This window comes from Aquarana catesbeiana, linkage group LG04 (assembly GCF_042186555.1).
Source record: "Aquarana catesbeiana isolate 2022-GZ linkage group LG04, ASM4218655v1, whole genome shotgun sequence".
In the NCBI taxonomy this organism is placed as follows: Eukaryota; Metazoa; Chordata; class Amphibia; order Anura; family Ranidae; genus Aquarana; species Aquarana catesbeiana.
Genome location: NC_133327.1, coordinates 565490700 through 565779057, shown reverse-complemented (window position 1 = coordinate 565779057; position 288358 = coordinate 565490700). Strand labels below are relative to the sequence as shown.

The 288358-nt window shown below is 43.3% G+C and overlaps 2 protein-coding genes across 5 annotated transcripts; one reads left to right on the top strand and one right to left on the bottom strand.

Annotated features, from left to right (window-relative positions):
• The first annotated feature begins 56580 nt into the window (after positions 1-56580).
• Positions 56581-233368, top strand: ATL2 (atlastin GTPase 2). Of its 4 annotated transcripts, XM_073628032.1 has the most exons (15): positions 56581-56733; positions 106432-106685; positions 113693-113827; positions 130607-130711; positions 160118-160168; positions 165185-165241; positions 166064-166156; positions 176573-176711; positions 181987-182114; positions 194338-194394; positions 194468-194539; positions 201371-201802; positions 228583-228597; positions 231656-231732; positions 232174-233368. In XM_073628032.1, the coding sequence occupies exons 1-15, from the start codon at positions 56652-56654 to the stop codon at positions 232178-232180; spliced, it is 1704 nt and encodes a 567-aa protein (XP_073484133.1). In that variant the 5' UTR covers positions 56581-56651; the 3' UTR covers positions 232181-233368. The 4 variants fall into 4 exon arrangements, with proteins under 4 accessions (XP_073484133.1, XP_073484130.1, XP_073484131.1 ...); XM_073628029.1 differs by lacking the exon at positions 232174-233368 and having other exon boundaries at positions 231656-232086; XM_073628030.1 differs by lacking the exons at positions 228583-228597; positions 231656-231732.
• Positions 233369-238737: 5369 nt separating this feature from the next.
• Positions 238738-264367, bottom strand: EIF4A3 (eukaryotic translation initiation factor 4A3). The gene is made up of 12 exons (XM_073628028.1): positions 264055-264367; positions 257066-257138; positions 254643-254709; positions 252529-252591; positions 248747-248879; positions 247584-247664; positions 246684-246825; positions 242501-242639; positions 241570-241685; positions 239681-239788; positions 239449-239576; positions 238738-238967 (listed from the first exon to the last, which is right to left on the bottom strand). Exons 1-12 carry the CDS (start codon positions 264227-264229, stop codon positions 238951-238953), a joined length of 1242 nt encoding a protein of 413 aa, XP_073484129.1. The 5' UTR covers positions 264230-264367; the 3' UTR covers positions 238738-238950.
• Positions 264368-288358: the final 23991 nt, after the last annotated feature.

Here is a 288358-nt window from a genome sequence, read left to right as displayed (position 1 = left end):
CATAAGAAGTTTGCTCTGTTCTAGATAATCATCTTTCTTGGTACACGTCCTTCTGAGGCGGCAAAATTGGCCAAAGGGGACATTCTGTATCCACCTGGGGTGGTGGTTACTTTTAGCGTGTTTAAAATGGGTTTTGGAAAAGATGTTACCGTCTTGGTCACTCTGTAATTCCAAATCTAGAAAGACTAGACATTTCTCATCTAGAACATGGGTGAATTCTATTCCAAATGGGTTGTTTTTGCAATGTTCCAAGAAGTTCTGGAGACTTTGATCTGACCCATCCCAGATGATCAAGATGTCATCAATGTATCTCGCATATAGGACCAGGTTTGCCCCAAAGGGATTATTCTTCCATATGAAGTGTTCTTCCCAAAATCCCATAAAAATATTTGCATAGCTAGGGGCAAACCTGGCTCCCATAGCTGTACCTTTTATTTGCAAATAATGATCACCTAAGAAGGAAAAGTAATTGTGTGTGAGGGAGAATTCCACACAATCCAGTAAGAATTTGGCCTGCCGAGGATTCATCCTGTCATCCTTAAGTAAAAAATGGTTAATGGCTCTTAAGCCAAATGTATGGTTTATTGATGTATATAATGAGGCTACATCCAAAGAAAGCCATCTATAGCCGGGTAGCCATTTGTAATTTGACAGTATCTCCAGCACATGGCCAGAATCTTTGACAAAGGATGGCAACTCGACCACTATGTCCTGCAAGAAGTGGTCAATATAGCACCCCAAGTTACTAGAGAGGCTGTCAATCCCAGATATTATAGGTCTACCTGGAGGATTTAACATATGTTTTATTTTCATATATATATATATTTTTTGTAATATCTCGTTCGCCGATGCCTATCAAATAACCTCTGGGCTACCTGTAATAATATACAAAACCACTATATTAATGTATATATGAGGTTACAACAAAACCCCCCCCGCCCTCTCTTTTTATATCATACTGGTAAAGTACACAGGTCTTTGTACTTTTATACGGATTTAATTTTAACAATATCGCTTTTTAAATAATTACTGTATGCACATATATATATATGCGATGGATGTGCATAAGGTTTTCTCTTTCTATATATGTATAGATATATTTATATAGAATGTATATTGTATGTATTTTATATTACTACTTTTTATTATCAATTTTAGTGTATCTCCTGCTGGCTTCTAAACACATATGCCTAGTCTCTTTCTAGACTATCCTGTTAAGCATTGGGCCATTTAGTCTATCCTCTTCTCCCCTGGTCCCCTTCAAAATTCCCCTATCATTATTACATATTATTTTCATGTATTGTATACATGTACTTATTTCAATTAGCCCATCTCCTTCTAGCCCAAAGTCAGACGTTTTCTGTCTGACTTTGGCCTCTATCTGCGCCCATGACAAAATGGAGGCTTCTGTTTACCATATTGAGTTAATCTCGTGCGCCGAAGGGCACACGGGATATGACATCATGACCGCACTTCCGCCCTGTGGACCGCAACCCGGAAGCAACGTAGCGGCGTGCGTTCCACCCGGTCCTACAGGGCATAGGAATGTGCTAATAGCCAGGACTTGTCAGCAATGCTAGCCCACACAGTCACAGCCCCTACAGAGACAACGCAGCAGAGGAGATGCCATCTGATCCACATACAATAAGGTACATCCCTAATTTTAAACTTTTAAACCCCTGAACATTGCCCATTGCTCTCTGTCATCTGTGTGATTTATTGATGAGAGGGGAGATGAGCAGATTCTCTGGGATGCCTTGGCTTGTCTATAGATAACCATTGGCATGACCCTTTCAGCCTATTTGTTATGGGTTGGATAGAATTCATCAACAATAATAATAATAATGAAAATGGAAGCCAATTAATTAAATAAATAAATAATTTAATCAATATACTATGGCCCTTTAATAATGTTAACCGAGCCAAGACCCACCCTCCCTAGAGGACCGCCCATCAATTAAGGGAGGAGCCCTAGAACCAACCCGATCAGTCTGGTTTAGTTTGGCATGTGTATAAAAAGTCAGCATGAGACCAACACTACTAAGGCTCTGATGAAGAAGGGTAACCTTCGAAACGCGTTAGCCAGCAGTAGTCCGTATGCCTCCTTCCTGGGACCTGGAAAACTGCTACCACTGGAATAATTGCCTCTGTGCGATCACTATGCGATTTTTTCTTCAACTTTTGTGAGTAGTTTTTATCTTGTTTTTAATCAAATAAATCTGTCAAGGATAATGCACTAGGCTGGTGCGCTCTCTTTTTTCTTCTTTTCTTTTAACACTAGGACAATCCCATCCTTTGAGAGCAGCAAAGCCGAAATCCATAGTCCTTCTTGAACCTTTGGGACTTTTTGGCCAACACACCTGTGCGCAAGAGTATTTTTTGCTTTGGCTTTTGGAGGGGACTGCAGCGTCACCTCTTGCCTACTGACTATGGGCCCTGGCATTTGAGGGAGCTACAAGTATTTAGGAAGATGTCATGTTATACAATACAAAATGACATTACAACATTTAACAGTAAGAAAGCCACGATGGTCTCTGCCAACTTGAAACTCAGTGAGAAGATGGATGTGAAAAGAAAACTGGTTAATTGGATTTGGACAGCCCTGGGTCTTCCTGAATACTGGTGCCAAACTGTCTGGGTCAACACTGACCTGAGGCACCTAGGCTTGTCTAAGTGACTAGTTGTTAATTTGTTTACTGTTAATTAGATCACTGTTAGCTGTTAGTTGCTAGCTGTTGATTAGCTTTCTGTTTATGTTTATGTTAGCTGTTCATTATATGTGCTGTTAGATGTACTGATGACATTACTATCTAAAGTTTGCATTGTTTAGGGTAATGTGATCAAGCTCTTATCTGATTTTTTGTGGTATATATTCTGGGTGAATTTTTTCAATAAAGAGTTCCAGTTTGCACTTAAGCTAGTGTCATCAAGTTCTTGGGTGCAATTCCCAGCTATAATACCTGGTTCCAGGTTCCAGAGTGGAGGAAGCTGTATCTTAGCGGAGGCACCCAGGCTGTGTTGCCAGTGGTTCATCACATCTATGGTAACAAAGTCCTAAAAGCCTGCTGGTTAATTTCCACATTTTGAGGAGAGTGATCAAGTGTAATGTTTTATCAGGAGTTCTGGGGGTAGTTTGATTATGGATTCCTGGTTGTTCCTATAAGAACAGCTTTCTTTAAGACTACCAAGACTCTTCCCACACGCAGGTGAATAAACTGCTTAATACAGTATCGTATAGTGAAGGGGTTACAGTCCCTGTCTGAAGCACAGTGAAAAGACAAATAAGATACTATATAGGATGATGCTAAATTCAACAATAAGGTCAATATGGTGCACAGCGTCATTGTTTTGTTGAAGTGCATTAACACTTCAGTGATTGTTTTTACTTTTAGCTCTTTAAGATATTAGGTTCTGTGTAATAACCTATTCTGTTGGGAGAAGATCTGTATAGGGTGCTGATTGCCTATTTGGGTATCATGTTTGGAGAGACTCAGGAGACATTGAACATCTCAATGCATACACATCAATGCTGTGGAAGTCCAAATGTTTACAGGAGATAATAGTTTCTTAACTTGCTAGATAAGAGCTGTGATGCACAATTTGTTTCTATATGATTGTGCAATACCACAATGTTATGTGTGTGTTGGGAAGTGGGGTAGAAGCACTGCTTCAGTTTCTCTTTTCCCATAGTAGTAAACTATGATACCATGCTTGTTGTAATTATTGTCATAGATTTTAATCTACAATACATAATGGCATGACCAAAAGTTGTTGCTGTAGCCAAACCCTAATGTGCATTGACAGCAGAGATAGAAGTTGGGCACAGCTCATTTAGTATCTGTGTATGTGACAAAATACAAATGAACTGCCTTAATCCCTAATGACCAATAATAACATACACCAGATGTCAAGTTTTGGTGTTGAGGAGTATGTATCTTAAGAGCACTGCTTCTTAACCTATTTTTCTTTCAAATTAACATGCAGTTCCCACACCTCTACCCCATTGTATTGAAATGGTATTACAATTCTAAAGGATTATATCTGTGGGTAAAATGAGACTAAGTAACACAAATGATTGAAAGTGCTTATACACACTGAGAGAAATAACATGGTAACATCAAGAGATTCTCTCTGTAAAAACATTCATGGTAGATGAGTGCATGTAAGTGAACAACAGCAGTTCTAGCCAAAGGCCTACCCACAGGGTGAAGAACTGGGGTTGCAGTACCCTGAGTACCATGAAGAGTCCAGGAAGAAGAAGGAGAACAGCGGTAAGCAGTGCAGAGGAGGGCTATTTGTACTCAGAGACAGAAGGCAATTTACTACTGCACCCTGTACTCTGTCACTACTAACCTCTGAACTCTGCATCACTTACTTTTGACCCCTGAATTCTGTAGTAAGTGATGCAGAGGTCAGTAATGATGCAGGGGTCAGTAGTAAGTAATGCAGAGTTCAGAGGTCAGTAGTAAGTAATGTGCAGTTTAGGGGTCAGGAGTATGTGATGCAGACTTAAGTGGTCTGCAAAAAGTGACACATAGGTCAGTAGTAAGTTCAGTTCAGGGGTCAGTAGTAAGTTATACAGAGTTCAGAGGTCAGTAGTAATTGGCATAGAGTTTATGGGTCATCAGTAAGTGACACAAAGTTCGGAGCTCATCAGTAAGTGGCACAGAGTTCAGGTGTAAACAAAAATTAACACGTAGGTTAATAGCAAGTAACCCAGAGTTCAGAGGTCAGGGGTATGTGATGCAGAGTTCAGGGTTAGCAGTAAGTGATGCAGAGTTTGGGGTCAGCAGTAAGAGCCCTTTCACACTGGGGCAGTGGGGGCGGTAGCGGTAAAGCGCCACTAGTTTTAGTAGCGCTCTACCGATGTTATAGCGGCGCTTCGTCTATTCGGGCGGGAGTGGGGCGCTTTTAACCCTCTAGATGGGGTTAAAAAGGGTTAAAAGTGCCCGTGTAGCGCCGCTGCCGAAGCGCTTTGCAGGCACTTCAGCAGCGCTGCCCATGCATTCCAATGGACAGGTGGAGCGGTGTATACACCTCTCACAAACCTCCCCAAAGATGCTGCGCAGGACTTTTTCTAATGTCCTGCAAGCGCACCGACCCAGTCTGAAAGCAGGCTTTCACACTGGGACTGCAGATGAGGCATTTTTTAGGCGCTTTACAGGTGCTATTTTTAGCGCTAAAGTGCCTGAAAAACAACACCCCAGTGTGAAAGGGGTCTTAGTGGCACAGAGTTCAGGGGTCAGCAAAAGTGACACAAATCAGTAGTAAGTGATGCAGAGTTTAGTGGTCAGTAGTAAATAACAGAGTTAAGGGGGCAAAAGTATTTGATGCAGAGTTCAGGAGGCAGGAGTAAATGGCACAGAGTTCAGGAGTCGGCAAAAAGTCACACAGAGGTCAGTGGTAAGTGATGCACAGTTCAGAGGTCCATAGTAAGTGATGCAGAGTTCAGGGGTCAGGAGTAAGTGACATAGAGTTCAGGGGTCAGCAAAAAGTGACACAGAGGTTAATAGCAGGTGACACAGAGTTCAGGGGTCAGTAACAAGTGACACAGAGTTCAGGGGTCAGGAGCAGGACCGCTGATAAGGCAGTACAACTGGTCCTGTTGTACTGGGCCCAGGCCTTATCAGATAAACAGGGGGGCCCAGGGCAGCTTAATTGTTCATTTCTGCCTAAAATAATACATTGATTTTACTAAATCACACCCCCCCTCCTATTTGCTTACCAGGACTTAAATTACATTTCCCTGGGCCCCATCACGTCAACAGAGGGGCCCAGGAGGTGGGAGCAGAGGAGGGACTTTTTTTTTTTAATTTGGGGCATAGGCGGATAAAGTCAGTGCTGCTGTTCTGCTGAACCTCATGGGGGGGTGTAGCCAGAGTTGGGGGGCTCCATCAGGAAAGCTGTATGTGGCTCCATGATTTCAAACAGCAGCGCTGGTCAAGCGTATGTGATACAGAGTTCAGGGGTCAGGAGTAAGTGACACAGAGGTTGGTAGTGGGTAACACAGAGTTCAGTGATGCAGACCTTATTTTAACAAAAAAAATTACCACAAGGTTACTCACACTCTACTAGTTAAATGATGGTTAATTACTCGCTGCCACTCCTCTAAATCAGAGGCTCTGGCCGTAGCCTATATATCGCATATAAGTAAGAAACTGTCCCGGAGAGATCAACAGATTGGATATCCCAGGGATAAAGATAGCTACTTATGGTCAGAGAGGGCAGTCAAGAGAACGGTATATAAAATTAAGTATCACATTTTATTAATAGTTTAGACAAAAACACGCAGATATATAAAATATATAGATTACTTTCCAATGGAGGTTGTAGAACATGGGTCCTCTGAGACCGACCATAAAATGGTACACCAAGTGTATGGGTTTACAGATGGTGTATCAGTGAAACAGATAAACAAACGGGGACTGACAATACACACACAATGACAAACAAATTACACATGCAGTGCAGGCGCCAATAGTGATCCACATTTGTATAGAAACCCCGATGGCTAATCGCCAGTGATAGTAATTAACAATAGTAGAGAAAAACATAGGGCTAATGCCGCGTACACACGAGCGGACTTTACGGCAGACTTTGCCCGGCGGACTTTTCGATGGACTTTACGACGGACTTTCTGAATGAACGGACTTGCTTACACACAATCAACCAAGTCCGTCGAATTCGTACGTGACTAAAACAAGGAAGTTCATAGTTAGTAGCCAATAGCTGCCCTAGCGTGGGTTTTTGTCAGTCGGACTAGCATACAGACGAACTGACTTTTTGACCGGACTCGAGTCCGTCGGATAGATTTGAAACTTGTTTCAAATCTAAGTCCGTCCAACTTTTGAGAAAACAAAGTCCGCTGGAGCCCACACATGATCGAATTGTACGACGAAATCCCGTCCGCCGGGCAAAGTCTGCCGTAAAGTCCGCTCGTGTGTACGTGGAATTAGGAATGCAGTGAGTAGCGATGGATGCTAGACCTAATAGGGCTTGCAAAAATTTCTAGAGTCACTAAATGCTTATTCGTCCGGAAGACTGATCCTATGTGTATTGAAATGCAAGATTGAACCATTTGGTGTACCATTGATTGGTGTACCATTTTATGGTCGGTCTCAGAGGACCCATGTTCTACAACTCCCATTGGAAAGTAATCTATATATTTTATATATCTGCGTGTTTTGTCTAAACTATTAATAAAATTTGATACTTAATTTTATATACCGTTCTCTTGACTGCCCTCTCTGACCATAAGTAGCTATCTTTATCCCTGGGATATCCAATCTGTTGATCTCCCCGGTACAATTTCTTACTTATATTCAGTGATGCAGAGTTCAGGTGTCAGTAGTAAGTGACACAGAGTTCAGGGGGGTCATCAGTACATGATGCAGAGTTCAGGGGTCAGTAGTACGTGATGCAGAATTTGGGGATCATAAGTAAGTGACACAAAGTCCAGGGGTCAATATTAAATGCTGCAGTGTTCAGAGGTCAGTAGAAAATTAGTTCAGAGGTCAGTAATTAGTCAGGCTCAGTAGTAAGGGACGCAGAGTTTAGGGGTCAGTAGTAAGTGACCAGTGTATAGGAAACAGTAGTAAGAGACACAGAGTTCAGGGGTCAGTAATAAGTGACCAGAGTTTAGTGATCGGTAGTAAGAGACAAAGAGTTCAGGGGTCAGTAGTAAGTGACCAGAGTTTAGGGATCAGTAGTAAGAGACAAAGCGTTCAGGGGTCAGTAGTAAGTGACCAGAGTTTAGGGATCAGTATTAGGTGACGCAAAAGTTCAGGGTCAGTAGAAGGTTACACAGAGTTCAGATGACAGTAATGAATCAGGGGTCATAGTAAATGACAGAGTTTAGAGGTCAGTAGTGAGTGATTCAGAGATCAGGGGTCAGTAGTAAGTAAATCACCTACTAATAACCCCCGAACAAGTGTCCGGATGTCTAATATTGGGCCCTGGCCCCTCCAATGTACCTCCACAGATACTGTGCTATACATTCCCTATTTAACACTGTCTTATTCTATGCCATATAAGTCAACTCCAACTCTGTTTAGATTTAGATATACTAACAAATTGAAGGCAGACTCCAGCTAACACTTCATGGGCATTTACAGCAACTGACCAAAAGCTGACCATTGTAAGCACCCCTGCAAGTGTTGAATGGTTTGTCTCATTCCTCTAACTGATACATTTGCAAGAGAGCTTGTTCTTTTGAAAAACAACAGACTTACTTGCCAGGTCACAGGTGAAAATAAAAGAAAGAAGGCCTTCAAACAGAACAAATGCAGCCATCACATCTAAGAATTGGTAAGCTGCAATATAATAAATGTCTGCTTTTAGATTTAATACCAGTTTAAAGCTAACATGTTGATACATGTTTTAGTATTTTGCTTTTTTTTGTGTTGTAGAATTCACAAAACAGTCCTTAGCTGTGCCATTCTTTCAGTACTTTTAAAATAATAATGTAGAATGTCCCTTTTCTGCCTAGAAGCAGTGAGAGCTGCTGTCAGAATACATTGTCCTGACGTGGGGGACACCTCCATTCACCTTGTTTGAATGTGTGAATGCAGGTGTCTGTTAGTCCTTTTTCATTCAGCCCACTGACAGTGTATAGCTAGCTTAAACCGCTGGAAAAAAACAAACCTGCAAGACATTGGCATAATGTGCTGGCATGCATGAAATACTTACCTTAGAATGAAGCCCCCACAGCTGCGCCCGGTCACCGCTGAGGTGGCTGACATGTACCCCGGTGTTTTTTCCGGGTTTGCGGGCTCCGGAGCTGTGAGTGGCTGACGTCCCTCCCGTGCATGCGCGTGGGAGCCCTCAGTTCCGGCAAGAAGCTCTGAAGTTCAATACAGAGAGTGTTTTTCATCTGGCCAACTGTTGTGAAGGATGTTTTCTTCACCATGGAACAAATTCTTCGGTCATCCACCACAGTTGTTTTCCGTGGTCTTCCGGGTCTTTTGGTGTTGCTGAGCTCACTGGTGCGTTCTTTCTTTTTAAGGATGTTCCAAACAGTTGATTTGGCCACACCTAATGTTTTTGCTATCTCTCTGATGGGTTTGTTTTGTTTTTTCAGCCTAATGATGGCTTGCTTCACTGATAGTGATAGCTCTTTAGATCTCATATTGAGAGTTGACAGCAACAGATTCCAAGTGCAAATAGCACACTTGAAATGAACTCTGGACCTTTTCTCTGCTCCTTGTAAATGGGATAATGAGGGAATAACAAACACCTGTCCATGGAACAACTGAGCAGCCAATTGTCCCATTACTTTTGGTCACTTAAAAAGTGGGAGGCACATACACAAACACCGTTCACCTGATTTGGATGTAAATACCCTCAAATTAAAGCTGAAAATCTGCAGTTATAGCACATCTTGTTCGTGTCATTTCAAATCCATTGCGGTGGTGTATAGAGCCAAAAAGATTAGAATTGTGTCGATGTCCCATTATTTATGGACCTGACTGTATATTTTTTTCACTTTATGAAGGACATTTTTTCACTTTATGAAGGACATATTTCAGTCATACTTTGCTTAATATTCTTTTATTAGTTTGTATGTCAAATACATATAATTGTATCTTGAATCACAGCGCTGCCAAACATTTCTTAGAACATATATGGGTACTATTTTCCACATAGGACACTAGGAAGAGATAAGTCCACACAGGACAAAAGACCCCCATAGATATTACTTCTGACTAGGATTTGTTTATAGGGGTCCATCCTAATGTAGAGCTACCCCTGCAGGAGCCACTGGTAACTGAGCCTATTTCTCCCACACAGCATGCACACCCAGGCACACAGCATTTTCAGCATTTTTCCACTGGCTCAAGAATTAGTATAAGGGTTTTTTTGAACAGGATACCCCAAACTATAGAACTTGAGGACTGCTAGGCTCCTGGCTGCTCTGTACAAAACGTTAGCTGTATTGCACAACCTTAAGCTGCACTGTACTGGCTCTTGGCTGAACTTGTACAACTTCTGGCTTTATTGCACAGCTCATGGCTGCACTAAGCACACTTAAGCAATATGAAATGCTCCTGGCTTTCATGCACAGCTCCTGACTGCACTGGACACACTTATGCAGTATAGCACATTCCTGGCTGCACAACTCTTGGCTGCACTGCATTTGAGTTGTAAGGTAAAACACCCCACAGTCACTTCTCCAGTGTGTAGCATGTACTCACCCAGTCCCAGAATAGTGGAGCGTCCTTCTGCTTTCCTGGCTTTGGCTCTCCAGACTCTGATACAGGCTCCCATCAGTAGGCCCCCCAGCTAAGTCTAGCTGGGACCTCGATGTCTCCAAGAGGAATCCTAAGGCTTCTCCTCTCTGTCTCTCTCTCTCTCTCTCTCTCTCTGCCCCTGGGTGCAGAGCACCCAGCACAGGGGTGTCCTCCAGAAAGCTGGACCCAGAAACTCTGCACACTGCTGCTAGGTCATAGAACATTTATAGACTTCCCAGCCACCTATGGGACACACCTCTCTAGGTATTGGCTGGAGTTCCATGAATATTCAGAAAGCCTGTTTTGCTCTCACTCCCACTGTACTTCTAGAAATCTCCAGAAGACAAGGGGAAGTAGCAGAACAGTAGCCTGTGAGACACTGAACAGCCCAAAGCAATCAAACCTTGTTCCATTGATTACAGAGGAGCTAACTAAATTTGCCTAGCAGCCTACTCTAAACTAGGGGGGTGCTACATCAAGCTAAGGTATCCTATAATTTTATCACTAACTTTTTTTTACCTCTTTCATCCATAATGAATATACACTTGACACACATTAACCCAAAATGTGCTGGATTCTTACAAGACTGCAGTACTTTTTACATTCTTTGAAATTAAAATGTGTTTCTTAGTAACACTTTTTCATCTACTAGATGTAAAACACTGTTTATCACTCAGTGTGTGAAAGAGACACTGTTTAATTTAGGGGTTTAAACATGCTCTTTTATAATTATCCCTAAGAATGTAATGGAATGTGTAGATTATCCTCTCCAGCATGTCTACTCGCATTTCCTAATAAGAACAAAGCTTTGTGCAACAGCTTTACTATGCCTAAAAATAATTGTGAAAACCAATGACTTAGTTGCGTAATAGAGTTTGGGAGCATAATATATCAGTAGTAGGTCACTCATGGAAAAGTACAGATCAAATAAGGGCAAATATGAACTTTTACAATTGTATGCACAATGGTTCTCAGTCTACAATACATTGGTACACCCCTCCATACCTAGAGCTATTTTGATGTATTTTGAATGCAAGGAACAATTTAAAACAGGAAGTCTTTTTAAAAATTGCACAACATTGGACTCACAACATTCAAAGGATACCTGTCATTAAGGAAATGCATATACCCCAGTTGAAGTCCCATAGGATGAAATGCGTCAGTATCTTGCCTGCTAAGCTCTGCACACTGCGCCTGTTTTATGATTTTTTTGTGGTCACATTTTAAATGCACACATCTTGAAGGATGTTTGTACTTTTTAAATAACATTAAATCCATACGTTGTTTGATCTACGTCATGTGGAAGCCTGCCTTTTTTCTTTTATGATCACCTTTTACCCACTGCTGGCGGAAATCCTTAAAGATATTATACAGATCAGGAGATTGTGGTCGCTTTCCTGCTTCCAGTTCACCTGTTTATTCCATTGCTGAGAGTACCTTTTCAACTATTGGAGATTGTGGCCTGAGATCTGGGTTTCCATACACGCCTGTTTGACCCACCGCCGCTGGTGTGTGTGCCCACGTTTTACTGTAAGAGTACCTACCCCTTCTTTGGGTGGTGGAAGCACAGTCCTGGGTGTTTTAGGAATATTGTAACTTTACCATCTATGTTTTTGAGATCCATTTGATTCTCATGTCATCATGGTCTATTCCTGAGGAGTACATCATGACACTCATCATTGATGGACTTTATATTGTGTTAAATTGTATTAAGGTTGATTTAATTATCTACTGACACTTCATTTTTGTATATTGTTTATTCATATATATTTCTTCACTTTATTTTTCATTTTCTTTTATATTGAGTCACTTGACCCTTAGGTGTTATTTGGATTAAGGTTACCATTAATAGCACTGAATTTAACGATCAATGAATGTTTTTTTCCCAAAAACATTACAGTATAACTGCTATTGTGCATGTTCATGTATTACTCAGTTTATACTTTGGGTACGCATTTGTAGCGCTACACTTTTTTATCACATTTCCTTTTACAATTAGTTTTATTGTTGGTGCTGGCAGCTTATATATTATTTCCACTAGTAGCGGAGCGATCACTTGTAAACAAATCGGCCTTATGTCTGGTTCCTCTCTCCCCTTTCTGTACTGATCGGTACAGTGTGAGCGGAGAGGAGAGAGACTGGTTGCAGCAGCGCTGTGGGCTGGATCTGTAGTGCCCACAGCGCTGCTCTGTGCCCATTGCAGCCTCATCTATCCATCCATGCTCAGCCATCCCTCTGTCATACTCAGCCATCCATCCATGCCCTGCCATCCACACTCGGCAATACTCATCCATCCATGCTCAGCCATCCACACTCAGCTAAATTCATCCATCCATCCATGCTCAGCCATCCATACTCAGCAATTCTTATCCACCCATGCTCAGCCATCCATACTCAGTCATACTCTTCCACCCATGCTCAGCCATCCATACTCAGCAATACTCATCCATCCATCTATGCTCAGCCATCCCATCCACCCCCAGCCATACTCAGCCATACTCAGCCATACCCAGCCATACTCCGCCATACTCAGCGATACCCAGCCATACTCAGCAATACGTAGCCGTACCCAGCCGTACTCAGCCATACTCAGTCATACCCAGCCATACCCAGCCATACACAGCGATACCCAGCCATACTCAGCAATACTCAGTCATACCCAGCCATACTCATCCATAATCAGCAATTCCCAGCGGTACTCAGCCGTACCCAGCCATACTCAGCAATACCCAGCCATACTCATCGATACCCAGCCATACTCATCGATACCCAGCCATACCCAGCTATACTCAGCCATACCCAGCTATACTCAGCCATACCCAGCCGTACTCAGCCGTACCCAGCTGTACTCAGCAATACTCATCCACCCATGCTCAGCCATCCATACTCAGCAATACTCATCCACCCATGCTCAGCCATCCATACTCAGCAATACTCATCCATCCATCTATGCTCAGCCATCCCATCCACCCCCGCCATACTCAGCCATACTCAGCCATACCCAGCCATACCCTGCCATACTAAGCAATACCCAGCCATACTCAGCAATACGTAGCCGTACCCAGCCATACCCAGCCATACCCAGCCATACTCAGCGATACCCAGCCATACTCTGCAATACCCAGTTGTACCCAGCCATACTCATCCATAATCAGCAATTCCCAGGCATACTCAGCAATAGCCAGCCGTACACAGCCGTACTCAGCCATACCCAGCCATACCCAGCCATACTCAGCAATACCCAGCTATACCCAGCCATACCCAGCTATACTCAGCCATACCCAGCTATACTTAGCCATACCCAGCCATACTCAGTTGTACCCAGCCATACTCAGTTGTACCCAGCTGTACTCACCAATACCCAGCCGTACCCAGCCATACCCGTACTCAGCTGTACCCAGCCATACTCAGCCGTACTCAGCCATACCTAGCCATACTCAGCCATACTCAGCCATACTCAGCCGTACTCAGTTGTACCCAGCTGTACTCACCAATACCCAGCCGTACCCAGCCATACCCGTACTCAGCCGTACCCAGCCATACTCAGCCGTACTCAGCCATACTCAGCCATACTCAGCTGTACCCAGCCATACTCAGCCATCCCATCCATACTCAGCCATACTCAGCCATCCACATTTATGGATCAACCATGCTCAGCCATCCCCATCCACGGCTCATACATCGCCATCCACGGCTCATCCATCCCTATTCATGCTCATCCATCTACTACAGTGCCTCACAAAAGTGTAATTGGTAGTCAAATGAGATTTGAGAAATGTATGCCCCTAGAAAACCTGATGCTGCTCCCTGCATGTTGGGTCTCTGTATGTGGACAGGCTGTAGAAAAGTCTCCCACATGTGGTATCACCATACTCAGGAGGAGTAGAAGAATCTATTTTGGGGTGTAATTTTTGGTATGTACATGCTATGTGTTTGAAATATTGCATAAATGGACAACTTTGTGTAAAAAAAAATGCGGTTTCATTTTTTTCCACATTTTCCAAAAACTTCTGGAAAAAAATAAACCATTCAAAAGACTCATTATGCCTCATAGATTATACGTTGGGGTGTTAGCTTTCCAAAATGGGGTCATTTTGTGGGTGTTTCCATTGTCCTGGTGCTCCAGGGCCTTCAAAAGTGCAATAGGTGGTTGAGAAATGTGATGTGTAATTTATGCTCCTAGAACACCTGAAGGTGCTCCCTGCATGTTGGACATCTCTATGTGGCCATGCTGTGTAAAAGTCTCACACATGTGGTATCACCATACTCAGGAGGAGTATCAGAATGTATTTTGGGGTGTAATTTGTGGTATGCATATGCTGAGAAATAACCTGCTAATATGACAGTTTTGTGGAGAAAAAAGAAAAAAAATCTTTATTTTGCAAAGAAATGTGGGAAGAAATTACAACTTCAAAGAACTCACCATGCCTCTTACTAAATACATTGGAATGTTAACTTTCCAAAAAGGGATCATTTGGGGGGTATCTGTACTTTCCTGGCTTATTAGGGTCTCAAGAAATGAGGCCGTCAGTACTTCAGGTGTGATCAATTTTCAGAGATTGGCACCATAGCTTGTGGGCTCTATAACTTTCACAAAGACCAAATAACATACACCCATTTTGGTTATTGTTTACCAACGATATGTAGGAGTATGAATTTTGGCCAAAATTGATGAAGAAAAATTACAAATTTGCTAAATTTTATAACAGAAACGAAGGAAAATGCTTTTTATTACAGAATTTTCATATTTTTTTTCTTTTATAGCGCACAAAATAATTAGTAATTAATTGATTAAATATCACCAAAAGAAAGCTCTATTTGAGTGAAAAAAAAGGACAAAAAATTCATATGGGTACAGTGTTGCATGACTGAGTAATTCGAAATGTGAGAGCACCGAAAGCTGAAAATTGGTCCGGTTAGGAAGGGGGTTTTAGTGCCCAGTGATCAAGTGGTTAAAATACTGCCACTATATACCTTTTTGGCTGATCTGTATACCACGGTCATGTGATAAACTGCAGGGTCTGCTTGAGTGCTGAGTGTTCGGGTAGGAGGAGATTTCCACTACAGCCTGTGTCCTGTTATTGCTGTTATGGGAGGCGGATCTTCCATGAATTAAGATGTGACATACCACCCACTGTGTTCTTTTTTAGTTACTGGGATGGGAATGGAGGAGGAGGGAGGGACTGCGCTGTCATTTACATAGTTGCCAACATTGAAAAAAAAATATGTGGGACACTTTTTTTTGCTGTAGGCGGAGCCAATCAATAATTAGGAGGCGGGGCATTCGTTTGTAGGCATGGCCTAGTAAAAAAATAATAGTTGCGGCGCGCGAAGCGCGCTGCGGCGAAAAGTGGGCGTGGCTTACGCGGAAAGTGGGCGTGGCTCAAGAGGGTATGGTTAGAGTCTGAGATGAATGGGGGAGGGAAAGGGGGAGAGGGAAAGGGGGAGAGGGAAAGGGGGAGAGGGAAAGGGGGAGAGGGAAAGGGGGAGAGGGAAAGGGGGAGAGAGGAATGACGGGACAGCAGCCCCAGATCCTACACAACAATAGAAATATGTGTATTCTAGAAAGTTTAACAATCAGCAGATAAAGATACTCCAAACACCTGGTGTTAACGCTTCAATCATCCCGGCACCATGGTTGTTATGGTGTCAGGATGATTGAAGCGCATTATTTCTATTATTACATTGTAATATAAAATTAAATCATTCAACTCACCATAATGCAGAATCAGTGGGATCCCTGAGCGTGTCACTAGCCACGTCGCCTGCCACCAGCAGAGTCTGTCCTTGCATCAGGTGCCCCCGCCAGAGTCTGTCCTTGCATCAGGTGCCCCCGCCAGTGCAGCCCCCCCTCAGTTAGTGCAGCCCCCCCTCAGTGCAGCCCCCCTCAGTGAAGCCCCCCCTCAGTTAATGCAGCCCCCCCCTCAGTTAATGCAGCCCCCCCTCAGTGCAGCCCCCCTTCAGTTAGTGCAGCCCACCCTCAGTGCAGCCCCACTCAGTTAGTGCAGCCTCCCCCCCTTAGTGCAGCCCCCCCAGTTAGTGCAGCCTCCCCTCAGTGCAGCCCCCCCCAGTTAGTACAGCCTCCCCCCTCAGTGCAGCCCCCCTCAGTGCAGCCCCCCCTCAGTGCAGCCCCCCTTCAGTTAGTGCAGCCCACCCTCAGTGCAGCCCCACTCAGTTAGTGCAGCCTCCCCCCCTTAGTGCAGCCCCCCCAGTTAGTGCAGCCTCCCCTCAGTGCAGCCCCCCCCAGTTAGTACAGCCTCCCCCCTCAGTGCAGCCTCCCCTCAGTGCAGCCCCCCCCTCAGTTAGTGCAGCCCCCCCTCAGTTATTGCAGCCCCCCCTCAGTTAGTGCAGCCCCACTCACTGCAGCCCTCCCTCAGTTAGTGCAGCCCCCCTCACTGCAGCCCCCCCCTCAGTTAGTGCAGCCCCCCCTCAGTTAGTGCAGCCCCCCCCTCAGTTAGTGCAGCCTCCCCCCCTCAATGCAGCCCGGCCCCCGCTCAGTGGAGGAGCGGCCGGTGTTCTGCCGAGAAAGTTCCCCTCGGCAATGGCGGACCCCCTGTACTGCGCAGGCGCAGCGCTTGCGCAGTACGGGGCTGGGGAACTTTCAGGAAGACACGGCGCCGGCGCCGTGTCTTCTGCTCGCTTCAGTGGAGAGGGGAGGGGCCGTGCAGCCAAAGAAGCCGCTTCATTGGCTGCACGGATCGAGCCCCCTTCCCCTCTCCACTAGAGGCAGCTAGAGCGGCAGCGCCGGCCGCCATTTTGCTGGAGCCCGCTGCTCCAAAAAAAAAAAAAAAAAAAAACCAACATTCCCGATTTTCCTTATGGAAAATCCCGATTCGGGACACTCTCCAATCGGGACGAGGGTCCCAAAATCGGGATTGTCCCGGGAAAATCGGGACTGTTGGCAACTATGCATTTAGGATCTGTATACACGCCCAAATGTGTGATGTCAATATAATGTGACCTGAAAAGCTCTGATCAACCAGGAAATGTTCTCTCCAGTAATAGAGACCAAACTGAGCATGTGTAGTTTTACTACCCTTATGCCCCGTACACACGGTCGGATTTTCCGACGGAAAACGTTTGATGGGAGCTTGTTGTCGAAAATTCCGACTGTGTGTAGGCTTCATCTGACATTTTCCATTGGAATTTCTGTCACACAAAATTTGAGATCTGGATCTCAAATTTTCCGACAACAAAATCCGTTGTCATAAATTCTGATCCTGTGTACACAATTCCGACGCACAAAGTTCCACGGATGCTTGGAATCAAGCAGAAGAGTCACACTGGATACTGAACTTCATTTTTCTCGGCTTGTCATACGTGTTGTACGTCACTGCGTTCTTGATGTTTGGAATTTCCGACAAGATTTGTATGAACGTGTGTATGCAAGAAAAGTTTGAGCCAACATCCATCGGAAAAAATCCATGGAATTTGTTGTCGGAATGTCCGATTGTGTGTACGGGGCATAACTGTGTCTTATCTGGCCTTGCCAAGAGAGACCCTGCAAGAGGAGGAGGATCTGTCCATACAGGATCAAAGAGCCTTTTTACACAATACAGAGGATTAACCCCTTAAGTGCCACAATGAGTATAACAAGCATGCTCTTCTGCACATATACATAGACTGATTTTACTGTTGTGGGTTTAGAAACACTTTAAGGATTGGTTAGCTGTAATATATAAAATTTTTGGTTTTGGCTTTAATAGATCTTTAAAGCAGTAGTAAAGTCTTAATGTTTTTTTAAATGCCCCCCCCCCCCCCCCCCTGCAGGCTTAGGTCATAATACACTGCATACTAGTACATTATGACAGACTTACCTGCAGGCAGTACCCTCCAGCATTACGCTGACAAGGCACCTTGGTCTCTGGCAGCTTCCATCTTCGTCCGGTCTTCCTTCTGGGTTCCCGCTCTTCAGGTGCTTGAATGGCCGTGCTGGCAAAGTGGGCCGTAAATGTGGTCTTAGCATGTGCGGCTCAGTTCACATTACCCGCTGCCAGGCGGGGGGGGGGCATTTGTGACAGAAGAGACCATTAGGGTCTAATTTTTTACTACAGTGACAAGAAAATTTAGAATGAGCAGGATGGAAATCTTTTCCTGAACAAACTTCTAACAGTGAATGTAGTTTTCATTCAGGTAATTTGCATTATGCAGCTGGATCGTCAGGGAGATGAGGCTACGAAGGCCAGTCTTGCAGTGTAGAGGAGACTGCAGAAGTGCAGTATTAGGTCAGTAAAAGTTATTTTCCTGGTTCCATAGACCTAAATGAGCAGTTAACCCTTGCAGTGCAGGGGCAGCCCCACTGCAAGGGAGGTATTTCTTTTTTCCTGTAGTTCTTTACAGTAAATATATAAACTTTATATGCATAGTTGCCAACATTGCAAAAAAATATGTGGGGCACTTTTTTGGCTGTAGGTGGAACCGTAGAATATCTAGGGGCGGAGCATTCGTTTGTAGGCGTGGCCTAGCAAAAATTCACACGTGCGGCGCGTGAAGCGCGCAGTGGCGAAAAACGGGCGTGGCTTGTGTGTAAAAGTGGGCGTGGCTTGAATGGGCGTGGCTCAAGAGGGTGTGGTTAGAGTCTGAGATAAATGAGGGATGGAGAGGGAAAGGGGGAGAAGGAAAGGGGGAGAGGGGAATGACGGGACAGCAGCCCCAGATCCTACACAATAGAAATATGTGTATTCTAGAAAGTTTAACAATCAGCAGATAAAGATACTCTAAACACCAGGTGTTAACGCTTCAATCATCCCGGCACCATGGTTGTTATGGTGTCAGGATGATTGAAGCGCATTATTTCTATTATTACATTGTAATATAAAATTAAATCATTCAACTCACCATAATGCCGAATCAGTGGGATCCCTGAGCGTGTCACTAGCCACGTCGCCTGCCACCAGCAGAGTCTGTCCTTGCATCAGGTGCCCCCGGCAGAGTCTGTCCTTGCATCAAGTGCCCCCCGGCAGAGTCTGTCCTTGCATCAGGTGCCCCCGGCAGAGTCTGTCCTTGCATCAGGTGCCCCCAGCAGAGTCTGTCCTTGCATCAGGTGCCCCCGGCAGGGTCTGCCCTTGCATCAGGTGCCCCCGGCAGAGTCTGTATAGACCCCCTCAGTGCAGACCCCCTTCATCAGTGCAGACCCCCTCCATCAGTGCAGATCCCCTCCATCAGTGCAGACCCCACCTCTATTAGTGCAGCCCCCCCCTCTATTAGTGCAGCCCCCCTCTATTAGTGCAGACCCCCCCTAGGTGCATCCCCCCTCAATTAGTGCAGCCCCCCCTCTATAAGTGCAGACCCCCCCTCAATGCAGCCCCCCTCTTATAGTGCAGACCCCCCTTAGGTGCAGCCCCCCCTCGATTAGTGCAGCCCCCTCAGTGCAGCCCCCCCTCAATTAGTACAGCCCCCTCAGTGCAGCCCCCCCTCTATTAGTGCAGACCTCCCCCCTCAATGCAGCCCCCCCTCACCCCCCCGCTCAGTGCAGGTGCGGCCAGCCGGTGTTCTGTTTGCCGAGAAAGTTCCCCTCGGCAAGTATGGACCCCCTGTACTGCGCAGGCGCAGCGCTTGCGCAGTACGGGGCAGGGGAACTTAGTTTTGGCAAGACATGGCGCCGTCGCCGTTGTCTTCTCCTTCAGTGGAGAGGGGAGGGGCCGTGCAACCGCTTCATTGGCTGCACGGATCGAGCCCCCTTCCTCTCTCCACTACACAACACACAGGCACTAGGGGGAAGATCAAGCGGTGGCGCCGGCCGCCATTTTGCTGGAGCCAGCTGCTCCAAAACAAAAAAAAAACATTCCCGATTTTCCTTATGGAAAATCACGATTCGGGACAGCCTCCATCCGGGACGAGGGTCCCAAAATCAGGATTGTCCCGGGAAAATCGGGACTGTTGGCAACTATGTATATGGATCACATTTAGTCTGTTAAGCACAGTGTATCAAACAATTACCTTTTTTTTTGTTTTCCCAAAATATTAGTCTAGACTTTTTTCATCCTTTGTTGCATGTCAGTGCTGCTGATTGCCTTCAGACTTTTTCAGACATTTCCCACATGCACATGCTCCAGTGCTGGCTGCGCATCATTACTGTGAATGATGCTGACAAAGTTGGAGCACACCTGCGCAATGCGTGTTGGTATAGACACGTATAGTCTCCACCATTGTGCATGTGACAAGGTGACAATGCAAGAGCACAATAGGGAGACAGTCACCTTATAGCAGGAAGTGCATGAACAAGAATCTTCAGGGCAGGATCACAAAATGTTCTTTAAATGAAAACTGCAGATTTAAAGACATTGAAAACAATGTTTGATATTACATTTACATGTTAAAGCTATAAGTGGTTTAATGATTTGGTTTAGATCTATTTTAAGTACGTTATTTATGGTTTTAATGGATTTGGAGCACTGAATGATGACGTATATATGTCACCCTTGTTTACAAATTTTCCATGGTCTTCTAATCAGGCAACATGAGCCTCTGACAATCAGTTAAACCATTGTTTTACTTCCTTTAAATCCATTCAGCCATTTCTATAATCAAACTCTTCCTGATTGTTATCACTTCCTCCTATTCTGCGCAGGAAAGTGTCCTGCTGAATTTCATTTTTAAAGGCCGACAAATCACACAAAGAAACCCAAGGTAAAATAATTCTTATAAAGATTTGTCATACATAGCCATACATTTTTTTTTACAAATGTAGAACTACCCCCGCAGGAACCACTTCGTAGATTGGCTTCTCTATTCTTCTGCCTTGACTCTAATGCCGTGTAAACACGGGCGGACTTTTCGATTGGACTGGTCCAACGGGACAAATCCGTCGGACAATCCGACTGTGTGTTGACTTCATCGGAATTGCAGCGGACTTTTTCGGTCGAAAATCAGATGGACTTTAGATTTGGAACATGTTTCAAATCTTTCCGACGGACTCGAGTCCGGTCGAAAAATCAGTTCGTCTGTATGCTAGTCCGACGGACGAAAACCGACGCTAGGGCAGCTATTGGCTATTGGCTATCAACTTCCTTATTTTAGTCCAGTCATACGTCATCACATACAAATCCGTTGGACTTTGGTGTGATCGTGTATGTGCAAGTCCGTTCATTCGAAAGTCCTTTGGAAGTGCGTCAAAAGTCAGTCGGACCTTTGATGCCGAAAAGTCCACCCGTGTGTACACGGCATAAGAACAACCTCAGACCCACTGACACTCCAGGTTAAGCAAATGGATACTGCACTGCTGTTGGGAGCACAAGTATAGATACCCCGCACGCAATTTGGTTACAGTATCGAAAAGCAAACATCAGAATGGTTAGTGGTAAATGAACCCAATATATTGTCACGGGTTGCAGTAAATAGCAGTATGCACTTAAATGAGTAGGTAAAGGATTAGTTCAATCACAGTTCACCAGACAATAATTTCACTAGGCTATAGCAGCATAGAATAAAGTTCTGCACAGCTAAATTAGAGTAAACCCTCTAATCCACAAAATCAGCACTAAGTAATGGCATTAGAAAACAGTAACAGCAATGATAATCAATACTGCAATAACTGCTCTGTAAACAGTAGACTATATCCACTTTAGAGTTCACTCTATATAAATGATGGCAATGAGATGTAAAATGCCCTCAAGAGGTACCTCTTACTATGGACAATAGGCAAAGTTCTTGTGAATCAGCTATCAGAGTGAGCAGTTTTTAGCCCTAGCTCCTCATTAGGCTATCATTGGGGCCCAGTCTTTATGGTGGTGCACATGAGTACAGTTCCAGTAAAATCTGCATGCAGTAACTACGCAGCTAGTTAGGTGGCCAGTCCCTCAGTCTCTGCTAGCAGCAAAAGGTTAACACAGTGTCCTCTCACCAGCCCCAGTGATACAGCAACAGGGTTCTCACTGTTCAGATATCACCTCTCTTTTGGATCTCACTGGAGCTATTCCGATCTTCAGCACATGGCTGCAGGCTCGTAACAGGTTGATGTGCACATGGGAGCAGTCATGTGCACACCTTGGGCTCCTCACAGCAATGAGAAAGTTGCTCAGTCTTCAGCCTGATAAAATATAACTCTCTCTCCCCATATACTCAGCTTGCATTGGGAATTGTAGTCAATAGACTGCAATGGTAAAGTTTGTTTCCCGAATTTCATCTCCCATGATTCAATGCTGCCGATCAATATGATTCTTGAGCTCCTTCTACTTGTCAGCTCCCCCAAGTGGATGGTAGTGTTAACCCATTCAGCTGAAGTCCATTGTTAACACAGAGAGCACTGTAGTATAGTGTCCTAAATTGCTCTCTGTCTCTAGCTAAGCACTTGGCTACAGAAACATAAGATTTTTTTTTACAGTAAGTCAACTACATTACTATGTATATCCAAGTAATGTATTATAGGACTAAGAATGGCAGTAAGGAAAAGAACACCCACCTTGCTCAAAGCTGCAGCCTCTGACGGAATCCCCACATCTGACACCTCTGGGAGTGCTCCCTATTCCATGCACTATAACTGCATCAAGTGCAAATAGCAAATGAATAGCAGCTGCGGAGAAGCAAAGAGGTTGCATTTTAAGACAGTCACCTGAAACGTAAGTATACATGCTATTATTTTACAGCCTAGGCTTTTTTACAAGTGACCCTTTGGTGACAAGGTCACTTTAAGGCAGTTTTGTGAGTGTTAATATTTTTTCTTTTGAGCCACAGGTATTTGGGAAGTATGTGGTCAAACATCATGCTTTCTTAAGCACACCAGAATAATAAACCTTTTTTGCACCAGCTCCACTAGAATGATTTATTGTAAGTAGCATATGGTCTACATTATGTATGCTGAATTACTTTTCAATTGCACGGTCCACCAAATAAGAGAAAGGAGAGAATAGGTCATCTTCTGCAACTGCAGTCTTCTGACTTCATTCTCCCTATCAACTTTCTCCCATTCACTTTCTACCCATTACTAACACAATTAGTCTACTCAGTCATTACTAACAGAATTGGATAGTTTTTTTTTTTGAAGGGTCAGTATACCTTCATTGGGGACTATTTGCCATTTTTCTGTTTTTTTCTGATGGTAGGGTCAGAATTTGGCATAAACAAGATGAAAGCATGGAGCCATCTTGCCTTGTATCAAGGATTCAGGCTGGTGGTGGTGGTGTAATGGAGTGGGGTTTTATTTTTTTTGCACACTTTGGGTCCTTTAGTACCAACTGAGCATAGTTTTAATCACCACGGCCTACCTGAGTATCATTGCTGACCGAACATGTCCATTCTTTTATGACTACAGTGTACCCATCTTCTGATAGCTACATCCAGCAGGATAATGTACCATATCACAAAGTTCAAATCATCTCAAATTGTTTTCTTGCACATGACAATTAATTCACTTCACTGTACTCCAATGCCAGGCCAGACTGGCCTACTGGGATACCGGGACATTTCCCAGTAGGCTGCCTGGCCTGGGGCCGCTTTGGATCTATGGCTATGCTGTGGCTGCAGCGCAGCGCTCCCCTCCCTCCTTCTCACGCACAGTGGGAGACTGCTGTGTCACGGAGCTGTGAAATGTTCGGCCGCGCTATGACAAAAGTCCCGCCCTCCTCCTAGACCAGCTTTTGTGATAGACTCAGTGTTCTGTCTATCACACGAGCTAGTCTAGGAGGAGGATGGGACTTTTGTCACAGTACGGCCAAACATGATTTCACACTCAGCTCTGTGACACAGCGGGAGATGCCCACTGTGCATAATCCACGCACTAGGGCTACAATAATGGTGAGGCTGCAATGAGGGCACAGTAAGACTGCAATGAGGGCACAGTAAGGCGGCAATGAGATGGGCACAGTAAGGCTGCAATGAGGGCATGGTAAGGCTGCAATAAGGGCATGGTGAGGCTGCAATGAGGGCACGGTGAGGTTGCAATGATGGGCACGGTGAGGTTGCAATGATGGGCATGTGAAGCTGCAATGATGGGCACAGTAAGGCTGCAATGAGGGCACGGTGAGGCTGCAATGAGGACACAGTGAGGCTGTAATGAGGGCACAGTAAGGCGGCAATGATGGGCACATTAAGGCTGCAATGAGGGCATGGTGAGGCTGCAATGAGGGCACAGTAAGGCGGCAATGATGGGCACAGTGAGGCTGCAATGATGGGCATGGTGATGCTGCAATTATGGGCATGGTGAGGCTGCAATGATGGGCACAGTAAGGCTGCAATAAGGGCACAGTAAGGTGGCAATGATGGACACAGTAAAGCTGCCATGAGGGCAAGGTGAGGCTGCAATGAGGGCTCAGTAAGGCGGCAATAATGGGCACAGTAAGGCGGCAATGAGATGGGCACAGTAAGGCTGCAATGAGGGCATGGTGAGGCGGCAATGATGGGCACAGTAAGGCTGCAATGAGGGCTCAGTGAGGCTGCAATGAGGGGACGGTAAGGCAGCAATGATGGGCACAGTAAGGTGATAATGATGGGCACAATAAGGCTGCAATGAGGGCATGGTGAGGCTGCAATGAGGGCACAGTAAAGCAGCAATGATAGGCACTGTAAGACAGCAATGATGGGCACGGTGAGGCTTCAATGATGGGCATGTGAAGCTGCAATGATGGGCACAATAAGGCTGCAACAATGGTGAGGCTGCAATGAGGGCACGGTAAGGCAGCAATGATGGGCAAGGTGAGGCTGTAATGATGGGCATGGTAAGGCGGCAATGATGGGCACAGTGAGGCTGCAATGATGGGCATGTGAGGCTGCAATGATGGGCACGCTGAGGCTGCAATGATGGGAACAGTGAGGCAGCAATGGTGGGCACAATAAGGCAGCAATGATGGGCACAGTGAGGCTGCATGGACTGGCACAGAGGCTGCATTGATGGGCACAGTGAGGCTGCATTGATCTCATGTATCATGTCCGCAGTCTCTGACCATCTCTTGTACCATGTCTGCAGTCTTTGACCATCTCCTGTATCATGTCTACATTCTCTTAACATCTTTAGTTTTATGTCCTCAGTCTCTAACCATCTCCTGTAATATGCCTGCAGCCTCTGACATCTACTGTACCATGCCCAGAGGCTCTGACATCTTGACATCTCCTGTACCATGCTGCCCACAGCCTCTGACCATCTCCTGTAATATGCCCACAGCCTCTGACCATCTCCTGTACCATGCTCACAGCCTCTGACCACCTCCTGTAATATGCCCACAGCCACTGACCATCTCCTTTACTATGCCTGCAGTCTATGACCATCTCCTGTAATATGCCCACAGCCTCTGACCATCTCCTGTAACATGCCCACAGCCTCTGACCACCTCCTGTACCATGCCCACAGCCTCTGACCATCCCCTGTAATATGTCTGCAGCCTCTGACATCTCCTGTAATATGCCCACAGCCTCTGACCATCTCCTGTAATATGCCCACAGCCTCTGACATCTCCTGTACTATGCCCGCAGCCTCTGACCATCTCCTGTACTATGCCACAGCCTCTGACCATCTCTTGTTTTATATCATGTCTGCAGTCTCTGAGGGAGTCTGGAGAGGAGTCAAGAGTGGGAGTACCTCTGGGATGAGGGTCATGGGAGAAGTCAGACATGTGTGGACTGTGGAGAAGAGACTATAGGAAAACCAGAGCCACGAAGCTGGAGCCGACTGACTGAGCCCTGCATGGTGCACCTGAGAGGAGGTCAGTGACAGCCCTGCCAAGCCAGTCTGAGGGGGGGGGGTCATTGATGTAAGGGGGGAGTGAATACAATAATGTAAGGGGGCACTGATATAAAGGTTTTCCCCTCATATCAGTAACCCCCCCTCTTACCTTAGTGTATTTTCTGCGGAAGGTCGTCTCTGGTCACCAGAGTCCCCCTCCCCCCTCACATTCCCAGAGTCCCAGGTGTCCCCCTTGATGATTGCTTCACTTTTACTACTTTTAACTGAAATTTGCTGATATATATATATATATATATATATATATATATATATATATAATATATATATATATATATATATATATATATATATTCCTAGCCCGATGTGCTTTTATATCTGTCTTTTCTATATATAATACGCTCTTCAAATGTGCTTTAAAATGCATGGTTTTCCGTTTCATGAACAAGAAAATAATGACGTTGGGCTGGTATAATAATGCTATGGGGCTGGTATGAAATTAATTCCAGGGCTGGTTTTTATTCCCAGTCTGGCCCTGCTTCAATGGCCTCCACAGTCCCCAGATCTCAATCTAACAGAGCACCTCTGGGATGTGGTGGAACTTCGCACCATGGATGTGCAGCCGACAAATCTGCAGTAACTGAGTGATGCTATCGTGTCAATATGGGCCAAAATCCCTGAGGAATGTTTCCAATACCTTGTTGAATCTATGCCACGAAGAATTAAAGCAGTTCTAAGCCAAAAGGGGTCCAACATGATACTAGCAAGGTGTACCTAAAAAAGTGGCCCGTGAGTGTATATTTGTATGATAATGTAAAACAGTTTATTAATATTTTTTTTTTTTTACTCTGTATTACAAAGGCTGCTTTTTTATTTTGAACATGTAACCAGCAGCAGAGGACTAGAAGCTCCTCTTGCTTATGTTTCCCTGCAGACAGGCTGGGAAAGAACTGGGCTGTGTGACAGCTGTATATTGATTAGGAAAAATGTACTTAAATGTGTGGTTTTTTTTAATCAAAATAATTCCAGTGCCATCATCCATATACAGAAATAGAAGGGACAATATAAATTAAAAAGTGTGTATTTAGCATCACTTTAATGTCCATGGGTATTCTTATGTATCATAAATACAATACATAAGGCCTGTGGATGAACTATAATTGATAAATCATTTTTCTGCTGAGAACACCAAGGATATGCAGGGTCAGCTAAGCTGTGGATATGCATGAAAAATTGTGAAGAAGAGCTCAGCTGCAGGAATACTAGATACTCCTCAGAAAATTGGATCAGAGTTGCCTTATCCACTCTTTAATGAGATTATACACTCCTTTGCACAAACAGTTTATTTAATGCAATTTAACCCACATTATTTCTGTGAGTCAAGCACAATGGTTTAAACTGATCCAATACACATTAGACAAAATATAAAATTACAGTTAACAAACAGTGCTATGGAAGAGCTAATGATGAGATCGAGATATATTACTTATAGGTGCTGGGGAGATGCAGAAAGGGAATTTCCTTCTGTAGGTGACTTACTTTAACAAAGTTACGAATTCCAAACAAAACAAACCAAAAAATGTATAGTCTAAAACATACAATCACTTTGTCTAAATTATACTGTATATACAATAGTATACTATATTTATAATGCTACCATTTTGCAAACCTGTTGCTTACAGATATGAAGTATCTTACAAAAGTGAGTACACCCCTCCCATTTTTGTAAATATTTTATTATATCTTTTCATGTGACAACACTGAAGAAATGACACTTTGCTACAATGTAAAGTAGTGAGTGTACAGACTGTATAACAGTGTAAATTTGCTGTCCCCTCAAAATAACTCAACACACAGCCATTAATGTCTAAACTGCTGGCAACAAAAGTGAGTACACCCCTAAGTGAAAATGTCCAAATTGCGCCCAAAGTGTCAATATTTTGTGTGGCCACCTTAACCCGCTTGGGCATGGAGTTCACCGGAGCTTCTCAGGTTGCCACTGGAGTCCTCTTCTTCTCCTCCATGACGACATCACGTAGCTGGTGGATGTTAGAGACCTTGCGCTCCTCCACCTTCCTTTTGAGCAGTGGTGGCCCATCCATAGAGGACACATAGGCGCTGCCTCCCCTATCCATGCGTTCTGCCCCCTGATCTACATATCAGTGGTGCCAAACCATGGATTTCAATGTGGGGTGTTTTTTTTAAGCACGTGATTAGAGCCAGAGGCTCTAATAGGCTTAAAAAAGGGTGGCCTTGGAGAACATTGCACTCCGAGGCCACCCAGTTGTGTGACCATGGCAAATAAATTTTTGCTATTTTCACACTAAAGTCCCTGTGAGACCTGTTTCGCGATTGGCCAAAACGCCAGGCGATCCTATAGGATGCCTAGCACTTTGATGAAAGACGAGACACACGGCGGAGGAAGCTGCTGGAGAAGCGGACACCGGAGCCACCACAGCCACTGTCTGCACTCCAGGAGAGAAGGAGAGGACACCACAGCCCCGCGGGTGAGTGCCGGACCATCCGGAGGGAGGGGATTCAGTGTCGTGCCAGACCCTGGGGGGGATGATCTTTGTTTGCCGCCCCCCAAAAGAAGAACCCACCAGCCGTCAGAGCGTTTAAGAAAGCCTCACAGATGCTCAATAGGGTTTGGGTCTGGAGATATGCTTGGCCAGTCCATCACCTTTTCCCTCAGCTTCTTTAGCAAGGCAGTGGTCATCTTGGAGGTGTGTTTGGGGTCCTTATCATATTTGAATACTGTCCTGCGGCTCATTCTCCGAAGGGAGGAGTTCATGCTCTGCTTCAGTATGTCACCGTACATGTTGGGATTCATGGTTTCCTCAATGAACTGTAGCTCCCCAGTGCCAGCAGCACTCATGCAGGCCCAGACCATGACACTCTCACCACCATGCTTGACTGTAGGCAAGACACACTTGTCTTTGTACTCCTCACCTAGTTGCCGCCACACACGCTTGACACCATCTGAACCAGATAAGTTTATCTTGATCTCATCAGACCACAGGACATGGTTGCAGTAATCCATGTCCTTAGTCTGCTTATCTTCAGCAAACTGTTTGTGGGCTTTCTTGTGCATAATCTTTAGAAGAGGCTTCCTTGTGGGATGACAACATGCAGACCAATTTGATGCAGTGTGCGTCGCATGGTCTGAGCACTGACAGGCTGACCCCCACCCCCCCCACCCCTTTAACCTCTGCAGCAATGCTGGCAGCACTCATATGTCTATTTCCCAAAGACAACTTCTGGATATGACGCTGAGCACATGCACTCGACCATTTAACAGGACAGGTTCTGAGTGGAACCTGTCCGGTAAACCGCTGTAATGTCTTGGCCACCGTGCTGCAGCTCAGTTTCAGGGTCTTGGCAATCTTCTTATAGCCTAGGCCATCTTTATGTAGAGCAACAATTGTTTTTTTCAGATCCTCAGAGAGTAATCTGCCATGAGGAGCCATGTTGAACTTCCAGTGTCCAGTATGAGAGAGTGAGAGCGATAACACCAAATTTAACACACCTGCTCCCTATTCCCACCTGAGACCTTGTAACACTAACGAGTCACATGACACCGGGCAGGGAAAATGGCTAATTGGACCCAAATTTCACTTAGGGGTGTACTCACTTTTGTTGCCAGTGGTTTAGACATTAATAGCTGTTGTTGAGTTATTTTGAGGGGACAGCAAATTTACACTGTTAAACAAGCTGTACACTCACTACTTTACATTGTAGCAAAGTGTAATTTCTTCAGTATTGTCACATGAAAAGATAGAAAAAAAATATTTACAAAAATGTGAGGGGTGTACTCACTTTTTTGCAATACTGTATGTCATTCAATTTCATTGGTTGCTTACTTTGTCATCACGGTAATATTTTTGTGCTGTGCCCTAAATACTGAAATGGTAACAGGGACTTTAAAATAAAGAGATGGATATTCAGACAAAAAGGAAGCAAAAAGGAAACAATGTTTTAATTAGGGATGGGCCCGATGTTTGAGTTTGCTGAATTTAGAACATTAGGGGGCATTCGTGGGAAATTTGATACATAAAAATCATTTAAAAAAACAGCGTGAGTTACTCCCCCAGTCCATTACCAGGTCCTTTGGGTCTGGTATGGATAAGTGGAACTCTGCTCCAATTTTTTTTTAAAAATGGCATGGGAGACCCCCCTAAAATCCATACCTGGCCCTTCAGGTCTGGTATAGATTTTAAGGGGAACCCCACGCCAAAATGTAAAAAAAAAGGGTGTGGGTGTCCCCCCAAAATCCATACCAGACCCTTATCCAAGCACGCAACCTGGCAGGCTGCAGGAAAAAGGGGGGGGGGGCAAGAGAGCCCCCCTCCTGAACTGTACCAGGCCACATGCTCTCAACATGGGGAGGGTGCTTTGGGGTCCCCCAAAACACCTTGTCCCCATGTCAATGGGGACAAGGGCCTCTTCCCCACAACCTTTGCCCAGTGGGCTTTTAGAATCTGAAAGTCCCCTTTAACAAGGGGACCCCCAGATCCTGGCCGCCCCTATGTGAATGGGTATCGGGCACATTGTACCCCTACACATTCACCAAAAAAAGTGTCAAAAAAATAAAAAAATGACAGGAGACAGTTTGGGACAAACTATGCCTGCCTGTATCTGATTTGAATTGATTGTTTACATTTGTCTTCATCTTGCATAGCTCCTTCTTTTTTTTTTTTTTTAATATTGCATAGTTTTAGTAAAGATAAAGGACATTATGCAGTACAGTCAGATTTCATAATGTATGACTTGCTTTAGGGGTTATGCTTTTGCAATTTCAAATACAGAAATTACAATACTTGAGTGTAGCTGAGAGGAATTAGCATTTAGGCTTCAAGGACACTGGTTTGTTGTAAAAGCTGTTTCCCCTGACAGGAGAAAATCAGCGTTAAAACTCATCTAAGCTGCATTTTAGGCAAGTTTAGCAGTGTTTAGCAGTATTTGGTGATTGGTCTTTTATTTACGTTGACTCGGTTAAATTGATGATAGGCAACTCCTATCCTCATATTGATTAGTGGTTCCAAATTAATAATAACTACTGCAGTAGGGAACAGACGCAAAAGATACGCTCAGCATCTTTCAAAATAACTGTTCTGCTTTATTATGACGCAATTGAAGGTTTTTATGCACATGATTACGTAGGTATCACATTAATATTACAATTGTACGTTTATGGTAACAAGGGGCGTTACATAGGCAGGCTAATTCTAATCAGGACTTGAAAGACTGTAAACATTTACTGAAAATATTATTAGTGATGTGTGCACAGTGAGGGCAGTGTGCAATACAAACAAAATACAATACAATTATATACAGAACGTACAAATTTCCATTACAGTCTCCCCTCTTTTGATCAATATTTTGATCACTAACCATACCTGCTATCACCTTTAACCTGGAACCTCCACACGCTTAGGTGGAGGTAGTCCTGGCCAAAGAGGCAAAAAAACTCCATTGTGGAGAAAATAATAGCTGAGCAACTTTTTTCATTACCAAATGACTTTTCATTGTGATTGACAAATGATTGATAAGACATATTTACAGAGTACTGGCTGTACACTCCTGTGGCCAGAATGGCCTTCTAGCTGAATTGTTGGCATGCTGACTTATCAGCATATGTAAACACAGACAATTCTACATAAAATGGAAGACGTACAAAATACAAAATATGACTTCAACATGGCTAAACTACTTTTCAAATATATATATCCCTTACAATTAAAGTAATTGAATCAAAAAGTACCCTAGACTGTGATCGAGGGAAACAAATCAAACACAGAGATTTCTTTAATTTAGTCATTTTTGCAGTGTCTGGTGTGGATCCAGGTGACTTTTCCTTCAAGTTTTGCAAAAACTGTACATGAAATAGATGCTGTATTGAGTCTCTAAACATTTCCTTATATATAAATGTCTCTTAACAATCCACAAGTCACCTGGCCTTAGTTTTAGATCCTTCCAAACTTTTAGGATCTGGAATTGGGGAGAAAACACATAAATTAGTTTGTCAAAAAACCTTAAAAGATCAGCAACGTTCTCTGTGAGATCCAAATGGAGGACTTCAGCTGCTGAGACAAAATATAAGCAAGTGAGTAACACACTCCCAAACAAATCCCATAGGGAGAGAGTCCAACATCCCCTTAGGAGCTTCATAAAATATAAGAAAACATTCAGGCAAAAGTTTTCTAGTTTCTTACTCTACTTTGTCCTCTACATTGTAGACAGTAGGGGGTGTAAAAATAAAACCTCATAACTTCTAGTAAGGACTCTCCTATAAAAATGATTTCCTCTGTTACTCTCTGTACTTTCTGCACTCTGTACTTAAAAACTACTTCTGATAACACTTTTTACTGTGGCCTTTGCAGTAGCATTTGCCACTGGACATCCAGAAAACATGTCCATACAGACAAAATGCATACTTGTAAGATCCTGACTTGGGCATCTGGATATATGTTTTTGTAATCTCTGGAAGGGATGTCCAGCTTTTGGTAACACCTTTGGTAACAGGTAAAACAAGAAGTGGTATGTTATAAAAACAACTGTGGAGAACCCTGGCTCTATCCCATGCTCATTTACTAAGGCAGCCATAACTGCTTGTGACTGATGACACGGTCCATGTGTAAAGCTGGAGGGAAAAGAGTGATTGGCAGACATAAATGATCACCTTTTTCCAAAGTCTTGTTTCATAAGAAGTTGCCCCCTGTGGACCACTTGTTCTTCTCGTTCTGGGGTCCTTAAAGTTGAATTATTAATCCCAGCTATACTGGGCCAGAACTAGGGTGGAATCTGTGAGTTGCACAGACCCATCAAGTGTCCGGGGCTGTAAATGCAGCATCCTTAGTCACCTGGTCTGCTTCCATGTGTGAAAGTTAATATGGCTACCTCAGCAAGAACCTGGAAGGCTGAAAACAGCCAATCAAATTAACTTGGCATGCTTTATTGGTTTACCTGCCGAAGTTAAAACAAAGTTCTGGCCCTTCAAATGGAACCAAAAGCTCTTGATATCTCGACTATCTATATAAATATACACTCTTTTATAGCTCACAGGCTTTGCTAAAACATGGAGCTCTGCTTCTTGAGCTGGGGAAAAGGGATCCAATGACTTTGAATACAGAGTATCCTTCTGGGTGATAAACTGCATCCTCAAATCTACAAAAAATGTAATATCTGGGTCTTCAGGGAGTGTGTCCTGCACGGGGCTCACAGCAGCTGATTCCTACACCATCAATTTAACACATGTGTCTTTCTTTGTCTCCAGCCTCCTCCAATAGAGGCAATAAGGTGGCTGGATTCAAATGTATGCATTTTTCATTGTTAGATTTGTACATAAACAAACTCATATTTTAAACCTTTCATTAGACAAACATTTAGTTAGCTGTATATTTGCTGCGCATAATGTCGGACTATTAAAAATTAAATGTTTGACCAAAATAATGTCTAACTTTGTCTAATAGCACCTTTGCATAAAGCTACAGCTCTGATATATCGGGATGAACCCTTCATTACTGGGTCCAGCTTCCATAAATATATTACAATGGCTTGTTTTCTATCATGCTGTTTGTGTAAGAACTCCAGTTTCATGTTTCAAAAGACAACTTTTTCCTGGCAATATTATAGTAAATGATAACAATACCCGGTGGTCATCGAGAGATGTCCATAAATCCAAAATATTCTTCTGTTATACCACTGTACTTACAAAGAAAAGGGGCACATCATTTCACAATCCACACATTCTGCTTTGGATTTCAAAAATAAAAATAAATAAAAACAAAAGGATCAACAATCTGTATGATGGACCAGAAAGCATCAAAAACTAAAAAACAACTGGCTGCAGGTGGCATCTATCCTAACAGGGTGTGTGGACTTGATGTGATGGGTCTGTTATATTTAAATTTTATGTATTATAACTCTCACATCATGGACCGCACATCAAGTTAGTATTAAAAACCTTAAAATTTAATTTTTGTAGAAAAACTTCTTATGTATACCATCCATCTTGGCTTTGTTAAATATTATGGCAGCTTTATTCCAAATAACAACCTCATCTTAATCTTTTTTTCTCTCAATAAGGTCTTATTGAATAAATGTAAAATTACAAAATTGTTATCTTAATCTAAACGAATCCCATTTTTACGAATTTCCCCAATAAGCTGGATTTCATTTCCAACCAATGGTTGTCTAAACCAGTTTCAATATATCTATATTATTAAAAAAATTGTTAAACTCATATTAGAAATGAATACTCATTATTACTTAATTTTACTTTAATTTCCTTTTTTTAAATGCACTGCTTCCACTATCAAAGGATATTCAATTTGTGTAATACACGGTTAAATGTAACCTTCATTTTACCATGTCTGGAAAACAGATTCAAAATAATTGTGATCACATTGTTTACCATTAGATTCGTTAACCCGACACATTTTGTTATAAATGTTTTGTCTAAAAAAACTGGAATTGGCAATGGTGTCCTTCCAGCTTATCACTGACCTCTCATCTTAGCCACATTCTTTCATGAGAGCACAAAGGAGGGGGTCACATCTGCGTACATGAAACACACAAGAGATAGAACTAAAGGTTCCAGCATTCGCATACACATACACCAATATATCTCTCTTAAATTGCTTACTTTTTCCCATTTGTACACAACACATGCATATCATTCTCTCACTTTCTTTTAACTCTTTAATATTTCCCTGCCTAAATTCTGCTTTCCTTATTTTGTTCAGATATCTTTTATATCTAGCTTCTATGATCAGATGGGCAGCCAGAGTGCTCATCCCATCTTCCCTCTCTGACAACATATAAAGTATTCTGTTTTAATTCTCATTTCTCTGTTTCTGATTTTACTAGTTATAGTGCCTGACCCCAAATTCATCCCTCAACTTAACATGAAAATGTCCCTTTCTGGCTAGTGTTATTTGTCACCCTTGATCCATCCTGCTCACATAGATGGCTGTTTCTCTAGCTGTTTACTCTGCATGATTCTTAGTCCCTGTGGACTTTGGTGGTAACCCAGTTACCCATCGTGGATCCCTGTCCACTTTAACCATTAATCTAGAGGCTCAGTATAGGCGGAACCGCACCTTCGGTTCATATATAGCGCTCCTCTTGCGCTGGGCATTTTTGAGGGTCTCTTACCCTTCATTCCCTTACTTAATTCAATGCCCATAATGACTGGCCAGTCTTCTCTACATGTGCCTATACCCTCTTGCCTCCAAACTACTTTATCTAGCAGATTTACTACATATACCTGTGAACAGCACTATTCTTTCTTATCTATAACACTCCGATGGACAATAGACAGTGACAACATAACATATAACCACCAATCAATACAGTTCGATTAAGGGGAGTAAAATAGGTACCCTTTGTCCCGAAAATGCCTTACCGATCAAGGAAGTCTGATAACTCAAATGTAAGCAAAAGGCTTACCTCAGCCGGCTGATTATCAGAAATTCCCGGATCGTCTCAAGCTCCTCGTTTCGGATACTCAGGGTCACCTGGAATCCCCCCCTAAGGCAAAGCTCGCCATGCTGACTCAGTTAAATTGATGATAGGCAACTCCTATCCTCATATTGATTAGTGGTTCCAAATTAATAATAACTACTGCAGTAGGGAACAGACACAAAAGATACGCTCAGCATCTTTCCAAATAACTGTTCTGCTTTATTATGACGCAATTGAAGGTTTTTATGCACATGATTACGTAGGTATCACATTAATATTACAATTGTACGTTTATGGTAACAAGGGGCGTTACATAGGCAGGCTAATTCTAATCAGGACTCGAAAGAATGTAAACATTTACTGAAAACATTATTAGTGCTGTGAGGGCAGTGAGGGCAGTGTGCAATACATACAAAATACAATACAATTATATACAGAACGTACAAATTTCCATTACAACGTCATAGACCAGAGTTGTAATTTATTCTGGCCATTGAAATGAATAAATGCTGAAGTGCTAAATGCGCCTAGCGCTTAGATGCGTTTGGCATGTTTGGCATTTTTATGCCCAAAAGCTCCTCTCCAGAACGCAATTCTTGTACGTTCAGGAGAGGAGCTTTGACTGCCTCTAAACTCTTCTGCTCCTAAACTCCTCTAGAAGTCTATGTTTGCATGGACACATAGGCTTTTACTCAGTGGCGGAAGTATAGGGGTCGCTGAGGTCACCATGGCGACCGGGCCCCATGCTGCAGGGGGCCCTTGAGGGCACCCTGTATACCTCGATAGGAGGAACCACAAGGAGACCGATCCTCAGCCAAACTCTAATCAGCACTGTGCAGGAAACTCTTCACTTTTTTACATCTAAAGTGAAAGCAGTATGTGCTGTGCTCTTTGTCTCCCCCTACAGTGCAGTACCCGGCAGGAAGAGGTAAGATAAAGCACTGCCGATTTTTAAAAGGTTATCTGTATGTATGTGTGTTTAATATGTGTGTGTGTGTATGTGCATGTATGTACTGTATTTATGTATGTGTGTGCATATGTGCATTTATATATATATATATATATATATATATATATATATATATACACAATATATATATATATACACAGTATATGTGTGTGTATTATGTGTGTGTGCTTATATATGTGTATGTGTGTGTTTATATATGTGTATGTATGTGTGTTTATAAGTATGTATGCACATTTTGTTGAAATTTCATTCAAATTTCATTTGAAAAGTGATTCATGTTTAGATCGCTTTTCAGAGGCATTTGACAGCCGGTATAGAGGCAATATGTTGCCTCCTGACCACCTGTTTTAACCCCTTAAATGTGTCATCACTATGCTGTACCTGCATGCAATGCACACAGTTGCAGGGTGGTTGCAGTGCAGCCCCATTCACCTAGGGGTATACTTCAAGGGTGCCCTGACTGGAAAAAGATTGTGAAACACTGACATAGAGGAACCAATCTCTCCATTTTCCTCCTGCAGCCACTAAATGCCTGCGGGAGGGAGAGGAGGAGAAGCCAACGGAAATGGAGAAATTGATTCCTTTATACGCAGCCACCCAGTTGCAACCAGGCCCTGTTGTTCCGCCCTTGGGCTCAGAGGAAAAGGCCCTGTCTCGGGGTCAGGGGGCCCTTCATGGTTTCTTGCATCGGGGCCCTGAAGGTTCTAGTTACGCCACTGCTTTTACTGAGGTGTGTCCAGTGGCTTAGGTATAAAATGCCAAAAGCCCCAAAAACATCAGTTTAAGAGCAGCGGTGTGCATGAGGCCTATTCTGTGTAACTGATATTGCCTTAAACATGACTGTGAGTGTCAGTGTCACTGTCAGTGCATGTCTGACAGGAAAAAACAGAGGTAAAATGCTCCCACACAGCAGCTGGTCCTGCCAGTCACTTTTGTACATGGTGTGTCATACTGAGCGGACATTAGAGAACCCGCAACAAATGTGCTTTGTCTGCCATGTCCTCTTTACATATTAACATATCAACGCTCAGGTCTCTTATTACTTAAGTGAAATAACATCTGAGAATAACATAATCCAAATGCAGCTAGTGAGATCTACACGCGGAAATATTTTGCTGTGTCACGGTTTTTAAAGTTTTTTTCTCATGTAAATAATTAAAAAATGTGTTACTCTTACCACACAATTTAAAAACAGAAACTCTAAACCCCAGCCCTTCTTAATAATTTATATTTCTGAAATTTGGTATTTCCTGGAAACACAAAGATGTTTTTCCATTAAAGCCTCATGTTAAAGTGGATCTATTAGTAACTACATGTATTCTCTAATAAATTCCTGATATGTCACAAACTAGTGAACTGTATCATTTTCTTTGCTGTATATTTTTTACTTTAAAAAGCCCCCTTTACATTGATTAAGTTATAACGTGTCTCCTTTTTTTCCATCAATGGTATGCTTGTTTAGGGGTTGAATCACACTTTTGCTTTGCTAATAAGCACATTGGTGCACTGTGGTGCTATTCATTCTGAATGCCACCTAAATGCATCTTTCCCAACGCATCTGAACATTGCAGTGCACCACAACACGTGGTAATGCATGATTGTTGCTGTGCTCTGTGTTGATAAAAATAGTGCATGCACCTTTTTTTTTTAGGGGAATTCGGTAGCCCAGGGGTGTTGCTAGGTGGGAAAAAGACCAGGGGCTTCAGCTCAATGGTACATTTTATAACCCCTCCCACATTTTAAAGTAAGTCCAGCCCAAGCTCCATCCAATGCTTCCCCCCCCCCCACCCCTGTCCAATGCCCCACCATAAAATGAACCCATTGTGATGCCAAATCTAGGAATTGTTCTTAATTAGCATATGTATAGAAATAGTTGAGAGATACATTTTTGCTTTATATTTGTTGTATATAACTATTTTACGTAGAGACATCTTTGTATGTATATTTCCTCTCTAAATGCCCATTGGATGTTTCCTGTAGTTTACCGCAAGCACCGAAAGTACAACTGCCGGCGCATTCATTCACATATAGTAATATTTTGCAGCCAACAGCCCTGCCGCCTGGTATGTTTTTAACTTTCATGGATTACAGATAACAAATTGCTGATTCTGGTAATATCTTGCCAATGCTATTGATTCATATTTGCCAGGCACCAGCTCAGCCTTACCTGTAGTGTGCGCCCATGCATGATCAGACAGCACTGCAGCCAGGATATGAGAGCCGCCCGCCCCCGGTTTACACAGAGCGAGAGCGGAGATCTCCCACCCGGCGTGGACACAGTGTCACTCCCACCTCCTGGACCCAACTCCTATGATGGACGTCACAAGTCCCAGCATTGGATCAGTGTGCTTTCCTTCAAAGGAGTCAGGTCCAGGAGGTGGGACTTTGTATGTCACTTGGCCGCTCCGGGTAAGTGGGAGATTAATCCCTCCGCTCTCTGTGTAAACCATCGGGGCTAATAATTCTCATTATGAATGCCGAGACCCAGGGCTTTTTGGGGGTCCACTCAGGGCTATAGCCCCGCTTAGCCCCCCTCCTGACGCCACTGTAGGTAGCCCATTTAAATGAATGGGCTGCCTTAATATACAGTAGGTTAATGCATGGGTGCGTTAAACACAACATTAATGTAGCGCTATCCCCAGAGGAGCTGCCGAGTTGTTTTGTGATTTCTCTGCATACCTGAAGATGACGCTACTTGCTCACCCAGCACTTACCGACACACCTTGAGATAGTTCAAAGAATTTGTTACAAACAATCAATAAGACAATAATGTTACAGTGACAGATATGCTTAAACACCTGCAGTATTCTGACTAACAGTAATTAACAGAACTGAACTGCATTTACCTACCAACAGTATATAAAACAGTCCTAGCTTGCTATAACAGTTCCAGTTTTATTCCACTGGCCAGCGATTGATGAAAAAAAAAAAGAAACCGTTGAACCAGCAAAGTTGGGGCCCTTGAAGAAAGCGCAACAGCTCCTAGCAGACAACAGATTAACTTGTGCAATGTTAGTCTCCTACCAGACCCAAGGTGCACCCCCCACCTCCCAACTGGTCTCTGGACACAAGCTTTGATTCAAATCAAGTCCTCAGACAAGGATAGGAATCGCTGTGATATCTCTCTTTCAATCCTGCTGAGACAGTGCCTCTTTTCCTTCCTCACAAGCAGTAGGAGCACTCTCCAGCACCGTCTGATCTCACCAGGCTTCTAAATCACACTTCACAACCTCCCAGGGAGAAGGTTCTTGGTCTCTTTGCTTCTCTAGGTTCTCACCTGATTGTAGTCAGCTAAGGCAGGGATCTTTTCAGCCAGCAGCAGCTCAGTCTTTTCTTGACTATAGCCAATGTTCTGGACTATAGTAGTGTGTATAAGAAAGCAGTTTGTTTTCCCTTCACTGAAATATTGATGTTATCCTGCACTGTTATCCTCCAGCCAGGAGGGGGAGATCCAGAGTTAAGTTAGCCAAAGACCTTAATGCAGAGAGCTAGGAAATTGGGGAGGTGTAGTCCATACTGATGGCCATGTAAAGGAGCAACTGACTTTCAGTACCACAGATACCAACTTGCTCTTGGGCACAGGAGGGCCAAGAGGGATTTAAATACAATTGCCTGGGAAAGCCCACTCTCTTGGCACCATGGGAGTCCAAGCAGACGCAGCAGTCAGATCCTTGTCTGAAGGAAGGCCAAGCTGGTCGGGATCAGATATCCAGCAGCCTAACTTGCATCATAGTTTCCTTCCACATTGCTGCCAGGAGACCTGAGCATCCACCGGGTTCTTTGCTACAGACCGCCGGACACCAGCTTCAACAGAGTAGAGCTGAAGGGGGCCCCTTCCACTGCAAGAGCCTATTGCCATGTTCTCGGAGTGGTTGAGAGGGCTACAAGCTCACATTTTTTGCATACACAGAGCTGCTGAGAGCAGGACATCTATGCATTAGAATTATACTGTGCTTGAATAAAATCAGTACCTTGTTGTTAATGCCATACTACATCTTCTCTAAGCTTGAACTGTGGGAATATTGAACTGCCACCATAAACACAATATTCAATTAGGCCAGCACCTAATACATTTCACTGCCTGCAGGTTCCTAAAGAGACTTTCATCAATAACACCATTCTTAAAGGGCACCAACGATAGCCGGCAGAGGAGCCCTATTAGATATTTCCCCCCTTGTTTATCATTCTGCATTTGCCCTTAGTTCTTTTAGTTTTATCATCCACAGTACATATGGTCTGTGCCTTTCCGATCATTTTAGGCCGAGCATAGCCACCATCAATGCACGTTAGCAGTATAGCCCATACTGTTGGTGGTTCAGATGCCATTTACTGCTGGTCCAGTTGTCCTTCAGGTAGTGTTGTTACTGTTTATGCTGATCAGGAGGTTAAATTCCAAACCTTGCTCGACATTTTGCCTGCAAATACCTTGTATGTTAGTTAATGCCAATATTATGTTCAATCTATCTCAGGGTGGATTTGATTTAAACCAACTCAATTTAAATCATAATTTTTAAAGAGCAACTGTCATCTCTGTCCCACAGCGGCTCCTCCTCTGACCCGCTGTTGTCTCACATTCCCATTCACTTTAACATGGCAGCAGCAGGTGAGTGGATGCCCGCTAACAGGCGCTGCCATGATGGGATAGGTGCTCTTTAAATATAAACACTTATTCTTGCTGGTAGTTAGAAAACCTTCATTTTGTTTGCAAATAATAAAGATTCTGTTTAGAAGAATAAGCTGCCAGGTTAGTAAAACAGCGATATCAGAACCGATTCAATTATCCTGTTTGTAGTGTACATAGATTTGCAAAACCATGGGATAAACAAATATTCCTGAACTTTGTTTTATCTCATGGTCATTGTGAAATTTTGTGAATGCATCAATGCATTGCATGCTATCTCAGCTTGCAGAGCTTTGATTCATTAAATGAGTTTACCAAAAATGTAAATATTGCAGAATATACAGCCCCATGCTACATAACTATGCTCCATTTCATGCTGAATAAACTAATGTAGCCTAAATAGAAAACTATCTTTAGATAGATTTTTACTCCAAAAGCATTTTATTAAAATAAATTTGATTAAAAAAAATTGATTTAAATAAAAAAAAAATCTGATTTAAATGAAAAAAATCAGATTTTTTTTTTTTTTTGTTATAAATCATTGATTTTTATTCATCCTGACATATCTTATGTTTGCCTGGTTACCAGTTCAATCAATTTTCAATATATCTAATTACTTGCACTATTTGGTTTGTGCCTATTTCTCTGGTATAACATTTTCACTTGGTATGCATTCTTTCAGTGAGATTTGTGGTGCTGTATATAATGTCTGCATTCAACCAGGTGAGTCAGAGAGGTTGAGAATCCTGAGAAGGTTGAGGAAAAGGCTGAGAGGGCTCATCCTATCCAACGGCTCCTGCAGATTTAGTGCTACAAAATGTATGAATGGTATTATGGTACTACCCTCCTATGTTATTGTTCTTGCTCTCTGCAGAGTTATGGAAGAAAATAGCGTTATACATTTAAACAACATTATAATAAAAGAATAGTCAGACTTTATTGAGTGCATTTGGATCTTTGCTGAAGCTGTTTACACAGCCACTGCCACTGCCACACACAGGTTGATAAATAATTTTAGCAAACACTTTTTATTACAAACTATGGACCTGTGTCATAACAATATTCCTTATATATCATTCATGTGACATAACCCACAATGTAAGCCAATATACTCCAAAAATGTATTTAGGCTTCATCCACACAGGTGTACCAAAGCTGCGAGGGCCGTGTTTGCCTGCTTGGGATGCTCCACGTAAGGCATGACGCAGTCCCATTCATGTCAATTGGAATGCAGCGGCTTCATGGACACAGCCACTGCTCCTAATTTGACATCTGTGCTGGTGCATGTTCCTAAACTCTCACTGTGTTCAGGGACACACAGCCACACTCACACAGATTTCAAATTTGGAGCAGCATCTGTATCTGTGCAGCCTGCGTGTTCCATTTGACTTGAATGGGACTGCCTGTACAGTGATGCATGAAACACCTGTGCATCCCATGTGGGCAAACACAGCCCTCACACAGATGTATGCTTTAGTACCCCTGTGTGGATGAAGCCTTAGAGTAGGTGTGGGCAGGGTATACTCGCACTGCACTCAGGGACGGGGACCAGGCGGCGATTGCGGTCATGTAAAGAATCTAACCTTAAGGCAGTTCCCTGACGTAGAGATGAGCTTTTGCTTTGTGCAGTAATAAAGTGCAGTGTTCTTCTGAAAAGTTTCTTGTCCTGTGTCACTACACACTGTAACTTGATGTATGTTTGCATTAGGAGGGATGTGCTGAGCCTGCGCCCAATCTACCAGTCTGGTGTACCTCTGTTACCTCACTCCCATGAGCAGAATGCCGCCATGCACCGAACCTGGACTTCATGCGTGCACTTGTTAACTCTTCACTTCCCATATCTTGTGACCAGGTCATGGGTCTCCGTAACGCAAGTTCAGATCTGGTTGCTGCTGAATACTAACCGCTAGAGAGTAAGCCAGAGAATGACCTCCTCACTACCAGAGAACCTGACGCTTTACCAGGTACCATGCCTAACGATTGGGTGCCTTGTGTCTTGAACTTGTACTTGGTTACACTTAGCAACTACACTCCTCTTCCTTGTAAATCCTTTATAGTGATGCTAATTCATACCCAGTAGTTCTTTACAGACCCTGGTCTTTTGATACGCCAGAACCAACATGCACCCCTTGAATATCTTCAGACCAGGCTCAGAGCGGTTAATGAAACTTTACTGAGCAAGATGCAGCAGAACAGTTCAATATGAACAACATATATATATATATATATATATATATATATATATATATATATATAGATAGATAGATAGATAGATAGATAGATAGATAGATAGATAGATAGATAGATAGATAGATAGATAGATATATATATATATATATATATATATATATATATATATATATATATATATATATACAGACTGTTCACTGTTGGAATAGGTATAGTGGGGACAGCGCTAAACTTGTTTTGTTGTGTGTTTTTGGAATATGAACAACATCCTTGTCCAGGTATACCTCCATGAGATGACAGTCCATTTTGGCATTCTATATGGCTTGGACGTCTTTAAAAGTTCCGGTGTCCTCAGTGGACTGCAAGAAGTCCCAGTACCTCCAACCACAAAAGGGCTCTGGACCACGGCCTTCCCCCATTTTATAGCACAGGTGGACTGGCTGGGACCAAAAGCTGGGGAACTGAGCTTACAAATATTAATCCTTCCCCACCTGGGCCAGCTGATAACTCACTAGAACCAACACATTTCACCCTGCCTAAACTGATATAGATGTCCGTAGGAGGAGGAAGCAGCTCCAAGTGAATAGAGGCCCATTAGCTACAGAGGTATTATACAGGTGCATCTCATAAAAAAGTCTATTTATTTCAGTAATTCAATTCAAAAAGTGAAACTCATATATTTTATATACAGTATATGCTTTACACAAAGAGTGATAGATTTCAAGCATTTCTTTCTTTTAATTTTGAGTATTATGGCTTACAGCTAGTGAAAACCCAAAATTCAGTATCTCAGAAAATTAGAATATTACATAAGACCAATAAAAAAAGGATTTTTAATACAGAAATGTTGGCTTACTGAAAAGTATGTACAGTATAGTATGCACTCAATACTTGGTCGGGGCCCTTTTTGCATTAATTACTGCATCAATGTGGCGTGGCATAGAGGTGATTAGCCTGTGGCGCTGCTGAGGTGTTTTGGAAGCACAGGTTGTTTTGATAGTGGCTTTCAGCTCATCTGCATTGTTGGGTCTGGTGCCTCTCATCTTCCTATGGACAATACCCCAGATTCTCTTTGGGGTTTAGGTCAGGCGAGTTTGCTGGCATATCAAGCACAATGATACCATGATCATTAAACCAGGTATTGGTACTTTTGGCAGTGTGGGCAGGTACCCAGTCCTGCTGGAAAATGAAATCAGCATCTCCATAAAGCTGGTCAGCAGGGGGAAGCATGAAGTGCTCTAGAATTTTCTGGTAGAGGGCTGCGCTGACTTTGGACTTGATAAAACCCAGTGGACCAACACCAGCAGATGACATTGCTCCCCAAATCATCACTGACTGTGGAAACCTCACATTGGACCTCATGCAACTTGGATTATATTCCTCTCCACTCTTCCTCCAGACTCTGGGACCTTGTTTTCTAAATTAAATGCAAAATTTTCCACAGTCTGTGGAACCAGGACTTTGGAGGAACCCACCCTTACCTGTAGTGGGCACAGAGGTGTGGGAGTGGTATACTCAGACAGTGATAGATACAAAGATAGACCTCTGTTACATTGTAGGTGTCACTGGGTCTGGTGAGTGTTTCATCCTGGTATTAAACATATATGATGACAGAGAAGTGCCTTTATTGAAAAGGTTGAAAAGCAACATAGCATATGGCAACACTGGAGTTTAAAGCGGAACTGTACCCATTACAACCTGAGAAAAAAAAAGTGCTTTAGCAATGAATAGACATACCACATGAATAATTATGCTATCAAAATTAGTTTGTGCTGTAAATTGCCTGAAGCATTCAACAAAAAGTTTGGTCCAGATTAATGGTGAAACACCCAGTGTGAATGGCACCACATCCCTAAAGAAAAAATGAGTAAAAGTAGGGAAAAGCAAGGGATTTTAATGGTGCAGGAGTAAAAGTAGGGAAAAGCAAGGGATTTTAATGGTGCAGGAGGATCCACAAAAAGAAGTAATATTAATTAAAAAATAATTTTTTAATAGGTTCAAAGTTAAAAAGACAAGCCTGTTTCTTCTTCTTAGAGGCTGCCATTTTTCTGTAGCCCAGAGCCCATGAGCAGCAGTAAATCTTTAAGCTGTCAGCAGATCGGCCTCTACATTTTCAGCATAGTGACGAAAAATAGGGAGCAACTGAGCAAAATAGGGAACAACTTAACCGCTTCAGATCCACACTATAGCCGAATTACGGCTGCAGCACGGATCTGCTTTGCCGGGAGTACGTCTATTGAAGTCCTACCCTTTGCAGGCTCGCCACGCCTCCCTGAAGGGCGCATGGAGCGCGCGCTGTGATCACCCAAGTCAATGAGACTTGGGTGATCACAGATCCGAGTAAGGGGCCAATCCCGGCCCCTTACCACGTGATCAGCTGTCAGCCAATGACAGCTGATCACATGCTGTAAACAGGAGATCGGTAATCTTTTTTTTTCCCTTCTCACGCTGACAGTGTGAGGAGAAAAAAAGCCGATCACCGGTTTCTGTTTGAAGGGACATCAGACCTGAAGAGGAAGAGGAAGGAAGAGTCTCATATGTGCCCACCAGTACCGCCTGCCAGTGCCACGAATCAGTGCCCACAGTGCCACGAATCAGTGCCCACAGTATGTAATTGCCAGCAATCAGTGCCACCTATCAGTGCCCACAAGTGCCACCTATCAATGCCCACCAGTGGTGCCAATCAGTGCCTCATCAGTACCACCTAGCATTTGGGTACAGTGTTGTATGACCGCGCAATTGCCATTCAAAGAGTGACAGCGCTAAAAGCTGAAAATTGGTCTGGGCAGGAGGGGGGTTTAGGTGCCCAGTAAGCAAGTGGTTAAACAGTATAGGCACCTTTTATTTAATGTTTTACATAGCTATACCTGCAAAAGGGGCCAGCCTGAAGTGATCTAACAGGACTTAATTTTCTGACTAAAGTTCCTTATTGAAACACTTTAATATATACAAAGTACAGTGCTGAATATTTATTTCATATAGGTGTAGATGCATACTTGCTAAAGACCAAACCTCATGTATTGCTGGCTGTTTTATTTTTGTTGTCACAGAGATAAAGAAATGAAAGTGAACATCTCAAAAATTCACCAGCACACTGGTAAATAGTTGTTGGACTAAAAGTTCCCTGATAGCAAAAGCATTTACTGACATAGATTGGAAGTCTGGCTCCCTCCTCCACTTTACTTCAAGCCCAAATAGCAGTTATCCCCAAACCAGGTAAGGACCCCTCCCTATGCCCCAATTACAGAAAAATCTCCCTTTTGAATACAGATTTAAAACTGTATGCAAAGATATTAGCGAATCGCCTTTCTCTCTTGCTGCCCAAGATAATCCATAAAGGTCAGGTGGGCTTTGTCCCTGGACGTGAAGCCAGGGACAACACAACCAAAATCATACACCTCATAGCATACGCCCAACGCAATCATATACCGACCTGCCTTCTCCCATGTGATACAGAAAATGCCTTTGATCGGGTCAGTTGGCCCTTTCTCCATGCCACCCTCTCTCAGCTAGGATTAGGTCCAAAAATGCTATCACGAATCATGTTCCTGTATTCCAAACCCTTGGCTAACATCTTGGTAAACGGTACCCAATCGGAAAAACTCACAATCACCAATGGCACCAGACAGGGCTGCCCACTCTCCCCACTCCTGTTCGCCCTGGTAATTGAACATTTGGCCCAAGCTATTAGAGCTAACCCTAACATACACGGTATACAAACTCCCACCTCACACTGTAAACTCTCCCTATACGCGGACGACCTACTCCTTTATGTAACTCAACCGCACATCAGCATACCATCTATATTAGCCGAGATAGACCGGTTTGGATATTTTAGCAATTACAAGCTAAACATCACTAAAACAGAGGCATTAAATCTCTCTTTGCCGCAAGCCACTCTCTCCTCCTTTAAATCCAACTTTTCCTTTCAGTGGCAGACCAACTCCATATTGTACCTAGGAACAGCCATTCCAAAGCAAACATCAGTTATATACAACCTGAACTTCAGCCCACTACTCACGAAACTTAGACGCCTTACTGAAGACCGTATGGACCTACCAATGTCCTGGTTTGGTCGTATGAATGCATTAAAAATGGACATTCTCTCCAAACTACTTTATTTTTATCAGGCCCTCCCGATTGCTCTCCCCGCAGCATTCTTTCGCACCCTTCGATCTATGGCTATTCGATTTGTATGGCGGGGGAACCACCCAAGGTTGAAACATAAACTTTTATGCTCCCCCACCATCAAAGGCGGGACAGGCCTACCAGATTTTTAACTTTATCACACTTCAGCAGTGCTCTCCCGTGTCCTTGAGTGGTTCCCTCGCCCTCTGATCAAGGCCTCCACCCTAGTAGAGCAAGACTTGTCCTCGATTGATCTTCGAGCACTCCTCTGGTCAGACTTACAAATCACTAGCAAGGCTGTCTCCTCTCACAACAGATGCTTTGGCAATCTGGTATTGTAGAAAGCAGAGCTACTCACTTTCATCTGAACCGAGTCCTCTCACCCCTCTATTCGATAACCCAGCATTCCCTGAAGGCAACTCCACCCATACTATGGACGACTATAATAGAACCTCCTGGCCCACAGCCCGACAATTCGTTAATAGCACCCTAGGTACCTTCGTTACCAATCAAACTAATACATCTTCCAAGGTAACATGGCTTACACGTTTACACCTAACTTCCTACTGTAAAAGACTCCACGACTCCAAACAGATCCACAGGCCCTTGACTGGTTTTGAACAATTATGCACACTTTCAGAAACTCCCCACCACACTTTATCACTGATATACAAACTGATTCTGGACCACACTCAAGGGTCCCTACCCAAATATACTAAAACCGGAGGAACCCGGGAGAGACATAACAGAGGCAGAGTGGGGTAAAGCTTTACTCTTTACCCACAAATCAGCTATCTCGAGCTACACTCAGGAAAAAAACTACAAACTAATGTCTAGGTGGTATCGAGTGCCAACTACCCTCAGGATGTTTCCATCAACCACCGACATCTGTTGGAGATGTAATTCAGCGAAGGGTACATACACTTACATCTGGTAGGAATGCGAGGTGCTCCTCCCATTTTGGACACAAATTTTTCAGATCTATGCAGAAATATACGATAAGCTGCTCACACCCTCTCCCTCCATTGCCCTTCTCTCTATATTACCTGGCACAATCAAATCGCAAAAGAACAAGCTCTTAAAATTTTTCCTTAGTGCAGGACGACAATTAATCCCCAGACACTGGAAAACCACCACCCCCCCATCCCTTATAGAATGGGTGGGCGAAATAAACAATATAATGCTTATGGAGGAAATGCAAGCCAAAGCATTAGCTAAACAAGCTAAGTTCTCCTTTACCTGGAGCATCTGGAGGCATTACTCTGCTTCAGACAAACTAAAACATAGACTCTCAGCAATGAATACTACCTAAGAATCCAAATCCCCCCATACTCATACCCATATACCCAGGAAAGTGACACCATCAGTAGGTTGAGGCTCGCTGTCTCTCTACCCCCCCCCCCCATCCTATACCCCCACAACCTTTCTTTTCTAAGTTCTCTTCTCTTACTATCGCCTTAAGCCTTCCCTGGCTTGTTCCTGTAGGCCACTCTTGGTCACGCCAAGAAATCATTTGTATTCTGATTTTTTAATATGTGTTTCCCTCTCTCCCTGGAGATTTGGGAACGCCTCACCATTATAACCTTGACAATCATATACGCTCTAATATTAATTCAATGATTTCCTCGATCTCTGGACGCAGCAGGCTCCCAAAAGGGCGTCCAGACCAAGAGAAATAGCACTAAAACAAATGTCAGCCATATTTTTGAAAGTTGACCTCAAAGACACAACTTCAAGTTACCTAAGCACATGCAATGGAATGCACTATATTTTCTCTTTATAAATATATGTTTTGATTTGGTGGACCGGAACGCCTGCTGTCAGGCACCTGGCCTTGTCTTAAGGCCCCTTTCACACTGGGGCGGTAAGGGGCGTCGGCGGCAAAACAACGCTATTTTTAGTGCTGTTTTACCGCAGTATTCGGCCGCTAGCGGTGCGGTTTTAACCCCCCGCTGGCAGACGAAAAAGGGTTAAAACCCCTCGTATAGCGCGGCTATAGCCGCGGTATTACCGCGGTATAGCCACGCTGTCCCATTGATTTCAATGGGCAGGAGCGGTTTAGGAGAGGTGAATACACCGCTCCTTCACCGCTCCAAAGATGCAGCTGACAGGAGATTTTTTCTTCTCCTGCCAGCGCACCGCTTTAGTGTGAAAGCCCTCGGGCTTTCACACTGAACAAACAGCGGAGGCTGTTTTGGGGCGGTTTGCAGGCGCTATTTTTAGCGCAATAATGCCTGCAAACCGCCCCAGTGTGAAAGGGGTCTTACCTTTTTTCTGTAACAACATATTGAACCTAAAAGTCCCCTGATCTAGACACACAGGAACACAAACAGGTCATGCCAGACTTACAAAAGACCCGCACTCCTGATACTTCTATTTATAGAACTCAGCTCTCCAGGAGATAATAAGCTATTACATACTTTTTTCCAACACAGAGACATTGCTTTTTCAGATAACAAACACAAAGTTAGCTAAACCAGTTATTTCTACCTAAAAGGTTAAAGCAAACATACAGTATACCGTGCAATAACCGGCTCACTTGTCTCTCTGAATTTGTACAGCGTTTAAATCAAAAAACACTTTTATCATTTTATCAAAAAGGTGTGCAGTGCATCTATACAAAATGAAAGTGGTTATAAAGGATGAAGGTTTTTCTTACCTTCGTGCACAAAATGCATGAGAGGGGGCTCAGGTGAGTATTAGGGTCCCCCTAATACCTGAGCCCCCTCTCGCTCTAATGATGTACACGGGAGCCTCGGCTGTCCCTTGTCTCTCTCTCTCCTCATTGGCTGAGACACAGCAGCGGGAGACAATTTTCAATCACAGCCAGTGAGCCAATGAGGAGAGAGTGGGGGTGGGGGGCAACGCGGATGGGACACGCTCACACCTATGCGCTTTTTTGTGCATTTTCCAGAAATGCACTACAGTCCATTTGACATGGTTTCCTATGGTACACATTCACATCTTTTTCAGCCGCTGCGTTTTTGGAAAGGGTTGGGGACTCTTTTTCCCGCAGCAGATTTCGTTTTGCGTGTAATAGACTTCAATGGAGTCACACCATAAACACAAGTGTTGCACTTTTGAGGCTTTTTGTGACAGACTCACCCGGGACACAAGCTATTGGAGGGGACTGAACGCAAGCCTCTTGCCCACCGATTATGGGCCCTGGCATTTGGGGGAATGGTGCTCTCTCTGAGCTGTATGCCTGGGGACCCTGGGGTTGGTGTTACTTTGGATTCAGCTCCATGTCCCCCCAAGACATTAGACTCTGGGAACCCTTTATATGCCATATTAGAAAAGTGACTGATTCATACCGTTGGGACTCCTATTGTTAAATGCTAATGTCATCATTTCCAGCTACCTGTCTGTTGTCTGCTATAATGTGTCTATTGTAAATAAGTCTAGTGTGGCTCTAAGAGTCTTTTCACCCATTGTTGTTTGTGTTAATTAACTCTGTTACTGTGTGAAGCTCGGTGACCACAAGTCTAAGCAAAAGGTCATGTCTCAGTCACCTAGCCTGTATAAAGGATTAGATAATTAGCTTATGTTAATTAGGTTAGCTTTTAGTCATCCTGATGTATAAATTTGTGTGAGATCTCAGATAAAAAAAATAGTCCATGTTAGCATCTAAGCAAGCGTTGCCTTGTTTTGTGCTTGGGAGCATTTGGAATATCTGATATCTGTATCCAGACTACAAGGAAGTGGTATACTGACGGACGCATTCAAGCGGAGTGTGGGACGTTCCGTGACATTGGTGGCAAGCAGCGGGAAGCTTCTTTCAGTCTGGGAAATCTAAACCTCCACCTGGATCCAAGATCAGGATAGCAGACTTCAGTCACCCCAGCGGAGATATGGACCTGGCATCAGAGTTCCCGGGGCTGCTGCGGATCATCCTTTCGACATACACCAGGACTGTGTCTGAGGATGAATACCTGGAGCTTAGGCAGCAAATTCAGGTGGAGCTCTGGATTGGAGCCCTCCAGCTTGCTGGTATAAAACAGGGCAAGTGCTTTCCGACCCAAGAGCAACGGGCCAGTGACCAACGGGCATTGCGGATGGCATTCCTGGGAGAGTGGCCCTAGAAGCAATGGGTGACTGAGTTGGACATGCTGGTCCATCAGGAGATAGAGCTGGACAATCATTATCGGGCTCTGCAATGGCGCGCAGAGCAGGGATATTTAGGGGAGACAACAGAATGCTCTCTGGAGGGATATGACTTTGGAGGCCCTGGATTGCTGTGGGAGAGCCTTACAGATCATTTTGTGTTTGGCGATGAAGGAGAACCTGACCTTGAGGACCTGCGAGAATATAGAGAGGCTATGCTCGGTCTTGCAAGGGTCTCAGAGCTCAAACCTGATCTGGACCATTTGCTAAGAAAGGAACAGCATCTGGAAAGGGCATACAGGAAACTGCTAGAACACGTTCAGCAGCATGCCAGAGAATCAGCAGTGGAAAATCTGAAGATTGCCGTCCCCAAACCTGAAATGCTGACAACAGGCAGAGCTCTGCTAACCTCTGCCCAGCACTGATAGCACCTTCTGGGTTCCATGGACAGGAGATGGTGAACCTCTATCCCCAGACACCAGTTATAGAGGTAGGGGATTTAATAGACATTTCTGCTGAGGAAGAACAACCTGATGAGCCTCCAGCTGAAGATCTGGTAACTGAACAGAGGGTCCAAGACCTCTGCCCCACACTTTTTGTAATTCCAGAGACTGGGGATTTAATAGATGTTTCTGTAGAGGAGGAACCACCTAGCAAACCCCCAGCAGAAGTGCTGGCAACCGGACAGAGGGTCCAAGACCTCTGCCCCACACCTGTGGCAGTTTCGGAGGCTCAGGGTGAGAAGGTGGCAATCACTTCCCAGCAGCAGATACAGGGGGAGAAGGGAGAGGAGGTGTTTGTTGTCCCTCCCCAACAGTTGGCCAGGGTGGAGGAAGCGGCCTTTCCTCCCCAGCAAAGATCCGTGCACCTGGGAGACAGTACCACAGACATGTCATCCCAGCAGCCAGATGAGGGAATGGAACAGGAAGCAGCTGACTTACCTCCCCAATGGCAGCTACACAGTTTGGGAGTGGAGGAATCCAGCCTCCTGCCCCAACGGTTAACCGGAGCAGAGGGTGTGAAGTCCCCAGCAGAAGTGCTGGCAACAGGGCAGAGTGCTACCATCCTCTGCCCAGCACCGGCAACAACTGTGGAGATCCAGGGAGCCAGGGCAGTTGGCCCCTCTCTCTGACGACAAGCTGATGTAGTGGAGCTGCTACTCCCAGCTGAATCGCTGGAAACAGGGCAGAGCACCGCTGGCCTCTGCCTAGCACCCAGTGTCTCTCTACAGCTTCAGGAAACTGGGGTGATCGGCCCCTCTGCCCAGCAGCAGACTGAGGCCAGGAATGTTAAAAACCACCCAGCTGAAGCGCTGGCAGCCAGACAAAGAGTAAATGACCTCTGCCGCACACCTACTGACGTCAACCATTCCTTGCAGCCAAGAAAGGAGATCATGCGGGAAGATTATGTGAGTTCACTCTGCCTGACTAATGCATGTCCAGACCAGGTGGAGGTCTGGGATCTTGTCAGTCAACCTTTGATGGGGGAGAAATGTGACAGACTCACCCGGGACAGAGGCTATTGGAGGGAACTGAACACAAGCCTCTTGCCCACCGATTATGGGCCCTGGCATTTGGGGGAATGGTGCTCTCTGTGAGCTGTATGCCTGGGGACCCTGGAGTTGGTGTTACTTTTGGTCCCCCCAAGACACGAGACTCTGGGAACCCTTTATATGCCATATTAGAATAGTGACTGATTCATACCGTTGGGACTCCTACTGTTAAATGCTAATGTCATCAATTCCAGCTACCTGTCTGTTGTCTGCTATAATGTGTATATTGTAAATAAGTCTAGTGTGGCTCTAAGAGTCTTTTCACCCATTGTTGTTTGTGTTACTGTGTGAATCTCGGTGACCACAAGTCTGGGCAAAAGGTCATGTCTCAGTCACCTAGGCTGTATAAAGGATTAGATAATTAGCTCATGTTAATTAGGTTAGCTTTTAGTCATCTTGCTGTATAAATTTGTGTAAGATCGCAAATAAAAAAATAGTCCATGTTAGCATCTAAGCAAGTGTCGCCTTGTTTTGTGCTTGGGAGCATTTGGAATATCTGATATCTGTATCCAGACTACAAGGAAGTGGTATACTGACGGAAGCACTGAAGCGGAGTGTGGGACCTTCCGTGACACTTTTTTTTTTAATTTCTGCTTTAAAAACACTGTATATAGCTAGTTGCGAAGGAGCAGGCCAGGAATCCGGCCGCCGCATCCTTGACAACTGATGAGTCATCAACAGTAAAAAAAAAAAGAATTGTCGGCTAAAAAATGTGAGAAAAAATTGGCGTGCCCCCCCCCCCCAATGCATACCAGGCCCTTTGGGTCTGGTATGGATTTGCAGGGGACCCCCATGCCAAAATAAGAAAAAAAAAATGGCATGGGGTCCCCCCCCCAAAAAAAATCTATACCAGACCCTTATCAGAGCATGCAGCCCGGCAGGTCAGGAAAGGGACAAGCATCTTGCCCCCATGTTGATAGGGACAAGGGCCTCTTCCCCACAATCCAGGCCGGTGGTTGTGGGGGTCTGCGTGCAGGGGGCTTATCAGAATCTGGAAGACCCCTTTAAAAAAAGGGGGCCCCCAATCCCGCCCCCCCATGTGAATGAGTATGGGGTACATTGTAACCCAGGGTAGGCAACCTTAAAGAGGTGGAGATCTACCTGAACAAGGGAGAAGTCAAAGATCACTGGGCACAGTGTCACCTCCTCACACCTGATTTAGACCTCTAATTGCAATACTACCATTTTCGCAAACGCGTGCATTGCACAGCAATCATGGGTTTAAATGAGGTGGTGAAAGGGCAACATATTGCTTCCTCACCACCTATCAACATACACTTTAATCACTTTTCAGAGCAGCAGCACTTGTGCTGAACTTGTAAATGAGCCCTTAGTTGCATTCAGCAGCGGCACCCACACGTAAAGTTGGGGGTGGTAAAACAGCAGGATATAATAAAAATCTATGGCTAAGTGCAGAACCCGCAGGAAAGCTGCATGTACACTGCACTGCACCCACAGTGTGGGTAAACCGCAGCACATCAGGGTGAAAGCAGCCCTATACTAATATGCCCAGTGTATTGCTTCACACTGACCTAAAGATCTCTTCTTTCCTGCTGCTGGCATCTCTCTGGAGACCTCTAGCCGGGATAAGAGGTGGAGTGCAGTTGGTACCACTCCGCATGGGACAGGAGTCAGCACTACAGAGGAGGCATCGGCTTATGCGGCTATTTCTCCCTACTACAGCTACAACTTTACAAGTAGTCCCTCTGCATTGCACTGTAATGCCCAGGAATGGCAGGTCAGCAAGACCAGACCGAGATCCACCAGTCACCTGTCCGCAATCTACTGGTAGATCACGATCGACAAGCTGCTGACCCTGGTTGTACCCCTACCCACTCACCAAAAAAAAAGCAGTGTAGTGTTACAAAAAACAAGAGCCGGTTTTTGGCAAGTCCTTTATTGAAAATAAAGAAGGTCTCCCGTCGTAGCTCCACTGATTTCTTCTTTCTCCACTTCCTCCGCTGATTTGTTCTTTCTCCGCCGATGTCTTCTTTCTTAGCTTCCCCTGCCGAGGTCTTCTTTCTCTGCCCCCCCATGTTCCCCCTGCTGCATATAAAAAAAAAACGCTACTCCTCTGACGCTGGCTCCTGCCGTTCTGTCGGCTCCGGTGTCTGACAGTTCTTATATAACGCAACGGGTTTTAAAATGCAAAACGAACCGCAAAACGTGCCTGAAAAATGCATCACCTGCAACACAGGTGGATTTGATTTAAATCAGGTCGATTTAAATCACTAGTAAAAAGGCTTGATTTAAATCAACTCGATTTAAATCCTAATTTTTAAAGAGCAACTGCCATCTGTCCTGCAGCAACTCCTCCTCTGACCCGCTGTTGACTCACCAACAGTCTCATTCACTTTAATGGGACGCCTGGTGATGCGGCAGTGACACAACAAGGTGAGGGACGTGGCGGCAGCAGGTGAGTAGATGCCAGCTAACAGACGCTGCCATGATGGATCTGAAATGACAGGTGCTCTTTAAGCCCGGGTTCACACTATAACGGGCTGCGGATCGCACAGGAGCGCTGTGCGTCCCTGTTCCCCATTTCAGGGACGAATCAGGGCCGATTCTATGCCTGAATTTGGCCCTGAAACGGAGCCAAAGACGCACAGTGTTTTTGTGCAGTGCGCTCCGCAGCCGCCCCGGAGATATGTAAACCGGCTCCATAGGGAGCCAGTCACATTCTCCTGCTATGTGAATTAGATGCGGGGAATTCATCTAATTCGCATAGGTGTGAACCCGGGCTTAATGTAAGGACTCATTCTTGCTGGTAGTTAGAATCTTTAATATTTGCAAACAAAATGAAGGTTTCCTAATTAGAATAATAAGCCATCAGGTTAGTAAAACAGCAATATCAGAACCGATTCAATCATACAGTTTGTAGTGTACATAGATTTGCAAAACAATGGGATAAAGGAATATTCCTGAACTTTGGTTTATCTTGTGGTTACTGTGAATTGTGTGAATGCATCAATGCAGTGCATGTTATCTCAGCTTGCAGAACTTGGATTCATTGAATGAGTTTACAAAAAAAAAATCAAATATTGCAGAATATACAGCCTCATGCTACATAACTAAGCTCCATGTCATGCTGAATAAACACAATTATTAATGTATCTTAAATAGAAAACTATCTTTAGATAGATTTTTACTCCAAAAGCATGTTATTAAAATAAATTGGATTAAAAAAAAAAAAAATCAGATTTAAATTAAAAAAAAAAAAAAAAAAATGATTTATATCCACCCTGGTGCAACTGCATAGATGTGAACCTAGACTGATGCGTTACTGGAAAGGGTCAGGGACTTTTTTAGATGTAAAATTATTTGGTTCAACAAACTTCAATGGAAAAGCTGCAGAAAGGCATGTAGTTTTTTTTTTTTTTTTGCTGTGATTTTACAGCGATTTTCTGTTTTTTAATCTGCCCAATAACAAAAATTGGCCCAAAAAAACAAATAAAAGCATAAAAGATCCAAAACGCACTGCAGAAACGGATCAAAAACAAACTGCATAATGTGTGAACGAGGCCTGGCGTGGGTCTAGATTTCAGAATGAGTAGAGAGCATAGTGACCCAGTATAGATATGACATGACCCAGCTAAGAAGCTGCCAATACAGAGCAGAGGACACGATCAGGACAGCAACCAGAACAGCAGTGAGGGCCTCTGCGCATGCGCAAAACCAGCCGGGTCGGTTCCAGGACCCGGGAGCATATCTCTTGACTGCGGAGACTGGGTGAAACGTCACAGGAGGGGGCGGGCCTAATTTCAAAACCAAGAGCCAAGATGGCGGAGAGAGGATCGCTGAGGAATAGGACTCGGCTCGATTCGAAGAGAAGCCGGGAAATGAATCACGTTGACGAGCCAGGTAAGAGCGCTTTGTATAGCAGAGGGCCGAATGGAGGATTGTTCCCGCTGGTAGGCGGAGACATGGTAGGCAGCTGTCACGGACTGCTTGGCCGTATCTCCTCTCCTGTGCTGTGTGTATGTGGGGGGCACTGGGACGCTGAGAGCGGTGCGCGCCTGTGACGTCAGCTGGGCACTGCTGAGGTCCTAAAAGGGTTAAGAGCGCGCTAGTGAGGCGGCGGACCGATATGGGCCATTTGTTAGCCCGGGAGGTCACGTGACAGGCGCGCGCCTACCTATAGATAATGGCTGGGACGTATAGTGTGCATGACAGTCCGGCCACGTGACATGTCTTCACACCTGTCACCCCCTCTTCTCCCGCTCGCCTGTACTCCAATGAGGAGGGGCGGGCACCATAACAGATGTGAGCCTGGCACTGTGATTGGCCTGCACTGGTACCATGTACCCCGGGTATGTCTGCCCCTCTGCCATATGGTAAACTCCTAGAGGATCACCCTGTACCATAGCCTGCTGGTGATCTCCCCCACCTTCCATCTGACCCCTCCCTGCACTTGTCTGCATGGAGTTTGTATGTGCCTCTCATGTTTGTGACACCCCAGGTTCATCGCTCAAAGTGGGATTAAAGTCTGGGCAAAAATTTTCACTGACCTCTGGAAGACTAACCCCCCCCCCATGACCAGACCATTTTTTGCAATACGGCACTGTTACTTCAGCTGACAATTGCGCGGTTATGCAAAGCTTTACCCAAATAACATTTTTCTTTTTTTTCCACAAATAGAGCCTTCTTTTGGTTATTTGATCACCTCTGCATTCATATTTTTTTTTTTTTTTATAAACAAAAACAAATTTTTAAGAGGGTGGGGAGGGGGGTTACTTTCTGCTATATAACATCCAATAAAATTATTTTTATTTTTTTTTTCATTAAATTTTTTCATAAATTTAGGCCAGTATGTATTCTGCTACATGGTTTTTGGTACAAAAATCCCAATAAGCGTCTACAAACTATGTAAACCTATATTTATGGAATTTTTTAAAATTTATTTTCTTATACTAGTAATGGGTGGCGATCAGTGACTTTTTTTTTTATAGCGGGGCTGCGATATTGCGTCGAACAATCTGACACTTTGTAGGAAACAGTGACATTAATACAGTGATCAGTGCTAAAAATATGCACTGTCACTGTACTAATGACACTGGCTGAGTAGGGGTCAAACCTCTAGGACAATCAAAGGCTTAACTGTGTACCTAGCCAGTGTTTTTTTTTTTTTTTTTTTTTTTTTTTTTTTTAATGTGCTGCGTATACTAGGGGAAGAGATGGATTTTAGTCCCTGCTTTGAAGAAACATGGAATCCATCACTACTCCCTGGCAGAAAAAAAGATCATTTACATAGGCAGAGCTCCATTCTGAGTCTCTGCCTGGTGATCAGAGGGTGGCAGTGGACATCGAGTGCCCGGCGCCCGCAGATTGGTTTCTGCTGTGATTCCGGCACACGCTCCCTGCAGGCCAGAAGTGCAAGATCACGTGTATAAATATGTGATACGGCACAGAGCTGCTGCCCTGTAGCAGTAACACCGCTATAGAGTGGTCAGCAAGTGGTTTAATAGCAACCCGCTTTAAACCTTGGTTCATGGTAGTGCTGCCACAGCATGATGTGTTTATTGGTGTGTTTTTGTAGTGTCACGCATTTCTTCTGTGTTTTTGTTTTTTTGTTTTTTTGTTTTTTTTTTTTTTTTTTTTTTTTTGTAAGAAGACTGGATTTTATAAGCAAAACTCTGCCAAAAATGAATGGGTATACATTTTACACTTTTTATTTTTTCCATTAAAGTCTATGGGCCAACATCACGCTGTAACTGCACCAAATTACCAAATCTCCCACACTGCAGTGGTCATTATATCTTGGGTCATAGGTGTCATGCAGAAGTGGGCGTTCATGCTCCAGCCGTATCAGCTCCTCATTATCAATGTCGGCTTCCCTCCATCTTTTCAGCATGACAACAAATGTTGTTGTGAGGATGAGACTAGTTAGAGGGGAAAAAACGCACCAAAACTGAACATGCGTGCAGGTGCAATTCCTTTTTTTTTTTTTTTTTTTTTTTTTTTTGTCTGTGGGGAACAAAATTGTGTTCCATTGCACCTGTACCTTCCCCAAAGTTGCATTGATGTGAATGGGCACCATTGAAATCAATGTGATTTCCATTGCCATGCTATTCTGTGTGACCTAAGGGCTAATGGCCCTGAATAGTACTTGATTGACGTACTGTACTTGTGACTGCTGGCCAGAAGAGGCTTCAGGGAACCAGTTGCACAGATGCAGGAGATCTATGCAGGCCTGGGTAGAACATACAAACTCCATGCAGCTACAAACCCCAGCGTTTACAATAGGGGCTCATTCACACCACATTAGTTGAGGCTTTTTGTTTATTTTTGCCTAGTGATCCTGTTAGTAAGACTTTTCCTGATCTACATTGACAACTTTCACCGACTGTACATCAGTGGAGGAGCAGAGTTGTCATTCTAGGCTGCTTGCTGTTCACTTGGGCTAGAGACTGACACCCTAAGCCTGCAACTGTGCAGATCAGCACCAGCTCAACTAGTTTTCAATTTTCCCGGTTCTCCACTATAATGGTGCGTTGTGTTAAAAATGCAGACAGGCTGCATTTTTTTCACACCTCGTTGTGCCGCATGTCACTGCTCTGCTGTGGTGCAAAGAAATGAATGGAATGTTATTTTGTGACGTTTCAATGAAGTAAACAAAAAATAAAAGGAAATGAAAGGAAAACATTTCCTTGTGTTGTAACAGTACAAGGCACAGCCGCTACACATCTGACTTCAGTTCGCACCCGTTTTAGCTGGTGTGAAAAAGCTCTTGGGTTCACACTGCTGTGACTTCGAATCTGACATCCGTGTGTGTGACTTCATTGCAGCTTGCATATGACCTTTTTTAACAGAAGTCAATGCAAGTCGTATTGACGTCGCACCAAAAGTAGTGCAGGAACCTTTTTCTAAGTCTGAGTGACTTGAGTCGCACCAATTAGAATGGTTCCATTGTAGTTAATGGGGCATGACTTGTCATGTGACTTTGAACTCTCAAGTCACATGACAAGTCCCGGCAGTGTGAACCAGGGCTCTGAAGACTCATGCTCAACTTGGCATATCAGCCTGGGGAGACAGCTCTGATCCTACAAAGATGTACATGTAGTGAGCGTTGTCACTGTTGGACAGGAAGTTTCTTATGAACAAGATCACAAGGTAAAAATAAAGGAACAAGAACCCTTGGGCTCGATTCACACAGGGGCAACGCGACTTCGACACGACTTTGCAACGCGACTTCAACGCGACTTCGAGCGACTTATAACACGACTTCAAGTCGCCCCCAGGCCCCCAGAATTTGCCTGTGGCCAATCAGAGGTCATCAACTCGAGGGAGGGAGGGGGAAGCATGTGTAGTGGTGACATATTATTTTTTTTTTTTTTTTTACTACTTCCTGTGAAGTCGCTTTACTATAGATAGAGATCCGACTTGGAGGCGACTTCCATTGATTTCTATGAGTACAGGTTGCCTAGAAGTCGGATCGAAGTAGTACAGGGACCTTTTCTGAAGTTGGAGCGACTTCAGTAGTGTCAATTAAGACGCTCTCATTCACTGTAATGCAAATCTCTTCTTGGGGCGACTTGAGGGCTTACAAGTCGGATCCCAAGTCGTCCTAGTGTGAACCGACCCTAAAAAAAACAAAAACTGCAGCTACTAAGTGCTGGAGTGTATATGTATCAGAGCTGCATGATTGATCCTTAAAGAATCGATGCTGCAATTCTCTCTCCCCCCCCCCCCCTCTCAATCTTAACACAGCATTTCTTCGATTGAGTGCAGAGAGTTCTGTGCTGAAGCTGACAGCTGTCAAAAAAAATGGTAGCCTGCCAAGTTTATCACAACATAGCTCAGGGGAGATAAAGTGAAACATTGTAACACTTCTTTCTTTTAGATCAAAGGGATGAAAATCTATACTTTGGTCTGTAAAATGAGGTCCGTTTTAACCACTTAAAAACTAAACCTTTTTCTGACACTTGTTGCTTATAAGTTAAAATCAGTATTTTTTGCTAGAAAATTACTTAGAACCCCCAAACAATATCTGTGTGTGTGTGTGTGTGTGTATTTTTAAAGCCCAAGTCCAAAATGGGGGGGGACTACTGTTGCCGTGCCCCCCCTCCAGCACTGCAAGGGTTAAATGCTGGATATACTAGGGGATGCGGAATAAAATCATGTTCTCACGCCTTGTTCCAGTGTACTCCATTCTGGGTCGCGGTCCTCAAATACAGTTCAGGGATATTGATGTACTGTACTTGTGACTGCTGGCCAGAACGGCTTACAGAAGAGGCTTCAGGGAACCAGTCGACAGATAAAGGAAATCTATGCAGGCCTGGGTAGAACATACAAACTCCATGCAGCTACAACCCCCAGCGTTACACTAGGGGCTTTTTCACCCCATATTCATTAAGATGTATTGATCTGCATATATCAGCGCAAAACAATTGTTTTCTGTGGTTCCTGTTCACATCATAATGCAGTGTTGACCTGCATAAAAATGGCGCGTGTCTTGGCGCATTTTTATGTAGCGAATGCATGGTACAGCATGCCGCTACGTTGGCAGCGAAATGCTTAATTTTGAATGCAGCATGGTCTTTCGTTACATTTATATAAAGAAATGAGTAAATTGAGCAATGTGTTGTAACAATTCATCACACCGCATCTACACAATGCACACAGGCGTGCAAGCATCTTTGCCTTGTTCACATGGGGCCTACAATGACATAGTTGCTGTGTCCCAATATGACATCTGTGTGGGTACGGGCCGTGAACTTCCACTGTCTGCGTTCAGGGACCCGCACCCATGCAGATGTCTTTTTGGGACACGGCGGTTGTGTCTCAATAGACATGAATGGGACTGCCTGCACAGAGATGCATGTAACACCTGTGCATCCCTGTGCGAATAAACGCAGGCTTATGGTATTGTGCGTCCTGTGTGAATGAGGCCTTAGCATATGCAGGCTGGTGTGAAAGGGCCTAAGTGTTGTGTCTTTGGAATGACTTCCAGTTAGTTCCCCTGACTGACATACACAGCTTAGTAGCACTTGTCATCCTGAAAGACATGTGTGGGACAGCTGCAGCTACAATGACAGTGATCTGCAGTTGTCATGCTGCCTATCTGTTTTACCATATTTAAGATGTCATTTCTGTGTGTACAGTATGGGCAGATGTATAATCCTTAAATATTGAAGTTATGTAGTAAAAGAAATGCAACCTCTAAAATTGTTAACGAATATTGTCAAGTGCCACTGAGGATATACATTGGATTCAAAAATAGAGCTTTGCTGTAACCCAGGATGAGGCTTGTAGTTGTTCATCTACCCCCCCCCCCCCCCCCCCCCCCATCCAAACACATGGTTAGAACCACACACACTGTCACTTCCCATTGCCATGTGCTGCTTGTTAATGGCATGCAGACATAACTTTTATTGATTTGCGCATAGACACATGGCAAGACTTGTTACTGGAAAGGAATGTAGTAGAACACCTGTGTGGCAACCGGCATCTAAATATTTTTCTGTTAACAGATCTATTTTGAAATGAAAGGAATGTTAATGCTAAAGCCTAACTCAAGCCAAGTTTTTCAGTTTTGGATAGAAAAGCAAAAGGCGCTATTTGCCAGATTTTTTTTTTTTTTCTGTTTGTGACCCTGTTGAGATTTTTTCCTTTTATTCCCTTTCCGTCCCTATGATGCCTATTCAAGAAAAGATGGGTACAATTGTCACCAAAAATAGACACAAACAGTAAAACAAAGTATTGTTAGATTTTCTTAAGGTGGAGCTGTGCCCAAAAGGAGCTTTAACCCAATCCTCAGCTGACCTGCGTAGCTCCATGTACTATGCAGCTGTTGATCCTTAAAGCGGAGTTCTTGTGCCTATTAAAAGTCAGCAGCTACAAAAAAAAAAAAAAAAAAAAAAAACACACTTGCCTGTCCCACGATCCAGAAATGCGACCACCCAAACCCTTGGATATCTCCCTCGCCTCTCCCCAGCATCACAAGTGTGGGAACCCAGCAGTGACAGCTCGCAGCGACACAACCAGGGTGTGCATGCGCGAGTCGCCCTGTGCCACCTCAATGGACTGGCAATCTTATGGGACCTGTGACATGTCCCAGAAGATTGCAGGGAGGGGGAGAGGAGAACTTCTGCTTGAGTTGCCTAGGTGGCCCCTATGGAAGTGGGAGCTGTCAAAACTAGGTACCCAATGACAATGACCAAATGACAGGCCAAATGTGGCATATCCGGGCGTTAGGAGTCCTTAAAGCAGAACTTCCACTTTCAGGTGGAACGCCACTTTAACATGAACCTGTGATAATACATATACAGTGTTTCAAAAAGAGCGATCTGATTTCAGATAGTTCTATTTAGTAATGAAAATGTGTTAGTTACATAACAAATTACAAACTTTTAAAGAAGTCCAGCCTGAGCTCATTTGGCTGGGCTTCTCCTCTGGGTCAAAGGAGTCTAATTTTTGTTTTGCACTCCTGTAACCTGTTTTCAGCAGAGAGCAGACCGAAGTCCGCGCTCCACTGACATCACTGGAATCAGTCCAGGTACAGCGTCATCACAACAATGAAGTCTTGATCCTCCAGGTGCCTGGACTGATGCCTGTCTTAGCCTCTCAGGGAGCTGCTGAGAGCCTGAGACGGTCATTCCCCACCCCTCCACAGCTCAGCGCTCCAGTGAGCGGGGAGGAGCAGAGCAGGATTTATTGATATTCAGCAGCTCTCCTCTCGGATCCGTGAGAAGCAAGCCATCGGCGGTGTTAGATTTCTTGGTTCTCACCACAGATGCAGCATGGGTCCCATGCTGCATCCATCTAGGTAAGTATAAAAGGGGGGGAAAAAAAACCCAAAACATCTCTTTAAAGTAAGTCCTCAGGTTTCACTCACCATGTTATAAGTGCTCTATATGCCCTCCACCTGCTGCACAGATAACATCAAGACGATAGCTGAATTTGCCCCCAACGCGTCAGAGAGTCTTCTTCCATAGAAGTAACTGCAGCCATGAATTCATCCAAGTCAGCGGGTAACAGTGGAACATAAACACGTTTTACATATCCCCACAAGAAAATGTCACAGGGTGTAATGTCTGGAGATCTTGGCGGGGCCAAGAGTGTAGTGCCAAGTCTTTGGGTCCTGTGTGACCTATCCAACGTTGAGGCAATGTTTAATTTTGAAACCAACAAAGTTTGGTTGTGCCAAGGTGGCGGTGCTCCGCCTTACTGAAACCCCCCCCCCCCCCCCGTCGGGTAGCCCCGTATTTCCCTTGCCGGAGACGCGCTCTTCCCCTCTGCCTGTTGTCTCGGCTCTTGATTGGATAGATTGATGGCAGCGAAGCCATTGGCTCCCACTGCTGTCAAGCAAATCCAATGAGCACTTCTCCTATGGGGTTATACGATGTGGGGAGGAGCTATCAGCGCTGCCGGGGGACCCCAGAAGTCGAGTATCGGGGCCACTCTGTGCAAAACGAACTGCACAGTGGAGCCAAGTATGATGTTTGTTATTTAAAAAACTAAAAACAAAGCCTTACAATCACTTTAAGTTGTGGGAAAAGCCAGTGCTTCAGCATTTCAAGATAAGAATCTCCCATATCGGTGTTTCCCTCAAAGGGCCATAAATCCTTGTAAATGAAATTGCATATAACACCTTGCTTTTGTGTTATATGAGATTGGTGAATCTCGCTCATGCTGTACAATTTCGTGTGGCTTCTCAAGTACCCATATGCAAACATTGGAACTTTACTGCTTAGATGAAACATTGCTTTATGACTAGAAATCAACCGTGGTAAGAATCTGTCGTCCTCCATGCAAGAAATCGATATGTTTTCTTCTGTCACCTACACGTAGAGCTTGCACAAGTTCGATTGGTATAGCCTCCGGAGTAAACATTGTCTTAACACACACCAAACAGTTGTATGAGGGGTTGCAAATTCTCGGCTAGCATGACGAGCCGACTTGGACCTTGTGCACACGGGCACAAAAAAAGCCCCATTTAGATCCATACAGCAGCTCTATTAAATCCACTGTGTCCACACACGTGGGGGTGTTCTAGCTCCATTTACTAGAGCAGCGTTCAAAGCCGTCATCCTGAAACATCTGCGTGCTGGAAGGTGCATTGTGCAAATGTTTTACTCTGTGCATATATAAACATTTGAGCGTTGGATCCTGGCCATGATGTCAAGGGGTGTGGTTTTTTTTTTTTTTTTTTTTTTTTTTTTTTTTTTTTTTTTTTTTTTTTTTTAAGCCTATGAACATTGATAAATTGTATTAGGAGGCTTGAAATCTTCACTTGCATGGTGAACAAAATGGTCATATGTCTGCTGAGGCATTGAGATGACTGAGAGCTGTATTGGTGAGATCAGAGGAGGATTTAATGCACAGGCTTATAGTTCACTGCCTGACAATGAGCTTCATCCTTCTTACTCGCATGTGAATAAGGACGAAAAATGAAACCGTAAACTAGCTTCAAATATCCTGGACACAACTTTGGACCCTGCTGCGGGTGTGATGGCCGCTCCATACATTGTAGTACAGAACCCCTAGGCCAATGAGAAGCGAATCTGAGATTCCTTCTGTTATGGTGTACCCGGATAAAGAAGTTCTACTTATTGATCAGCATGGTTGTGCTGACCTATGAGTGCTTGCCATCATGACCATCAGGATAGATACTCACTCTAGAGCGGTGTATGGCTTGCTGCATCGGCGGCAGCATGGGGCCTTGCAGCTGCTATGTGCAATGTCTGGCCAAAGATATTTGGAGTTGGTTTACGTTTCAATTTTTGCATTTGTATTGACTAGACATGGTATCAACCTATTGGCTTTTTTGTTTTTAAACAGAAAACGACTTGTTGGCTCTTTAAGGTGTTTAAAAGTCCTGTGTTTTAAAGCAGGTATTGCAGGCATATTTATTTTATTGGCCATAAAACCCTCCTGTATAAATATCTAATTTATTGTTATGATTTATAGGGGCCTTTCTAATGTCCAGACAGTGTGGATATTGGTATGGGTGAAAGCAAGTGAGTAGGGCATATCCCAGGAATCTGAGGAAGCTAAACCACTAGTAAGAAAGGGTGTTGTGGGTTTTTCTTTTCTTACTTTTTAGCTAAATAGTGATCGCAAGCACTATGTTGTTGGCAGGACTTTACTTTTTAAAGCTGGATTTCAACTTTCTTTTCAATGGAACTGAATGATCATACCTCCTGTATCATGTTGCTCTGTTGTTTGCAGATTCCCTGATATTCTGGGTTTAGTTGTGGTTTTGTATCATGTGACACTGTGTACATCCTGCTGATAGACTCTGTCCCTTCCACAGCCCTTTCCTGCAGCAGATCGACTCTAGAACACTTTTGTAGTATTTCAGACTCTGCAGATGATGTAACTTTCTTCAGCTCTGATGGGGGTGGGATTAAATACATCCTAATTAGCATTCAATCATGCCCAGGCACACCTGCAGGAAGAGTCCAAACCTCCCAAGTCCCACCTTACAGATCACAGCATTATTCAAGAAAAAAAAAACACCTTCATACACCGTTCTGAAAGCTAGCTGTGCTGCTATTGGGCAGGATTGAATCGATCACACCTTTGAATTCAATCCTGCCTAGTTAGTGATTGTAAAGTCTTTTGTGTGTGTTGTTGTGTTTGTTTTTTTCTTTAAAAATAACATGTTATACTTACCTGCCCTGTGTAATGGTTTTGCATAGAGCAGCTCGGATCCTCCTCCTTCTCGGGTCCCTCTTCGGCTCTGCTGGCCCCTCCTGACTAGTGCCCCCACAGCAAGCAGCTTGCTATGGGGGCACCTGTGCCGAGCTGCAGCTCCCTATGTCCATTCAGACACAGAGCCCCGACTAGGCCCAGCCCTCTCTCTCCCCCCATTGGCTCACTGACTTTGATAGCAGCGGGAGCCAACGGCTCTCTACTGCTGTCTCAGCGAATGAGGAGGAAAGTCCCGGGCAGCCGAGTCTTTTGTGCAACATCGCTGGATAGAGATGGGGCTCAGGTAAGTATTAGGGGGCTGAGGGAGCTTCTGCACACAGGTTTTTTATCTTCATGCATAGAATGCATGAAGATAAACCTTCTGCCTTTTACAATCACTTTAAATGTGTCGACCAGTGTGAACAAGGAAAGTCCCACCTCCCCAGATCCCTGCTCTCTGTGACGTGATTAATTTACGTATGTAGGAAAACGCTTTATAATGCCCTTCATCTATAGTCTTGCAGTAAGCCGTTTTTGGCATGCTGCAAGACAGGAATGACACTGGAGGAGGTATGACTCAATTACAACTTTGACCACCCACACGCATGAAGGCCCAGAAATGCCCACAATAACCCTAGGACCCACCCACATCAGGTCCCACACCCGGTACAAGTGACTCCCATAGTCTTCCCTGAAGCTACAGAGGCCCAAAGGATCATGAGACATGTAGTATTAGGACTGGAAAAGGAAGGAATCAGGAAGTCGGAGAATGTTGAAATTCAGCCAGGAAGAGTAGTGACATCACAGACACAGTATACAGCTAAAGGAGGTAAGTTGCACACAATCTGACACTGGCATTGTGATTCATTTACATGCACAATGCATCTGTTTTGTGGAGGAAAAACTGGAGTTCTTCTTTAAGTATCCAGATGTTAACCTTTCACGTGATCTCAAGGAAGTTCAAAATGGTAAAAAATTAGTTACAGAAAACCTGTCAGGATAGGACGGAAGCCGAGTAGCTGGTTTTAAGGGATGTCATCCTCATCCTGACTTCACTATGTGCTGAGTCACAGAAATGGAATAAACATGCAGCCACTAAGGTCTGAACTCATTCTGCGTGCTAGTTTTTCAGGTCAGTATCTCCTTAGTGATACCTAAATAAGACTGACGCCTTTTTAAATCCTTAAAAAAAAAAATGACATATTGTGCTTCTCATTTTTATCCTCAAGTCCACATTAAGCCCTGGTTCACAGAGCTGTTTGTTGGTTCATTGAAAAAGCTGATTGGCCGCAGTAGAAAATTGGTTTCCCACCTAATAGCCCGAATGTAGAAATCCCCCTTTTAAAGCGATTATTAAAGTCTTTGTTTTAAAAAAAAAAAAAAAAAAAAATATATATATATATATATATATATATATATATATATATATATATATATATATATATATATATATATATAAAATTTTTTTATTAATTAAACAACATGTTATACTTACCTGATCTGTGCAGTGGTTTTGAACGGAGCAGCCCAGGTCCCCCTCTTCTCGGGTCCCATGCCGGCGTTCCTGGCTCCTGCCTGGTACCCCCCAGCTTGCCAATGGCTCCCACCGCTGCCAAAAGCCAATCAGGAGTGTGAGTCCCCGAGAAGTAAAGCTCTCCTGGACATCGTTGGCTGGATCGAGAGGGGGATCGGGTAAGTATTGGGGGGGCTGCTGCACGCAGGTGTTTTACCTTTATGCATACAATGCATGAAGGTAAAAAACCTTTGTGCCTTTACAACCACTTTAAGTTTTGTTCTTGCTGACAGCCGGTGAGGTTGATCTGTTGATCAACAATGCATATAGGCTGAAGGCAGTCGCCATGTAAAGTTTTTAGTTTTATTTTCTTCTGTCTCTCTTGGTATATAGCACCAAATGCATTAGTGTGTAATGGTGTGTATCCCATTTATGCTTGAAAAGAGTGGTGGAGATATGTCATGCAGCTGCTTTTCTTTCATTTAACCTCCCTGGCGGTTTTCCCGAGTGTGGCTCGGGGTTAAAATTCAGGACCATTAGCGGTAACCCCGAGCCACACTCGGGATCGCATTGCAGGATCCTGGGGCGGCGTTACTTACCTTGTCCCTGGGATCCTGCGATGTCACCCGCAGTGTCCGAGGGCTCCGTCCTCCTCCGAAGCCTCTCCGTGCCAGGCTCCGTTCCCTGCGAGCGGCGCGACGCACGGGGGCGGAGCCTGGCGGCAAATTAAAAAAAAAAGTAAAAATCATAACACATACAGTACTGTAATCTTACAGATTACAGTACTGTATGAAATGATTTCACATCCCTTTGTCCCCAGTGCTTTGGCCCATGCCCTGCATGCAGTTTTACATGATATACACTGTTCTTTCTGCCTGGAAACTGGAGATTGTCCATAGCAACCAAAAAGTGTCCCTTTACATCAAAAGTGGCTTTAGACCAGCTAGAAAACAGCGATAGTAAATTAGAACACTTGCAGAATTGAGCGATAGTGAATTGTGGGGAAATTTATTTTATTACTATTATTTTTTTTTTTTTAATTATTTATTTGTATTTATTATATTATTTATGTTTTTGTGTTTCAAACTTTATCATACCCGGGATATCTACTAGACTCTGGTTTGGACAGATTTAAGTGTGTTATTGTTAAGATTTACAGACCTACAATATAAAACGCCAAATTTCCATGCAAAATAATTGTACCACTTTCAGCACCTAAAATCCGAAATAATCATACCGCCAGGGAGGTTAAAGAATGCAATGCATTATGTGACAGTAGTAATACATGCAATAAATGGTGGGGAGGGCAGAAGGGGTCATGCGAGTGGTGCAACTTTTCTCAGTAGCAGCGGCTGCTGTTAACTCTCACAGCACTGGAAGATGCCTGCTCAAGGAAGTATCTGGGGACTCTGAAGGAAGCGCCGCAGGGACAAATTTTACCAAAAGCAGCCACCTTCAGGTAATGGGATTACACATAATGTATGTTGTGCTGTATCTGACAGTAAAAGGAAAAAAAAAACCAAAATGTCAGCTTTAATTTTGGTCATCTTCCGTTGATGTTGAGTTAGTCTGTAAATGGCGTGATCCATATTTTTAAAGTTCAAGCTCAACCAAATTTTTTGGGTGAGCAAATGTTAGAGCTTCTGATTCTGATAAGCTTTTATTATTTTCTCTAACTCTGCTGGGTGAATTTTCCCTAGGGAGAGATTTACACATGGATCTAAATCCCCCTTTCCTCTGAAGTCCAATCTGTGTTTTGAATTGTGCTCCAGAGGCTACTGACAGGCAGTAAGGAAGAGCTGCAACACCTCCTCGCCGCCTGTTTTAACCCCATTTTTGCCTGAAAACGCATTGTTCACTGTTGTGGAGCGTTTGCTTTTCCATGTATTTGAATGTTATGGTGTTCGGTGAGCTTGCCAAACACTATATGTCGAGTACGCTTTGCCGTGGGTTCGAAGCCGTGTTGTCTCCCCTTTGGAGAGTGATCCCATTTTTCATTGTTCCGATAATGCCCTTTGCATTGCAAAGAAAAAGTCTCAGGAAACACAGATGGCAGTAAAAAAACAGAGGTTCTAACCTATTCCAAACAAAAGCAAATAGAACACCTTTATCTGCATTTGGGCTTAACATTTCTATCGTAGAAAAATATATACGTGTGTTTTTTTTTTTTTTTTTTTGTTTTTTTAAATCTGGTTCTTTCACATTTGGTGTTTTCGTGTGCTAAACCATATGGTTAGGGCAAAGTGTGGATTGTTGACATCTGTATCCTTTCGCACAGCAAGCAGTCTCAGTATTGCACATTTTGTATTAGGAAGAATCCATTCATTGAGCCTGTTGAAGTGTCGAAAAGATGTTTAAAATTTCTCCCAGAATAAAAAAACCCTAAAGTGGGTGGCTCTGAAAGTATACAAATGGGTACAGTGGATATAAAGTCTACACACCCCTGGTAAAATGTAAGATTTCTGTGATGTAAAAACAAATGAGACAAGGATAAATAATTTCAGAACTTTCCCACCTTTTAATGTGACCTATAAACTGTACAACTCAATTGAAAAACAAAATGAAATCTTTAAGGCCTCATGTAAACTGCTGCTGGTAAATGAATGTTTAGGAGCAGTTGGGCATTTTTTTCAGCTGCCCCTGAACTCTCCTCTGTTATCTTATCAGTACATGTACACAGAGTCGTTTATAGTCCTTTCTAGGCAGTTGAGTTTAGAAGCTTTTTTTGGAATGCAAAAAATGGGTTCAGACCAATGTTCAGAGGCATTTGAAACGCCAAATGCCTGTAACAGTTTGTAAATGCGGTAACTCACGTTTAGCAACGTTTCGTTTACTGGTGTTTTTTCATTTTAACAAATTTTTTTTTTTTTTTTAATTTTTTTTACAAACGCTTCTAGACGCAAACGCGGCTAAATGGCTGTTTTTAGACGCCGGTTTCTAGCTGTCAAGTTAAATAGTTCAGTAGAGGTTGAACAACATCCCGTGTACATGAAGCCTTAGGGGGAGAAGTAAAAAAGAAAAAACTAAAATAATGTGGTTGAATAACCTCTTATAACTGGAGATGTAGCTGTGTTCAGAATTAAGCAATCACATTCAAACTCATGTTAAATAGGAGTCAGTGCACACCTGCCATCATTTAAAGTGCCTCTGATTAAAGCCCCTTTTCACACGAGGCGGACTCCGCTTCCACGGACGTAGGGCCATCCGTCTGCTTTTAGCGGATCGGACCGGGTTGGGATGTCAGCGGACATATCTCCGCTGACATCCGTTGCTCCATAGGCTAACATGGCCCCCGTTCAGGTCCGCCGTCAAAACTGACAGGCGGACCTGAACGGTCCGATCGTGTGAAAGGGGCCTAACACCAAATAAAGTTCAGCTGTTCTAGTAGGTCTTTCCTGACGTTTTCTGAGCCGCATCCTATAACAAAATCCATGGTAAGCAGAGGGATCTCATTGTTAAAAGGTATCAGCCAGGAGAAGGGTACAAAAGAATTTCCAAGTCATTAGATATACCATGGAACACAGTGAAGACAGTCATCAAGTGACATTACCAAGTACTGGACGTCCCCCCAAAATTGATGAAAAGACGAGAAGAAAACTGGTCATGGAGGCTGCCAAGAGGCCTACAGAAACATTAATGGAGCTGCAGGAATATCTGGCAAGTACTGGCTGTGTGGTACATGTGACAAAAATCTCCCGTATTCATCATATGTCTGGGCTATGGGTTAGAGTGGCAAGACTGAAGCCCTTTCTTACGAAGAAAAACATCCAAACCCGGATAAATTTAGCAAAAACACCTGAAGTCTCCTAAAAGCATGTGGTAAATGTGTTATGGTCTGATGAAACAAAGTTTGAACTTTTTGGCCATAATTCCAAAAGATATGTTTGGCGCAAAAACAGCACCAAATCATCACCAAAAGAACACCATACCCACTGTGAAGCATGGTGGTGGCAGCATCATGCTTTGGGGCTGTTTTTCTTTAGCTGGAACAGGGGCCTTCGTCAAGGTAGAGGGAATTCTGAACAGTTCCAAATACCAGTCAATATTGGCACAAAACCTTTAGGATTCTGATAGAAAGCTGAACATGAAGAGGAACTTCATCTTTCAGCATGACAACGACCCAACCCATACATCTAAATCATCAAAGGAATGGCTTCACCAGAAGATGATTAAAGTTTTGGAATGGCCCAGTCAGAACCCAGACCTGAATCTGATTGAAAATCTGTGTAGTGATCTGAAGAAGGCTGTGCACAGGAAATGCCCTCACAATCTGACAGTTTTGGAGTGTTGCAAAGAAACTAATTTTAAGAGAAGCCGTAACCGTTTCGGGGGGTATCTGGGCATGCAGTCGGACCCACAGGGAACAACCTCCTATAGAGCAGTCAAACATTTCAAAGACAGTGCAGAGCAGCATGCAGTACAAAGAGCGCAATACATATGTAAGCGCGGCGGGTCTGTGCAATGTTTTTGCAAAGAAGAGTGGGCAAATCTTGCCAAGTCAAGATGTGCCATGCTGATAGATTCATACCCAAAAAGACTGAGCACTGTAATGAAATCAAAAGGTGCTTCAACAAAGTATGGGGGGGGGGGGGGGGGTGACCACTTATGCAACCATAACATTTAAGTTTTTTTTATTTTTACTTCTCTACACTTAAAAGATTTTAGTTTGTTGTTCAAATGAGTTGTACAGTTTATAGGTCACATTAAAGGTGGAAAAAAAAAATCTGAAATGTTTTATCTTTTTGCCTCCATTATTACTGGTATTTTTTGCATCACAGGAACCTGATAATTTTTTTAAATATCCACTGTATACTAAGACCATACTAAAAAGACTTCTTGATTTTCATTTTATTTTCTGTATATTTGTAATGTAGTTTTGGCCATATATTTTAGGGAAAATGTTTTGACACCTCTAACTTTATTTTACTGGTGTTTAACTACTGTAATATGTGAAACTTCTCATGACATGTTGGCAGGCTTTTGAAGGAAATTCTATTTTTTTGACTTAATGGATGGTATATGAGTATGCATCCTTTATGGTGTGTGGTTTTTTTTTTTTACACACACACACACACACACACACACACACACACACACACACACACACACACACACACACACACACACACACACACACACACACACACAGGGAAGAGATTGTTTTTGTTGTTATCCACTATTAACGTGTCTAGAACACTTAGGCCTCATTCATACGAGGCGGATCCACTACCACGAAGTCCGCCAGCTCAGCGGTAGATCTCTGTAGAGCGCCGCTGGTTGCTATGGAGAGAACAAACAGCATGTCCGGTTTCATCAGATCTCATCCGATCTGCCAGGGACGGATGCGAACGTAGGGCCATCTGTCTGATTTCACCGCTGACATCCATCGCTCCATAGGCTAACATGGGGCACCTGTTCAGGTCCACCGACAAAACTGACAGGCGGGGTCCGGCAGTGTGAAAGGGGCCTTACTAAGTTATGACTTAAGAGTTTTTCCATAAATTGTGGAAGCTAAAGCAGAACTTCCATGAAACTAGAAGGTCTGCTCTATTGAAGGCCCCTCAAATCTCAAAATCCAAACCCCTGCATAATTTGTTTAAAAAATACTCCTGGTTCTAGAAAACAAAGTTCCGTTGACAGCAATGCTAAAACTGGTGCAGCTATGCATAATAGCCAGTCCTTTAGCTTTACCTTCAGCTATGCAGTACAAGGGCCTGCCTGATTGCATATAAAATTGAATGTGTATAGGTTTGACCTTTTTTTTATATTGTATGGTTTTGGTAAATCTGAAGGAAAATAGTATAAGTTATGGCCAGCCTAACTTCAGCTTGTTCAATTAAGTTTTGACAATAAAACCTAGAAGCTGATTGGTTTCAATGCGGAGCTGCACCAGATTTTGCACTTTCCAGTTTTAGTAAATGACCCCCAAGAGTCTGGAGAATTCACTTTAGATAGACCAAATTATTTCCATACATTTGTATTGAAAACCAGTAGAGCCCTGAGATACCAGCATTTGTGCTGTTATTGGCTTCCTAGTGTATTTTCCATAGGAAATATATGGAGAAGGATATGTTCTGTGGGACCAATGAAGGTAGGGACTTGGGACTGTTCCTCACCCTGTTACATGGGATTGAAGTGATGATGAATCACATTGTGGTTAAAAAAGAAAATCAAGGAAAAAAAAAAAAAAAAAAACCCTCCGAAGAGTGAAATGCTGTACTCCTTTAGAGGGTGTTTTTGTAAATCTCCTTTCTGCATTTATATTCCATGTCATTGCTGAGGTATCTTTTTATAGGTCGTTTATTGCATCAGATGTTATTTGTAAGGTGTTATGCCGTCCCATGCCATGTGACATGGATCACCAAGTGATTTGAAAATAAATTGAAACGTTACGAATCTTGCATAAATAAACGTTGCCTGTAAACCAACTCATAAAGAAATCGTTTTTTTGTTTCTCTTTAACCAATTAAGGACCGAGCCTTTTTTTGATCTCTCTCTCTCTCTCTCTCTCTCTCTCTCTCGATAGAATTATTGCTCTAACGATCGCGGCGATGCCTCATGTGTTTTCTGAACACTGTTTGCATATGCGGCGTGACTTACGTATGCGTTTGCTTCTGCGCGCAAGCTCGGCGGGACAGGGCGTGTTTTTAAAAAAAAAAAAAACACTTGGGTCACTTTTGTTCCTATTACAAGGAATGTAAACATCATTTGTAATGGGAGAAAAAAAAGCATGACAGCACCTCTTAAATGTGAGATTTGGGGTCAAAAAGACCTCAGATCTCAAATTTGCAATAAAAAAAAAAAAAAAAATTGAAATGCCATTTTAAAAAAGAATACATTTTTTCCCCTTTTAAGACCAGACGTCGCTTCCGCCCTCCAATGCTATGGAGCCGAGTGCCGCTACGGAGGGCTCTGGTAAGCGGCAGAGACTATGGGAGCATGGTGGGAGGGGGCCCTCCCCCGATAAGTGATCTTGTGGAGAATCTTCCGTCGAGACCACTTGTATCTTAAAGAGAAACGCACGCCGTTCCTGAAAATACTGATGCTATGGCAGCTAGCTGCTGCCATAACGGTATTTAGTGTCAAAGTCCTGACGTTTGGGTACGGCGATTTGCGTGAAGTGGTTAATATGTAATGTTAGGACGTATGTACTGTCTGTCTTTTATGTGCTAAAAATCGATTGTATATTTGCATGAATTTGGTCTACAACTACAGTGCTCTCGGTCTATCCACAATGTTAAAGCGGGGTTCCCATTTAAAAAAAAAAAATGTAAAAATTTAAAAGTCAGCAGCTACAAATACTTAATTGGACACTTACCTGACCCAGCAAAGCGGGGGATCGAAGCCCTGCTCATTGGTGCCGGCATTTCAACTGTGGGCGCCTGGCTGTGGCTTCACAGCCGGGCACCCACTGTGCACTGGCCCCGCAATCATCTGGGACCGGTCACGTGTCCCAGATGATTGACAAGAGGGAGGGTGGAGGGGCGATCTCCCTTCCTGCACCGTGTGAAGTGACGTCAGGAGCCCAGGCACCGAATGAGGCAGACTACGAGGGACCCCCTAGCAACAGGCGAGTAAAAAAAAAAAAAAATTTCTCCAAATGTGTATATATATTATATTATATATTTTCTTTTTGGGGGGTGGAACTCCACTTTAATAAACCTCAAACCTGAATATTTAAGAAAGTACAAGTGAGATTTTGGATTTCTTAGGAGAATATCTGTGTGCACAATTATTGGACAACTATTATGCCCCGTACACACGGTTGGACTTTGTTCGGACATTCCGACAACAAAATCCTAGGATTTTTTCAGACGGATTTTGGCTCAAACTTGTCTTGCATACACACGGTCACACAAAGTTGTCGGAAAATCCGATCGTTCTAAACGCGGTGACGTAAAACACGTACGTCGGGACTATAAACGGGGCAGTGGCCAATAGCTTTCATCTCTTTATTTATTCTGAGCATGTGTGGCACTTTGTCCGTCTGATTTGTGTACACACGATCGGAAATTCCGACAACGGATTTTGTTGTCGGAAAATTTTATATCCTGCTCTCAAACTTTGTGTGTCGGAAAATCCGATGGAAAATGTCCGATGGAGCCTACACACGGTCAGAATTTCCGACAACACGCTCCGATCGGACATTTTCCATCGGAAAATCCGACCGTGTGTACGGGGCATAAGTGTTTATAATTAGAATTATTATGCAACTAAATGGAAAAACAAACATTTCCCATCTCACTTGTTTATTATTCTCACTTTAACAGATGGAAAACAAACAACTCAAAATTTACAAATAAACATTTCTGACGTTTAAACAAATCAGTGACCAAAAGAGCCACCCTTCTTTTCAATAAGTCATAAGCCTTCCATTCGTGAAGTCTGCCAGTTTCTTTATCTGTTCACGATCACACTGTTCAGAGAGGTGTACTGTTGTCCTTTCACAGTAAATCTCCAGTTTAAGAAGGGCCCACAAATTCTCAGTAGGGTTTAGGTCAGGTGAGGAAGTTGGCCATGTTATTATTCTTTCATCTTTATGGCCTAGCCATGCAGTGGAGTACTTCAATGCATGCGATGGAGCATTGTCCTGCATAAATATCATGGACGTCTTGAAAGATGCAGACTTTTTCCTATACCACTGCTTGAAGCATGTGTCTTCTAAAATTTGGCAATGGCAGTAGGTTTGGGAGTTTATTTTTGAGTCCATCTTCAACCCAAAAAGGACCAACTAGCTCCTCTTTATTCCAGCCCATACCATTGCCCCACCTGCACACTGCTGGCGTCTTAGTCAAAGTCGAGCTCTGTGCCCATTGCTGATCCAGCCACATGCTATCTTTGTGGAACATTCAAAGTCCCCATTTTATTTCCCCCACCCCCTGATTTTCTTGAGGTTGGTGGAAAAATGTCTTTGTAGATGTCCTAAAACCTGTCATGAGACAAATTTCCATAATGAATGTATTGCTAATGCTAATATTGTGGCTAATATTCACTCACATGTGCAAAATCCTATGGCTTAAAGCTTAGATAGCTTAGATAGCTGAAGCTGCCTTCAAAAGGTTTTTCACTTGTATGCCCTTCCAAGAAGAGGCACTTGATCAAATTATCAGAGGTCATTGGAGGAAAGGCTTTACTTTCACAAAGGAAGTTTCCAGAAAACACCCTCCTTAAGGTGATACTGAAGGCTTGTTGTGTGTTTTTATTTTTAAGCAAAAAAAAAAAAATCAAGCATGTTATACTTACCTGCTCTGTCTAATGGTTTTGCACAGAGCAGCCCTGATCATCCTTTTCCCTGGCCCCTCCTTCATTGCAGCTTGCTATGGGGGCACCTGAGCCAAGCCCCTGCTCAGTGTGTCCATTCAGACACTGAGCTGCGGCCCAGATCCACCCCCTCTCTCTCCTTTATTGGTTTACTTGCTTTGACAGCAGCAGGACCGAATGGAGTCCCGGACAACCGAGTCTCTTGTACAATATCGCTGGATAGAGATGGACTCAGGTAAGTATTAGGGGGGCTGCTGCACACGGAAGGTTTTTTATCTTGATGCATAGAATGCATCAAGATAAAAAAAACCTTCTGCCTTAACCACTTTGTTTTTTGCTTATATTAAAATGCTTGGGGCTTAGGCCATCTTGCCCCAAAGCCCTCATCAAAGGTGTGCCCTCACTCCTAAAATTGGAGTGACTTCACAAAACATGTTCAATGTTTTCTACTCAAATCTATTCCTGATATCAAAGCCCAATGGGGATATTGCCACATTTTGGACCTAAAATCTTCCAACAAAACCTGTCAAACTCCAGAATTCCATATGGATTCTACAAGGTCAGTAATTGCCTCTCTTTGGACAAGAGGAATACCCGGCATCAGTGGATTGTCAAAATCCCTATTTGCATGTTCCAATTTACCCACTTCATCAGCGCTTTCTGGGCTTTGTAATGGCAGAAAATCACTTCCAATTTGTTGCACTGCTCTTCTGCATATCCTCTGCTGCCAGACTGTTAATAGTCTTGGCACCTTAGCTGGCCCTGCTCAGTACCCAGGGCATTCAAGTTCTGGGCCATCTAGACGACTTTCTTCTGAAGGACCCATCTCCCCCTTTAAGTCATCAGAATAGGTCTATAGGACAATTCAGATTCTGTGGGCTTTCAAGAAGGTGATCCAATTATATAAAAAAAAGTTTCTTTCAAACCTGTAAGAGTCCATGCTCAAGAACGGAGACCCATGAGATATCCTGCAGTGAGATTTTCCATGAGAGTTCTAGACTTCTTGGTAGCCTCCTTCAAGGCAGTGCCTTTTTTCATCCAAATCTACTCAAGAACTAGCTCAACAAAACCTTTTGTTGGCATGGAGAAAGCAGGCTTTGTTTCATAACTTACCTATGCTCCTATCCAGCAAAGCAAGAACTTCCAACTTGGTAAGTCACCACCCCAGCACTAACGGTGTGGAAGTCCTTCCTCCACCACCACTGGAAAGTCCTTAAAACGGATGAGTCTTTCAGGCTTGGGAGGAGTGTTTCAATCTTTGATAGTTCAATGAACATGGTCAAGAGAAGAAATTACGTTCCTGTTGTCATCCTGGAGCTCAAGACAGTTAGGTTGTCCCTGCAAACTAAGGTCTCACATGGGGTAGGGTTTTTTGTTAGGATTACCCCCAGGGAGCATGTCCAAAAGTTTTGCCAATGTCCAATCCCTATCAAGCAGTAGCCTATTACCCAGGGTCTATGAATATCCAGTACCATACTCTTAACCTCTTCCCACTGATGGTACCCATATATGCTGCCTCTAGTGGGTGGGCTTTAATGCTGAGAGGCCACATAAATGCGGCCCTATGTAAACCTTTTTCTGTGCGGAGATCATGTGACCTGCGCGGTCCCAGCACAGTTACCGGTGGGGACTGGAAAGCTCCCAGTGAATACTTTCAGTCGGGAGCTTCTTGAACAGGTCACATGACCTGAATGCTCGCCTCCACCTCCCGGCATTTAGAAGCTTTCAAAGGGCCAGGAGGCAGCGGCGGGGAGGGGTTGAGTTACAGAATTTACAGCTAAGCCAAAACTCCTTATTGTTTCTGACTGTGCTTTTGGAGCGTTCCCCTTCCTGTCTGGTAAAACTTTAGCGGGAGAGGAAGTGGTGGTGGTAAATTTCTCTAGCGGAGCCCTAATAGTAGCAATAAAAGCCTTACAGTGGTTTTGACCCTTCCCATCTATTCAAAACCTGAGTGATTTTGCTGGATCGATACCTAAACATGAAAAGGTTTTTATTATTTGCACTAAAAGCTGGTAACTGACATTGCATGCTGCTAAATGCTGAATTCTGGAGACATGAAAAATCCTAATTTGCACTGGGGTTTCCCCCACACTGCAAGAGTTAAATACTCCTTTTCTGCCTGGAGTACCAGTAAAAAGTACTTTTACTCATCTTATCCCTCACTTCCCCAGCAGTCGACTTTCTCCACTTCCCTCAGACTCCTAAGGTTGTAGGCAGGCCTTTGCAGTCTTCACTTACAATGCAGCACTACTACTGGTATGTGATGACATCAGGACTGCAGTTGCCGAATGGAAAGAATAGGCTTCAGGGTCCAGTCACATGAGCATTCTGGAGTGAGGGATAAGGTATGTAAAACTGCTTTTTCCTGGTACCCTAGGTAGAAACAAGTATTTAAAGAGGTTCCTCAGTCTGGAAACAAAAATGTAGAAGTCAGTAGCTATATGGGCAATCTGACCGGAAATGGGGAGCGGGTACCTGTCAAAACAAGCTACCCCCCCAAAAAAGAAACATCCCAAATATTGGAGAGAAGAGGGGAAGGAAGAGAAAAAGCAAAACTTCTCCTTTTGGGTGAAAGTCCACTTTAACCTTTTGCAGTACATAGGGAAACCTCACTGCAAATGTAGTTTTTTCATTGCCCTGGAGTTTTACTTTATTGGATTGTATGAGGCATACTTGTTTTTAGCGTTTTCCACAGACAGACATTAGCTTTCCTTATGTTGTGGTTTGCATCAAATTTAGTGCTTACAAAAAAAATGTTTTTTTTTTTTTTTTTTCTGATGGTTTTTAGCATTGATTTTAGAAGGATAAAAACAATATAAGTGGTAACATTGCAGGATGATTTCTGACTTCTGTCAAGGAGTGGAGCACGTCTTTGCTACCTACTTTTGCAGGACTGTGTTTTCCAGGAGGTCTCACAATGATATACAGTAATTATCAACCCCTTTTTCACTAGTCTTGTAGGGAAAGTGATTGCATCTGTGTAAAATTTGACTTTCATACCTGTGCTTAGGAACATTGGTGGTGCTAGAAAAGTCTTTTCTAGTATACTAGAGATTTTTGCCTTTTGTCTATTAAAAAAAAAAAAAAATGTTCTTTAGGGCTTAAAGTAGAAGTTCACCCCAACACTAAAATCCCTGCATCTACAGCCACGATCTAAGACTAACCTATCTAGCCCTTTAAAGAAGAAATCAGTATACGTACCTTTTCTGAAGCCAAACCGACCAGGTCCCACGCTGAGCTGTCAGCTGCGGCTTCGCTGTGGAGGCGGTTGCAGAGGAGGCCGCCGCCAACGGAAGCCCCATAGTAACTCTATGGGTGATGTCACTCCCCATTCATTTCACAGCCGCTGTCTCCTCTGCAGAGCCCCAACCACTGGAGACCGGACCAGAGCGGCTTCAAAAAAAGTATGTATACTGAGTTCTTCTTTACAGGGCTAGATAGGTTAGTGTTAGATTGGGCTGTGGCCGGAAGTGAGGTTATGAAGTTGCTTCCGCCCAGCAATTGTATGGAGATGGGTGGGGGCCATTTTCCCCACGCTAATCTCTATACCCAGCTACTGAGAGGACGCGATCGTCTCCGCCGCTGCTGATGGCTCCGGATTGCGGCTGGAGGGGGGCCCTCTCCCGCCACCGTTAAAAGTGATCTTGCGGCGAATCCGCTGCAGAGACCACTTTTATCTTGTAGCAGACCGCCCGCTGAAGATACCGGGCTGCTGCCATAACGATATCCTCCTTTAAGAAGCCGCCATATAACGACAATTTAAGGTCAGACAGGAGTAGTGCCCAAAACTGGAAATCACGGCTGTTTCTTCGGCCAAAGAGGTATTGGTGTCCCCCAGGAAAAGCTTGCATCATGTTGTCCGCATACATTATCTTCTCATTTAGATCACCAAACCTGAACCCCGTAATCCCTGAGTTGGCCCTCACCAGTGCCGCCAATGGCTCTATGGCGATAACAAAGAGCAATGGGGACAGTGGGCAGCCCTGCCTTGTGCCCCTGCCCAGAGCAAACGCATGAGACATTCGGCCCGCATCCTAATTGTCGCTTGTGGGCACACATAACAGTCTAATCCATGCTATGAATCGATCTCCAATTCCAAATCTTGATAGCATCACCAACTATTACTGTCGAACGCTAAAGGGACAACAGAGCCTTGTGTCCCCCATTGTCCGCCTGTACTTGCATGTTCAAATAAAGGCGTCTGAGATTAGTGGCCGTGGACTTCTGTTGCATAAAACCAGCCTGATCAGGATATATAATGGAGGATATGATACAGTTGACCCAGAGTGCCCCAAGACCTTAGCCAGGATCTTAACATCACTCTGGAGGAGAGAGATGGGCCTATAGGAACACGGTGACCTCCTCCCCCCCCCCCCCCCCCCCCGATCCTTCCCAGGCTTAAGCAATAGTATCACATTTGCCCTGGCCATTGAGTGTGGAAGACAACCCTCCTTGATGGAGGCATTGAAGCAGCCTTGGCAGTACCTATTCACCGTACTGGTCAAAAACCTCTTCGGGGTGGTCTTCCATGCGGGAAAAGAGCACGCTGCCATCTGCAATTCCCCCAAAGTTAAAGGTGCTTCTAATAGTTGTTAAGCCCCCAGACAGGGAGGGCAAGTCAATACCAGAGAGGTAATGGTCAAGATAAGCATCCCTCGACCCATAAAGGTCTGTGTAGAAGGATGCCAACTCGGATATGATTTGTTCCAAATCATTAATTACCCGAGAGCGGATTGCCCCGATAGCTGGGGATTGTTGCTGTGATATAGCAGTTTTCGCCAGAAGGCGTCCCGTTTTTTTTTTTTTTTTTTCCCCTCCTCATAGAAAGCAAGCTTAGTAAAGAACCTCTTACGTTCTGCAGTGGAGCATCTCAGGCGATCCAAGGATTCCTGGGCCGACATCCATGCCTCCCTTCTCTGATGGATCTGTAACGTAGGATAGTTCTAGCTGTCGTACCCACCTGCTCCAGCAGAGTGGAAGAGTTCAGTTTTGACGTTTGATTTCTGTTATGAACACCCCTCTTAGGTATACTTTGAACGTTTCCCCCTTTTTTTTTTTTTTTTTTTTTTTTTTTTTTTTTTTTTTTTTTTTTTTTTTATAGTATCAGTATATTGGTTATGAGATTGGAAAAAGTCATCAATTTGGGTTTCTATCCATTCCTGTGAGGTGAACAACTTAAGCCAGAAGGCATTGAGTTCCCAAGGGGCTATGGGTAATGAGGTGGGGGGGCTGGGTGATCATCCATAAGGCTACGGGGGAATGATCAGACACTCCCCACAGAAATTGTACATTGTACCCTGGAAATGTATTTAACTATGCTATGGGTGTCTACACACAGATCAATACGTGACAGGGAGCCATGGGTTTTGGAAAAACATGGAAATTGTTTCGTATCTGGATTGCGCATGCACCATATAGCCGTCCAGCCTACCTCAGAGAGCAGGCGGCTGATGGTTGTACCCCTACCACCCCTAGGGGGGGAGATTGGGGGACCCCAAGACGAAGTCTAGTGAGACGAAACGTGTCGGGTGATGCTACTGCCTGCCACAATTTTACAACAAGCTTTTTTACTATGAAAATGTAAGTGTATTTTCGTTTACCTATTAAATTTGTTTTATATGCGGAATTATGCTATGTGGCCCCTTTTTTATTTTGTATGGGCTACTTTCTTGAGACGGGCATTCACCCACTGGAAGAGGTTCCCCTATAGTTGTGGATGCCTTTTGGAGCTTTGTCGCCATTCACGTGAAAGGTCCTCCTCCATTACCGGTTGGCAATACAAGCCCCTCTGACTCATTGAGCGTACGTTCTTATGAGTCCACCCCCTCTGGTAAGCTTACACCTCTTCTGTGTGGAGGGGCCGTCACATTAATTTTTCCATATCAGTACATCACGTGGTGAACGGGACTGTTTTTATCCGAACATTGGTTTATGAAGATCACCAGAGACTTTATTTTTTGCTTCATGTGAAAAGACTCTTTTCCTTTATATCTTATTTATGCGATAATGTACTTATTTGTCCATTCAACCTAATATCGCTACACTCTTGTATACACGGGAGATTGGGGGATGCCTATCTAATCTGGGCTCTAGATAGCAATTAAAGTCCCCCATAATTAACACTGGAACATCGGGCTTGTTTGCCAGGTACAACAGCAGCAACTGCAATACGCCCCGTGAGAACGGGGGTGGAATGTATACAAAAGCTAGAAACAAGGTCATGGTAAACAGATTGCAGTATAAGAATACCAATCTGCCTGAGAGCTCCTGATAGGCCAACGCTTTGTGTATCAGTACACTCACTCCATGGGAGTAGGCAGAATAGGTGGAGTGATACGCTTTGCCAACCCATGCATATTGCAGGAACCCCACATTGCCCCCCCAGGAGGTGAGTCTCCTGTAGACCAATAATGGCTGGGTGGAATTTGCGTAAGCAAGATGAGATCATAATCCATTTCAGGGGATCATTCACTCCTCGGACACTCCAAGACACAATGGGTGTGGATGACATTGCATACTCATAGATATATGACATGCAAAAGACATCCTGGAATACAGCCATGGTCAACTGGACACAGCTCAGGCTTCCCAGGTGATGTAAGGAATATTCAATCATATCTTTCATATTTATGTATCTCATGCCAACCGGGCACCGAAACATAGGCCATGTAACCCAAGACCACAGATAGTTCACAAGCAACCAACAAGCGTCTCCCGTGTGGGCCAGTGTAAGAAGCCGAACCAACAAAAAGTGGAAAGTGTGTAGTTATTCGCTGTAGATAAATTGCAGAAAAAGTTCCTCTGTAAAAGGCAAACTGTATAGGAAACTTGGCGCCCGACATTTCCCCATTCCTTGTGTTTCCTATCATCAGGCTGTCATCCCGCACCATCTTTGCGTCCGCGGCAGTGGAGATCTTGCTTGATTTGATCCAGCCAAACGGCCGCATCTTGTGCGTTTTTTCAAAAAACTGATTCTGACCTCTGGCCGTTACCCTCAGCTTGGTCGGGAATAACATAGCGTAGGATAGCTGTAGCCTTTGCAATCTCTTCTTGACATCCGCAAATTTCGATCGTCTGCGTTGCATCTCTGCGGAAAAATTGGGTAGAACAAGATTTTGGTGCCATTGCAGTGAATGACTCCCTTCTCTCTGACCAGATGCAGCACAACCTCCCGATCCTTGTAATTCAGAAGCCTGGCTAGTACCTATCTGGGAGGGTTGCCAGGTGGGAGAGGTCTCGGGGGCACCCTGTGTGCCCTTTTTTCTACAGTGTAGATCGGTGAGAAGACTTCTTTGCCAAAAACATCTTGCAGCCATGCTTCAACAAATGCTGTGGGGTCTCTGCCCTCCACCTTTTCTGGGAGCCCCACTATGCGGACATTATTGCGTCTCAGCCTCTCAGGTGGTTCTCATCTGATCTGTTTAGTTTAGGACTTGGAAGGCCTGCTGGGTAGCCATTCTAGCATCCCTAGTAAGCGGGGGCAGCTGATCTTCCACATCGCTCACTCTGCCCTCCACTGCAGTGGTTCTTACGCTTATCTTCTGGAGGTCTTGATGGAGGGACACAGTTTCCCTCAGCTCTCCTAACTTTCCTTTCAAGTCATCCAGAGGCAGTGCATTTGTGAGCTGCATGCAGGATCTCACTGAGCGTAGGTTGAGCACTGTCCTCTTAAGGTATATCAAATCGATCAGACATGGGGTCAGTGAGAGAGTCTAATGGCACTGTGTCATCTAGCAAGCATACGTCTTCCCTGTCTGCAGGCTCAGGGGAGAGTTTCGCTGGGAAGCATTCAGGGGTGATCCAGCAAGGCCAGACAGCTTCTCGGTATAGTAGAGCATATCCCTGGGTTGGTCTTTGGGCTTCAGGGGTTTGTTTAACTTGCCCCCCCGCTGTGTTTTCTTCTCCATGCCTCGTGGCATATTAGGAGGCTGCGAATGCCAGGCACCATCTTGGACAGCTTGGGACGCTGCGGCGTCTCCTCTGTTTCTCTGGGGTTGGCATCGGCTTGGTTCTGGCAACCCTCATCAGGCCAAGCCCCTCAAGCACAATATTACTTGTATGAGTTTTACATAATATCTGACAATTTCTGACACTGTATGCGGTTCTCATTTGGTAAAGTCCGTTCGTTTTCCATTCAAATTTTAGAAAAAACCATTTAAATACTTTTGAATGACATTTGTCAAGTTATTGAATAAAACTGAGTTTTTGTATTCAAGTTTGTTTGAAAATCCACTAGTGCATGGCCAGCTTAAAGCGGAACCAAATCTATTTAATGGTTTTCCAAAACTGTAATCATTCATGGCATGCCTGGAATTGAAAGAAGAAAATACATTTGATTGCACTCTCGAATCCAAAGGATGCTGTTGAGCAAGCACAGTCCTTTCGTGTGAAACGCGTCAACTAATCATCCTTTCAAGTTTGGCTTATGACAAAGAAATTTCAACAGCATCCTTTGGGTTCGAGTGTGCAATCAGTTATTTTCTTCTCGATATTCTGCAGTGATGAGCCGGGATTAGCACCTTGGACCGGGTGTGTCCACTTTTTGCCTGAAGCGGTGTGTGCTCCCTTGTTCTGTTTCTGATTACATGCCTGGAATTTAGCTGTCGCATTTGCTTGTGCCCTCAACCGAACTGTCAAGCCATCAAATGGCTGGTCTCATAACTGATCATATGCAGCACAATGGCATCTGCAGATCAAACAGAGACTGAGATGACCGCTTCCAAAGGATAGGAATGTTTAGTTGCGTGTTAATTTTTCATTGTGCCTAGGTGTCCAACTGCCTGTTTGTATCTACTCTATACCTGTCTTCGTATGTAAATACTTAGGACGGCTTCACACTGCCCTGCTGTGCTTTTGCTAAAGCTCCAGAATGCCACATTATTGATGTGTGAACATCTTAGAAGTCTATGGGAAAATGCAGCTAACCCCCACGAAATCTGCACGGGACCCCACCGGGGCGGTGTAAAGCTGCCCTTAGATGGATTTTTTAAAAGGAGATGGTAGAGACCCCCTTTTTTTCTTTTTTTTTTTTTTTTTTTTTTTTTTTTTTTTTTTTTTTTCCTCCCTTCCTCATAAAGGTCAGATTGTCATAGGTTCTGTTTCTTTCCATAGCAGTTGTATTTTACTGCTATCGCGCATATTTTTTTTTTTTTTTTTTAAGCAGCTGGAAAACTCCACATGTTCTCTCTCCTGTGTGAAGGTTATTAAGCAACTAATGCAGACTGCTGGACTTTGAAAGCTGTTGAACACACAGGGTACTCGTTACAGATTTGATGTTGATGATTCCTTATTGTTATCTGAAATTCCCATGGAAACTGTGCTGTATGCAATCACCGGAAAGGGGAATTTAAGTGTTGTATGGCAATTGTGAAAACACGTAAACGTTTTTTCTTTTGTAAATGTTCAGTTTTGTCTTTGCAGGCATCCTGTTTTTTGGACCTGCAGCGTTAACAGGTTTCTGCCTGTTTTTAACAGAATCTTTGGACTTAGAGAAACTATGGACAAAGTTTGTTTTGCTTATCTGCCTGCTATGTGCTCCATAGGTGACATTCACCAAACCCTTACTGCAGATAAATCAGTCACATGCACCAGGAAGATACACCTGCACATTACCTGCTTTATACATATACCCCCTGGTTAGGAGGTAATGTGAATCTTATTAAATAAAAAAGTTGCTAATCTAGGAGATTGTACAGAATAACATTTAACTGTGTGATGTGGTGCCCACTTTTTAGTAGCAAGGTAAGATGGTAATAAATTAAAGTGATTTCTTGTGTGTGTTATTCTTATAGAAAAAAAAATGTTATACTTGCCTCCTCTGTACAGTTGGTTTTGCACAGAGCAGCCTGGATCCTCCTCTTCTCAGGTCCCTCTTTGCTGCTCCTGGTTCCTCCCTCCTGTCGAGTCCCCCCACAGCAAGCAGCTTTTTCTACCTGGTTCTGACAGATATCCGGTATCCCCCCTCCCCTCGAAAGGTGCCAAATGTGGCACCGGAGGGGGTGAGGTATCCGATCTGCAAAAGTTACATTTCTGGGTGGATCTCTGCTTTAATGACCAGCCCGTTTTTTTTGTGATATGGCACTGTTACTTTAACTGACAATTGCGCAGTTGTGCGACACTGTACCCAAATTAAATTGCTGCCCCCCCCCCCCCCCCCCAAATACCACCAAAAGCTCTTTCTTTTGGTGGTATTTGATCACCTCCTGCGGTTTTTATTTTTTGAGCTATAAACAAAAAGAAAGCCGACAATTTTGGGGAAAAAAAAAAAAAACCTCCACTTGTAAGGGTTATCATGGTCCACCTGCCTTCCTTTTATTTGCCTTTTTCTTGCTATTCTATAAGAGCAATGTAATATTTTCCAAATACTTTTACAGAGGATGTGCCAACGCAGTTTGTTCTATGCAATACTTTAAATCCTATCATTTTGATAACCTATGAATAAACTCAGACCACTAACCCATGCTGCAATGCTTTTTGTTTTTCTTACCTGGTCAATCAAGATACAGTGGGGACGGAAAGTATTCAGACCCCTTAAATTTTTCACTCTTTGTTATATTGCAGCCATTTGCTAAAATCATTTAAGTTCATTTTTTTCCTCATTAATGTACACACAGCACCCCATATTGACAGAAAAACACAGAATTGTTGACATTTTTGCAGATTTATTAAAAAAGAAAAACTGAAATATCACATGGTCCTAAGTATTCAAACCCTTTGCTCAGTATTTAGTAGAAGCACCCTTTTGATCTAATACAGCCATGAGTCTTTTTGGGAAAGATGCAACATGTTTTTCACACCTGGATTTGGGGATCCTCTGCCATTCCTCCTTACAGATCCTCTCCAGTTCTGTCAGGTTGGATGGTAAACGTTGGTGGACAGCCATTTTTAGGTCTCTCCAGAGATGCTCAATTGGGTTTAAGTCAGGGCTCTGGCTGGGCCATTCAAAAACAGTCATGGAGTTGTTGTGAAGCCACTCCTTCGTTATTTTAGCTGTGTGCTTCGGGTCATTGTCTTGTTGGAAGGTAAACCTTCGGCCCAGTCTGAGGTCCTGAGCACTCTGGAGAAAGTTTTCATCCAGGATATCCCTGTACTTGACCGCATTCATCTTTACCAGTCGTGTTGTCCCTGCAGCTGAAAAACACCCCCACAGCATGATGCTGCCACCACCATGCTTCACTGTTGGGACTGTACACCAGATCGTACAATTTTCGTTTAGTCAGTACAGTTGTCCGAAAATAAAATACAAATACATTACAGCACATGACATCACTTCCAATTTTTTTTTTTTTTTTTTTTTCCTGTCGTACGAGAATTTTCGTGACATTAGTAACCTATTCAATTTCTATTTGCCTAATAAGCGGAAAAAGTCGGACGATCTGTTGTCCGATTTTGTACGGGCAAATACACTGAATATGGGGTTCTTGCTGCATCTATAATTCTATCTCGGATTGCAGTGAGAGCTGCCACTAAAACCAAAATCCCATCATCAAAAACAAACCATTAAAACAGCAAGTTTCACCATTGCTTCTCAAAGGGGATGGGAGGTACATGCCAGAGATTGTGAACAAAGAGAAAAAACCGTGCTAGGACTCCTAAACGGCTAGCACAAAAGCCTAAAACATGGTATACATACTGTAAATTGAAAGGTCAGTACAGCACATACACAATCACAAAATAACATACGAGTGAAAAAAAACTAATTATTCACACATTAGTGTGTACATATAAGTTGAAGTTCCATCTGAAGAGCCAAAGAATAATTGAAAAGTCCTGTTGTGTATAGTGATAAAAATGGAGGCTGTGTGGAATATCCTAAAAATTCATTTTTTTTTTCTCCTTTTGTGAGGGTCATTAGAATCTGGTAAGCCCCCACGCTTTACACACCGTGGTGGTCTTCGTGGTGGTTCCTATGCTGAAAAACTTGGAGGTTCCTTTTGGGATTCACAATCCATTTTTCTCAATATACACAAGAGGACTTTTCAATTTATTCTTTGGCTCTTCAGCGGGATTTTTTTTTTTTTTTTTTCAACTGAGATGTACACACTCGTATGTGTGATTATTTAGGGTTTTTTCACTTTTATGTTCTATTTATGTGATTTTTATTTTATTTATTTTGCACTGAACATGCCAGAGATTTCCCATAAAAAAAAAAGATACAGATATACTGGTAAGAATGACCTATTTTTTTTCTATGTACGGTAATTCTTGCAGGCACTGAATCACCATTTATCCCCTAATGCTGCCTCTCACATTTGTGCAGCTGATGATAAATGTATACATCATACATCCATATATCTTGTAGACATTATCCAAACAATGTGATGATGCAGAAGTTGCAAACTAACAAGAAAACAATACATGATAGCCGGTTTCCCTCATTTTGTGCTTGCTAGGCACCCTTTACATTTTTATTAATGGTTTTTGTAACATCTATCCTTTGTGCCTTCTGTTGAGAAATTTAAAGAAATTGTTTAGTTACAGTAGTTATTTCAGGCTTTTTTCTACATGATGCAAACATATTTTTACTGTTTTTATAGCCTGAAAATGTACTTCTAATTTAAAAAAAAAAAAAAATGTTAAAAGGCACTGTGGTCAGGCAAACAAGCCTTCTCTGAATAAATATCATACACATTGTGTTTTAAATATGGTTCTTGGTCAATGTAACACTTAACAACTCATAGTGTGATTGTAATATGTTGTGTTACATGTTGTGTTACATGTTGTGTTACATGTTGTGTTACATGTTACATATATGTAAAAAAAAAAAAAAAGAAAAATGCCTATTTTGGAAAATTTACCAGGAACCTGTACCTAAAGCCCAACTCCAGGAATGAGACAAAATCTACTCTTGCAGCGGGGCCTCCTCTGCACTGCCAGCGTTACCTGCACAGTCAGTTAAGAAGGGAGACCCGTACCTTAACACCTTCTCTCTAAGGCAGCCTTTCTCAACCTTTTCAACACAGAGGAACCCTTAAAACCACTTCCTGGTCTCAGTGAACCCCTGCTAAAAATGAATATATATATATATAACTCATGATACATCCTACTGACCCTCACATTAATGTATGTTCCGTACACTTGTGATCATTGGGAAGAATCTGCCCCTTACAGATAGCTAACAATCAGAACTGTCAGTGGGAACTTATCTGAAATTGGTCATTTGCTCATGGAACCCCTAGCAACCTCCTGGAGGAACCCTAGGGTTTTATGGAACCCTGGTGGAGAAACCCGGCCCTAAAGTGTTCCTGGCTGTGGTCACCCTCCTGCCTCCTCCATGTACAATGCAGGATAAATAGCTCTGTATTGTATGTGATTTCATCTCCCCTAGATGTAACGATCATTTAACTAGGGCTGGGGAAAAAAATCGATTTGAATCGAGTTGAGAGGTCTATAGATAGATAGATAGATAGATAGATAGATATATTATAAAATATGATATAATTTTCCGCACCGGTCCTGAGAAAATGCTGCGGGCAGGAGTTTTTAGGCGAAGCCGCGGCCTCGCTTAAAAACTCCTACCTGCAACTCCCCAGGACCGGCGCTGATACCGCGCCGGTCCTGAGGAGCTGCGGGCAGGAGTTTTTAGGTGAGGCTTTGGCCTAGTGCGTGAGGCCGGACGCCGCAGACTAGGCCGAAGCCGCGGCCTCGCCTACAAAACTCCTGCCCGCAGCTCCTCAGGACCAGCGCGGTGTCCATAAAAAAAATAAAATAAAATTCGAATCGTGAATCGAGTTGTGTGTTATTTTCTAAAAAAAAAAAAAAAAACACACAACTCGATTCACGATTTGAATTTTATTTTATTTTTTTATGGACACCACGCTGGTCCTGAGGAGCTGCGGGCAGGAGTTTTTAGGCGAGGCTTCGGCTTAGTCTGCAGCATCCGGCCTCATGTACTAGGCCAAAGCCTCACCTAAAAACTCCTGCCTGCAGCTCCTCAGGACCAGCGCGGTGTCCATAACAAAATAAAATTAAAATTGTGAATCGAGTTTTGTGTGTGTGTGTGGGGGGGGGGGGTTTCTTTGAGAAAATCTCCCATCTCTACATTTTAACCTAGTGGGATCCCCACTGTCGGGGTAGATTTTGTCGAGTTCCTGGAATTTACATTTATTATACTGCAGCTTACTAGTCCTTGGCTACACTTCATTTTTACATCCTTTTTTTTTTTTTTTTCCATTCTCACCTGGTAAACTGCAAGCAACACATTTCCTTTATAGTGACAATGTTTAGTTCTTGACATGTATATGGTAAAGCAGCATTGTCCTGCTAGTGCTACAATAATCTCCTTTTTCTTTGTAAACTGTGTAACATAGAGGGTAAGGTTTCTGTAGTTCTCATAGCTGAGAACGTAACTGGTAGCAGTGCAGGAAGGATAAATTGACTGCTAAAAATATAGACCTGCTATTATAATCACAAATTGTCACTAGGAGTGGTAATTATAATATCACACATGGAATGGTGTAACTTGTGCAAGTAGTATACAGTAGCTAATAATCACACGTGTTCAGCACTGTGCAAATAGGACTTTAATGAAAGCCACCTGGCTTTTTTTTCAGACCACTTTGGAGTATGTGACCTGTTTTCATAGAGCTAACCTATAGACTTAAAATTAATATTAATTTAGTACTTATTTTCTTATTGTCAAGCCTAAAAATTATAATTCTTATGTCAAGCCTAAAAAAAAAAAATAAAAAATAAAATATATATTTATTAATAATTATTGAGCAGGTGGATATTCGGGCTCCCCTCTGATATTTTCAGCCTAGATATTGGCCTGTTTTATAGATCAGTAGCTCAAGCTGAAATTTACACACACAAGTGAATGGCTTATACCTTAAAAATCAGATCAAAGTTTGTCAAATACTGTAAACCAAACCTCCTAAAGCAGATAAAATGTTCCATCTCTTTAGCTAATAATTAGTACTTTCTGAATACTTTGCCACTTAATCAACATTTAGTTATAAATCAAAGATTGTATAGCTATAATAAAAAAAATATGCAATAAAACTAAAATAGACTTGACCTAAAAGTCATTGGGTTTCTTTCACATAGGAGCCGTCTGGTCTGATCAGCAGGGGTTCCATGAACAGATCCCTGCTGAATTGGAGCAGAATGATGCAGATGTCACTTTTGTGATATCTGTGCCCATGATAGAGCTCTATCCCTATCATCTCTAATAAATAAATAAATAAATATATATAATTACCCTTTTTTTTTTTTTTTTTTTTTTTTTTTTGGGGGGGGGGGGGTCTGCTTTTACAAGGTTGGATTTATCAGTGGCCAGACCTGAGTCCTTTTTTTTAGGTCTGAAAAGGCCAAAAAAGATGCAGACCTTTCCCAGGTTCACACTGCTGTGATCAGATTTTGGTTTGACTTTCAGTGCGATTATATAGTGGATTCTACTTAGATGAGGTTTGCACAGGAGCCAAAATCACACTGGAATCGCACCAAAGGAGTACAGGAACCTTTTCCAAAATTTCCTGTGCTTAGTTACATTGATATGAGAACAGGGCACCATTGAAAATAATGTGATTTCCATTAAAAATGATATTGATATAGGGGTGGGTGACCTCCACAATGGATCACTCTTTCCAGGTGAATGTAAAATAGGTGAAAAGACACTGCTGTCATTAATAGACAAATATAAGTGCACTAACACATTCTATTAAAGAATTTTCTGGTGAAAAAACTACTACAATCTAATCTATTAGGAACGGCATACCCCGTTACGTGCTGACCTAAGGAGGAGGTGATTGCCCTGAGGACTGCTACTACATTCGCTGCATGAGATTTGCCCCTGCAGGGGTGCAGATATCTGGTGAGTGGGGAACTGAAGGGGAGCCCAGAAGTCACCTAAATTGCTACATTGGCACGAGTCACTTTTGGACAAGCACAAAGTCACTTGAAACCTTGCCATTTTTTTGCACTACTAAGACTGAACTTATCCAATTTTTTTTTATATATATTTTTTCACCGGAAAATTCTTTTTTCTAGAATGTGTTAATGCACTTATTTTTGTCTATTATTGATTTGGATACAATTAACTCATGCTGCACGCTCATGATATAGCTGTTGAGATGAATTGTTTAGGATGAAATTTGGTTATAATTGCTGATTGGGTGAGAACACCCATTATTACACCAAGCTCATTCACTTTCACATTGCAGGCTGATACACCAGTTTGCGATTAGCACCACTATTAGGGCTTTATTTGTACAAACTTGCCTTAATCTCAAAATAAAATAAAATGTCATGACGGGTGTTCTCATCCTGTGCTTAACCACACTATTTAGCACTCACTACTTATTCTTTAAAGAGTGATTCACTGTGGAGGATTACTCTTCAGGTGACAGGCAGTGTCTTTTCACCTGTTTTATATTCACCTGGAAAGAGTGACCCATTGTGGAGGAGCACTCTTCTTCAGTGACGGGCAGCACCACCCACCCCTATATCCATATCCTTTTTACTATCGGTACTCCGGTTGGAGCCCCTTGGGGGAGGCAGCAGCCCAGCCTAAACCTAAGCACGGAATCTAATAAATATTATATAACATGCTTTCCATTGTCATGCAACTGTGTGCAACTATAATTACATCTGAAATCGCACTAGTGTGAATGAAGCCATAGTGGCTGCAGAGCACTTGATTTTGTTCATGGACGGGAAGTCTCTTTACTGCTGGTGGAACACAGCGCTGTATGCTACCTACAGTCTGAAATTTGGTGACCTGTATGTTTTCTCTGTAGGTTCTATAGAAATGACTGTGTGTGTGTGGGTTTTTTTTTTTTTTTTTTTTTCCTGGAATATGCCTTTTTTTTTAAAGAAGGATGTGATGTGTTTGTATTTTTATTTTAATAGTGGATTGATCAGTTCAAGGTGACCACAAATGAGCAGACGACTCCCAAGAATGTTTGTCCTTGAAACGGCAGGAACTTGGCGGTTCACCCCCACTGATGTTCCTAAGCAGTCAGTGTATGTGTGGTTAAAGCTGCACTACACTCCATCTAAGCAGCACAAACAAACACCATTTGATTGAATTTTTTTTTTATATTCAAAACAAACTCCCCCCCAATCCATCCATGTCTCAATGTTTGTTTGTTTTTGTTTTTTTTGTTTTTTTTTGCTGAGAAATCACTTTGAAAACCTTCCCCCTAACATTTCTGGCTGTGGCTACCTTAACAAAGGGCAGATGATTCATCATGTAGCACTTCCTGGAATCCATCTGCCCTTAGCTTAGCTCAGCTATGCAGGCGGAGGGTGTGCTTAGCTGGGAAAGCCCCTCCTGAAGACTCCTGGGATGTATAACATTTGTCTAGGCCTGGAAACCAGGAAGTAACTGAAGAAATGTAAAAAAAAAAAGTTTAAAACCAGTAAATTATCATCTACTTTCCTATCTATTTACTAATATTAGCAGCATAAGGATTAAAATTAGTCAATGTTGATTGAGGGTTCCACTTTAACAAGTCCTTACGTCCAGGATTTGTTTGCAATGAAAAGCAATTTCAGGCTCAGTTTACACTCCTGCCATTTGGGATCCGACTTGTGAGACCCAAAGTCGCAGGACATGTGAAATGCTATGTGTCTCTGAGAGCCATGTCCATTAACACTACTGAAGTCGCTGCAAATTCAGAAAAGGTTCTTGAATTACTTTGATCCGACTTTGACGGGGCTTCAGTTCCAGAAATTATAAAGCTGGGTTCATACTAGTGCAAATTGGATGCTGGTATTTCCCCCGCTCCAATTTGCACAGCACGAGACTGTGACCAGTGTTCTATCGAGAAATGCACTCCGTCGAAAAATGCCTCCGATGGGTCTGCGCATGCGCAGTACCAAACATCACTACGTTCCCCCGCTGTTTGCATAGCATCGGACAATGGCTCCGATGATCTGCACATGTGCTGTGTTGATGTCACGGTAGCTGATCAGCATATCAGCTGGAGTGACGTTTGGTACTGCGCATGTGCAGACCCATCGGGGGCAGTTTTCTGATTGAGGCCGTTTCTCAATAGAATACCGGCTCTCTATGGAGCCGGTTCACATATCCCTGCAGTGGCAAAGTGCGATTAGCACAGGGGTCCTGTGTCTTTGGTCTGTTTTCAGGTTGGAATTCAGCCCAAAATTCAGGCCGAAACGATTAACGAGGACGCACCGCACTCATGCTGTGAGCCGCTGCGTGCTCATATGTGAGCCCAGAAAATTGCCTAGTGTGAGCCGAGCCTTAATAAAAATGATCCATAGTTCTTCCTAGGGAACCCAATTGTCACAGGCAATACACGCTAAAATTGAGCTGTGATCAGGCAGTGTGTGACCAACGGATGTATGGTGTAGATTGCTGTCAAAGTTCATCTCTTGATACTGCATCTTTTCTGTTTTGAATCCTTATTAAATGCTTCTTTTAGCGTTAATGTTTAATTATAAATCCACTTAAAATGTGCATAGTATCTCCCATATTACGTTGCGCGGTGAGATTTTTTTTTTTCTTTTTTTAATCCTTATATCCACATTAATCCTTCTAATTGTAATTCCTTGTGATCCCCTTGTTGTTGTGCTTTAGATCTATTTTACTTTTCATCTAAACCGTTCCAACAATTTTCTGTGTGGAGTTAAGTTTTAAAGTAGTGCGCTTCTAATAAAATGGCATTCAGTACTGAAAATCCTATTTGTCTGCCTTGAGCATGGTGCATAAAATCATATAGTCTTAGATTAACTAAACCAAGTAAGTATTCTGTGTTTCTAGAAGGCATTTAACCACTGCCTACCCCCCCCCAGTTCTAATCTGCTGCTAGAACCCTTTGAAAACCTAGCACATGCGGCAGTCCTTCCTTCCATAATGCAGCGCTTTAGTGCCTTGGCAGCCAGTTGCAAGGCCAAAGGGTTCTTGCACTGGGGTGGAGGGCAGCCTTGCTCAGCTTTATTTTTAATGGCTTCAGTGTGAATTAGAGTGGTAGGTAAGCCTTGATACAAATGCACTCTGAGGCCCGGTTCACACTAGATGCAGTGCGAATTTACTGCAAATTCATGCTGCATCTAATTTGCAAACCCGTTCATGCAAACTGTTTGCGGCGTGTAAGTGTGTGAAAACCCATGCGTTCCGATTGTGGTGCGGACAAGAAAAAAGGGTCCTGCATGAGTTTGGTTTGCATGCAATGTGAGTTCAGCCCTACAGTTTTTATGGCCGAATTTGCATCACATGGACAACGCATGTGATCTGCATAGCAATGCAGTGCAAATCGCATGCAATGTTTGGCATCACACTGGTGTGAACCGACCTTAAAGGATAACTTTGATTTCAGTTCAGGTTCTTTAGCAGTCTTTGTCATGGCTACCTGTATCAAGGAGTTTATACTTTATTTGAACATAAACCACCAAAGAGTGCTCTGAACAAAAGTGATACTGCAGTAGACTTAGGCCTCATGTACACTGCTGCTGGTAAACGGATGGAGCAGTTGGGCATTTTTTTTTTTTTAAACTGCTCCTGAACTCTCCTCTGTTATCTTATCAGTACATGTACACTGGGTAGTTTTATAGTTGTTTCTAGGCAGCTGAGTCTAGAGGCTTTTTTTGGAACCCAAAAAAAGCGTTCAGAAGCTGTGTTTAGAGGCATTTCAGACGCCAGACTCGGCTAAACGCAGCTACCCGCATTTAGGTGCGTTTTTAGAGTGAAATATGTTTTTATTGCGTTTAACAACATGGAACAATACTACATACACCATAACCAGATGTTCAGTACAGGAGGCAATACTTTGTAGGTCTTGTATCTGATCCACTCTAGTCTTTAAACCAGTGGAATATATGGGTATGATCATTATCCAAAAGGTATCGACTTAGGCCTCATTCACACGAGGCACTCTCTGCTTCCACGGAGTCCGCCTCAGTCCGCCGGCTCAGCAGGAGATCTCTCCGTTGATCTCCGCTGAGCCGGCGGATGACAGGTCCCTCTCTGCTCATTGAGCGGGGAGGGGTTTGTCAGGCGCCGCTGCTGCCTATGGAGGGATTGGATGAAAACGGATGTCCGTTTTTTCATCAGATCTCACCCGATCCGCCAGCGACGGATCCGGACGTAGGGCCATCCGTCTGCTTTTCAGTGGATCGGACCGGGTCGGATTCAGTGGACATGTCTCCGCTGACATCCGTCGCTCCATAGGCTAACATGGAGCGCCCGTTCAGGTCCGCCGTCAAAACGGACAGGCGGACCTGAACGGTCCAATCGTGTGAAAGGGGCCTTAGTCTGCGATGTATTGCGAGATGAAATATGAGGGATGGGGATGAAAACATCTGGGTTCTAGTCAGGAAAAAACAGAATTGGAGGGGAGGAGGTAGAAAGAAAAATAGGGAGAGGGGGAGGGGATTTGGAGGTTGGGAAGGGTATAGGCGTATCAGGAGGGAAAGGGAGAATAGAGGGGGATGAGCAGATCCTGGTGCAACAAATCGGGAAATTGGGGTCATAAGGTGCGTTCGGCTTAGCTATGGGGTGCCAACAAGGCTTTCAGGGAATCAGAAATAGAGTAAGTCAATCCAAGTGAGCCAAAGAATTTTAAACTTGTCGAAGGTATCATTGTCCAAAGCTATCATCTCTTCCATGCGCATAATGTCGTTGACCACCGAGACCCAGGAGGACAGAGGAGAGGGGTAGTAGCGGTCTTCCAGAATAGAGGTTTAAGTTGTCTGGCGGCTTATAGGAAAAAGTGTAAAAGAGTAAGTTTTTGAGAGGCTATGGAGCCAGGGAGCATAGATAATAGAGCTATCTCTGGGGTGGGTGTCGTTTGCCGATTTGTATAGGCTATTGTATATGGCGAAGACCAGAGTAGTAGCGTTTTTAAAGGGAAACATTTTATTTATTACTGTTGGAAAATGCTAAAAACACACCAAAAACTCAATTATCACTGTATGCAATTGATATACCATGTGATATTCCCCTCATTTATATTATGCTGTACAATACACATTCTCTGGGTAATTACGCAGCTGAACATAGATATTAGAAAAGTATCCTGTGGACATGCGTTGAGCCATCAGTGGATGTGTCCAGTAGGGACGAACTCTGGTCCTCTCACGCAATTTTCTAAGTCTTTGGAGCCTCAGCAAAAGCAACATCAGGATCATTTCCTCACACATGCTCATCAGGGGATCCATATTGACAAACCAGCCAAAAAATAATAGCTAGCTACAAGCACACTGCTTTCTCAGCTGCTACTTACACTGTTCTCTCACAGAATGGCTGAAATAGTTAATAAATACTTGTTTTTAGTGCTTTCTAATCATTTGGGAGGGTCTCCTGGGATTATCTTTAGTAAAATTTGTGGCTTGTAAACACATTTTTTAAATGTGGATTACTAGCTGTGATGTTCCAGCATGCAGGACAGGTTGAGAAATGTCCCATGTACATGAAGCCTAATGTCCTCTGCTTTTATTTTATTTTGCTGTAATTCAGATTTCATGCAATAGGCACCATGGGGGTTATTTACGAAAGGCAAATCCACTTTGCACTGAAAGTGCACTTGGAAGTGCAGTCGCTGTAAATCTGAGGGGTAGATCTGAAATGAGGGGGAAGCTCTGCTGATTTTATCATCCAATCATGTGCAAGATAAAATGCTGTTTTTTATTTTCCTTGCATGTCCACCTCGGATCTACAGCGACTGCACTGCCAAGTGCAATTTCAGTGCAGTTTCAACTGCACTTTGCACTTGTAGTGCAAAGTGGATTTGCCTTTCGTAAATGACCCCCAGTGTGCTTTACAGGTGTCTAGTTCCCTATGACTATTCATTCGTTCAGCCTTACACAATGTCCTCCTCACCTGGTAATTGATTTAATGGTGGCTATTAAAACCGTGCTTTTATCTTTCATTTCTTCAATATCTTAAAACAAATTCTACATTGCCCAATTTCTTTAAAGTTGTGATATGTGGAATTCATGAGTCAGTACTTTCAAGTTCTGTCAGGTCATCTTATCGTGTAGGCTGTAAGGTGTGAACTTCAACCTATATGTGCAGTGTTATCCTAGCTTAAAGAGGACTGAAAATTGGTTTTACAATTCAAAGTGTGTGGCTAGGCAGTATATTGGTGATGTCCTGTAGGAGTTTACTCTTTCAGAGGAGCTTTGCTGGATATGACTGCTTTACGATGGGAAACCAGTGCTTGGACTGCATCTACTTGGGTTGTAAATATGGAATCGTGAAATGCAGAGGTGAGCTCTGGTGGGTACTTTCTTCTGTAAGGACTATCCAAAGAGATCAATACTTTCATCTTATTGTACAGGTAATTATTACTTTACCAATCCAAAAACCAACAGGGTTATTTTTCCAAAGCTAGACTAGCTAAATTTGATTTATAGTTTCATTCTACCTAAATATAGGACTATTGATCCAATTTGCATTTCAGAGCTGTTTGCATTAATCAGTGGGATATAAAGAAGTTGTAGCTTTTAAGCTAAAAAAAAAAAAAACCAGTATAAAAAAAAAAAAATCATGATTATAGTAAGCTTGGCTGAATAAGAAAGAAATGATCACCATGATTATTATTATTATTATTATTATTATTATTAATATCAGGATTTATATAGCACCAACAGTTTACGCAGCGCTTAACAAAATGAAGGCAGACATTGCAGTCACTTTACAAGAGGTATCGGAGGGCCCTGCTCGTTGGAGCTTACAATCTAAGAATACTATGGTAATTGCTTAAACTGTTCACGGATGTAAATAGAAAAATGTTTAATCCAGACATGTACTTATGGAGAATAAAAATTGAATAGTAATGGAAATTGACTGTATATTAGGCTTTCCTAACCCAGACAGAACTTGAATCGGAAGAGGAGGAAGCATCTTTGTGAGCCAGTCAGGCTTGGTACATTGGACAGTGCTGTCAATCAAACACTGGGAAGTTTCTGACAGTAGGAGAGAAATCACATTTATGCTCCTCCCTTCAGCAAAAGATGAGTTCAGTAGTTTTCTTTTGATCGCTGATCACATTGAACAGTAGATCAATATTATAAGGACTCTTGTACACGGGAGTAATAAAAGTAAAAAGTTAATTTTATTTTTTTTCCACTGATCTGGATATAGATTTATTGTAGTCTATGCAACCATACACACTGCTTCGTAAAAATGAGTACAGAGCTGCAAAACAAAAATAGAACATTTTACGTTTGAGTTCAGTGACTTACTCGTGTATGGGCGTTTACGCACCTATATTGCAATACTGGCAATGAAGAATTTTTACTCTTCATACTTATGTGCCTTTATGGAAGATCTTTGAGATATTTTACTCAAGATCCTGTTTATAAGGTGTCTTGCACACAGGAGGTAAAAAACCTCACATTCTTTTAGTGATCTGGATAAAGATGCATTGTAGTCTATGGAACCATGCACACAGCTGCATTAAGATGAGTAATAGAGTGAGGAGTACAGAGCCCTAAAACAAAAATAGAAAATTTAACGTTTTGAGTGCAGTAATTTGTGCTTGTATATGTTGCAATAATGGCAGTGCAGCACAATTTTACGCTTTTATATACTTGCGCACATTGCGCATTCATGTTGGGTCTTTATGAAGCATTTCACTCAGTATCTTTTTGTCAAGATCTTGAGAATAAGGTCTATTGCACATGGGAGTAAAAAACGCCTTGTATTTTACTGATCTCTAACCATGCACACTGCTGAGTAAAGATTAGTAAAGCGCAGGGAGTACAGAGGCACAAAAAAATAGAATTTTTTTACGTTTATCTGCAGTAATTTATGTATGCCTGTATACTCAAGTACATATACAGGAGGATACAGGCACTGCCCCTATTGGGTTCCTTCCCACTGCTTGCGGAAAGGGGGGGAGGGGGTGTTGGAAAGTGAAGGGGGGTGGTCAGAGTGCCTTGATGGGTAGTAGGTGCACAATTATTGGAACTTTCCTCTGTAAGGCTTGTCCCTTAAGTGCATTGCCTTCTCTCCCTCCCTGCTGGCTTTCAGTTGCTGTAGGGACAGTCATACAGGGGAATTGGTTCCAATAATTTTGCCACCCACCCCCTTTCTGGCACTCCGATCCTTGAAGCTATGGTCCCCCTGTGTGCCCTTTTAGTAAAAATCCCCTGGAAGATGGGTCAGTCATAGCAACAAATAGATATTGTTGGCACACTCATCTGTGCTCATCAGTTTTTGTTTGCACAAATACTTCTCTGGAGGACCTTGTAATCTTTTGGATCACCCAAAGGAGTAATCCATGGAATTTCTGCTACTGTGATGGCTGTATTTCACATTAGCAAATCGCATCTACAGACTCTAGTATAACCATTGGCAAGTTTCCTATGATTGCAGCACATAATATAAGCATTTTCATGAACTTCAAAGATGTACTGATGTTTCCATCCGTTCAAGACAGGGTTCACAAAGGTTGGGTCCCATCTAACCTTGTTTGGATTCTCCTATACCCCTTGTTCCTTCTATAGTTCACTGTTCTACACCCATACACGTTACAATATGACTAGACAATCTTTGTAGAACCTTTAAATTTACCAAAGCTATGTCATATTGGCTCTTACCTAGTCTAACCAACCAGTTTGTATCCATTCAGGCAGGCCCTTGCACTACATAGTTATTGGTAGACCTAAAGGAGATTATTCCATTGAATTGTAATTTTATGTGGTGGGTGTTGGTCAAGCTGAAAATGAGTTTCCTAGATGGCAGTCTGTTTTGAAACAGTTTTATTTATCTGCCTTTTCGTGTTTTCAAGTTTCTAATGCAATCTATGTAAGATTAAATGTTTTTCTACACTGGAATTTTTTTTTACATATATGCTTTCAGCAGCGTTATGCTTTAGTGATAACAAAAGCTTTTTTGTTGCTTGTGAGCATGTGGTTTAAATACAAGTAATATCTCTTGTCGTAATTGGTGTAATATGTTCATTTCTGTTCATATCTGACCAAGCAGTGCAGTTCTCCCATGGTGTTAAATGATGGCATAATTGGGTTAACTCTACACTATACGAGCAGGGAAATTTGGTCTATTTTCTGCTCAGTTCTCCAGTCCTCTGTCCTAATCAAATTGACTGTTTGCATATTGTGGTAGCAGCACATCCCAGAGGAATGCAAAGTCTTAAGCAGAACTTGCTGCTATTTTTGTCTCCTCTCTGAAGGATAGAAATAGTACTATGAAAGCACTGCTGCTTATAAGGACTACTAGCTTGCTGTTTTGTGTATTCTGTGTGGTTGCACTGATCATCTTTAGTTGTGTACCAAATATCATCTGCAAAATTGTAATTCTCAGATGGTAACAGGCTTAAAGTGTCCTTGAACTTAGATCAAATACCTAGAAGCATATCCTGGATGAGAACTTGCCTAAACTCCATAGCAGTCTTTGATGCCTATGTTAGGTATAATATGCCCTGGGTCAAACTAGTTCTTGGTTAGGCCACAAGTGAAATTCTGCCCTATTGGTGCAGCTGTTGCCTCTGCTGATCACCAGGCCTGGAATTCTGCATAGATGATTTTAAGATCACAAGGCTCCCTGGAGTGGTACATAGTCACCATGTTAAATAACTGAGACTGTACACCTGGAACTAAACCGCTAACTGAATAAGATGACATTTGCTCACATTTTTTAGTTCCAGGTATACTGGTGCAGAATGGGCAGACTTTTTTTTTTTTTTTCTTTCCAGGACCACTGCACCGTCTTAGGCTCGGTTCACACCTATGCGAATTGGATGCGGATTTCCCGGCATCCAATTTGCATGGTAGGAGATTGTGACCGGCTCTCTATGAAGCCTATTAGCGCATCTCTGCTTCAGCTCTGGTGCGAATTTGCACAGGGGTCCAATGCGTCTTTTGGTCCATTTTACATCTGAATTCAGCCCAAAATTCGGACTGAAACTGGACCAGAAACGGTGGATGGGGACGCACTGGACCCCTGCTGTGAGCCACATGCGGCAGTAGTGTGAACCCAGCCTAAATGGGTCTTATGTGGCTTTGGCCCCTGATCCTGTTAATGTGGTATTAAGGCTATCCGATCACAATGGTAAGGAGAGTATTAAGGCTATCCAGTCAAAATGGTAAGAGGGACATAAAACAGTTGGCCTGGGAGGAAGGATCTATAAATGTGGCCCTGCAGATCACTTAGCCTCACCAATCCTTCCTTTTGTGGGCTTTAATAAGCCCCACACCAATCAAGTCCTTTAATATCCCAGGATAAATCCCTTTTTCAGTGCAGCTGCTTCCTCTGCTGATCATACAAATGTTTTCTTGATAGGAAAATATTGAACAATTTTCTAGTGCTGGAGCCTTATCCAGTGGGATCAGCCCGAGGTTCATTATAGTATAAAGGGCAAAAACTACATATCCTTTCCCAAGTACAATTCTTCTTTAAATCCAACATGTGCATTTTTTATTCTTCATAAAATGTTAGTAGCCTGGCTGATATACTGACCTGTATGCTCCAAAACTTTAGCAGGCCGTACATTAGTAGGTTTTTAGGTAGAGAGGGGACTGAGTAAAAAGGGTAATGCTGGATACACACCAGAAGGTGTGTGGTATTGTGTTTTTTTATTTTTTTTTTTTTTTCTTCAACCCAGCTGAATGAAAAAATTAGATTTCAGTACCAACACAAGCGATGTTCATGCGGCATTCTTCCCTGCTTTGTGTTCTGACGGGGACTGCCCCCCACCTGAATGCACTAATCGGTGCTAGCAGCCATTGACTGCCTGTGCTGGTTGGATGCCGGCTTTGCAGCATACCCGTTTGACAGAAGCCGGTCATAAGACCGGCCTCTGATGGACAGAGAGCTTTACACATGTGCTGAAAGTTGGTCGATTTTTGACCTGTGTGTACAAGGATTAAGAGAAGAGAGGGGGAAAGATCTGAAGAGTAAAGCCAAGTACACACTACTAGTTAGTGTGTGTGTTTTTCTTTTTTTTCTTTTGTTTAACTCACAGATCAGGCCTGAGCCCGTTGTACTAACAATCTGATGTTAGTACAGCGATCTCCCCTGCTGTGCTATTGTGTTTTGACAAGGGGATGGGCCCCCCCTCAGAACACTCCAGTCAGCGCTGTCAGCCATCGGCAGACCGTTTTTGGTCATGACCCTTCAACCGAAGCTTCTGTCGGATCGGCTGTTGCCATATACATGGGTGGAATGTCAGCTGATTTTCTATTGAACTGCCTGACGTTCTGCCCCCGTCTACTAGTCTTTAGAGAGGGTCAGAGGGTAGAGGAGGAGCATTGCAGAAGAATAGATGGCCCATCAACGTCAAGGAAATTGAATGGCCACTCACAGGTCTAGAAGGCGGCGATTGAAGGGCATTCATTTTGAGAATGTTGAAAGTACATTTAATGACAAGACAAATGTCGTTTGAAAAGTACTTCAGATTTTTATAGAGAATGATTTTGCATCCTGCCCCTTTCTTCTCACTGTGATTGGAAAGAACGATGATTTGACCCCACTAAAGGAGATTATGCAGGTGGCATGACCAGCGTTTAAATTGCTAAACAAGTACTACGAAACACGTGTGCAGACTTCCTGTGGAAGTGCTGCAGTTAAATGTGTAGTTTTGTGATGACTTTGTCACAAAAATGGCCACTATGTTTGTCTCCTAGAAAATGTCATTTTCAAGGTAACCGAGGATAGAAATGTATGGGAACCGACATTGGCTCAAATTAAAACATATGTCACTGGTGTCTCTTCTGTCCTACTACATTACTGAGAAGATTTGCTACCCAGCATGCCATTCTGGTGTTTCCTATATCTCTGTACTACCACAACCTCCAGTATGCTTCCTTGGTCTCTTGCTTTAGAATGGGGGAAAAAAAATCCTAGCATTTCTCCTGTTTCTCTACAGTTTTATGACTGCTGATGTCTGTCTTCACTTTTCTGGTGTGTGTGTGTGTGTGTGTGTGTGTGACAACTGTGCTGCTGATTTTAGAGGGTTTAAAGTTTGCTCTGCTGATTGGCTGTTCAGGACCTTTTTATATCCATACATGCATAAATTTGCAAATGTTTAAACTCGTAGTATTTCGCTCTGATGGTAAATAGTTTCAAGCCACACCATTTTTTTGTTGGATGTTTTGTTTAAATGTATATCCTTAGAGAGCCCTACCCAAAATGAGAAGTTCCGCTTTTAAGGCCTCCTACCCTGCTCCTCCTTCACTAATGGCACTTTTGGGGGCGGGTACCTGATTTTGACAGGTACCCATTCTAACTTCCGCTCCCATCGCATAGGCGATCGGAAGTGGAAGTTCTCCTCCCCCTCCCTCCTCGCAGTCTTCTCGGACACGTGACAGGTCCCAGAAGACTGCGGGACCATTCACAATGTGCAGCGCGGATCACGCATATGCAGTGGGCACCTGGCTGTGAAGCCGCAAGCTGTCACAGCCAGGTGCCCACAGTTAAGATGCCAGCGCCAAAAACAGAAGATGAGATGTGAAACTGGCTGGGGTGATCACAGCACTAGAATGTTGGACAGGTGAGTGGCTGTTAAGTTGGCAGCTACAGTTTTTTTTGTAGCTGCTAACTTTTAATTTTTACACAGGAAACTGGAGCTCCTCCTTTTAAATTTCTGTTAATAAATAGTTGTTCTTCACCCTTGCATTTCATTGCTTTTTTGGACTATTTTTTGTTTTACTTTTTTAGCTCTTGTTCGTTTTTTTTTTTTTTTCAGCGTCTGTAAGAAACATAATTTTTTCTTTTTATGGTCTGCAAAAGGCCAGCATAATGCCTAGTACACACAATCAGAAAATCAGATGAAAAATACTGATTTCAAATTAATCGTGGGATAATCGAATCATTAGTACACAGCTTTTACGTTCGTCTAAAATTATCCAAGGGGCAAAACTAAATATTTTCTTGTACGATTTTCTTTTAATCGGTACACTATTCGTTCGAAAAAAATCGATCGAGCGTGACGACACATGCTCGGAAACAAAAGAATACATTATAATACAACACATTAGATCACTTCTGTCGTATGAGAATTTTCCTAAACTTAGTAACCTCTTTATTTTCGATATGAGACTAGCATGCATCATTCGTTCGATTTTCTTATTGTGTGTATGAGGCTTTAGACGTAGCGTCGTCATTCCTGGTATTTGTGTACATAAATCATTGGTATCACTTTTTGTCACCTGATCGTGTTTTGCTAACAAAGCGGTTATCTTTTCTGTGGTAGCAATTACTTTTTTTCTCTTTGCAGATGAAAATAATGTGGAAGACCTCCAGCTTGGTTCAGACTCTGATGCTGAGGTGATGGACAAGCCATGCCCCATCCAGATAGTCCTGGCTCATGAGGATGACCATAACTTTGAGCTTGATGAAAAGGCCCTGGAGCGTGTTTTGATGCAGGAACACATACGTGATTTGAATGTGGTGGTTGTGTCTGTAGCTGGTGCTTTTCGGAAAGGGAAATCTTTTTTGCTCGATTTTATGCTCCGGTTTATGTATAGTCAGGTAAACCTATTTTGTCTTTCTTTGGTGGGGGTGGGGGCAATTCACACTTTTGCATGTGTTTTCAAGCATTTTTTGACATGCTGTGTTAAGCATTGCCATTTAGTGAACCAAAAAATATACCAGCTTGATGTGTTTTCCCAGTACACTACAGGCAATAAAGAACATATACCTTTCTGTGCACTAAGGCTGCATTCACACCTCAGCGCTTTGAATAGCAGGCAGATTTGCTATAATTCTGCCTGTGATTTTGAAACGCCAAGGTGTGAATGACAAATCGCAGAACGCACATTTTGAGATGCTATTTGAATGTCGCTGTGCAGTATTGTCACGCTGCAGTTGCGGCATTGCATGAAGCATGTCGCCTAAAAAAAATAAAAAAAATTCAGGAGCTACTTTTGGGTGACATGCTTCATGCGATGCGGGTTGCCGCGATTGCAACGCGATTTATTTTGGCAAAACCACACCACCGTTTTAAGATGCCATTTCTGAGTGAGGACAAGCAAGTTCTAGGTAACAAACTGAACCCTCCAATGCAAGAACAGTATGCATTTCTTCCTTTAGGAGGTGCTGTGCTGCTATTGTAACCAGAACTGGTCCGGTCAAACCTTAAGTTTTTAGAAGTTCCTAATTGTGATGACGGACAAAAAAGAGTAGCTGCAGAAGCAGAGACGGATGCTGACAATTTCAGCTCCGAAAATGATTCTGAATAAATGTCCATTGACACTTAGTCCCACTCTCTTCTTAACACTTCCCCCATCTTCAATTCTTTTTATGAGAATGGGGTTTTTATTTTTACTTAATACTGTAGAGAGGAAATATGAAAAATTGTTACTTTTGGTTTTGAAAATTGTTTTGTGGAGGCTTTTTGGCTGTTCCACATAAACTAGTAAGCAGTTCAGGAGATTGTTGCTCCCTTTGTTACAAATATGTGATAATTTTATGCCAAGTCAAATTGTCCATAGTCATAGTTTGTTCCTAAAGTAACAGAATGACTTTCAATCTTAAAAAGACAAAAAAGTGCTAATGTAGCATTTTTTTCAATTTTTCCGAAAATTTCCGTTTTTTTTTTTTTTCCCCCTCCAAAAAAAACCAGAGAAAAAAAACGTTTTTTTTTTTCTGAGCTTCAAAATTTCCTGAAATTTTACATCTCTACTGTCCATGATACTTTTTTAAAACTTGTACAAACACCCACATTTTCAGGACAAGCTTTTGGGGGGGTGCCCCTTCCAAGGTCCAAGCAGTACTGCTTGGATCTTGAAGAAGGAGGCACACTCTGAAAGCTTGTCCTGAAAATGTGGATGTTCATGCATATAAAAAAAGTTCTCCCTTGTGTTCATGCATATAACAAAATTCTCCGTTGTGTTCATGCATATAAAAAAGTTCTCCGTTGTGTTCATGCATATAAAAAAGTTCTCCGTTGTGTTCATGCATATAACAAAAAGTTCTCCGTTCTTGTTGCAAGTGTACCAACACCGCTACAATCGCCTACAACCCTTAGAATAACATCAGCCCCTCGTTAACAACTATATCCCACTCTCCTTTATCCTTGCTGCCATGCCCACGAGTGCTTTCACACTGGGGAGGTGTGCTTGCAGGATTAGAAAAAAAGTCCTACAAGCAGCATCTTTGGGGCGGTGCGGGAGCTCTGTATACCATGAAATCGATGGCAGCGCTGCCGAAGCGCCTGCAAATTGCTTTGGCAGCGGCGCTTTGCGGTCGCTTTTAGCCCCTTATTCCGCTAGTGGGGGTTAAAAGTGCCACTATAACAGTGGTAAAGCGCCGCTAAAACTAGTGCCGCTTTACCGCTAACATCCCCCCCCCCCCACTGCCCCAGTGTGAAAGTAGCCTTAAAGTGGATGTAAACCCGAAAAAAAAAAAAAAACATTTTTAATTAAGGCTTGTACCGTTTTTAGAGTATAGGATTTCATATCATCTGTGCCCAGTCTTGCCACAAAGAGTTAACCCAGCTCTGAGCAATCCTCTTACTGCAAAAAGATAAGATAAACACAGACACAGACACAGAGAAATGGGTGTCTGTTTCTTCCCTCTTGCTGTGACAGATGATTGTCCCTCTCACCTCCTGCATGAGATAAGGGATTCTGTGTACTTCACATCCCCCCCCTCCTTTCTTCTCCAGCTCTCCCAGGATTGGCTGCTCCACCCCTCAGCATGATTGGGCATGTTGAAGTCATGTGGTGCCTTTCCTGGGTTTTGACTGGATGTTAGTGATCATGGTGCATAATCCACGAGACCATAAAGTATCCCTTCAATAGAAGCCATACTGCCTAACTAAAAAATCTCAGCCACTTTATTAATATATATTTATAAAGCCCAGCCATATGCTTTGCATGAATTGCCGAGGTGAAGAAGAAACTTCTATATGAGACTGCAAACTCCTCCACAGTTTGTTTTTGGGTTTTTAGAAATGTAAAATACAGATATAGTGTGGAGTTATCAAAGCAGTGGTCTGAGAATTACTGATACCGCTCTCAATTTTAAATGGGCAAATAGGGTTTGTTTTATACTAAAATGTATCTAAATGCAAGAACAAAAATGTAATGTAACTTACAAGCCCTTTGATGTGTTGGCTGCATTCATTTTATGGTCAAAGTGGTAAACGCTTTGGAAAAAATAAAAATTAAAATTCCTCCCTGTTTGTCATAATGTACTACTGGGCATGGCATATAACATAGGACGACAGACTTGCCTGTCATAACGTGCCCTTCAGTGCTGTGGGTGTCGCCAATCCCATGGGTCCCGGGCACTTCTATCTTTGTCTGGTCTTTCTTTTGTGTTCAGTGGGTTGTGTGCTGGGCTGTAATGACGCGTGGGTCGTGTGCCGGGCACATGTGCATGGCAATTGCATCATCGCAGCACAGATTGGGTGCCGTTCATGCATGCTGAGCTGCGCATGCACTGCTCTGTGTACATTACAGCCGACAGGCTGATGAAGCATTTATGACAGATGAGACTGATGGGATCTCTTCTGTCATAAAAGTCTTACCTGTTAACAATTTTTAAAAAGTGGGTTTAATACCACTTTAAGTACAGCTTTTGCAAGTACAGAAAAATACATAATAACCTTTATGTGAATTTCCAATTAATTAAAACTATAAAATCTTTGTAAATTCAGTACACCGCTAAAAGTACATTAAACAATCACAGGTTCAGCCATTTAAGGGGATTATATAGCATTTTAACCCCTTCCCGCCGACCGAACGCACATATGCGTACTCGGCTTTCCGGGGTTATACCGGGATGATGCCCGCAGCTGCAGGCATCATCCCGGTACCGTTGTTTTCAGCGGGCGATTGGCTACCCGAGTATAACAACCGATGCGGCTAAAAGCCGCTCGGTTGTTATACCGGAGGAGCGGGAGGGGACATCCCCCCCCCTCCCGCCGCTGTTACCGGGCCTCCCGTGTAGAGGTCGACCGATATGGGTTCTTCTCTGGCCGATGCCGATATTTAGAAATCGCGATGGCCGATATGTGATGCCGATTTTTTTTTTGGGCCGATATATTTGGCCGATTTTTTTTTTTTTCCTTTCTTTTTTCCCTTCATCTCATAAAATCTAACAGTTAGACCCCTTTCACACAGGGGCGTTTTTCAGGCGCTTTTGGGCTAAAAATAGCGCCTGTAAAGTGCCTGTAAAACGGCTCCCCTGCAGTCTCAGTGTGATATCCCGAGTGCTTTCACACTGAGGCGATGCGCTGGCAGGATGTAAAAAAAAAGTCCTGCAAACGGCATCTTTGGAGCGGTGTATACCGCTGCTCCACCACTCCTGCCCATTGAAATGAATGCGCACTGCTGCCGAAGCGCCTGCAAAGCGTTTCGGCAGCGGCGCTTCAGGGGCGCATTTAACCCCTTCCTCGGCCGCTAGCTGGGTTATAAGCGCCCCGCTAGCAGCCGAATAGCGCCTCTAAAATGAACTAGCAGCGTTTTACCATCAACGCATGCCCGCTCCAGTGTGAAAGCAGCCTTAAGTAATACAGAAATTTTTTTTCATTTAAACATTACACAAAACAAACCTTCAATCAGTTCACTTGTATGTATAATTTAAAAAAAAAACAAAAAAAAAAAAAAATATCTTAAATAATAAATACACAAAAACAGGTAATCAAAACTTTTGGACGAAAAAAAATGGGCTAACTTTACTGCTTAGGTTTTTTTTTTTAATTCATTACTGTATTTTTTTTTTTTTAAATTGCGTTTGAAAGACCGCTGCGCAAATACCGTGTGACATAAAATATTGCAACAATCACCATTTTATTCCCTAGGGTCTCTGCTAAAAAAATATATATAATGTTTGGGGGTTCTAAGTGATTTTCTAGCAGAAAATACAGGATTTTTACTTGTAAGCAACAAGTGTCAGAAAAGATTTAGTCTTTAAATGGTTAAACTGAAAACTTCTACACGCGGAGTTCAGTCTATTGATAAAAAGAACCTGAAAGAGATACAAATGTATCTTCTTATCAGACTTGGCAGGCTGCCCAGAGGAGGAGAGAATCCTCTCCACAGATAACTTCAGGAAACTTGCATTAACTTCTATTACAGAAGTCATTTGCAAGTCACGGCTGAAGTTATAATCGGCCTTTTTTATCAGCACAATCGGCCGATGCCGATTAAGTAAAAAAACGCCAAATATCGGCCGATATATCGGTCGACCTCTACTCCCGTGCGATCGGGAGGCCCGGTGTCCGTTCGGGAATCTCCGGCGGCTGGGGGCGGGCTGGAACGAAGCTGTGAGCGGCTTCGTTCCAGCCTTCTAATTGTAAACGCGGAAGCGACGTCATGACGTCACTTCCCGTTTACTCGGCTGCCAATGGCGCCAAATTTAAAAAAGTACACAGTATTCAGAATCGCCGTTTTCGGCGATCTGAATACTTTGAAGTGTAAAGGAGGGATGGGGGGGTCTTTTAGACCCCCCATCCCTCCATAAAGAGTACCTGTCACCACCTATTACTGTCACAAGGGATGTTTACATTGCTTGTGACAGCAATAAAAGAAAAAAAAAAAAATTTTTAAACACAATTTATAAAAGTACAAAAATAAATAAAATAAATAAAAAAAAAAAAAATTTTTTTAAAGCGCCCCTGTCCCCGCGAGCTCGCGCAGCGAAGAAAACGCATACGGAAGTCGCGCCCGCATATGTAAACGGTGTTCAAACCACACATGTGAGGTATCGCCGCGATCGTCAGAGCGAGAGCAATAATTCTAGCCCTAGACCTCCTCTGTAGCTCAAACCTGGTAACCGTAAAAAATTTTTTAAAGCGTCGCCTATGGAAATTCATAGGTACCGTAGTTCGTCGCCATTCCACGAGTGCGTGCAATTATAAAGGGTGACATGTTTGGTATCTATTTACGCGGCGTAACATCATCTTTCACATTATACAAAAAAATTGGGGTAACTTTACTGTTTGGATTTTTTAAAATTCATGAAAGTGTCACTTTTCCAAAAATTTGCGTTTAAAACACCGCTGCACAAATACCGTGTGATAAAAAAAATATTGCAACAATCGCCATTTTATTCTCTAGACTCTCTTCTAAAAAAATATATATAATGTTTGGGGGTTCTAAGTAATTTTCTAGCAAAAAAGTGAAATGCTCACTTTCAAAAAAAATAAGTGTTTGTGTGTAAAAGAACCTGGCTGATGTCGTGAAATACCTATTGGTGTTGGGTGGAGTTCTGATTGTTGCCAAGTATGCCAAGGTTAGACTGCTCTAGACAGTTGACATTTTTTTTTTTCTTTTTCGTGGACCCTGCATGTATGCCTTTGGCTCCTGAGTCGAAAAAAAGAGTTCCCTCTGTTTCTCTCAGGTCTTGGACTCCAAGTCCAAACTGGCATTCAATTCCATCCGAAAAGTTGAACCTCCAAAATCTGCCAAGTCAGGGAGCATGAACTCCTGCCAAGGAGGCGGTTCGCCCACTTCTTAGCGTGGGGGAAAATGTTTGTCAGCCTTTATCAGTCATCTGGTCCCTGGAAATGTAAGCGGTTTGGATTCAGAGTGTTGTATCCAGGGGCTATGAACTAGAGTTTTCAGTCTGTCTCCACCCCACTTAATGCTGTCATCCTTGCCACCCTCTTCACAAAAACTGACAGATCTAATGTATATGCTGTTTCCCAGCAGCTCCTGCCTCAGAGGGTTATTTCTAAATAAGGATAGAGTCCAGGGGTTCTACTAGAACCTGTTCAGTCTCCAAGGCGAACAAAGGCATTCGCCTATTCTGAATCAAATGATTCTGAGCAGGTTCCTTCAGGTCCGCATTGGAATCGGCCAGATCAGTAATGGCCTCCAAGGATGCCTGTTTACATATGCCCATCTCCCTGCCTCAATAATACTTCTGTGTTTTTTGCGGTGAGCATACAACATTTTCAATTTGTTGCCATACCCTTTGGCCTTTCCACGGGACCTGGGGCCAAAGTAGTTGCTCCTGTCCTAGTGCTACTTTGTTCCCAGGGCATTTGCATAATGGGATACAATAAGAGTTCCTGCACACAGCTGAAGTCAAAATTCTTTATTCATTTTCCAGAGTCTGCTAGTGTTGGCAGATTTTAGATTTTAGCTGCATGCCAAAAAATTAATACATAGTTGTGACTTCAGCTGTGTGCAGGAACTCTTATTGCATCTTCAACTGTCTGGGTGAACCGAAGCACTTCATTGCATCAGTATTTCCTTGTCATGTAATATTGTACAGGGATATGGAAAATTGTAGACACGCATTGAACTGGATGGACTAGTGTCTTTATTCAGCCTTACCAGCTATGTAACAATGTGTAAATATGTTGGTGAGATCGGGCAGATTGTACATAACTTTCGTTCATCCACATAGTGGGATATCTCAATGACCTCCTCCTGAAGGAATAGTATAATGGCATTTATGGCCACACCTCGATAAATTTCCCCGAGGAAATTATATTGAACAGACAACTTGGACTAGTCACTGTAAAATGTATAGACGAATGACTCCTATTCATTTTTTTTATATTTAATTTTTTTTTCCAGAGGTCCTCAAGCTGGATTGGTGGAAATCATGAGCCATTGATTGGGTTTACGTGGCGGGGCGGATGTGAACGAGAGACCACGGGTATACAGATCTGGAGTGAAGTTTTTGTTGTTGAAAAGCCCGATGGATCCAAGGTAAGTGCTATGTATATCTACTGACTTTTGAGCCTTCCACTAATACAATAATATCTCTTTAGACAATGGTCCTGGGCCTAGTTCTCTGAGTTGTCATAAAAGGAAATGTTTCTTGACCATACCTGTGTCTCTAACCTGCACTGAAATGCACAAATTATTGTGCTATGTATGCCACCTACTTTGTCTCCTGCAATAGTCTTGAAGCCAGAGCTACTTGCAAAGTTGTTGTACTAAAGTCCCATTATTATCATAGCACACTTTTGACTAATTACATACCCAAATCATATGAACGACAGTAGCTTGCATGATTGTTAGTTATTATTCTGTTTCAAATACCACTTTATGCATTGGCATACCTCCTTAGACCCAGTCTGTCCAGGCAGTATGGTCACCTGCTGTCTTGGCAGCATCCACAGGGAGCTTAACTCTTCAGAAATCACAGAAGTTGAATCCAATGCAAATTTAATTTAACTAATTGCATTACATAGTATGATTTTCCAGTCTTTGAAGAAGGCAATGACTTTCCTAAGCTCTGTCTCTGAGAAGTACTAATGCTGACTGGGGTAACATGGAAGAAACAGGAAGGGTCTAGCTAGGACTGAACAAGCTAGCACTAAACAGGAGGGGAGGACAGAGGGAGATATCAAATCACAAAGTAACGAGCTGTAGTGGCTCCAAACTGCTCCTAAAAACCCGCATATTACAGAACAATAGTACCTGGTTGAAAGCTGGCACTCCAATGTGGGAATGTACAGAAGGCTATTGGAAACATGCTAAAACATCCAACAGTGCAGTCTGCTTACATGTCAGGAGGGAATACATGGACGTCCTCCCATGATTGCGCTGCCCGCACGCCCCCTTCGGACTCAGCTGATCACAGATCGGGGTAAAGGGATAATCACAGTGGCCTTTACCAGGTGATCAGCTGTGTCCAGCGTGAGGAAAGAAAAATCCATAACTGGCTTGCGTTTACATCCCTAATCTGTGTTTTTGTGTGTTTTTTTTTTTTTATTTCATCCACCCTGCCTGGAGCAAAAGCATCCAGTGAGGGTAAAAAAAAGTCCTGTGTGCAGGAGGCATAAGGAAAAGTAAGCGGATTTGTTTCACTTCATTTAAGACTGTTGAGCATTCATTTTCCAGCTTAATTTATGTGCTGCTTCCTTTTACAAATGGGTAATAAGAGCTCCACTTGGCAGACTTCAGGGTCACATCAGGTGCACATGGCTTAAATATTTGAGCAGCTTTCCTGCTGGAAGAATCCAGTAGCCGAGGCTGCCACGCTGTGGGCAGGAAAGAAGAAATAATATTAAAGCCATAGGGATTGTGATTCCAAATGGTCCACCTGACTTTTTTTTTTTTTTCAGTTATGTATTGCTGACAAAATCCTCTTATGTTTATAAAGAACCTGAGAAAAGGGGAGGCTTCCAGGGCTGACCTCTTAAAAAAGCTAGTTGCCTGGATTTGACAGCTATAGTTGCTGACCCTGAACATGTATGCAGATAACGAGTTATGACTTTATTCTTGTTTGAAAGCATATCTGTTCTGAGTCGGTTACTCTGGAAATGCTGAAGCAGTCAGGCATCTAGGTTTTTTCAGGAGGTCGTCAGCAGTGGCTTGTTTCTTCTATAGAGCATAGCCTAGCCACTGTTAAGATCACAGGAAAGTAATGAAAACTTGCGAGAGCTGCCTGGCTATGCAGACATGTTCCTGCCACAAATCTACTCGGGCTGTGTGGTCATGCACTGATTAACCCTAGTGTGTTTCTGGTGGGAATTGAACCCGTGACCCCAGCAATTCTTCCAACTAAAAATATGCATACCTTTTCTAAAAAATATTTTTAACAGGGTGGTCACATTGTGTATATAATTTGTATAGCTACTTTCATAAATGCCAAATATACCTTCCAAGAGACTTATCACCATGTCTTCCTTTACACATGAAGGGGTATGACATACTCAATTATATTGTTTTTGTCTTGTAACCTTTCTGTTAACCACTTCAGCTCTGATTTTACCCCCTTCATGATCAGGCCATTTTTTCCTATTCAGCACTGCGCTACTTTAACTGGCAATTGCACAAAATTTTATATGATCCCCCCACAAATAGAGCTTTCTTTTGGTGGTATTTGATCACCACTGGGTTTTTTTTATTTTTTGCGCTATAAACTAGAAAAAAAAGCATACATTTTGAAAAAAGAAAAAAACTTTTTTTTTTTTTTTTTTTTTACTTTCTGTTCTAAAACATATCCAATTAAAAAAAAAAAAAAAAAAAATTCTAAAAAACGTTTTCATACTTTTAGGCCAAAATATATTTTTAATAAAAAAAAAAAAAAATTAAGTATATATTGGTTGGTTTACGTGAAAGTTATAGCGTCTACAAAGATAAATAAATTAAGAAAAAAAAAAAAAAAAAAAATATATATATATATATATATATATATATATATATATATATATATATATATATATATATATATATATATATATATATATATATATATATATATATATATTATTCAGACCACTTAAATTTTTCACTTTGTTATATTGCAGCCATTTGCTAAAATCTTTAAAGTTCATTTTTTTTTTTTTCCCTCAATGTACACACGGCACCCCATATTGACAGAAAAACACAGAATTGTTGACATTTTTGCAGATTTATTAACCACTTGCCGACCGCCTCACGCATATATACGTGAGCAGAGCGGCACGGGCAGGCAAAATCGCGTACCTGGTACGTGATTGCCTTCCCGCGGGCGGGGGGTCCGATCGGACCCCCCCCCCGGTGCCATCGGCGGTCGGCGTTTGGTTGGAAGCGATCAGAGATGAGGGGGAGACCATCCGATCGTGGCCCCCCCTCGCGATCGCTCCCAGCCAATGAGAAACATCCCCTGCCTCTGTATAGTACACAGAGGCAGAGGATGTGATGTCATCTCTCCTCGGCTGGCCAGTTTCCGTTCCAGCGCCGAGGAGAGAAGGCATGTAAGTGCACAACACTACACACAACACAGTAGAACATGCCAGGCACACTAAACACCCCCGATCCCCCCCGATCGCCCCCCGATCCCCTCCCAATCACCCCACCCCCCCCTGTCACAAACTGACACCAAGCAGTTTTTTTGTTTTGTTTTTTTCCTGATTACTGCATAGTGTCAGTTTATGACAGTTAGCAGTGTTAGGGCAGTTAGTATTAGCCCCCTGTAGGTCTAGGGTACCCCCCTAACCCCCCCCTAATAAAGTTTTAACCCCTTGATCACCCCCTGTCACCAGTGTCGCTAAGCGATCATTTTTCTGATCGCTGTATTAGTGTCGCTGGTGACGCTAGTTAGGGACGTAAATATTTAGGTTCGCTGTCAGCGTTTTATAGCGACAGGGACCCCCATATACTATCTAATAAATGTTTTAACCCCTTGATTGCCCCCTAGTTAACCCTTTCACCACTGATCACCGTATAACTGTTACGGGTGACGCTGGTTAGTTTGTTTATTTTATATAGTGTCAGGGCACCCGCCGTTTATTACCGAATAAAGGTTTAGCCCCCTGATCGCCCGGCGGTGATATGCGTCACCCCAGGCAGCGTCAGTACCGCGAACACCCACGCACGCACCGTACACGCACCGTACGCCTCCCTTAGTGGTATAGTATCTGAACGCATCAATATCTGATCCGATCAGATCTATACTAGCGTCCCCAGCAGTTTAGGGTTCCCAAAAACGCAGTGTTAGCGGGATCAGCCCAGATACCTGCTAGCACCTGCGTTTTGCCCCTCCGCCCGGCCCAGCCCAGCCCACCCAAGTGCAGTATCGATCGATCACTGACACTTACAAAACACTAAACGCATAACTGCAGCGTTCACAGAGTCAGGCCTGATCCCTGCGATCGCTAACAGTTTTTTTGGTAGCATTTTGGTGAACTGGCAAGCGCCAGCCCCAGGCAGCGTCAGGTTAGCGCCAGTACCGCTAACACCCAAGCACGCACCGTACACCTCCCTTAGTGGTATAGTATCTGATCGGATCAATATCTGATCCGATCAGATCTATACTAGCGTCCCCAGCAGTTTAGGGTTCCCAAAAACGCAGTGTTAGCGGGATCAGCCCAGATACCTGCTAGCACCTACGTTTTGCCCCTCCGCCCGGCCCAGCCCAGCCCACCCAAGTGCAGTATCGATCGATCACTGTCACTTTTTTTTGTAGCGTTTTGGTGAACTGGCAAGCGCCAGCGGCCTAGTACACCCCGGTCGTAGTCAAACCAGCACTGCAGTAACACTTGGTGACGTGGCGAGTCCCATAAGTGCAGTTCAAGCTGGTGAGGTGGCAAGCACAAGTAGTGTCGCGCTGCCACCAAAAAGACAAACATAGGCCTGTCGTGCCCATAGTGCCCTTTCTGCTGCATTCGCCAATCCTAATTTGTGAACCCTCCGCTTCTGCAGCGCCCGTACTTCCCCCATTCACAACCCCAACCAAATGCAGTCGGCTGCATGAGAGGCATTTATATGTCCTCCCGAGTACCCCTACCCAACGAACCCCCCAAAAAAGATGTGTCTGCAGCAAGCGCGGATATAGACGTGACACCCGCTATTATTGTCCCTCCTGTCCTGACAATCCTGGTCTTTGCATTGGTGAATGTTTTGAATGCTACCATTCACTAGTTGAGTATTAGCGTAGGGTACAGCATTGCACAGACTAGGCACACTTTCACAGGGTCTCCCAAGATGCCATCGCATTTTGAGAGACCCGAACCTGGAACCGGTTACAGTTATAAAAGTTACAGTTACAAAAAAAAGTGTAAAAAAAAAAAAAAAAAAAAAAAAACACAAACAAAAATAAAAAAAAATAGTTGTCGTTTTATTGTTCTCTCTCTCTCTATTCTCTCTCTATTGTTCTGCTCTTTTTTACTGTATTCTATTCTGCAATGTTTTATTGTTATTATGTTTTATCATGTTTGCTTTTCAGGTATGCTATTTTTTATACTTTACAGTTTACTGTGCTTTATTGTTAACCATTTTTTTGTCTTCAGGTACGCCATTCACGACTTTGAGTGGTTATACCAGAATGATGCCTGCAGGTTTAGGTATCATCTTGGTATCATTCTTTTTAGCCAGCGGTCGGCTTTCATGTAAAAGCAATCCTAGCGGCTAATTAGCCTCTAGACTGCTTTTACAAGCAGTGGGAGGGAATGCCCCCCCCCCCACCGTCTTCTGTGTTTTTCTCTGGCTCTCCTGTCTCAACAGGGAACCTGAGAATGCAGCCGGTGATTCAGCCAGCTGACCATAGAGCTGATCAGAGACCAGAGTGGCTCCAAACATCTCTATGGCCTAAGAAACCGGAAGCTACAAGCATTTTATGACTTAGATTTCGCCGGATGTAAACAGCGCCATTGGGAAATTGGGGGAGCATTTTATCACACCGATCTTGGTGTGGTCAGATGCTTTGAGGGCAGAGGAGAGATCTAGGGTCTAATAGACCCCAATTTTTTCAAAAAAGAGTACCTGTCACTACCTATTGCTATCATAGGGGATATTTACATTCCCTGAGATAACAATAAAAATGATTTAAAAAAAAAAAATGAAAGGAACAGTTTAAAAATAAGATAAAAAAAAGCAAAAAAAAATAAAGAAAAAAAAAAAAAAAAAAGCACCCCTGTCCCCCCTGCTCTCGCGCTAAGGCGAACGCAAGCGTTGGTCTGGCATCAAATGTAAACAGCAATTGCACTATGCATGTGAGGTATCACCGCGAAGGTCAGATCGAGGGCAGTAATTTTAGCAGTAGACCTCCTCTGTAAATCTAAAGTGGTAACCTGTAAAGGCTTTTAAAGGCTTTTAAAAATGTATTAATTTTGTTGCCACTGCACGTTTTGTGCGCAATTTTAAAGCATGTCATGTTTGGTATCCATGTACTCGGCCTAAGATCATCTTTTTTATTTCATCAAACATTTGGGCAATATAGTGTGTTTTAGTGCATTAAAATTTAAAAAAGTGTGTTTTTTCCACAAAAAATGCGTTTGAAAAATCGCTGCGCAATTACTGTGTGAAAAAAAAAAATGAAACACCCACCATTTTAATCTGTAGGGCATTTGCTTTAAAATAATATATAATGTTTGGGGGTTCAAAGTAATTTTCTTGCAAAAAAAAATAATTTTTTCATGTAATCAAAAAGTGTCAGAAAGGGCTTTGTCTTCAAGTGGTTAGAAGAGTGGGTGATGGATGTGTGACATAAGCTTCTAAATGTTGTGCATAAAATGCCAGGACAGTTCAAAACCCCCCCAAATGACCCCATTTTGGAAAGTAGACACCCCAAGCTATTTGCTGAGAGTCATGTCGAGTCCATGGAATATTTTATATTGTGACACAAGTTGCGGGAAAGAGACAAAATTTTTTTTTTTTTTTTTTTTTTTTTTTTTTTTTGCACAAAGTTGTCACTAAATGTTATATTGCTCAAACATGCCATAGGGATTTGTGAGATTACACCCCAAAATAAATTCTGTTGCTTCTCCTGAGTACGGGGATACCACATGTGTGGGACTTTTTGGGAGCCTAGCCGCGCACGGGACCCCGAAAACCAAGCACCGCCTTCAGGCTTTCTAAGGCCGTAAATTTTTGATTTCACTCTTCACTGCCTATCACAGTTTCGGAGGCCATGGAATGCCCAGGTGGCACAAAACCCCCCCAAATGACCCCATTTTGGAAAGTAGACACCCCAAGCTATTTGCTGAGAGGTATAGTGAGTATTTTGCAGACCTCACTTTTTGTCACAAGGTTTTGAAAATTGAAAAAAGAAAAAAAAAAAAATTTTTTCTGGTCTTTCTTCATTTTCAAAAACAAATGAGAGCTGCAAAATACTCACCATGCCTCTCAGCAAATAGCTTAGGGTGTCTACTTTCCAAAATGGGGTCATTTGGGGGGGGGTTGTGCCATCTTGGCATTTTATGGCCTTCAAAACTGTGATAGGTAGTGAGGAGTGAAATCAAAAATGTGTGCCCTTAGAAATCCTGAAGGTGGTGCTGGGTTTTCGGGGCCCCGTACGCGGCTAGGCTCCCAAAAAGTGCCACACATGTGGTATCCCCGTACTCAGGAGAAGCAGCTGAATGTATTTTGGGGTGCAATTCCACATATGCCCATGGCCTGTGTGAGCAATATATCATTTAGTGACAACTTTTTGTAAATTTTTTTTTTTTTTTTTTTTTTGTCATTATTCAATCACTTGGGACAAAAAAAATAAATATTCAATGGGCTCAACATGCCTCTCAGCAATTTCCTTGGGGTGTCTACTTTCCAAAATGGGGTCATTTGGGGGGGGTTTGTACTGCCCTGCCATTTTAGCACCTCAAGAAATGACATAGGCAGTCATAAACTAAAAGCTGTGTAAATTCCAGAAAATGTACCCTAGTTTGTAGACGCTATAACTTTTGCGCAAACCAATAAATATACGTTTATTGACATTTTTTTTACCAAAGACATGTGGCCGAATACATTTTGGCCTAAATGTATGACTAAATTTAGTTTATTGGATTTTTTTTATAACAAAAAGTAGAAAATATCATTTTTTTTCAAAATTTTCAGTCTTTTTCCGTTTATAGCGCAAAAAATAAAAACGGCAGAGGTGATCAAATACCATCAAAAGAAAGCTCTATTTGTGGGAAGAAAAGGACGCAAATTTCGTTTGGTTAGAGCATTGCATGACCGCGCAATTAGCAGTTAAAGCGACGCAGTGCCAAATTGTAAAAAGTGCTCTGGTCAGGAAGGGGGTAAATCCTTCCGGGGCTGAAGTGGTTAAATAATAAGGTCTTTTTGGGAAAGATGCAACAAGTTTTTCACACCTGGATTTGGGGATACTCTGCTATTCCTCCTTGCAGATCCTCTCCAGTTCTGTCAGGTTGGATGGTAAACATTGGTGGACAGCCATTTTTAGGTCTCTCCAGAGATGGTCAATTGGGTTTAAGTCAGGGCTCTGGCTGGGCCATTCAAGAACAGTCATGGAGTTGTTGTGAAGCCAATCCTTTGTTATTTTAGCTGTGTGCTTAGGGTCATTGTCTTGTTGGAAGGTAAACCTTCGGCCCAGTCTGAGGTCCTGAGCACTCTGGAGAAGGTTTTCGTCCAGGATATCCCTGTACTTGGCCACATTCATCTTTCCCTCGATTGCAACTAGTCATCCTGTCCCTGCAGCTGAAAAAACACCCCCACAGCATGATGCTGCCACCACTATGCTTCACTGTTGGGACTGTATTGGGCAGGTGATGAGCAGTGCCTGGTTTTCTCCACACATACCGCTAAGAATTAAGGCCAAAAAGTTCTATCTTGGTCTCATCAGACAAGAGAATCTTATTTCTCACTATCTTGGAGTCCTTCAGGTGTTTGTTTTTTTTTTTTTTTTTTTTTTTTTTTTTTTTTTTTTTTTTTTTTTTAGCAAACTCCATGCAGGCTTTCATGTGTCTTGCACTGAGGAGAGGCTTCCGTCGGGCCACTCTGCCATAAAGCCCCGACTGGTGGAGGGCTGCAGTGATGGTTGACTTTCTACAACTTTTTCCCGACTGCGTCTCTGGAGCTTAGCCACAGTGATCATTGGGTTCTTCTTGACCTAACATTCTCCCCGATAGCTAAGTTTGGCCGGACGGCCAGCTTTAGGAAGGGTTCTGGTCGTCCCAAATGGTTTCCATTTAAGGATTATGGAGGGCACTGTGCTCTTAGGAACCTTAAGTGCAGCAGAAATTTTTTTGTAATCTTGGCCAGATCTGTGCCTTGCCACAATTCTGTCTCTGAACTCTTTAGGCAGTTCCTTTGACCTCTGATTCTCATTTGCTCTGACATGCACTGTGAGCTGTAAGGTCTTATATAGACAGCTGTGTGGCTTTCCTAATCAAGTCCAATCAGTATAATCAAACACAACAGCGACTCAAATGAAGGTGTAGAACCATCTCAAGGATGATCAGAAGAAATGGACAGCACCTGAGTTAAATATAAGTGTCACAGCAAAGGGTCTGAATACTTAGGACCATGTGATATTTCAGTTTTTCTTTTTTAATAAATCTGCAAAAATGTCAACAATTCTGTGTTTTTCTGTCAATATGGGGTGCTGTGTGTACATTAATGAGGGAAAAAAAAATGAACTTAAATGATTTTAGCAAATGGCTGCAATGTAACAGAGTGAAAAATTTAAGGGGGTCTGAATACTTTACGTCCTCACTGTATGTGTGTCTCTCTCTCTCTCTCTCTCTCTCTCTCTCTCTCTCTCTCTCTCTCTCTCTCTCTCTCTCTCTCTCTCTCTCTCTCTCTCTCTCTCTCTCTCTCTCTCTCTCTCTCTCTCTCTCTCTCTCTCTCTCTCTCTCTCTCTCTCTCTCTCTCTCTCTCTCTCTCTCTCTCTCTCTCTCTCTCTCTCTCTCTCTCTCTCTCTCCAATGTTTACTATGTATACTGATTTTATGGAGCAATGTGCTGGGTTTTATTCCCTTCCTTGTAGGGAAACAAAGATCGTCACATCACCTCTGTCAGAAGAGCGCTTTGTGTTTACATACACAAAGCTGTCTCCTGTCACTTGTTACAATGATCGGCGGGTTCCAGCCATAAATCATTGGTTGGGAATCGCTGATTGGTATGTGCTGGATGGACCCAGTAACAGCATAGCCGGGCAGGCGCGCACGCTCCCCCTATTTTGGAGATGCAGAATCGTGTATTTATGTGATTCTGCTCAGCCGGCCCACACTGTAACCGTAAAACGACAGTGCGTCGTTTAAACTTGAGTTGTACAAATAAGGCTGTACTTAGCAGCAAAAGTGTTGGTCTGGCTTTGTAGAAAAAAAAACATTTATCTTAATTTGTACAGTGTGCACTGCATGAGGCTCCAGTATTTTGCAAGAATCCTTACGTGATGGATCTGTTCTCTGGAGAAATTTTTTATTATTTTTGATTTTTAATGTTCACCATGACGGGCAAAGCCTGCATGGTGTTCGCTACAGTCTATACAGTACAGTTCTCACCCAGGTTGCTGCATACACCTTTCAGACATGCTTATCCTATATACCACATCTCACTCCATGAGGCCAATACCCTCACCTTTTTAGCTATGACTATCTCAGGCAAACATTCCCTCTGTATGGAAGACCTGCACAACACTCAATCTCAAAGTTACGATGCTTCCCCTGCATCGGAGCAAGAATCAATTTTAATAGCAGTCTCTCCACCTGATTCTACAATGTAGTTCTATTTCAGGCAAGCATAATACAGCCTACCTGACAGAAGGCAATTTAATACAGCTATCTTTGTCCAAGGCTACAAAATACCATGCCCCTTCTTTAGCTTATTCTGTCTCTACCAGAGTGTGATCCGGTTACACCTGCTGCAGATGAGGCTGATGCAGAAGCAAATGATGAAGATACAGAGGCTGTACTGGAGGAAGCTGCGGAATATTCTCCCTCCCCCACACTTTTGTACCTGAAGAGGGAGCTTCACCCAACATGCTTGCTAATGTGGATAGGCGCACTGCTGCTGTTCGCAAAAGCCTTGGCATTGTAGAACTTGATTCTCTGCTGTCTTGTTGGCCCCTTTGAATTAAAGACCTGCAAAATCTATAAAAGGCATTCCCTGTTTGTGAAAAATTAGAATCGTCAATCTATGACAATTGACTGAATCCAGATAGGAGCCTTGTTGAACTCTATCCAGTGGAAAAAGAATTTACTTTAAAGTGGTCCGTTTTGTAGTTGGTCCTGCCACCTCAGTCTCAAACATCTCACTATACCAGTTGAGGGTAGTTCCATATCTTGGAGTACAGTACAAGACATGGGCCATTTTCCATTCCCTGGTTTCTCTGCATTGCTTGCTACGATCTTGAGGATTTCTAGAGTGGGGTAGGGTTATAGGGAAGGTACCAGGGGACATGTCCTCAACAGCTTTGCCTAGCGTCCAATGACCCGAAGGTACGAGCCTTAAACCCATTGTCCATGAATTATTTGCCTGTGTCCTGTCCTGTCCTGTACTGTACTGTACTGTACTCCACTCCAAGATATGGAAATTACAGGTAAATTACTGCGGTAATCCCCGTGGTTTTGTCTCTAATGCTTTAGCAACAGACAACTGGTGGTTTTTCCCTCCTATCTGAACTGAGTTATTTCTCAGTGACCCTGTTCAGGAATTAGAAATAGAACCTCCTTTGGGAGATGAGAAGGAAAGTATTGAGGACATTGATTTTTATTCTTCTGAAGCCTATGAGCTATGACCTTGTGCCAAATGCTTTCCATTGTGCATACACTAATTGATGTGGCGCACACTAGTCTTTGCCTAACAGCACCTGATTCCCCACAGCTAAAACAGACACCTAGGAGTACTAATGCCGCGTACACACGGTCGGACTTTTCATCTACAAAAGTCCAACGGACGCCGACGGACTAAAGCTGGCTGGTAATCCGATCGTGTGTGGGCTTCTCCGGACTTTCAGCAGACTTTTTCAGCCTCAAATCCGACGGACTTTAGATTTGAAACATGCTTCAAATCTTTACGTCGTAACTACGACGGACCCCGAAATCCGCTCGTCTGTGTGCTAGTCCGACGGACAAAAACCCATGCTAGGGCAGCTATTGGCTACTGGCTATGAACTTCCTTATTTTAGTCCGGTGTACGTCATCACGTACGAATCCGTCGGACTTTTGTGTGGTCGTGTGTAGGCAAGTCCGTTCGTTAGAAAGTCTGCTGCAAGTCCGCCGAAAGTCCGCCGGAAGTCCGTCGGAAGTCTGTCGGACAGGCTGTCGGACTTTTGTAGACGAAAAGTCCGACCGTGTGTACGCGGCATGAGAGACTGGCCAAGTCTAAAGGCTTTCCATTATATGCACACACAAATTTATTGTGCACTTTATGGGGACTGGCTCCGCCCTGAAAAGGTTTATAATCCTAAGCTTTTACTGATATTTATTTGTCCTAATGAAAAGTAATTTTTAAATAAATGGTCTATTCCTGTCAAAAAAAAAAACACCTTTTGTTTCTCTTGAGGATGTTCCCTGCTTTAGGAATTCTGTTGATACATGTTTTGAAGTTCTTTTAAAGGTCTTATTTGCTCTTTCAGGTGCAGCTCTGCAATTGGCATATACTGTCATGTCTATTTGCCAGACTTTGGAAGAGTGGTTGAGATGCATAAACTGAGACCAGAAACCTGTCTTTGAAGACCCTGCTCTCTTAGAACAACTACAGCTGATGCCTTCAGCCCTATTGTTTTTTTGTTGATGCTCTTGAAAATGTAATTTCCTAAGTCTCCAGTATCTCTATTTCTGCACATATGCATAAGATTTTCTGCCTAAAAGCTTGGTCTGCTGAACATGCTTGTCATAAATGGCTTCTATGCATGCCATTTAATGGTGAATCCCTTGACCCCTTGAATCCCTTGATTTCATCAAGGAAGTCACTGGGGAAAAGTTACTCCTAGCCCATAAGAAAAAACTCAAGTCGCTTACTCTTACAGCTTCAACTTCTGCTGAAAGAAGCAGGTCTTTCTATTTCCCCAGGTGTGGACCTGAAAACCAATGCTCAACATCTTCTTTTACATCACAAGCCTTGGCCCACCAAGCCCTCCCAGAAGCCCTCACAATGAAGAGGCACCTTCACTCCTTGAAGTGAGGGGTTGGCTGTTGGCATTTGCACCAGTGTGAGTCTGAGACTTCCCAGAACTCTGGGTCCAATCTGTCAAAGTTTCTATCTCCCCCTCCTCCCTTCACCCTTTTCATCTAGTAAAATGCCAGCTTCAGACCAAAGATGTGATGATCGCCTTGCACCAACTTAATGGACATGGGCGATTTGTACCAGTTCTTTCTATTCAAACCTGTTTACAGTCACAAAACCAAATGGGGGGGCATCCACCCGATACTGAACATAAAATCCATAAATCCTTAAACAGATTTCTTTGTGTAGGAGAATTCCGGAAGGTACCGTATCTATAAAATCTGCCATTGCTTCGCTTGGACAAAGGGAATTTCTTGCATCAGGAGACGCATACAAGATGCCTATCCTAATTTTCCCATCACACCGATGCTTCCTGCATTTCGCTGTATGAATTGTCACAGGGTGCCTGGATGACCTTCAACTGAAGGACTCCTAAGCCAAGACTTTCTTTGCTAATGTCCATCCAGTTCCTTCGAACCTTTACAAAGTCTGCTCTCAGGCCCTCAATGTCTGGAGTACCCAGGTCTAATGTAGCACAAGCCAGAATCTTCCACCCTAAGGTTTAGCTCTTGGACCCCAGGCCATGACGCCCCTAATTTACTTTTGCATGAGGGTTCTGGGCCTTGTTGTGGTTGTTCCTGTTGATCTGTTTCGCTCTAGATATCTTCAGTCCAACATTATCAATATGTGGAAAAGCAGATCCAATCTATCAAGGAAAAACCAAGATCTCTCAGGTATGGTGAATCTCCAATGCTGCTCTGGAATTTTGTAAAGTCCTTCCTTAACAGGGCTTGAAATGTTGTAATGTCTTGGAGAAGTTTGCAACTCCCTGACCGTACGAGGGACATGGTCCCCACTGGAGTCAAAATGCCTCATCAACATTCTGCAACTTAGAGCCAACAGAGTGTCTCCACAATATTGAACCTCTCTACAATAAATCAAGAGGGCACTAACAGCTCAGCAGCCCTAAAAGAAACAAGTCTATTATTCTCATGGGCCGAAACTTACATTCCAGCTCTCTCTGCCAGCCACGTTTTGGGAGTAGACATTTGGCAGAAGGACTTCTAAGCTGTCAATGCCTAGACCCTGGAGAGTGGTCTCAGCACCCTGAGATCTTTCAAAATATCTGCCTAAGGTAGAAAAAAAAACACATATGGACACTCTGGCCTCAAGGTTCAGCAACAAGCTGAACTGACCAAAACCAGGGATCCTCTATCCTTAGCAGAAGATGCTCTAGTGAATCCTTCAACTCAATTCCAACTGGTTTATGCCTTTCCTCTGATGGAGATCCTCCCTCAACTGCTGTGCAAGATGGAGAAAAGGGTCCCGGTTATTCTCATTGCATCAAAGTGGCCCAGAAGGACGTGATGTACAAGCATACTTGGACAAGCTGTGGCCCCTTCCAAACAGGGGAGACCTACTGCAGTTTCATCTTGCCTCTCAGTTGCTGGCTTTAACAGCATGGTTTTTGAAACCCAAGTGTCAGACGCAAGCCTGCAGTCTAATCAAGGCAAGGACCTTGTTTGGTGTGAGAGGGATTGAGGGGAGAATATTTTGAGCAAGTAAAACCAGCTATACTTATAGCAGCCTGCAATACCTGGGGCCCCACTAGGGGAAGGCGCCACACAGATCTAACTGGCTGGCCACACACAGATACAAATCTAATATGCAATATGGTGCACTTTAAGGTTTGGGAGACAGGTCTATCAATTAGACTACAAATTATGGATGTGTGTGCAGAGGGTCCATCCAGAACTTGTAGTGTTAATATGTGGTCACAACAACCCTTTTAGCATCTGATCGTTTTAATACATGTACAAGCTATTGGGATTTGAGCACAGGTATCTTTTCTCTCAGGTCTATCAATTGGCATGCACTTCTGGGATCTCTTTAAGCTACCTACGAGCTAGATTCCTTGCGTTTAACTTTTTTCCCCGCCCATGCTATAGCCAAATGATGGCTACAGCGCAGGCTTACTTAGCCGGGAGGACGTCAATAGACGCCGGCACGACGCTGTGCTAATCACAGGCAGTGAGACATTTTTCCGATGTGCGGCTGTGGAGATCGGGAAATGTCTCACTGCCTGTGATTAGCACAGCGCCGTGCCGACTTCCTGGTGGGCTCTGCACATGGAGTGTGCGAACACGCCCGAGTCCATCCTTATTTAATACTAATACTCTTATTCTGGCCTTTCTTCAGTCTGATGTTGACTAACCTCGGTCCTGGGTACCCTCGAGACAGATTTGAGCCTTATCCATCCACTTCCAAAATCCTCCTCTTTCCTCTCAATCCTTATCAAAACCTTTTTACATGGAGGTGTTCATATAATGACCCCAATTTTGATCTAAAGGTCTTTATAGGGGACACCCTTCTTCACCGCTACAGTATTGTCATGTGTATAAGACGACTTGTTTCCAGGGCCTGCGCCCTTAAGCACAATTGATGTCGGTGTCATTTTATATAGTGATCAGTGCATATTTTTGACTGGTCACTGGTCCCAAAAAAGTGTCAGAAGTGGCCGTTTTGTCAGCTGCAATGTCCCACTAAAAATCGCTGATCACCGCCGTTACTAGTAAAAATAACAATGTCATAAATCTCCTATTTTGTACGCCTTTTACGCAAACTAATAAATATACGCTTATTGAGATTTTTTTAAATCTAAAATATGTAGCAGACTATATATTGTCCTAAAGCTGATGAAGAATTTCGTTTTTTTTTTTTTTTTTTTTTTTTTTTTTTTTTTTACACAAAAAAAAAAAATATTCGCAATAGGCGTATATTGATTGGTTTGCGCAAAAGTTATCGCTTCTACAAACTATGGGATAGATTTAGGGACTTTTTAAAAATTTTTAAAATTTTTTTTTTTTGCAGGATTGCGGCGGACAAATCTGATCCCAAATAACACTTTTTGGGGACCAGTGACATTATTACATTGATCAGTGCATTTTTATAGCACTGATCAATGTCAAAATGACATTGGCAGGGAAGGGGTTAACACTAGGGGGCTATCAAGGGGTTAACTGTGTTTCCTAGGTATGTTCAAACTGTAGGGGGTGGTGGGCTGCCTGAGACATGACAGAGATCACTGTTCCCGACCATTGGGAACAGTAGATCTGTCATGTCTCCTGTCAGAATGGGGATCCGCCTTGTTTACAAAGGCAGACCCCCATTCTTCCTCTGTACTAGGTGATCGCGGATCGCCGGCGGACATAGAGTCCACCTGACCCGAGGGCATGCTCTCGCAGCGGGCACGAGAGTGCGCCGCCTGCGCGAGACGACATACAATGACGGAGGTTCGTGAAGGAGAGCCAACCTGCTACAGTACAACTGCGGCGGGTAGTGGTTAACTGGTTAAACTCCTTGTTCCTGCTCTCCTGTTGGCAGTTGTTTTTGTACACCCCTCAGTTTTATTGCTTGAGTTTGTCCCAAAGTCTAAGAATACAAATCCTGTGCTCTATACAGTGTTAGGTTAAAAGGAATTTTGACTCGCTTGTAAATTGCTCAGTACAGGACACAGGCCCCTCCCCACTGTGTCTTGATTATTCCTTATTGCGGAAAAAAACCTGGAGCCTCAGAGTGGGTGGGATTTTTCCAGGCTAGTTGGAAGTTCAGCACAGTATATGTGCAGCCGATATACAAATATATTTGATCCTACTTTGATAGCACATGCAGAGCTGTGAAAATGGGGTTAATCATCAAGGCAGGATAACTGTTGACCCTAGGAGTGTATCTATACTAAAATGTAGATTTTTGGCCATCTGGAATTCTAAATGCAGGCCTGGACATTTCCGCTGTGGCAATGTATTTACAATGGTACAGACCATGCTCGCTGTGCTTGTAAAGACTCCAAATAAAAAGTAGTCATCTGTAACAGAATTATTGTTTTGTTTCTAAGTGTGACTGTTCAGGCCCAGCTTTAGTTTTCTGTTGTGGTGGTAAGAGGTCTGCTTTAGAGTGCTGGTAGTTCCTTCTAGTGCTAGATTTAAACTGGATTTGGGAGTCCATGTTCTACCACAAATGGATTGCTTCTTTACTTGTTGGGGAAAAATGGAATATACTGCTAAACTTGATATTCCTTATCTTTGTTGATTTCACCTTGACATTTTAATTATGCTTGTTATATTTAGTTTCTTGTTTTTGCACCCAGGTTGCGGTTATTCTCATGGATACTCAAGGGGCCTTTGACAGCCAGTCAACAATCAAAGATTGTGCAACGGTGTTTGCCTTAAGCACAATGACTAGCTCTGTCCAGGTAACCTTTGGCATATGCTACTTTTTTCTGTGTGCATATATCATGTTTACTTGTATTTGTAATTTTTGTGTAGCACATCGAAATGAGCTCAAAGGTATCCCATTTGTTTTTGAAAATGTTTTATTATAGTGAAGGTTGTACTTGTAGGACCCTCACCTATTGGAAAATGTGTCCAAACTGCTGCTGCTTATAAATTGTAAGCACACCACAAAACAGACCGCAGAGATTACTTTGCAATGTAAATTGATTATATTATACAAGGCCTGTAGATTGCGTGTAGCAGACAGTGCACAGAACCTTGTTTTTAGTTATAAATAGGGACTCTCAAACTCCTCATGAATAAAAATTTCTGTAATCAAGAATCATATATTAATATTATATTCCTTATGTGGATGGAAAGCATGTGTGTGTGGGTTATATATATATATATATATATATATATATATATATATATATATATATATATATATATATATTACTATGCAGTCTGGATAACCAAAATCCTGGAAAATGTATTTTTGTAGATAAAGTGGAAAAGGAAGGGTAACACTGCAATGTAACCTTCCATGTGAGTTTTTGAAAATTACTTTTGAATAAAAGTGGGCTAAAAGCCCTGAAACATACTTCACTGGAAGTGGACTGAAGTTCATGAAAAGGCACTACACTTGAGTGAACCTCGACTATCCCAGAACTTGACCTGAAGTTTGTTGTGCAAATTGTAAATAACACAAGCTGAAACCTATGTGCACAAGGCCGTATAGATTATCTTGACACAGGAGTAGAGATAGATAGATAGATAGATAGATAGATATATCTATCTATCTATCTATCTATCTATCTATCTATCTATCTATCTATCTATCTATCTATCTATCTATCTATCTATCTATCTATCTATCTATCTATCTCTACTCCTGTGTCAAGATAATCTATACGGCCTTGTGCACATAGGTTTCAGCTTGTGTTATTTACAATTTGCACAACAAACTTCAGGTCAAGTTCTGGGATAGTCGAGGTTCACTCAAGTGTAGTGCCTTTTCATGAACTTCAGTCCACTTCCAGTGAAGTATGTTTCAGGGCTTTTAGCCCACTTTTATTCAAAAGTATTTTTCAAAAACTCACATGGAAGGTTACATTGCAGTGTTACCCTTCCTTTTCCACTTTATCTACAAAAATACATTTTCCAGGATTTTGGTTATCCAGACTGCATAGTCCCGAGACCTTTCTCTGCACAGACTCATCGCATCATCTCATTCAGCCTTGTGACAAACCAACTGCCTAGCCTTGGGCTGCACAAGCTGCTGCCTAATTACAGCCCCTCAGTTTGCCAATGTGAGAAGCCTGGGTGACGTTTAACCCTTCTGACAGTGAAAAGGCGCAACAGGTTGGTAAAAACTATAATGGGAATGCTGTTGTTCATTTTGACGGCCTGGTTAGATCACCTCTCCTTGAGACCAGTAGACACTCCTAGTGTCTGTTCATAAATGCTGCTCCTACAACAGCTTATCTCCAGGGATTTGGCCCTGAACCATAGACACCATGTATACTTAAGCCTGGTACACAAATAATTTTTTTTTTTGTTCAACCCAGCAGGTTGAATGGAAAAAAAATGGACAGATCCGGTCGGAGCCGTTGTACTAACAATCTGACATTAGTAGAGTGATCTCTCCCCCGCTGAACTGTTGTGTTCTGACAGAACCCCCCTGCCAGAACATTGGCTGAGAACGCTGATCAGGATCCAGTTGGGTGCTGGTTTTTCAGCATGCTCGTAGGACAGAAGCCGGCCAAATGGCCGCCTTCTGTCGCAAAGACGGCCATGCACACGGGCCGAATGCCGGGCCTTTTTTTTTTTTTTTTTTTTAAATATGAACCAGCATTCGGCTTGTGTGTACAGGGCTAAAAAAGCCTGTGAACAGCTGCACAATTAGGTGATTTCCACTAAAATGTTGACAATGTTGGAGGCTTTACCCCTCCTAAGTCTCTATAAAGCCTCTGTGTACTCCAGGACCCAATCCTGGAGAAAACTGCAGAACAGACATCCATTAGCCCCATCCATTAGCCCCTCAGTTTGCCAATGTGAGAAGCTTGGGTGACGTTTAACCCTTCTGACACAGTGAAAAAGCGCAACAGGTTGTTAAACAAAAACTATAATGGGAATGCTGTTGTTCATTTTAGCAGACTCTTGTCAATCTTTAGTACTACTTGAAACTTAATGTGACAACCAGCACTCCCATTGTGATCTGTTTAAAACCCCCACACTGGAGCTGAAGGTTGCTTTTTAAAGGCTTTGCGAAACCTGTGTAAAGTTGACAGACCTCTTTCACGATGCTTTGTAAAAACTTGCTGTATGCATTTAAATAGGCCACATCCTGCTTGGATTTACTGCAACAATTTGCAACATTTATTGATTTTTTTTTTTTTTTTTTCACCATATACTATAATATAAGGCCCCTTTCACACGGTCTGTCGGATCAGGTCCACCTGACAGTTTTGCAGGTGGACCTGATCAGACATACCAGTCTCCCCTATGGAGCAGCAGATCACGGCGGTGACATGTCCGCTGACATCCCCCGCTATCTGATCCTGTCCGCCAAATCCAGGCGATGGTCCTATTTTCTATTAGTCTGGGGGGATCGAATATGATCGGATGAAAAAGGAAAGGAGGTCCATTCTCATCCAATTTTCCCATAAAGGTGAGTGGGACTGGGTCCATCTCCGCTCTGCACAGTAAGTGTCGAAGGACCTGTCCTCTCCATGCTCAGGGTGGATCAACGGAGCAATCCGCCAAAACGGAGTTGCCCTCGTGAAAGTGGCCTGCAGCAGAACTAAAAGCAAAATCTTTTTTTATTTATTTTGTAAGCCAAAACCGGAACTGAAAGAATATACCTCTAAAATTAGGGAATCCCCGGTTGTCACCAGGGCCACCAGAACTAGTGTCCTTATTGGAAGATTTCCACTCTTACTGTTCTGGGGACAACCCAAAATGTGGTGTTTTCTTTCACTGTTGTTGATGACAGTAAACATAACTAATAGGGTGGATCTCCTAACTGGGACACATACAGCAAAAAAAAAAAATAAAATGAAATGGACCAGTGCTTTGATCCCTCTCTAGCAGGGGCAGTCTGTCCATTAAGGGCGCCACCCCCCATCCATGCATCCGACCCCACACAGGATGCCAGATGCATGGATTCCAGGGGGGGGGGGCGGGCGGGGTAGGGTCGAAGCATGTGATTAGAGCCAGAGGTTCTAATAGGCTTCAAAATTAGGGTGTAAATTTGCTTTCCCCTCAAAATAACACACAGCCATTAATGTCTAAACCGCTGGTAACAAAAGTGAGTACACCCCTAAGTGAAAATGTCCAAATTGGGCCCAAAGTGCCAATATTTTATGTGGCCATCATTATTTTCCAGCACTGCCTTAACCTTCTTGGGCATGGAGTTCACCAGAGCTTCACAGGTTGCCACTGGAGTCCTCTTCCACCCCTCCATGACGACATCACGGAGCTGGTTGATATTGGAGACCTTTGCGCTCCTCCACCTTCCGTTTGAGGATGCCCCACAGATCCTCAATAGGGTTTAGGTCTGGAGACATGCTTGGCCAGTCCATCACCTTTACCCTCAGCTTCTTTAGCAAGGCAGTGATCGTCTTGGAGGTGTGTTTGGGGTCGTTATGTTGGAATACTGCCCTGCAGCCCAGCCTCAGTAACCAGTGCTTGTCTTCAGCAAACGATTTGTAGGCTTTCTTGTGCATCTTTAGAAGAAGCTATTTTCTGGGACGACAGCCATGCAGATCAATTTGATGCAGTGTGCGGTGTATGGTCTGAGCACTGACAACCTGACCCCCCACTCCAATGTTGGCAGGACTCATGCATGTATAACCAAGCTTAACTTGCCGACCAGCCCGCAAACAACCAAGTAAACCTGTCTAACAGTATGTGTTAAAGCAGGGGTTTAGTCTGCGCACATTTGCAAATGCATGCGTAAGCCACAGAGCCTCGTCAAGGCACCCTGGTATCTGTGGTACCTAACACTAACTAATAAGTGTCCCCACAGTGGAGGCACATGCATTCTGATGAGTAGGTGAGAGCAGGTGGACTGAAGGGGAGCCACCCCTTCTTAAAGGTACAGGGGCACACTGAACACCTAGCATATAGCACAATGGCTGCAAAGGTGTCAGTGCATTGCCTGACCAAAAAACACGACAGTGATACAAAAAAAGAACTCGTACATCTATTTCCCAAAGACAACCTCTGAATATGACCCTGAGCATGTGCACTCAACTTCTTTGGTCGACCATGACGAGGCCTGTTGTAAGTAGAACCTGTCCTGTTAAACCACTGTATGGTCTTGGCCACTGTGCTGCAGCTCAGTTTCAGGGTCTTGGCAATCTTCTTATAGCCTATGCCATCTTTATGTAGAGCAACAATTTCTTTTTTTCAGGTCCTCAGAGTTCTTTGCCATGAGGTGCCATGTTGAACTTCCAGTGACCAGTATGAGAGTGTGAGAGCGATAACACCAAATTTAACACACCTGAGACCTTGTAGCACTAACGAGTCCCATGAAACCGGGAAAATGGCTAATTGGGCCCAATTTGGACATTTTCACCTAGGGGTGTACTCGCTTTCGTTGTCAGCGGTTTAGACACTAATGGCTGTGTGAGTTATTTTGAGGGGGCAGCAAATTTACACTGTTATATACGCTGTACACTCACTACTTTACATTGTAGAAAAGTAATTTCTTCAGTGATGTCACATGAAAAGATATAATAAAATATTTACAAAAAGTGAGGGGTGTACTCACTTTTGTGAGATACTCTATCTAGCAAGGTTAGTTTGCGGTATAAGCAAGGAAGCTCAGACCTCTGCTGTGTGTAAATGTGCTTTTACTAAACAAAAATGCTGTCTTACAATATTTGGAATACAGTACAAGACTGACAGATCTCTATAGCAAGTTAACAGCCTATGGTCTATACCAGTGTTTCTCAACCTTTTTTCAGTCGAGGCACCCTTTTAAAGTTAGGAACAATTTCAAGGCACCCATTAAAATTATAGACCGTCTCGAGGCACCCCATTCTAAATAGTAAAAAAGTATTGCACAAATTGTGAGTATAGCCTCAAATAATAAGGGTAGTAAAATTTAAACCGTACCATCATCCAAATTAATATGTACAAGGAAAAGAGAGTGGGACATAGGGGACAGTGGCTGATGTTGGCCCCATAATGTTCACACCCTAAAATGGCTGGACTATACCGGTACAGGTAAACGATGATAGACAAAATGTATAAAAGGAATTTATTACAAACAGAAAATACATGGTGTACAGATTAAAATGCAAAAACAGAAATTCAAAGATCACCAAAGAATATCTGTAAATTACAAAATATTGACTGGTCTGGTTCTCGACTAGTTTCGCGATATTATCGCTTCCTCAGGAGGACCAATCTATAAGACAAATAATATAATGCAATACAGGCAAAAAACAATGTACAATACACTACAAGTAGTGATCTTAAAAACAGCATGTAGAAAGGGGAAAGAATAAAACATAATTACTAGTTCGGCTTACCCTATAATTGGGTGATCGTGTGCGGCACCGGGTCACCCAAACAACTCTCCCCCGCGGCGGACAAGGGGGATAGTTTAGAGCCCTCTAAGTAAAAAGCATAGCGTAAGTGAGGGGCTACAAAGATAGCTGGTGAAAGGATACAATGGATTAGCCAACCACATATTGAGGGAGCGGAAGGAGAGGGGAGGGAGGGCCTGGGGAAAAAAGGGGAAGGAAACTGGGGGGAGGGGGAGGGAGGGAAAAGGGGAGGGGGTGAAAAGGAAGGAGAAAGGGGGAGCGGGAAGGGAAAAGGGAAGGAGGGTAAGGGTGATGGAACATGGGAAGGGGAAGGGGGGGAAAAAGAAAGGGAGGGGGGGAGGGGGGGGGAGACTGGAGGGAGCACCAGGGGAGGGGGTAGTGGAGGGAAGGGCAAAAGAGGGGGGGGGGGGGAGGGGAGGTAGGGAACAGGGTGAGGAGGAGCAGACCATACACAGGAACAGGGGGGGTAGAGGGATGCATCACCTCCGTCTGGAGGAAACACAAAGGAGTTGTTCTAAGGAGCCAGTCTTGACAAGATGATGTTTATGATTCTGTTGTATGGGGGTGAAGCATAACATACAACTCATTGTGCAGACTTTAACAGCCTCCAGTCCCTTTTTGTGCCTTTTATGAACCCTGCGTGGAGAGATCCAGTAATACCTATGGAGAAGATGCATCATTAGAACAGCCCCGTTCAATATCTCCAGGCTGCCAAGATCTTCTCACCATTGCCAGGGTGCAATAAAAGTCGGTTTGACCCTAACAGTATATGCTGTTTTTGGGTTCAAACCCTCCGGTAAGCCCCCATCTATTACATCTAAGCGCACTGCATGTTTCTGAAGACACAGTGGTGAATAGTGTGGTTCATAGATGGAACATCCTATTTATTGATGAGACTTTTTAAGTGGCTGCAGAATATTAACCTCTGAGACTTTTTCTGCTGTATGCTGGTGAAGGCGCTCCTCACCTCACGTTTTGGGTAGTGACCCATCCAGTTCCAACTCACTGACTGTCCATTTGACACATTTATTTCCAGTTTGATTTTATATGTGCTACCTTTATTGGTGTATATTACACTTTGGGTATAGGCCTTTTTAACTTATTAGTTTAAGGTATCTTGTCTTAATAGCGCTACACATTTTTTGTTTATAGTCAGCTAATATGACCCCAGGGCTGATGGAGAGGGACAACGAAGGGTCCTTATCAGGTCATTGGTTGTTAGGATGTCAGTGGCTGCAGGGTCGTAATGATGCATAATTAAAACCTGTGGCCTTGTGTATCTAAAAGGCAGGTTTGATCCACACACTGACTTGTATACAATTTTGGGGCAATTTTTTGGCATTTTGCCAAGGCATCCCTGGTTGAAAAAGGCTGATCTATACACTAAAAGTACGCTTAAAAGTTACTTAACTCCAGTTACTGTGGGTTCCTGATCTTTGTTGACAACTCTGACTCAGGCTTCTTCTTGGCTGGTTACAGATGAGTCTTTTTGGTGTTAATGCATTATGGAGCCCTCTATCATCAGTCTCTGCTGCTGCCTTTATTTGGGCTTTTGGTGACAATGGTTACAAACTCGTTTACCTTAAAGTGGAAGTCCAGTCAAAAATGAAATTTTTTCTATTTAATTATATGTAGAATATCTTTGACATTATTCATTTTCTGTGTAGCTAATTCCCAAGCTTAGAAATTCTAATCAAAGCCAGACAATTGTCTTATTCCTGTTCTTCAGGGACAACCTTACTTCCTTATTTCTGAATTCTGCATGGGGGGGGCCTCTCGCTTCCTGAAAACATTGTCCTTCTCTTCTACACAGGAATGCATACTGTTCATGCTAACCTCCCCTGTCTTGCCCAGCCCCACCCCCATCCCTCCTATTTTTTTTTTTTGACAGGCATGCCTAGACCTGACCAGCCCCACCCCCATCCCTCCTCAGATCTCCCCCTGTCTTCATAGCCTTGTTTTGGATAGCAGTTTCTCCTGAGAGAGGGGCGAGGGCAGGCTTTGGAAGAATGTTCTGTGTTAGAAAGTGTAAGAGATTTCAATGCAACATGCTGCAGATTTTCTACAGTGCAGAACCATGTTGTTTCTGCATGGCACTGAGTTCATGGTGTGGCGCACACCCAGCTGAGGGAGCTACATGTGAAGAATGAGTTTAAGGCTCCGTTTCCACTAGTGCAACTTATCATGCGACTTTGGACACAAAGTCGCAGTGACAAGTCACAGCCATTGATTTCAAATGCAAACGTTCCCATCTATGCGCCTTTGAAAATCAGCAACTTTAAAAAGGTTCCTGCACTACTTTGAATGAAAGTCGCATCAAAGTGTAAAGTTGTATCAAAGCTGCCCTCAGTTGCACTCTAAATCGCATAGCTTTGGTGTCGCCCTAGTGGAAACATAGCCTGTGTGTGACTTTGGAGTGTGACTTTGATGCAACTTTGAGTGCAGCTTTGATACAACTTTACACTCTCTGGATCAGTCGCATCAAAAGTTGCATCAGTGCTTTGCAGGTACTTTTTCAAAGTTGCATAGATGGGAATGGGTGCCATTGAAACCAATGGGCTATGACTTGTCATGCGACTTTGGACACATAGTCGCATGACGAGTCATGTTTCCACTATTGCGACCACAAAGTTGCACAATTTATAGTGCAACTTTGATGCGACTGAGTGCAGTTTTGATCCAACTTTACACTCTTTGGATCAATGTTGCATCAAAGCATTGCAGGTACCTTTTCAAAGTCGCATAGACAGGAACGGGCCCCATTGAAATCAGTGGGTTGTGACTTGTCATGTGGACTTTGTGTCCAAAGTCGCATGACAAGTTGCACTAATGGAAACAGAGCCTTAGTCTGGTTGCCTATGCTCATTGTAGACTGTTAGCTGAGTCCCCAGAGCACTTCCAGCTACACTGACAGTACACTGACAACCCCCCACCCCCCCCCCCCCGGGTCCTGCGTGGATGGGTCCCTTTCTTTTCTCATGTATTAGGATGTACAATGCATCCTTACTGATGAGAGAACATTGGGCAGAAACCTATGATCAGCTCCCCCCCCACCCCGTATACGCCCACTGGCTACACAGGAACTATGTCCCTCCCAGGAAGTGATGTCACTAGCTTTCAGGAACCACACCCACTGGCTGATTTTAGTCTCAGAAGGAAGTAGAATTAAAGTAATGTGACGATGCTGCAAAATAAAGGTAGAAAAACTTTTTTTTTTTTCATTTTGAGACATAAGGCTGAACTTCGCTCACATTAATGATTGCAGGGTAAGAATTTTAAGTGTTAGGGTGAACTTCCACTTTAACAATCAACTCACAGACATTTCTGTAGCTTTCAATTAGAGATGCACTCTCAAATTCTACCTCAAGATGGCACCCTGCCATCATACATGCCATAGGTTATATTTTACCTGTTTTACTGTACCTATAGACAATAGACTGCTCAGACTGTCAGCTGAATAGAACAATGGTATCTACGTCCCCATTGTATCCAACAGCATATGTTTGAGGAGCATCCTCAAACTCAAAAGTAATCTGATTTCTGTTTCTATGACCAACTACTAAACAGACTGTCCCATTTAATGTTATGTCTGATTAATATAAAAAAAATCATATTGTTTAACATGCGCAACATATTCCGCCCTTAATTTTTTTTTTTTTTTTTTTTTTTATTGGTAGACTTTTTTGTAGTCCTAATATTGTAATAGTTTTGTGTAGTAAAAGCACATTTATAAGCTGCAGAGGTCTACGCTTCCTTGCTTATACCGCAAATAAACCTTGGTAGATAGATGCAAGCAAAACAGTAAAACAGTTTCAATAGCGAAAATTAATTCGCTATTGTAACACTGATCCTCCTTCCGGCCAATCGGGAAACGAGTCCTGTGACCCGTCGCCCGATTGGCTGAAAGGGCAGGTGATCGGATTGTACGCCGAGGAGGAGGGAGGAGGAGATGCACGGTGGGGGGTGCGGGGGTTTCCGGTGACTGATCGATCCAGGGGGTGGTTGCCCCCCCCCCCCCCCCCGAAAAAAAAAAAAAAAGGCCACGGCTCTCTACTTTTATTCAGAACTAGAAAAAAAGAGGAATAAAATTTGCTTCAGTTGACTTTTTCCATGTATGTTGAGTAAAATTTGTGTTTCTTATTTCTTTATGACCTATGTGCCTTTTTGGGTTCATTCGCACAGGCACTAAAAAGGACACATTGCTGGCATTTTCAGCACGCTTCTGAAAAGGAGTATTGAGCTGGATGGCTTAGTTCATACTTCTGTGTTGCTCAAGCTTCAAATCACAGCAACTCAAATGTTTAATTGCAGATATATGGTCCATGATAGCCATTTACTTTAGTAGCTTCCCCTGGCAGGCTCCCTGCTGAAAGGATGCTAGCAGCCTATCAGCTGAAACACAGTGAATGCTTTTTGTATCCAGTGCCTGTGTGACTACGATTTTAATGTGCACTTAAAAACTTAATCCATGAATTTAAAAGTATTTGTGCTGTTACTTTTATACCTAGCACATTTTAGCCCTGAGAAAAGCTTTTGGTTTTGGAACCATTGATCTTTTCTTAATGCAACTGTCTCTGTAATTAAACCTGCATTTCTTTATCATACATTGAGGGACACAGGATTGTAGTAAGTATTGAAAAAAAAAAAAAGACTCCAGCTCCTGTATAACCCTGCTTCCAAATGTCATGTTTTTTTGCTAGTGTCCTAGAAGCTTGGATTTTCTTTCCTCAGCTCTGCTGTGGAAAAATATTACTTGGTTATACAGTGCAGGACACGGGCAGATTCAAAGATGACTTGCTTATGGGCAGGTACCTTCAGTTGTGTGAACACTGGCAGAAAAAACTGAGAGAACCCCATTAGAACCCCCCCTGCTCACAGCAATCCTCAGTTCTTTGCTGGTGTCTTTAGGTGTTGGATGTATCCCCTCTAATGAATGTATTGTGATTGTTAGTTGCACTTACCAAATTCATCAATCAACTTCTTTGTTGCGTTTTGGCCATGGCATCTTACGCAGCCTATGGATCGATACCCCATGTTTAGGACTGTACCTGGACTCCTCCAGAAAAAATGCGAGGATGGCCTGGAAAGTCGCTTTGGGCACCAGATCCTACATTGGGCACCTACCTAAGTATGTAGTGCAATTTGTTGGATATTTCATAGGGTGCTTTACAGGTCCAGGGCAGAGGTGAACCACACCTGTGAATTGTTAGTATATGAATCCCAGGTGCCTCCTTTTCGCCCATGGTGGGGTTCCTTCCTTCCACCTCACTTTCATCAACGAGTGGGTGTCCGGGCTGTTTTTCCTTGTCACCACCCCCTCACCTCTCCTGTGACTACACAACCTGGCTTGACATGGCTGCTTAGGGCTTATCCCCACTACATGGACACTGCTGCGGACAGCCCTGGTTGATCCTACCACCCTCCCTGGAGTCCTGCGCTGCTTGAGTAGACTGCGAATGCCCTGGATAGTGCGGCAGCCATCTTTTTTTTATTCGGTTTGAATACCCTGGACCTTGCAGCACTTCAGTGCACAGCTCACAGGGGGACAGGACTCGCAGAGACAGTGCATGCTGAGTGTACAGGCATTGGGGGGGGGAGGGGGGGCTCCATATTGACCCTCCTTACCTCCCAGGCTACAATTGGTATCCCTGTGGTGCTGGAGGGGTTGTACTAACCCCTCCCTTGGGGAGTCAGCATCTCATAGTACTTTCAGTTTCTCCCTCTCTGACTCTGCTCCCTCCTCAGCCATTTACACTGCCCCATATGGCATCCCATATTCCTCCTGACTTTAGTTGGGAGGATTTTGCGGCATCCGTGTCTACCTTTTTTATGGGTCAGATCTCAGACCTCATATAGTCCACAGGTATTCAGGGTCATAAGTGACCTAAACCCATGGCTCTGCCAGGATCTGTTTCTGATACAGCTCTGGCAGGGGTCATATATCTAGAACATGATCTAGGAGTGGAAAAGAAGGAAGAAAAGGAGTTTTGAGGCTGCTTCTTTTGAATCTGAGGTTTCCACTCAGGAGCCCCCTTCTGCTTTTTTATTACTAAAACTCTGATACTATTTTGGTGTTGATTGAGCAAGTAAAGATCATGCTTGGCACTAGAGCCGCTAGAAATTTTCTGACCCTAATATTTTACCAGTATGGGTTCCCTTAAAAAGGGGCAAACTGTATTACCTTTGCTGTACTCTCCCTCATGGAAGATCAAGGCCCCTTACACACACACACACACACACACACACACACACACACACACACACACACACACACACACACGTTTTGATGGACTCCGCTTGCTGAGCAGGGATCGCCCCGTTGATCCCCCGCTGAGCCAGCAAATGACTGGTACGTCTCTGCTCACATCCGTCGCTCCAAAGACCTGCATGGTGCATCCGTTCAGGTCCGTCTTAAAGAACTGACAGGCAGTCTTGAACGGTCCGCATGTGTGAAAGGGGCATTACTGTATAGTGACTTGCAACATTTTGTAGAAGTATATGTTCTGTCAAAGCACAGCACTTTAAACAATATCTCATAGAGCAGGAGTCTCCAAACTTTCTAAGCAAAGAGCCGATTTACTGTCCTTCAGGCTTTATGGGGGGCCGGACTGTGGCCATTGGAAGTAGAAATTTTCTTTATCGTACATCATGGGACACAGAGCCTAAGTCAATAACTTAATGGGTATATAGGCACCTTCAGGTGATGGACACTGGCATACCCAATCCAGGAAGTTCACACCCTATATAACCACTCCTCCTTCCAGGAGTACCTCAGTTTTTTTGCCAGTGTCTAAGGTGTTGGTCATGAGTGAAGATGTGCTCTGAGGAGCTCCAGGAGGAATCGATGCTGGATTTAAATAGCCTCCACAGACTGGATCCATCCAAAGTGCCACTGAGGCCTAGGTGGATGGTACCTGGGCCTCGTATCCGAAGCACAAGGTTTTGCCAGTAACACCTCTCTAAAAGCTTTCCTGGCAGGGTGCTTTTTACAGGTCCAAAGGAGTGGAACCCCGATAAAAAGGGACCTGGTCCTTGAAGGTTTGCTAAACGCAGCCCACTGTGATGGGTGAATGTTGGATTGACTGTTAATTCAGCAAATCCTGCGGCGGGGATAAGGTAAGGGAAGAAACCTGAACTAAAAAGTCCACCTATGTATTCTTCTTTAAGGGAGAAAATGTTGTCATGCCTTCTCCACTAGAGGGGGTCTATGCACTTACCTTAATCTGTTGTCTTCACTGTAAGCTCAGTGTCAGTCTGTGTGTGTCCGCAGCACCTTGCGCAGGGGGATTTCTTTCAGGTAAGAGGTCTGCTACACTTTTTTTTTCTCCCCCCCTGAAGAGACCAGAGGGTTAGGGAAACATCAGCAGTGTACCCCCCCTATAATACCCCCCCACTGCGGAGGTCCCGAAGTTTGCTCCGACAGTTATTTCTGTGCTTGGTGGTGTCATACTGCTCTGCCCCCCCCCCCCCCCAGTGTTGGGTCTGCGGACCCGAAAGCCACCCGCTTGTGAGAATATTTTTTCAAATGAAGGCGGGGAGTGGGTTTACAAAGGGGGCGGGGCCTAGGCACGGCAAACAAGCAGGCTTAAAAAAATCAGCTGGAGCAGTCTCTCCTCGGCTGATAGCGAGGAGGAAGCAAGCAGGCTGCACACGGAACACAGGAGCGGTGGGGCATGTAAGGGCTGCAAGTGGCTTTCCTGATACAGGAAAGTCATTTTTCCCAGCACTAGGTTGAACTTAATAGCTGCATCACTGTCATGACTATCTTCAGTGATTAAGTGCAATTTAATAGTGCCTCTGCTTTTTCTTGGTACGCATAGTCCCAAGCACAAGACACCACAAAGACCAAAAAGGTACCAAAGGTTTCACCCCCAGGCACTAGGAACTCCAGTCGTGTCTCCACATTGTCACCCTCGCCTGAAATACCAATTATGGCAAGCCAGGGTAAGTCATTGGAACAAATTGATGGTGCAACTGCTTCTCGCTTCTCAGCCCTTGTATACGTGACTGAAGATGTCTTTTTCCCTTAACGTCTTTTAGGACAGCACTTGAGAGAGTGACTCCTCTCCTTGCAAACAGGAAACACCTCTTCCACCAAACTTAAAAGGAGGCTCCTTTCCACACATTGTCAGTTTTTGTGGTTCCTCCAGAGGGAACACTTCGTGGGGAAGTCAGGGCTCTCGGGTGCTATTCTGAAAGCCCAGATTTCCTGTGTTTTTCACCAAATGTTTTTACTTACCTCATGAGAGCTTTTCCTCCCATTCCACAGCTGTTAGGTGCTGCTGGCTGGGCTCCCTCTCCCTCTTCATCTGGGCTCAGGGTGAGTCAGGACTGCCGTGGGCATCACTCTCAGGCGGCGGCAAGGCAGGCGGTTGCCGTTCCGCATTGTTGTTTTCTTCAGTCCGCCGCCTGTTGCCTATTGCGCCTCCGCTATCTTGGGGATGGCAGCGGGGCTCCATCCGCCAGAAGTGAGGCATCAGGTGGTGGCACCCACTAAGCAGGCGTACGGTGTCATTTCCGCCGTAAATCGCAGAGGGAAAGGGGAGGAACGGGGCTGGTGCTTAAGGCGGTTCCGGACTGGCCGCTATTGGAGTCCGGAACCGGCGTTTTTAGCCACAGAACACGCACAGCAATGCAGCGCTCCTCGATGGAATCGATGGCAGCAGCGAGTGGGACAGGCACCAGCAAGGCCCAGGTAAGGGGCAGTTGTATACAATCCTTTTTTACTGTGGTCTCTTCCGCTTGCAGCGACTTGATTGCATCTGTTAAAGAACTTGATGCGACTATTCAATCACTTCGCTCTTCTCTAGCAAACCCATCCCTGAGTCAGCCAACTACCTCACAGTTCTCTCAGGGCTCACTTGTAGTCCCGACGGTGGAGACTGAGGCATCTCCTACCCCAGAGGGACATTCCCCCTCCCAGTCTGGAGAGGAATCTGATGAGGGGGAGGAAGGAGAAAATTTACCTTCAAAATTTAAGTTGTCTTTAGAACAGGTAGATGGCCTGTTAAAAAGCAATCTATACCACACTGGGTCTGGAAGAGGAAAGAAAGGAGTTATCTCTGAATGACAAAAAGTATACAGGGCTCAGCGAGCACAAAAATTGCAATTTCCCAGTACACTCAGTTATTTCTGAAACTATTAAAGAGTGGACAGAGCCAGAGAGAAAACCTTTGTTTCCCAAAGCCTTAAAAAGGCGTTTTTTCCTTTTGGTGAGGATCCAGCGGCGGTTTGGAACAAAAGCCCCAAATTTGATGCCGCGTTTTCCCAGGTCTCGAGGTCAACAGATTTGGCATTCGAGGACATGGGGGTGTTAAGAGATCCCATGGACAAAAGGATGGATCAGCTACTTAAAAGGGCTTGGCAATCCGTCATGGGAAATCTTAAACCTGCTATGGCGACTACTGTTGTATCCAGGAACATGGAGTTCTGGTTAAATCAACTTAAGGCCCATATTTCGGCAGACTCACCAAAACAAGAAATTTTGGATTCATTTTCGACTCTGTCAGCTGCTGTAGCCTTTATTTCTGATGCCTCAGCGGAATCAATCAAAATGACAGCTAGATCTGCAGCCTTAGCTAACTCGGCCAGAAGGGCTCTGTGGTTGAAAACTTGGCCGGGGGACGCGGCATCCAAAAATAAGCTGTGTGGGATACCGTTCCTGGGGGTCTTGCCTTTTGGTCCTGACTTAGATGCAGTTCTGGATAGAACAGCTGATAAAAAGAAGTCTTTCCCTATCAAAAAGAAAAAATAGCCAGTTAAACGTTTTTTTAGTTCCCAAAGGTTTAAGAACAAACCAAACCCCAGGAGAAAAGGAAAAATTGGGCATCGCAGAAGGGAAAGGGAAAAGGAAATGTCCTTTTCCATCCTCCTGCAGCCTCCAGTAAAACGCAATGACTTGTGCGTACCAGTGGGGGGGGAAGGCTTCAAAGTTTCCTCCCCCTTTGGGCCAGCATGACAGGAAGTCAATATGTTTTAGACATGCTGTCCCAAGGTTACAGGATAGAGTTTTTGGATCGCCCTCCAGAAAGATTCTTTGTTACAAACTTACCAAGGGATCTAACAAAGGCCCTGGCTATGAAGAACCTTTTAAAGGATCTGAGGCACCAGAGGGTCGTGATACCAGTATTCACACATATTTCTGATAAGAAAACCATCTGGAAACTTCCGTCTTATTTTCAACCTGAAACCACTAAACAAGTCGGTCCTATACAAAGTTTTGTATGGACTCGATTTTCACAGTCAGAAACATTCTGACAAAAGAATGTTTTATGGCATTAATCGATCTGAGGGATGTTTACCTTCATGTTCCTGTAGCACCTCAGTCCCAGAGATTCCTGAGGTTTGCGGTGAAGATGGGCAAAGAGATTATACATCTTCAGTTCAAGGCCCTTCCCTTTGGCCTGTCGTCAGCTCTGCGTATTTTTAAGAAAGTAATGGCGGAAGCTCTCGCCCCTCTTCATCTCCAGGGGATTGCAGTAATCCCATATCTGAATGACCCCCTCCTTCTTCTTTTTTTTTTTTTTTTTTTTTTTTGCCCCATCCAGGGAAAAGTTGCAGGGGGATCTGGACAGAGCCCGCAGTCATTTGGAGTCGGTGGAGTGGATAGCGAATGTTCAAAAATCGAATTTCATTCCAGCTCAGCAAGTACTTTTTCTGGGTTACTTGAGAAATTCGGTGGAGCAAAAGATTTTTCTCCCAGAAGAGAAAAAGATCAAGGTTCAAAGGGTAATAACGACACTACAAAGGGCTCTCCAGAGGTTCCTTCTGAGAACATGGAACCACAGGACAGAGAGTCTAGATACGAAGATAAAGATCCCCACCAGAGTCAGATGTTCACTTCGGTGGTGGAAAAGTCATGTACAAGTACTACAAAGAGGTCTTCTTTGGTCTTTTTCAACCGGAAAAGTGGTCACAACAGACAACAGTTTGCGGGGATGGGGGGCCCACATGGGTCAGGCCTTAGCACAGGGAACATGGTCCCAGGTCGAGGCTGAAAAATCCTCAAATTGGAGAGAGCTAAAAGCGGTCGCCCTAGCATTAGCTTTCTTCTCTCAAAACCCCATAGGTTGCCATGTCCAGATTTTGTCGGACAATGCTACTACCATAGCCTCCCTGAACAAACAGGGAGGGACAAGAAGCATCACTTACTGTCAGTAGAGATTCTGGAGTGGGCGGGAAACCACTTACTATCTCTATCCGCAGTCCATCTCAAAGGCACATTAAACGAAGTAGCGGATTATCTGAGCCGACAGAAAGTTCAGGAATCAGTGGAGTCTGAACAAGAGGTGTTTGCATTGATCACCAAAACTTGGGGCCTTCCGCAGGTAGACCTGTTTGCTTCAAGACAAAACATGCAGCTCCCGCAATTTTTCTCCCTTCAGAGAGACAACAGCTCTCAGGGGATAGATGCTCCTGGCGCATCCGTGGAATTTTCACCTAGGATATGCTTTTCCTCCATTCCGGTTAATTCCACTAGTGTTGAGAAAAATACTAAGAGAGAGATCTTGATTACTCTATATTGGCCAAAGAGAGCTTGGTTTTCCACGGTTCTACAGTTGGCAATCAAACCATGTTGGCATCTTCTGCTCAGCTTTTCAGAACAATTAATAACTACGTTGCTTTCCAGAAGGAAAAAGGTAACCAGGGATATTTACGCCAAAGTATGGAAAGTCTATGTTTCTTTCTGTCATTCAGAACATAGGGATGTTAAAGACCTAGTTTCAGTGCTGGAGTTTTTACAAAAAGGTGCAGACAAAGATCTTGCAGTCAGCACTCTTAAAGTACATGTGGCCGCTTTGGGAGTTTATCTGGAGAGATCCTTCTCTTCAGAAACTCTGATCATGAGATTTTTTCAAAGCACTTTCCAGGTCAAGACCGGTCCCGGTGAGGCATTTTCCAATCTGGGATCTCTCGGTGGTTCTGCAAGCTCTTACAAAAGAACCATTTGAGCCTTTACAGGCCATATCTCTAAAGAATGTAACTTTGAAAACTATTTTTCTGGTCACAATTACTTCAGCAAGAAGGATTAGTGAATTGCACACCCTATCAGTAAAAGAGCCTTTTTTGTCAGTTTTTCCAGATAGGATTGTCCTTAAAGTAGAACCAGGGTTTTTGCCAAAAGTGGAAAGTTTTAGTAACAGGTCTCAGGAGATTATTCTCCCAACCTTTTGTGCTAACCCTTCGGGTAAAAAGGAAGAGCAGTTTCACAACTTGGACGTAAGGCGTATCCTTTTACATTATTTGGAAGTAACAGGAGGTTTTAGAGCTTCAGATTCATTATTTGTTCTTGTTTCTGGAAACAAAAAAGGCCACCAAGCATCAAAAGGATCATTGGCTAGATGGCTTAAGATGGCTATTTCTGTAGCCTACTCTCAGATGGGTTTGTTTCCATAAGAGAGCTGGTGTGGATGGTCAGGTCAAAAGGCGATCCCTCCATCTTTCCATAGGTTGCTAGGAAAGATGGTGGCTTCATTCAAAGCGGTTCCCTATGCCCAGTTCCATTCAAGACTGTTGCAAAACAGTATCCTGTCTGCTTGGAACAAAACAATTCAAGCTTTAGACTTGCCAATGCGGCTGTCCCCAGGGGTGTCCCAAAGCCTCAGTGGGTGGTTACTAACCCAGAATCTGCTGAAAGGAAAATCCTTCAGACCAGTTATCTGGAAAATGGTAACGACAGATGCCAGCCTTTCAGGCTGGGGAGCAGTACTAGAAAAGACAACTGTCCAGGGACAGTGGTCAAGAGCCGAAATAACCTTGCCCATCAATATCTTAGAGATTCGGGCAGTGTGTCTGGCTCTGAAGGCCTGGACCTCCAGGTTATGGGATTGTCCTGTCAGGATCCAATCCGACAATGCCACAGCTGTGGCCTATCAATCACCAAGGGGGCACCAAGAGTCTCTCAGTGCAGAGAGGTGAACCATGTTCTAACTTGGGCAGAAAGGAATGTTCCGTGCCTATCGGCAGTCTTCGTTCTGGGAGTAGAGAATTGGCAGGCGGACTACTTGAGCCGCCAGCAATTATTCCAGGGTGAATGGTCTCTTCGCCCCGACATTTTTTTGGGCTATTTTCCAAAGATGGGGGACTCTGGACGTAGATCTTCTGGCGTCCAGATTCGACATGAAGTTAGTCAACTTTGTGTCCAGGACAAGGGATCCATTCACATGCGGAACAGATGCGTTGGTGACCCCGTGGGATCAGTTCTCACTGATCTATGCATTTCGCCCTATTCCGTTGCTGCCACGACTTCTTTGCAGGATCAAGCTGGAAAGAAAGCCGGTAATTCTGGTAGCACCAGCATGGCCCAGAAGGTCTTGGTATGCAGAAATTGTAAAGATGGCAGTAGAGGGTCCATGGTTCCTCCCACTATGACCAGACCTACTCTCACAGGGGCCGATATTTCATCCTACCTTACGGTCTCTAAATTTAACGGCTTGGCAATTGAAACCCACATTCTGAAGAAACGTGGGCTTTCCGGGTCAATTATCTATACCCTGATTAATGCAAGGAAACCAGCTTCCAGAACTATATATTATAGGGTCTGGAGGGCTTATGTTTCCTGGTGTGAATCCAAGGGTTGGCACCCTCGGAGATATATCGTAGGCAGAATTCTTGCTTTTCTACAATTGGGGGTAGAGATGAAATTGGTCTTTTACTATTAAAGGTCAAGTCTCAGCTTTATTGGTCTTATTTCAAAGACCGCTTGCTACACATTCTTTAGTCCGGGGTTTTATGCAAGGGGTGATGTGGCTTAATCTGCCAGTCAAACCTCCTTTGAACCTCTGGAACTTGAACTTAGTTTTGTCAGTGTAACAAAAACAGCCATTTGAACCGATACAACATATTCCCTTACTCCTTCTGACAAGGAAGTTGGTATTTTTGGTTGCTATATTCTCAGCAAGGAGGGTTTCGAAATTGGCTGCCCTTTCTTGTAAAGAGCCATATTTGCTTATTCATGAGGACAGAGTGGTGTTACGCCCTCGTCCAGACTTTTTGCCAAAAGTAGTTTCAGGTTTCCACCTGAACCAAGATATTGTCCTGCCATCGTTTTTTTCCAAAACCATGTTCCAGGGAAGAGAAGTCACTACATTGTCTTGATGTGGTGAGAGCAGTGAAAATCTATTTAAAGACAACTGCTCAGATTCAAAAGACTGATGTCTTATTTATTCTGCCAGAGGGTCCTAAGAAAGGACAGGCAGCATCCAAATCCACTGTCGCTAAGTGGATTCAGCAAGCCATAATTCAAACTTATGATTTAAGGGGTAAGATTCCCCCTTTTCAAGTCTAAGCGCACTCTACAAGGTCGGTTAGTGCTTCTTGGGCAGTGCATCACCAGGCCTCCAAGGCTCAGATCTGTAAGGCCGCAACTTGATCTTCAGTGCATACATTCACCAAGTTTTAGCAAGTGGATGTAAGGAGGTATGAGGATATCGCCTTTGGGCGCAGTGTGCTGCAGACAGCAGTATAGGTCCTCAAGTCTGGTGATACCCTGCGGGTTGTGTCTTCCTCCCCTCAAATAGCATTGCTATGGGACGTCCCATTAACCACTTAACAACCGGCCCATAGCCAAATGACGGCTACAGGGCGGTTGTTTAACTCTGGGAGGACGTCCAGGGACGTCCTCCCAGAATTCTGCTCTCGCGCGCCCCCTAGTGCGCGCACTCGAGAGCATCCGTGATCGCCGGGTCCTGCGGACCCGGCGCATCACAGATCCCGGTAAATGGCCGCTGATCGCGGCCGTTTACCATGTGATCGCTCCGTCAAATGACGGAGCGATCACATGTAAACAAACCGGCGTCATCTGATGACGCCGGTTCTTCTCCTCCCCCTCTCCTCCCCTCCTGTGTACCGATCGGTACACAGTGACCGAAGAGGCGGATGGATGGATGGCTGCAGCGTTGTGGGCTGCATCTGTAGTGCCCACAGCGCTGCACAGAGACATCCAGCCATCCATCCATCCATGCTCAGCCATCCCTACTACTCTGCATGCCCTGCAATGCTGTGCAATACTCTGCAATTCCCTCTGCAATACCCCGCAATACTCTGCCATACCCTGCAGTACCCCGCAATACTCTGCCATACCCTGCAATACCCCGCAATACTCTGCCATACCCTGCAATACCCCGCAATACTCTGCCATACCCTGCAATACCTCGCAATACTCTGCCATACCCTGCAATACCCCAAAATACTCTGCCATACCCCGCAATACTCTGCCATACCCTGGAATACCCCGCAATACTCTGCCATACCCCGCAATACTCTGCCATACCCTGGAATACCCCGCAATACTCTGCCATACCCTGGAATACCCCACAATACTCTGCCATACCCTGCAATACCCCGAAATACTCTGCCATACCCTGCAATACTCTGCCATACCCCGCAATACTCTGCCATACCCCGCAATACTCTGCCATACCCCGCAATACTCTGCCATACCCCGCAATACTCTGCCATACCCCGCAATACTCTGCCATACCCCGCAATACTCTGCCATACCCCGCAATACTCTGCCATACCCCGCAATACTCTGCCATACCCTGCAATACCCTGAAATACCCTGAAATATCCCGCAATACCCAGCCATACTCTGCAATACTCAGTGATACCCAGCCATACTCTGCCATACCCAGCCATGCTTTGCAATACCCCACAAAAATCTGCAATACTCTGCCATAACCCGCAATACTCTGCCATACCCAGCCATACTCTGCCATACCCAGCCATACTCTGCAATACTCGGTGATACCCAGCCATACTCGGTGATACCCAGCCATACTCTGCAATACTCTGTGATACCCAGCCATACTCTGCAATACTCGGTGATACCCAGCCATACTCTGCAATACTCGGTGATACCCAGCCATACTCTGCAATACTCGGTGATACCCAGCCATACTCTGCCATACCCGGTGATACCCAGCCATACTCTGCCATACCCAGTCATACTCGGCGATACTCTGCAATACCCAGCCATGCTCAGCCGTACCCAGCCTCTGTATGTGGCCAGGCTGTGGAAGTCTCACACATGTGGTATCGCCGTACTCAGGAATAGTAGGAGAATCTATTTTGGGGGGTCATTTTTGGTATGTACATGCTATGTGTTAGAAATATTGTATAAATGGACAACTTTTAAAAAGCGTTTTAACCACTTCCCGCCTTCCGTCATACGACGTCCTTGACTTTGTGCGGGGATATCTGAATGATGGGTGCAGCTACAGGCATCATTCAGATATCATCTTTTTCAGCCGGCGATTCCCTACACCATAAGAATGATCGTAGCGGCTGTTACACTGCTTGATCGTTCTTACGGGAGGCGAGAGGGGACGCCCCCCCCTCCCGCCGCCCTCCGGTGCTTCTACCGACTCACCGCTATGATCGAAGCCAGGATCTTTTTTTTTTTTTTTTTTTTTATTTCAGGAACAGCCTAGAGGTGAGATGTGGGGTCTTATTGACCCCATATCTCACTGTAAAGAGGACCTGTCATGCCATATTCCTATTACAAGGGATGTTTACATTCCTTGTAATAGGAATAAAAGTGATCAAAAAATTTTTTTTTTTGGAAAAAAGTGTCAAACTAAAATAAAGTAAAATGAACAATAAAAAAAAAATAAAAATTTTTTAAAGCGCCCCTGTCCGTGTGCTCGCATGCAGAAGCGAACGCATACGTAAGTCCCGCCCACATATGAAAACGGTGTTCAAACCACACATGTGAGGTATCGCTGCGATCGGTAGAGCGAGAGCAATAATTTTGGCCCTAGACCTCCTCTGTAACTCAAAATTTGTAACCAGTAAAAAATTTTAAAGCGTCGCCTATGGGGATTTTTAAGTGGTGAAGTTTGGCGCCATTCCACAAGCGTGTGCAATTTTGAAAGGTGACATGTTAGGTATCTATTAACTCGGCGTAACTTCATCTTTCATATTATGCAAAAACATTGGGCTAACCTTACTGTTTTGTTTTTTTTTAAAGCAAAAAACATTTTTTTTCCCAAAAAAAACACGTTCCAAAAATTGCTGCGCAAATATCGTGCGAGATAAAAAGTTGCAATGACCGCTATTGTATTCTCTAGGGTCTTTGCTAAAAAAACATATATAATGTTTTGGGGTTCTATGGAATTTTCTAGCAAATAAATGATGATTTTTACATGTAGGAGAGAAATGTCAGAATTGGCCTGGGTGCTCCAGAACGCCTGAAGGTGCTCCCCTGCATGTTGGGCCTCTGTATGTGGCCACGCTGTGTAAAAGTCTCACACATGTGGTATCACCATACTCGGGAGTAATAGCAGAATGTGTTTTGGGGTGTAATTTGTGGTATGCATATGCTGTGTGTGAGAAATAACCTGCTAATATGACAATTTTGTGAAAAAAAAAAAAAGAAAAAAAAAAAACTTGATTTTGCAAAGAATTGTGGGAAAAAATGACAACTTCAAAAAACTCATCATGCATCTTTCTAAATACCTTGAAATGTCTTCTTTCCAAAAAGGGGTCATTTGGGGGGTATTTGTACTTTTCTGGCATGTTAGGGTCTCAAGAACTGAGATAGGCCGTCAGTACTTCAGGTGTGATCAATTTTCAGATATTGGTACCATAGCTTGTGGACGCTATAACTTTCACAAAGACCAAATAATATACACTAATTTGGGTTATTTTTACCAAAGATATGTAGCGGTATGAATTTTGGCCAAAATATATGAAGAAAAATTACTAATTTTCAAAATTTTATAACAGAAACGAAGAAAAATTTATTTTTTTACAGATTTTTCGGTCTTTTTTCTTTTATAGTGCAAAAAATAAAGAACCCAGCGGTGATTAAATACCACCAAAAGAAAGCTCTATTTGTGTGAAAAAAAGGACAAAAAATTCATATAGATACAGTGTTGCATGACTGAGTAATTGTCGTCATTCAAAATGTGAGAGCACCAAAAGCTGAAAATTGGTCTGGTTATTAAGGGGGTTTAAGTGCCCAGTGGTCAAGTGGTTAAGTTATTAATTTAGGCTCTGTGTCCCATGATGTACGATAAAGAAAATAGGATTTTTATAACAGCTTACCTGTAAAAATCCTTTTCTTGGAGTACATGATGGGACACAGAGGTCCCTCCCCTCTTTTTGGGGTTTCAGTATGGCTTCAGGTTGCCGTTTGAATCGAGTCTGGAATTTTTGTTATGAGGGGTATGTTGGCTTGTTGCCATTTTAACCTCCTGTCATTAGTTTTGCTATAGGAATGCCCCAGTTGTCTCTGAATCTGCCTGTGTTCTGTACTGTATAAACAAAAAAGTTTGATTTTTGTAAAATCCATTTCTTGGCGTACAGAACACAGGAAACCCACCCCTCTGTGATCCTTAATTGCTTGCTACGGAACTTGGGACTGCTTGGAGCAATCACCAGAAAGTATCAGCTTATAACCCAGTCACATCTGAATCGGCTTGTGCCCTGTACTCTACTAGAAATGGGTTTTACAGCCAAGTCAAAAATTATGTGTGTTTGTGTAATAAATAAATATATATATATATATATATATATATATATATATATATATATATATATATATATATATATATATATATATATATAATATATATATATATATATATATATATATATATATAATATATATGTGTGTTTGTGTAATTAAAATATATATATTCACATTGGGGCAAAAAAGTATTTAGTCAGCCACCAATTGTGCAAGTTCTCCCATGTAAAAAGACTAGAGAGGCCTGTAAGGCCCCTTTCACACTGGAGCGGTTTTCAGGCGGTATTGCGCTAAAAATACCGCCTGAAAACCGCCCCTAAACAGCCTCCGCTGTTTGTTCAGTGTGAAAGCCCGAGGGCTTTCACACTGAAGCGGTGTGCTCGCAGGACGGTGCTGCGAGCCGCTTCTTTGGAGCGGGGAAGGAGCGGTGTATTCACTGCTCCTGCCCATTGAAATCAATGGGACAGCGCGGCTATACCGCGGCTATAGCGGCGCTGTACGAGCGGATTTAACCCTTTTTCAGCCACCAGCGGGGGTTAAAACCGAACCGCTAGCGGCCGAATACCGCTGCAAGAACGACGGTACAGCAGCGCTAAAAATAGCGCTGTTGTACCGCCGACGCCCCCACCGCCCCAGTGTGAAAGGGGCCTAATTGTCATCATAGGTATACCTCAACTATGAGAGACAAAATGTGGAAACAAATCCAGACAATCACATTGTCTGATTTTTGAAAGTATTTATTTGCAAATTATGGTGGAAAATAAGTATTTGGTCAATATCAAAAGTTCATCTCAATTCTTTGTTATATTACCTTTGTTAGCAAGTCAAACGTTTTTTGTAAGTCTTCACAAGGTTGTCACACACTGTTGCTGGTATGTTGGCCCATTCCTCCATGCAGATCTCCTCTAGAGCAGTGATGTTTTGGGGCTGTCGCTGGGCAACACGGACTTTCAACTCCCTCCAAAGGTTTTCTATGGGGGTGAGATCTGGAGACTGGTTAGGCCACTCCAGGACCTTGAAATGCTTCTTACGAAGCCATTCCTTCGTTGCCCAAGCGGTGTGTTTGGGATCATTGTCATGCTGAAAGACCCAGCCACATTTCATCTTCAATGCCCTTGCTGATGGGAGGAGGTTTGCACTCAAAATCTCACGATACATGGCCCCATTCATTCTTTCATGTACACAGATCAGTCGTCCTGTTCCCTTTGCAGAGAAACAGCCCCAAAGCATGATGTTACCACCCCCATGCTTCACAGTAGGTATGGTGCTTTTTGATGGCAACGCAGCATTCTCTCTCCTCCAAACACGACGAGTTGTGTTTCTACCAGTTTCATCTGACCATATGACGTTCTCCCAATCCTCTTCTGGGTCATCCAAATGCTCTCTAGCAAACCTCAGAGGGGCCTGGACATGTGCTGGCTTAAGCAGGGGGACACGTCTGGCACTGCAGGATCTGAGTCCCTGTCGGCGTAGTGTGTTACTGATGGTAGCCTTTGTTACGTTGGTCCCAGCTCTCTGCAGGTCATTTACTAGGTCCCTCTGTGTGGTTCTGGGATTTTTGCTCACCGTTCTTTTGATAATTTTGACCCCACGGGGTGAGATCTTGCGTGGAGCCCCAGATCGAGGGAGATTATCAGTGGTCTTGTATGTCTTCCATTTTTTAATTATTGCTCCCACAGTTGATTTCTTCACACCAAGCTGCTTGCCTATTGCAGATTCAGTCTTCCCAGCCTGGTACAATTTTGTTTCTGGTGTTCTTCGACAGGTCTTTGGTCTTCGCCATAGTGGAGTTTGGAGTGTGACTGTTTGAGGTTGTGGACAGGTGTCTTTTATACTGATAACAAGTTCAAACAGGTGCCATTAATACAGGTAATGAGTGGAGGACAAAGGAGCCTCTTAAAGAAGAAGATACAGGTCTGTGAGAGCCAGAAATCTTGCTTGTTTGTAGGTGACCTAATACTTATTTTCTACCATAATTTGCAAATAAATTCTTTCAAAAATCAGACAGTGTGGTTGTCTAAAATTGTTTCTACATTTTGTCTCTCATAGTGGAGGTATACCTATGATGACAGTTACAGGCCTCTCATCTTTTTAAGTGGGAGAACTTGCACAATTGGTGGCTGACTAAATCCTTTATATATATATATATATATATATATATATATATATATATATATATATATATATATATATATATATATATATATATATATATATATATATATAAATTTTTTTTTTTTTTTATGCCCATATTTACATACACACATACGTTATTTATATGTGGATAGTTTTGTCATTGGTAACTTCAAGCAAGACCCTAAATACGCTACATGAGCTACTCTCTTCACAGCCCCGATCTGCATCGGTCTATATCAGTGTTTCTCAACCTTTTTTTCAGTCAAGGCACCCTTTTTAAAATGTAAAAAACCAAGCTAATCGTTTTACATAACACAGCAACATACACACACATAGGACACCCAACGTTGGAGGTGAGCTCCCTCAGTTTCTCTCCCTCCCTGAGACCCCATTCACACAGGGGCAACACGACTTGCAGGTCGCCTCAGCGAGGCGACCTGCAAACGACTGCCTGGGCGACTTGCAAAACGACTTCTGTATAGAAGTCTATGCAAGTCGCCCCCGAAGTCGTACAGGAACCTTTTTCTAAGTCGGAGCGACTTGCGTCGCTCCCCTTAGAACGGTTCCATAGCACAGAACGGGAGGCGACTTGTCAGGCGACTAGGTCGCCTGACAAGTCGTCCCTGTGTGAATGGGCTCTTAATGTGACTCCAGTACTAAGAGAGGGGGTAGGGGATGGGCAAGCAAGGATGTTTTACAGGCGCTTGATGTCCTCATCAACCAATGATGTCATTGATTGTTAGGATGGTGGCGGCTGGAAGGTTGTAATGGTGCACAATGAAAACCCATGGCTTTGTGTAACTAAAAGACAGGCTTGATCCACCCGTGGGCTTGCATACAATTTTGGGACTTGTTTTTTGGACATTTTGTCAAGGCACCCCTGAAGAAGCTTTAAGGCACCTCCAGGGTGCCTGAGCATCCTGGTTGAAAAAGGCTGGTCTATATTCAGTAACCGCTTTGAAAGCTCTACCTGGACCCCCACAGGCCTTAAGATTGCAGGTATAGCCTGTAACATGATCTTCAGGCACCGAGCACTGCTTTTGGCACTTACTTTACCTTTGTATATTGTGGTAACTAGAGCCATGGAACAGCTCCTTGTGTGACCCAAGGGTCAGTTCACTAAGATTATATCTATATCACACACATACAAGGCCCCCCACCCATAAATCAGGACACCATATCCTGTGTAAATATAACAATTTTAATCAGACTAAATGATTTTATCGATGTCAATCTGTTGGTATTCCAAATTATTAACAGAGTATGTCTAAAAAATATATATTTTTAATTTTGGAAATTCATTCATTTCAATTTTTTTTTTTTGCGATATTTACTGAACCTGTTAAACAAATTTTGTAATACCGCAAAATTTACATGGATGATTTGGCTCATTTATTATCGCATTCAATATTAAAATATACCCCAAATTTTACATGCAATAACCATTAATGAATTAACCAACTGGCCTGTGTTATGCTGCCACTCACATAATTGTGTCTATATCCTGCTGTTAGCTGTAAGGATTTATCACAAATGTGATTGTTGGGCACCAGGCTTTGACACTTCAGAAAAAGTACACGCACATTTCAAGCTCTCCTTGGTTCAGCTTCCTGAGGGTCCATACAAGGGGCACAGTTTTTTCAAATTTAAAATGCTCATTGTATTCATCAGCTTAGTTCTACGGCTGAGTTCCGCTCTTTCGGTAATGGCTCTTCCATATAGGAGTGTTGGTGTTTTCTCGGCTATTCGCCATCAGGCTTCGGTAGCTCAAGCTTTGAAAAATAATAAATATGGTACAGCGCTATAGTGCTAATACAACCCACTAACAAGTGTATAATTACACATCTATATCCATTAATATGAATGTCAATCAATATAAAAAGTGTCCTCATGTAGAATAAATTCTGTATTACTCACACAAAACTGAAAATAAAAAAAAAAATGTTAACCCATGTGTCCCATTCAAAAGATGTAAAAATTCATGTGAATATCCAACATCTCAATCATGATTTTTAGTTGCTCCACCCACAAAAACGAAAACCTAATAAACATTCCATTTCAATTACTCCATGCAAAAAAAACTAAGAACATAATAAACATCCCATTTGAGAGTCACATCCATATAGTGTCCAATCAAGAAAATGCTTCTCAAGTGGATCTTTAATACATGCAGCTCCACTCAGGACTGAAGATACACCACAGTGCTTCACCACGTTGTAAACGCCGCAACAGAAAACGCCACTTGTGCTCTTGCCTGGTTGCAAGGGACCTAGTTACTTGTAGGGCTTAATAGTACTTTTTCTCCCATCAAGGGTTAATTAGGGATACCGGGTCCAGGCAAACCAGAAAACAATCCTTTCCCCAAAAAAATTGCGAGCATTTGTGGCTTTGCCTCCTCAAACGATACCATATCGTTAAAAAAATATAGCTTTCTATAAATACCATCCTTTTATTAAAACTTGTATTTAAAAAAGCAGCAATAAGCTTCTGTTTAAAAGCAATGGCAATGTCTCTTCTACAATAAAATGCGCTTGCCTGCTTGTTCGCAATCTTCCCCAAAATATAAACGGAGCTTCGCATCTCCGTTTACGTTTTTGGCATAGTGCCAGTGTGCTGAAATGACTCCTTCACATGTGAGGGAGTGACTCCATCCTGTGCCTGCCAATCAAGGTGGCCAAAGACCACCACCAGGAAGAAGCTGGGGACAAGATACTGACGGGGGATCTATCGGGCATCAGACCGTCGAGGCAGAAGTAAGTATTTGTGCCTTTAGTTCCACTTTAAGGCAACAGTGATAACAGGTCACTTATAATAATGACTAGCTCGTTTTGTGTCAGGGTGAAAGGCTTGCACAAGAATGTATTTAATATACCAAAAGCCGCTTGGGTTCCAAAAAAATTTACTAATTTGTTAACCTAGACTAAAACAAAAAAAAATATTGTAATGGAAAAAAAAAATCTGGTTAGGTGATTGAAGAGTCGTGTGTTCTTTTTATGACAATTCTGATCCTTTGTGATAGGAAAAGTGGACCATATTTATAATTTAGGTTTATTTAGGAGCTATAAGTTTTAAGGTAGGTTTAAGGGAGAATTCTTCAATTGGGCATACTGCTACAATTTGGGTTCTTACTGTACATTTATCTATCAATTTTAAAATAACTTTTTTACTGCTGATGAAAATGGAACGCGTATAATGCATTGTGTTTCTCACAGGTATATAATTTGTCGCAGAACGTTCAAGAAGATGATCTGCAGCATTTACAGGTATATATTTTGAGAGTACTGTAGGATGAGCAGCCTCAATTTGTTTTTATTTGAACTTGTTCACATTATAATGCCCATGCATTGTTAATATTTATTTTGAATGGGTTCTCAACACGAGAAAAATGTGAAAGAGTAATAACTTTCCTTTTTTTTTTTTTTTAATGCTTTTTTGGTCTTCATGTTTGTTCCTACATATAATATGCAATAATCTATGTATAAGGGGAGTCCATAATAATGCAAAATACATCCCATTAAAAAGGAAAAAAAATGTACTTAATCGCACCATACAGGACACAGGCTGAGAATTTGTGGACCCTGGGTTATATAGGCTTGTACCTTCAGGGGTTGAGACACTGACAAGCCTTAAGCTCAGTTCACACTGGATGCCAATGCGGCTTCCAACAGGGGTCCTGTGTGTCCTGGTTCACCGTTTCAGGTCTGATTTCAGCCCAAATTTTGCATAGAAACCAGTCCGCTGCTAAGTTTTATTGCCAAAGCTTAATTGAAAAAGCTGAAATTAGAAGCGGATTGGCTACCATGCACAGCTGCACTTAGACCAGTTTTTGTACGTTTCCCAATGTACCTCTGCTTAATCCAAAAGATATGCTGCTGTTAGGGCACTTGGTATTGGTATACTTGGCTGGGCCCATTGCTCAGGGGACACTGTGTTCCTATGCTTCTTGTAGCTATACCAGTGAGGCAGGTGGCCCCCTGGTCACAGGGGGGATGTAGTGGATGTGTTTTTGTTTTTGTTTTTTGTGTGTTTTTTGTTGTTTTTGTTGTTTTTTTTAAGTGAACTGTTTAGTTTACATTTTTGGATTACAGTAGATACAATTGGTAGATTGTAGAACAAAAGTTTGAAGTTGGGAGAGCCCTATTTGCATTTCTCTCAAGGGGAGTAGACAGAAATGTGTACATTTTGGGGAAAGAATAGAATAAACTAAACAAAAGTAACAGTTACAATTAAAAATCAGATATGGGACCCTCAGACAGATGGGTCAAAATGCTACTCCTCAAATTTGGGCGGGGATCCCTACTAAATAAACCATTAAAAAAGATTTTTTTTTTTAAATATAGGACAGGACACTTTAGTACAGTAAGCTAAAAGCCCATCAAAGTATCAAAAATATACTTTTTTTTATTAAAAAAAAAAATCCACAATCACACTCAAAGTTCACCCAATAAAAAGTAAGAACCGTATTTATTACACATACAGACCCCAAACCACACCTTGTATTCAGGCTTTCTATAGATTATTAAAATTCTCAAGGCTCAGGTAGAAATGGAGGATCTCTCCTAATTTTAGGGTTGTCCCGATACCACTTTTTTAGGACCGAGTACAAGTACCGATACTTTTTTTCAAGTACTCGCCGATACTGATTACCAATACTTTTTTTTTAATGTCACGTGACAGTGTTTTTTTTTTTTTTTTTTTTTATCAGCCCTGTTGGGGGGCTTTGGTGAGATATTGGGGTCTTAACAGACCTCTGATATCTCCCCCTTGAGACAGAGAAAGAGACTGAGGATAGAGATTCCCCAGTCCCTTTCTCTGCAGCCTCAGCTGCACTGACAACGAATGGAGAGAAGACAGCGGCTCCTCTCCATTCATAAACTGACACATTGTAATCACAGGTGATTACAATGTTTCAGTTATGTGAATAGACAGAGTCAGCTGACTCTGTCCATTCACACAGCGGAGAGACAGCAGAACGGAGGGGACAGAGGAAGAGAGAGGGGGACAGCGGAAAGCCGGAACGGAGGGGGACAGAGCAAAGAAGGACGACAGCGGAGGGGGACAGAGGAGCGGAGGGGGACAGAGGAGCGGAGGGGGACAGAGGAGCGGAGGGGGACAGAGGAGCGGAGGGGGACAGAGGAGCGGAGGGGGACAGAGGAGCGGAGGGGGACAGAGGAGCGGAGGGGGACAGAGGAGCGGAGGGGGACAGAGGAGCGGAGGGGGACAGAGGAGGGGGACAGAGGAGCGGAGGGGGACAGAGGAGCGGAGGGGGACAGCGGAGGGGGACAGAGGAGCGGAGGGGGACAGCGGAGGGGGACAGAGGAGCGGAGGGGGACAGCGGAGGGGGACAGAGGAGCGGAGGGGGACAGCGGAGGGGGACAGAGGAGCGGAGGGGGACAGCGGAGGGGGACAGAGGAGCGGAGGGGGACAGCGGAGGGGGACAGCGGAGGGGGACAGCGGAGGGGGACAGCGGAGGGGGACAGCGGAGGGGGACAGCGGAGGGGGACAGCGGAGGGGGACAGCGGAGGGGGACAGCGGAGGGGGACAGCGGAGGGGGACAGCGGAGGGGGACAGCGGAGGGGGACAGCGGAGGGGGACAGCGGAGGGGGACAGCGGAGGGGGACAGCGGAGGGGGACAGCGGAGGGGGACAGCGGAGCGGAGGGGGACAGCGGAGGGGGACAGCGGAGCGGAGGGGGACAGCGGAGGGGGACAGAGGAGCGGAGGGGGACAGCGGAGCGGAGGGGGACAGCGGAGGGGGACAGAGGAGCGGAGGGGGACAGAGGAGGGGGACAGAGGAGGGGGACAGCGGAGGGGGACAGAGGAGCGGAGGGGGACAGAGGAGCGGAGGGGGACAGAGGAGGGGGACAGAGCAACGGAGGGGGACAGAGGAGGGGGACAGAGGAGGGGGACAGAGCAACGGAGGGGGACAGCGGAGGGGGACAGAGCAACGGAGGGGGACAGAGGAGCGGGACAGAGGAGCGGAGGGGGACAGAGGAGCGGAGGGGGACAGAGGAGCGGAGGGGGACAGAGGAGCGGAGGGGGACAGAGGAGCGGAGGGGGACAGAGGAGCGGAGGGGGACAGAGGAGCGGAGGGGGACAGAGGAGCGGAGGGGGACAGAGGAGCGGGACAGAGGAGCGGAGGGGGACAGAGGAGCGGGACAGAGGAGCGGAGCGGGACAGAGGAGCGGGACAGAGGAGCGGGACAGAGGAGCGGAGGGGGACAGAGGAGGGGGACAGAGGAGCGGAGGGGGACAGAGGAGGGGGACAGAGGAGCGGAGGGGGACAGAGGAGGGGGACAGAGCAACGGAGGGGGACAGAGCAGCGGAGGGGGACAGAGCAGCGGAGGGGGACAGAGCAGCGGAGGGGGACAGAGCAGCGGAGGGGGACAGCGGAGGGGGACAGCGGAGGGGGACAGCGGAGGGGGACAGCGGAGGGGGACAGCGGAGGGGGACAGAGGAGCGGGACAGCGGAGCGGAGGGGGACAGAGGAGCGGGACAGAGGAGCGGAGGGGGACAGAGGAGCGGGACAGAGGAGCGGAGGGGGACAGAGGAGCGGGACAGAGGAGCGGAGGGGGACAGAGGAGGGGGACAGAGGAGCGGAGCGGGACAGAGGAGCGGGACAGAGGAGCGGGACAGAGGAGCGGGACAGAGGAGCGGAGGGGGACAGAGGAGGGGGACAGAGGAGCGGAGGGGGACAGAGGAGGGGGACAGAGGAGGGGGACAGAGGAGGGGGACAGAGGAGGGGGACAGAGCAGCGGAGGGGGACAGAGCAACGCAGGGGGACAGCGGAGGGGGACAGAGCAACGCAGGGGGACAGCGGAGGGGGACAGAGCAACGCAGGGGGACAGCGGAGGGGGACAGAGCAACGCAGGGGGACAGCGGAGGGGGACAGAGCAACGCAGGGGGACAGCGGAGGGGGACAGAGCAACGCAGGGGGACAGCGGAGGGGGACAGAGCAACGCAGGGGGACAGCGGAGGGGGACAGAGCAACGCAGGGGGACAGCGGAGGGGGACAGAGCAACGCAGGGGGACAGCGGAGGGGGACAGAGCAACGCAGGGGGACAGCGGAGGGGGACAGAGCAACGCAGGGGGACAGAGCAACGCAGGGGGACAGCGGAGGGGGACAGAGCAACGCAGGGGGACAGCGGAGGGGGACAGAGCAACGCAGGGGGACAGCGGAGGGGGACAGAGCAACGCAGGGGGACAGCGGAGGGGGACAGAGCAACGCAGGGGGACAGCGGAGGGGGACAGAGCAACGCAGGGGGACAGCGGAGGGGGACAGAGCAACGCAGGGGGACAGCGGAGGGGGACAGAGCAACGCAGGGGGACAGCGGAGGGGGACAGAGCAACGCAGGGGGACAGCGGAGGGGGACAGAGCAACGCAGGGGGACAGCGGAGGGGGACAGAGCAACGCAGGGGGACAGCGGAGGGGGACAGAGCAACGCAGGGGGACAGCGGAGGGGGACAGCGCAACGCAGGGGGACAGCGCAACGGGACAGAGCAACGGAGGGGGACAGAGCAACGGAGGGGGACAGCGCAACGGAGGGGGACTAAGGGGGATGAGGTGACAGTCAGCGGTGATCGTGTGTGGGGGAGTTACAAGCACCGATCACCGCTGTATGTCACTAAAGCAGCTGAAAGCCGCGGGGGGAGAAGCTTGTAACTCCCCCACGCGCCGATCACCGCTGACAGTCAAGGTATCGGGGAAGCATCGGGAGCATTTTCCCGAGTACAAGTACTTGGGCAAATGCTCGGTATCGGTGCCGATACCGATACTAGTATCGGTATCGGGACAACCCTACTTCTAATTCTACCTATGCCTTAAGGATTGTTTTAATTTTTAGGGGGCCTGTATATAAGGTGTGATTTGGGGCTCTGTATGTGTAAGGAACATTGTTACTTTTTATTGGGTAATGTTTAGGTGTGTGCAATTTTTGGAAATGTATTTTTCATTATAATGTGTACATTTTTGATACCTTTTGGATCGGCATTTGGCTTAATGAGTTGTCCTGTCCCACATTATCCTTTTTTCTTTTTCAAAACAGAAGTAACTGATTAATTTAATATTTAGAATGGATTGCATAATCAAAGCTGGATGTGTTTGTATCTGTATGTGTGTTCTGCATCTAGTGCTACTCAGGGTTAATTGGTAGCTTATTTATTTAAATATTTGATGAGAAGCAAATGCTTGTACTGTAAAAGCACAAATTTTCCTGGCTTCCCCCAGGGAATTTTCTGATTGGTGCGCATATGGTTTTACAAAACTAACACTGGTTTTCTAGCTTTTTACAGAGTATGGACGCCTTGCGATGGAAGAAATCTACAAAAAACCCTTTCAGGTGAATTACACAATCATATTAACATTTTTTTACAATAGGAGCTGTTTTGTATGCTATAGTTGTGCTCAAAAGTTTGCAAGATTGCATGTGCTTACTTCCCCCAATCTAGATCCTCTTCTTTAAACTGATGGCCAGCAGGTGCCTGTTTCTAGCGCTCCACTCTGCACATAGCAAGTCCGTGAAATGCTCCTTAATTTCTGTACAGTCAACAATTATTCCTGGCTGCCTGCAAATTGGTGTGCTACGAGCAGAAGGATCCGAACGAGTTTATAGATCTAAAGATCTCTGTATCAGGGGAACAGAAGTAACTTCAATTTACATGATTGCACTAGCATGCCCTGAGCTATAGATCTTTATGGCACGGAGCTTGAGTTTAAAGTGGTACATGGTCGTCAAGTATAAAGTATGGGCATGTAGAATTGCATTTATATACTTGCAGCTTTCAGTGTCCCTGCTTCAGCCAAATACTGAGGAGTTCTAATTGGCCAAAGTTACAATACTGCTTTTTTTTTTTTTTTTTTTTTTTTTATTACCAATCACTGTGATAGGATGCCTCGCTTGGTCAGTATGAACCTCTGCTTTGGCTGATCCTGAATAGCTTGTCAGTTGGGCAGAGTGGAGTTGTTTTAGCAATTCAACTGTATTTTTATTTAACTTTTGAATAATTGATTTAGTAATCCGAGCAAAGCTAGGTAACTAGATAATTTGTTGGTATTTCATAGGTATTCTAGATTAAGCCTTGTCGGTGTGTGGGTTTTTTTTTTTTATTTTTTTTTTCCCATATACCGGTAGATTTATGTGTAATATATATTGTCATTTCAGACCCTCATGTTTTTGATCAGAGATTGGAGTTATCCTTATGAACATCAATATGGCTTAGAAGGTGGAAACCTCTTTCTAGAAAAGCGATTGCAGGTAACCAATGGTGAACAAATTGTCAGCTTACTCAGCTTCAAAGTCATGGTTTTTACAGTTTCTTCTCTCCAACCCCTACTCCTCTCAGTGACAGCATCTCTGTGAATCCCAACCAAGTTATGCTCCAGAGATCTTCTGCTGTTTGTTGTTCTGTCACAGCTACCCTTAAAATAATTGATGCTGTCTGGTGTCAGAGTTTAAAGGTGTCACCCCTCTGTCATGTGACATTGCTCAGGTTTAGCAGTTGGCAACTAGACCCGAGCAGTAAATTAAGGATGGTGTCTTTTACAGATATGATCACTTTGCCCTATATGGGCAAGATGATGGTGTCTCTTTAATGCCTGCTCTAGGCTTGGTGCAGCTGGGGGCACACTTGAGCGCTGTCACCTTCCAAGAAGTGTAAAGCCACTGATGGGTAGAATCTGGCCATCAGTGTCTGTACCCGTAGACACTGCTTACCTCACCCCTTTTGGCCTGCTTGCAACTGCAGCCTAAATGTGCCCATGGCAGGGTGTTCAATAAGAATATAAAAGCTATTCTACAATAGGTTTGCACAGCAGTGGGACGTTATTGAAATACTATATCCTGCTGAGTGTTGGGCATGCTTTACCCTTTCACTGCCAGAATCGTTTTTGTATTTTATGCACACATGGCAATGTGAATGTTTTAGGCCCGAAGATGGATTAAAGCCCCAAGCCTTTACAGCGGGGGTCCCCAACCCCCGGACCGTGGACTGGTGCTGGTCTGTGGCCTGTTGATGACCAGACCACATAGCAGGAGATGAGCACAGGGCTATAGCTGACCGCGGTCGCCACTCGCTTTTGCTGTGCGGCCATGCCAGTTTGTCCTCTCCCGGCTCCCACCTGGTCGATGATGTCATCCAATCAGTAGGACGGGGTGGGAGGAGCTGCAGATCAGAATGGAGAGCTCCTTCCACCCTGCTGATAGGATCACCTCGTCAGGTGGGTGGGGGAGCCAGAAGAGCAATCACGGACTGATCACAGCCTCTGCCCTGCCATTGGTATGAGTCCTGGGCAGGCAGAACTTAGAATAGGGAAGTGTCATGTTAGAGAGGAAAGGGTGGGTGGGCAGACTGCAGGGGCACTGTGGTGAAGGAGGCTGTGATTGCTAGGGGCACTGTAAAATGGGACAGCAATGTAAAGGGGCACTGTAATCATTGCAGTCCCCTTTGCATAGCAGTCCCCTTTACATTACAGTGCCACCTTTACACAGCAGTCCCTGTTACATTAATGTAAAGGGGCACTGAGGACACGGATATAAAGGGGGGACTGTGCTGTAAAGAGGGGCTGAGGACAGACTCCATAATATGTCCGTGACAGCGAAAGGGTTAGTAACATACTTGATATCACTCCACCAGGTTTTTACAGTTTGCTTCAGCTGTTATATAAAGTGTGTGTGTTCAGTAAATATTTCTTACTTGGAGCTAGTATTCGCTATTTTCATTCAAATAGACTTATGTAATGTTGAGGATGTTTGTGGCTTATCAAATCCACTTTTTCAATTTAAATGAGTGTTACGGGCATACACTAGCATTTATATCTATGCAGGTAGCACAGTGACCTTAATCCAATCGCCAAGGTATATGTCAAGACAAATGTTGTGTTTTTTTTTTTGTTTTTGTTTTTTTGTTTTTTTTTTTTTATTTAAGAACAAAAGGTGTGACCGCTGTGGAACCACCTTTTTCTAGTTTCCTAATACCATTCTTTGGCACTGTATTAGGGAGTCTGTGTTTGTGTTAATTCTTCAACTTACATGGCTGAAGATGTCAAATTGCTGGGGTAGACTAAAGAGATACTAAACGCACTGTTTAACCACTTCCGGGCCGTCCACTGTATATATCCGTCATTACTTTGATGTTAAATACCGGGGTTAATGCAGCAGCTACTAGCTGCCATAATCCCGGTATTTTTTTAAACAGCAGCCCATATGGCGTCCCAGAGGCGTATTCGCCACTGGATCACTTTTATAGGCAGCAGGAGAGGTACTGTAATTATTTGAATAGAAAAAAAAAATCGAATTTTATTATTTCAATTAAAAAAACAGCTAAGTACCTTTTCTCTTAATTGATATACAGCTATCACATAACCCAGCTCTTTCCCAGCCTGCCTGTAAAGAAAACAGTGGCAGGAGGACTGGTCACATGTTTGGAAAAAAAAAAAAAAACAGCCTTTGGGTTACAGAGTAAAAATAACTATCAAACTGCTTTGATTTGTCAATACAAATATATACTCTATATTACCAAAAGTATTTGGACACCTGCCTTTACACGCACATGAAATTTAATGGCATCCCAATCTTAGTCCGTAGGGTTTAATATTGAGTTGGCCAACCCTTTGCAATAGCTTCAACTTTTCTTGGAAGGCTATGCACAAGGTTTAGGCGTGTGTCTATGGGAATGTTTGACCGTTCTTCCATAAGCACATTTGTGAGGTCAGGCACTGAAGTTGGACAAGAAGGCCTGGCTCAGTGTCCGCTCTAATTCATCCAAAAGGTGTTCTATCGGGTTGAGGTCAGGACTCTGTGCAGGCCAGTCAAGTTCCTCCACTCCAAACTCATCCATGTCTTTATGGACCTTGCTTTGTGCACTGGTGCGCAGTCATGTTGGAACAGGAAGGGGCTGTCTCCAAACTGTTCCCACAAAGTTGGGAGCATGAAATTGTCCAAAATGTCTTGGTATGCTGACTCCTTAAAAGTTTCCTTCACTGGAGCTAAGGGACCAAGCCCAACCCCTGAAAAACAACCCCACACCATAATCCCCCCTCCACCAAATGATTTGCACCAGTGCACAAAGCAAAGTCCATAAAGACATGGATTAGCGAATTTGGGGTGGATGAACTTGACTGGCCTGACCTCAACCCGATAAAACACCTTTGGGATGAATTAGAGCGGAGACTGCGAGCCAGGCCTTCTCGTCCATAGACACACTCCTAAACCCTGTGGAAAGCCTTCCCAAAAGAGTTGAAGCTGTTGTAGCTGCAAGGGGTGGGCTAACTCAATATTGAACCTTACAGAATAAGACTGGGGTGCCATTAAAGTTCATCTGTGTGTAAAGGAAGGTGTCACAATACTTTTGGTACTGTAGTGTATTTGAAATTAAATCTTATTTTTTGGCAATAACATGGAGTGGACAAATTTCTAACAGTCATAAGATGTTTCACGCCCCTACAGTCTGTGTCTTAGCTGGTTAGTAAGTGAGGAGGAGGAAGGGAGTGGGCCGTCATTTACCACTGTGTATACGCCCACATGTGTGACTCTATGGTCACATGGGCTTCTCAGATATGATGGGGAAGAAATGCCCAGGGTAAAGAAATACATTGAAAACTGAGCAATTGCACTGGCTGCCAACACTTCTCTGCAAAATCTCCAACTGCAGTGGGGACATGGGCGGAAGGGGGAGATAGAGAACCACAGGATCAGCCAGTGTTTTTTATTTTTTACTTTTTGCTATAATAAATATCCCCACATTTTTAGGCTGATATGTAATCTACATATTTTTGGTAAAAAAAAAAAAAAAAAAAATCACAATAAGCATATATTGATTGGTTTGTGCAAAAGTTATAGCGTCTACGGAATAGGGGATAGATGTATGGCATTTTTATTATTACTATTTGTTTTTTTTTTTTTTTTTTTTTTAACTAGTAATGGCAGCGATGTCACAGGCAGGGAAGGGGTTAACATTAGGGGGGCAATCAAAGTGTTAAATGTGTTCTCTCAGTATGTTCTAACTGGGGGAGCAGACTGATCGGTGTTTCTATATACTAGGAACACACGATCTGTCCCCTCTTTCCTGTTTACACACACAGATCCTCGTTCTGGCTCTGTCAGGAGCGCATCAGCTCCTCAGTACCGCGGCGGTGTGCGTGTACCCCCCCTATACCCCTTAAAGTGCCTGCCGTACAGCTACTGTGATTCGCGCATGGGAGCCATTCTGCTGCTGTCAAACGACGACGGGCGGTCTCTAAGCCATTTTTATTGGTGTGGGTTTAATGTCACTTTAAAATCACTTGGACAACAGTTGGCGTTGAAAGCCCTTGTTCAGGGAGGTTGGTTCTGTTCTTGGACAATCAACATCTGCCTTGACAAATTATATGTCGGAATGGATTGGATTATGGTTACTGACCTATCATGCTTGGGTATCTTCCATCACTCATTTAGAAGGGAAGGAAGTGGCTTGGAGAAGCAATGACATGTTGGAGAACAAGACCATTTGAATGTGACTTCTACTTGCTATACCATGACCTGAATAAATGGAAACCTTCACAGACATATTGGTATACATGGCTTTCAAATTACTGTGTGTATTTTTTACATTGACAAGATTTTTACCAATTTATTTTGTATAGCGTTTCCTGGAATTTCTTAAAACACCAGATTTTTAAAGAGTTCACTGAACGCATCTCTAAAGAACAGGATTTGAGGATATTGTTTTCCTTTGTCTCCAGTGGAAAAAACTTGTAAAATTACTGATCATCCAACAAACAGCTGAAATGTATTTCTCTTAATCGTACCGTACACAGGCAAAGTATTTGTAGAACCTGTATTTTAGGCTTGTACCTTCGGGTGATAGGACACTGGCATAGCTTTTGAGAACATGCCCCCTGGGCACCCACCCTATAGCCCTACCCCACATCTTGAATCCTCCATTTTTTGCTAGTGTCCTTTTCTGCTGTACGGAGAAATCACTCTTGGCTTAAGGAGGAGCTTCAGGCACAAATTGAAGTCAGCCGCTACAAATACTGTAGCTACTGACTTTTAATATTGGGGCACTTGCCTGTCCAGGCATCCAACGGTTACCTCACTCGAGAGGATTCCTTAATCAGCTATCAGGCACTGGCACCGCCATCTCGACTAAGGGAAAACAGCAGTGAAGCCTTGTGGCTTCATAGCCAGTTTTTCTACTGCGCATGCATGAAGCACGCTGCACTTTGTGAATGGGCCGCAGTCTTCTTTGCCATGGCAGGAGGTGGGAGCGGGTACCTGTCAAAACCAGGGGAGGAGGCAGAGAAGCAAAACTTTCTCTTTTGGGTGGAGCTCTGCTTTTGTTTTATTTTTTCTTATTTTATGTTTGACTTCTCACTATCTCACTTTCAATAAATTGCACACTGCTTCCTAATATTACAAATGAAAGCGGTGAATGTAGATCTGCATAACCTCAGTAAATCTTGATAGCTGTACCTGGACCCCATGTTGTAGGGGGACAGCCTGTAATGTTGATTCAGGCACCGGATCCTGCATGGAAGCTCACCTTTTGTCAGAGCACAAACCAAGCCATGAAGTCCAAGGAATTGTCTGTAGACCTCCGAGACAGGATTGTATCGAGGCACAGATTTGGAGAAGGGTACAGAAACATTTCTGCATCATTGAAGGTCAAAATGAGCACAGTGGCCTCCATCCGTAAATGGAAGCAGTTTGAACCACCAGACTCCTAGAGTGGGCCGTCCAGCCAAACTGAGCGATCGGGGGAGAAGGGTCTTAGTCAGGGAGGTGACCCGATGGTCACTCTGACAGCGCTCCAGTGTTTCTGTGGAGAGAGGAGAACCTTCCAGAAGAACAGCCATCTCTGCAGCACTCCACCAATCAGGCCTGTATTTTAGAGTGGCTAGATGGAAGCCACTCCTTAATAAAAAGCACATGACAGCCTGCCTGAAGTTTGCCAAAATGCACCTGAAGGACTCAGACCATGAGAAACAAAATTCTCTGGTCTGATGAAAGATTGCACTCGTTAGCCTGAACGGCAAGCGTCATGGCTGGAGGGAAGCATGGTGGTGGCAGCATCATGCCGTGGGGATGTTTTTCAATGGCAGGAACTGGGAATCGGGATTGAGGGAAAGATGACTGCAGCAATGTACATAGACATCCTTGATGAAAACCTGCTTCAGAGCGCTCTGGACCTCAGACTGGGGCAAAGGTTCATCTTCCAACAGGACAATGACCTTAAACACACAGCCAAGATAACAAAGGAGTGGCTACGGAACAACTCTGTGAGTGTCCTTGAGTGGCACAGCCAGAGCCTAGACTTAAACCTGATTGAACATTTCTGGAGAGATCTGAAAATGGCTGTGCACCAACGCTCCCCATCCGACCTGGTGGAGCTTGAAAGCTCCTGCAAAGAAGAATGGGAGAAACTGCCCAAAAATAGGTGTCCCAAGCTTGTAGCATCATACTCAAAAAGACTTGAGGCTGCAGTTGGTGCCAAAGGTGCTTCAACAAAGTATTGAGCAAAGGCTGTGAATACTTATGTACATGGGATTTTTTTTCATTTTTTTTTTTTTTTTTTTTTTTTTATTGCAAAGATTTCAAACAAACCTCTTTCACATTATTATTATGGGGTATTGTTTGTAGAATTTTGATAAAAATAATTAATTTAATCAATTATGGAATAAGACTGTAACATAAAATGTGAAGCACTGTGAATACTTTCCAGATGCACTATATCAAATTTACTATTTTTTAAACTTTTTTTTTTTTTTTTTTTTTTTTTTTTTTAACATGTCTTCAGTTACTTCCATGCTTTCATGCCTAAGCAAATTGCACATCCCAAGAGTTTTCAGGAGAGGTGGAGGGGTTTTCCTAACCAAGCACACACACGCCTGAATGCATGCCTGAGCTAAGGGCAGATGGATTCCAGGAAGTAAATGCTATATGAATCATCTGCCCTTACTCAAGATGGTCATGGCCAAAAATGCTAGGAGTGTTTTTCAACATAATTTCTCAGCAAAATAAAGCATGGAGGAATGGATGGGTGGCTGGCTGAGTTTGCTTTGCATATTAAGTCAATTAAACCGCGCTTTTGGTTTGCGATGCTCAGACGCAGTAAAGTTCCAATTTAAGCTTCAAGTTCAGTCTTTTTCTTCGAGTGTAAGACTCTCGATCACTCCCAAAGTCAGGGTCCCTGGACAGCCTCCAGTACAACAATCCCAGGCCATCGTAGTCAAAGCCTTCCGCAGGGCTGTCATCCGCTGTTCATGGGCACACTTGGGCTACATACCACTGGAGGGCTCTGTAGCTCTCGTCCAACTACATTTCTGCCCGGATCAGCCTGCTTAACTCAGCTGTCCACTCCTGGTTCGGCTGTTCCCCCAATAACAGCATTCGCACTTCATACTGCGACCAGTACCTCACATGGACGGAGGGGAGAACTTTTCCCTGGTTTCGCTGCTCATGGGCTAGCGCTTCCTTCCAGAGTTCGCAGCGGATAGAATCAAACCATCCCAGCAGGACCTGCTCTGATACTGGTCCTCTGTGCTGTATCTGCATCTCTCGCTACCTTCTTCTGAATTCCTCTTCCATGGTGGCTGGTATCTGTACCTCTCCTCTCCTGCTATCTGGACCTTAGATCCAGGTGATGGTTTGGATGTGTTCACGTAAAGGAAGCACAATCCCACCGGTCCCTCTCGGCTCTCAAGTAAGTCTTTCAGCGTGGCTCTCCTGCAGGCTGGTTTGGAGTGTCCCAGTAACTGGAGAGCAAATCCCACGGCTGCCAACCAATGTAACGAGCCCCTGCTCGCTCGATTCCACTCTCCCGACACTCCTCTGCGGCTATAGAATCAGATTGTAGATCGCAACATCTGATGGTTCGGTCATCCGATGTTCCGGGATTAGAACTATAGCTATGTGCCGTTCTAATCCAGTTGTGTAGCTCAGAACAAACACCAGGCAGGCTGTATGTAAGTTTAACCAGGAATCTCACTTTTATTGGATGCATACAACACAATTTTATACACAGCAGTTTGAACACCCCGCCCCCAACAACCACTTTCCTATTGGTCAATTGTAAAGTACACTTTAGTCTTCAATTAGGTCCTCTTGGCCATGCAAATGAGGACTTGAAACAGGGTCAACAGGGATTGGTCCGATAGCTTGAATAGGAGGACTGATATGTGTAATGACACAGAGAAGCCCCAGGGGTTAATTAAAGTACATAAACAGTCAAACACAGAACAATGCCTTCCTTCCAGACCATGGAGTCGTCTGGAGGGGGTTAGCCTTAAAACAGGGCAGCAGATCCCCCCCCACTGTGTAATAGAATCAAAGGGAAATACTTCAGTATTCCAAGCTTCATGACAAGGCTAATCTATGCGTTCCCTCCAGTGGGAATTCTGCCCTGTCTGTTCATGAAGATAGCGCAAGAGAGGAAAATGGTGATTCTAATTTCACCAAACTGGCCCAGAAGAACCCTGTACACAGACCTACTCTGTCTTCTAGCAGACAATCTCTGTCCCCTTCCCAACAGGCAAGATCTGCAATCCCAAGGCCCTCTATTCTATCCTGCTTCAGTTTCTGGCTTTACCGGCATGGCTGTTAAAATCCAGGTCTTAAAATATTGAAGGTTCTCGGAGTTTGTGTTCCCTACCTTGCTGAAAGCAAGAAAAGCCATTTCCAGGAAGATTTACTATTGTAACTGGAAATCCTTGCTTGCCTGGTGTGATCAGACACTTCAATCCCAGAGATTACTCTGTGCCTCACGTTCTGGCATTCCTACAATCAGGACTTGACCAGAACTTGGCCTTAAACATTTTCAAAGTGCCTTGTCCATTTTGTTTCAAAAACCTTTTGGCTTCACTCTCCCTTGTAAAAACTTTTATTTAAGGTGTATCTTGCATTAAGCCTCCTTGGGATCCTTGATCTCAGCTGGGTTCTCTCTGCCCTGCAGAAGCCACCCTTTAAACTCATCATGGATATTCCCTAGATCACCTGTCCTGCAAAGTAGTCTATCGTGTGAGTCGGGCAGGTCTCTAAGTTGGCCACCTTCTACTGTAAGGAGCAGTTACTCATATTTTGTACAGTCACGGTTGTCTTGCATCCAAGACCATCCGTTCTTCCGAAGGTGGTATCTGTCTTCCAGATGTATTTGGACATAATTCTAACATCCTTATGCCCTGCATCCTAAGAAAGTTTCCTTTCATTGCCTGGATGTAGTCAGAGCCATTATTCTTCCTTGAAGCTACAGCTTTGATCAGAAGTATACATTTATTATTCTGCTTTCAGGACTTTGCAAGGGGCACCCTGCTTCCAAGTCCACTATTACAAGATGGATAAGAAATCTGATCACCAGAGCTTTACTTTCTCAAGGGAAAATCTCCTCCTGCTTTTACCAACCTGTTCCACTAGATAGCTGGGAGTTTCCTGGGTCTTTTTGGCACCAGGCCTCTGTAACCCAGCTGCGTAAGGCTGGCACTCTAGTCCTCTATTCATACTATTTATATGATCTACCAAGTGGATGTCCAATCATTTGCGGATGCATCCCAGGGTCTATAAATAATTTGCCTGTGTCCTGCACTGTATGATTAAGAGAGAAATTGTGACTTGCTTGCAAATTCCATATCCTGAAGTACAGGGCATTGGCCACACGCCCTTCCTTTTCTTGGTTACTCTGCAGTACTTGCTATGGAACTGAGGATTCACGGAGTGGGTAGGGTTATAGTGGAGGCGCAGAGGCGGTGCGTCCCTGAAAGCTTTGCCAGTGTCCACCTAAATGTTCGGGCCTATAACCCAGGAAAACTCTGCCTGTGTACTGTACTCCCAAGATGTCAAATGTGCAGGAAAGTTCAAATTCCTTTTTTTTTTTTTTTTCCTTTAAAAAAAAAAAAAAAATACAAAAGCTGTATGCATATGGAAGAATAAAAAAAAATTAAATGCCAAATCGCTCTGCCAAACCAATGAAAATTTTGTTGTTTAAACCAGAGTTCTTTTGTTAAAGCTAAACTCCAACCAGATATAAATAAAGAAAACCATCCAGTTAGATATTCATCAATAAAATTAAACACATTTTACACATAAATGGCTGTTAATGGAATATGTCCTGCTATATTTCCTGTCATCCCCTGCACAGTAGGACTCTTGTTGGGAGGGCAGCAGTCTGAACAATAAAAGCTTTACTGCATTGTACACGGCCCTGCTTCCTGAACATGCTTGCAGGAGGAGAGAACAGAGAGATGACCTAATTAGAATACTGCGGATTCTCATTTTCAGTAGGCTTGGTGGGTCAACAATCAGGTGGTGGTAGTAACTGCAGTAAAGCAGAGTGAGGTCTATGACAAAGCCATGCATGGATGTGTGGAGCACACAACTGGTTCAGCAGTGCTACAAATGTTTTGACAGGTAAGACTGTTCACATAACTTTATTTCAACTGCATAGTTAGTTGTTTGGAGATCAACTTTATCTGTACATGTTTAAATATATCCTAAAAACACAAGCTTGCATTACTAAGAGTGCAGTTGAGAATCATTTTCTTAAAGCAAATAAGCGTCCCAAAATTCTGATATTCCACCTCCTCCTCCCAACCTGTGAGTCTAGGAGAAGCAGAGATCAGGCTTGGTGTGATATGGGGATAGCCATAAGATTACTTTTAACAGACAATGAAATGATAATCTGTATTTCACATTGATCAACAGGTGAAACAGAACCAGCATGAAGAGCTGCAAAATGTCAGGAAACATATACACTCTTGTTTTACGAACATCAGCTGTTTCCTCTTGCCTCATCCTGGTCTTAAAGTTGCTACCAACCCCTATTTTGATGGTAAATTAATAGGTGAGTGTTTTTATGTCATTCTGTACAGAAAGCCTCTTCTTCATATATAGGGACAGTGAGCTGCTGGCAGTTGAAACTCTCCTACCCCTATCGGGTCCCAAATTTTTTTTCTAGGATTTCTTTACCTACAGCTTACGGAGTCCCTTGTCATTTTCCATCTGACAGGCATAACCATCATTTGCACATTACTGGAATGTTAAAGCCCTATTCATGAAAACCTGTTTTTAGTTTTGAATAGAACTGCTGTCAGGCTTTTATTGCGCTCTGTGACCTCTGTTGTGGGAGATAAGTATTCCATTTGCACATAGTAGCCCGCAGCCAACGGGATTCTAAATGAGATCACCTTCAACATTACAACTTTCTCTTATACAACTATTGAGACACCCCCCCCCCCCCCCCCTCCGGTGCCACATTTGGCACCTTCCGGGGGGGGGAGAGGGAAACGGGGACCTGTTTTTGATGGCTCCCCTTCCCACTTCCATAGACGGGGCTGCAACCCGATCTCCCGTAAGTTCGGCCCCCTTCTCCTTCCCCCGCCGGGCCGATTAGAAAGCACAGCGCACTTCACGCATGTGCAGTAAGGAACCAGCTTGAAGCCGCAAGACTTCACTGCTTGGTTCCCTTACCAGGAATAGTGGCAGCAGCACCCGGGAGTCGATCCGAAGGTTGGCTGGGGTGCTGACATTGTGGGCTCCCTGGACAGGAAAGTGCCCTAATATGAAGTGTCAGCAGCTACAGTATTTGTAGCTGCTGACTTTTTAAATTTTATTTAACCCAGGCTGGATCTCCTCTTTAAGGCAGGGGTGCTAAACCTTTTGAAGAGAGTGGGCCATTTAAGTGATTTGGTAACTGGGTGTGGGTCACAATGAAATAAAATCGTTCAGAATTAAATTTTTTTTTTTTTTTTTATACAGGTGCGTCCCTTTAAATTTGCCACTGTGTGGTCACGTGCACGCTGTGAGCTCTGTCAAGTGTGATCGCGGGTCCCGTGGACCCGATGTCCGCGGGGATACCCGCGATCAGCTCACGGAGAGGAATAACTGGGAAATGCTGACGTAAACAAGCATTTCCCCGTTCTGCCTAGTGACACGGATCACCACTCCCTGTGATCGGAGAGCGGTGATCAGTGTCGTGTCACACGTAGCCCATCCCCCCTACAGTTAGAATCGCTCCTTAGGACACACTTAACCCCTGCAGCGCCCCCTCCTGGTTAACCCCTTTCCTGCCAGTCACATTTACACAGTAATCCATGCATTTTTCATCGCACTGTTTGCTGTATAAATGTGAATGGTCCCAAAATAGTAAAAAAATATATTATTAAAAATGCATAAAACTATCCCCTATTTTGTAAACGCTATAACTTTTTCACAAACCAATCAATAAACGCTTATTGTGATTTTTTTTTTTTTTTACCAAAAATATGTAGAAGAATACGAATCGGCCTAAACTGAGGGGGAAAAAAATGTTTTTTATACATTTTTTGGGGATATTTATTATAGCAAAAAGTAAAAAATGCTTTTTTTTCAAAATGGTTGCTCTTTATTTTTTTGTTTATAGCGCAAAAAATCCGCAGAGGTCATCAAATACCACCAAAAGAAGGCGCTTTTTGTGGGGAAAAAAGGACGTTGATTTTGTTTGGGAGCCACGTCGCACGGCCGCGCAATTGTCAGTTAAAGCGACAGTGCTGAATCACAAAAAGTGCTCTGGTCTTTGGCCAGCCAAATGGTCCGGGGCTTAAGTGGTTAATCACAAAAAGAAGGCGTAGATGACACAAGTGTGAACACTGACTTTGTTTACATTTTACAAGGACCCTATCTATTTCAGCGTTTGCAGGAGGAAAATGGAAGGGATCAGTTCAATGCTGGTCCTCCTGTCCAAGTGTAAAACAAAATGTGACCGGGAGGCTGCACAGGCCCCCTGGAGCATAGGGCGGGGTCCCAATTGCAACCCCTGATGCTACACCAGTGGTTGCGAGTGTGTGGTAAAAATGCACCTCAACTATGGGATTTTCCCGCACTCCCATCTGCAAATGTAAACCAGTCCTTAGACCCCTTTCACACTGGAGCGGTTTTCAGGCGGTATTTTTTTTATCTTTAAATTCTATGCATGAAGATAAAAAAAACCTTCTGTGAGTAGCAGCCTCCCCAGCACCCCCTAATTGCTTACCTGAGTCCCGTCTCTCTCCAGTGGTCCACAAGTGTCTTAGCCGTCCGGGACTCTACTCCAGATTGGCTGAGACAGCAGCGGCGCCATTGGCTCCCACAGTTGTCAAAGTCAGTTAGCCAATCAGAAGAGAGAGGGGGTGGGGCCAGGCGGTGCTCTGTGTCTAAGTGAACACACGGAACTGTGACTCTGCTCGCTGTGGGGGGACTCGACATGAGGGAGGGGTCAGGAGCAGTGAAGAAGGACCCGAGAAGAGGAGGTTCCAGCCTGCTCTGTGCAAAACCATTTGCACAGATGTAAGTATAAAGCATTACACTTATGTAATAAAATACCACAAAGCAGGAATACCACAAAGGAGGGGCATGGCCAAGACCACATTAAATTCTGTTGAAATGTTATCCTGTTTAAAACATTGCTTTTTTTTTTAGCATATCTGGGTATGGTATAGTACAGGGGCGCCCAACCTTTTGAAGGGGGAAGGCCATTTAAAAAAAAAAATAGGGGGAAGGCCATTTAAGCGACTTGGTAATCGATCATGGGCCACAATGAGCAGAGCGGGTGGATAACACGTCTGTGTTCACTCTGCATATGTAGAGCGGACACGGACACAGCCCACTCTACTCTATGGGCCCTCCAATCCGTCCAGACAGAAGGAGACGGATCCCCTTCTGTTTTTGTTTTAGCAATCGGATTGGAAGTAGGTAAAAAACGGAAAGGCAGACCCGATTGTACAGATCGTGTGAAAGGGGCCTAAGGCTGGTTTCCCACTAATGCGCTGCAGTTTAGCCGCACCACGGGTGCAGCGCAGTACACCTGTGGCTTTCCTTAGAATAAGCTGCACTTTGCCATAGACTTCTATTACAGTGCCTTGAAAAAGTATAATGACATATAATTGTGAAGTGGAAGGAAAATAATAAATGTTTTTCAAAATTCTTTACAAATAAATATCTGAAAAGTGTTGCGTGCATTTGTTTTCAGCCCCCCTGAGTCAATACTTTGTGGAACCACCTTTCGCTGTAATTACAGCTGCAAGTCTTTTGAGGTTTGTCTCTACCAGTGTGCACATCTAGAGAATGACATTTTTGCTCATTCTTTTGCTCATTCATACCGCCTGAAAACCGCCCCTAAACAGCCTCCGCTGTTTGTTCAGTGTGAAAGCCCGAGGGCTTTCACACTGAAGCGGTGCGCAGGCAGGGCGGTGAAAAAAGTCCTGCAAACCGCTTTTTTGGAGCGGGGAAGGAGCGGTGTATTCACCGCTCCTTCCCCGCTCCTGCCCATTGAAATCAATGGGACAGCGCGGCTATACCGCGGCTATAGCCGCGCTGTACGAGGGATTTTAACCCTTTTTCGGCCGCCAGCGGGGGGTAAAACCGCACCGCTAGCGGCCGAATACCGCTGCAAGAACGACGGTACAGCAGCGCTAAAAATAGCGCTGTTGTACCGCCGACGCCCCAGTGTGAAAGGGGCCTTACTGTCCTGAGCCCCCTTTAAGGCTGCTTTCACGATCATTATACTGGCTTCTGTTGGAATAGACAGCAGTAAACATGGACCCAAAGTTTGCCTTTTCAGCAGGAATTTTTTGGTCGGTGAATATCCTGCATCATTGCTTCTCCTTCCTTTCCAGGGTGATTTCAGCTTTTCCCCTTGCTTAACCTGGTCATAGTGCTTTAGTGTCTGTCCCAGACCAAGCACATCAAGAGATTTCCCTTTATTTTCTGTATGCAGTCTGAGCTGTGCATATCTATCTGCTACCACCATTTAAAAAGTTCAACTCCTTTTTTTTTTTTTTTCCTTCCCTGATGGTCCCATAAAGGGGAACCAACTTCTTGTTTTTTTTTTTTTCTTGGTGATTCCATCCCTTCTGGTCAAGGCGCACTCTACTGGATCTGTGGGAGCTTTTGGACATCGGGCAACTGTTTCCTAGATTTTCAAGGCTTCCACCTTGTTTTCTGTTCACATGTTTTCTATGTTTTACCAGATAAATTCTCAGGCTTCATTTGATGCTGGCTTTGGGCGCAAGGTTCTTCAGGCCGCTCTTTGAGTTGCAGGCAGTTCTCAGTTTGTTTAAAGTTCGACTTGTTAGCATTTTGTTTGCTGTGTTGCCCACCCCTCAGTTGGCTGCTTTTGGATATCCCAAATGACTCTGAATCCTGTATCCTTTAAAACAGAAGTATGGCCAAAGCTTTTTTGGCCATACTTATTTGTGGGTCACAGGCGTACACTTTCATTCTCCTGTGACCCAGGGTCAGCTGGGAGTGGGTAATTGCTACACCAGGCTCTAGAAGGATCCTGAAAATATTTTCTGGATCCATCCCACTGACTAACAGCTCCAACCCCCTCCCCAGCTCGGCACTAGTAAGCACTAGAGAAGCAGAGAGCAGTGACTTGGTAGTCACTGCTCTACTCAGAGAATATTGAGAACTGAGCAATCGGTGGTCATATAATTGTTCAGTTCTTGGTCTTCGAGCTAGCATGGAACTGCTTTATCTTGATACTGATGCTACGGCATAGAGGTAAGTGTGAAGGTTTGTTTTTATATCCCATACCTCTCCTTTTAAGGACGGAAAAGGAAACTGGATTTTTGTACAGGCCCATCTGTGCTTATAGCTTTACTCTCTGCACTGCTTTGTTACAAAACTCAGGTATGCTGGGAGTGGAAGAAGATATAGCAGGCTGGTCTTTTTTTTTTTTTTTTTTTTCTTTTGCCAGTGTTAAAATGTTCCTAAAGTCAGCAGTATACTCCAAATGTGTCTGAATTTTTGTGTCCCTCAATGAACTATAAGAAAAAGATTTTATGGGAGAAGAGTAATTCCAATTTTTATCGCTTTCCAATCATTTCGATATAAAACCATACAATATCCAATTTTTATCTCTGATACCCAGAATCAAAAGTGAAGGCAGATCTCCCCAAATGGGTCCAGACAGAAATAGCCATCTGAAGGCAGTTCTCACCTTAACCCGCTCCATCAAACCTGGAATTTAAATAATATGAATGGTTTATGTAGCTTTTGGAGAGTCGAGCCATTTTTTTTTCTCCTGTTCGAGCCATTATTTGTACCTGTTCATGTAATCAGTTTACATGTTTCTGAAATCCTGTCATTCTCCCTTTTAGATATAGATGATGAGTTCAAAAAAGAACTTCAAAATCTAGTTCCTTTACTACTTGCTCCTGAGAACTTGGTCGAAAAAGAAATTAGTGGCAACAAGGTGACTTGTCGAGATCTTTTAGAATATTTTAAGGTAAGTTCACCTGATTGGTAATGCAACATGCCTTTATTGGGTATAAAACAGTGATGTATAAACCATCTATGCAAAGCATTCCATTACTATGTATTTAAGCATAAGAGGTGCAAGAAGAGATGGTGAGCACACATTGCTGCGATTTAGAGAAAAAGAAAAAAAAAATCATGCCTTTTATCAAGGTCTGGGACTTGTAGAGAAACCGAGCACAAATGCAGAGTGGATAGACCTGGTTATTTATGGGAAAAAAATGTTGCAAAAGAAATTAGGATTAATATTCATATGACATATTTTAGGAGACGCATGTCAATATTTTAAGGCAAATAACTGTGGTACAAAATACAGTTTGTGTTTTTTTTTTTTTTTTTATTCCACAGAAGAAAAATCAAATCAGTATTTGATGTGTCCTCCTTTTTGCCTTCAAAACAGCATTAATTATTCTAGGTACACTTGCACACAGTTTTTGAAGGAACTCGCAGGTAGTTTGTTCCAATCATCTTGGAGAACTAAGCACAGATCTTCTGTGGATGTAAGCTCCTTCAAATCCTTTTGTCTCATCAGGTAATCCCAGACAGCCTTAATGTTGAGATTGAGGCTCTGTGGGGGCCAAACGATCACATTCATGTCTCCTTGTTCTTATTTATGCTGAAGACAGTTCTTAACCTCTTCCTGCTGGCTGGCATATATGCGGCCTCTCGGCGGGTGGGCTTTAACCCAACAGTTTACTGTGCTGAGTGCGCTCCCATCATGGTAACTAAACTGTCAAGGTATGCTCCTGATGCATACTTGCGATTGGGGCTTTTGATCATGTGACCACTGTGACAGTCCATCACAGTGGTCACATGATCGGAATGCCTGCCTCTGCCTCCCAGTAATTTAATCCACTAAAGAGCTGGAAGGCATGCTGGGAAGATGTTAATGACATTGGCTGTGTGTTTTGGGTTGTCCTGATGCAGAATAAATTTGAGGCCAATCGCACGCCTCCCCGATGGTATGGCATGATGGATACGTTTCTGCCTGTATTTCTTGGGAGATTATCAGGAGAGTATGGACTTGTACAGCACCTCTCATGCCACCACTAGGCCTGTATATTGACATGCAGCGCTGCGCAGAGTGCCCCCCACTGTGGAACTTCCGATCGCAGCAGTGCTGTTTGTGTGGAGCCACAATACCAGTATTAAAGGGGCCACACAACATTTTTCCTTGTTGGGGCAGTGGGGCACTTGTGGGATTAGAAAGGAACAAATATCTGGGGAAACCAAGCCATTGGTGTTTGAAAACAACTATAAACTGAAAAAGATACGGGATTTTTTAGGTGCTCACAACTTTAGGAACACACATAAGTCACAACAATGTTAAAAATGTCATATATTTTACTACATTTTACATACTAAAACCATCCAAGGAGCTAAAATGTGTGTTAAAGCCACATAAGGAGATCATATTTTAAAGCCGGTTCTTTGTGACAAGGGAGTTATCCTAATCTGCTAGCTCAGACATACAGTAGCAGCTTTCTGGAATACTTGTTGGCTTGGCCTGCCTTTGTCGCAAGTGGAATTATTTCGCCCTAGTATGTTAACAAAGGAGGGACCAGTGGAGGACGAGATGTTTCCCTTAGAAGGTGACCCAGAAGAATCCTTATCCAAAGGTTTATACAGGGCCCAAAACTCAGCAATGGTGAGTTTTCTCACAGAAGTACGGACCAATTAAAGGATTTGGATCATGGTAGCCACCACAACATCTCAATCCTTAACTGTACATCCTCATTTTAGGATGTTTTGCAAGTGAACTGGGCTCACCCCGACAAGACATTGGTTCTGCCACACAAGGTTCGCTTAGCAATTCCCCATGGAAAAGGAGTTCACTGAGAAAAAAAAGTATGCCTTTGGATCTGGCAGTTACTTTTACCAGTAAAGACCCTCACATTTTCAGTGGACAAGAAAAGCCTCATTTGTTCTGGTGGTGACAGCTTTATACCCAGAAATTACCGCTGTAGGTGTGGGTCAGAGTTTTGCGGTTTGGGCTCATCGCATGGCAGGGCAGAGGGATCCTGCTGGTGGTAATGCCATACCAAGCAGGAACGTTTCTCGTGTGCCCTTAACAGCTTCTCTGTGGATGTATTGAAGGACTCCACACAGCAAGGGAACTTTCTTGTACCATGCATGGAAGGGTTGGTCAGCAAAATTGCCCTGCTAGAAGAATGCAGAACTTTTAGCTTTTCTTTCACAATATTTTTATTGAGTAAAAAAGTTTGCATACAAAAGAGTTGGAATTCTACGAGTTCAAAAAAACGTAAGGGCCAGCACATCAACAGAAACTGATCTAACCAGAGTTGCCAGACAAGTTTGTTTACCAGAGTTCCGTGCACCCGTTGTTTTACCTCAAAGGATAGGAGAGGCGTTTTCCATGCCTTCGCTATCGTGTGTTTAGCGGCCAAAAAATGCGAGTTGCTAGTATGCATTTACGCCTCGTCGGTTCTAATATAGGCTTATGAAGCAATGTTTCCCACAAGTTTGAGTATAAAAGAATGCAAAATCGTATTGACCAAGGCATAGACAGGCATTTGACCTTTTTGGGGCACGTCCACCATATACGCTTCATATCACCCAGGTCTGAACATCCTCTCTAAAGCAATGAGCAGGATACGTGCGGCGATATTTTGCAATTCTCCCTGGGGTATAATACTACCTAGACATGACCTTGAATGAGTTCTCCAGCACCATTACCTTTTGCGATGAGTGGAATAGTGCTTCCCACATCTTAGGCCACTCTGCGGAACATTTACCTTTTCAAAGAAAATGTTTGTTCCTGTCTTGGATGATTGCATCCAGAAAGTGACGGACTGTGTAGGTAAGACTACTGTTACCACTTACAAAGAAGGTTAAGCCTACAGTTTGTGAACCTATTGCTCCATCTACGTCCAAAAAGCAATCCTTTTGCCATTCTTAGGCCTTGGGATCGAAGTTAAAACCTCAGTTCTGTAAGGTGCTATGGACTCTAAAGCCCTTATCTGGCAGACAAGTCCTTTTCATTGTGAAGTGGCTCCCCCACTTGGTGGGCGGTCTACAGGATTTCACAGAATGGTTGCTTATGGCTACAAGCTGTAACTAACTTTAGAGCCTTCTCACTCCGTGCTTCATGCATTTGTTTCTTTGAATCCACAAAAAAAGATTTTCTCCTCCTTTTTGCAAGCTTTCTGTCATCTTCTATCTCAAGGAGTGATTATTACGGTCCAGAGGGTGAAAGGTTTCACCGTTTCTACTCAAACCTTCTCGCATCTAAAACTGAGAGACTATGTGCATCCCGTTTTGGATCTCAAGAGACTCCAGTCTCTATGGGGGCAGTAGCCTCTCTCCAGCAAAACGTTTTCTCCTGGAATCTGTGAATATCATGCATGCTTATCTACACCTTCTGATCTTCTGCCTCACAAAGTTTTTGTAGTTGTGCTACAGGATCGCCACTGCTCCCATGAGTGTTCAAGGTTCTGACTCTGGTCTTGGGACTCTTGCGTTCCTGGGTATTCTTGTCATAGGTTACCTGGACAACATACTTCTGAAGGAGCATCTGCTTCTGGAAATCAATGTTTCTTATATGGTACACACTCTCTCTTGGAGAGGTTTTTTTTTTCTTGACTGGGTCTTGACTTATAGAAGTCAGCATTAATCCCAGCTCAAAGGTTTGAATAATGCGTCTGACCCTGTATTCCTTCCAAGCAAGTGATCCTCTTTCCGGTCTTGCTCTTTTGGAATAGGCTGCTATTCTTGTAAGGGAACTGTTCCTGTTGTTTCAACGTGACAAGGTGGTTCTCCGCTATCCTTTTACCTGTGGCTGTCTTTGTTCCTTCTCAACCGGGACATTGTTTCCTTTCTTTTTATCCTGTCCATCCTGTGTGGTTAGTGCTGTCAGGTGTAACTGATGTCTAGTACTGCGGTTCCTCTGTTGCCTTCCCCTCATAATCGGTGCTCTAGGACATCCCTATCGCAATGGAGATGAAGGTACCCTTTGTCATGGGATGTATGCTAAAGAGAATGGTACTTTAGTTTACCTGTAAAATCCTTTTCTTGGAGTACATCACAGGACAAAGGGATCAAATCCCTCTGCTTTTTGTGGTTTATGGCTTGCTACTAAACACTGAAGCCTTGCTTAATGGGGAGGGGTTATGCCTAGTTGGGGACTTCCTGTCTTTTTGCCAGTGTTGTCATCTGAAATTGGCAGCATTACCATATTCTAATGAAGATGAAGACACTCCTGTGTCCTGTGATATACTCCCAAAGAAGAAAGAAGTCTGTACGAATAAAAAAAAATAAAGTAGATGAGGGTTTTATCTAGGTTAAAGGTTGGGCGCAGAGGTCATGCGCAGCCCGCCGTGATGGGTGAAGTTTGAATCTGTCTGTTTCAGCAGTATCCTGCAGCAGGAATAATTGGGAAAACTAAGGAGCTGGGGGTACAGCAATGTGTAAAAAAAAAAAAAAAAAAAAAAAAACTACATCATTTGGGTAGTATTGCATATTTGGCCATGTGTCAGCGCTAAACTGATTTACACTTAATGAGAATATATGTGTATAGATATATATATATCTATATAGATATCTCTCTATCTCTCTATCTCTCTATCTCTATCTCTATCTCTATCTCTATCTCTATCTCTCTCTCTCTCTCTCTCTCTCTCTCTCTCTCTCTCTCTCTCTCTCTCTCTCTCTCTCTCTCTCTCTCTCTCTCTCTCTCTCTCTCTCTCTCTCTCTCTCTCTCTCTCTCTCTCTCTCTCTATATCTATATCTATATCTATATATATATATATATATACCGTATTTATCGGCGTATAACACGCACTTTTTTCCCCTTAAAATCAGGGGAAAGTCGCAGGTGCGTGTTATACGCCGATCCCCGCCGATCCCAAGCTGTCCAAATTTCAAAATCGCGGGCCGCGATTTGAAAATGGCGCCGCCGAAGTACACAGAGCCGGTCCTCGGCTCTTTCCGGCGGCTCTCGTTTACTTTCGGCTCCACTCGTAGTCCCGAGCGGAGCTATCCGAACATACTCGGATAGCTCCGCTCGGGACTACGAGTGGAGCCGAAAGTAAACGAGAGCCGCCAGAAAGAGCCGAGGACCGGCTCTGTGTACTTCGGCGCCGGCGGCGCCATTTTCAAATCGCGGACCGCGATTTTGAAGCCCTGGAAGCAGGGACAGGGGATCCTAGGCTGCACTGGGGAAGGCTGCACTGACATGGCTGCAATGAAGGGCATTTAAATGTAAGTTTTTTTTCCCTTCAACTTCCCTCCTAAATTGGGGTGCGTGTTATACGCCGATAAATACGATATATATATCTATCTCTATCTCTATCTCTATATATAAAATTTTTTATAGTATAGTTCATCTATAAAAAACATATGTACAACATAATCAATAATAGGTAAATCATTATCCATCACTGTGGACTAAAAGGTTTATGTAAAAGTACAATAGTGAAAAAAATAAATAAATAGAAGGTAATACAGCTGCAATCAATTAGTGACACCCCACAATTAGTTAAGATAAATAAAATGATGCGCTTGTATTATCTATTGGTTAATGTGCTACCTCTTGTGCTTATTTATTGTTTCTAAAATAAGTGAAACATTGTGTCAAACTTTTGTTAAATAGTAACTTGTGTTTAGATAAACCATAGCAACTCCATTACATAGACACATAGAAGATATGTTCAGGAGACAATCTGTTCCGAGCCTTTTTCTATTTAACACTCCCAGAAACTTTCAGCCAGTGAGTAATAATGAAATTTTCCAATATATGAAGCTTATGACTTTAAGATCACAGTCAAAACATAATTATTAATCCACCAAATTAAATTAGAACGATACCTCCTCCTCTGATAAGCCCAGGTTCAGTGAGACTGTCAGCGGTGGAGCGGCTTGTCTATAGTCAGCCGCCGGCATAGAAGAGTGGTTTGCTCAGCTCTTTCTCCTCCTATGATGATCCCAGGCTCAATGAGACTCTGTCAGCGGTGGATCGGCTTGTCTGTGATCATCTGCTCTCTATGCCGGCGGATGATATCGCCCTTCTTCACGACCACATACCTACAACTGATCATATACAAAAGTCTATATATATATATATAGATATATATATATATATATATATAGATATATATATATATATATCTATATATATATATATATATATAATATATATGTAACTTGTGAGGGTTACTAATCAATCAAATTCAGCTGGAATCAATTACATTGTATAAAAAAACATTCCTTATTAATAATTCGGTTACATAACATGGAACGACTTTGGAAACAAGTGGGAAAAATCCTTCACTATTATCGGCCGATTTTATACTGACTGATCCAGTATTTCACTGCAGATCTTTTTGTAATTTTTTTTTTTAACCACTTGCTTACTGGGCACTTAAACCCCCCTCCTGCCCAGACCAATTTTCAGCTTCCAGCGCTGTCGCACTTTGAATGACAATTGCGCGGTCATACAGCACTGTACCCAAATTAAATTTTTATCATTTTTTTTCCCCCACAAATAGAGCTTTATTTTGGTGGTATTTAATCACAGCTGGGATTTTTATTTTTTGCTAAACAAAGATGGAAAATTTTGAAACAAAAAAAATCATGTTTCATAGTTTGTTATAAAATTTTGCAAACAGGTAATTTTTCTCCTTCAATGATAGGCGCTGATGAGGCGGCACTGGTGGGCACTGATAGGCACAGTTAAGGCGGCACGGATGAAGGGCACAGTTAAGGCGGCACGGATGAAGGGCACAGTTAAGGCGGCACGGATGAAGGGCACTGGTAGGCGGCACGGATGAAGGGCACTGGTAGGCGGCACGGATGAAGGGCACTGGTAGGCGGCACGGATGAAGGGCACTGGTAGGCGGCACGGATGGGCAGCACTGTGGGCACTGGTAGGCTGCACTGCTGCCTATTGCTGTGTCACTGGTAAGGGGCACAGATGATCGCCATGATCAGGACTGATGTCCCCCTCACGGCCGCCAGTGATCGGCTTTTTTTTTTTTTCCTCCTCACGCTGTCAGCGCGAGGAGAAAAAATAGCCGATTACTGGCTCTGTTTACATCACATGATCAGCTGTCATTGGCTGACAGCTGATCATGTGGTAAGAGGTCGGGACCAACCCCTTACTCTGATCTGTGATCCGGCGAGTCTCATACTCGCCGATCACCGAGCTCGCCGCACGCGCCCTGCAGGGTGTGCGCAGGCCGCTCGTGCATGGGAAGACGTCAATAGACGTAGTCCCTGCAATGTGGGTCCGCGCTGATGCCGTTATTTGGCAATAGTGCGGATCTGAAGAGGTTAATCAGTGATGGATAATGATTTACCTATTATTGATTATGTTGTACATATGTTTTTTATAGATTAACTATTCTATCAAATATATATATTCCCCCCCCCCCCCCCCCCCTGTTTAAAGCTTGTGCTCCCATTCAGTGAAACTGCCAGGAGTGCCAGATGGCAGCAGCCGCCTTCTTCGGTTCTGCATTACAGTCCCGGAATACGTGGCTGGCTAAAGTTAATTTGAAAGGAGGAGGGCAGGTCACTGAAAGGGGGCGTGGTCTAAAACAGGCGGCGCTGTGTGCAGGACTCGGCGTCCACGTGGAGCACACGGCGCACATACTGGGAAGTAGTCAGGCTAATACCTGAAGTGTCTCATATAAAGCTGACGCTCTTATGACAGTCTATCAAGAGCAGCTGAAGTGAAGAGGCTATCACACAGGACACAGGAGCGCTGGGTCATGTAAACGGTGTATACAGGCATTTCTAGTACAGGAAATAAAATTGTTATTCAGCATCAGAAATTGATCTGTATGGTAAAATTATTGCTAGACTATTGCTCAGCAAATAGTATATTTGTCTTAAAGTGCCTTTGCTTTTGTGCTTAACATTGTGACTTCCAGAGCTACTGCAAGGGTGCCAAAAATGCCACCCCCAGGCGCTGGGAACTCCAGTCATGCCTCCACACTGCTATCCACTCCGGAGATACCAGCTATGGCAAGCCAGGGTGAGTCATTGGAACCTATTGGTGGTGCAACTGTTTCTCACACTTCAGCCCCTGTATACGTGACTGAAGATGCATTTTCCTCTGCCCTGCAGGGCTTAGAAGGAAGATTAGCGGCTTTAATCGCATCCTCCATCCAAAGGGATAGGAAGCGTGCTAGATCCCCCTTCCCCACCTATAACCCTTTACCAAGGGAACAGTGGGCACTGGATGAGGTATTATCCTCAGGTGATCATGTAGAAAAACAAGCCATTTTTTCCTCTGCGGAGAAAACGACAGTGGATGAACCTTATGCAACTTTGCAATATGAGAGCTTGATGGTACAAACTCTTACAGAGATAGTTCGTTCTACTTTCATGCTACCCCTAACAGAGTCAGCTGAAAGTTTGGTCCCTTCCTTGGGTTCTTTAAAACCTTTACAGCCTTTTCACGCATTTCTGGCCCATGCATTACTAGAAAAGCTTATTTATGCTGAATGGGATCATCTGGATAAGCATTTTCTCCCTCCAAAGAGTTTTTCAGTTCTCTATCCCATGGAGGAGAAATTCACAAAAGATGGAAAGTACAGCAGTAGACGCTGCGATTTCCAGCATCAATAAAAATTTAACTTGTCCAGTAAACAATGCACAAATGCTTAAGGACCTAACGGATAAGAAGTTGGAATTTTTGTTAAAATGCTCTTTTTCCTGGCAGGTGCCGTTTCTCAGCCTGCAGTCGCTGCAATAGGCATCTGTCAGTCCCTGACCAGTTCAAAGAGGCCCTTAGGGAGGTCCCTGCACAACAGGCCCATGAGTTAGCCGAACTACCAAAGGCGCTATGTCTTTCCATAGACGCCATGAAAGACTCTATTCACCAAGCGTCCCGCCTTGCGCTTGTGCTAAAACACATGCATAGGACATCCAAATGATTTCTAGCGGGAAAGGTACTCTTTTGCCCAAAAGAAGGTATAAACGTCCTTTTATTTAAACGGACTCCTTCCCCTGCGCCAGGGGCAGCGACGGCTCCACCATCACTCTAGAGGAGAAAACTTTCAGCCCCTGTATACATGATTGAAAATACATGATCTCTCAGATTGAAATCTGAGAGATTGCTGGTACAAATCAGAGATGGTACAAATACAGAGATGGTTCGTGCCTCTTTCAAGCTACCTCTAGTAGAGTCAGCTCTAGTAGAGTCAGTTCTGTTTCTTAGGTTCCTTTAAAACCTTCACTGCCTTTTTCATGCGTTTCCTGTACATGTACGGATCCATGCAGAAATTCAACAGATCCATTCTATAGCTAAATCAGTTCCTGAAGATCCGCTCCTTTCTATGGTCAGTAGTTTCTATCCTACAAGGAGGAAAACTTCTGGCGTCTGTCGGTGTCAGGGATGCATATCTGCATGTCTATATATTTCCCACTCACCAAAGGTTTCTGCAGTTTGAAGTAGAACAGCATTTCAGTTTGTAGCCTTGCCCTTTGGGCCAGATACAGCACCCTGAGTGTTCACAAAAGTGCTAGCCCCACCTCTAGCCAGTTTAAGGGCACAGGGTATTAACAGTCTTGGCATACCTGGACGATCTATTGCTAATAGACCAATTGGTGTTCAGAAAGCATTACAACCAGTTACCTGGAAAAGTCTGGGTTGCGAGTCTCCCTTAAAACTGCTAAAAAAGCTGGAGTATTTGGGTCTGATCATAGATACAGCCCAGAAAAAGGTGTTCTTGCCCAGGCAAAAAACAACTCCATAAGAGTTGGTGTGGAGGGTCAGGTCAAAAGGAGATCCCTCCATTCGCCTTTGCATGAGGTTGTTGGGAAAGATGGTGGCTTCATTCGAAGCAGTTCCCTATGCCCAGTTCCATTTGAGACTGTTGCAATACAGTATTCCGTTTGCTTGGAACAAAACAATCCAAGCTTTGGACTTGCCAATGCGGCTGTCCCCAAGGGTGTCCCAAAGCCTCAATTGGTGGTTACTAAAGAATCTGCTAAAAGGTAAATCCTTCAGACCGGTTATCTGGAAAGTGGTAACGACAGAGAAGACAACTGTCCAAGGACAGTGTTCAAAAACCGAAAGAGCCTTGCCCATCAACATCCTAGAGATTCGAACAGTGCGTCTGGCTCTGAAAGCCTGGACATCCAGGTTAAGGGATTGTCCTGTCAGGATCCAATCCGTCAATGCCACGGCTGTGGCCTATATCCATCACCAAAGGGGGCACCAAGAGCCTCTCGGCGCAGAGAGAGGTGAACCATATTCTAACTTTTTCGGCTGTTTGTCAAAGATTGGGATCTCTGGACATGGATCTTCTAGCGTCCAGTTCAACATAAAGTTAGTCAACTTTGTATCCAGAACAAAAGATCCATTCGCATGCAGAACAGATGCATTGGTGATACCGTGGGATCAGTTCTCACTTATCTATGCATTTCCCCCTATTCTATTGCTGCCTCAACTTCTTTGCAGGATCAAGCTGGAAAGAAAACCGGTAATTCTGGCAGCACCAGCATGGCCCAAAAGGTCATGGTATGCAGAAATCGTAAGGATGACAGTGGAGGATCCATGGTCCCTTCCACTAAGGCCAGACCTGTTCTCACAGGGGCCAATATTCCATCCTACTTTACGAACGCTAAATTTAATGGCCTGGCTATTGAAACCCACATTTTGAAGAAACGTGGGCTTTCCGGGTCAGTTATCTCTACTTTAATGCAAGGAAACCAGCTTCCAGAACTATACATTAGAGTCTGGAAGGCTTATGTTTCCTAGTGTGAATCCAAGGGTTGCACCCTCGGAGATATATCATAGGCAGAATTCTTGCCTTTCTACAATTGGGTGTAGAGATGAAGTTGGCCTTGAGTACTATTAAGGGCCAAGTCTCAGCCTTATCGATTTTATTTCAAAGACCGCTGGCTACGCATTCTTTAGTCCGAGGTTTTATGCAAGGAGTGATGTGGATTAATCCGCCAGTTAAATCACCCTTGAGCCCTTGGGACTTGAATTTAGTTTTCAGTGTTACAAAAACAGCTATTTGTACAGATACAGCATATTCCCTTAGTCCCTTTGACAAGGAAGCTGGTATTTTTGGTTGCTATATCCTCAGCAAGGAGAGTTTTGAAATTGGCTGCTCTTTCTTGTAGAGCCATATTTGATTATTCATGAGGACAGAATGGTGTTACGCCCTCGTCCAGGCTTTTTGCCAAAAGTAGTTTCAGGTTTTCATCTGAACCAAGATATTGCCCTGCCATCGTTTTTTTCCAAAACCATGTTCCAGGGAAGTAAAGTTACTACATTGTCTTGATGTGGTGAGAGCAGTGAAAATCCACTGTTGCTAAGTGGATTCGGCAAGTTAAATTATAAGTTTGAATTATAAGGGGTAAGATTCCCCCTTTTCAAGTTAAGGCGCACTCTACCAGGGCAGTTAGTCCTTTTTGGGCAGTGCATCACCAGGCCTCCATGGCTCAGATCTGTAAGGCCGCAACTTGGTCTTCAGTGCATACATTCACAAAAATGTTATCAGGTGGATGTAAGGAGGTATGAGGATATCGCCTTTGGGCGCAGTGTGCTGCAGGCAGCAGTAGAAGTCCTCAAGTCTGGGAGTACCCTGCGGGTTGTCTCTTCCTCCCCTCAAGTAGCATTGCTATGGGACATCCCATTAAGTAATTACTTAGGCTCTGTGTCCCATGATGTACGATAAAGAAATGAGGATTTTTATTACAGCTTACCTGTAAAATCCTTTTCTTGGAGTACATCATGGGACACAGAGGTCCCTCCCCTCTTTTTTGGGATTTAAGTATATTGCTTTGCTACAAAAACTGATGTGCTCCTGGAAGGAGGAGGGGTCATATAGGGAGTGAATTTTCTTGACTGGGTATACCAGTGTCAACACCTGAAGGTGGCCCATAACCCATTAAGTAATTACTTAGGCTCTGTGTCCCGTGATGTACTCCAAGAAAATGATTTTACAGGTAAGCTGTAATAAAAATCCTATTTTACTATTTTGGGCCAGTTTTCCTTTTTGAGTCTTAAAGCAAATCACCATTTACCACCTAATGAAGACCCAATTTAGCCTGAAAAACAAGATATAATTTACCTGGAGATGGTAAATAGTTGTGATATCTAGCATTTTCACTTACACTGTGTATACTGCTTCATACAGAATGCATAGAATGTAATTCATAAAGTCATTTGACATTTCTGTTCTTATGCTGGCTGATCTTTATCTCCCTTCCAGGCATACATTAAAATCTATCAAGGTGAAGAGCTCCCTCATCCCAAGTCAATGCTTCAGGTATTCTTAAACTCTTTTTTGTTTTTTGGAGATTGCTGTTTGATCTTTGTTAACTGTATTCATTATTTTACAGGCAACGGCAGAAGCGAATAACCTGGCTGCTGTTGCTGGAGCCAAAGACACATATAGCAAACACATGGAGCAGGTGAGATTTTTGTTCTGTAGAAATATACTTTGAAGATGTTTTGCTTTTATTGGCTTTCAGTACACCCGCTATAAATTATAGATATTAAATACCGGAAAAGGTAATTTTTAAAGGAGAAGTTTGGGGTTGCAAAAAAAAAATTTATATACACACACACCTACCTATGCTGCAGCATCGATGTGATCAATGTGCTGCAACTATCCCACATTGACGGTAATTTGAGAGATCACATGGACGTTGATCGCTCACTTCTCAGTCTGATCGGAGCAGAGACAAGTGACCATCAGTCACTGCTTTCTGCTCTGCTCTTCCAGCGCTCACTGGAGTGCAGGGCAGGGGTTGGGGCAGTGCAGCTGGCTCTGGTTCTCAGCCGCGCAAATAGCTGTCAATCAGGTAGATTGGTGCACCATGACAAAATTTTCAGGATCATTCCAGAGCTGCAATGTTGACTGACGCCTGATCTGATGGTAATTGAAAATAGGTAAGTACACAGATCTTATTTGTGCAAGTTAATTGTATGCGTTTACTGTAAAAGCTGCCTTGTGTTTACAGTACACTGGAGAGCTAGGCCGCTGCTCTCATACAGAGTGCAGTGGTCTGGGCCTCCATTGGTCTGACACTCCAACAATACATCCTGTGATCCCTGAGAAGTATTGTAGGGGAAATGTCTGACAGCTTAAGAACCAGACAGTGATGTTGGGACTTTCGAGTTCAATATTTGGTGGACACTTGAGAGAGATAGATAGATAATTATTATTATTTTTTTAATGTTTGATTTATGTACAGTATCGCACAAAAGTGAGTACACCCCTCACATTTTTGTAAATATTTTATTCCATCTTTTCATGTGACAACACTGAAGAAATTACACTTTGCTACAATGTAAAGTAGTGAGTGTACAGCTTGTATAACAGTGAAAATTTGCTGTCCCCTCAAAATAACGCATCACAGCCATTCATGTCTAAACTGCTGGCACCAAAAGTGAGTACGCCCCTAAGTGAAAATGTCCAAATTGGGACCCAAGTGTAAATATTTTGTGTGGCCACTGTCTTAACCCTCTTGGGCATGAAGTTCACCAGAGCTTCACAGGTTGCCACTGGAGTCCTCTTCCATGCCTCCATGATGACATCACGTAGCTGGTGGATGTTAGAGACCTTGCGCTCCTCCACCTTCCGTTTGAGGATGCCCCACCAGATGCTCAATAGGGTTTAGGTCTGGAGGCATGCTTGGCCAGTCCATGACCTTTACCCTCAGCTTCTTTAGCAAGGCAGTGATCGTCTTGGAGGTGTGTTTGGGGTCGTTATCATGTTGGAATGTTGGAATACTGCCCTGCGGCCCAGTCTCCAAAGGTAGGGGATCATGCTCGGCTTTTTCTTTTTTTTTTTTTTTTTATTTGTTGTGTTATTATCAATAGAGGGGGGCTGGGAACGGCCAGAGATAAGTAGGGAGAGGAAGAGAAAAAAAAAAAGGGGAAAAACAAAAAAAAGAGAGGAAGGACAGGGAGGATCTCTGTGCATTCACCATTCTCCCCCTATAGGGGACACCCCATCTCATCCAGCCAGGGTCTCCACATTCTCTCCAACTTCCTATAATTACCTTGCCTAATATATATATATCACTCTCTCATTCCCAACTATTGAGTTGATAATCTCAACCCAGTTCTCTACAGTCGGGGGTTTGTGTGCTTACCATTGCTGTGCGATTAATTTTCTTGCCTGAAATAGGCATCTTAACACTACTTCAGTGGTGTCCTTCGAGACTCTACCCCCCTCCATGTCCCCCAATAAGCAGGTCTTGACCGTCGGTTCTATTGCAGTCTTAAAGATTTTATTTATCCTATCTACAATCTCTACCCAGTATCTAAATGGCTTCGGGCATTTTCATATCATATGGATAAGGTCCCCTGATGCCGTCCCCTGATGCCCTGCATCTGGGGCATTGGTCGTTTTGTCTCCACCCAAGTTTGAACATTTTTTTTGGGGGTATAGTATACTCTAGGCACAGGTGAGATATCTTCTGTGAGGGGGAAATTGAGACCAGTGTTCCTCGTCTCAAGATCCTATCCCATTCCTCCGTGGTCATTGCCCCCACATCTCTCTCCCATCCCTCTCTACTCTTGCAAGATTTTGCTCGATTTATTATTCTAACTTTTAGTCTGGCATATAGCTTGGAGATGAATCCTTTGGATTATTTTTGCCAGAGTGGGGATCCGGGTCCATTTGATAATCTGCGACCTGAACTGCGTCTGGATAGATGTCTGATTTTGAAGGTATTTATAGAATGAGTTGTTTGGTATACTAAATTCACGTTTTAAGTCTAAGAATGTTTTCATCACATTGCCCTCATATAATTGGCTTAGTCGGTTAATGCCCTGTCTCTCCCATTCCATAGGTCTCTCTATATATCTTAGTTCCGCTAAATTTCTATAGTTCCATAGAGGGGCATATTCTGATATCCCTCTATACCCCAGCGATACTTTCATTGTCTGCCATACTTTGCCAATTAATTTCATCATCGGGCATCTATAGATAAATGAATCTGCCTCTAATACCTCTATTAATGTGCTATTATGTGCATTATTTTCCAGCACTGTCTTAACCCTTTTGGGCATGAAGTTCATCAGAGCTTCACAGGTTGCCACTGGAGTCCTCTTCCACGCCTCCATAACGACATCACGGAGCTGATGATAGAGACCTTGCACTCCCCCACCTTCCGTTTGAGGATGCCCCACAGATGCTCAATAGGGTTTAGGTCTGGAGGCATGCTTGGCCAGTCCATGACCTTTTCCCTCAGCTTCTTTAGCAAGGCAGTGATCGTCTTGGAGGTGTGCTTGGGGTCGTTATGTTGGATTACTGCCCTGCGGCCCAGTCTCCAAAGGTAGGGAATCATGCTCGGCTTCAGTATATCACAGTACATGTTGGCATTCATGGTTCCCTCAATGAACTGTAGCTCCCCAGTGCCGGCAGCACTCATGCAGCCCCAGACCATGACACTCCCACCACCATGCTTGACTGTAGGCAAGATACACTTGTCTTTGTACTCCTCACCTGGTTGCCGCCGCACACGCTTGACACCATCTGAACCAAATACGTTTATCTTGGTCTCATCAGACCACAGGACATGGTTCCAGTAATCCATGTCATTAGTCTGCTTGTCTTCAGCAAACTGTTTGCGGGCTTGTGCATCACCTTTCGAAGAGGCTTTCTTCTGGGATGACAGCCATGCAGACCAATTTGATGCAGTGTGCGGCGAATGGTCTGAGCACTGACAGGCTGACCCCCTACCCCTTCAAACTCCGCAGTAATGCTGGCAGCACTCATACGTCTTATTTCCCAAAGACAACCTCTGGATATGACGCTGAGCACGTGCACTCAACTCCTTTGGTCAACCATAGCGAGACCTGTTCTGAGGGGCATCTGTCCTGTTAAACCGCTGTATGGTCTTGGCCACCGTGCTGCAGCTCAGTTTCAGGGTCTTGGCAATCTTTTTATAGCCTAGGCCATCTTTATGTAGAGTAACAATTCTTTTTTTCAGATCCTCAGAGTTCTTTGATATGAGGTGCCATGTTGAACTTCCAGTGACTTGTATGAGAGTGATAACACCAAATTTAACACACCTGCTCCCCATTCACACCTGAGACCATGTAACACTAACAAGCACATGACACCGTGAGGGAAAATGACTAATTTTGCCCAATTTGGACATTTTCACTTGGGGGTGTACTCATTTTTGTTGCCAGCGGTTTAGACGTTAATGGATGTGTGTTATTCTGAGGGGGCAGAATTTACACTGTTGTACAAGCTGTAGACTCACTACATTCTAGCAAAGTGACATTTCTTCAGTGTTGTCACATGAAAAGATACAATAAAATATTTACAAAAATGTGAGGGGTGTACTCCCTTTTGTGAGATAATGTATATGCTGATGGGACACAAGTATTATTTGGTTTGATTTGATTCTTTTTTTTTTTTGTATATTTGATTATTAATTTATTGGCTGCGTGTTTTTCCACATTAGTCACTTCATATTTATGGCTACTTGGGATATGCCACCACCCTCAGGTGAATGAACACTGGCCAAAAAAAGGCAGTAATCCCTGCCCAGGCATACCCCCTCCCAGCTAAGCCAAGCCTCAGTTTTTAGCTAGTATCCTTAGGTGATGGATGTGCTTACAGATGTCTGTATAAAGATCTTCTTTGTAGGCTTAGTCCTTTATTTTCTAGACTATTCTGAACACCTCTGCTGGGGTAAATTAGAGCTTCATTCAGATCGGTCACCTACAAACCATATGGCCAAGAGGGACTGTACCCTGTCCCTACATGCAAGAATGGGAAGGCCTGTAATGCCACCAGTAGGTGCTGGTTCCTGCGGGCAGTGATCCCCAGGGTACTGTGTATCAGGTTACCTTGCTGCGGACACCACTTGTGGTCGTCGGGTTTTGCAGGCTGCTGCTCTAGGTTCTAACCTGCTCTGATTTAGGTGGTTGTGACCTGTTGTGTTGGTCTCCCAACATATTAAGTGCTTTTGGACATCCCTATTGTAATTGAGATGAAAACGCCCTGTGTCATGGGATTTTTGTGTTACCGTTTCTTGGAGTATATGACAGGACACAGGGGCCCCACCAATCTGTTTTTGTGCTTTGTTACACAAACCGAAGCCTTGCCTAATTGGGAGGGGATTTCATGTCCTCCTCCTCTCCTCCCCCCCCCCCCCCCCCCCAGTGTCCACCTTAAGTTAGCACCATAACCTTACTGTAATGGAGATGAAGATGTACTCCAAGAAAAGGATTTTTACAGATAAACCTAAAATCCAATTTTTCTTAACCAATAGTAAAATATCCTGCTGCGTGTTAACCAATTGGTGCCCACTCACAGTACATTTACTAGGCGTTAGTTGCAGGCTAGGCGATGTACCCGTATGTTGCAGCTTACTTCCTGTTTTTTTGGCGCACATGTACACACCCCCTGCTGACCTGTGCTGTGATTGACCAGAGCACGAGTTTGTCAGCAGGTTATAGCCAATCATTTGGTCTGTATGCCTGCTGATTGGATGTGGCCAATCACAGCACAGATCTGTGTTTGTAAATAGTTTGGCTGTAGTTCTCCCTGCCATTCAGAACTGAAAGCAAAGGGAGAAACACGGCCAGATCTGTAAATGTAGCCCACATACACTTGCATAGCGACACTAAGTTGTTGATCACTGCCTTTACTAGTATAGTGTCTGTATGCAGGGCTGCTGTTAGAAATCACGTACCTGACTGGCCACCCAGATTGCAGTTGCAGAGCGGCCCCACTGAACTCAACAAGGAGTTTGATAGGTGGTACTGCCTTCCACACTCTGCAGCCTGTGCAAAAATGCCCTGTCTGGCTGTATTTTTAGGATAGGTTGAGCCGCCTATGTGAAAGAGTCCTTAAGCCGCATTCACACTTTGCATTTCCTAAATATGTGACAGTGTATGGGGAAATGTACTGCAAACTCGCATAGCGCTTGTGGTGCCAATAATTGTTAATGGCACCCCAAAAACACTTAGCAGGCTTGCGTTTTGTCATGTGGCAAATTTGCAAAGCTGCATGCCTGAAAAGAGCATTCTATGGTGCATTTGTCAAACGTAGGGCAGTCCATTCAATTAAATGGGCTGCCCTATGTCTGAAAAACAGGCTAAAAAAGTGTGAGTAGGAACATGCGTTCCTGCTACGTTAACTGTGAATAGGGTTTCAGGGGTGGCATATAGAAATGGCTGGGCAGAAATGTCTGTCAGGTGGAGGGAGAGGTTTATTCACTGGCCCCTCGCTACAGCACTGCAGTTGTAGCCAGTGTCTACCTGCAGTTTTAGGCTGGCTCCTGGCACATTCTCCCCCTTTCTGAATCCTGAACTTTTCTGCAGCCCCCCCCACTCACCCCTTCCAGCAGAAGCACTACAACATTCAGCCATTGCAGGTTACAATGCACACAGAGCACAGTGTAGAGGTCGACAGAGCAGAACTCAGGACTCGGAGTGGAACAGGCAGAAAACTTCTTACCTCAATCTTTCTTCCTTGCAAGAGATAACACTGTTGATCACAGGGGGAGGACCCAGAGGAGAAAGATTTCATGACAAAGGCAGAGAGAGAGTCTGCAGTTGTCCCTGCTGCTCCGAAATCGGGACACAGCCTGAGAACAAAGCCAGCATGGGACAGCTTGCTAAATGCAGAAACTGTGAGTAAGTAGCATTTGATTCCCTGCACAGCAGCCAGAGGGAGAAAGCCAGCAGCTCTGCAGGGGGTTCCACAGGAGTCCCAAGGCAGTACAGTCAACTCTCCTCTCCTGCAGAGGCCCGGGCCCCCTACAGGAGGGCTGGTTGTATCAGCGGCCCTGTCTGTATGGATCAGTATCTTGATCAAGATTACAACTATACTAGTGTCAGTAATAGTATAGTGTCCCCAAAAACGCAGTGTGTTGGCAGGGTCAGCCCCTGATCACTGCCAGCACTTGCAACGTGTAATAGAATACATTTTTGACATTTTACAATTTATGGCGAAATGTGATTTTATTGGATATGTTTTATGACAAAGTAGAAAATGTTGGTTTGTTTTCTAATGGTCTTTTTCATTTATATAATTAACAAAAAAAACCTCTGGTGATTAAATACCACCAAAAAGCTCTATTTGTGTGGGGTAAAAAAAAAATTATAAAAATTGAATGTGCATACAATGTTGTATGTGTTGTATGACCAAGCAATTGCCATAGCACAGTGCTATAAAGCAAAAAATGGTCTGGTCATAAAGGGGGTAAAAACTTCTGGTGGTCAAGAGGTTAAAAAAGGTAAATGGTTGTATTTGTGTTTTCCAATAGGTTTGTGGTGGAGACAAGCCATACATCGCTCCTGCAGACCTAGAGAGGAAGCACTTGGATGCAAAGGATGTTTGTATAAAACAGTTCCGCTCTGTAAAGAAGATGGGTGGAGAGGAGTTTTGTCACCGGTACCAGGAACAACTGGAGGCTGAGCTAGAAGAATCCTATGCAAACTTCATGAAACACAACGATGGCAAAAACATCTTTTATGCTGCTCGCACCCCTGCCACTTTGTTTGCTGTCATGTTTGCCATGTACATTATCTCAGGACTAACTGGTTTTATTGGTCTAAACTCTATAGCAAACATTTGTAACCTGATCATGGGACTAGCACTACTGTCCTTCTGCACCTGGGCTTATGTGAAGTACTCTGGAGAATTTCGGGACCTGGGAACCTTAATAGATCAGATCGCTGAAATTATATGGGAGCAGGTTAGTATCTCCAGCTATATTTCTAGTTATAGCTGTTCGGTAAATGCTGTTACTCAAATGTTGACTAAAAAGACTTGCTGATTTTTTTTTTTTTTTTTTTTATCTTTTGTTTTGGCTGTGGTATAAGGGTGCCTTACAGCACTTACGTAAGAAATGTTTCTTCCATTTCATTTTTTTTGTTTCTGTTTACTTTGTTGTTTTCATTGTCCACATGGTAATGTCACATGTTTTATTGTAAATGTCATTAATTCTATTTGGGCTTTGAGCGACTTGGGGTATGCACATGTATTGTGACTCCAGAAAAGGTATATGTTAGTCTATTCTGAATATCATTTGCTGCAGGATGTAATCTAGAGTTAAATGGTGTGACTTTTAATTTCCCTTCCAGAAAGTAGCAATTTCTCTTCTATTCATTGTAGGGCATAGCTGAGATCTTGATCTGACCATTGGGTTATACTGCCTCCTCCAGGAGTGGGACACAACAAAAACACAGCTTAGAGCCAGCCCAAGATGCTGGTCAAACCCCCCAACTGCTAGATACAGCTCGGTTTTTAAAGCTGAGGAGTAAGGATCTAAGCTTTTTGATAAAAAAATCTTTCATTCTACAATATGGTGAGCAATCACACTCTCCTTTCCCCTTTTATTTTTCCTGAGCGGCTGTGCTTGGCAGTCCTGGTCAGCCAAGTGTGAAGTCCCCAGGCAAGCAGGCGACCCCTGGTTCTGGGTAGGGGAGGTGTGCTGATAACCTGTTAGTCATTATAGCATGTGGGTCCAGGGTGGTAGGTGTGGGTCTGGGACTGTGGGGGGCACACAGGGGGACTTATTTAGTTGAGGGAGCTCTTTGCTTGGCCCCTAATTAGGGCTTCGCCTCTTAAACGCTTGAGGCCTACTGGAACCAGAAGCTGTGGCCACCATGTTTTTGCCCTTCTGCGACGTTCCTTCCACCTGTGCACTATGCACATCTGTAGACAGTGGAAGTGATGTGAGTGAGATCATGGTTTGTGACCTGCTGGATCTAAATGCTGTAACTACCATGTTTCCCTAAGGCAGTGATGGCGAACCTTGGCACCCCAGATGTTCTGGCACTACGTTTCCCATGATGCTCATGCACTCTGCAGTGTAGTTGAGCATCATGGGAAATGTAGTTCCAAAACATCTGGGGTGCCAAGGTTCGCCATCACTGCCCTAAGGCTTTGCCCTTCTAGGGTGCCACCCCCCCTACCTCTATGCTGTGTAAACATTGAAGTGGAAGTGATGTGAATGGGAGACTCTCTTGTCCTCACTATCTGCAGGTGTCACTGTGTAGCAAGCGAAACGGCTGGGTGGTTACTTCCTTTGGCCTGCAGCTGTCCGGGGCAGCATGGTGGCAAGAAGACAGTGGTTACACTGTGGCACACGTTCTTTGCCAGCTGTTGTTCCTGGGTTTATTACATCCAGGATGCCATCTGCACAGCATCTATATGTTGATGTAGTTCCTTTTATTCTACAGGGGGACAACAAATTTGTTGTTAGTCATAGCACTGTTTTAGCAGCTGTATAGCAACAATGTTGCCCCTTCCCCATCTTTGGGCCCCCTGCAGTCACCTTACAACCCGTTTTAATGAAGTCTTCTGCTTGGTTTGGGTGTGGCTGTTTCCCTTGGCTTCACCCAGGAGGATTTTCCTACACTCCTTTAGGCTTACAGGCCAGGTAACACCCTGCTTAATGATCCTGATCGCAGAAGTTGTATTTATACCGTTTCACCTTCTCCTGCATTGATGAGCCACACACCGTGTTTGTACTGATGACTCAACCTTGCAGTTTTTACCAGTATTATCCACAAATATAGGCTTCTTTAGGGTCCCTGATGGCGTAAAAATTTTCACTTCTTTCATGGTTTCTTTCTTCCCTCCCTTCAGAGACTGTAAGAACCCTGACAGTTATTTTCTCCTTCCTAAGAAATAATTGTGCCCATTGGGGTGTCTTAAATGTTGGCTTCCATAACTGTGGATCCAGCAAGGATTGTCCCTATTGGATGTAGCCCTTTTCAGTGGGGATGCACTGAGGACCCCACTTTGGAGCGATCAGCCCTTGATGACCTTGTTCCACTGGACAAGTCTTGTTATGTAACCTGCCTTGGCAGTGATATTTGCTTGTCAGATTTTCACTGTCTGGGTTTATGCTCGCAGAAGGGACCTGTTCGTTGTGAAAGACCCGGTTATTGGAGCTTTTGGATGCCAACTTGCTGGTATGCCCTTTGAGGACAACATAATTTTACAGCTGCCCTGGACACCCTTGAGATGGGTGCCACTGAAGGTATGGGTACCTATTTAGCCCAGCAGAGGAAGCCTTTGACTTTCCTATGGATGATGTTACGGCTCCAGGCTTTCCCAGCCACTGTTCAATGCTCTCGCCTCTCGCTCTAGTCACTGGCTGGCACACGGAATCGCGGTACTGAACTAGACGACTTTTTTTTTTTTTGTTTTTTTTTTTTACACGGGTTAGTCCTCCTAGGTTTTCGGAAGGGAACAATTTTAAGAATAGTTTAGTTTATGGCGTGGAGTCTTAGAGCTTTTTTCCTTACTAACTTGTTTTTGGCTTCTACCTGAGTTAAGACATGGTTCCCTGTCTTTTTGTCCAGCTCCAGTGGCTCTTATGGAAGTCCTCTCTTCCTTTCTTATTTTTTGTGCTGTGAGGGTTATCTCTCAGTGGTTGCCTGACTGCTTTTGTGCTTGGCCTTTATCCTCTTGAACCTGACTATTGCATGTTTCTATGTCAGGTAACCTATCATATGGGGTGGTTATACTTCCGTTTTTGCAGCCTGTGAGTTTTTACAAATGGCATGTACTTGGGGGAGGAGTTGTTTTCCCAACCCCCTCCCCTCTAAACACTGATTGGGGCATTCCAGTGGTCAGAGGTCAAGATCTCCAGTGTCCAGTGAAGGGAAGAGGGGGAAAAATTTTTTGTACTCACCGTAATATAATTTTCCCCTGTGTTCATTGAGGGACACAGCACTCGCCATTCTTCTTGTTATATCCGTGACCAGTCTCTATGCACTGCTTTGTGAGTGAGGTGTCTTCTAGCATTTGGGGTGTTTGGCCAAAGTCAGGGGCCGCCACTAGGCTGTTCCTTTTTTGTTTTGAACCTAGTGTCCTACTCCTGAAGTTGTAACTATAACCCAATGGCCAGAGATCAATATCTCAGCTATGTCCTTCAAGGAAAACAAAGAAAATGATTTTACATTTAATACCAAAAAATCCTATTTTGAGGAGGTAACAGGCATAAGCAACACACACAGACATTTGCCAAACTTGATAGAACCTATAATTTACTGCTGAGCAGTTCCAGTATTCCCTATACTGACCATATTCTATCTTAAGCAGGGAAGGGTTAGAACCTGTCAAGATTTTTTTTATTTTTATTTTTTTATTTTTTTTTTTGGCTCTGTCCCTATTGGTGAGATTTCCATTGTGCCTTTTCCCAGATAACCCAGCAAGTGAGATGCAATCTCCCTGAAGCAAGTTACTTCCTAGATATTTTGTTGCTGGAACAGCAAGTAGAGAGGGCTCCCAATTGGGACACCATTTCCAGTGATGACTTTCGCAGTGGTCACCTAGACAAAGTGGGAGCGAGTACCTCATATAGGGACATAGACTGAAGTAAAGTTGTGACGGAGGTTCTAACCATATTCTAGTCTACCTAAAAGTATGAACATTTTTGAAAAACGTGGGAGATTTATCAACAGATTTGGTTTTTTAATTTTTCCCTGAAGATAACTTGCAAAATTGGCTATAAGTTGTGACTAGATTTTTACGCCTCACTTCATAAATAGTGACATTTGTGCTTGTCATTTTGTCCACTGACTTTTCTGTAAGGATTGAATTTAGGTGTAAAGTTTTTGCTTTACTTCACTATGAAGCAACACACCTTTTTCTTTTATCTTTTTTTTTTTTTTATTGGATTCTTTAAATAAAACTGAAAATTAATCCTAAGTAACCCATAAAATGTATATAAAGCAGAAAATCAAAAGTGCTTGATGTACCGTGAAATTGCAGTACTATGTATGTCATAGTTTTATAACCCCTAATAGGGATGAGCTTCGAGTTCGAGTCGAACTCATGTTCGACTCGAACATTGGCTGTTCGCAAGTTCACCGAACAGCGAACAATTTGGGGTGTTCGCGGCAAATTCGAATGCCGCGGAACACCCTTTAAAAGTCTATGGGAGAAATCAAAAGTGCTAATTTTAAAGGCTAATATGCAAGTTATTGTCATAAAAAGTGTTTGGGGACCTGGGTCCTGCCCCAGGGGACATGGATCAATGCAAAAAAAAGTTTTAAAAACGGCCGTTTTTTCAGGAGCAGTGATTTTAATAATGCTTAAAGTCAATCAATAAAAGTGTAATATCCCTTTAAATTTCGTACCTGGGGGGTGTCTATAGTGTGTCTGTAAAGGGGCGCATGTTTCCTGTGTTTAGAACAGTCTGACAGCAAAATGACATTTTGAAGGAAAAAACTCATTTAAAACTACCCGCGGCTATTGCATTGCCGACAATACACATAGAAGTTCATTGATAAAAACGGCATGGGAATTCCCCAAAGGGGAACCCCGAACCAAAATTTTAAAAAAAAAATGACGTGGGAGTCCCCCTAAATTTCATACCAGGCCCTTCAGGTCTGGTATGGATATTAAGGGGAACCCCGGCCAAAATTTAAAAAAAAAAATGACATGGGGTTCCCCCTAAATTCCATACCAGACCCTTCAGGTCTGGTATGGATTTTAAGGGGAACCCCGCGCCAAAAAAAAAAAAAAAAACGGCGTGGGGTCCCCCCAAAAATCCATACCAGACCCTTATCCGAGCACGCAACCTGGCAGGCCGCAGGAAAAGAGGGGGGGACGAGAGTGCGGCCCCCCCTCCCTCCTGAACCGTACCAGGCCACATGCCCTCAACATTGGGAGGGTGCTTTGGGGTAGCCCCCCAAAACACCTTGTCCCCATGTTGATGAGGACAAGGGCCTCATCCCCACAACCCTGGCCGGTGGTTGTGGGGGTCTGCGGGCGGGGGGCTTATCGGAATCTGGAAGCCCCCTTTAACAAGGTGACCCCCAGATCCCGGCCCCCCCCCCTGTGTGAAATGGTAAGGGGGTACATAAGTACCCCTACCATTTCACGAAAAAAGTGTCAAAAATGTTAAAAATGACAAGAGACAGTTTTTGACAATTCCTTTATTTAAATGCTTCTTCTTTCTTCTATCTTCCTTCATCTTCTGGTTCTTCTGGTTCTTCCTCCGGCGTTCTCGTCCAGCATCTCCTCCGCGGCGTCTTCTATCTTCTTCTCCTCGGGCCGCTCCGCACCCATGGCATAGGGGGGAGGCTCCCGCTCTTCTCTTCTTCTTTTCTTCTCTTCTGTTCTTCTTCATTTTCTTCTCCGGGCCGCTCCGCAATCCATGCTGGCATGGAGGGAGGCTCCCGCTGTGTGACGGCGCTCCTCGTCTGACAGTTCTTAAATAACGGGGGGCGGGGCCACCTGGTGACCCCGCCCCCCTCTGACGCACGGTGACTTGACGGGACTTCCCTGTGGCATTCCCCGTGACGTCACAGGGAAGTCCCGTCAAGTCACCGTGCGTCAGAGGGGGGCGGGGTTCACCGGGTGGCCCCGCCCACCCGGTTATTTAAGAACTGTCAGACGAGGAGCGCCGTCACACAGCGGGAGCCTCCCTCCATGCCAGCATGGATTGCGGAGCGGCCCGGAGAAGAAAATGAAGAAGAACAGAAGAGAAGAAAAGAAGAAGAGAAGAGCGGGAGCCTCCCCCCTATGCCATGGGTGCGGAGCGGCCCGAGGAGAAGAAGATAGAAGACGCCGCGGAGGAGATGCTGGACGAGAACGCCGGAGGAAGAACCAGAAGAGCCAGAAGAACCAGAAGAACCAGAAGATGAAGGAAGATAGAAGAAAGAAGAAGCATTTAAATAAAGGAATTGTCAAAAACTGTCTCTTGTCATTTTTAACATTTTTGACACTTTTTTCGTGAAATGGTAGGGGTACTTATGTACCCCCTTACCATTTCACACAGGGGGGGGGCCGGGATCTGGGGGTCACCTTGTTAAAGGGGGCTTCCAGATTCCGATAAGCCCCCCGCCCGCAGACCCCCACAACCACCGGCCAGGGTTGTGGGGATGAGGCCCTTGTCCTCATCAACATGGGGACAAGGTGTTTTGGGGGGCTACCCCAAAGCACCCTCCCAATGTTGAGGGCATGTGGCCTGGTACGGTTCAGGAGGGAGGGGGGGCCGCACTCTCGTCCCCCCCTCTTTTCCTGCGGCCTGCCAGGTTGCGTGCTCGGATAAGGGTCTGGTATGGATTTTTGGGGGGACCCCACGCCGTTTTTTTTTTTTGGCGCGGGGTTCCCCTTCTGGTATGGAATTTAGGGGGAACCCCACGTCATTTTTTTTTTTTTTTAATTTTGGCCGGGGTTCCCCTTAATATCCATACCAGACCTGAAGGGCCTGGTATGGAATTTAGGAGGACTCCCACGTCATATTTTTTTTTTTATTTTGGTTCGGGGTTCCCCTTTGGGGAATTCCCATGCCGTTTTTATCAATGAACTTCTATGTGTATTGTCGGCAATGCAATAGCCGCGGGTAGTTTTAAATGAGTTTTTTCCTTCAAAATGTCATTTTGCTGTCAGACTGTTCTAAACACAGGAAACATGCGCCCCTTTACAGGCATACTATAGACACCCCCCAGGTACGAAATTTAAAGGGATATCACACTTTTATTGTTTGACTTTAAGCATTATTAAAATCACTGCTCCTGAAAAAACGTCCGTTTTTAAAACTTTTTTTTTGCATTGATCCATGTCCCCTGGGGCAGGACCCAGGTCCCCAAACACTTTTTATGACAATAACTTGCATATAAGCCTTTAAAATTAGCACTTTTGATTATTCATGTTCGTGTCCCATAGACTTTAACGGTGTTCGCATGTTCGAACGAACTTTTTTCCTGTTCGCATGTTCTGGTGCGAACCGAACAGGGGGGTGTTTGGCTCATCCCTAACCCCTAATATGTGTTTATTTTCATCTTATTTTTTTATTAATCGAAAAGATTTTGGTATCCTCAGCAGCCAATTTTTTTTTCTTCTGAGGTACAGACAAACATTTTCGATAGTCCTGAAGTAAAATTAGAAAAATATATACATAAAACTATTTTTCAGAAATAAAAAACAGATAATTGTCATGTGCGTCTGTATTCACCCCCTTTGTTATGAAGCCCATAAAAAGCTCTGGTGCAACCAGTTACCTTCAGAAGTCACAGAATTGGTGAAATGATGTCCACCTGTGTGCAATCTAATTGTCACATGGTCTGTCCTTACATATACCTTTTTGAAAGGCCCCAGAGGCTGCAACACCTAAGCAAGAGGCACCACTAACACTGCCATGAAGACCAAGGAACTCTCCAAACAAGTAAGGGATGATGTTGTTAAGTACAAGTCAGGGTTAGGTTCTAAAAAAATATCCAAATCATTGATGATCCCTAGGAGCACCATCAAATCTATCATAACCAAATGGAAAGAACATGGCACAACAGCAAACCTGCCAAAAGATGGCCGCACACCAAAACTCACGGACCGGGCAAGGAGGGCATTAATCTGAGAGGCAGCACAGAGACCTAAGGTAACCCTGGGGGAGCTGCAGAGTTCCACAGCAGAGACTGGAGTATTTGTACATATGACGTCAATAAGCTCCATAGAGTTGGGCTTTATGGCAGAGTGGCCAGAAGAAAGGCATTACTTTCAGCAAAAAAACAAAATGGCACGTTTTGAGTTTGCGAAAAGGCATGTGGGAGACTCCCAAAATGTATGGAGGAAGGTGCTCTGGTTTGATGAGACTAAAATTTAATTTTTTGGTCATCAAAGAAAATGCTATGTCTGGAGCAAACCCAACACATTACATCACACAAAGCACACCTTCCCCACAGTGAAACATGGTGGTGGCAGCATCATGCTGTGGGGATGTTTTTCAGCAGTTAAGACTGGGAAACTGGTCAGCGTTGAGGGAAAGATAGATGTAGCTAAATACAGGGATATTCTTGAGCAAAACCTTCACCGCTCTGTGTGTGATTTGAGGCTAGGATGGAGGTTCACCTTCCAGCAGAACAATGACCCCAAACACACTGCTAAACACTTGAGTGGTTTAAGGGGAAACATGTAAATGTGTTGGAATGGCCTAGTCAAAGCCCAGACCTCAATCCAATAGAAAATCAGTGATCAGACCTAAAGATTGCTGTTCACAAGCGCAAACCATCCAACTTGAAGCAGCAGGTTTGCAAGGGGGAATGGGCAAAAATTCCAGTGATAAGATGTGGCAAGCTCATAGAAACTTATCCAAAGCAACTTGGAGCTGTGATAGCTGCAAAAGGTGGCTCTACAAAGTATTGACTTTAGGGGGTGAATAGTTATGCACATTGACTTTTTCTGTTATTTTGTCCTATTTGTTTGCTTCACAATAAAAAAAAAAAAAAAAAATCTTCAAAGTTGTGGGCATGTTCTGTAAATTAAATGATGCAAATCCTCAAACAATCCATATTAGTTCTAGGTTGTGAGGCAACAAACACAAAAAATGCCTAGGGGGTGAATACTTTTGCAAGGCACTGTATTTATAAAAAGTTGTCATTTTTTTTTGTAACATTTCACCTTTTTTCTAAGTACGATTCTTTGCAAAATTTCATTAATGTAAATGGCAGTGTTTTTTTTTTTTTTTTTTGTAGCTTAGAGTTCATAATTGTAGAAACAAGTCAAATCTGTTCCTTGGGTACCACAGACATTTTTCACCGTTGCTGGAATATTATAGGAACATTGCAATATCCTTTTTAGTTGAAAGGAAAAAAAGGCAGCCTTTACCTTTTTATTTAAAAAAAAAAAAAAATATTACCCTTGTTTTTCTTACTGGTTAAAGAAAGGATAAGGCTGAGCATTAACTACTTATAGATCCTACATGAGGCTTTTTTTCCTGAAAGAAAAAGCATGTGGACATTTTAGATTAGGGGAAGAGCAGTTCCTTACAGCCATGTCATGAAGTGAAGACCATCTACAGTGTTATGCTAGGCATAGAAGGCTCAAATTCCAGTTGTTCAGCCTGAAGGAGACCCGAGAAAAAAAATCACTCAATTCCTCCCATCCACGCTAAACTGCATGGATGGATGAATGTCAAATTATTCACGCAGCCACACCTATCACTGCCCAAATAAATACAATGGAGATGATGAACAGAAGGATGCAGTCACGGTTTGCCTAGTAATTTTCATCCAGCTGAGCCAATTAAGCATTATTTGGCCAAAATTCAAACTGTCTATGCCCAGCTTTAGGCTACATTCCCACTATAGCAGTTTGTGAACATGCATAATTTTGCTTGCATTTACGAAAAGGCACAAAAAAATGCATGTTGTGCTTGTGGTCATTCAGTGTTGATACCCCAAATGTAAGCAGATGTGTGTTATTTGCAAGAAAAGACATGTGAAAAACACATTAAACACTTGACACTCAGAAAGGTGCAGAAGCTACTTTGCCGCGTTTTATCACATGTAGGTCAGCCCATTCAAAATAGCAGGCTGCCCTATGTGTGTAGTTTGACCATCGGTGAAAAAAAAATGCGTGCATCAATGACGCCTGGTGTCGTGAATCTTAGTTTGAATGAGGCTACTAAGGAGAGAAGGCAGTCCCGCTACCATAATGAGTCTTCTTTCCCTTAACGTCTTTCAGGACAGCACCTTGAGAGCGTGGCTCCACCCACTTGACAGGAAACACACCTCCACCAAACTTTAAAAGGAGGCTCCTTCCCACTTATCAGTTTATGTGTTTCCTCCGGCGGGAACACGTGTGGGAGTTTGGAGCTCTCAAGGTTCTGTCCTGAGAGAACAGGCTCCCTACTCCACTATTTTTTTACCTACCTCAGGAGAGCCGATTCCTCCCATTTTCCACAGGCTTACGGGTGCCGGGTGGATGGGCTCCTTCTCCCTCGTCAGTGCTCGGGGAGAGCCAGGACTGCTCTGGGTATTGCTGCTCCCAGGCAGGGGCGTCAGGCATGTCAGGAGTTTTGGTTTGTTTTTTTCTTGCCTGCACATGTTTTTTCCCTGACGCCGCCGCCATCTCGGGAAGGGCAGTCAGAGGACTGCATCCGCCGGATGTGAGGTATCCGGAAGTGGGGCGGCATCCATGGAGCAGGCGCCAGGCGTCATTTCCGCCGGAAGCGCAGGGGGAGGAGGGAGGAATAGGTCTGGTGCTTATTTATTTCCGGTTCTGGTCCGGCGCACAGGTGCTATTGGAGTCCGGAACCGGCGTTTTCGCCACAGGCATCACGCTGCTGCCTCAGCATGGATTCAGGAACCGCAGCGAGTAGAACAGGCACCAGCAAGGCCCAGGTAAGGAGCAGACTGTAGTTTCTGCTCAGCTTTACTGTGGGGTCTCTCTCTAGCCCTCTTCTCTCTAATGTTAGTGAGGTTTTGAGGGTATTTTTTTCCCCCTGGTGGCGGAGGGGCCTGTCAGGGCACATGAGTCTGATAGCTTTTCTCACTGTGCACCTGTGGTGAGCAACCTTGAGTAATCAAGCTGACTCTAAAAGATGGTTTGTCTTTTTTTTCTCTCTCTTTTTCCCTTATCATGGCAGGCCAAGAGCTCTGACCCTGGGATTAGAAAGAAATGTCCTTCATGCAAAATTAAGTTAAATGAAGGCTGGAAAAAGGCTTTATGTCAAGCATGTATTGACTCCTTGGTGAGGGAAGAAACCACTTCCGCATGCAGTGATCTAATCGCATCTGCTAAAAAGGAATTGGATGCTACTATTCAATCCTTCAGATCGTCACTCACCTATCCATCTGCAAGTCAGCCCACTACCTCACAGTCCTCTCAAGGCTCACTGTTAATCCCGGTAGTGGAGGCAGAGATGGGTCCTCTGAACCAGGAAGGGCTTTCCCCATCCCATTCTAATGAATCAAATGAGGATGGTGATGAGCTGGAAAATATGTCTTCCAAGTATAAATTGTCTTTGGATCAGGTGGATGGCCTTTTAAAGGCTATTTATGCTACTCTAGGCCTTGAGGAAGAGCATAAGGAAATGTCTTTACATGACAAGATGTATGCAGGGCTTAGCGAGTCTAAGTCCCGTACCTTTCCAGTCCATGCAGTGATTTCTGAGACAATCAGAAAAGAATGGGCTGACCCTGATAGGAAACCATTTTTCTCCAGGGCTCATAAGAGAAGGTTCCCTTTTGATGAAGACCCAGCGGCTCTTTGGAATAAGGTTCCAAAACTTGATGCAGCCTTTTCTCAAGTGTCAAGATCTACTGACCTAGCATTTGAGGACATGGGGATCTTAAAAGACCCCATGGATAAGAAAATGGATCAACAGCTCAAGCGGACTTGGCAATCCATTATGGGCAACCTTAAGCCAGCAATGGCAACTACTTGCATCTCCAGGAACTTGGAGTATTGGGTAAATCAGCTTAAAGCTCATATAATAGCAGATTCCCCTAAGCAAGAAATCCTTGACTCCTTTTCTACCCTCTCAGCAGCCGTAGCCTATCAGGATGACAGCTAAGGCGGCAGCCCTTGCTAATTCTGTTAGACGGGCTTTATGGCTAAAGACTTGGCAAGGGGACACAGCATCTTAAAACAAGTTATGCAGGGTCCCTTTTCTAGGAGACTTATTGTTCGGCCCTGATTTGGATTCAGTTCTGGACAGGACTGCAGATAAAAAGAAATCTTTTCCTGTCAGAAAGAAGAAACAACCAGTCAGACGGTTTTTTTGTCCTCAAAGGGCTCAGGAACAAAACAAGCCTCAAGAGAAAAAGAAAAACTGGTCAGGGCAGAGGGGAAAAGGCAAAGGAAATGTCCTTTTTCCATCCTCCTGCATCAACCAGCAAGACGCAATGACAGTCGGTTACAGGTAGGGGGAAGACTACAAGGCTTTCTCCCCTATTGGGCAAGCATAACAGAAAACCATTACATTCTGAATATGCTAGCCCAGGGTTACAATATAGAGTTTTCAGATCTCCCCTCAGAAAGGTACTTGATGACAAATCTTCCAAGAGATGTAACAAAATCCCTGGCAATGAAGAGCCTATTAAAGGATCTGATAGATCAGGGGGTTATGACTTACGTCCCACAGGGGGAGCTTTATCGGGGATTTTATTCCCGTATATTCCTGATAAAGAAACCATTCGGAGATTTTCGGTTAATCCTAAACCTGAAACCGCTGAACAGATCAGTCCAATACAAGAGGTTTCGTATGGACTCCATCTTCACGGTCAAAAATCTATTGATGAGGGAATGCTTTATGGCATCAATAGACCTTCGAGATGCCTATCTGCATATCCCTATAGCCCCGCAGTCCCAAAGATTCCTAAGATTGGCGATAAATTTGGGAAAAGAGGTTCTGCACTTGCAATTCAGGGCCCTCCCCTTTGGCCTGTCTTCTGCCCCACGAATATTTACAAAAATAATGGCAGAAGTGCTTGCACCTCTTCGCATGCAGGGGATTGCGGTAATTCCGTACTTGGACGACCTACTCCTTTTTGCCCCCTCCAGGGAAAGACTGCTAGACAACCTCGGAAAGACCCAAGGTCATCTAGAAACCCTGGGTCGGATCATAAATATGCAGAAGTCAAATTTCAATCCAGCCCAGAAAATACTATTCCTGGGGTATCAGATCTGTTCAAGGGAACAAAAGATTTTTCTCCCAGAAGAGAAGGGGAAAGTCCAGAAGGTGGTAGCGTTCTTACAGGCAAGCCAGGAATTATCAGTCCGACAAGTGATGTCATCCCTAGGAACCCTAACCGCAACCATACCAGCCATTCAATGGGCAAGGTTACATTTCAGGCCTCTCCAGAGCTTTCTCCTGAGAATATGGAATCACAGGTCAGAATCTCTGGAAGCAAAGGTAAATATACCCACCAAAGTTAAGAGATCGCTTTGGTGGTGGAGAAGACAGGAGAATCTGTGAGAAGGCCTGCTCTGGTCATTTCCAATAGAAAAAGTGGTAACGACAGATGCCAGTGTATGGGGTTGGGGAGCTCACTTAGACCAAGACTTCACGCAAGGAATGTGGTCTCGGACAGAAGCAAAGAGGTCCTCAAATTGGAGGGAGCTAAAGGCAGTCGCCTTAGCTTTAGATGCCTTCTCTCCTATCCTTCAAGGTTCTCATGTCCGGGTCCTCTCAGACAACGCCACTACCATAGCCTACCTAAACAAACAGGGGGGTACAAGAAGCAAAACACTTCAGTTGCTAGCTTCAAAGATCCTGGTTTGGGCAGAAAAGCATGTTCGGTCCTTATCAGCAGTCCACCTCAAAGGCACCTTAAATGTAGTGGCAGATTATCTAAGCAGAAGGCGGAGTCAGAATGGAGCCTGAATCCGGAAATCTTTGCAATGATTACCAGGGCCTGGGGTCAACCACAAATAGACCTATTTGCGTCAGAGGAAAATACACAACTCCCAGTATTTTTCTCTATTCACAGAAACGACAAAGCCCAGGGGACAGATGCGTTAATCCAGCCCTGGAACTTCCATCTGGGTTACGCATTTCCTCCTTTCTAACTTATCCCGTTGGTGTTAAGAAAGATACAGAGGGAGAAAGTGGCAGTAATCCTAATTACTCCATTTTGGCCAAAGAGGGCATGGTTTTCCACCATTCTACAGATGGCAGTCAAACCATTTTGGCGGCTGCCTCTCCGGCAGGACCTGCTCCTACAGGGTCCAATACAGCATCCGGGAGTGGCCAGTCTAAGCCTCACGGCCTGGTTTCTGAGGAGCAGTTGTTAAGAAGCAAAGGTCTGTCACAACCCTTGGTAACTACCTTACTTTCCAGTAGGAAAATAGTGACCAGAAAAATCTATGCTAAATATTGGAAGGTCTTCAACTCTTTTTGTCATTTGACTAAGAGAAAAGTAAGAAATTTAGTGTCAGTTTTGGAATTTCTTCAAGAGGGGGCAGACAAGGGATTGTCAGTCAGCACCCTTAAAGTTCAAGTAGCTGCTTTGGGAGTATTTCTAGAAAGACCAATCTCTTCTGAGCCCTTGGTTATAAGATTTTTCAAGGCACTTACCAGATCTAGACCAGCTCCGGCTAAGCACTTTCCCAATTGGGATCTATCAGTGTTCCTGCAAGCCCTTACAAAGGAACCTTTTGAACCACTACAAGAAATGTCTCTAAGGAATCTTACTCTTAAGACCTTGTTCTTAGTTGCAATAACGTCAGCAGGGAGAATTGGTGAGCTGCACGCCCTATCTGTTAAGAGACCCTTTTTAACTATCTACACAGATAGGATTATACTTAAAACCGATCCGGGTTTTTTGCCAAAGGTAGCGTCAGCACACAATAGGTCGCAGGAGATCATCCTGCCAACCTTTTGCTCTAACCCTTCGGGGGAAAAAGAAGGCAAATTCCACAATTTGGATGTAAGAAGGACTTTATTACAGTATCTGGAGGTAACAAGTAATTTTAGATCCTCGGATTCTCTATTTATACTTTTTTCTGGTAAAAAGAAGGGCCAACAAGCTTCTAAGGGTCTATAGCTAGATGGCTTAAGTCAGCTATTCTAGCAGCCTACTCTCAATCGGGGCTATCTCCCCCGCTGGGAATTAAAGCGCATTCTACCAGGGCTCAGGCCACTACATGGGCAGAAATGGCTGGTGCCACCCCAGATCAGATTTGTAGGGCTGCTACGTGGTCAAGTTACCTTACGTTTGTCCGTCATTACAGGCTGGATCTTCTGTCAGCAAGTGAACAAGCTTTTGGCAGAAAGGTCTTGCAGGCTGTGGTCCCTCCCTAAGTGGGTAAGTCTCTGTTATCCTCTCAAGGTGCTGTCCTGAAAGACGTTAAGGGAAAAATCAAGTTAGACTTACCGGTAACTTGTTTTCCAGGAGTCTTTCAGGACAGCAGCAACCCGCCCTTATTGTATTAAATTACTATGCTGTGACTAACCATATTCTGACTATGTGTTCCAGCTTGGGCCGGAGGTTCTCTACTACTACTAAGTGGGAAGGAGCCTCCTTTTAAAGTTTGGTGGAGGTGTGTTTCCTGTCAAGTGGGTGGAGCCACGCTCTCAAGGTGCTGTCCTGAAAGACTCCTGGAAAACAAGTTACCGGTAAGTCTAACTTGATTTTTCATTGCAGCTTAGGAGCAAAAATACAGTGATTGTCGTACAGTGTATGTGTGTGTGCGTGTTTTTTTTTTTTTTTTTTTTTTTTTTTTTTTTTTTTACATTACATCTGTGATTAAACTTATAACCGTATCACACTTCCATGACCCATGCAAAGAGGTGGACATTTTCTTCAGTGTGCTTGAATGAGGGAAAAATGTTCTCAGCAGTACATTCTGTGTGAGACTGGGTAATAAATGGCACCGTACAAAACATTTTAGAGGTACACTGTGAGGAGGGGGTGATAATGACTGTTACTCATATATCCCAATATGTAAAATTTCCACACAATTTAGTTTACCCATTTGGTATGTTGCTTCAATCTGGCAGGTAAGTTCTGCTGTTTCCCTTTTTGTCATAGGCGGATACCTGCCTCTCTCTGGAAAGCTTATAGTAGACCTGTACTGAGCCAAGCATGTAGGCTCCCAATGCTGAACAGGAATTGATGCTTAGACCATTTATTTAAAGTGGTTATATGCTGCAACCTTCAGGTGATTAAACACAAGCAACAGTTTTGTTGGCTAGTGACTTAGTGTGCATAAGATGACTTCATGTGCATTTCCAGCTGCCATTTCTGCTGACAATAGACGCGAATTGTTGACCTTATCTGTTTTCTAATACCTCAGAGACACAACCACAGAAGGCAAGGAGGATGCTGACATTGTTGTGGAGGCAGCAGAAGGTTTTCCACTGCCAGAATTTTGTGAGGTTACGCCTTCAACTTCTGGCTGTTTCCACTGTGGACCCAGCCATTCTTGCACTAAATCATCAATCAATTTTTTTTTTTTTTTTTTTTTTTTTTATTGAACGCATTCCCTCTTTTGAGGATTCAGTTGATAGGCGTTTGGGGACTCTTGAAGTTCTCCTTTGCTTTGAAAATGTTCTTACCTGCATCTGGCTATTGCCATCTTGTCAGATGCCCAGACCAAGACAAGCTGGACTGGAGATATCGATAGTTAACTTTCTCCAAATATAGATCTAATCTTGCTGCAAGATTCTAACTTATGCCACTGGCAAAAAATGTGCTCCTCTACTGAATATGATCTGTTCACCCCCACAGGACATCATCATCTACTGCAAGTCCTTCCCCTTGTAGCAGACCCTCCACTTCTAAGCTCACTACACCTACTCATAAACCTTCACAATGAAAGTTTGCTCTTACCCCTGGAGAGGGGCATATGCAGGGGAATGCCTCCTCAAAATTTCTCTACCCAAGAACAAAGACATCTCGGCTTGCTTTCCTTCCTTCCTTAAGCTCTTAAACAAAACCCTGAGCTTTCATATCCCAGTACCCTGGAGACCCCTTTCTTGCAAAGCTTCTGAGTGAGATCGTTGAAAAACACTATGTATAAACACCCCTACACCCCCCCGACCCCCCCCCCCCCTCGAAGTTGATACTGAATCCTTCTCGGGCACCTCCCCACATTATATTGCTTACGATATCTGGGTCTAATCCTGACATTTTTCACATTCCTTTAAGCAAAACATTTTATCTATTGCTGTCCCCATGTTCAGGCACATACTGTCATTGGCACTCTTCGGTTGCTTCTTCCATGATAATTTCCCTTTGGTGAACTCCTTTGGGACAGCCAGTGCCCAGCTTCTCTACTAAAAGTCACTGAATTTCTACTCCTCACTATGCAGGGAGTTTAACGCTAATAAATTCTTTAGTGCTACCCTGTCAGGAGCTGCTGATTTGTATCTCAGGTTCTTTTCCCTCTTTGTAGCAGCAGCCAGGAAAACCACAACATTGACTTTTTTTGGCTCAAACAGCCTAGAGGGTTGCTTTTTTTTTTTTTTTCCCACCATATTTATTGCAGAGTAACTTGGATGGGCTTAAGGAGGCTGTGGGATACTCCAGAACACTGAACAAGAATGTGAGGACACTCTTTCCTGAAGGTATGCAGATCACTTCCCCATTACTTTAAGTGATTATTACCTAATATAATAAAATGTAGTGTGATGTTGGGGAACTTTGTTCTAAAAATTCTTATTCTTTATCCTACAACTTCCACACAAATAGCCCTCGGTATTCTGCAGGTCTTTGTTAGGCCTTGTATATTTTCTTCTTAACATCTTTCTACACACTTCTCTTCCAAAAAACAAATTGCTCTGTGTAGCCTGTTGAGACTCTGTCCATTTAGGGCCCTCCTTAGGTGCTACTGCCTGCGCAAAGCCCTCCCCTTTATGCCAAAAGGGGTTACCCCCTTTAAAAAGGCCTCTATAAGAATGTTGTCCTTGATGCTTCCTAGAGCTCCTTTAATCAACTTCTCTGGGAATGTCTTCTCCTTTCCCATGTCTTGCTTTGAAGACATGTCAACCAGCTATGATTCCCTTATAAGTGGAGTCATGACGGTCGCCTATGGTTGCCTGCTGCATATTACCTTGTGAACGGCACATCTTGCGTTCCTCAGATGACATTCCCTTTCTAGGTTTCCTCCCCGCTCTTCCACCCAGCTGGGAGGTTATTTTCTCCTCTTTTTTTTTTTTCTCCTTGGGTTTCTGCCTTCGGGGAACAAGTCCTACTTTTTCCTATTGTAGCCAAGTTTCTCAAGATATACAGCATCAGAATCCTGGCCTCACAAGTAAGCAGCTGCTTCGCCATTTAGGGGACCATCAGGAATGGAAAAAGTGTCTTTCTAATAGAAGCAGTGGCACCAAGTTAGATTTGCCCAGCACAAGCTATAGTCATTCCTGCGCATGTGTGCCAGAGCTGCCAGTCACGGCACTCATTCAGGAAGAAATGGCATGGAGGTTTGTTTCTTCAAAGTGTATCGGCGCACTACAAGGTAAATATCTCCTAAACCACACAAGTTTAGGAGATATTTACAGTACCTAAAGGTAAGCCTAGAATAAGGCTTGCCTATAGGTACAAGTTCTAAAAAAGGGTTTACAACCACTTTAAGAACTATCTTCAGCATAAAGAAGAACAAGGAGTCCTGGAAGTGGTGGTTTGGCGCCCACAGTACCCCGATATCAACATTGAGTCTGTCTGGGATTACATGAAGAAATAGAAGGATTTGAGGCAGCCTGCATCCATTTTATGCATATTTTATATTCTTATACCTGCACCTTTTTATCATAAATTTCAGCTGCTGCACCAAGCATTCTAAACTGTGTTGCAAATTTATGAACTCATTATGCAGCGCTATTTTATGCAAGACTACCCAGAATAAAAAAGTATATCTACCGTCACTTTATCAAGTAAAGCTTTAGTGCTATAAATTAGTGCTGTTTATTAGTGCAACACATACAGTGGAACCTCGGAGTTCAAGTAATGTGGTTTATGAGCGTTTCGCAAGACAAGCTATTTTTTAAAATTCTGATTCGCTTTGCGAGCGTTGTCTCGCAAGACAAGCAAGATTCAAGTCTCTGGGGTGTGCAGTACTGCATTTAGCTAGAGGTGCGGGGGCGCCGATGACACTTGGAGCCACTCAAACACTTCGTTCCTGATTGTCTCCAGTGCCCCGGCACTGCTGGCCACATGTGGTACTGCATAGACAAGCGATGGCTGTGGAACGGATTATCTGAGTTTCCATTATTTCCTATGGGGAAACCCGCTTTGATATAAGAGTGCTTTGGATTACAAGCATTCTTCTGAAACAAATTATGCTCGTAATCCAAGGTATTACTCCTATTAAGCAAAGTGTCTAGTTCATATATAAAGTTCATCTGATAAGTAAATAAATGTGCAGAAGTCGGCAAAGGTCATCCACTACATAAAGTGCTCTGTCAATTATCCAGTGAATAAATGAATAATGCGTAAACAAATTTCGTCCACTGAATGCTTTGTGTCTATTATCAATAAAGTGCTTTGTGCTCCTCCCAAAACCGTGCTTCACTTCAGTCTCTTATAAGTGCTCAGTGTCTCCACAGCACACTTTCCACACTGTGTCCCCAGTGATTCCTTCAAGGCTGTGCACCCGCATCTACATCTATGAGAACTCACCAGAAAATATTGACCACTCAACAGGGGGGTGATATCTTTTATGCCTCTTTATATTCTTTTTGTTACTGCTGTTATCACCACCTTGCAACCCACGTCACATAACCATCAGGGGCTAATCACAGGAAGGGTATAGAAAAAATGCTCCTAGTGTAAAACCTTTAGTGCTTTAAAACATATTCAATAAAATATTGCACTCACAAATCTGAGCACAAATACAGTGCCTTGCAAAAGTATTCACCCCCCGGCATTTTTTGTGTTTTGTTGTATCACAACCTGGAATTAACATGGATTGTTTGAGGTCTTGCATAATTTAATTTACAGGACATGCCCACAACTTTGAAGATGTGTGTGTGTTTTTTTTTTTTTTTTTTTTAATTGTGAAGCAAACCACATAGTTATGCACATTGACTTTTTCTGTTATTTTGTCCTATTCACCCCCCTAAAGTTAATACTTTGTAGAGCCACCTTTTGTGGCAATCATAGCTCCCAGTCTCTTTGGATAAGTCTCTGAGCTTGCCACATCTTACCACTGGGATTTTTTCCCATTGTTCCTTGCAAAACTGCTCCAGCTCCTTCAAGTTTGATGGTTTGCACTTGTGAACAGCAATCTTTAAGTGTAACCACAGATTTTCTATTGGATTAAGGTCTTGGCTGTGACTAGGCCATTCCAGCATATATACATGTTTCCCCTTAAACCACTCAAGTGTTGCTTTAGCAGTGTGTTTGGGGTCATTGTCCTGCTGGAAGGTGAACTTCCGTCTTGGCCTCATCACACACAGAGTGGTACAGGTTTTGCTCAAGAATATTCTGGTATTTAGCACCATCAATCTTTCCCTCAACTCTGACAAGTTTCCCAGTCCCAACTGCTGAAAAACTTCCCCATAGCATGATGCTGCAACCACCATGTTTCACTGTGGGGATGGTGTTTTGTGTGATGTGATCTGTTGGGTTTGCGCCAGACATAGCGTTTTCTTTGATGGCCAAAAAGTTCAATTTTAGTCTCAACAGACTAGAGCACCTTCCTCCATACATTATGTGAGTCTCCCACATGCCTTTTCGCAAACTTAAAACGTGCCATTTGTTTTTTGCTGAAAATAAGGGCTTTCGTCTGGCCGCTCTGCCATAAAGCCCAACTCTATAGAGCGTACGGCTTATTGTCGTCCTATGTACAGATACTCCAGTCTCTGCTGTGGAACTCTGCAGCTTCTCCAGGGTTACCTTAGGTCTCTGCTGCCTCTCTGATTAATGCCCTCCTTGCCCTGTTCGTGAGTTTTGGTGTGCGGCCGTCTCTTGGCAGGTTTGCTGTTGTGCCATGTTCATTCCATTTGGTTACGATAGATTTGATGGTGCTCCTAGGGATCATCAAAGATTTGGATATTTTTTTTTTTTTTAGAACCTAACCCTGACTTGTACTTCTAAACAACATTGTCCCTTACTTGTTTGGAGAGTTCCTGGGTCTTCATGGCAGTGTTTGGTTAGTGGTGCCTCTTGCTTAGGTGCTTCAGCCTCTGGGGCCTTTCAAAAAGATGTGAATATGTAATGACTATTCATGTGACACTTAAATTGCACACAGGTGGACATCATTTCACTAATTACGTGACTTCTGGAGGTAATTGGTTGCACCAGAACTTTTTATGGATGTCAAAACAAAGGGGGTGAATAGATATGTACATGCCAATTATCAGTTTTTTATTTCTGAAAAATAGTTTAATGTATATATTTTTCAAATTTTACTTCACCAACTTATATGTTATGGATCAGAACACAATAGTCTAATTCAGATTAAAAAAAAATTGAACTAAATGCTGTAATGTAACAAAATGGGTAAAAAGCCGGGGGGGGGGGGGGGGGGGGGGTGAATACTTTTGCAAGGCACTGTATATCTTCATCGTAATTTTCCTTTACCGGCTCCACTACTGGTCCGTACGAGCCTGGCACTTCCGGCATATGTGATGTCAGCACTTGTTGGTTGTGGCCCTACACGTTTCACCAACTGAAACTGATGGGGGTGGAGCCAACCAGCAGTGATGTCACATCCATTGATCCCTCATCCATCCAAGGGAGGGATCAATATTGGATGATTTGACACAGAGCACTTTATGCAGTGGATGAATTTTGCTGATTTCTGCGCACTTATTTACTCGTCAGATGAATTGTTGATTACTGCACTGGACCCTTTGTCTTGCAATTACATATACGCATATATTGCTTATTTATTTACTATTAAGCAAAATAACAGCACAAATTTTTAGCGCTTAAACTTTCCATCATATAGTGGTGGTAGTTATACTTGTTTGTTTTGGTTAGTACATACATCTACAGAAGATCTGTGGTTTGGTTATCCTAGATCATGGGTGCTCAATCTGTGGCCTTCCAGTTGTTGCGGAACTACTCATCATGCCTCTGCCGTATAAACTTGAATGCTTACTGGATTTAAGTATTTTGGGTGATGTGTATTTGTGCAATGAGGGAGGGTGTGGCCTAAGGAGATCGACACCCTATGTGAAGGTGTGCATAATTATTAAGCAGCTTCTTTTCCTCAGGCAAAATGGGCCCAAATTTTTTTTTTTTTACTTTTTAAAAAAAAAAAATGTTTTGACCATCCAACGTCTTGTTGCAAATAGTCAACAGGGTTGCAAGAAATGCGTTGAGAAAAAAAACGCAAATTAATTGCCAAAGATTTGAGAAGAATCAAACGTGAAAGCTACCAGGAACTCATTATCCTCCACTGCTGTCATATTCCAGAACTGCAACCTACCTGGGGTGGCCAGAAGTACAAAGTGTTCAGTGCTCAGAGACATGGCCAAGGTAAGGAAGGTAAAAAACCCAACCGCCACTGAACAAGACACATAATTTGAAACGGGCTAAGAAATATCTGAAGGCAGATTTTTCAAAGGTTTTTTTTTTGGACTGATGGGATGAGTGACTCTTGGCGGACCAGATAAATGGGCCTGTGGCTGGATCCGTAATGGGCACAGAGCTACACTTCCACTCAGACACCAGCATTGTGGAGGTGGGGTACTGATAAGGGCTGGTAGTATTAAAGATGAGCTAGTTGGACCTTTTTCAAGTTGAAGATTGACTCCATATCCACTCCCAAACCTGCATACCAGTTTTTAGAAGACCCTTTCTTCATGCAGTGGTACAGAAAAAATTTGCATCCTTCAAGAAGACCATGATATTTATGCAGGACAATGTTCTGTTGCATGCATTGAAGTACTTCACTACGTGGCTAGCCAGTAAAAGCCTTAAAGATGAAAGATTAATGACTTGGCCCCCTTCCTCACCTGACCTAAACCCATTTGAGAACTTGTGGGCCCTTCTTAAACAGGAGATTTACTGTGAAGGAAAACAGTACACCTCTCTGAACAATGTCCAGGAGGCTGTGATTGGTGCTGCACAAAAAGTTGATCTTCAACAGATCAAGAAACTGACAGACTCCATGAATGGAAGACTTAAGACTGTTATTGAAAAGAAGGGGGGCTATATTGGTCACTGGATTTTTTTTTTTTTATTTTTTTCCTGAAATGTCAAATGTTTATTTGTAAATTTTTGCTATTTATTTTCACTTCAACAGATGAAAATAAACAAGTGAGATGGGAAAATTTGAATTGAGTTGCATAATAATTCTCCACACTAAGGCCCCTGTCACATGATCGGCCTTCAAATATCTGCCTGTCAGTTTTTCAGGCGGATCTGAGCGGGCCACCCATTGACTTGTATGCGGATGTCAGCGGAAATGTCTGACACCGGCCTGCCATCCGATCTGACAAGATCCGCTCAACAGATGGATGGCGATACGTTCGCCATCCATCCAGCGGATCGGATGAAAAAGGACAGGTTGTCTGTTTTCATCCGATCTCACCATAGAGGACAGCAGAGCTCTGACAGGTTTGTCCCTGCACAGTGAGCAGAGATGGACCTTCCGTCCGCCTGCTAAGCAGGGATCAACAGAGCGATCCCCTGCCAAGCGGATCCACCCCATGTGAAAGGAGCCTTATAGTTGCCCAATAACTGTGCACATCAATATTCTCCTACGAAAGCTAAAACCTCACTTTTACTTTCTTAAATATTCAGGTTTGAGGTTTATTAATATTTTGGATTGACCTAGAGCGCTGTAGTTGTTCAATAATTAAATTAATACTCAGAAATACAACTTGCATAATAAGTGTGTGTATGTATGTATGTATATATATTTGTATTTGTGTGTCTATGTCTATATCTATATATCTACACACACACAAAGTGGGGACGGAAAGTATTCAGACCCCCTTACATTTTTCACTCTTTGTTATATTGCAGCCATTTGCTAAAATCTTTTAAGTTCATTTTTTTTTCCTCATTGTACACACAGCACCCCATATTGACAGAAAAATACTGAATTGTTGACATTTTTGCAGATTTATTAAAAAAGAAAACTTGAAATATCACATGGTCCTAAGTATTCAGACCCTTTGCTCAGTATTTAGTAGAAGCACCCTTTTGATCTAATACAGCCATGAGTCTCTTTGGGAAAGATGCAACAAGTTTTTCACACCTGTATTTGGGGATCCTCTGCCATTCCTCCTTGCAGATCCTCTCCAGTTCTGTCAGGTTGGATGGTAAATGTTGGTGGACAGCCATTTTTAGGTCTCTCCAGAGATGCTCAATTGGGTTTAAGTCAGGGCTCTGGCTGGGCCATTCAAGAACTGTCATGGACTTGTTGTGAAGCCACTCCTTCGTTATTGTAGCTGTGTGCTTAGGGTCATTGTCTTGTTGGAAGGTAATTCTTCAGTCCAGTCTGAGGTCCTAAAAAACTCTGGAGAAGGTTTTTGTCCAGGATATCCCTGTACTTGGCCGCATTCATCTTTCCCTTGATTGCAACCAATCGTCCTGTCTCTGCAGCTGAAAAACAGCATGATGCTGACACCACCATGCTTCACTGTTGGGATTGTATTGGACAGGTGATGAGCAGTGCCTGGTTTTCTCCACACATACCGCTTAGAATTAAGGCCAAAAAGTTCTATCTTGGTATCATCAGACCAGAGAATCTTATTTCTCACCATCTTAGATTCCTTCAGGTGTTTGTTTTTTTTTTTTTTTTTTTAAAGCAAACTCCATGTGGGCTTTCATGTGTCTTGCACTGAGGAGAGGCTTCTGTTGGGCCATGCTGCCATAAAGCCCTGACTGGTGGAGGGCTGCAGTGATGGTTGACTTTCTACAACTTTCTCCCATCTCCCGACTGCATCTCTGGAGCTCAGCCACAGTGATCTTTGGGTTCTTCTTTACCTCTCTCACCAAGGCTCTTCTCCCCTGATAGCTCAGTTTGGCCGGACAGCCAGCTCTTCTATTTAAGGATTATGGAGGCCACTGTGCTCTTAGGAACCTTAAAGTGGATATAAACCCAATGTCATCCTTTCCAAACTACTGCCATAGGGGTTATCTATAAGGATATACATGCCTCCTGCATGTATCTTTACCTGTCAAATGTCTCCCCTCTGTTATGAGACCCAAAAAACTGCAGATTCTGTGGGTGGGTCTGTTGGCTGGAGCTCGGTAGGTTGAGTCATGATGTCAGTAGACTCCCTGCCCACCTCTACACGCCCCTTGTCAATATGCATTTTCTCCTGTGTATTTCTTACACTGAACTTCTGCTATGATCTCTAACATCCAGTGAAAAGACAGGAAAGTAACCACATGACTTCAGCATGCTGCGGTGTGGAACAGCCAATCCTTGCAGAGTTGCTGAAGAAAGGAGTGGGGTGCAGGCATGTACTGCCCATCGGGACTACCGGGAGATTCCCAGTGGGCCGATGGCTCAGTGGGCCAGTCAGGTGCGGTCCTGGAGCTGCTCCTCTCTGACAGTGAGTGATCGCAATTTCACTCCTGTCAGGAGGAGCAGCTTCTGTCATAAGCTGGAGAGAGCATTAGGCGTTATGCTCCCTCCAGCCTGCAGGGGGAGATAGACCAACGGCAGACTTTCCTTCCTCTCTCCCCTATCACTTGTTATCACATGACTGGAGAGAGGAACCAGAAGCTGCCTTCAAAATGGTGAGTACATGTGGAGGACACTGATGTGAAGTGGGCTGCTGGTGGGGACTGTGATGTGACGTGGGCTGCTGGTGGGGACTGTGATGTGAAGGGAGCCACTGTTGGGGACACTCTGATGTTAAGGGGGATGCTGCTGGGGACACTCTAATGTAAGGGGGATACTCTGATGTAAGGGGGATGCTGTTGGGGACTCTCTGATGTAAGGGGGATACTGTTGGGGACACTCAAAATTAAAGTGGGCCGGTCATGAGGAAGTCCAGGGCCAAATTTTTGTCCCAGTCCAGTCCTGGTGGGGTGGGAATTAAAAAAAAAAAAAAAAATAATGCATGTCTTGGGCTACTGCAAGAGATATGTAAATCACCTGTCACTCAAAGCAAGGGGAGGATTTGACAAAGTTTTTCTGTTTGTCAAGTTTTATCTCGCTGAACAATAAAAGAGGATTGCTCAGAGCTGGATTAACTCTTTGTGGCAAGACTGGGCTCAAATGATAGAAAATATTATACACTACATTATGACATTAAAAAAAAAAATGGGGGTTTACATCCACTTTAAGTGGAGCAGAAATTTTTTTTGTAACCTTGGTCAGATCTGTGCCTTGCCACAGTTATGTCTCTGAGCTCTTCAGGCAGTTCTTTTGACCTCGTGATTCTCATTTGCTCTGACATGCACTGTGAGGTCTTATATAGACAGGTGTGTGCCTTTCCTAATCAAGTCCAATCAGTATAATCAAACACAGCTGGACTCAAATGAAGGTTAAGAACCATCTCAAGGATGATCAGAAAAAATGGACAGCACCTGAGTTAAATATGAGTGTCACAGCAAAGGGTTAGAATACTTAGGACCATGTGATATTTCAGTTTTTTTCTTTTTTAATAAATCTGCAAAAATGTCAACAATTCTGTGTTTTTCTGTCAATATGGGGTGCTGTGTGTACATTAATGAGGAAAAAAATGAACTTAAATGATTTTAGCAAATGACTGCAATATAACAGAGTTAAAAATTTAAGGGGGGTCTGAATACTTTCCGTCCCCACTGTGTCTCTCTCTCTCTCTCTCTCTCTATCTATCCACTTTACACTGAAAGTGCACTTGAAAGTTCAGTCTCTGTAGATCCAAGGGGGACATGCAAGGAAATTAAAAAAACAGCCTTTTAGCTTGTACATGATTGGATAATAAAATCAGCAAAGCTACCCCTAAGATTTACAGCGACTGCAATATCAAGTGCACTTTGCACTTGTACTGCAAAGTGGATTTGCCTTTCGTAAATAACCCCCACTGTTTTTTTGAGGCTGTAGCTGCTTTCTAAAGAAAACTAAAATGTTGCACCCGGAATGCATTTTGTTGATTTAGGCTCTGTTCACACTTGTGCTATTTGTCATGTGACTTTGGACACCTAAAAACCTTTATTGGAATCTGCCAAAGAACAGGGTTTATAGTCCTGAACACTGTGCATGCAGTTTCTGAATTGCGTTTCCTACATGGTAAGCATGAGAGTGCCAGCTCATTTCAAGATGCTGTTTTGTATATTTTTCCCTATGATCTCTATTTTATTTTCTTCCTAATGTTATTGTAACCTTTCTAATCACTTAACATTTCTCCCCTTCCCTCTTTCTTTGTCTTTTTACTCTGCTGCACAGAGGAGTCCCAAAAAGGTGAGGTGCTGTTGTCATTCTTTGAGGCATAGTTCAGGACTGAATGGCATGTGCTCTGGCCATGGTAAGAGGTCCTATACGTGGTACATTTAACCAGAAGATCTCTGATCTCTCAGTTGCTTAGGAAGAGGACAACAGAAGGCTGGCCATTCACGGTTCACATCTTGGCCGGTTCAGCAGAAACTGGTTGAGATCCGAACCATTAATGGGCAGGGGGAATGTATGAATTGGATCGATCAATCAACTTGGGTACAACCAGCCTGCCACATTCACTTCCGAGTGGCTGCTATAGCCGCTAATGATAATCGCTGTCTTCTCCCGGGGGGGGGGGGGGGGGGGAGGGTGGTGGCGTGGCTTCCCCTGCCTGCCCTTGTCGGCAGCAGACAATATCTCGGCAGGAGGTATTCCCCTGTCAGCACTGTGTTGATGGGGAATTGGTGAGAATTTCTCTCCTGCAGCCACAGGTTGCAGGAAAGAAATTCACACATCTATGGCTAGCTTAAGTGTAAACAGTCTGGCTGAAGACTGGGTAAATTCTCTAGTATGGCTCTAAATCAAGCGACAGTGGGATTTATTAAGCAAATTACTGACAACATTAAGCCTAGTACACACAATCCGAAAATCCTAAGAAAAATACAGCTTTCAAAGCGATCGTCCGATAATATGATTTGTACACAGCTTTTGATAGTTGATCAGGACAGGTCATGTGAAACTATCCGCAGGGACAAGCATGAAAAATGTTCTTGTACGATGCCAGATTGTATGATTTAATTAGTACAGTTTTCATCCAACAACACAACACATCAGAATTTTTACTCTGGCGTATGAGAATCTTTGTAACCGCTTCATTTACGATATGGAGACTAGCATGCAAAAAAATCCCCACCAAAAACAGGCGATTATTCATCTGATATGCACCTTCTGGTACACCAGATGAGCTTATCTAGTACAATTGATTCAGGCTGCAAGAATTTTAAACTTTTTTTTTTTCTCTTCCAAGCTCCAGCTGTTATCTTAGATAGTGGTCTGGAACAGTCAGGCATTTATCTCATGGTACTGGCAACAGCTTCACACTCATGTAAGAGGTCAGAGCATAATCTATTCTATACTGGTGTGGTGCTATTTCTAATTCATTATTTATACTGCTATCTTATAGCAGATTTATCCCAGTGCATAACTTCACCTATAAAATAAGACTTACCAGTTGTAGCCATTAATATTTAGTTTGCTACACTGGTCCTGGTGCAAAGCTACTGAAAGCCTAAAATGTGCCATAAACGGTTACAAACACTGGGTTTGTTCAAAGAAATTCCTGATTTTCAAGCCCCTTTGAAAGTTTATCAGTATGGGTTAGGCCTTTATATGCAAAGAATTGTTCTATTGCTAATTATAGTATATAGCAATAATTATCCACAAATCATACACTGACCATTCATAACATTATGACCACTGATAGGTTAAGTGAACAACCCTGATTATCTCACTACATTGAGTGGAAGTGAGTGGGATATATTAGGCAGCAAGTGAACATGTCCCTGAAGCTGCTTTGTTAAAAGCAAACAAAACTGGGCAAGTGTAAGAATTTGAGAGACTTTACCAAAGGCCAAATTATATAATTAATTATATAATTCGATAGGCATGTGAGCATTAGAACTGGTCCATAAGTGTAATGGAGGAAGGTAGCCTGATCTGGCGAATTCAAGAATGGTTTTGGGAGCACAATGAGTTTAAGGTGTTGACTTAGCCTCCACATTTTCCACATCTCAATCCAATCAAGCATCTCTGGCATGTGCTGTGCTGTAAAAACAAGTCTGATCTGCCTCCCAACTTACAGGACTTGTAGGAGCTTTTACTGATAACTTGGTGCAAAGTACCACAGCATCCCTTCAGAGGTCTAGGGGAGTCTGTTCATTTATGAGTTATAGTGGGTGGTCATAAGGGTATAGTTCAGGGGGCTCTAGTCTTTTCAACCAAAGGGCCAGTTTACTGACCTTCAGACCGAAGGGGGGGCCCAGATTGTGGCCAGAGAGGTTAGAAAATATCCCAGGAATAAACAAGGTCTCAGGGTTGGTGGTCAGTAGTGGGAGTTGTAGTGCTCCATCATTGGTATTGGTGGGAGCAATAGTACCCCATCATCGGTGAAAGAAATGGTGCCCCATTGTTGGTATCAATGGGAGGAATATTGCCTCATATCATTGGCAGTAATAGGGCCCAAAGGACCAGATTAAGGCTAGGAAAGGGCTGCAGTTTAGAGACCCTTGTTATAGTTGATCAGTGTACTTATTACAATACTCTGTTTTTAGAGATTCCCTTGTATATAACAGCAGTATATAGAAACTCTTACCTTATCAGTCAACAATATACTTTAGGCCTTGTTAACACTGGCTCTAAAGCGGAGTTCCACTCAAAAGTCGGAGGGGAGAAGATACCTGTCACAGGTATCCTGTCCCCACCTCTGAGAGCCTGTGCCACGGCCCTTGATGTCACCGCTCTGCTCCCTCCTTCTCCCACCGCCAGGCCAATAGCTGAGAGAAGTGGAGCCTTGCGCATGCACAGTAGGGTTCCCGGCGTAAGGCTACACTGCCGGGTTCCCCTACCCGCAATAGTGGCGGTAGCAGCACCACCTTACAGCTGATGGAAACATCAGCTGCAGGTGCTGACATCGCTGGACTCCAGGACAGGTGTCCGATTATTAAAAGTTCATTTCTGAAGCAGTGGGAGGTCCTCTGCTTTAATAGCAGGCGTTTGGGGTACGTCTTTAACACACGCTAACTGCCTGTCAAACGTGCATTAATGCTATATGCGCGTTTGTTCAGTATTTTGAGAAAGGTCTTGCATCTGTAAATCTAGATGCCAAATATTGGTAATATATTGTTAAGAGCATGCTCCTGTCCCGTTCTTCGCTGTTCCATCACCCTGTAGAACAAGAATGGTGGTATGAATACTCTGGCCAAACACATGATGCCTTTCAGGACTGAAGTATACCTCAATTTTTTCAACCTCCCTTCTATCCTTTTCTATGGACTTTCTGTACCTAATCAACCACTTCATTTTCTAGGTCTTTTCCAAACTATATGAAGTCTGTAAACGTCGTCTGGGTCGCCAAGCTTTCATTTCCAAACAAAGACACAGAAGGTCATCAAACAATAACAAGAAGAAAAATTAAAGCATACATTCACCTTTCCTTTTGCTTCTTTGAGACATTTTGTTTCTGGGACAGTTATCAAAACTGGTGTAACAAGCTTATCACAAGTTCCTGAGTTCTTACAGGGCCGGGCCTGGAAACCAGTGTGCCTCCAGCTGTCCATTCCCAGCATGCTTTGCCAGCTGGAGAGTCACAGGTTCCCCGCCCTTGACATATGGAATTATGCTATGTGTACTATTTTTTTTTTTTCTTTTTAATCTGCAACCAAATTCACAGGGTGAGAGGTGTTTTAGAGCACAAGTTTTATGTTTTTTTTTTTTTTGTTTTTTTTTAAGTTATTCATTTTATTTACATTGCATGCCATTTATGCCTTATTTTTCATCTTTTTATTTATTTTTTGCTTTCATTTTATTTTTTATTTTGTACACTAGGTGTTGAAGCCACTGAGTGATAATTTGATGGAGGATAACATAAGACAATCTGTGACAAACTCAATCAAGGCAGGTCTTACAGAGCAAGTGACTCGAGCTTCCCGGATAAAGACAGACTGACAGGCCATTTCTCCAACTGCACCCTTCCCTGTCCTATGCTTGTTTTGTACAATGACAACTCTAAACGGAAACCAAAGTTTACAGTTAGATGGAATAGAAACTGAATAATTGAAATGCTGCCACACATCTGTTCCCTGTGGATTATCTATGTAGCGCTTTTTTTACATTTTTAGCACAGTTATGGATGCTGCTTTGCCCTCTAGTGGCAAAAATCAGTCAGTGCAGCATTAATGCTTCTGCACTTTGACATCTGTTGATCTTACAACTTAGCTTTGTTCCAATCAGTTTGTCTCCCCCTCTTGTCTAAGTACATGTAACCACAATGTTAAATTATTCTAAAAGAATGAATGTAGTGTCCACTTATAAATTTTAATATTTATATTCCATATAGTTATGCTATTTATGATATATTGGGTTATAAAGCAATCTCCTGGTAAATTCACTGCCTTTGGTACATTTTCCCTTTTCAGACAGTATACATAGCTTAATACAAAGAAACCTTTGTAAAAACAAATGCCTTTTTTTTAAATTCAAGAACCTGCCATAACATAGAAGCATATCAGGGGAGATGGGCAGTGGATTTTGTTCCCCCTATCTGTTCAGCCTTCATGTATATACTGTATGCCATTAATTTTATTGGGGGCGGGTGGGGCACAGTCCATCCAGAAGCATAGGCTACAGCTTTAGGAGCTCAGATCATGTGTACAGCATTTGTTATTTTCTATACAAATCAGATAGGGCATGTATATGATATATAAATAATATAAATACCAATTTTTGTATCAAGTTTTTGTAGTCCATGCCAAATCCCGGTTCTGTGGTAGGCTAAGTGAAGTCCCTGCTTGGGGACTGTTTGTGACTCCATGTAAATGTGAATGCATCAACCAATCTCAAGTTTTGATATATTTGTGATATTTACCTGCCTTGAGCACTGCTGTCTCAGCCCAATGGGTGGAGAGGGAAAAAAAAAAAAAAAAAGCATTTTTGTTGTGAATCCTATTTGTCCTGTTTAAAATTTAAAGCCGTTTCCTGTAATTTATTTTCAGTATAATTAAAATCTGTTGTATATATGGCACAGCAACAGTCTGAGTTTTTTTTTCCTTTTTTCCTCTTTTGAATGAAGTGGCCTATTATAATAAAACTGCATTTGTTGTTTAATGTAAACAGGTGTATAGGTTTGGATTTTATTGGGCACTTACAGAAGTGTGCCCATTTAATAAAAGGGATGACATTTAAAAAAAAAAAAAAACATTCTTAGGAGGTATAAACGGCATTCTTTTACTGTGATAATCAATGGGGATAAGGGGTATGAAAAAAAAAAAAAAAAAATTAGTCCTGCAGGCAGAGAGGTGGTGCGTAACATGTAGTTTACAGTACAATCACACAGTGGAGTAATCTGGAGTATGTAACAGAGTGAAGGCAGCTGTATTTAAAGCACTGCACAACTAACACATGAAGTGGTCTAGAGTATGTAACATACTGCACAGTATACAGAGGAAAAGAGCACAATATGAAATAAAGCAGTGTGTAATATACAAATATATTGTGTGCCCTATACAGATGTGCTCAGTCTATTACCATTATGGTCTTCTCCATTACCACCCGCACCTGAGCTGTAACTTCTGAATGGAGCAGAATCATGCTTGGTATAAGCCTTCTGTATAACAGCAATTGGACTACAAGAGTGCCAGCCGTTTGAACAAATCTAAGCTACAATGCTTTGCACATTGCACTGTGAGTATAACAGTTACCATGCCTACAGGCAGGTAGAGAGCCCCATTCCACGCCTTAACAGGCTGACCCTCATCAACCAGTCACTGGGTTGGAAGGAGATTATTTCAAGTAGTGTTAGACCCCCTTTCACACTGAGGCACTTTACAGGCACTATATTGCTAAAAATATCGCCTGCAAAGCGCCTCGCCTCTCACTCCGGTGTGAAAGCCTGAGTGCTTTCACACTGAAGCAGTGCGCTGGCAGGATACTCACAAAAGTCCTGCAAGCAGCATCTTTGAGGCGCTGAAGGAGCAGTGTATACACCGCTCCTAAAGTGCCCCTGCCCATTAAAATCAATGAGCAGCAGTGCTTTCAAACCTTTTTCAAATGTTAGCGGGGGACAAGTGGCCCACTAGCAGCCAAAAAAAAGACGGTAAATCGCAGCTGAAAAATAGCTGCGATTTACCACCGATGCTGCTCAGTGTGAAAGTGCCCTTAGAGCCTGTCAGGTTTATATTTTTTGTTTTTGTGACATGAAGTAGAGAACTCCCACATAGTATAGACACATAAAAGGAAGTTCGTCTTGCCAAAGTAAGGTGAAAAACACCTTGAACAGTTATCACCACCAAAATATATCTTCTACCACAGTCAACGCTGTATCCTGGCCCAGGCCTGGGGCAGCACGGAAAGAGTCCCCACTGGCTTGCGCTATACTGTTAGTGTAGTGCCAGTCTTAATGGGCGGACTGGACTGAAAAGGCAAATTAGTCTAGCGCCCCCATAAAGCGGGCAGCATTCCGCAACTGTGTGTGTGGGGGGGGGGTGCCACTTCTAATTTTGACTGTCCTATCATCCTGGACCACAAACCTTCCTCACTGTGCTATATTTTCTGCTGCACCATTGGCATGGCTATATCTTCTTAGTCCTCTCCATACAGAAATTTGTGCTTAAAGTAGAACTATAGGCAACACTTTTTTTTCCCATTTTGGTTAGAGTAAGGGAGGGTTATAGCCCCTGTCAGTTTATTTTTTTTACCGTCCCATTGCAGAGATTTCCCTTCACTTCCTGCCCAATAGCCAAACAGGAAGCGAGAGGAAATTATGCAAATTAAGGGAATCCATTGCCCCCCCCCCCCCAGGCCTTCAGAACTTACCTCGGGGGGGGGGGGGGGGGGGGGGATTGCTAGTTACATTAGCAGATGCAGCACTGTCTGCTCACTACAGGATGTTAAGGCATACTGAATTTCTGGAAGGATCTGCTGGTATTTTTCTGTACCTATAGCATTTTAAAGAAACAAAAACCATGGAGGAAATGTACATTTCAGTAATGTATCAATTATTTGTAAATGGAGTTAAAATACTTCAGTATACAGTGGAGGGAAAAAAAGTATTTGATCCCCTGCTGATTTTGTACATTTGCCGAATGCCAAAAAAATCAGTCTATAATTTTAATCGTAGGTTTATTTTAGCAGTAAGACAGAACAAAAATATCCAGAAAAATGCATTTAAAAAAATAAATTAAGTATTTGATCCCCCATTAATCAATAGGATTTCTGCCTCCAAGTTGTCTTCTATACAGGTAACAAACTGATATTAGGAGCACTCTTAAAAGTGAGTGCTCCTAATCACAGCTTGTTACCTGTATAAAAGAAACCTGTCCACAGAAACAGATTCCATTCTCTCCACCATGGCCAAGACCAAAGAGATGTCCGAGGATGTCAGGGACAAGATTGTAGACTTACACAAGGCTGGAATGAGCTAAAAGACCATCGCTAAGCAGCTTGGTGAGAGGGTGACAACAGTTGGTGTGATTAATCACAAATGGAACAAACAAAATAACGGTCAATCTCCCTTGGTCTGGGGCTCTGCAAGATCTCACCTCATGGAGTTTCAATGATCATGAGAAAGGTGAGGAATCAGCCCAGAACTACATAGGAAAATCTTTCAATGATCAAGGCAGCTGGGACCATCACGAATGGTCACAAATAAGGATGAGCTCCAGAGTGTTCGCACAGCCCACATGCAGAGCCCCGCCAGGAAGTTGGGACTGCGCTGATCACAGGCAGTGAGACATTGTCCCGATACGCAGCTGCAGAGATCGAGAAATGTCTCACTGCCTGTGATCAGCGCAGTGCCGACTATCTGGCGGGCTCTGCGAATATGCTGGAGCTCATCCTTAGTCACCAAGGAAACAATTGGTAACACACTACACTGTGAAGGACTGAAATCCTGCAGTGTCCGTAAGGTTCCCCTGCTCGAGAAAGCACATATACAGGCCTGTCTGAAGTTTGCTAAAGAACATCTGAATGATTCAGAGGAGAACTGGGTGAAAGTGTTGTGGTCAGATGAGACCAAAATCAAGCTCTTTGACATCAACTCAACTCGCAGTGTTTGGAGGAGGAGGAATGCTGCCTATGACCCCAAGAACACCATCAAACATGGAGGTGGAAACATTATGCTTTGGGGGTGTTTTTCTGCTAAGGGGACAGGAAAACTTCACTTCATGTATTGTCAAATTCTGGGCAAGCCAGGGCATTAAAAAGGAGTTGCGGATGGGTATTCCAGCATGATAATGACCCAAACCACATGGCCAAGGCAACAAAGCAGTGGCTGAAGAGGCAGCACATTAAGGTCCTGGAGTGGCCTAGCCAGTCTCCAGACCTTAATCCCATAGAAAATGTGGAAGGAAGTTGAAGATTCGAGTTACCAAACATCAGCCTTGAAACCTTAATGACTTGGAGAGGATCTGCAAAGCGGAGTAAGACAAAATCCCTCCGGAGATGTATATAAACCTGGTGGCCAACGTCTGACCTCCTGTGATTGCCATCAAGGGTTTTGCCACCAAGTACTAAGTCCTGTTTTGCGAAGGGGTCAAATATGCATTTCACTCATTAAAATTCAAAAAAGTTTTATAAATTTGATTTGAAATGTGTTTTTCTGGATTTTTGTTGTTCTTCTGGTCTCCAACAGTTAAAATAAAACTACCATTAAAATTATAGACTGATCATTTGTCAGTGGGCAAATGTACAAAATCAGCAGGGGATCAAATACTTTTTTCCCCTCAGTAGCTAAAACTCGGTCATTCCTTTAAATGATAATTAAAATACACATACCTATTGATATGATGCTAACTAAGCAGCATATCACTAGGGGAAAGTCTTTTTCCAGGGCCCTCTTGCCTTGATTTGTGTGTGAATTACTTTAAAAGTAGTACTAAAGGATGTTTTTTTTTTGCACAAAATGCATGAGTTTGGTTCTAGCAATTCATTGCAATAGTTAATGTATTGTGCTGAATGTGTCACTTACATTTTAGTGTTACATGGCTCAGCCTCCAGGTCCCTCCCCCCAAGTTTCTAGGAATTCAGGGTTTTCTGATCTCCCTCCTTTGGGACTAAGTCTCAAAAATCATCGCAAGCTGCTTTCAGTCATCTGCCAGATGTGAGTCTATTGGGCACAGGCCACCTCATTACATTACACTGGGACCATGAACAGGACAACGGCTTTGGCAGAGCTCCATAGGACCCTGCAAGGCGAGGGGCCTCTCTTACAACAGAAGCTGATGCTGGAGGTCAGGGGAAAAAAGAGTGAATAGGCGGAACAGAAGGGGGGGGGGGGGGAATTGTCAGTACTAGCTAACAAGTTAAGTTTTACTCAATGCATCTAAAATTGCTTTTAAAAATCTGTACTGAGAAAATGTGTAATGGCTGAGCTCCTTTTGAGAATGCTAGCTGGCAAGCTGTTAAAATGCTCTACAGCAGGGATATGCAATTAGCATACCTCCAGCTGTTGCAGAACTACAAGTCCCATGAGGCATAGCAAGACTCTGACAGCCACAAGCATGACACCCAGAGGCAGAGGCATGATGGGACTTGTAGTTGTGCAACAGCTGGAGGTCCGCTAATTGTATATCCCTGCTCTACAGGTTCAATACTTGTAAAATGTATGGAGAGCAGCAGTTCTGATGTTCCTTGCAGCATTAACATTTAAGGTCAGCAATCAAAGAATTGAGACAGCCAAGCGACTAGCTTTTCATGTCGCAAATATCTGACAATGCATGACTGGGCAAAAAGGAGATTAAAAAACCTATTCAAGCCAATTGTAGCTTACAGAAACCTAGAGTACATTTCATAGCACTTTAGTTACAGTAGGATCTGCTAAAATGGAACTACACTTGCCTATCCTACAATGACGCAATGTCCACAAGCCTCCTTGCCGGCATGTTTGCCCGGTCTTCCGGGTTCAGCATCTTTGACCTCTTGTTTGGCCAGTCTGGGGTGATACAAATCCCATGCATGCTTAGGAGTCCATTTGTCATGGCACATGTTGTGGTTGCACACTGAGTTGCGCATGTCCAGCTCAGTGTACATCCTGAAGAAGTTTGCAAGGAATAAAATTAAAGACATAGTATATCTCTTCTGCAATAAAAAAAAAAAAAAAAAAAAAAAAAAAAAAAAAAAGTTTGTACACTTCAGCTTTACCTAAAAAATATTAATCCCGTTTTAACCTGAAAAGGTTCCATGTTAACAGACAACATTCTTACCTGCAGTCAATGGTAAATTATGTCAGAAAAAAAAAATACTGAAGTTTCACTCAACTCAACCTACTGTAACCAAGATAAATTTTGTATTTTTAATTGGGCAAATATTTTTCATAGACACTACAATGCACTCAATACTTCTGATGCCATTAGAAAGGCTATATGTTGATTTTAAAACAAGTCAGAATACAGAAGACATGGGGGATTTGTATTTATTGAAAATTCACCAAATGCAATATTTACAATGCTCTGCTTGTCTTGTGAAACGATTTGTTAAATAAAAAGATAACATTAAAAAAGGTCCACAATAAAAACGGTCTACAAAATATACCAGACTCAAAGTAAACTGTTATGTCTGATAGCGCTGTCCAATCCTCTTTAGTGCCATCCAGTACTCTTACTTCATTCTTCAAATGAGATCAGCAACTGTTCAAAGAAAGAATGCAAAGTTACAATAACTATTCTACAAAACTAGTGAGACATTAGGATGCATGCTGTGCTAAAAAGGTGAGCAGTGAGCACCATACACCCCCCCTCCCCCCGCTCTTATGTCACTATAGGGCAGGGGTAGGCAACCTCGGCACTCCAGCTGTGGAGAAACTACAAATCCCGCCATGCCTGTGATTGTCAGGGTCTTGCAATGTCTCATGGAACTTTTAGTTTCACCACAGCTGGAGAGCCAAGGTTGCCTACCCCTGCTATAGGGCACAGTAGTGATGTAGAAGCCAGCAGGAAGTAACACAGTACAGTGCACAGTGGGGCGTGTAGGAAACCCGGGGGGTGTGTGAGTAATAATAATAATAATAATAATAATAATAATAATAATAATAAGCTTGAAGTAATGAGCGTGAAAAAAAAAAAAAAGTAATGTTAGAGGCTTAAATATTAAGATACTGTATGTACATACCATTCATGGGCATTTCATCAATCTGAGTAGAGTAGTACTGTTCAATATCTCTCAGGATACGAATATCATCATTCTTTACAAAGTTAATGGCCACACCTTTTCTACCATAACGTCCTGAACGACCAATCCTGTATGAAAATTAGAAAAAAAAAAAAAAAAAAAAAAGACAACCTGTTCAAACCTGTTCAATGTTAGATCAAGTCAAATGATATGCAATTTCACAAGAACCCACCTGTGGATATACAATTCTCTGTTATTGGGGAGGTCATAATTAATTATGAGGGAAACCTGTGGCACATCCAGTCCTCTGGCCCACACATCAGTGGAAATAAGAACTCGACTGAAAAAAAAAAAAAAAAAAAAAGTCAGTCTTCCTAAGAATACATCATCTCAATAAAGCAAAGTTACTTGAATGGAGGCAAATTACTACTTTAATAAAAAAACGTACAGCTTATGAGGAATTGCATGCACATTTAGTTGCAAAACATCAGAAATCTGTGCAGAGAGCAATCACCGAACTCTCTATGCTCCACTGAATAGAGCACTTTGTGAGGCTTTACTGGCTATGCACCCCAGCCCGGGGGGCGTTGGAGCCGAGTCTGGCATTCGTGTCTATGGATGCAAATGCTGGACTCAGGAGCGCGCTCGCAAGGTAGCCCCCCTCAGGAGAGCGCTTCTCCTAGGGGGTTATCTGATGCGGGTAGGAGCCTCCGGGGGTTCCCAGAAGAGGATGTTCAGGGCCACTCTGCAAAACGAGCTGCACAGTGGAGGCAAGTATGATTTTTTTTTTTTTAAAACAAACATAACAAGCCTTTACAATCACTTTAAGGAAGGCAGTCCATAGTGTACCCAACACAGCAGTGCATAATGGAGAGCAAATAGCACGGTGGCTAAGTGGTTAACATATTCACCTAGCAACACTAGGGTCATCAGTTTGAATCCCAACCACAGCACAACCTGCCTGCATGGGTTTCTTCCCACACTCCAAAGACACGGCGGTAGGTTAACTGGATCCTGTCTGAATTGGTCCTAGCATGTGCATGTATGAATGAGAGTTAGGGGACCTTAGATTGTAAGCTACTTTAGATCAGGGACGTACGTAAATGTACAATATATGTAAAGCGCTGCGTAACATTGACAGCGCTATATAAGTAACTGAAATAAATATTTCATTATAAAATGAAACTTTAAAGGACCCGGTCACATCTAGCGATTTGAGATTGCGGGCGAAAAATCGCCAAGATTCCAAATTGCACTGCAATGCTGGCAAAACAGAGTACATGTTTATGTACCATTCATTTTTAATTGCATCAAAACACAGTGCGGTTTTGCCGCGTGGCAATCACGGCAAACCGTATCGCGTGAAGCTGGTTGCCCAAAAAAAGCTCCTGCTCCTTTTTGGGGACAAGCTTCATTTGATGCCATATGCCAAGCAATAAACCACAGTGAAACCGCACATTTTTGTGCCTTTAAAAACGAATGTCACAAACATGCATGTTGCCAGCATTCCACCCACAATCCCAAATCGCTAGATGTGAATCAACAAGCATTAGACAACCAATATGCCAGTGAATGCACTATAGCTCTCACATCAGCCATAATTCCTGCACAGTCACAAAAGCAGAGGTTTCACATTCATACCTGCTGCAGCTGGAAGTTCCATTAGAAGAAAGAGGGCAGGCGGGCATGATTAACGTAATGTCATCGCTGCAGGAGGTAAGTCTTTGCCAATATTGGGAGGAGGGCTGGCATCTTGCCATTAGACAAGCCTTTCTGAAACATCATAGAGGTATGGTGGGGGTGGGCCACAGGGTCAGAAGAGGCTTGAGGTAGGTGGGCTATGGGGGCACACCAGGGTTTGTAAATAAATCAATGGAGGATCCTCTGATCCTTCCATGGGCAAGGCCGAGCCCATTCGCAAGCCATACATTGATCTTCCTGGTGCCACTAAAAATTCCTTGGCATGCCCACCATGGTACCTGTGCTTTAGGTTGACTATCCCTGCCTTACATCATGCATTAAATTGGCCATGTGCTACAATGTCTTAACAGTAGGAAAAAAATAAAAAGATGACTGGATTCTGAACATGTTGAGGGGATTGTTAAATACTGTAATACAAACCTTGCACCCGATCTGAATTCTTTCATAATGGACTCTCGCTCTTTCTGTGGCATGTCACCATGCATTGAAGACACTGTAAAGTTGGCTTCTCTCATTTTCTCTGTCAACCAATCCACCTAAATACAAAGATCATAAAAAAAGGTCAAAAGTCTATCCTAAAACAACTGCTTTACGGTCTACAATTTTGACCCTGTTGGTGGAAAAAAGTCAACTAAAAAGCTTCAGTAAAAGGAAGAGGGGTTTTATGCACATGCTTTGCCCAATTTATATGTTCATCATTCTACTGCACCATAAAGCCATCTGAATAATCTATTTCTTGAAAGTGTGTCAGATTCCTACATGTCCCACTGTGCACTGTAATTCCTCCTGCTGGCCTCTACATCACTACTATGCCCTAAAGCAGGGGTAGGCAACCTCAGCTCTCCAGCTGTTTTGAAACTACAAGTCCCATGGGACATGGTAAGACCCGGACAATCTCAGGCATGACTCCTAGAGGCAGAGGCATGATGGGATTTGTAGTTTCCTCACAGCTGGAGGGCCGAGTCTGCCTACCCCCGTCCTATAGTGACATAAGAGCAGGTGGGAGGAATCACGTGGCACAGCGGAAGACACAGGCATTTGGCATTCCTGGAAGCATGAAGACTGTGAAGATTTCTCAGGCTGCTTTGTGGTGCAGCAAAGAAGATTCTATGAGCAGATGCCAAACCAGGTACATCAAAAACTTACTTTACAGCGCTTTGGTTTGATATTTTCCAGTGACAGGGTCACTTTAGTAGTGGACGCATAAAGGGGCAAAAGTAATACAACTCATAAAAGAGAAGACAAAGTAGCACATGGATGTAATACAAAAGAGAGTTCACATGGGCTCTGTTTGCTTGCTAGCATTTTTTTTTTTTGCAGCATTAAAAATGAAAGACAAAAACCCACAAACCTTTCTTTTTGTATTGCAGAAGATCACAGCCTGTGTGATTGTAAGCGTATCATACAAATCACACAAAGTGTCAAACTTCCATTCTTCTCTCTCCACTGCTACAAAAAACTGCTTTATTCCTTCCAATGTCAACTCATCACTGAAAAACAAAAATATGAAATCGATCATATATAAAATAAAGGAGGTTTAACCCTTTACCTGCCACAGTCGTTTTTGCATTTTTTTTCCCACACAGGTCAAAAAAATCATTTTGGTATTATAGACTTAAAGTGGTTCTAAAAGGCAGAATTCTCTGCATTTAGGTAAAAAGACCAACATGTCAAGTTTTAAAATTATGCACACCCGCACAAAAATGACAAACGTCAGTACTCAATATTAAAGCAACACTTTAAACACTCAAACATTGACTATTTGTAATCCTCATGCTGCTAACATTAGTAAATAGATAGGAAAGTATATCAGGTTTACTGGTCTTAAACTTTTTTTTACATATCTTCAGTTACTTCCTGGTTTCTGGCCTAGGCAAAATGTCATACATCCCAGGAGTCGTCAGGAAGGGATTTTCTTAGCCAAGCACACCCTCCTGCCTGAGCTAAGGGCAGATGAATTCCAGGAAGTAAATGTTACATGAATCATCTTCCTCTTCTCAAGATGGCCACTGCCTGAAATGCTAGAGGGGTGTTTTGCAAAGTGATTTCTCAGCAAAATAAAGCATGGAGACATGGATGGACGAGTCTCAGGGATGCACCGAAATATCAGCTACCGAAAATGGCGTTTTCGGCACTTTGCCGAAAGATAAATTGCGCGGGTAATGGCGCTGAAAATGGGGCGGGGCCCCGTCCCTGGTGCCGCCCATTACGGGGGTGTCCTTCTGGCACGACATGCCGCAGTCCTCTCCTCGCCGAGATCTCCGCGTGTCACGGAGCTTAACTAAATAGACCGCAGTAACAATGTCCCGCTTCCTGTCACAGACGGCACACTGATCTAATGGTGGGACAATGAATCAGTGTGATGCGATTACAGGAGGCGGGACATAGTTACTGCGACCCGGGCAATTCAAATGCAGCTCCGTGACACACGGAGATCGCCGCACTGATTTGGGAACTGGCAAGCTGCATGACGGGCACTGGTGAGGCTGTAGCCATCTCCTGCACCATGTCCCCAGTCTCTGGCCATCTCCTGCACCATGTCCCCAGTCTCTGGCCATCTCCTGCACCATGTCCCCAGTCTCTGGCCATCTCCTGCACCATGTCCCCAGTCTCTGGCCATCTCCTGCACCATGTCCCCAGTCTCTGGCCATCTCCTGCACCATGTCCCCAGTCTCTGGCCATCTCCTGCACCATGTCCCCAGTCTCTGGCCATCTCCTGCACCATGTCCCCAGTCTCTGGCCATCTCCTGCACCATGTCCCCAGTCTCTGGCCATCTCCTGCACCATGTCCCCAGTCTCTGGCCATCTCCTGCACCATGTCCCCAGTCTCTGGCCATCTCCTGCACCATGTCCCCAGTCTCTGGCCATCTCCTGCACCATGTCCCCAGTCTCTGGCCATCTCCTGCACCATGTCCCCAGTCTCTGGCCATCTCCTGCACCATGTCCCCAGTCTCTGGCCATCTCCTGCACCATGTCCCCAGTCTCTGGCCATCTCCTGCACCATGTCCCCAGTCTCTGGCCATCTCCTGCACCATGTCCCCAGTCTCTGGCCATCTCCTGCACCATGTTCCCAGTCTCTGGCCATCTCCTGCATCATGTTCCCAGTCTCTGGCCATCTCCTGCATCATATCTGCTAGAGGTGCACCGCATTGAAATTTTGCTAATACTATTAGCAATGTGTTATATAAAAATGTATACTTTTTGATTAACCCTTTCATGACTAAGCCTATTTTTGAAATTTGGTGTTTACAAGTTAAAATCCGTATTTTTTGCTAGAAAATGACTTAGAACCCCCAAACATTATATATATTTTTTTAGCAGAGAATCTAGAGAATAAAATGGCGATTGTTGCAATATTTTTTATCACACGGTATTTGTGCAGCGGTGTTTTAAACGTAAATTTTTGGAAAAGTGACACTTTCATGTATTTTAAAAAATCCAAACAGTAAAGTTACCCCAATTTTTTTGTATAATGTGAAAGATGATGTTACGCCGAGTAAATAGATACCAAACATGTCACCCTTTATAATTGCACGCACTCGTGGAATGGCGACGAACTACGGTACCTTTGAATTTCCATAGGCGACGATTTAAAAATTTTTTACGGTTACCAGGTTTGAGCTACAGGGGAGGTCTAGGGCTAGAATTATTGCTCTCGCTCTGACGATCGCGGCGATACCTCACATGTGTGGTTTGAACACCGTTTACATATGCGGGCGCAACTTCCGTATGCGTTTTCTTTGCTGCGCGAGCTCGCGGGGACAGGGGCACGTTAAAAAAATTTTTTTTTTTTTTATTTAATTTATTTTTGTACTTTATAAATTGTGTTTAAAATTTTTTTTTTTTTACTTTTATTGCTGTCACAAGCAATGTAAACATCCCTTGTGACAGTAATATGTGGTGACAGGTACTCTTTATGGAGGGATGGGGGGTCTAAAAGACCCCCCATCCCTCCTTTACACTTCAAAGTATTCAGATCGCCGAAAACGGCGATTCTGAATACTGTGTACTTTTTTAAATTCGGCGCCATTGGCAGCCGAGTAAACGGGAAGTGACGTCATGACGTCGCTTCCGCATTTACAAGAAGAAGGCTGGAACGAAGCCGCTCGCAGCTTCGTTCCAGTCCGCCCCCAGCCGCCGAAGGCAGCGGAACGGACACCGGGCCTCCCGATCGCACGGGAGGCCCGGTAACAGCGGCGGAAGGCGGCGGGAGGGGGGGTTGTCCCCTCCCGCTCCTCCGGTATAACAACCGAGTGGCTTTTAGCCGCATCGGTTGTTATATTCGGGTAGCCGATCGCCCGCTGAAAACAACGGTACCGGGATGATGCCTGCAGCTGCGGGCATCATCCCGGTATAACCCCGGAAAGCCGAGTACGCATATATGCGTTCGGTCGGCGGGAAGGGGTTAAAATATTTTTTTTTTAAACGGTCATTTTCGGGATCGGTTTTCGGCCTAGTGTATTTTTCATTTTCGGCACCAAAAAACCCATTCGGTGCACCCCTAACGAGTTTGTTTTCAATATTAAAGATGAAGCTTCGCTTGTCTGTCTCACCCCCCCCCCCCCTCCCACATTTGGCACCTTTTGAGGGGGGAGCTCCTACTTGGTTTGGATAGGTACCCGCTCCCACTTCCGGCTCCCCCCTCCTTCCCCAGCAGCCGGCCCATTCAATGAGCAGAACGCTTTGCGCATGTGCAGTAGGAAATTGGTTAAGAAGCTGCAAGGCTTCACTGCCGGTTTTCCTTAGACAAGATGGCGGTGCCAGCACCCAAAAGCCAATTGAAAAATTGGCTCAGGTGAGGACACAGCTGGATCCCTGGACAGCTAAGTGCCGGAATTATAAAAGTCGGCACCTACAGTCTTTGTTTTTTTTGGGGGGAGCCTGGTGCTCCTCTTTAAATAGTGTTTTTGGTTTGTGGTGCTCAGATGCAGTGTAGTTACATTTTAAAAACCTTTACATGCCATTACACAAGTGTTAACTTGACAATGGACCTAAAATTATTTCTCTCATTCATATGTAGCGTAAGCAAAATTTTCATACATAGCCACCCCTGGTGTTTACGTTTGTATGTGTGTACACGTGGGGAGCAGAGCAGGCTCAAAATTAGTTTTTTCCCCAGGTGCTTAGGTGTAAATGACTTTTTCCATTCAACTTTGTTTATATCACATAGGGGACAAAAGCAAAAAAGGTGAGGGTTGATCTGGGCTGTTCTATGCAAAACCACTGCACAGAGCAGGCAACCATAACATGTTAGCAAAAAAAAAAATAAATAAATAATTTAACATGTACAACTCAGTTTACATGCTGGAGAACACAGAGCAGGCAGGCAAGTTGTTTACTGTAGAAGAGACATTACATGTCTTTTGCAATAAACAGCCTGCTGCTCCATGTTTGTGGAGGTGGAACATTAGAGTTCTGCTTGAAGCACCTTTCTTTAAACCCACATAACTCTTCAGCTACAGCCTGGGACAATGTAAAATAAAAAACAACTAAAGGAACAAAAGCTAGGTGTCTGTATAGCAAATAGTATTTACCGTTTCACCAGAATACGTATGGGATCAGTCATGAATTTATTGGTCATTTCCAGGATCTCATGTGGCAATGTAGCGCTGATCAGGCAAACCTGGGTGGCAGGAGGCAGGTATCTATATACATCATAAATCTGTTCCTTGAACCCTGGAAGACAACCACATCTGTAAGTTAATGAAATAAAAAAAAAAAAAAAAAAAAAAAAAAAAAAAGCCAAAATACAAAGATCAAGGTTGAGAAAAGGCAAAGAGTTAAAGCGTTACAAAACATGCATTGCAATCCAGCTTATGAAAAACAGGTTTTAAAAATCTTCACACAGAAGTATGTACAAGTTCAGTTTAGCCAAACTTGGCGTTTAACAAAAATAGGCTGCGCTTTTGAAACATTTCAATATGAAGCTTTGAGATACAAGTTTTGCAAACAGTCTCACAATGTGAGAAATCAGGTAATGCCAAATATACACAGTTTTGTGTTGCTTAGTTACAAACAAGAACAATTGATCTCACTAATCAACATTGCAAGTCAGGACTGCGTTGTCTCTTCTGATCCTTCCGAGCTCCTCGTCATACGCCGCGGCACCATCAGTCCTACTTTTTGTCTTTACTTTGGGGATCATACACCGAATCTCGCTCTTCATATTCTACAACTCAACTTCAAATCAGCCAATATTACAAACAACTTTGATTTCTACATTGGTCTGTCAATTGGGTAGTCTCATTATTCTTTTAAGAAATAGCAATTAAAAAATGTATTACAAGGGGCGCATGATCTATTTACCCAGACAACTTGTTAGATCATGGCAAACCACACCCAATAACACATGATGTAAAATTACAAAAAAAAAAAACATAAGTTAGTTAGGCGTTTGATAGAACTTATATCTTGTTTAAGCTTAAAAATTTTACCTTTATTAAGCATTTCATCAGCTTCATCCAAAACCAGCATTTTAATGGCACGTGTTCTTAAACTTCTGCGGCGAATCATATCTGTGCATAGCAACAATAAAGATTAACATACTAGCTATGTAAAAGACAGATGTTTAACCACTTCAATACCAGGCACTTAGACACCTTCCCGCCCAGGCCAATTTTCAGCTTTCAGCGCTGTCGCAATTTGAATGACAATTGCGCGGTCATGCAACACTGTACCCAAACAATTTTTTTATCATTTTGTTCCCACAAATAGAGCTTTCTTTTGGTGGTATTTGATCACCTCTGCGGTTTTTATTTTTTGCGCAACAAATAAAAAAAGATCGAAAATTTTGAAAAAAAAACAAACAAGTTTTTCTTTGTTTCTGTTAAAAATGTTTGTAAATAAGTACGTTTTCTTCTTCAATGACAGGCACTGATATGGCGGCACTGACAGGCACTGATATGGAGGCACTGATACGGCAGCACTGATACAGCGGCACTGACGAGGTGGCACCGACGGGCACTGATACGTGGCACTGGTATGCGGCACCGATGGGCACTCATGGGTGGCACTGATTGGTACCTATGGGTGGCACTGACAGGTGGCATTGTGGGGCATAACTGAAATATAATGGTGCCAATCAGTGCCCATTTGTGGGCAATGATTGGCACATGTGGATGGCTATGGGGTACATACCTGGCCATCCACATGTAGTCCCCTTCCCTGGTGGGCCAGTGTGGTCATCTGAGGGGGGGCTGCGCTGATAAACAATCAGTGCAGACCCCCCCCATCAGGAGAGCCGCCGATCGGCTCTCCTCTACTCACGTCTGTCAGACGCGAGTGAGGAAAAGCTGATCAACGGCTCTTCCTATTGACATCGTGATCAGTCATGATTGGACACGGTTGATCACGTGGTAAAGAGCCTCTGCCGGAGGCTCTTTACCAAGATCGGTGGAGCGGTGTGTCAGACTGACACACCGCTCCAGCGATCGCCACGATGCGCACCCCTGTGGGGGCGCGGCGGCATGTTATCCTGCTGGACGTCATATGATGCCCAGTCAGTATAACGGAACCACCGCCCGGCCGGCAATCTGCTATAGGCCGGGTGGGAAATGGTTAAGAAGATGAGGTAAATCTATTTTATTATAATCCTTACCAAAAACACGTCCAGGTGTTCCAGCAACAACATGCTGCCCATAATCCAGTTTTCGGATATCTTCACCAACATTGGTTCCTCCAATACAAGCATGACATTGTACATTCATATAATCTCCCAAAGCAAGAAGCACCTGTAAAAAGCAAACAATTTAACAGCGAAGTGAATATAAAGCCCCAATGATGGTGCATAAAAATGTAATGTGCAGAAAACTTTTTTCTGCACATTACAGAAAATTTTTTTTCTGAAGTGTGGATTACTTTGCAGGCAGCCACCTCCAGATCCTCTGCAGAGAGAAATAGAACCCTCAGACCCCTTTCACACTGAGGCGCTTTTCAGGCGTTTTATTGCTAGAAATAGCACCTGTAAACCATCTCCAATTCATTTCAGCGTGACTTTTCTCACAGGGGCGGTGCTCTTGCGGGACACTCAGAAAAGTACTGCAAGCAGCATCTTTGGGGCAGTTTGTATACAGCGCTCTCAAAACACCCTGCCCATTGAAATGATTGCCCAGCGCTTCTAAAGCGCCTGAAAAGCATTTTGGAAGCGCCGCAACACTGGCTCTTTTAACCCTTTCTTTGTCCGCTAGCGGAGGTTAAAAGCGACCCGCTAGCGGCCGGAAAGCACCGCTAAATGAGCCACGTTTTACCACCAACACTCAAGTGTGAAAGGGATCTTAAAAAGCCAGTTTAATAACCCTCCAGCTTTCTGGTCACTAGGCCTGGCCACACCCCTTTCCATTACTATTTGTTAATGAAGCTACCAGGGTCAGAGCTTGCATCTTTTAGAGGTGCAATTATGCTACACAAGACTTTGACGAACCCACCGGAAAGGCCCATCATCAGTGGTATAGATTCCATTACGTCACGTGTGGGAAAATATATTGATCATGATCTACAGCCACTGGTGATGGGCACTCCCTCTTACCTCAAGGACACTATACATGTCCTTAACCTGTTAAACGACATTGAATGGAAGACCACTTATATGTTGGTTACCGCCAATGTCGCGTCGCTCTATACTGCGAGATCACACAGGTTGGGTCATGAGGCTGTGCAACATTTTCTCTATCGGGACTCCAATATCTCCACCACACAATGCAATTGCGTGATGGAGCTATTGGATTTCTCGATGGAGAACAACCATTTTTGGCACAATGGTGTGCACTATTTACAAACAAAGGTAGTGGCCATGGGAGCCAAATTTGCTCCCAGTATGGCCAACCTCTTTATTGTGAAGTGGGAGGAGGACGTGGTTCTACATGACAGGCCATCACAGATTGTCATGTGGAAAAGATTTATAGATGATGTCCTGTGTATATGGGATGGTGATTCTGAATCTGTGATTGCCTTTCTATCCTTTTTGAATAATAATGATAGGGGCATTATACTTAGTCATGAAGTCAGACCGTCCAAGATCCATTTTTTGGATTTGGTAATAACGATTGAGGATGGTAGAATTAGAACATCTACTTTCTTTAAAATCGACTGACAGGAACAGCTATATCCCGCTGGATTCTTGCCATCATCGTTCCTGGCTGTCGGCTGTCCCTAAAGGCCAATTCTTGCGCCTAAGGCGGCATTGTTCCGATGTGGATAAATTTCATAGAGAGGCCTTAATCTTAAAATCTAGATTTTTGAGTAAGGGCTACGATAATGCAACCTTGGATTCTTTGATTACTGAGGTGGGGAGTAGGGATCGTAAAGATCTTTTGGGTGATAAACCCCATCAGGTTGAAAATAGAGAGGATTTTGGCCTAGCCTCTCTCACTACTTATCCTAGCCAGCATTGGGCTATAAGGAGAATAATTAAGAGGCATTGGCCAGTAATTAAAAATGATCGCATCCTCGGACCTCTGTTGTCTGATAATCCTCGTGTACTATTTAGGGGGGCTACTAATTTTAGACATCTATTAGCACCCAATGTTCCGGACCCACCCACACGTCCGACTTTTTTGGGGGACTTGAAAGGTTTCTTTCCTTGTAAGAAGTGTACAGTCTGTAAGGTAAATGCATTACAGGATAGGAGATTTACCAAATTTACATCGCAGGGCACTGGCGTCACATATTCCATCAAATCGTTTATAACGTGCACTACTAAAGTGCATTGTGTACCTATTGAGGTGCCCATGCGGATTGGAATATGTGGGTCGTACAGTCCGGATGTTACACGTCAGGCTAGGGGAACACATCACAAACATAAAGAAAGGCTCTGATAAACAATGTCTCTAGGCATTATGATCTCAAACATAATAGGGACCTTAAAGCGGTAGTAAACCCGCTGACTTTTTTTTTTTCCTTTCCCTACACCTGTAAGGGAAAAGGCATAATGAGCTAGTATGCCCCGCATACTAGCTCATTATGATATACTTACCTTAGAACGAGGTGCCATTATCTCACCCGGTCCACGCCGAGGGAGCTGACATTTCCCCTCGGCGTGTCTTTCGGGTATCGCATCTCCGGCGCGGTGAGTGGCCGGAGCCACAATGTCGTCACTCCGAGCGGGGGACTTCTTTCCGGCAAGGTCCGGCATCTGCCGGGCTTATAGCCGAGAATCCCCTGTGCGCATGCGCCGCTGCAGTCAGCGTCTCATTGCAGGGGAAATATCTCCTAAACCGTACAGGTTTAGGATACTTTTTTTTTTTTACCTACAGGTAAGCCTTATTTATAGGCTTACCTGTAGGTAAAAGTTTAAAATATAGGTATACAACCGCTTTAAAAGGTACCATTTTCATAGCCTTGGAAAAGTATGTTCCCCACTGGCATAGTAGTAATGGCAGAAGAACCATATCAAGATCCAAAACCAATTGGATTCACAGGCTAAGATCGCATGTCCCCAATAGCTTAAATGTGGAGTGGGACATCAACTGTTTTTTAAATAACTGTTGATGTTCCCTCTAGCCATTTTTTTTTAATTTGTGGCTTAATAGCGTTATTTTTGTGATAAGGTTTTATGTTACATAATAATACAATACACTGTTCATTCTAAAGAGCTTTTGGTGATATACAAGATTGTTTTTTGTTAAACTAAGAAAATTGCGTTGAAAGAGTGCGGTTTTAAACAATTACGTTTTTTTAAAGGAAACTTCCCATATTTATGGAACGTATTTGACCTTTTTTTTTTTTTTTAAAATAAACTACCGAAGAAGTTTTACACCATTGGAGTCTCCTTTTTTCTCCCTTCTTATGCCGGACCTATGGAAATGTTTGCAATATAGGGATGGTCTCCTGGGAACGTGCCGTCTAGGTGCTTTTCACTCATGCTGACCGGCTATCTTGGAGGGAAGCTTAAGAGATCTTAACAGTGTTCCTGTATTTCCTGATTGATCTACTAAGCCTGTTTTGACCCCCCCTGAATAAGGGCGATCGCAGGCTTTCTGGTAAGCCTCCACTTTTTACTCTCAGGTGACGGGCAGCACTGGTGGAAAAAAGTTTGAATCCAGAATCGCTCATTGGATATTTTTCATATGGATATCTTCACTCACGAACTATAATTTTTTGCCCTAATGGACGTTCAATTATCACTTGCACTTTATTAGCATAATTGCACTTATCGTTATCATTGTATTGGATTAGCACTACTGCACTTATTGCTATTATACACTATTTCATTATTTGTGGCACCCATCTAGCGCTGCAGTGTTTTTTTTTTTTTGTTTTTTTTTTTTTTTTTTAAAGGGGAGCACCTAGCGGCAGCTGCTATTCAAAGCAAGAACAAGATTCCCCACAGGTTAATTTTAAGCATTTTTGTATAAAACAAATAAAAAAACCTGTTCCCCCTACCTTCTGAATCTGTCCTGCCAATTCTCTGGTTGGTGCCAAAATTAAAGCCTGTGTTTCACGAACCTACAAGGAAAAAAGTAAAAATGTACTTTCAACTGGTGAAAAAAAATGCATTTTAAAACTTGTGTTAAGCTTTTCAAGCCTTTAGTACATTAACCAGAGTCTAAGGCATATGAATAAACTATCATTCCTTCTTGCAGTGAGGTAAAAAGCATTTTCACCAGCTGTGACATTGCAAAAAGGGAGTGGATTTGGTGCAAGTATCACAGTTGAACTATGTAACGATTTGAAACATGTAGGAAATATCACAATGTTTCATATGTGGCAAGTAAATTTCCTCCATAGCAAGCCTGGCCAGTCATAGTGGAAGAGAATCACAGAATATTACCCTGAATCTCCACCATCTTCATCAATGCACCACCCCTTGTGTGAAGTACCAGGGCAGCAGCGGCGGCCGCTCCATAAGCCCCCCCCCATCCATGCATGGATTCCAATGGAAGGGGTGTTTTGTTTTTTTTTGAAGCAGGTGACTAGAGCCAGAGGCTCTAATAGGATTCAAAAGCATGGGCTCAGGGCGCATAACACTGCCACAAAGCAGCAGGGGGTGGCGGGTCATCTGGGCCGTTTGTCTCCCGCAGGGCAGAATTCATTTATGTGACATGACAGTCCCCATACAGGCCAACTTGTGAGAAGAGGTGTTTATAAAATGCATTGCATGATGGCACTATGGAGATACATATAACTGCATACAAGAGTAGACCCATTATTCAGATATTATATTCCTATACCCACTGTGCATCTGTATCAGTCCCTGTATTACATGTAGAGAACCCACAAATTGGGGGGGGAGGTAACTTTGTAATGCAAAAAAAAAAATTTACATTTTTATTGAAATGTTAAAATGATAACAGCAGGAATACAATAAATGACAGTGGTTCAAACACAGTTTAGTGCCAGTAAGATTAACGCACAACTGAAGATAAGTAATCCCGGATGCATAAAGGCCCAGAGCCCGACCCGTTTAGACTAATTAAGTCTTCCTGAGGTTTAAAAAAAAAACTCCTCTGAAAAACGGACGCAGTGACAAAAGTGTCTCAGTATACACCAATTTCATGTACCGGTCTAGAACTTGGTGCATGCTGCACCACTTTTAGAAAGCACGCAAGATACTTTTGCAAAATATGTCTGTGCCAGTTTCTCTCTGTACGCGAAAAGAGAGTTGATCTTAATTAGCTCCACTTTCGTAAAATACGAACTGTCATTTTTGTTTTGAATTTGATGCATAATGTAAATGTGGCACATTTTAGAACTACCTGAATGTGGTGCACAATCACTATCAGAACCAAAAGTGTTGCAGATGCTTCATAAATTTTTTGCAATACATTAGGAGAGATTAGCTGCAGAAAAGTGGCGCAGTAGCTTTGTTTAACCCCTTGATAGCCCCCTAGTGTTTACCCCTTCCCTGCCAGTGCCATTTGTACAGTGATGAGTGCATTTTTTAGCACCGATCACTGTATTGGTGTCACTGGTCACCAAAAAGTGTCACTTAGGGTTAGATTTGTCCGCCGCAATGTCACAGTGCCGCTAAAAATCGCTGATCCCTGCCATACTAGTTAAAAAAAAAAAAAAAAGTCCCTAAATCTTTCCCCTATTTTGAAGACGCTATAAGCTTTTGCACAAATCAATATATGCTTATTGCGAATTTTTTTTTAACAACAATATGTAGCAGAACACATAATGGCCTAAACTGATGAATAAATTTGTTTGTTTTTTTTGGATATGCATTATAGAAAGTAAATTTTTTTTTTTTTCAAAACTGTCACTCTTTTTTAGTTTATAGTGCAAAAAATAAAAACCACAGAGGTGATCAAATACCACAAAAAGAAAGCTCTATTTGTGGGGAAAAAAAAAAAAGGCCTGGTCATTAAAGGGGTAAATCCTTCCGGGGCTGAAGTGGTTAAAGGACACATGCATACGGCCAGAGAACGACATACTGTCAATTAACCCCTAAATGTGGACACTTTGCTTTGGATAATATATGCATAATACAAAACATGCTAGAAAAAAAAAAAGGTGTAATCTAATGAAACCAAAAAGTAGCAAGGTAGAACTACCTGAATATCTAAACACTGAAGAACAGATACACAAAATGTTGCCGTTTTGCCTGTACCAGACTGTGACCTGAAAGACAAAATGCATACATTTAATCAAAAGAAACAGAAGTCAAAGTAAAATAAAAATATGCAATATTCATTATTTAGAAACCAAAGAGAAAACTCGCGATAGTGAAGAGCACATAAAGAGATCCAGGAGCTAATTTGCAGAATGCTGGAGGCTGCCAGTATCAGACAGACAAAGTGATTGTAAAGGCAGAAGGTTTTTTTTTTTAAATCTTAATGCATTCTATGCATTAAGATAAAAAGCCTTGTGTGTGCAGTAGCCCCCCTAATACTTACCTGATCCCAGTCTCTGTCCAGCGAAGTCCACGAGTGTCTTAGCAGTCCGTGACTTTCACCCCTGATTGGCTGAGACACAGCAGCGGCGCCACTGGCTAACTGACTTTGACAGCAGCAGGAGCCAATCGGGAGGGGTCCGAAGGGCCGAACCGTAGTTCCATGTCCGATTGGACACAGGAAGCTGTGACTCTGCTCGGGTGCCCCCATAGTAGAGGCCGGCCGATATTTGTTGTTTTTTACTTAATCGGCATCAGCCAATTGTGCTGATAAAAAAGGCCGATATAACTTCAGTGTGACTTGCAAATGACTTCTGTTATAGAAGTCAGTGCAAGTTGCCTGAAAACTTCTGTGAAGCACTTCTCTCCTCCTATGGGCAGCCTGCCAAATCTGATAAAAAGAACCTGAAGGATACAATGTTTACATTTATGAATGAACTAAGCGTGTGTAGAAGCTCTCAGTTTAAGACTAAATCTTTTCTGACATTTGTTGCTTACAAGTAAAAATCCTGTATTTCCTGCTAGAAAATCACTTAGAACCCCAAAACATTATATATATTTTTTTTAACAGAGACCCTAGGGAATAAAATAGCGGTTGTTGCAATATTTTATGTCACACGGTATTTGCGCAGCGGTCTTTCAAACGCAATTTTTTTTGAAAAAATACATTAATAAATTTAAAAAAAAAACTAAGCAGTAAAGTTAGCCCATTTTTTTTTCGTCCAAAAGTTTGATTACCTGTTTTTGTATATTTAATATTTAAGATATAGGTTTTTTTTTTTCTAAATTCTACATACAAGTGCACTGATTTGGAGGTTTGTTTTGTTTAATAAATGTTTAAATGTAAAAAATTTTCTGTATCATTTAAGGTTGCTCTCACACTGGAGCGGGCATGCGTTGACGGTAAAACGCTGCTAGTTTTAGCGACGCTTTACCTTCATTTTAGCGGCACTATTCAGCTGCTAGCGGGGCGCTTATAACCCAGCTAGCAACCAAGGAAGGGGTTAAATGTGCCCCTGAAGCGCCGCTGCCGAAACGCTTTGCAGGCGATTCGGCAGCGGTGCGCATTCATTTCAATGGGCAGGGGAGCCGTTTTACAGGAACTTTTTTAGCCCAAAAGCGCCTGAAAAACGCCCCAGTGTGAAAGGGGTCTAACTGTTAGATTTTATGAGACGAAGGAAAAAAAAAAAAAAAAAAAAAAAAAAAAAAAAAAAAAAAAAAAAATCGGCCTAATATATCGGCCCCCCCCCCCCCAAAAAAAAAAAAAAAAAAAAAAAAAAAAAAAATCGGCATCACATATCGGCTATCGGCCACCGAGATTTCTAAATATCGGCATCGGCCAGAGAAAAACCCATATCGGTCGACCTCTACCCCATAGCAAGCTGCTTGCCGTGGGGGCACTCAACAGAAGGGAGGGGCCAGGAGCACAGTAGAGGGACCCGAGAAGAATCCACTGCAATAGAGCAGGCAAGTATAACATTTTTTTTTTCTTTTCTATAAAAATAACAAACACGAGACTTTACAGTCACTTTAAAAAAATTGGATTTTTTTTTTTTAAATCATACATCCTAGGTGGATGCAGCATCAATCTGATGCACATGCTCAGTTGCTCTCCATTTTTAGGCACTACAGAATCTGTAGAGGCCAATTTGCTAACAGCCTTAAAGTGGAATTAAACCCTCTGATCCTGTACAGCCAAGGAAGCTGCTTCCGTTTGATCTGCAGTTGCCATGGTGCTGTACATCTGATCAGTTATGATACCAGCCATTTGATGATTTGACAGTTTGGTTGAGGAACCAAGCAAATGTGAGTTCACAATCCAGGCATTCCAGGAATGTAACTTTTTTTTTTAAAATGTTAAATCGATGGGCTTAGTTCCGCTTTATGACTTACTGCTGTTCAGGGGCTCTGAGCTTCAGCAAGAAGAAACGGGAGCAATGCGGGAGGCAATTTACAGCACATGGTAGCATAATTATTAATGTGGAATGCATGTTCCTTGCTAAAGAACATTGCATACGCTGCATAGCAAAATTCTTCCCATATGTATCACTAGACAAAAGAAAATAGATGAAGTCTGTCACTTACTGTGCTATTACGTCTCTTCCTTTGATAATCTGCTTGATTGCTCTTTGTTGGATAGCTGATGGTTTCTCAAACCCTGAAAAAATTTCAGCCATTAATAGCATTCTAACAATGAACATAGGAAACAAGATTTCAGCAATAAAAATTGTTATTGAACATGTGAAGGATGACATAAGGCTACTCAAAGGGCCAGAGTTTAGGGCTGAAACAACTAATCGATTAATCGACAACTAATAGATTATGAAATTAATCGATTACTATTTTCATAATCGATTAATCGGTCAGTAACATAATAGGGTTAAAAAAGCTAAAATTGGCCCTATATAATACAAAAAGAGCAAATAATCTCTACTGTAAATATTACTAAAATTTTTTTACTCCATTATGTTACTAAATGTCTTAGACCTGGTTCCCACCTATGTGTTTTTTGGTGCTTTTTGCAGAAATGCACTACAGTTCACTTAACGTTCACATCGATGCTTTTTTCAGCTGCTGTGTATTTGGAAAGGGTCAAGGACCTTTCAATGCAAAACGGTGCTTTTTTGGTTCAATATACTTCAAGTATGTGCATGTAATATTACAGTTCTGTTTGAAAATCTGAACAACAGTCTAGAATTTTTTTTTTCTTTAAATAAAAAAATTTGATCTGAGTCCAGATTCAACCTCTAATAGTATATAGAGTATATCTCTTCTGTCTGTTTTTAAACTATACATATTAACTAAATTATACACCACACTTTCTTTTAAGGTTATTAACTGATTAATCGAAACAATAAATCGGCCAACTAATCGATTATGAAAATAATCGTTAGTTGCAGCTCTACCAGTTTACACATTTGTATATAGAATTTGTAATCTCTTCTTATGATTGATGCTAGTCAAGATAGATATACCATCATGTATATCTCATTTAACCACTTAAGCCCCGGACCATTTGGCTGCCCAAAGACTAGAGCACTTTTTGCAATACAGCACTGCATCGCTTTAACTGACAATTGCGCAGTCATGCGACGTGGCTCCCAAACAAAATTCCCGTCCTTTTTTCTCCACAAATAGAGCTTTCTTTTGGTGGTATTTGATCACCTCTGTGGTTTTTATTTTTTGCGCTATAAACAAAAACGCATTATTTTTTACTTTTTGCTATGATATTCCAAAAAAAATATAAAAATAAATTTTTTTTTCCTCAGTTTAGGCCGATACGTATTCTACATTTTTTTTTACCAAAAAATATCACAATAAGCGTTTGGTTTGCGCAAAAAGTTATAGCACCTACAAAATAACAGTGTTATGGCATTTTTATTAATAATTTTTTTTTTTACTAGTAATGGTGGCGATCAGCGATTTTTATCATGACTGCGACATTATGGCAGACAGATCGGACACTTTTGCCGCGATTTTGGGACCATTCACATTTATACAGCGATCAGTGCAATTAAAAATGCATTGATTACTGTGTAAATGTGACTGGCAGTAAAGGGGTTAACCACTAGGGGGCAGTGAAGGGGTTAAGTGTATCCTAGGGAGTGATTCTAACTGTGGGGGGATGGGCTATGTGTGGCACGACACTGATCACTGCTCCCGATTACAGGGAGCGGTGATCAGTGTCTTGTCACTAGGCAGAACAGGGAATTGTTTGTTTACATCAGCATTTCCCCGTTCTTCCTCTCCGTGAGAAGATCACAGGTATCCCCGCGGACATCGGGTCCACGGGACCCGCGATCACGGCGGGCGCGCCCGCAAACCGCTTCTTAAAGGGCAATGTACAGGTACATTAATCTGCCTGTACATGCCCTTCTGCCGACATATATCGGCGTGAGCCAGTCGGCAAGCAGTTAACGTGAAGTGATTTTAGAAGTTATGAATAAACTACTGCAGCGTGAAGTGTGCAAAAGCATGCTTACCGTTTTAAAATCAAAACAATGCCAACTAGGTGAGGTAATAATGCAGCAGTGTGGGCAAATCACATGAATAAGTTACCTAGAAAACCTTTTTCTAGGGGCCCTTCATTGGAATTTGTGTTGATCTGTGCTGGTCAACACAGATGATATGAATATATCACAGAGGAAGCCACTCTAAGGCTTCGCGTACACTAACCAACACTGGCAGCTTCAAAACTTGCGTTTAGGAGCTTTTGCATTTTTTTTTTTTTTTTTACCAAAAGCTCCTAAACTCAACTCCATAAAAGCCTATGCGTCCATGTACACATAGGCTTTTAGCAGAGTTTAGGAGCTGCTGCATTTAGGTGAGGTTAAACCTCCCTCTCCTGAACATGGAAGAATCATCTTCGGGATAAGAATGGTTTGACCGCCAGCCGGAGGAAAATGCAAAACGCAGCAAAAACATTTTCCCGCAGCCACGGTAGAAGTAGGCCAGTGTACATGAAGCCTAAGGACGCCCTGGATAGCAGTAAAAACTGACAGGGGTTTTGGCTGGACTTGCAATTTTAAGATATCACATCAGTCTCACACCTGAATTTCCCTGCAACAGAACATCCTTAACCTCCCTGGCGGTATGATTATTTCGGATTTTAGGTGCTGAAAGCGGTACAATTATTTTGCATGGAAATTTGGCGTTTTATATTGTAGGTCTGTAAATCTTAACAATAACACACTTAAATCTGTCCAAACCAGAGTCTAGTAGATATCCCGGGTATGATAAAGTTTGAAACACAAAAACATAAACTGGGTGTGTGGATCAAAATAGTAAAAGTATATAGATCATGTCTATATACTTTTACTGATATAATTTCTCTTACCATATATCTGCTTTTTATGTTATTAACTGTTTACAGTGCCAGCATATTGATACACTCAATAAGGGTTTTTACCTGATGTTTTCTGGGCTTATGCACCCCCTATTTTGATCCACACACCCATGTGCACTGTTTGTTTGCATATTTTTTGATGTCAGCATTCTCTGTATGCACTGCTTATAAAGCTGAATTCCATCTAAATCTGCTAGTCTGACACTACCCTCTACCCAGACTTATAATGCTACTGTACAAAGGTGTCAGTTTTAAACCTTGTTCACACAGGGCATACTAAACTGTACACCCATGGTAAGCAGTGCTTACCTGCATGGGGATGCACAGGTGTTCCATACATCCCCGTCCTGCAGTCACATTGACGTTAACTGGGACACAGCACCTGCATTCTGACAAACGTGCTGGTGCACAGCCCCAAACAAACCCTGGATGTGCACCCACACAGACAACAGATTTGGAACAGTGTCTGTATCTGTGCAGCCGTTATGTCCCAAATTTACATCACTGAGACTACCTGCAGGGACACAGAACACCTGTGCAGGTAAACACAGCTCCCCACAGGTGCAAGCTTTAGTACATCCCATGTAAACGATGTCTTACTACTTCAGCCAGAATGAAAACACCCTAATTGCTTGTTTACACTGAGGGGGGTGAACTGTGTTTTTACCACCCCTTAACTGCTCCCTATTTAGCTGGAAAGCCAGCGGCTGAGGATGTATACATGTTGTGGCTCCTTGCTTTGCAGCCACAATTCTATCCGTGACGTTTGGCAAGCATTACCATCTGCCAAACTCGACCCATTCAAGTGAATGGGCCTGTACTGTAGTGTGGCATTTAGGGGGCTAAATCGGGAAATGATAAAATGCATCCTCACTGCCTTTTAAATGGTCTCTGAAGAGTGATCCAAACGCAAAGTGCTCTTCAGAAAGCAACACTAGTGTAAACTAGTCCCAAGGCAGGAAGTGTGTTATTGGCTGGATCACCAGGAGTAATAACGGGAGGGAAAAAAAAAAGCCTAAAAACAATAAAATGCATTCGCCACATCTAAAGAGAACTGCGATATATTACATCTTTGTTAAACTGAGTGTAAGAAAAGGCCCTTTAACGCCACTTAGCGCCAAGTTGCTTATAAGTAATAAACCAACTGATCAACAATATTCACATAAGAGGCTTTGCATATCACATTAACCGTTATAGAGGCCCTCAGTTGAAGTCAGAAATGACGAAACGCATCAGCATGACCTCTACGACAACCGGAAGTGACATTTGCGTGTCAGTCAGCGGGAGACAACTAGGAAAAAAGAGCAGCTGTGTAACCCACACTGACGCTCTCCTGTACGGCAGACTGGTGACTATGCTTTAAAGTTACATGCTCAATTGATTTTAACAGCTTGTATGTATTTTGTATGGGGGTCGGGTCGGCTACAATAAATGTGTGAAACACTATGTTGGATTTTTTCTTTCTATGATCCTTTATTATTGGAGTGATTTACATCTTTAACCTGGCCTGCATTGTGGATGACTTTCCCCCCCAAGGCTTGTGATATACTAATCTCTGGTGAGTGTAACCCCATAGGGGAGTGTGCCTCACGTGGTGAAAATCTGGATGTTTGGCGCACGCTTTGACAATTAGGATCACCTGCTATCTTCTGAGCTGAGTGTCGTCTCAGTATTACCTATATGGAGAACCATATATAGTATGGTCAAGATTCTGATGGACTAACACAAGCGCTGCTAGAGCATGGGCCTTATACAGTGATTCAACTGGACTTTCTTATGCTACTGTATTTTATATTACATTTTTGGTTTTGTATCTAAAATAAAAATTCCTGGCCTTCAGTTCTAAGTTTTGGACAGAGTGGAGATGTCTTAACACACCATAGTTTTTATTGCCGTCTATGTCCCAGTTAGAGAGTGTCAACCTCTGTATTCATCCCATTTACCATCATTATTGAAAGTAAAAGTTACTCCCAGAAACGTAATAGAGGGGAAATCATCCAATGGGGACACTAGCTCTGGTGACCTAGGGGTCCCTAAGGGATTCTCTTAACTTGTATTGATTTCCTCTCACTTCCTCTTTGGCTATGGGACAGGAAGTGAAATCTCCCAAGGGGACGAAAAACTGATGGGGTAATAACCCTCCCTTAAGCCCAATACACAAGATAAGATTATCAGACGAACGATAATCATTTTCTTTTTTTGTTGCATGCTAGTCTCCATATCGAATAAGAAGAAGAGGTTAGTAAAGTTCTGAAAATTTTCTTATGACAGAATAAAAATTCAGAAACGATCTAATGAGTTGTATTGTATTTTTGGATGAAAACTGTACTGATTAAAATCATACGATCTGATATCATACGAGAACATTTTTTGTGCTGGTCTCATCGGATAATTGTGCACGGTCTGTCCTGATTGGCTCTCGAAACCTGTGTACTAATGGTCAGATTACCATAGGATCACCTCAAAAGGGGTATTTTACATACAATTTTCTGATCGTGTGTACTGGCCTTTACTTGATCCAAAAGAAAAAAAGTTTTGCCTATAGTTCTACTTTAGCGCTGTAAGATTTTGATCATTCAGCCCAACAGGCTGAACAAGAGAAATCACTCAGTTCCCCCAGTCCAACAGTTGTTAGAATACCCAAACAGTGCCCACACCTGTTACCACTGTACCACTCGTTAGAGCTGGGCGATTTTCTCCAAAAAAAAAAATCTGCAATTTAAAAAAAAAAAAAAAAAACTCAATTCACGATTTGAACTGAATTTTTTTTTTGATGGACACCGCACCGGTCCTGAGGAGCTGCGGGCAGGAGTTTTTAGGGGAGGCCGCGGCTTCGGCCTAGTCCGTGGCGTCCGGCCTCGCGGACTAGGCCAAAGCCGTGGCCTCACCTAAAAACTCCTGCCCGCAGCTCCTCAGGACCGGCACAGTGTCAGTGCCAGTCCTGGAGAAAAAATCTAAAAAGTCGATTTGCTAAAAATTTGAATCGATTTGACCTCTCAACTCGATTCAAGATTCAAATAGATTTCATCCCCAGCCCTACCACTCGTTCAACAATTTTCTGCCCTCCATTGACTTCTGTTAAGCCGGGAGGTGCTTGCATGGTCACCCATGGAATGGATATCAGCTGATTAACAACTTGCCAACCGCCTTCTATATATATACTGCGGCGAGGCAGCTCGGCTGTGCAAACAGACGTACCTGTATGTCGGCCTGTGCATGTCGTTGTGTGGGCACGTACGTGCCCACAGGTCCAGCGAACTTGATGTCCGGCGGTCACCCTCGATACAGAGAGGCAGAACAGGGATCTGCATATGTAAGCAAGGTGGATCCCCGTTCTGACAGGGGACAATACTGAGATCTGCTGTTCCTAATGATCAGAAACAGCGATCTCTGTGTTGTCCTAGTAAGCCCATCCCCCATACAGTTAGAACACACCCAGGGAACACAGTTAACCCCTTCCCTGCCAGTGTTATTTATACATTGATCAGCGCATTTTTTTTTTTAGCACTGATCACTAATAATGTCACTGATGCCAAAAAAGTGTCACTTGGGGTCAGATTTGCCTGCCTCAATCCCGCTAAAAATCGCAGATCGCCGCCATTAACAGTAAAAACAATAAAAAAAAGTCCATAAATATATCCCATAGTTTGTAGACGTGATAACTTTTGCACAAATACATTATATATATATAAATAAATGTTTGGGGGGTTCTCAGTACTTTCCTAGCAAGAAAAAAAAAAAAAAAATGTAACTTGTAAACAAGTGTCAGAAATCAGCTTGCTCCTAAAAATCGAATGATCTGATATAGTATGAGAAAACTTTTCATGTTTGTCCCATCAGATATCAGATGAACTGATGTGATCGGCTCTCGAAAGCTGAGTACTGACAATCAGATTGTTGTGCGATCGCTTCGAAAGCGATATATTTTCTGTATGATTTTCTGATCGGTGTACAGGCCATATGAGGGGAGGATTTTTGCCTCACTTTCTAGCATCCGCCTTCATAAGCAGTGAAATCTCTATAACAAGGGCACAGCAAATATAAACTACGGCAAACTTAACCCTCCTAACCCGATCCAAATCGGAGAAACGTGTTGGGAACCCATAGAGTTTTCTCTATGAATACAGGCAATAGTACAACACAAGTGGGATAACCTCCCTCTCCCTCATAGTCTACTAGTCTACAGACGTGCCGGCCAGGCAATGGAGTCCCCCCGCCCGCCTCTCACCATAGGCATAGATGCCCCGCAGCAGGTCCTCCCGGAGCCCCATGGTATCGAAGGTGGGAGTCACATCCACCTCCTCGCTGGTCTCAAACTCCACTTTCGTCATGTCTTCGTCCCTCATAAGCCTCTTCCGGCTGGACCCGCTGGTCACCCCACCAGCTACAGCGGCGCTCGCCATTCTTCCTCACACAGGCCCGATACCAGCAAGACTGAAACGTGCCGTATACCGACAACGCACCCCAGACCCAATCCTTTTCCCAGCAGCCACCAGCACGTACAGACGGAGAACGTACACGTCAGCGCGTCACGTAACCGCGCTCCCCGAAACAACGCGAGAACGGCGGAGGTCATTAGGCGCCATTTTAGGTCGCTTCTCGGCTTCTGCTGTTGTTATGTGTGGGAAAAGTGCGCAGTTTGGTTGGTTGAAAGGCAGTACATGCATAAACTGTATTTTGTTTCTGCCTGTGGGTTGGGTAGTAAATGGTTAATATTACTGGGGGGTTCAATGAGAAGGGTTCTCCTCGCTTCATGGTTTACAGAGCAGGAAATCACTTGGAGAAGAGGAGACATGTATAGATCATAGCTCCAAACTGTCCCTGATTTCGAGGGACTGTCCCTGATTTGGAGCAATGTCCCTCTGTCCCTTTTTCCTCCTCATTTGTTCCTCATTTTGGTCTAATCTATATAGTTGTATATAAAATGCACTTTTTATTAGGGCTGTTACTGATTAAAATTGTCATGTTCGATTAATCAATTTTTTAAATCGACTAATTGCGATTAATTATAATGCACATACAGATCCAACTTCTTTTAGCTGACATCGTGCGTAGCTCCTCCCCCGTACGCGTTACGTTCAATCAGAACTTCTTCAGCGGGGCTACAGCGTCTCCCTACAGTCTATTTAATTAGCACGTTAGTTGTGCATCAGGGGGACCGATGGAGAGCCAGAGACATCCATCACCTGCTGAGACAGCAAAGTGTCAGCTCTTTGGAAAAAAGTGCCCTCATCATAAATGTTTCTTGATTGCTGGATAACCAATCAATGTCAGTTCATCGTCAAACTGACTTACAACCAGGAAAGCCCTCAGATATGTTGATTTTCATAGCCAAGTCTAGGATTTACATAGATGTTTATCTGAATACTTTGACCAGTGAGATCAATCAAATCGTTAGGATCTGTCTTCCTCAATTTATGATTTCACGGACATTGACATCACCGGACTCCTCCCCCCTTTCCTTCGTTAGCAGACGGAGGCACTTGGGGAAGGGGGGAGGAGTCCGGTGACGTCGATGTCCGTGACATCACCGGATCTCTGACAGAACTCCCTGAAGACCCGGAAGCCGGTGGAGAGATGAGTACCGATCAAAAAAATTTTGATCGATCAAAAAAATTAACGATTCATCAAGGAATGAATCGTTAATTTCCCCAGCCCTACTTCTTATCTTTCAAAAAGTGTTTCCCAGTGCTAAACCTTTCATCCAAATTCTAAATTGTTGCATTTGTAAATTTTAAAAGCCAATATAAAGGAATAGTAGTGGTCGTAAAAACACTTGTACATTTAATTAACCTTTTTTAAAAATGATTATTTCATCTTTAAGGGGCGTGGCAGGGGGTGTGTCCTATGCCCACATACGTTTGCTAGTATGTGTCCCTCATTCTCATCTCAAAATGTTGGGAGGTATGTATATGAACAGTTGTTATCAGGTTGTTAACAGGTGTTCCAGTCATTAGATTTACTGCAACTATATCCTGACAGGAAGAAAAAGGGTGCGATATGGATTTGTGACAGGTTCAAAAATGCACCAACATCCTCTCAATATTCAGTAGATAGATTTTTTTGGGTGCCGACACATTGAGAGCAGAGAATTTATATATAAAAATATATTTTATTAATACAAAGATAGACAATTAGAACGTTGGTTATTGTTAAACAATTATTAAAAACAACTTGTCTTATAGAGGATGTTATCTTATCACATAGAGGATGTTATCTTATCACATAGAGGTTGACGGTTATGTAGTTATCCCGCCATGTTTCTCCACCGTGGGCTTCCTCAGGGGATATATTTATAACACGATGTATATCACTACATAATAAACAAAACGTATTTTAAGACACTACATTTACATATTATAAGCAGAGTATAGAGCCAAATTAGTTCAAAGAATAAGAGAACTTTGTATATTGTTCGCCATGTTAAGCCCCGGTTCACACAGGGGCGGCACGACTTGCAGGTCGCCTCATCGAGGGGACCTGCACACGACTGCCACGGCGACTTGCAAAATGACTTCTGTATAGAAGTCTATGCAAGTCGCCCCCAAAGTAGTACAGGAACCTTTTTCTAAGTCGGAGCGACTTGCGTCGCTCCTATTAGAACGGTTCCATGGTACAGAACGGGAGGCGACTTGTCAGGCGGCTAGGTCGCCTGACAAGTCGCCCCTGTGTGAACCAGCAGTAAGTCATATCGCCACTCACACGGCTCAATTTCTGATTGCCTCCAAACAAGAGCAAAGGATGATGTGATGAACACCAGGGGGCGCATAAGACAGCTACACGGGCCCAGATAGATCGAACTACAATATAATAGTACTATATTAGTTGTCTACTCAACAACTGAGTACTTGCAAGGCATAAGTGGAAAAGGGTAAAAGAAAGGGAGGATGGACACCACGCATATAGCATACTCAGCACAAGTTGTTGATGTGAAAATAAGCCAAGGGTGCCGTGATGGAATTGAAACACTGATTGTCAAAAAATAGAGACAGGCAGTGAGATGCTGAAAATGCATTAGGGGATATGTAATGAGAATGAGCATAATATAACTCTAAAACTTACTAAATATAAATATAAGAACAAATATAATATCAACTGCTTGCCGACCGCTTCACGCACATATACTGCGGTAGAAGGGCACGTACAGGCATACTAACAAACCTGTACGCTGCCCTTTAAGAAGCGGCTTGCAGGCACACCCACCGCGAGCTCCGTGAGTGTGATCGCGGGTCCCGCGGATTCGATGTCCACGGGGATACCCGCAATCATCTCACGGAGACAAGGAACGTGGAAATGCTGATGCAAACAAGCATTTTCCTGTTCTGCCTAATGACACTGATCACCGCTCCCTGTAATCGGGAGCGGTGATCAGTGTCGTGTCACACGTAGCCCCTCCCCCCCACAGTTAGAATCACTCCCTAGGACACACTTAACCCCTGCTCCTCCTGGTTAACCCATTCACTGCCAGTCACATTTACACAGCAATCAATGCATTTTTAATCGCACTGATCACTATATAAATGTGAATGGTCCCAAAATAGCGCCAAAAGTGTCCGATCTGTCCTCCATAATGTCGCAGTCACGTTAAAAAACGCTGATCGCCGCCATTACTGGTAAAAAAAGATATTAATAAAAATGCCATAAAACTATCCCCTATTTTGTAGACGCTATAACTTTTGCGCAAACCAATCAATAAATGCTTATTGTGATTTTTTTTTTACCAAAAATATGTAGAAGAATACGTATCAGCCTAAACTGGGGAAAACATTTTTTTAATATATTTTTTGGGGATATTTATTATAGCAAAAAGTAAAAAACAATGTGTTTTTTTCAAAATTGTTGCTATTTTTTTGTTTATATTAAAAATAAAAACCGCAGACGTGATCAAATACCACGAAAAGAAAGCTCTATTTGTGGGGAAAAAAAGGACGTCAATTTTGTTTGGGAGCCATGTCCCACGACCGTGCAATTATCAGTTAAAGCAACGCAGTGCCGAATCGCAAAAAGTGCTCTGGTCTTTGGCCAGCATATGTCGTTGAGCGCGCCCAACGTGTACCCACAGGATGCACTATCCCTGGTGCAAATCCCTGCCCCTTCTTGGTCCGCTTCCTTAACTTCAGGGACCGCGACAGGATCCTTTCTGAAGCCCGCAAACACCCCTCACTTCCATATGGCAACTCCTCGGTCCTACTGTTCCCGGATTTCTCAGCTGAGCTGCAGCGTAAGAGAAAGTCCTTTAATGAGGTCCGTAGGCGCCTACGTGAAAAGGACATTAAATACAGCATGTTGTACCCCAGCCGTCTCCGGGTCCCTCACAATGGCTCAGTGAGGTTCTTCGACTCCCCGGCCAATGCGCATAACTGGCTGGACACCCTGAGGTAGATGTGGTAAGCTGTTCCTCACTACAAGTTGCTTTAAGAAAGTTGCCTTAAAGATGCTATTTTCCTTCTGGATACACGCCCTCTGGTCTCACCACCTACTTTGCTGCAGGCTGACTCCTAAGTCTCTTACGCAAGCCATACCTGCCATTTTGGATGGGCTACAGTTCTACTTCCTGAGGCTGAGGTGTATGGCTTATCCCTGATTATGGTCCCTCTCTCACTAGAGCCATCGAACACTAGCGTTCCTCCTGCTCCTGGACTAGATGTATGTTTTCTTCTAGATCCTACTACTCCGGAGCTACCTTGTTGGACACAACTCACTGAAGTATCTAACCCCCCTCAGTCGTTTCAGCCTTTTGAAGAACTTTTCAAAGAAGTCTGAAGATCTATCTGTTAAGGGTTTTAAACTGACTGGCATTGTTGTTCTGGTTGCTGGTCAGTAGGGAGTTCAACAGGTTTCTTCCCTGGAACTTTGAGCCTCACGTAGGCGACTTTTGGTATAACGGTTTAGGGATTAAACTACTAGCCCAGTTATGTTGGGGTATTGGCTAGGTAGGTAGTAGGATGTTTTTTGATGATGTCTGGGTAGGGTGTTATGTGTTCTGGGGAGAGGGGTTTCTCTGTTTTGAAGATCTGGATACACAATGTGCTGCTCAAATGCTTTGTTGGTCTCTGACCCTAATGAATATATGTGCCAATTTTGGGTTTACTTACATGTGTTGGTTTGCTGGGCTCATCCTGCTCCTGTTTCCCCCTGATGTTCCATGATGGCTCCCTCATATGCTGAGCTGCTGACCATTTTGTCATGGAACGTCAGGGGGCTTAACTCCAAATATAAAAGAACACTGTTATTCCAATATTTAAAACTGCATAACTCCCACATAGTGCTGCTGCAGGAGACGCACTTAACTGGTAGCAAGGTTCTGGCTCTGAAAAAGCCCTGGGTGCAAAGGGCGCTTCATGCGACCTATTCCTCGTATTTTCGAGGGGTGTCTATACTGATCAGCAAACGTGTACCATGTGTAATTCATGATGTTCATTTAGATCCCCAGGAGAAATTTGTTATGGTAGTGTTGAGCATTTATAACAAGAAATATGTCATTGTGAATGTCTATCTGCCTCCTCCGAGCCAGATACAGATTCTGTACGCGCTCTATGGGAGGCTGGCTTCTGTTCATGGGAGACTTTAATGCTACACTGTCCCATGACCTGGATAGGCCTTCCCCTCAATCTACTTTTAATTCTGATCTTGGAACGTGGGCTCAGGCAACAGAGTTCCAAGAGGCATGGCGGTGGCTTCACCCCCACGATAGAATGTACTCTTGCTTCTCGACCACATTTAAAACCTCCTCCCGAATTGATCTGGCTTTTGCCAATGCTGCCCTGCTGGCCAGCATTCAGGAGGCAAGTTACCTTCCCTCTGGCCTCTCTGACCACCACCCATTTAAATTGACCATTAGGCACTGCCAGGTCGCGAAGCAAAGCCCTTTGGAGGTTACAACCCCATTAATAACAAGGCAATCCATGACAGAGTTTCTCCTTCCTTGCGGGACTATTGAGTGCAAAATGCGGGATCAGCCCCCCTGGAGATGACATGGGACGCTTCCAAAGCTCACAGCAGAGGTCAGTATATCTCGACTGTGGGGCCGGTGAAGGCGGAGCTTGGGGACAGGGTCTCTGACCTGCCACACAAGGTTGACGAGGCTCTGAATCAATATTCAGCCTCGGCAATGGTCCCCAACTTTGAGCACCTTTCATCGCTTAGGCGAGAACTGCATCTCCATGTTTCAGACACCACCAGGTTGGGTATACAAGATAGCAGACAGGAATACTTTGAGCATGGAAACAAGAATAGCAAACTACTAGTACTCCTCACACCCCCTGTGGCTGAACCCTAACCTATCACAGTTCAATACCATCCACAGGCCTGGGTCAGATACAAAATACTGACCCTTGAGCATGTTATCACCAACAGGGAGCTCACCCCCTTTCACGTTTTACGCACCACATTTAATGTGCCTGCACGGGCCCATTTTAGGTATCTTCAAATCGCTCATGCCTACAGGTGTCAGTTCTTAGGCCAACCAGTTGAATTAGCATACTCGGAGCTCGAATCCACCCTTCGTGTGAAGGACTTGGAGAAACCCACGTCTCAGCTCTACGGGTCCCTGCTGGTTGCTGCCGGCCCCGAGTTGTCCCCCCTCCGCAGGAAATGGGTGGGGGACATACCGGAGCTGGACAAGGACGACTGGAGGGAGATTTGGGACTTTCCCTTCTCCCCTCTGGTCTCAGCTAGGGACAAACTGGTCCAATACAAAATTGTGCATAGAGCTCACTACACACCTCACAGGCTGCACCAGATGTCGCCGGTGCATTCTCCGGCGTGCTGGCGTTGCTACTACCAACCAGGTGACTTTTTCCACATTTTTTGGGTTTGCCCAGCAATCGAACATTATTGGAAAGAAGTACTCCAGGTGATTGCTAAGGTCACTAAGACTCATGTTCCTAATGATCCTAAATATTGTCTGCTGGGGCTGGTGGAACAACTGTCAATGCTCAGAGCCAGGAAAATACTCATATCCCTGCTATTGCACTATGCTCGTAAGGCCATTACGATGAACTGGAAACAGTCGTCTCCCTCCTCTGTCAGATTCTGGAAAAGCCTAATGAATGCCAGTTTACCCCTGTATAAAGCCACCTACTCAGGCAGGGGTTGTCCATAAAAATTTGAAAAGGTATGGACCGGTTGGCTAGATGATAATACCACGGCAACTGATGCAGTAACCAATTCCTAGATTAACACTATATCTGTAGTCTGTTAGTGTATTAACCCAACTACTCTCATGTTGCATTATCCTGTTGGTACCAATTTGAGCACAGATTCTCCCGAACTGAACCTCTCCCTACATTGGGGTTATAGTATAAGTTAGTTTGTTTATGTTGTATGTTGTGCCCTGTTGCGGTATGTTGCCGCATCAAAAGAACTGCCCCTGCGTGGGCAAGGTTTGGCCCCTGCGTGGGCTAATTTTGTATGCTAATGAAAAATGTAATAAAAAAGATTTTGCAAAAAAAAACAAAAAAAAAAACATGGGACTGGCTATTGATAATGACAATAGTTGGTAATTAAAGAAATGACTTGAAAATTATAGTTTCGTTCAGGCCAGGATACTCAGTGGTGTTTGCTTCGCTTGCGTCTATCTAGCAAGGTTACTTTGTGGTATAAGCAAGAAAGCTGAGACCTCTGCAGTGTGTAAATGTGCTTTTACTATACAAAGATGCTGTACATACAAAACTATTTCAATATTAGGAATACAATACAAGACTGACAGATATCTATAACTAGCAAATAAACAGCCTATGGTCTATAACAGTAGAAATACACTTAAAAGTTACTTAAATCCAGTTACTGTATGTTCGTGATTTCCATTACAACGATTCATCTGGAGATCAGGCACCTTCTTGCATGATGAGTGGCTTCTGGTGTTAAAGCATGATGAAGTGGGCTGTGTTTAAGGCATCATAAATCCTTTTCTATGTCAGCTTGTTACAAACTCTATTACCTCAACAACCAACAAACCTGCATCTCGGGAGTTTCAGTTTGAAAGGCACTCTCCTACCTGTTTACTGTAGCTATAGAGACAATAAACTGCTCTCAAACTACCAACGGAATACAACAATGATATCTACATTACCATTGTATCCAACAGCATTTGTTTGAGAAATTCTGTGTCTGTGAAACCAGAATGCTATGAGTCTTATAGAAAAAATATATTTTATATCAAACACAACACATTCTGCCCTTGATTTTTCTCTCAGACTACACGCAGAAAATCTCTTCATTAGTTAACTCATTCTAAACATTAATTTTCCTTGAATGCAACCCCTCTTATATTTCTGTCACTGAGAAGGTGTTTCAGTCTTTGGCTAAAAGTTAATTAGAAAGTCCATTCTAAAGTTCTTTAGAAAAAAGTCCAGGCTTGTAATACATCAAAGGCCTTGCTCTCCGCAGCTCTTGCAGTCTTCCATCATTCTGCCCATCATGTAACCCTTTTTCTCTGGTCTTCCTATGTATCAAATCGGAGACAGCCTGTGGAGTGGAAAACAAAGCGTTCCTTCTAATAATACATAAACAGTAAATCCCGGCCCTTCAGCTACAATCTCTCCTCCAAATGGGTTCTTGCATGGATATCTGACCAATACTTTGCCTCCTGCCTGTATGCGAAAGGACCCACACTCCGCTTGAGTGCTCTCGTCATATACCACTTCCTCCCAGTCTGAATATAGATATCAGATATTCCAAACCGCTCACAACAATAAACAAGACAATACTCGTTTGGTTGCTGAACATGGACTGTTTATTGAAAACACAGGTACACAGCTAATACTCTGGACAATCCCCCCATCTTTGCATTCAGGGTGGGGTAGACTGTCAAATCAGCAGCGAGAGCTGTTGGAGGAATTCGCTCCCACCAATCTCACAGCTAATCTACATACACATCCCATAATATCCAAGGCAGACAGACACAATAGAACATTGGAATATAGCCACACCCCAAACGGCAGAGGCCATCATGGCCTCTTTAATAATGTCCTTTCGCATTACATAACAGAATATCTTCCTAAATGCTTGTAGCTCCCTCAAATGCTAGGGCCCATAGTCGGTAGGCAAGAGGCTAGCATTCAGTCCCCTCCAAAAGCCCCTGTCCCAGGTGAGTCTGTCACAATGCACTTCTGACCCTCCCAAAGAACATCAATAGGGAGGAGAGGAAGGTACCACTTCTATTTCATTAGTGTCTGGTTCTGTGCTACAGCTGCCCTAGTGGTCAGCCCATTATCTCTCACCCATCCTGCTATTGGCAATGCAGTATGTATGGTGACTGTGTCCTTTCCTGTAATGGTCTCTACATGTTGAAGTGCTGTGTTGGCCCCAAACAGGTACTTCTCTAGGGGCGTGTATCTCTTCCGTTCCCCTGTCAGTTGTTTGGACCAAAATCCAATGGGTAATGCTCTTGGTCCTTTCTTTTCATTTGCTGCCACAGACTCCAAGATATGGTATCATTCTGCTCCACTACATCCAGCTGAAATGGTGCTCCTTGTCTCATAGGTCCTAATCCCTGATGCTGCAAAACAGCTTCTTTAGCAGCCAGGAATGTGGTCCGCTGCTCTGAACACCATGAGAACTTTTTTCTGATGACATTATATATAGGCCTCAGAATCAGTCCAAGATGTGGGATGAACGATCTCCAGAACCCCACAACTCCAATGAACTTCTGTGCCTCCTCTTTGGTAGTAGGGGGTGACAGTGCCTGGATAGTTTGCACAACTGTCTCTGGAATTTTCCTCTGCAGCCCAGTCCACATCATTCCCAGGAATATCACTTCTGTGGCAGGTCCTTGGACTTTGTCGATAGCCCACCCTCTGTTTTCCATGTGCTGTATCAGCAGGTGCAGTGCTTCAGTTACATCTTCTTTTGTTCCAGAGATCATGATGTCATCAATGTAGTGAAACACAGTGACTTTCAAACTCAGGGTACTTAAATCTCGGATAATCAGTTCATGACAAATCGTTGAAGAATGAACATAGTCTTCAGGAAGCATGGTGAAAGGGTACTGGCAGCCATCCCACACCATAGCAAACTGGTCTTGACACTCTGGGTCTATCAAAATCGAAAAGAAAGCATTAGCCAGGTCTATCACAGCATGATATTCTCCTGCCTCTTTAGCAATTTTCTCAACAATTGAGATCATATCAGGTACAGCTGACTTCAATGGAGGAGCCACTTTGTTTAGACCTCTGTAATCCATAGTCATTCTATATGTCCCATCAGGTTTCTTTACTGGGAACACTGGAGACGAGAAAGGACTTACAGCAGGTCTAAGGATCCCTACTCTCAACAGTTCTAGAATAGTCTCCCCAATCTCTTTGTGGCCTCCAGGAAGTCTGTACTGCTTGAGACAGACTGGCTTCTCCGGTGGAGGAATGTAGACAGGGGTCCATTTTGCATGACCTCTGACCACAGCCTTCACCGCCCTAATCAGATACACTTTATCAGGATACCCGAATGTGAATGTACCCCTTTCAGTCTGAATTGACTGACCTTGAAGTACATCCATCCCAAGAATATTTTCGGGTAACTCTGATACCAAAACATTTGTCATAAATCCTGATCCCTTGCCAATAGCCAATTTCACCCATATCCTAACTGCTGGTGTGGTTTGCCCTCCAAAACCTTCTACAGAAATCAGTTCTCCTTTGTGATGGGAAGGATTTCCTTGTAAAAGTGTAACTTCAGCTCCGGTATCAATTAAAGCCATTACATGTGTAGGAGAAGTTGACTTCTCCTACACATACAATGACAGGTGCATATGGGCATTGGTCTCCTGCTGTCACTGCTATTACAGGAGACTCACCTTCCCTTCATAAAGGATAAGGAACCTCCCAATCCCCTTTTCTGATACTCTCTAACTCCTCCCCAGAATAAATGGATTTGGGTTTGGGTTCATGTTCAGTTTTGGGAATTGGTTTGGGGCTAACAGGACACGCCACCATGATGGGGTAAGTGCTGGTCAGACAGTGGCAGGCGAGTGGGCGGGGTGGTGGGGGCACAGTGGCTGCATATTATGGGCACAGAGGCTGCATATGATGGGCACAGTTGGCTGTGTATTATGGGCACAGTTGGCTGCATACGATGGGCACAGTTGGCTGCATACGATGGGCACAGTTGGCTGCATACGATGGGCACAGTGGCTGCAGTTGTTTTTGTTCCAGTATTTTTCAGTTCATTTGCACCACCCAAAAATTTGGAGCACCAGCCGCCACTGATGTCCCGGCATGTGGACTGTTTATCAGAAATCAGAGTGTAAGTCAGCTATGTTGGTACAATGCCAGAGGCCATCGTAGGATACGTTTAATTAAATTCTATGGGAAATCACCGCCACATTATGGCAATTCTAACCTTATCTTACGTGATGCATCTGGTCATTCCATGTGACATAGGGAAAGAAGTAGACATGTGCAATTCGTTTCTTTCCAAATTCATTTTTTAACAAATTTCAACAAATTCGTTAATTCGGAAATATCCGAATTAACGAAAACCCATTTAACAAATTTTTCAGAATATTCAAAAATTTGTAAATTCGTACATTCGTATGTTCGTACATTTGTAAATTTGGAAATTTGGAAATTCGGAAATCTGAAATACTAATTAACTAATAATAACATAACTATTACTATTAAATTATAGGTATTGTAATTTCCTTTCAAGTTTGGCTGTTAGTGAACGTAACACATACAAATTTATCCGAAGTTACGAATTATCCGAAATAACAAATGCTGTATCCAAACAAATGGAACGTAATGAATTAATAATGAATAACAATAATAAAAACTTTTTATTATTATTATTAATTTGTTCCATTCCATTTGTTTAGATGCAGCATTCGTTATTTCGGATAATTCGTAATTTCGGATAAATTCGTATTTGTTACGTTCACTAACAGCCAAATTTGAAAGGAAATTACAATACCTATAATTTAATAGTTAGTTACCATTTCAGATTTTCGAATTTTCGGGTTTTTGGATTTTCAAATTTACAAATTTCCGAATTTTCTAATTTACAAATGTACGAATTTACGAATGTACAAATGTGCGAATGTACGAATTTATGAATATATGAATGTACGAATGTGCAAATGTGCGAATGTACGAACATACGAATTTACGAATGTACGAATTGGGATCATAACGAATGACCCGAAAACGAGAAAAAAAATAAACGCATGAAACGAAAACAAAAATGAACATTTTTTTTGGCAGTGCACGTCTAGAAAGAAGTAATGTCTTGAAGTGCTAGTTAATAGGGATGGGCTGAACACACCCCCGGTTCGGTTCACACCAGAACATCTTGAACAGGCAAAAAGTTCTAGCGAACATGCAAACTCTATTAAAGTCTTTGGGACACGAACATGAAATATCAAAAGTTCTCATTTCAAAGGCTTATATGCAAGTTATTGCCATAAAAGTGTATGGGGACCTGAGTACTGCCCTGGGGGACATGTATCAATGCAAAAAAACGTTTTTAAAACAATAGTTTTTAAAGGAACAGTGATTTTAATGATGCTTAAAATGAAACAATAAAAATGAAATATTCCTTTAAATATCGTGCCTGGAGGGTCCCCTTAGTCTGCCTGTAAAGTGGCGCATCTGTGCGATGTGTAGAACATGCTGTGGGAATAATGACATTTATAAAGGAAAAAAGGGCCAAAGGGTCTGGTATGGATTCTGAGGGGGACCCCTTGCCGTTTTTCTTTTTTAATTTTGGCGCGGAGTTCCTCTTAAAATCTATACCAGACCCAAAGGACCAGGTATGGATTTTGGGGGGGGGGGACCCCACGCCGTTTTTTTCTTAATTCTGTCATAGGGTGCCCCTTAACCACTTCAATACAGGACACTTTCACCCCCTTCCTGCCCAGACCAATTTTCAGCTTTCGTTGCTCCCACCACAGCTTGAATGACAATTACTCAGTCATGCAACACTGTACCCAAACAAAAATTTTTTTTAACAATACATTTTTTTCATGTTAGGTAAGAAACAATACAAATAAAATTGCCGTATACAGTAATCAATATTAGTAGTAATATCTATACTATAAAGGAATTTAGTATAGGATTGTTCAGTTCTTGATGTCCTGGACCTACCTACCCCTAATGGGTTCATACTGTAGGCCTGGGAGGTCACCAAGTTAAATCTATAATTCAGTCCATTTAAACTCTAATTAGGGAAGGAATATTAGAAGAGGGGAAAACAAAAATATAAGGGAAAACAGAAATAATAAACTACACCGACATATTACTTAAATGATTGTTCAGAGTATTCTGAGGCTTTAAGTTATAATTTATATTCCTTAAAGTAATTAGAGGCTCTAGGGTAAGATAAGATAACCAGTTGTGCCATTTCTTTCTAAAGGTGGTGGTGGAGTAGTTCTTGTAAGCTAGCATCAAGTCGAATTGTGCTTGAGTATTTAGTCTGGATATAACTGTAGATAGATTAGGTGCATCAATAGATTTCCACAGACTCGTTATTGTGAGTCTTGCCACTATAAAAATATAAACCACAATTGTCCTGTATATTGTGGGATATTTATCAAGATTTATACCTAATAAGGCTGTGGCAGGAGTAAGCGTGGAAAGGTTCCCTGTAATATCTGCTATGAAGGATGTTACTGAATTCCAAAAGCTTTTCAAGTTTTTACAGCTCCATAAAATGTGTAGAAGGTTGTCAGTTTGCTCATTGCATCTCCAACAAATGTCGGATGTGGAAGGATAGATTTTTGATAATTTGTATGGAGTTAAATACCATCTGTTTATTTTTTGCACGTTGTCTCAGTGTTCAATACACGATGATGTATTAAATATTTGTAAGGATATTTTCCATTGGTCCCAAGAAAATTTTGGATCTAAATCTCTCTCCCATTTCATCATATGTGAATTTTTGGTATTTGAATGGGAGGTCAGTAGATCATAGAAAAGGGAAATTCCTTTCCTTTTTCGTTCCTTTTGGTGTGTAAAAAAAACTCCCACAATATTGATGGAATTTCTATATGGTTATTGGGATTAAAATCCTTTAAACGGTTACACTTTACAAGCTTACTCATAATTACAGCCCTGAAGTGCAAAGGTAGATTTTTGTATAAATGGTAGCATTGTTTGATCCAATCATCTACTGATAATTGAATTCTGCAATAATTTATTACTTCTGTTGGGTTAAATACTTTGGATTTTATTTCTATATTTTTAGTTTTAGAAAAGATGTGTTTCCATGCTAATATTGTGGCTTTGATACTTAGTAGATTGGGTGTGATTACTTTAGGGAGTAAAGAATTAGCTATTGAGATCATAACTTTTAGTAAATTCTTTTTTCTATATTTAACCATAACTTGTCTTCCGGTGTGGTGAGCCAAAATGTAATCTGGTCTAATAAGGATGCATAGTAATAGTTCTTAATGTCTGGTAGATTCATTCCTCCTGAAGATTTATTGGTAGTTGAAATTGAAAATGCCACTCTGGGTTTCCTTCTATTCCATATAAAATGTTTATGTTTTGTATTCAATTGTGTGAAAAGTTATTGGGATAGGTAGGCATCGAAAGTAATATAACATTTTTGGTAAAGTCTGCATTTTAAATGCAGCTATTTTTCCGACCCAAGATAAATGGGTTATCTGTATGTTTTGCAGATCTTTGTTGACTTGTTCTAATAGGGAGGGGAAATTTGCCTCATATATTTTTGTTGGTGGGAAAGTGAGTTGTATTCCTAAATAAGTTATCGAGGTGTTATCCCAGTTAAATCCATGTTTTGGGCGCAGATTATCGATTATCGCAGTAGGGAGATTCATAGGGAGGGTATAGCATTTGTTTTAATTGCTTTTGTAATATGACACCTCCCCAAATTTTTCTCATAATGCTTGTACTGTTGGTAGAGAGATTTCAGGCTTGGTTAATGTAAGTATGATGTCATCGGCGAATAAACCTAATTTATGCTCATATTGTCCTATGGTAATGTGTTTGATATTTGGGGATGATCATATATATTCCGCTAACGGTTCTATTGCCAAACAAAATTTTTATCATTTATATACACCGCATTACACTGTATTATATACTCTGCACTACACTGACTGACCGCACAATACACTAACTACCTGCCTAATCTCTATTAATACACACTATTCACGGCCGCCGTGTAAGCAGCCTTATATAGTGTGGGGCGTGGACTTAGCCCCTGAGCCATGATTGGCCAAAGGCCCAATCATGGCTCTCACACTACATCATGCTGTGTTTTGCCAAAGCATACAGTTCAAGTGCATGCTTTGGTCAATCAGCAGCCATTAATACACTGTGATCTCGCAGTGCATTATGGGGTGCTCAGCGGTGGGCGAACTTCGCGCGAGTGTCCAATTTGTTCAACAAACACCCAATGTTCAAGTCGAACTTACGCTCGACTCGAACATCAAGCCCATCCCTACTGGTTATATGATTGGATGATATGTAGCAGGATTGGGGGAATTCACAACATAATAGGACATATTTCAATCCTTAAAGTAGTTATTAAGCCACTTGTATAAAAAGATCCCATCCCTTCTGTATTGAAACAATAAGTTCCCCCGTGTTTGTGTTATATCATAAATATGCTTATCTGTACTGATAACACACCGTCTTCCTGTGATCAGTTGCAGTTGCCTCCTCTCTCCTCTGCCAGGCTCACAGTTCCAGCAGGCAGGGCCGAGCACTGCCGCTGTCAGCCGCAGAGGAAAGGAGAGAGGAGGAGAGACAGAGTCGAGGAGTCACATGATCGCAGGAAGGTACTGTGTTATCAGTACAGAAGCATATTTATGATATTACACAGACACAGGAGAACCTATTTTTCCAATACAGAGGGGATGGGAGCTTTTAATGTTAAGTATGAGAGCAGCAGGTGCGGGGGGGGGGGTTTACGGGCGCTGACACGAGTAGACAGTCAGAGAGGGGAGAGGATATAGGAGAGAACACAGGAGACAGAGAACAGGGCTGCGGCTGACGGAGACACTATGCTGATAACGGTGTCAGGGCTCAGCAGCCCTGATATATCGTTGTCAACGTACAGAGGAAGGGCATAGGCAGGCAGGATCACACAGGTGATACAGGGCGCCAAATGACACAGCACAAGCGCTGTGCTGTATTAACATGCTTTAAGGTAACAGGGTCTTTTATTTTTTTGTGTTAACAAAAGCTTTAATTTGTAATTGGATGCATTTGGGTCTGTAAGATGATTGGTCAGTAATTAATGGGCAAATGGTAATTAGAGTTAATGTCTTATCTTGATGTACTAAAAATATATATACCGAGGTAAATGATTTGCCTGGCAGAGATCTGTGTGCACAATAAATCCTTACCTGATTGAAGATCACTTGCATCCTGGTTCTTGAATTTGACTGCTGCGGAAAAAAAAAAACACATCCCTATTCAGCTACAAAAAAAATGCTGTGCACCGCTAAAGTGTTTGGGTTTGACCTAAAGAAAAGGTGGCAACCCTAGATGGGAAATAAGGATGCTTTTTTTAACAAAAAGTACTACATGTAGACATAAGGCACACCTCGTTTATGCGGTTCATGAAGAACTACAGTATAAGTTCCCCTTTTCAGAAAAAAAAAATCAAAAGGAGAACAATTACTACCCTGCTTTCTGGCACTAGGGGGCATTGCAGGGGAGAGGCTCGAGTTTAGTTTGCTTGTAGGCTCCATCTTGTACCCATTACAGGTGGATGATTGTTGGAATACAGTAGATGATAGTTTCTGTCCTCTCAGGCCTTAATTGACAGGTAGAAGGATAAAGCTGTCTGACAAACTAGCTTATTTTTATAACCTTTAAATGATTCCTATTCATGTTCTCCACACATCACAGCATAATGTTTACCTATAGTCTGGTCAGAAAATTGTTTTTTCTTTTCCTCCTCTCAGAAAAATGGGGAGACCAACATCTAGAGTTTGGAAAGATTTCCACTGTGCAATTTCTGCTGAAAGCAGAGCTGCAATTTGCAAATATTGTGAGGGGAAATATTATTTTCCAAATGCTACAAGGATGACAAAACCCATCCTGGCATGCCAGAGGTACCCTAAAGACATTATAAATACTTTATACAATTAAATGATAAGGTCCATAATGAAAGTGCAGGTAGCTTTTCTCTCCAGAGTTCCTAATCCATAAACACTCTTTTTGCTGCTTCTGGATCATCACAAAGTGTTTCTTCACCAGCAGCATCTTCAAGTAAGGAAGTGTTGCAAACCGCAGCCTCCCAATACATACTATCTTCATTTATAGATAAAATGACACCTGTAATCAGGAGAAAATTGATCAAGCTCCTCATAGAGCAATACAGTGAATCCAGAAAGTATTTCACAGCGCTACACTTTTTCCACATTTTGTTATGTTACAGCCTCATTTCAAGATGGATTACATTCATTATTTTCCTCAGAATTCTACAAACAATACCCCATAATGACAACGTGAAAGAAGTTTGTTTGAAATCTTTGCAAATTTATTAAAAACAAAAAACACAACAACAAAAAAAAATCACATGTACATAAGTATTCACAGCCTTTGCTCAATACTTTGTTGAAGCACCTTTGGCACCAATTACAGCCTCATGTCTTTTTTTGAGTATGATGCTACAAGCTTGGCACACCTATTTTTGGGCAGTTTCTCCCATTCTTCTTTGCAGAACCTCGCAAGGTCCATCAAGGTCTAGTCTCTAGCTGGGCCACTCAAGGACATTCACAGAGTTGTTCCATAGCCACTCCTTTGTCATCTTGGCTGCATGCTTAGGGTTGTTGTCATGATTGAAGATGAACCTTCTCCCCAGTCTGAGGTCCAGAGTGCTCTGGAGCAGGTTTTTTATAAAGAATTTATGGATGATGTAGGCGACTGTGCTCATTGGGACTTTCAATGCTGCAGAAAATGTTCTGTACCCTTCCCCAGATCTGTGCCTCGCTACAATCCTGTCTAGGAGGTCTACAGACAATTTCATGGCTTGGTTTTAGCTCTGAAATGCCTCTGTTGGACTTCAAATAGACAGGTCTGTCTTTGCAAATCATGTCCAATTAAATGAGTTTACCACTGGTGGACTTCAATAAAGTTGTAGAAACATCTCAAAGATGATCAGTGGAAACAGGATGCACCTAAGCTCAAATTTTGGAGGTCATGGCAAACATTGTTAATACTTATGTACATGGAATTTTTTCATTTTTAATTAACTTGCAAAAATGTAAAACTTCTTTCAAGTTGTCATTATGGGGTATTGTTTGTAGAATTTTGAGAAAAATAATGAATGCAATCCATTTTGGAATAAGGCTGTAACAGAACAAAATGTGCAAAAAGTGAAGCGTCGTGAATACTTTCCCGATTCACTGTATTGAAATGGCCTTAACATATATACAGTCCGTGTTATTACATTTGTAATTAAAAAAAATGACATTTTGAGAAGCAAGTTTAGTTTATTCACTGAGTAGGCTGTACTTTTATTTCCAGCATAATACTTTTATATACACTGCATTCCATGTTCCCAAAGTAACAAAATGACTCCACACTGAAATTTTTTTTCATATTCTCCAAAAACTTAAATTTTTCCCTGGGAAAAAAAAAAAAAAAAAAAAAAAACAGGGTAAAAAAAACTTTTTTTTCCGATGGCTTCAAAAGGTCTAGAAATTTTACATCTCTACTTAACCACTTGCCCACTGGCCACTTATACCCCCTTCCTAACCAGGCCAATTTTCAGCTGTCACACTTTGAATGTCAATTGTGCGGTCATGCAACATTGCGTTTTTGTTATATAATTTAGCAAATTAATTTTTCTTCCTAAATTTTGGCCAAAAGTTGTACTGCTACATATCTTTGGTAAAAATAACCCAAATCAGAGTATATTATTTATTTTGGGTGAAAGTTAGAGTCTACTACAAGCTATGGTGCCAATCATTGAAAATGTATCACACCTGATGTACTGACAGCCTATCTTATTTCTTGAGACACCAACAAGCACTAACAAGCTAGGACATTAGAAATACCCCCAAATGACCGCGTTTTGATAAGTAGACATTCCAAAGTATTTAGTAAGAGGCATGGTGAGTTTTTTCTCGTTAACATTTTTTCACCAAAATTCTTTGCAAAAATTAAGATTTTTTTTTTTTTTTACACAAAATTGTCATATTAAAAAGGTTATTTCTCTCACATGGCATATTCATATTTGCAACTACACCCCAAAACACATTCTGGTACTCCTCCTGAGTATGGCGATACCACATGCCTTTTACACAGCGTGGCCACATACAGAGGCCCAACATGCAGGAAGCACAGTCAGGCTTTCTAGAAGCATAAATTACCCATGTAATTTCCTGACAACCTATCACACTTTTGATGGCCATGGAGCACCAGGACGATGGCATTACCTACAAAATTACCCCATTTTGGATAGCAAACACACCAACATATATTCTATGAGGCATAATAGTCTTTTGAACATGTCTTTTTTTTCACAAGTTTTTGGAAAATGTGGAAAGAAAATAACGCATTTTTTACACATGATGGGGTGGTACTGATGGGCACTGTATTGGCACTTTAGTGGCACTGATGTAGCACAGATGTGACACTAGAGAGGACAGATGTGCAATGTAGAGAACTGCTGGGCACAGATGTGGCACTCCTGGGCATGGATGGGGCACAGATGTGCACTTGCTGGGCACTTGGAGTAAAGAAAAAAAAAACAAAAAAAAAACACAAGCAGCCTTACACTGCAGCTTCTCACTCCTCTCACAATCGGTGTGAGAGAACCGGACATAACGCTAGTTTGTTGACAGTGACCGTTCCATTATTGGACAGAGCGTTCACATGGTAAAGAGCCGCTGTGATTGGCCCTTTACCCCGATCCGTGATGGTCATGGACACTGCCTGATGCATGAACCAGGGGGCACGCGAGAAGCTCGTTCAAGGGAGGACACCCTCCCAGAATTAGCCGGCCGTGCTGTAGCCGTCATTTGGCTATGGCGCGGTTAGCAGGTGGTTAAACCCACACATGTACATTTTTTCACCTCTAGTTTTTCTTTATACTAGTTTTAAAAGTAATAAGTGCTATATGAGGTCTGGATGAAATATTTGGTGTTGTACAACACTTTTGGTAGTTGAATACTACATTATACAAAAATAGGGAAAACAGAGGGACAGGCGGATTTGGTGTCAAAAGAACAGTCCCTACAAACAAGGGACAGTTGAGAGCCATGTTATACAGTGTGCTTACAGTGAGGGCCCAGGTATTATACACAGTGCTTACAGTAAGCCCCCACTATAATAATAGTGTAGGACAGAAGCATGCATGTTCCTCAGGTGCAGAGACAGATGACTGTGGTTCCTCAGGTGCGATGACTGGTTCAGTGTTCTCTGTACAGTATTTCTGAATATGTCAGAACTATATAAAAAAAAAGGTATAATAATAATAGTGCGAGATTGGTTGGGATTTTAGAGTGTAAGTACCACTGGTGTGGGGACCGATTATGAGTGGCTCCTTGTTCAGAGTTACAGTATACAGTATAAACATTTCAGATATTTGTATTTTTATTTTCAACTTGCTATGGCATTAAAGTTAGAGTGAAGTCAGAGCATAAATAATTGAATACTAATATCCATGGACTAATTTAATTTTCTGACTCTGGTGTTCATTACCAGCTGCCATCTTTCCCAGATCAATCTTTCACAATGACAGAACAGCAACAGCAATCAGTTTCAGTAACTATCAATATGCACAGCCTATCCCAGTGGTGGAAACAATGTAACAGCTATTTCCCAACTTTTAAATCACCTATCCTTAAACACTATAAACAAACTATTTGCAAAGCTAGAAACCAAAGATATTTACATGTTCTGGTTTGTTCAATAAAAAAGACCTGATACCACTAAGATGAGTCGACAATACAATCACTTGACTGATTGTTTTCCAGATGAAATCCCTGTCTGTGGACAGACGATTGTGAAGACTCCAAGAGTTGTCTATTCAGCTAAATTGGCTAGTCAGTCAGACTGGCCAAAGTCCATGTTAACCGCTTCCCGCCCGCTGGCTGTCAAATGACGGCTGGGCGGTGTGCCTCTCGTTCTGGGTGGCCGATCAGTGGTGCAGTGTGTCAGTCTGACACACCGGTACACCAATCTCAGTAAAGAGCCTCTGACGGAGGCTCTTTACCACGTGATCAGCCGTGTCCAATCACGGCTGATCACGATGTAAACAGGAAGAGCTGTTGATCGGCTTTTCCTTGCTTGCGTCTGACAGACATGAGTAGAGGAGAGCTGATCGGCTGCTCTCCTGACAGGGGGGGGGGGGGTCTGTGCTAGTTGTTTATCAGCGCAGCCCCCACCTCGGATGTCCACCCAGGACCACCAGGGATGGCCACCACACTGGACTACCAGGTATGCCACCCTAGACCACCAGGGAAATGCCAATCAGGGCCCATCCCCAATGCCTGCCAGTGCCATCAGTGATGCCTAACAATGCCATCAGTTCCACGTATCGGTGCCACCCATAACTACCCATCAGTGAAGCCATAAGTACCCAGCAGTGCAGCCTATCAGTGCCACCCATAAGTACCCATCAGTGCAGCCTTTCAGTGCCCACCAGTGCTGCATATCAGTGCCACCCATCAGTGCCCATCAGCTTTATTTGTGGGAACAAAATGATAAAAATTCTGTTTGGGTACAGTGTAGCATGACCACGCAATAGTCATTTAAACAGCGACAGCGCTGAAAGCGGAAAATTGGCTTGGGAAGAAAGGGGGTGTAAGTGCCCTGTATTGAAGTAGTTAAACATCTTAAAGAAATATCAGGTTTTTTCCTCACTCCAATATATTCAAATATTTTAAAAATATACCAATCATTGTTTTGAATAACATTTTTTATATATATATTCTCTATATCGTGTATCTCTACATGCACCACTATACAAGCAGATACACATTATGAAGATTAAACATATTACTTAGAAGATATTTCAGAACAAGTATTGCTGCCCTTGGACACGCTTAGTGGTTGAAAGTGGTATTGCCTAAATCTACAAAAAGGTAATGAATAGATCTTTCAACCAATGAAAAAGCAGTTACACCTTCTGGGCTAGGCTTACAAAATTTTTATGAGCCTATTGTCCAAAATGGTATATAGGATCAAGATCGATGCCATGGAAGGACACTCAGACACACACACTTCATTCATCAACTCATATCTCCACATTTATAAAGATTCATTGACCCCTTATACTTTGAAACTGGAGGGTGCAAGACGTAATCCCTCTCTAGGCAGAAGCCATCTTGGAAACCACTGTAGCCATTTTAATCTCTGGTAACTATCATTTCAAACCAGTAGCCATTTTGGAAAGGTTAATTATGTCGTATTGATTTTTACCTTATATTCAATTGTTTTATCTTAAATATTGATTTATTGATTATTATATACAGTTGAATAACCATTTGTCGAGTCAATAACCGCCTTGTAGATTTTTCTTTAAGCTTCAACTTTTCATTATTATTTTTATCGTTTCCACTCCATTGACATAGCAAACGTCTAAATTTTATTTCATGTCATTAATCACTTAACTACAATCAAATAATGCTGCGCTAATGATAAAAAAAAAATCCAAACTCTTGATGCATCAATATTCCTGTGCAATAAATACCAACATAGATAGAATATGTGCAAATATACAATGATGTGATATAAACTAAATAATTAATAGCTGCGCTAAAGATTGTGAGAGACAGTGTCACATTGATGTGATAACAGTGTAACCGTGCAAAAATGAATATGCAATAACAATACAAAATGAATAATGTCAAAATTGATTAAGAAAAATAGTCCAAAGTGCAAAAACAGTAGCCGTGAGCTGAACTCAAATTGAAAACGTGCAATCTTCCATCACCAGTGATTGTGAAAACACCAACAGAAATGCGCGCTTACCAGAGGCAAGCAGTAATGAGCTTGCGGCTATATACCCAGCCAGGGCCTTTCCAAGAGATGTCAAAAAACACAATACCAGGGACACTGATCTGAGATCGGTATAGATGCAATGGATGGATGGGGCCCTCCGGTGCCAAAACATCAGGGCATGAAAAAGAAAAGGCTATCCATAGTGTAATAACGTAATATATGTTTAATAATAAAAGGAGTAACACTTACAATGTAGAAGGTAAAAACAAGCACAAAACTAGCCGGCCGGCCTGCGAACGCCTGTGACTCTCCGGGAAACGAACACGCGATGCGTCAGTACTTCCTGACCACCCTACACACGTTTTGTCATAAGTTGACGTCGTCTGGGGCGCAATCTTAGGCTTAATGTACACAGGACGTTTTTACAACCTCTCCTGAACGATTTAACTTGACAGATAGTCACCCACGTTTAAAACATCTGTTTTGCTGCATTTACATGCCACGTTTGCGTTTAAAATCGTTTTTTTTTTCAAAATAGCCAAAAATGAAAAACGCCTGTAAACGAAACGCGGCTAAATGCGAATTACAGCATTTAGAACCGTTTGGCGCTTTAAAATGCCTCTAAACTCAGCATCTGAACTGTTTTTTTTGCTTTTCAAAAAAGGCCTCTAAACTCATCTGCCTAGAAATGACTATAAACGACCCTGTATACATGTACTGATAAGATAACAGAGGAGAGTTCAGGAGCAGTTGAAAAATATGCCCAACTGCTCCTAAACGTCTGTTTAACAGCAGCAGTGTACATGAGGCCTTAGTGTGTCAATTTTCCTATGCAATATGCGCCAATATACAATAATGAGATATTTTCATATAATTCTTCTTATAATAGTCCAAAATATATATCCGGTGCTTGAGTGTAATCAAGTAATTGATTAATAGTGTCAGGATAAAGATGAAACTTATTTAATCTTCACAGAGCCTCAAAAAACGTGCTTTATGCAAGTTCACCTCAGTGCTCCCCCATTAGAAATGCGCTCACCTCACAAAGTGTGACCTCACACTTAAGTTTGGTCAAAATAGGCTTTTTAGTCACCCTGGAAAACAGATCTTTATCCTGACACTATTAATCAATTACTTAATAACACTCAAGCACAGGATATATATTTGGACTAGTATAAGAAGAATTATATGAATACATCTCATTATTGTATATTCGCACATTTTGCACAGGAAAATTGATGCACTAAGAGATTGGATACAGTTTATATCGCATCAGTGTACATTTACACATTTTGTATTGGTATTTATTGCACAGTAATATTGATACACCAAGAGTTTGGCTATATTTTATATCATTAGTGCAGCATTCTTTGTTTTTAGTTTAATATTTCACATTTATATTGGGAGTGTGTTATTTGCTGCTTGCTTACAGATTACATAATTTTCACCCTAGTTGCTCGCAAGACATTCTATAATTTATTAATCACTTACTTACCTGCAGTATAGTAACGGTTGAATTTGTGAAATACAGACGTTCTGTCTAATTGTCATATTAACTTGGTTATTGATTCTACAGGGAAGTTTTATAATTTCTGTGTCATTAAAAAAGTACAACACTGCTATTAGCGGGTGTTTCAATTTGTTTTCTTGATTTTATGTAACAATTGT

Coding starts and splice junctions, on each gene's coding strand:
- ATL2 (XM_073628029.1), top strand. CDS start 56,652: ATGGCGGAGAGAGGATCGCTGAGGAATAGGACTCGGCTCGATTCGAAG. Junction 165,242..166,063: donor TCTACAAAAAACCCTTTCAG/GTGAATTACACA, acceptor TTGTCATTTCAG/ACCCTCATGTTTTTGATCAG. Junction 176,712..181,986: donor TTTTGATGGTAAATTAATAG/GTGAGTGTTTTT, acceptor TCTCCCTTTTAG/ATATAGATGATGAGTTCAAA.
- EIF4A3 (XM_073628028.1), bottom strand. CDS start 264,229: ATGGCGAGCGCCGCTGTAGCTGGTGGGGTGACCAGCGGGTCCAGCCGG. Junction 254,710..257,065: donor GGAAGAGACGTAATAGCACA/GTAAGTGACAGA, acceptor TTTGTCTTTCAG/GTCACAGTCTGGTACAGGCA. Junction 239,577..239,680: donor AGAGAATTGTATATCCACAG/GTGGGTTCTTGT, acceptor ATTTTCATACAG/GATTGGTCGTTCAGGACGTT.